Source organism: Amblyomma americanum, chromosome 4 (assembly GCF_052857255.1).
Source record: "Amblyomma americanum isolate KBUSLIRL-KWMA chromosome 4, ASM5285725v1, whole genome shotgun sequence".
Lineage (NCBI taxonomy): Eukaryota > Metazoa > Arthropoda > Arachnida > Ixodida > Ixodidae > Amblyomma > Amblyomma americanum.
In genome coordinates this window covers 7124987-7413344 of record NC_135500.1, presented here as the reverse complement: position 1 = coordinate 7413344, position 288358 = coordinate 7124987, and the positions used below count along the sequence as shown (strand labels likewise).

The 288358-nt window shown below is 49.2% G+C and overlaps 1 protein-coding gene and 1 pseudogene across 15 annotated transcripts; one reads left to right on the top strand and one right to left on the bottom strand.

Moving 5' to 3' along the window:
• The first annotated feature begins 86056 nt into the window (after positions 1–86056).
• LOC144127783 (proton-coupled zinc antiporter SLC30A1-like) lies at positions 86057–274794 on the top strand. 14 transcript variants are annotated; one of them, XM_077660680.1, is made up of 10 exons: positions 86057–86414; positions 86475–86624; positions 88579–88848; positions 129902–130124; positions 136634–136931; positions 161122–161165; positions 163978–164258; positions 246197–246317; positions 258876–259012; positions 261497–261730. In XM_077660680.1, exons 2-10 carry the CDS (start codon positions 86622–86624, stop codon positions 261713–261715), a joined length of 1596 nt encoding a protein of 531 aa, XP_077516806.1. In that variant the 5' UTR covers positions 86057–86414; positions 86475–86621; the 3' UTR covers positions 261716–261730. The 14 variants fall into 14 exon arrangements, 12 of the variants coding, with proteins under 12 accessions (XP_077516806.1, XP_077516807.1, XP_077516810.1 ...); XM_077660684.1 differs by lacking the exons at positions 258876–259012; positions 261497–261730 and adding exons at positions 234562–234655; positions 274657–274794 and having other exon boundaries at positions 86059–86414; XM_077660687.1 differs by lacking the exons at positions 258876–259012; positions 261497–261730 and adding exons at positions 234562–234655; positions 236408–236456 and having other exon boundaries at positions 86060–86414; positions 246197–246215.
• On the bottom strand, positions 215827–219942 carry LOC144127621 (uncharacterized; annotated as a pseudogene). The gene is made up of 4 exons (XR_013313556.1): positions 219938–219942; positions 219069–219263; positions 218742–218981; positions 215827–218565 (listed from the first exon to the last, which is right to left on the bottom strand). The product of XR_013313556.1 is annotated as an uncharacterized LOC144127621 (transcript).
• Positions 274795–288358: the final 13564 nt, after the last annotated feature.

The following is a 288358-nucleotide window of genomic DNA, read 5'->3' as shown; positions in this document are numbered from 1 at the left end:
CTCCAGCCTCAAAAGAGCAGCGCGCCGTCACCGACTCGCCATTTCCGCGGATCTCCAGCACAAAGTTTGGCTGCGGCGACGACGACTATGGGCCGAAACCACCAGCCCCAAAAGAACTGCGCGCCGTCACCGAGTCGCCCTTTTCGCGGTTATCCACCCCGAAGTTTGGCTGCGGCGACTACGAATGTGGGCAGAAACCACTAGCCCCAAAAGAACAGTGTGCCGTCACCCAGTTGCCTTTCCGCGGTTCTCCACCACGAAGTTTGGCTGGGGTGACGACGACTATGGGCACAAACCACCAGCCACAAAAGAACAACGTGCCGTCACCGCGTAGCCCTTTCCGCGGTTCTCCACCACGAAGTTTGGTTGCGGCGACTACGACAATGGTCACAAACCACCAGCCCCAAAAGAACAGCGCGCCGTCACCGAGTCGCCCATTCCGCGGTTCTCCACCACGATGTTTGGCTGCGGTGACGACGACTATGGGCACAAATCAGCAGCCCCAAAAGAACAGCGCGCCGTCACCGAGTCGTCCTTTCCGCGGGTCTCCACCACGAAATCTGACTGCGGCGACGACGACAACGGACATAACCACCAGCCCCAAAAATACAGCGCGCCGTCACCGAGTCGTCCTTTCCACGGGTCTCCACCATAAAGTTTGGCTGCGGCGACGACGACTACGGGCACAAACCACCAGCCCCAAAAGAACAGCGCGCCATCACCGAGTCGCCCTTTTCGCGGTTCTCCAACCCGAAATTTGGCTGCGGCGACTTCGAATATGGGCACAAACCACCACCCCCAAAGGAACAGCGCGCCGTCACCGGGTCGCCCTTTCCGCGGTTCTCCACCACGAAGTTTGGCTGGGGCAACCACAACTATGGTCAAAAACCACCAGCCCCAAAAGAACAGCGCGCCATCACCGCGTAGCCCTTTCCGCGGTTCTCCACCACGAAGTTTGGCTGCGGCGACGACGGCTATGGGCGCAAACCACTAGCCCCAAAACAACAGTGCGCCGTCACCGAGTCGCCCTTTCCGCGGTTCTCCACCACGAAGTTTGGCTGCGGCGACGAAGACTATGGTCACAAACCACCAGCCCCAAAAGAAAAGTGCGCCGTCGCCGAGTCGCCTTTTCCGTGGTTCTCCACCACGAAGTTTGGCTGCGGAGACGACGACTATGGTCACAAACCACCAGCCCCAAAAAAACAGCGCGCCGTCACCGAGTCGCCCTTTCCGTGGTTCTCCACCACTAAGTTTGGCTGCGGCGACAACGACTATGTCACAAACCACTAGCCCAAAAAGAACACCGCGCCGTCACCGAGTCGTCCTTTCCGCGGGTCTCCACCACGAAGTTTGGCTGGGGCAACCACAACTATGGGCACAAACCAGCAGCCCCAAAAGAACAGCGCGCCGTCACCGAGTCGTCCTTTCCGCGGGTCTCCACCACGAAATTTGACTGCGGCGACGACGACAACGGACATAACCACCAGCCCCAAAAATACAGCGCGCCGTCACCGAGTCGTCCTTTCCACGGGTCTCCACCATAAAGTTTGGCTGCGGCGACGACGACTACGGGCACAAACCACCAGCCCCAAAAGAACAGCGCGCCATCACCGAGTCGCCCTTTTCGCGGTTCTCCAACCCGAAATTTGGCTGCGGCGACTACGAATATGGGCACAAACCACCACCCCCAAAGGAACAGCGCGCCGTCACCGGGTCGCCCTTTCCGCGGTTCTCCACCACGAAGTTTGGCTGGGGCAACCACAACTATGGGCACAAACCAGCAGCCCCAAAAGAACAGCGCGCCGTCACCGAGTCGTCCTTTCCGCGGGTCTCCACCGAGAAGTTTGGCTGGGGCAACCACGACTATGGGCACAAACCAGCAGTCCCAAAAGAACAGCTCGCCGTCACCGAGTCGCCCTTTCCGCGGTTCTCCACCATGAAGTTTGGCTGCGGCGACGACGACTATGGGCAAAAACCAGCAGCCCCAAAAGAACAGTGCGCCGTCACCGAGTAGCCCTTTCCGCGGTTCTCCACCACGAAGTTTGGCTGCGGCGACGACGACTATAGGCACAAACCACCAGCCCCAAAAAAACAGCGCGCCGTCACCGAGTCGCCCTTTCCGTGGTTCTCCACCACTAAGTATGGCTGTGCGACGACGACTATGACATAAACCACTAGCCTCAAAAGAACAGCGCGCCGTCACCGAGTCGTCCTTTCCTCGGGTCTCCACCACGAAGTTTGGCTGGGGCAACCACAACTATGGGAACAAACCAGCAGCCCCAAAAGAACAGCGCGCCGTCACCGAGTCGTCCTTTCTGCGGGTCTCCACCACGAAGTTTGGCTGGGGCAACAACGAACGACTATGGGCACGAACCAGCAGTCCCAAAAGAACAGCGCGCCGTCACCCAGTCGCCCTTTCCCTTGTTCTCAACCACGAAGTTTGGCTGCGGCGACGACGACTATGGGCACAAAGCTCCAGCCCCAAAAGAGCAGCGCGCCGTCACCGACTCGCCCTTCCCGCGGATGTCCACCACAAAGTTTGGCTGCGGCGACGACGACTATGGGCACAAACCACCAGCCCCAAAAGAACAGCGCGCCGTCACCGAGTAACCCTTTCCGCGGGTCTCCACCACAAAGTTTGGGGGCGGCGACGACGACTATGGGCACAAACCACCAGCACCAAAAGAACAGCGCGCCGTCACCGAGTCGCCCTTTCCGCGATTCTCTACCACGAAGTTTGGCTGCGGCGACTACAACTATGGGCACAAAGCTCCAGCCTCAAAAGAGCAGCGCGCCGTCACCGACTCGCCATTTCCGCGGATCTCCAGCACAAAGTTTGGCTGCGGCGACGACGACTATGGGCCGAAACCACCAGCCCCAAAAGAACTGCGCGCCGTCACCGAGTCGCCCTTTTCGCGGTTATCCACCCCGAAGTTTGGCTGCGGCGACTACGAATGTGGGCAGAAACCACTAGCCCCAAAAGAACAGTGTGCCGTCACCGAGTTGCCTTTCCGCGGTTCTCCACCACGAAGTTTGGCTGGGGTGACGACGACTATGGGCACAAACCACCAGCCACAAAAGAACAACGTGCCGTCACCGCGTAGCCCTTTCCGCGGTTCTCCACCACGAAGTTTGGTTGCGGCGACTACGACAATGGTCACAAACCACCAGCCCCAAAAGAACAGCGCGCGGTCACCGTGTAGCCCTTTCCGCGGGTCTCCGCGGGTCAGTGACACGTCTGTACACGTTTATTCATCCGAATGTGCCTTTTTAGATTCTTTTTTTGATTAACTTGTGCGCATGTCTGATGTGCGGTTTGTGTGATGGTGCGGTTTGTGTGCCTTTTCCACGCGCATGCTCGACAATTCTGTTCCTATATAACTTCTGTACCTCAGCATGAATAAACAGTTGGTAGTGGCGCTCGTGAACCTGTTTTTTGTGTTCCCTTACTCTGTCCGTCGACCGGTCTTTTGCGCTTTCAAGTTTACAACTCCACCACGAAGTTTGGCTGCGGCGACGACCACTATAGTCACAAACCACCAGCCCCAAAAGAACAGCGCGCCGTCACCGAGTCGCCCTTTCCACTGTTCTCCACCACGAAGTTTGGCTGCGGCGACGACGACTATGGGCACAATCCACCAGCCCCAAAAGAACAGCGCTCCGTCACCGAGTCGCCCTTTCCGTGGTTCTCCACCCCGAAGTTTAGCTGCGGCGACGACGACTATGGTCACAAACCACCAGCCCCAAAAGAACAGTGCGCCGTCCCCGAGTCGCCCTTTCCGCGGTTCTCCACCACGATGTTTGGCTGAGGCGACTACGACTATGGTCACTGACCACCAGCCCCAAAAGAACAGTGCGCCGTGACCCAGTCGCCCTTTCCGCGGTTCTCCACCACGAAGTTTGGCTGCGGCGACTACGACTATGGTCACAAACCACCAGCCCCAAAGAACAGCGCGCCGTCACCGAGTCGCCCATTCCGCGGTTCTCCACCACGATGTTTGGCTGCGGCGACGACGACTATGGGCACAAACCACCAGCCCCAAAAGAACAGCGCACCGTCACCGAGTCGCCCTTTCCGCGGTTCTCCACCACGAAGTTTGGCTGCGGCGACGACGACTATGGTCACAAACCACCAGCCCCAAAAGAAGAGCGCGCCGTCACCGAGTCGCCCTTTCCGCGGTTCTCCACCACGAAGTTTGGCTGCGGCGACGACGACTATGGTCACAAACCACCAGCCCCAAAAGAACAGCGCGCGGTCACCGCATAGCCCTTCCGCGGGTCTCCACCACGAAGTTTGGCTGCGGCGACGACGACTATGGGCACAAACCACCAGCCCCAAAAGAACAGCGTTCCGTCACCGAGTCGCCCTTTCCGCGGTTATCCACAACGAAGCTTGGCTGCGGCGACGACGACTATGGGCACGAACCACCACCCCCAATGTAACAGCGCGCCGTCACCGAGTCGCCCTTTCCGCGGTTCTCCACAACGAAGTTTGTCTGCGGCGACGACGACTATGGGCACAAACCAGCAGCCCCAAAAGAACAGCGCGCCATCACCGAGTCGTCCTTTCCGCGTGTCTCCACCACGAAGTTTGACTGCGGCGACGACGACAACGGACATAACCACCAGCCCCAAAAAAACAGCGCGCCGTCACCGAGTCGTCCTTTCCGCGGGTCTCCACCACCAAGTTTGGCGGCGGCGACGACGACTATGGGCACAAACCACCAGCCCCAAAAGAACAGCGCGCCGTCACCGAGTAGCCCTTTCCGCGGTTCTCCACCACGAAGTTTGGCTGCAGCGACGACGACTAAGGGCACAAAGCTCCAGCCCCAAAAAAGCAGCGCGCCGTCACCGACTCGCCCTTTCTGCAGATCTCCACCACAAAGTTTGGCTGCGGTGACGACGACTATGGGCACAAACCACCAGCCCCAAAAGAACAGCGCGCCGTCACCGAGTCGCCCTTTTCGCGGTTCTCCACCCCGAAATTTGGCTGCGGCGACTACGAATATGGGCAGAAACCACCAGCCCCACAAGAACAGCGCGCCGCCACCGAGTCGCCTTTTCCGCTTGGCTCCACCACGAAGTTTGGCTGCGTTGACGTCGACTATGGTCACACACCACCAGCCCCAAAAGAACAACGCGCGGTCGTCGCGTAGCCCTTTCCGCGGGTCTCCACCACGAAGTTTGGCTGCGGCGACGACGACTATGGGCACAAACCACCAGCCCCAAAAGAACAGCGTTCCGTCACTGAGTCGCCCTTTCCGCGGTTCTCCACCACGAAGTTTGGCTGAGGCGACGACGACTGTGGGCACAATCCACCACGCCCAAAGGAACAGCGCGCCGTCACCGAGTCGCCCTTTCCGCGCTTCTCCACCACGAAGTTTGGCTGCGGCGACGACGACTATGGGCACAAACCACCAGCCCCAAAAGAACAGCGCGCCGTCCCCGAGTCGTCCTTTCCGCGGGTCTCCACCACGAAGTTTGGCTATGTCGACGACGACTATGGGCACAAACCAGCAGCCCCAAAAGAACAGCGCGCCGTCACCGAGTCGTCCTTTCCGCGGGTCTCCACCACGAAGTTGGGCTGCGGCGACGACGACTATGGACATAACCACCAGCCCCAAAAGAACAGCGCGCCGTCACCGAGTCGCCTTTTCCGCGGGTCTCCACCACAAAGTTTGGGGGCGGCGACGACGATATGGGCACAAACCACCAGCCCCAAAAGAACAGCGCGCCGTCACCGAGTCGCCCTTTCCGCGGTTCTCCACCACGAAGTTTGGCTGCGGCGACGACGACTATGGGCACAAACCACGAGCCCCAAAAGAACAGCGCGCCGTCACCGAGTCCCCTTTTCCGCGGTTCTCCACCACGAAGTTTGGCTGTGGCGACTACGACTATGGGCACAAACCACCAGTCCCAAAAAAACATCGCGCCGTCACCGAGTCGTCCTTTCCGTGGTTCTCCACCACTAAGTTTGGCTGCGGCGACGACGACTATGGTCACAAACCACCAGCCCCAAAAGAAAAGTGCGCCGTCACCGAGTCGTCCTTTCCGCGGGTCTCCACCACGAAATTTGGCTGCGGCGACGAAGACTATGGTCACAAACCACCAGCCCCAAAAGAAAAGTGCGCCGTCACCGAGTCGCCCTTTCCGCGGGTCTCCACCACGAAATTTGGCTGCGGCGACGACGACTATGGTCACAAACCACCAGCCCCAAAAGAAAAGTGCGCCGTCACCGAGTCGTCCTTTCCGCGGGTCTCCACCACGAAATTTGGCTGCGGCGACGACGACTATGGTCACAAACCACCAGCCCCAAAACAACAGTGCGCCGTCACCGAGTCGCCCTTTCCGCGGTTCTCCACCACGAAGTTTGGCTGCGGCGACGAAGACTATGGTCACAAACCACCAGCCCCAAAAGAAAAGTGCGCCGTCGCCGAGTCGCCTTTTCCGTGGTTCTCCACCACGAAGTTTGTCTGCGGAGACGACGACTATGGTCACAAACCACCAGCCCCAAAAAAACAGCGCGCCGTCACCGAGTCGCCCTTTCCGTGGTTCTCCACCACTAAGTTTGGCTGCGGCGACAACGACTATGTCACAAACCACTAGCCCAAAAAGAACACCGCGCCGTCACCGAGTCGTCCTTTCCGCGGGTCTCCACCACGAAGTTTGGCTGGGGCAACCACAGCTATGGGCACAAACCAGCAGCCCCAAAAGAACAGCGCGCCGTCACCGAGTCGTCCTTTCCGCGGGTCTCCACCACGAAATTTGACTGCGGCGACGACGACAACGGACATAACCACCAGCCCCAAAAATACAGCGCGCCGTCACCGAGTCGTCCTTTCCACGGGTCTCCACCATAAAGTTTGGCTGCGGCGACGACGACTACGGGCACAAACCACCAGCCCCAAAAGAACAGCGCGCCATCACCGAGTCGCCCTTTTCGCGGTTCCCCAACCCGAAATTTGGCTGCGGCGACTACGAATATGGGCACAAACCACCACCCCCAAAGGAACAGCGCGCCGTCACCGGGTCGCCCTTTCCGCGGTTCTCCACCACGAAGTTTGGCTGGGGCAACCACAACTATGGGCACAAACCAGCAGCCCCAAAAGAACAGCGCGCCGTCACCGAGTCGTCCTTTCCGCGGGTCTCCACCGAGAAGTTTGGCTGGGGCAACCACGACTATGGGCACAAACCAGCAGTCCCAAAAGAACAGCTCGCCGTCACCGAGTCGCCCTTTCCGCGGTTCTCCACCATGAAGTTTGGCTGCGGCGACGACGACTATGGGCAAAAACCAGCAGCCCCAAAAGAACAGTGCGCCGTCACCGAGTAGCCCTTTCCGCGGTTCTCCACCACGAAGTTTGGCTGCGGCGACGACGACTATAGGCACAAACCACCAGCCCCAAAAAAACAGCGCGCCGTCACCGAATCGCCCTTTCCGTTGTTCTCCACCACTAAGTATGGCTGTGCGACGACGACTATGACATAAACCACTAGCCTCAAAAGAACAGCGCGCCGTCACCGAGTCGTCCTTTCCTCGGGTCTCCACCACGAAGTTTGGCTGGGGCAACCACAACTATGGGAACAAACCAGCAGCCCCAAAAGAACAGCGCGCCGTCACCGAGTCGTCCTTTCTGCGGGTCTCCACCACGAAGTTTGGCTGGGGCAACAACGAACGACTATGGGCTCGAACCAGCAGTCCCAAAAGAACAGCGCGCCGTCACCCAGTCGCCCTTTCCCTTGTTCTCAACCACGAAGTTTGGCTGCGGCGACGACGACTATGGGCACAAAGCTCCAGCCCCAAAAGAGCAGCGCGCCGTCACCGACTCGCCCTTCCCGCGGATGTCCACCACAAAGTTTGGCTGCGGCGACGACGACTATGGGCACAAACCACCAGCCCCAAAAGAACAGCGCGCCGTCACCGAGTAACCCTTTCCGCGGGTCTCCACCACAAAGTTTGGGGGCGGCGACGACGACTATGGGCACAAACCACCAGCACCAAAAGAACAGCGCGCCGTCACCGAGTCGCCCTTTCCGCGATTCTCTACCACGAAGTTTGGCTGCGGCGACTACAACTATGGGCACAAAGCTCCAGCCTCAAAAGAGCAGCGCGCCGTCACCGACTCGCCATTTCCGCGGATCTCCAGCACAAAGTTTGGCTGCGGCGACGACGACTATGGGCCGAAACCACCAGCCCCAAAAGAACTGCGCGCCGTCACCGAGTCGCCCTTTTCGCGGTTATCCACCCCGAAGTTTGGCTGCGGCGACTACGAATGTGGGCAGAAACCACTAGCCCCAAAAGAACAGTGTGCCGTCACCGAGTTGCCTTTCCGCGGTTCTCCACCACGAAGTTTGGCTGGGGTGACGACGACTATGGGCACAAACCACCAGCCACAAAAGAACAACGTGCCGTCACCGCGTAGCCCTTTCCGCGGTTCTCCACCACGAAGTTTGGTTGCGGCGACTACGACAATGGTCACAAACCACCAGCCCCAAAAGAACAGCGCGCGGTCACCGTGTAGCCCTTTCCGCGGGTCTCCGCGGGTCAGTGACACGTCTGTACACGTTTATTCATCCGAATGTGCCTTTTTAGATTCTTTTTTTGATTAACTTGTGCGCATGTCTGATGTGCGGTTTGTGTGATGGTGCGGTTTGTGTGCCTTTTCCACGCGCATGCTCGACAATTCTGTTCCTATATAACTTCTGTACCTCAGCATGAATAAACAGTTGGTAGTGGCGCTCGTGAACCTGTTTTTTGTGTTCCCTTACTCTGTCCGTCGACCGGTCTTTTGCGCTTTCAAGTTTACAACTCCACCACGAAGTTTGGCTGCGGCGACGACCACTATAGTCACAAACCACCAGCCCCAAAAGAACAGCGCGCCGTCACCGAGTCGCCCTTTCCACTGTTCTCCACCACGAAGTTTGGCTGCGGCGACGACGACTATGGGCACAATCCACCAGCCCCAAAAGAACAGCGCTCCGTCACCGAGTCGCCCTTTCCGTGGTTCTCCACCCCGAAGTTTAGCTGCGGCGACGACGACTATGGTCACAAACCACCAGCCCCAAAAGAACAGTGCGCCGTCCCCGAGTCGCCCTTTCCGCGGTTCTCCACCACGATGTTTGGCTGAGGCGACTACGACTATGGTCACTGACCACCAGCCCCAAAAGAACAGTGCGCCGTGACCCAGTCGCCCTTTCCGCGGTTCTCCACCACGAAGTTTGGCTGCGGCGACTACGACTATGGTCACAAACCACCAGCCCCAAAGAACAGCGCGCCGTCACCGAGTCGCCCATTCCGCGGTTCTCCACCACGATGTTTGGCTGCGGCGACGACGACTATGGGCACAAACCACCAGCCCCAAAAGAACAGCGCACCGTCACCGAGTCGCCCTTTCCGCGGTTCTCCACCACGAAGTTTGGCTGCGGCGACGACGACTATGGTCACAAACCACCAGCCCCAATAGAAGAGCGCGCCGTCACCGAGTCGCCCTTTCCGCGGTTCTCCACCACGAAGTTTGGCTGCGGCGACGACGACTATGGTCACAAACCACCAGCCCCAAAAGAACAGCGCGCGGTCACCGCATAGCCCTTCCGCGGGTCTCCACCACGAAGTTTGGCTGCGGCGACGACGACTATGGGCACAAACCACCAGCCCCAAAAGAACAGCGTTCCGTCACCGAGTCGCCCTTTCCGCGGTTATCCACAACGAAGCTTGGCTGCGGCGACGACGACTATGGGCACGAACCACCACCCCCAATGTAACAGCGCGCCGTCACCGAGTCGCCCTTTCCGCGGTTCTCCACAACGAAGTTTGTCTGCGGCGACGACGACTATGGGCACAAACCAGCAGCCCCAAAAGAACAGCGCGCCATCACCGAGTCGTCCTTTCCGCGTGTCTCCACCACGAAGTTTGACTGCGGCGACGACGACAACGGACATAACCACCAGCCCCAAAAAAACAGCGCGCCGTCACCGAGTCGTCCTTTCCGCGGGTCTCCACCACCAAGTTTGGCGGCGGCGACGACGACTATGGGCACAAACCACCAGCCCCAAAAGAACAGCGCGCCGTCACCGAGTAGCCCTTTCCGCGGTTCTCCACCACGAAGTTTGGCTGCGGCGACGACGACTAAGGGCACAAAGCTCCAGCCCCAAAAGAGCAGCGCGCCGTCACCGACTCGCCCTTTCTGCAGATCTCCACCACAAAGTTTGGCTGCGGTGACGACGACTATGGGCACAAACCACCAGCCCCAAAAGAACAGCGCGCCGTCACCGAGTCGCCCTTTTCGCGGTTCTCCACCCCGAAATTTGGCTGCGGCGACTACGAATATGGGCAGAAACCACCAGCCCCACAAGAACAGCGCGCCGCCACCGAGTCGCCTTTTCCGCTTGGCTCCACCACGAAGTTTGGCTGCGTTGACGTCGACTATGGTCACACACCACCAGCCCCAAAAGAACAACGCGCGGTCGTCGCGTAGCCCTTTCCGCGGGTCTCCACCACGAAGTTTGGCTGCGGCGACGACGACTATGGGCACAAACCACCAGCCCCAAAAGAACAGCGTTCCGTCACTGAGTCGCCCTTTCCGCGGTTCTCCACCACGAAGTTTGGCTGAGGCGACGACGACTATGGGCACAATCCACCACGCCCAAAGGAACAGCGCGCCGTCACCGAGTCGCCCTTTCCGCGCTTCTCCACCACGAAGTTTGGCTGCGGCGACGACGACTATGGGCACAAACCACCAGCCCCAAAAGAACAGCGCGCCGTCCCCGAGTCGTCCTTTCCGCGGGTCTCCACCACGAAGTTTGGCTATGTCGACGACGACTATGGGCACAAACCAGCAGCCCCAAAAGTACAGCGCGCCGTCACCGAGTCGTCCTTTCCGCGGGTCTCCACCACGAAGTTGGGCTGCGGCGACGACGACTATGGACATAACCACCAGCCTCCAAAAGAACAGCGCGCCGTCACCGAGTCGCCTTTTCCGCGGGTCTCCACCACAAAGTTTGGGGGCGGCGACGACGATATGGGCACAAACCACCAGCCCCAAAAGAACAGCGCGCCGTCACCGAGTCGCCCTTTCCGCGGTTCTCCACCACGAAGTTTGGCTGCGGCGACGACGACTATGGGCACAAACCACGAGCCCCAAAAGAACAGCGCGCCGTCACCGAGTCCCCTTTTCCGCGGTTCTCCACCACGAAGTTTGGCTGTGGCGACTACGACTATGGGCACAAACCACCAGTCCCAAAAAAACATCGCGCCGTCACCGAGTCGTCCTTTCCGTGGTTCTCCACCACTAAGTTTGGCTGCGGCGACGACGACTATGTCTCAAACCACTAGCCCCGAAAGAACAGTGCGCCGTAACCGAGTTGCCCTTTCCGCGGTTCTCCATCACGAAGTTTGGCTGCGGCGACGACGACTATGGGCCGAAACCACCAGCCCCAAAATAACAGCGCGCCGTCCCCGAGTCGCCTTTTCCGCGGTTCTCCACCACGAAGTTTGGCTGTGGCGACGACGACTATGGTCACAAACCACCAGCCTCAAAAGAACAGCGCTCCGTCACCACGTAGCCCTTTCCGCGGTTCTCCACCACGAAGTTTGGCTGGGGTGACGACGACTATGGGCGCAAACCACCAGCCCCAAAAGAACAGCGCGCCGTCACCGCGTGCCCTTTCCGCGGTTCTCCACCACGAAGTTTTGCTGCGGCGACTACGACTATTGTCACAAACCACCAGCCCCAAAAGAACAGCGCGCCGTCACCGAGTCGCCCATTCCGTCGTTCTCCAACACGAAGTTTGGCTGCGGCGACGACGACTATGGTCACAAACCACTAGCCCCAAAAGAACAACGCGCCGTCACCGCGTAGCCCTTTCAGCGGTTCTCCGCCACGAAGTTTGTCTGCGGCGACTACGACTATGGGCACAAACCACCAGCCCCAAAAGAACAGCGTTCCGTCACCGAGTCGCCCTTTCCGCGGTTCTCCACCACGAAGTTTGGCTGCGGCGACGACGACTATGGGCACAAACCACCACCCCCAATGTAACAGCGCGCCATCACCGAGTCGCCCTTTCCGCGGTTCTCCACACGAAGTTTGGCTGAGGCGACTACGACTATGGTCACAAACCACCAGCCCCAAAAGAACAGTGCGCCGTCACCGAGTCGCCCATTCCGTAGTTCTCCAACACGAAGTTTGGCTGCGGCGACGACGACTATGGTCACAAACCACTAGCCCCAAAAGAACAACGCGCCGTCACCGAGTCGCCCTTTCCGCGGGTCTCCACCACGAAGTTTGGCTGCGGCGACGACGACTATGGTCACAAACCACCAGCCCCAAAAGAACAGCGCGCGGTCACCGCGTAGCCCTTTCCGCGGGTCTCCACCACGAAGTTTGGCTGCGGCGACGACGAATTTGGTCACAAACCAATCAGCCTCAAAAGAACAGCGCGCCGTCACCGCGTAGCCCTTTCAGCGGTTCTCCACCACGAAGTTTGGCTATGTCGACGACGACTATGGGCACAATCCAGCAGCCACAAAAGAACAGCTCACCGTCACCGAGTCGCCCTTTCCGCGGTTCTCCACCACGAAGATTGGCTGCGGCGACGACGACTTTGGGCACAAACCAGCAGCCCCAAAAGAACAGCGCGCCGTCACCGAGTCGCCCTTTCCGCGGGTCTCTACCACGAAGTTTGGCTGCGGCGACGACGACATTGGGCATAACCACCAGCCCCAAAAGAACAGCGCGCCGTCACCGAGTCGCCCTTTCCGCGGTTCTCCACCACGAAGTTTGGCTGCGGCGACGAAGACTATGGGCACAAAGCTGCAGCCCCAAAAGAACAGCTCGCTGTCACCGACTCGCCCTTTCCGTGGTTCTCCACCACTAAGTTTGGCTCCGGCGACGACGACTATGTCACAAACCACTAGCCCCAAAAGAACAGCGCGCCGTCACCGAGTCGTCCTTTCTGCGGGTCTCCACACGAAGTTTGGCTGGGGCAACCACAACTATGGGCACAAACCAGCAGCCCCAAAAGAATAGCGCGCCGTCACCGAGTCGTCTTTTCCGCGGGTCTCCACCACGAAGTTTGGCTGGGGCAACCACGACTATGGGCACAAAGCTCCAGCCCCAAAAGAGCAGCGCGCCGTCACCGACTCGCCCTTCCCGCAGATCTCCACCACAAAGTTTGGCTGCGGCGACGACGACTATGGGCACAAACCACCAGCCCCAAAAGAACAACAGGACTTGTCGGGCTAGTTGGTTGATCATAATGCAAAAAAGACGAACTGCGCAACAAGAACACGGACGAAAGGGAGGCAGACAAACACTAACGCAGACTTACAACTTTACTAAAGGAAGGAATACAAGGCAAATATATATAGCGATCCCCAACGCACTTCAAATCTGATCAATATGGCACGTGACAATCTGCCCAGGCGATAAACATACCACACAAGAACCAACCGCTTACAAGATAATCTTATACCGGGCCGGCCCATTCTATGAAAACAAAAAGCAAAGGAACGCTTAGCGACAGTGCACACTTGAGAATTACGCGTTCTGCAAAGTAAGGAAATTCATAACAAAAACCACACCCCTGTAGCCATCTGATACCACTGAAGCTCGAACCGCTTACAAGCGCAGGTGCTGACACCAAAACCAAGAGACGAAGCACTCCCCCTTTTGAAAGCAAGCAAAACGGGAAACAAAAACAACCACATCGGTCATCGTCAAAAACAAAAAAACGGTGAAAAAAAGGGCACCAGGTCAAAAGGGTAAAAAAAACCATGAATCAGCTCAAGAAGCTACGTCACAAAAGCAGTGAAAATAGGCACCGAGTCATTTAGAAAAGCAAAAAGATGAAAGACGGGACAACAGTTTAAGACAACAACGGTTTTAAAAAAGGGGGTGAATGAAATCCAAAGCGTAGGAAAACATCTCAAACCATGACAGAACCGAAACCAAACTGAGATCGCTAATCAAATGAACAACGAAAGCATCAAACACAATCAGGAGGCACTGCTCAATCACCAGGGCACGAACAGGCCACTAGGCTACACATGCCCCCGAAAAAACGAAAATTCTTTGGATGATAAGGAAATGGAAGCCTTGCTAACACAGTTGTCCGTAGTGCCGATGTAAAATGTTTCGACGACGAGACGCTCCCATTTGTCATTCAATCTGGCCAGAAATTCCGTCTTTTCGAACCATGGTACACACTCCCGTTGCTTCATTTTTGTGCAGTCCGCACAAAAGGGGGAGTGCTTCGTCTCTTGGTTTTGGTGTCAGCACCTGCGCTTGTAAGCGGTTCGAGCTTCAGTGGTATCAGATGGCTACAGTGGTGTGGTTTTTGTTATGAATTTCCTTACTTTGCAGAACGCGTAATTCTCAAGTGTGCACTGTCGCTAAGCGTTCCTTTGCTTTTTGTTTTCATAGAAAGGGCCGGCCCGGTATAAGATTATCTTGTAAGCAGTTGGTTCTTTTGTGGTCTGTTTATCGCATGGGCAGATTGTCACGTGCCATATTGATCAGATTTGAAGTGCGCTGGGGATCACTATATATATTTGCCTTGTATTCCTTCCTTTAGTAAAGTTGTAAGTCTGCGTTAGTGTGTGTCTGCCTCCCTTTCGTCCGGGTTCTTGTGGCGCAGTTCGTCTTTTTTTCCAAAAGAACAGCGCGCCGTCACCGAGTCGCCCTTTCCGCGATTCTCTACCACGAAGTTTGGCTGCGGCGACGACAACTATGGGCACAAAGCTCCAGCCTCAAAAGAGCAGCGCGCCGTCAACGACTCGCCCTTTCCGCGGATCTCCACCACGAAGTTTGGCTGCGGCGACTACGACTATGGTCACAAACCACCAGCCCCAAGAGAACAATGTGCCGTCACCGCGTAGCCCTTTCCGCGGTTCTCCACCACGAAGTTTGGCTGCGGCGACTACGACTATGGTCACAAACCACAAGCCCCAAAAGAACAGCCCGCGGTCACCGTGTAGCCCTTTCCGCGGGTCTCCGCGGGTCAGTGACACGTCTGTACACGTTTATTCATCGGAATGTGCCTTTTTAGATTCTTTTTTTGATTAACTTGTGCGCATGTCTGATGTGCGGTTTGTGTGATGGTGCGGTTTGTGTGCGTTTTCCACGCGCATGCTCGACAATTCTGTTCCTATATAAGTTCTGTACCTCAGCATGAATAAACAGTTGGTAGTAGCGCTCGTGAACCTGTTTTTTGTGTTCCCTTACTCTGTCCGTCGTCCGGTTTTTTGCGCTTCCAAGTTTACAACTCCACCACGAAGTTTGGCTGCGGCGACGACCACTATAGTCACAAACCACCAGCCCCAAAAGAACAGCGCGCCGTCACCGAGTCGCCCTTTCCACTGTTCTCCACCACGAAGTTTGGCTGCGGCGACGACGACTATGGGCACAATCCACCAGCCCCAAAAGAACAGCGCGCCGTCACCGAGAACCCTTTCCGTGGTTCTCCACCACGAAGTTTGGCTGCGGCGACGACGACTATGGGCACAAACCACCAGCCCCAAAAGAACAGCGGGCCATCACCGAGTCGCCCTTTCCGTGGTTCTCCACCATGATGTTTGGCTGCAGCGACTACGACTATGGTCACAAACCACCAGCCCATAAAGAAAAGTGCGCCGTCACCGAGTCGCCCTTTCCGTGGTTCTCCACCATGAAGTTTGGCTGCGGCGACGACGACTATGGTCACAAACCACCAGCCCAAAAATAACAGCGCGCGGTCACTGCGTAGTCCTTTCCGCGGGTCTCCACAACGAAGTTTGGCTGCGACGACGACGACTATGGGCACAAACCACAAGCCCCAAAAGAACAGCTTTCCGTCACCGAGTCGCCCTTTCCGCGGTTTTCCACCGCGAAATTTTGCTGCGGTGACGACGACTATGGTCACAAACCACCAGCCCCAAAAGAATAGTGCGCCGTCACCGAGTCGCCCTTTCCGCGGGTCTCCACCACGAAGTTTGGCTGCGGCGACGACAACTATGGTCAAAAACCACCATCCCCAAAAGAACAGCGCGCCATCACCGCGTAGCCCTTTCCGCGGTTCTCCACCACGAAGTTTGGCTGCGGCGACGACGGCTATGGGCGCAAGCCACTAGCCCCAAAACAACAGTGCGCCGTCACCGAGTCGCCCTTTCCGCGGTTCTCCACCACGAAGTTTGGCTGCGGCGACGAAGACTATGGTCACAAACCACCAGCCCCAAAAGAAAAGTGCGCCGTCGCCGAGTCGCCTTTTCCGTGGTTCTCCACCACGAAGTTTGGCTGCGGAGACGACGACTATGGTCACAAACCACCAGCCCCAAAAAAACAGCGCGCCGTCACCGAGTCGCCCTTTCCGTGGTTCTCCACCACTAAGTTTGGCTGCGGCGACAACGACTATGTCACAAACCACTAGCCCAAAAAGAACACCGCGCCGTCACCGAGTCGTCCTTTCCGCGGGTCTCCACCACGAAGTTTGGCTGGGGCAACCACAACTATGGGCACAAACCAGCAGCCCCAAAAGAACAGCGCGCCGTCACCGAGTCGTCCTTTCCGCGGGTCTCCACCACGAAATATGACTGCGGCGACGACGACAACGGACATAACCACCAGCCCCAAAAATACAGCGCGCCGTCACCGAGTCGTCCTTTCCACGGGTCTCCACCACCAAGTTTAGCGGCGGCGACGATGACTATGGGCACAAACCACCAGCCCCAAAAGAACAGCGCGCCGGCAACGAGTCGCCATTTTCGCGGTTCTCCACCCCGATATTTGGCTGCGGCGACTACGAATATGGGCAGAGACCACCAGCCCCAAAAGAACAGCGCGCCGTCACCGAGTCGCCTTTTCCGCGGGTCTCCACCACGAAGTTTGGCTGGGGCAACCACGACTATGGGCACAAACCAGCAGTCCCAAAAGAACAGCGCGCCGTCACCGAGTCGCCCTTTCCGCGGTTCTCCACCACGAAGTTTGGCTGCCGCGACGACGACTATGGGCACAAACCAGCAGCCCCAAAAGAACAGCGCGCCGTCACCGAGTCGTCCTTTCCGCGGGTCTCCACCACGATGTTTGGCTGCGGCGACGACGACTATGGACATAACCACCAGCCCCAAAAGAACAGCGCGCCGTCACCGCGTAGCCCTTTCCGCGGTTCTCCACCATGAAGTTTGGCTGATGCGACGACGGCTATGGGCACAAACCACCAGCCGCAAAACAACAGTGCGCCGTCACCGAGTCGCCCTTTCCGCGGTTCTCCACCACGAAGTTTGGCTGCGGCGACGACGACTATGGTCACAAACCACCAGCACCAAAAGAAAAGTGCGCCGTCACTGAGTCGCCCTTTCCGTGGTTCTCCACCACGAAGTTTGGCTGCGGCGACGACGACTATGGTCACAAACCACCTGCCCCAAAAGAACGGCGTTCCGTCACCGAGTCGCCAGTTCCGCGGTTCTCCAACACGAAGTTTGGCTGCGGCGACGACGACTATGGGCACAAACCACCACCCTCAATGTAACAGTGCGCCGTCACCGAGTCGCCCTTTCCGCGGTTCTCCACAACGAAGTTTGGCTGCGACGACGACGACTATGGGCACAAACCAGCAGCCCCAAAAGAACAGCGCGCCGTAAACGAGTCGTCCTTTCCGCGGGTCTCCACCACGAAGTTTGACTGCGGCGACGACGACTACGGACATAACCACCAGCCCCAAAAAAACAGCGCGCCGTCACCGAGTCGTCCTTTCCGCGGGTCTCCACCACCAAGTTTGGCGGCGGCGACGACGACTATGGGCACAAACCACCAGCTCAAAAAAAAACAGCGCGCCGTCACCGAGTAGATCTTTCCGCGGTTCTCCACCACGAAGTTTGGCTGCGGCGACGACGACTAAGGGCACAAAGCTCCAGCCCCAAAAGAGCAGCGCGCCGTCACCGACTCGCCCTTTCTGCGGATCTCCACCACAAAGTTTGGCTGCGGCGACGACGACTACGGGCACAAACCACCAGCCCCAAAAGAACAGCGCGCCATCACCGAGTCGCCCTTTTCGCGGTTCTCCAACCCGAAATTTGGCTGCGGCGACTACGAATATGGGCACAAACCACCACCCCCAAAGGAACAGCGCGCCGTCACCGGGTCGCCCTTTCCGCGGTTCTCCACCACGAAGTTTGGCTGGGGCAACCACAACTATGGGCACAAACCAGCAGCCCCAAAAGAACAGCGCGCCGTCACCGAGTCGTCCTTTCCGCGGGTCTCAACCGAGAAGTTTGGCTGGGGCAAACACGACTATGGGCACAAACCAGCAGTCCCAAAAGAACAGCTCGCCGTCACCGAGTCGCCCTTTCCGCGGTTCTCCACCACGAAGTTTGGCTGCGGCGACGACGACTATGGGCACAAACCAGCAGCCCCAAAAGAACAGTGCGCCGTCACCGAGTAGCCCTTTCCGCGGTTCTCCACCACGAAGTTTGGCTGCGGCGACGACGACTATGACACAAACCACTAGCCCCAAAAGAACAGCGCGCCGTCACCGAGTCGTCCTTTCCTCGGGTCTCCACCACGAAGTTTGGCTGGGGCAACCACAACTATGGGAACAAACCAGCAGCCCCAAAAGGACAGCGCGCCGTCACCGAGTCGTCCTTTCTGCGGGTCTCCACCACGAAGTTTGGCTGGGGCAACAACGACTATGGGCACGAACCAGCAGTCCCAAAAGAACAGCACGGCGTCACCGAGTCGCCCTTTCCGCGGTTCTCAACCACGAAGTTTGGCGGCGGCGACGACGACTATGGGCACAAAGCTCCAGCCCCAAAAGAGCAGCGCGCCGTCACCGACTCGCCCTTCCCGCGGATGTCCACCACAAAGTTTGGCTGCGGCGACGACGACTATGGGCACAAACCACCAGCCCCAAAAGAACAGCGCGCCGTCACCGAGTAACCCTTTCCGCGGGTCTCCACCACAAAGTTTAGGGGCGGCGACGACGACTATGGGCACAAACCACCAGCACCAAAAGAACAGCGCGCCGTCACCGAGTCGCCCTTTCCGCGATTCTCTACCACGAAGTTTGGCTGCGGCGACTACAACTATGGGCACAAAGCTCCAGCCTCAAAAGAGCAGCGCGCCGTCACCGACTCGCCCTTTCCGCGGATCTCCAGCACAAAGTTTGGCTGCGGCGACGACGACTATGGGCCGAAACCACCAGCCCCAAAAGAACTGCGCGCCGTCACCGAGTCGCCCTTTTCGCGGTTATCCACCCCGAAGTTTGGCTGCGGCGACTACGAATGTGGGCAGAAACCACTAGCCCCAAAAGAACAGTGTGCCGTCACCGAGTTGCCTTTCCGCGGTTCTCCACCACGAAGTTTGGCTGGGGTGACGACGACTATGGGCACAAACCACCAGCCACAAAAGAACAACGTGCCGTCACCGCGTAGCCCTTTCCGCGGTTCTCCACCACGAAGTTTGGTTGCGGCGACTACGACTATGGTCACAAACCACCAGCCCCAAAAGAACAGCGCGCGGTCACCGTGTAGCCCTTTCCGCGGGTCTCCGCGGGTCAGTGACATGTCTGTACAGGTTTATTCATCCGAATGTGCCTTTTTAGATTCTTTTTTTGATTAACTTGTGCGCATGTCTGAAGTGCGGTTTGTGTGATGGTGCGGTTTGTGTGCCTTTTCCACGCGCATGCTCGACAGTTCTGTTCCTATATAACTTCTGTACCTCAGCATGAATAAACAGTTGGTAGTAGCGCTCGTGAACCTGTTTTTTGTGTTCCCTTACTCTGTCCGTCGTCCGGTTTTTTGCGCTTTCAAGTTTACAACTCCACCACGAAGTTTGGCTGCGGCGACGACCACTATAGTCACAAACCACCAGCCCCAAAAGAACAGCGCGCCGTCACCGAGTCGCCCTTTCCACTGTTCTCCACCACGAAGTTTGGCTGCGGCGACGACGACTATGGGCACAATCCACCAGTCCCAAAAGAACAGCGCTCCGTCACCGAGTCGCCCTCTCCGTGGTTCTCCACCACGAAGTTTGGCTGCGGCGACGACGACTATGGGCACAAACCACCAGCCCCAAAAGAACAGCAGGCCATCACCGAGTCGCCCTTTCCGTGGTTCTCCACCATGATGTTTGGCTGCAGCGACGACGACTAGGGTCACAAACCACCAGCCCATAAAGAAAAGTGCGCCGTCACCGAGTCGCCCTTTCCGTGGTTCTCCACCATGAAGTTTGGCGCGGCGACGACGACTATGGTCACAAACCACCAGCCCAAAAAGAACAGCGCGCGGTCAACGCGTAGCCCTTTCCGCGGGTCTCCACCACGAAGTTTGGCTGCGGCGACGACGACTATGGGCACAAACCACTAGCCCCAAAAGAACAGCTTTCCGTCACCGAGTCGCCCTTTCCGCGGTTTTCCACCGCGAAATTTTGCTGCGGTGAAGACGACTATGGTCACAAACCACCAGCCCCAAAAGAACAGCGCGCTGTAACCTCGTAGCCCTTTCCTCGGATCTCCACCACGAAATTTGGTTGCGGCGACGACGACTATGGGCACAAACCACCAGCCCCTATAGAACAGTGCGCCGTCACCGAGTCGCCCTTTCCGCGGGTCTCCACCACGAAGTTTGGCTGCGGCGGCGACAACTATGGTCAAAAACCACCAGCCCCAAAAGAACAGCGCGCCATCACCGCGTAGCCCTATCCGCGGTTCTCCACCACGAAGTTCTGCTGCGACGACGGCTATGGACACAAACCACTAGCCCCAAAACAACAGTGCGCCGTCACCGAGTCGCCCTTTCCGCGGTTCTCCACCACAAAGTTTAGCTGCGGCGACGACGACTATGGTCACAAACCACCAGCCCCAAAAGAAAAGTGCGCCGTCACCGAGTCGCCCTTTCCGTGGTTCTCCACCACGAAGTTTGTCTGCGGCGACGACGACTATGGTCACAAACCACCAGCCCCAAAAGAACAGTGCGCCGTCACCGAGTCGCCCTTTCGCGGTTCTCCACCACGATGTTTGGCTGAGGCGACTACGACTATGGTCACTAACCACCAGCCCCAAAAGAACAGTGCGCCGTGACCCAGTCACCCTTTCCGCGGTTCTCCACCACGAAGTTTGGCTGCGGCGACTACGACTATGGTCACAAACCACCAGCCCCAAAGAACAGCGCGCCGTCACCGAGTCGCCCATTCCGCGGTTCTCCACCACGATGTTTGGCTGCGGCGACGACGACTATGGGCACAAACCACCAGCCCCAAAAGAACAGCGCACCGTCACCGAGTCGCCCTTTCCGCGGTTCTCCACCACGAAGTTTGGCTGCGGCGACGACGACTATGGTCACAAACCACCAGCCCCAAAAGAACAGTGCGCCGTCACCGAGTCGCCCTTTCCGCGGTTCTCCACCACGATATTTGGCTGAGGCGACTACGACTATGGTCACTAACCACCAGCCCCAAAAGAACAGTGCGCCGTGACCCAGTCGCCCTTTCCGCGGTTCTCCACCACGAAGTTTGGCTGCGGCGAATACGACTATGGTCACAAACCACCAGCCCCAAAGAACAGCGCGCCGTCACCGAGTCGCCCTTTCCGCGGTTCTCCACCACGATGTTTGGCTGCGGCGACGACGACTATGGGCACAAACCACCAGCCCGAAAAGAACAGCGCACCGTCACCGAGTCGCCCTTTCCGCGGTTCACCACGAAGTTTGGCTGCGGCGACGACAACTATGGTCACAAACCACCAGCCCCAAAAGAACAGCGCGCCGTCACCGAGTCGCCCTTTCCGCGGTTCTCCACCACGAAGTTTGGCTGCGGCGACGACGACTATGGTCACAAACCACCAGCCCCAAAAGAACAGCGCGCGGTCACCGCGTAGCCCTTTCCGCGGGTCTCCACCACGAAGTTTGGCTGCGGCGACGACGACTATGGGCACAAACCACCAGCCCCAAAAGAACAGCGTTCCGTCACCGAGTCGCCCTTTCCGCGGTTATCCACAACGAAGCTTGGCTGCGGCGACGACGACTATGGGCACGAACCACCACCCCCAATGTAACAGCGCGCCGTCACCGAGTCGCCCTTTCCGCGGTTCTCCACAACGAAGTTTGTCTGCGGCGACGACGATTATGGGCACAAACCAGCAGCCCCAAAAGAACAGCGCGCCATCACCGAGTCGTCCTTTCCGCGTGTCTCCACCACGAAGTTTGACTGCGGCGACGACGACAACGGACATAACCACCAGCCCCAAAAAAAACAGCGCGCCGTCACCGAGTCGTCCTTTCCGCGGGTCTCCACCACCAAGTTTGGCGGCGGCGACGACGACTATGGGCACAAACCACCAGCCCCAAAAGAACAGCGCGCCGTCACCGAGTAGCCCTTTCCGCGGTTCTCCACCACGAAGTTTGGCTATGTCGACGACGACTATGGGCACAAACCAGCAGCCACAAAAGAACAGCTCACCGTCACCGAGTCGCCCTTTCCGCGGGTCTCTACCACGAAGTTTGGCTGCGGCGACGACGACATTGGGCATAACCACCAGCCCCAAAAGAACAGCGCGCCGTCACCGAGTCGCCCTTTCCGCGGTTCTCCACCACGAAGTTTGGCTGCGGCGACGAAGACTATGGGCACAAAGCTGCAGCCCCAAAAGAACAGCTCGCTGTCACCGACTCGCCCTTTCCGTGGTTCTCCACCACTAAGTTTGGCTCCGGCGACGACGACTATGTCACAAACCACTAGCCCCAAAAGAACAGCGCGCCGTCACCGAGTCGTCCTTTCCGCGGGTCTCCACACGAAGTTTGGCTGGGGCAACCACAACTATGGGCACAAACCAGCAGCCCCAAAAGAATAGCGCGCCGTCACCGAGTCGTCTTTTCCGCGGGTCTCCACCACGAAGTGTGGCTGGGGCAACCACGACTATGGGCACAAAGCTCCAGCCCCAAAAGAGCAGCGCGCCGTCACCGACTCGCCCTTCCCGCAGATCTCCACCACAAAGTTTGGCTGCGGCGACGACGACTATGGGCACAAACCACCAGCCCCAAAAGAACAACAGGACTTGTCGGGCTAGTTGGTTGATCATAATGCAAAAAAGACGAACTGCGCAACAAGAACACGGACGAAAGGGAGGCAGACACACACTAACGCAGACTTACAACTTTACTAAAGGAAGGAATACAAGGCAAATATATATAGCGATCCCCAACGCACTTCAAATCTGATCAATATGGCACGTGACAATCTGCCTAGGCGATAAACATACCACACAAGAACCAACCGCTTACAAGATAATCTTATACCGGGCTGGCCCATTCTATGAAAACAAAAAGCAAAGGAACGCTTAGCGACAGTGCACACTTGAGAATTACGCGTTCTGCAAAGTAAGGAAATTCATAACAAAAACCACACCCCTGTAGCCATCTGATACCACTGAAGCTCGAACCGCTTACAAGCGCAGGTGCTGACACCAAAACCAAGAGACGAAGCACTCCCCCTTTTGAAAGCAAGCAAAACGGGAAACAAAAACAACCACATCGGTCATCGTCAAAAACAAAAAAACGGTGAAAAAAAGGGCACCAGGTCAAAAGGGTAAAAAAAACCATGAATCAGCTCAAGAAGCTACGTCACAAAAGCAGTGAAAATAGGCACCGAGTCATTTAGAAAAGCAAAAAGATGAAAGACGGGACAACAGTTTAAGACAACAACGGTTTTAAAAAAGGGGGTGAATGAAATCCAAAGCGTAGGAAAACATCTCAAACCATGACAGAACCGAAACCAAACTGAGATCGCTAATCAAATGAACAACGAAAGCATCAAACACAATCAGGAGGCACTGCTCAATCACCAGGGCACAAACAGGCCACTAGGCTACACATGCCCCCGAAAAAACAAAAATTCTTTGGATGATAAGGAAATGGAAGCCTTGCTAACACAGTTGTCCGTAGTGCCGATGTAAAATGTTTCGACGACGAGACGCTCCCATTTGTCATTCAATCTGGCCAGAAATTCCGTCTTTTCGAACCATGGTACACAGTCCCGTTGCTTCATTTTTGTGCAGTCCGCACAAAAGGGGGAGTGCTTCGTCTCTTGGTTTTGGTGTCAGCACCTGCGCTTGTAAGCGGTTCGAGCTTCAGTGGTATCAGATGGCTACAGTGGTGTGGTTTTTGTTATGAATTTCCTTACTTTGCAGAACGCGTAATTCTCAAGTGTGCACTGTCGCTAAGCGTTCCTTTGCTTTTTGTTTTCATAGAAAGGGCCGGCCCGGTATAAGATTATCTTGTAAGCAGTTGGTTCTTGTGTGGTCTGTTTATCGCATGGGCAGATTGTCACGTGCCATATTGATCAGATTTGAAGTGCGTTGGGGATCGCTATATATATTTGCCTTGTATTCCTTCCTTTAGTAAAGTTGTAAGTCTGCGTTAGTGTGTGTTTGCCTCCCTTTCGTCCGGGTTCTTGTTGCGCAGTTCGTCTTTTTTTCCAAAAGAACAGCGCGCCGTCACCGAGTCGCCCTTTCCGCGATTCTCTACCACGAAGTTTGGCTGCGGCGACGACAACTATGGGCACAAAGCTCCAGCCTCAAAAGAGCAGCGCGCCGTCAACGACTCGCCCTTACCGCGGATCTCCAACACAAAGTTTGGCTGCGGCGACGACGACTATGGGCACAAACCACCAGCCCCAAAGAACAGCGCGCCGTCACCGAGTCGCCCATTCCGCGGTTCTCCACCACGATGTTTGGCTGCGGCGACGACGACTATGGGCACAAACCACCAGCCCCAAAAGAACAGCGCACCGTCACCGAGTCGCCCTTTCCGCGGTTCTCCACCACGAAGTTTGGCTGCGGCGACGACGACTATGGTCACAAACCACCAGCCCCAAAAGAACAGTGCGCCGTCACCGAGTCGCCCTTTCCGCGGTTCTCCACCACGATATTTGGCTGAGGCGACTACGACTATGGTCACTAACCACCAGCCCCAAAAGAACAGTGCGCCGTGACCCAGTCGCCCTTTCCGCGGTTCTCCACCACGAAGTTTGGCTGCGGCGAATACGACTATGGTCACAAACCACCAGCCCCAAAGAACAGCGCGCAGTCACCGAGTCGCCCTTTCCGCGGTTCTCCACCACGATGTTTGGCTGCGGCGACGACGACTATGGGCACAAACCACCAGCCCGAAAAGAACAGCGCACCGTCACCGAGTCGCACTTTCCGCGGTTCACCACGAAGTTTGGCTGCGGCGACGACAACTATGGTCACAAACCACCAGCCCCAAAAGAACAGCGCGCCGTCACCGAGTCGCCCTTTCCGCGGTTCTCCACCACGAAGTTTGGCTGCGGCGACGACGACTATGGTCACAAACCACCAGCCCCAAAAGAACAGCGCGCGGTCACCGCGTAGCCCTTTCCGCGGGTCTCCACCACGAAGTTTGGCTGCGGCGACGACGACTATGGGCACAAACCACCAGCCCCAAAAGAACAACAGGACTTGTCGGGCTAGTTGGTTGATCATAATGCAAAAAAGACGAACTGCGCAACAAGAACACGGACGAAAGGGAGGCGGACACACACTAACGCAGACTTACAACTTTACTAAAGGAAGGAATACAAGGCAAATATATATAGCGATCCCCAACGCACTTCAAATCTGATCAATATGGCACGTGACAATCTGCCTAGGCGATAAACATACCACACAAGAACCAACCGCTTACAAGATAATCTTATACCGGGCTGGCCCATTCTATGAAAACAAAAAGCAAAGGAACGCTTAGCGACAGTGCACACTTGAGAATTACGCGTTCTGCAAAGTAAGGAAATTCATAACAAAAACCACACCCCTGTAGCCATCTGATACCACTGAAGCTCGAACCGCTTACAAGCGCAGGTGCTGACACCAAAACCAAGAGACGAAGCACTCCCCCTTTTGAAAGCAAGCAAAACGGGAAACAAAAACAACCACATCGGTCATCGTCAAAAACAAAAAAACGGTGAAAAAAAGGGCACCAGGTCAAAAGGCTAAAAAAAACCATGAATCAGCTCAAGAAGCTACGTCACAAAAGCAGTGAAAATAGGCACCGAGTCATTTAGAAAAGCAAAAAGATGAAAGACGGGACAACAGTTTAAGACAACAACGGTTTTAAAAAAGGGGGTGAATGAAATCCAAAGCGTAGGAAAACATCTCAAACCATGACAGAACCGAAACCAAACTGAGATCGCTAATCAAATGAACAACGAAAGCATCAAACACAATCAGGAGGCACTGCTCAATCACCAGGGCACAAACAGGCCACTAGGCTACACATGCCCCCGAAAAAACAAAAATTCTTTGGATGATAAGGAAATGGAAGCCTTGCTAACACAGTTGTCCGTAGTGCCGATGTAAAATGTTTCGACGACGAGACGCTCCCATTTGTCATTCAATCTGGCCAGAAATTCCGTCTTTTCGAACCATGGTACACAGTCCCGTTGCTTCATTTTTGTGCAGTCCGCACAAAAGGGGGAGTGCTTCGTCTCTTGGTTTTGGTGTCAGCACCTGCGCTTGTAAGCGGTTCGAGCTTCAGTGGTATCAGATGGCTACAGTGGTGTGGTTTTTGTTATGAATTTCCTTATTTTGCAGAACGCGTAATTCTCAAGTGTGCACTGTCGCTAAGCGTTCCTTTGCTTTTTGTTTTCATAGAAAGGGCCGGCCCGGTATAAGATTATCTTGTAAGCAGTTGGTTCTTGTGTGGTCTGTTTATCGCATGGGCAGATTGTCACGTGCCATATTGATCAGATTTGAAGTGCGTTGGGGATCGCTATATATATTTGCCTTGTATTCCTTCCTTTAGTAAAGTTGTAAGTCTGCGTTAGTGTGTGTTTGCCTCCCTTTCGTCCGGGTTCTTGTTGCGCAGTTCGTCTTTTTTTCCAAAAGAACAGCGCGCCGTCACCGAGTCGCCCTTTCCGCGATTCTCTACCACGAAGTTTGGCTGCGGCGACGACAACTATGGGCACAAAGCTCCAGCCTCAAAAGAGCAGCGCGCCGTCAACGACTCGCCCTTACCGCGGATCTCCAACACAAAGTTTGGCTGCGGCGACGACGACTATGGGCACAAACCACCAGCCCCAAAAGAACAGCGCGCCGTCACCGACTCGCCCTTTTCGCGGTTATCCACCCCGAAGATTGGCTGCGGCGACTACGAATATGGGCAGAAACCACTAGCCCCAAAAGAACAGTGTGCCGTCACCGAGTTGCCCTTTCCGCGGTTCTCCACCACGAAGTTTGGCTGGGGCGACGGCGACTATGGGCACAAACCACCAGCCCCAAAAGAACAACGTGCCGTCACCGCGTAGCCCTTTCCGCGGTTCTCCACCACGAAGTTTGGCTGCGGCGACTACGACTATGGTCACAAACCACCAGCCCCAAGAGAACAATGTGCCGTCACCGCGTAGCCCTTTCCGCGGTTCTCCACCACGAAGTTTGGCTGCGGCGACTACGACTATGGTCACAAACCACAAGCCCCAAAAGAACAGCCCGCGGTCACCGTGTAGCCCTTTCCGCGGGTCTCCGCGGGTCAGTGACACGTCTGTACACGTTTATTCATCGGAATGTGCCTTTTTAGATTCTTTTTTTGATTAACTTGTGCGCATGTCTGATGTGCGGTTTGTGTGATGGTGCGGTTTGTGTGCGTTTTCCACGCGCATGCTCGACAATTATGTTCCTATATAAGTTCTGTACCTCAGCATGAATAAACAGTTGGTAGTAGCGCTCGTGAACCTGTTTTTTGTGTTCCCTTACTCTGTCCGTCGTCCCGTTTTTTGCGCTTCCAAGTTTACAACTCCACCACGAAGTTTGGCTGCGGCGACGACCACTATAGTCACAAACCACCAGCCCCAAAAGAACAGCGCGCCGTCACCGAGTCGCCCTTTCCACTGTTCTCCACCACGAAGTTTGGCTGCGGCGACGACGACTATGGGCACAATCCACCAGCCCCAAAAGAACAGCGCGCCGTCACCGAGAACCCTTTCCGTGGTTCTCCACCACGAAGTTTGGCTGCGGCGACGACGACTATGGGCACAAACCACCAGCCCCAAAAGAACAGCGGGCCATCACCGAGTCGCCCTTTCCGTGGTTCTCCACCATGAAGTTTGGCTGCGGCGACGACGACTATGGTCACAAACCACCAGCCCAAAAATAACAGCGCGCGGTCACTGCGTAGTCCTTTCCGCGGGTCTCCACAACGAAGTTTGGCTGCGACGACGACGACTATGGGCACAAACCACAAGCCCCAAAAGAACAGCTTTCCGTCACCGAGTCGCCCTTTCCGCGGTTTTCCACCGCGAAATTTTGCTGCGGTGACGACGACTATGGTCACAAACCACCAGCCCCAAAAGAATAGTGCGCCGTCACCGAGTCGCCCTTTCCGCGGGTCTCCACCACGAAGTTTGGCTGCGGCGACGACAACTATGGTCAAAAACCACCAGCCCCAAAAGAACAGCGCGCCATCACCGCGTAGCCCTTTCCGCGGTTCTCCACCACGAAGTTTGGCTGCGGCGACGACGGCTATGGGCGCAAACCACTAGCCCCAAAACAACAGTGCGCCGTCACCGAGTCGCCCTTTCCGCGGTTCTCCACCACGAAGTTTGGCTGCGGCGACGAAGACTATGGTCACAAACCACCAGCCCCAATAGAAAAGTGCGCCGTCGCCGAGTCGCCTTTTCTGTGGTTCTCCACCACGAAGTTTGGCTGCGGAGACGACGACTATGGTCACAAACCACCAGCCCCAAAAAAACAGCGCGCCGTCACCGAGTCGCCCTTTCCGTGGTTCTCCACCACTAAGTTTGGCTGCGGCGACAACGACTATGTCACAAACCACTAGCCCAAAAAGAACACCGCGCCGTCACCGAGTCGTCCTTTCCGCGGGTCTCCACCACGAAGTTTGGCTGGGGCAACCACAACTATGGGCACAAACCAGCAGCCCCAAAAGAACAGCGCGCCGTCACCGAGTCGTCCTTTCCGCGGGTCTCCACCACGAAATTTGACTGCGGCGACGACGACAACGGACATAACCACCAGCCCCAAAAATACAGCGCGCCGTCACCGAGTCGTCCTTTCCACGGGTCTCCACCACCAAGTTTAGCGGCGGCGACGACGACTATGGGCACAAACCACCAGCCCCAAAAGAACAGCGCGCCGGCAACGAGTCGCCATTTTCGCGGTTCTCCACCCCGATATTTGGCTGCGGCGACCACGAATATGGGCAGAAACCACCAGCCCCAAAAGAACAGCGCGCCGTCACCGAGTCGCCTTTTCCGCGGGGCTCCACCACGAAGTTTGGCTGCTGCGACGACGACTATCGTCACACACCACCAGCCCCAAAAGAACAACGCGCGGTCATCGCATAGCCCTTTCCGCGGGTCTCCACCACGAAGTTTGGCTGCGGCGACGACGACTATGGGCACAAACCACCAGCCCCAAAAGAACAGCGTTCCGTCACTGAGTCGTCCTTTCCGCGGTTCTCCACCACGAAGTTTTGCTGAGGCGACGACTACTATGGGCACAAACCACCACGGCCAAAGGAACAGCGCGCCGTCACCGAGTCGCCCTTTCCGCGCTTCTCCACCACGAAGTTTGGCTGGGGCAACCACAACTATGGGCACAAACCAGCAGCCCCAAAAGAACAGCGCGCCGTCACCGAGTCGTCCTTTACGCGGGTCTCCACCACGAAGTTTGGCTGGGGCAACCACGACTATGGGCACAAACCAGCAGTCCCAAAAGAACAGCGCGCCGTCACCGAGTCGCCCTTTCCGCGGTTCTCCACCACGAAGTTTGGCTGCGGCGACGACGACTAAGGGCACAAAGCTCCAGCCCCAAAAGAGCAGCGCGCCGTCACCGACTCGCCCTTTCTGCGGATCTCCACCACAAAGTTTGGCTGCGGCGACGACGACTACGGGCACAAACCACCACCCCCAAAGGAACAGCGCGCCGTCACCGGGTCGCCCTTTCCGCGGTTCTCAACCACGAAGTTTGGCTGCGGCGACGACGACTATGGGCACAAAGCTCCAGCCCCAAAAGAGCAGCGCGCCGTCACCGACTCGCCCTTCCCGCGGATGTCCACCACAAAGTTTGGCTGCGGCGACGACGACTATGGGCACAAACCACCAGCCCCAAAAGAACAGCGCGCCGTCACCGAGTAACCCTTTCCGCGGGTCTCCACCACAAAGTTTGGGGGCGGCGACGACGACTATGGGCACAAACCACCAGCACCAAAAGAACAGCGCGCCGTCACCGAGTCGCCCTTTCCGCGATTCTCTACCACGAAGTTTGGCTGCGGCGACTACAACTATGGGCACAAAGCTCCAGCCTCAAAAGAGCAGCGCGCCGTCACCGACTCGCCCTTTCCGCGGATCTCCAGCACAAAGTTTGGCTGCGGCGACGACGACTATGGGCCGAAACCACCAGCCCCAAAAGAACTGCGCGCCGTCACCGAGTCGCCCTTTTCGCGGTTATCCACCCCGAAGTTTGGCTGCGGCGACTACGAATGTGGGCAGAAACCACTAGCCCCAAAAGAACAGTGTGCCGTCACCGAGTTGCCTTTCCGCGGTTCTCCACCACGAAGTTTGGCTGGGGTGACGACGACTATGGGCACAAACCACCAGCCCCAAAAGAACAGCGCGCCATCACCGCGTAGCCCTTTCCGCGGTTCTCCACCACGAAGTTTGGTTGCGGCGACTACGACTATGGTCACAAACCACCAGCCCCAAAAGAACAGCGCGCGGTCACCGTGTAGCCCTTTCCGTGGGTCTCCGCGGGTCAGTGACACGTCTGTACACGTTTATTCATCCGAATGTGCCTTTTTAGATTCTTTTTTTGATTAACTTGTGCGCATGTCTGATGTGCGGTTTGTGTGATGGTGCGGTTTGTGTGCCTTTTCCACGCGCATGCTCGACAATTCTGTTCCTATATAACTTCTGTACCTCAGCATGAATAAACAGTTGGTAGTAGCGCTCGTGAACCTGTTTTTTGTGTTCCCTTACTCTGTCCGTCGTCCGGTCTTTTGCGCTTTCAAGTTTACAACTCCACCACGAAGTTTGGCTGCGGCGACGACCACTATAGTCACAAACCACCAGCCCCAAAAGAACAGCGCGCCGTCACCGAGTCGCCCTTTCCACTGTTCTCCACCACGAAGTTTGGCTGCGGCGACGACGACTATGGGCACAATCCACCAGCCCCAAAAGAACAGCGCTCCGTCACCGAGTCGCCCTTTCCGTGGTTCTCCACCACGAAGTTTGGCTGCGGCGACGACGACTATGGGCACAAACCACCAGCCCGAAAAGAACAGCAGGCCATCACCGAGTCGCCCTTTCCGTGGTTCTCCACCATGATGTTTGGCTGCAGCGACGACGACTAGGGTCACAAACCACCAGCCCATAAAGAAAAGTGCGCCGTCACCGAGTCGCCCTTTCCGTGGTTCTCCACCATGAAGTTTGGCTGCGGCGACGACGACTATGGTCACAAACCACCAGCCCAAAAAGAACAGCGCGCGGTCAACGCGTAGCCCTTTCCGCGGGTCTCCACCACGAAGTTTGGCTGCGGCGACGACGACTATGGGCACAAACCACTAGCCCCAAAAGAACAGCTTTCCGTCACCGAGTCGCCCTTTCCGCGGTTTTCCACCGCGAAATTTTGCTGCGGTGAAGACGACTATGGTCACAAACCACCAGCCCCAAAAGAACAGCGCGCTGTAACCTCGTAGCCCTTTCCTCGGATCTCCACCACGAAATTTGGTTGCGGCGACGACGACTATGGGCACAAACCACCAGCCCCTATAGAACAGTGCGCCGTCACCGAGTCGCCCTTTCCGCGGGTCTCCACCACGAAATTTGGCTGCGGCGGCGACAACTATGGTCAAAAACCACCAGCCCCAAAAGAACAGCGCGCCATCACCGCGTAGCCCTTTCCGCGGTTCTCCACCACGAAGTTTAGCTGCGGCGACGACGGCTATGGACACAAACCACTAGCCCCAAAAGAAAAGTGCGCCGTCACCGAGTCGCCCTTTCCGTGGTTCTCCACCACGAAGTTTGGCTGCGGCGACTACGACTATGGTCACAAACCACAAGCCCCAAAATAACAGCCCGCGGTCAACCTGTAGCCCTTTCCGCGGGTCTCCGCGGGTCAGTGACACGTCTGTACACGTTTATTCATCGGAATGTGCCTTTTTAGATTCTTTTTTTGATTAACTTGTGCGCATGTCTGATGTGCGGTTTGTGTGATGGTGCGGTTTGTGTGCGTTTTCCACGCGCATGCTCGACAATTCTGTTCCTATATAAGTTCTGTACCTCAGCATGAATAAACAGTTGGTAGTAGCGCTCGTGAACCTGTTTTTTGTGTTCCCTTACTCTGTCCGTCGTCCGGTTTTTTGCGCTTCCAAGTTTACAACTGCACCACGAAGTTTGGCTGCGGCGACGACCACTATAGTCACAAACCACCAGCCCCAAAAGAACAGCGCGCCGTCACCGAGTCGCCCTTTCCACTGTTCTCCACCACGAAGTTTGGCTGCGGCGACGACGACTATGGGCACAATCCACCAGCCCCAAAAGAACAGCGCGCCGTCACCGAGAACCCTTTCCGTGGTTCTCCACCACGAAGTTTGGCTGCGGCGACGACGACTATGGGCACAAACCACCAGCCCCAAAAGAACAGCGGGCCATCACCGAGTCGCCCTTTCCGTGGTTCTCCACCATGAAGTTTTGCTGAGGCGACGACTACTATGGGCACAAACCACCACGCCCAAAGGAACAGCGCGCCGTCACCGAGTCGCCCTTTCCGCGCTTCTCCACCACGAAGTTTGGCTGGGGCAACCACAACTATGGGCACAAACCAGCAGCCCCAAAAGAACAGCGCGCCGTCACCGAGTCGTCCTTTACGCGGGTCTCCACCACGAAGTTTGGCTGGGGCAACCACGACTATGGGCACAAACCAGCAGTCCCAAAAGAACAGCGCGCCGTCACCGAGTCGCCCTTTCCGCGGTTCTCCACCACGAAGTTTGGCTGCGGCGACGACGACTATGGGCACAAACCAGCAGCCCCAAAAGAACAGCGCGCCATCACCGAGTCGTCCTTTCCGCGGGTCTCCACCACGATGTTTGGCTGCGGCGACGACGACTATGGACATAACCACCAGCCCCAAAAGAACAGCGCGCCGTCACCGCGTAGCCCTTTCCGCGGTTCTCCACCATGAAGTTTGGCTGCTGCGACGACGGCTATGGGCACAAACCACCAGCCGCAAAACAACAGTGCGCCGTCACCGAGTCGCCCTTTCCGCGGTTCTCCACCACGAAGTTTGGCTGCGGCGACGACGACTATGGGCACAAACCACCAGCCCGAAAAGAACAGCAGGCCATCACCGAGTCGCCCTTTCCGTGGTTCTCCACCATGATGTTTGGCTGCAGCGACGACGACTAGGGTCACAAACCACCAGCCCATAAAGAAAAGTGCGCCGTCACCGAGTCGCCCTTTCCGTGGTTCTCCACCATGAAGTTTGGCTGCGGCGACGACGACTATGGTCACAAACCACCAGCCCAAAAAGAACAGCGCGCGGTCAACGCGTAGCCCTTTCCGCGGGTCTCCACCACGAAGTTTGGCTGCGGCGACGACGACTATGGGCACAAACCACTAGCCCCAAAAGAACAGCTTTCCGTCACCGAGTCGCCCTTTCCGCGGTTTTCCACCGCGAAATTTTGCTGCGGTGAAGACGACTATGGTCACAAACCACCAGCCCCAAAAGAACAGCGCGCTGTAACCTCGTAGCCCTTTCCTCGGATCTCCACCACGAAATTTGGTTGCGGCGACGACGACTATGGGCACAAACCACCAGCCCCTATAGAACAGTGCGCCGTCACCGAGTCGCCCTTTCCGCGGGTCTCCACCACGAAATTTGGCTGCGGCGGCGACAACTATGGTCAAAAACCACCAGCCCCAAAAGAACAGCGCGCCATCACCGCGTAGCCCTTTCCGCGGTTCTCCACCACGAAGTTTAGCTGCGGCGACGACTGCTATGGACACAAACCACTAGCCCCAAAAGAAAAGTGCGCCGTCACCGAGTCGCCCTTTCCGTGGTTCTCCACCACGAAGTTTGGCTGCGGCGACTACGACTATGGTCACAAACCACAAGCCCCAAAATAACAGCCCGCGGTCAACCTGTAGCCCTTTCCGCGGGTCTCCGCGGGTCAGTGACACGTCTGTACACGTTTATTCATCGGAATGTGCCTTTTTAGATTCTTTTTTTGATTAACTTGTGCGCATGTCTGATGTGCGGTTTGTGTGATGGTGCGGTTTGTGTGCGTTTTCCACGCGCATGCTCGACAATTCTGTTCCTATATAAGTTCTGTACCTCAGCATGAATAAACAGTTGGTAGTAGCGCTCGTGAACCTGTTTTTTGTGTTCCCTTACTCTGTCCGTCGTCCGGTTTTTTGCGCTTCCAAGTTTACAACTGCACCACGAAGTTTGGCTGCGGCGACGACCACTATAGTCACAAACCACCAGCCCCAAAAGAACAGCGCGCCGTCACCGAGTCGCCCTTTCCACTGTTCTCCACCACGAAGTTTGGCTGCGGCGACGACGACTATGGGCACAATCCACCAGCCCCAAAAGAACAGCGCGCCGTCACCGAGAACCCTTTCCGTGGTTCTCCACCACGAAGTTTGGCTGCGGCGACGACGACTATGGGCACAAACCACCAGCCCCAAAAGAACAGCGGGCCATCACCGAGTCGCCCTTTCCGTGGTTCTCCACCATGAAGTTTTGCTGAGGCGACGACTACTATGGGCACAAACCACCACGCCCAAAGGAACAGCGCGCCGTCACCGAGTCGCCCTTTCCGCGCTTCTCCACCACGAAGTTTGGCTGGGGCAACCACAACTATGGGCACAAACCAGCAGCCCCAAAAGAACAGCGCGCCGTCACCGAGTCGTCCTTTACGCGGGTCTCCACCACGAAGTTTGGCTGGGGCAACCACGACTATGGGCACAAACCAGCAGTCCCAAAAGAACAGCGCGCCGTCACCGAGTCGCCCTTTCCGCGGTTCTCCACCACGAAGTTTGGCTGCGGCGACGACGACTATGGGCACAAACCAGCAGCCCCAAAAGAACAGCGCGCCATCACCGAGTCGTCCTTTCCGCGGGTCTCCACCACGATGTTTGGCTGCGGCGACGACGACTATGGACATAACCACCAGCCCCAAAAGAACAGCGCGCCGTCACCGCGTAGCCCTTTCCGCGGTTCTCCACCATGAAGTTTGGCTGCTGCGACGACGGCTATGGGCACAAACCACCAGCCGCAAAACAACAGTGCGCCGTCACCGAGTCGCCCTTTCCGCGGTTCTCCACCACGAAGTTTGGCTGCGGCGACGACGACTATGGTCACAAACCACCAGCACCAAAAGAAAAGTGCGCCGTCACTGAGTCGCCCTTTCCGTGGTTCTCCACCACGAAGTTTGGCTGCGGCGACGACGACTATGGTCACAAACCACCTGCCCCAAAAGAACAGCGTTCCGTCACCGAGTCGCCAGTTCCGCGGTTCTCCAACACGAAGTTTGGCTGCGGCGACGACGACTATGGGCACAAACCACCACCCCCAATGTAACAGCGCGCCGTCACCGAGTCGCCCTTTCCGCGGTTCTCCACAACGAAGTTTGGCTGCGACGACGACGACTATGGGCACAAACCAGCAGCCCCAAAAGAACAGCGCGCCGTCAACGAGTCGTCCTTTCCGCGGGTCTCCACCACGAAGTTTGACTGCGGCGACGACGACTACGGACATAACCACCAGCCCCAAAAAAACAGCGCGCCGTCACCGAGTCGTCCTTTCCGCGGGTCTCCACCACCAAGTTTGGCGGCGGCGACGACGACTATGGGCACAAACCACCAGCTCAAAAAAAAACAGCGCGCCGTCACCGAGTAGACCTTTCCGCGGTTCTCCACCACGAAGTTTGGCTGCGGCGACGACGACTAAGGGCACAAAGCTCCAGCCCCAAAAGAGCAGCGCGCCGTCACCGACTCGCCCTTTCTGCGGATCTCCACCACAAAGTTTGGCTGCGGCGACGACGACTACGGGCACAAACCACCAGCCCCAAAAGAACAGCGCGCCATCACCGAGTCGCCCTTTTCGCGGTTCTCCAACCCGAAATTTGGCTGCGGCGACTACGAATATGGGCACAAACCACCACCCCCAAAGGAACAGCGCGCCGTCACCGGGTCGCCCTTTCCGCGGTTCTCCACCACGAAGTTTGGCTGGGGCAACCACAACTATGGGCACAAACCAGCAGCCCCAAAAGAACAGCGCGCCGTCACCGAGTCGTCCTTTCCGCGGGTCTCAACCGAAAAGTTTGGCTGGGGCAATCACGACTATGGGCACAAACCAGCAGTCCCAAAAGAACAGCTCGCCGTCACCGAGTCGCCCTTTCCGCGGTTCTCCACCACGAAGTTTGGCTGCGGCGACGACGACTATGGGCACAAACCAGCAGCCCCAAAAGAACAGTGCGCCGTCACCGAGTAGCCCTTTCCGCGGTTCTCCACCACGAAGTTTGGCTGCGGCGACGACGACTATAGGCACAAACCACCAGCCCCAAAAAAACAGCGCGCCGTCACCGAGTCGTCCTTTCCGCGGGTCTCAACCGAAAAGTTTGGCTGGGGCAATCACGACTATGGGCACAAACCAGCAGTCCCAAAAGAACAGCTCGCCGTCACCGAGTCGCCCTTTCCGCGGTTCTCCACCACGAAGTTTGGCTGCGGCGACGACGACTATGGGCACAAACCAGCAGCCCCAAAAGAACAGTGCGCCGTCACCGAGTAGCCCTTTCCGCGGTTCTCCACCACGAAGTTTGGCTGGGGCAACCACAACTATGGGCACAAACCAGCAGCCCCAAAAGAACAGCGCGCCGTTACCGAGTCGTCCTTTCCTCGGGTCTCCACCACGAAGTTTGGCTGGGGCAACCACAACTATGGGAACAAACCAGCAGCCCCAAAAGGACAGCGCGCCGTCACCGAGTCGTCCTTTCTGCGGGTCTCCACCGCGAAGTTTGGCTGGGGCAACAACGACTATGGGCACGAACCAGCAGTCCCAAAAGAACAGCGCGCCGTCACCGAGTCGCCCTTTCCGCGGTTCTCAACCACGAAGTTTGGCTGCGGCGACGACGACTATGGGCACAAAGCTCCAGCCCCAAAAGAGCAGCGCGCCGTCACCGACTCGCCCTTCCCGCGGATGTCCACCACAAAGTTTGGCTGCGGCGACGACGACTATGGGCACAAACCACCAGCACCAAAAGAACAGCGCGCCGTCACCGAGTCGCCCTTTCCGCGATTCTCTACCACGAAGTTTGGCGGCGGCGACTACAACTATGGGCACAAAGCTCCAGCCTCAAAAGAGCAGCGCGCCGTCACCGACTCGCCCTTTCCGCGGATCTCCAGCACAAAGTTTGGCTGCGGCGACGACGACTATGGGCCGAAACCACCAGCCCCAAAAGAACTGCGCGCCGTCACCGAGTCGCCCTTTTCGCGGTTATCCACCCCGAAGTTTGGCTGCGGCGACTACGAATGTGGGCAGAAACCACTAGCCCCAAAAGAACAGTGTGCCGTCACCGAGTTGCCTTTCCGCGGTTCTCCACCACGAAGTTTGGCTGGGGTGACGACGACTATGGGCACAAACCACCAGCCCCAAAAGAACAGCGCGCCATCACCGCGTAGCCCTTTCCGCGGTTCTCCACCACGAAGTTTGGTTGCGGCGACTACGACTATGGTCACAAACCACCAGCCCCAAAAGAACAGCGCGCGGTCACCGTGTAGCCCTTTCCGTGGGTCTCCGCGGGTCAGTGACACGTCTGTACACGTTTATTCATCCGAATGTGCCTTTTTAGATTCTTTTTTTGATTAACTTGTGCGCATGTCTGATGTGCGGTTTGTGTGATGGTGTGGTTTGTGTGCCTTTTCCACGCGCATGCTCGACAATTCTGTTCCTATATAACTTCTGTACCTCAGCATGAATAAACAGTTGGTAGTAGCGCTCGTGAACCTGTTTTTTGTGTTCCCTTACTCTGTCCGTCGTCCGGTCTTTTGCGCTTTCAAGTTTACAACTCCACCACGAAGTTTGGCTGCGGCGACGACCACTATAGTCACAAACCACCAGCCCCAAAAGAACAGCGCGCCGTCACCGAGTCGCCCTTTCCACTGTTCTCCACCACGAAGTTTGGCTGCGGCGACGACGACTATGGGCACAATCCACCAGCCCCAAAAGAACAGCGCTCCGTCACCGAGTCGCCCTTTCCGTGGTTCTCCACCACGAAGTTTGGCTGCGGCGACGACGACTATGGGCACAGACCACCAGCCCCAAAAGAACAGCAGGCCATCACCGAGTCGCCCTTTCCGTGGTTCTCCACCATGATGTTTGGCTGCAGCGACGACGACTAGGGTCACAAACCACCAGCCCATAAAGAAAAGTGCGCCGTCACCGAGTCGCCCTTTCCGTGGTTCTCCACCATGAAGTTTGGCTGCGGCGACGACGACTATGGTCACAAACCACCAGCCCAAAAAGAACAGCGAGCGGTCAACGCTTAGCCCTTTCCGCGGGTCTCCACCACGAAGTTTGGCTGCGGCGACGACGACTATGGGCACAAACCACTAGCCCCAAAAGAACAGCTTTCCGTCACCGAGTCGCCCTTTCCGCGGTTTTCCACCGCGAAATTTTGCTGCGGTGAAGACGACTATGGTCACAAACCACCAGCCCCAAAAGAACAGCGCGCTGTAACCTCGTAGCCCTTTCCTCGGATCTCCACCACGAAATTTGGTTGCGCCGACGACGACTATGGGCACAAACCACCAGCCCCTATAGAACAGTGCGCCGTCACCGAGTCGCCCTTTCCGCGGGTCTCCACCACGAAATTTGGCTGCGGCGGCGACAACTATGTTCAAAAACCACCAGCCCCAAAAGAACAGCGCGCCATCACCGCGTAGCCCTTTCCGCGGTTCTCCACCACGAAGTTCTGCTGCGACGACGGCTATGGACACAAACCACTAGCCCCAAAACAACAGTGCGCCGTCACCGAGTCGCCCTTTCCGCGGTTCTCCACCACGAAGTTTAGCTGCGGCGACGACGACTATGGTCACAAACCACCAGCCCCAAAAGAAAAGTGCGCCGTCACCGAGTCGCCCTTTCCGTGGTTCTCCACCACGAAGTTTGTCTGCGGCGACGACGACTATGGTCACAAACCACCAGCCCCAAAAGAACAGTGCGCCGTCACCGAGTCTCCCTTTCCGCGGTTCTCCACCACGATGTTTGGCTGAGGCGACTACGACTATGGTCACTAACCACCAGCCCCAAAAGAACAGTGCGCCGTGACCCAGTCGCCCTTTCCGCGGTTCTCCACCACGAAGTTTGGCTGCGGCGACTACGACTAATGTCACAAACCACCAGCCCCAAAGAACAGCGCGCCGTCACCGAGTCGCCCATTCCGCGGTTCTCCACCACGATGTTTGGCTGCGGCGACGACGACTATGGGCACAAACCACCAGCCCCAAAAGAACAGCGCACCGTCACCGAGTCGCCCTTTCCGCGGTTCTCCACCACGAAGTTTGGCTGCGGCGACGACGACTATGGTCACAAACCACCAGTCCCAAAAGAACAGCGCGCCGTCACCGAGTCGCCCTTTCCGCGGTTCTCCACCACGAAGTTTGGCTGCGGCGACGACGACTATGGTCACAAACCACCAGCCCCAAAAGAACAGCGCGCGGTCACCGCATAGCCCTTTCCGCGGGTCTCCACCACGAAGTTTGGCTGCGGCGACGACGACTATGGGCACAAACCACCAGCCCCAAAACAACAGCGTTCCGTCACCGAGTCGCCCTTTCCGCGGTTATCCACAACGAAGCTTGGCTGCGGCGACGACGACTATGGGCACGAACCACCACCCCCAATGTAACAGCGCGCCGTCACCGAGTCGCCCTTTCCGCGGTTCTCCACAACGAAGTTTGTCTGCGGCGACGACGACTATGGGCACAAACCAGCAGCCCCAAAAGAACAGCGCGCCATCACCGAGTCGTCCTTTCCGCGTGTCTCCACCACGAAGTTTGACTGCGGCGACGACGACAACGGACATAACCACCAGCCCCAAAAAAACAGCGCGCCGTCACCGAGTCGTCCTTTCCGCGGGTCTCCACCACCAAGTTTGGCGGCGGCGACGACGACTATGGGCACAAACCACCAGCCCCAAAAGAACAGCGCGCCGTCACCGAGTAGCCCTTTCCGCGGTTCTCCACCACGAAGTTTGGCTGCGGCGACGACGACTAAGGGCACAAAGCTCCAGCCCCAAAAGAACAGCGCGCCGTCACCGAGTCGCCTTTTCCGCTTGGCTCCACCACGAAGTTTGGCTGCGTTGACGTCGACTATGGTCACACACCACCAGCCCCAAAAGAACAACGCGCGGTCGTCGCGTAGCCCTTTCCGCGGGTCTCCACCACGAAGTTTGGCTGCGGCGACGACGACTATGGGCACAAACCACCAGCCCCAAAAGAACAGCGTTCCGTCACTGAGTCGCCCTTTCCGCGGTTCTCCACCACGAAGTTTGGCTGAGGCGACGACGACTATGGGCACAATCCACCACGCATAAAGGAACAGCGCGCCGTCACCGAGTCGCCCTTTCCGCGCTTCTCCACCACGAAGTTTGGCTGCGGCGACGACGACTATGGGCACAAACCACCAGCCCCAAAAGAACAGCGCGCCGTCCCCGAGTCGTCCTTTCCGCGGGTCTCCACCACGAAGTTTGGCTATGTCGACGACGACTATGGGCACAAACCAGCAGCCCCAAAAGAACAGCGCGCCGTCACCGAGTCGTCCTTTCCGCGGGTCTCCACCACGAAGTTGGGCTGCGGCGACGACGACTATGGACATAACCACCAGCCCCAAAAGAACAGCGCGCCGTCACCGAGTCGCCTTTTCCGCGGGTCTCCACCACAAAGTTTGGGGGCGGCGACGACGATATGGGCACAAACCACCAGCCCCAAAAGAACAGCGCGCCGTCACCTAGTCGCCCTTTCCGCGGTTCTCCACCACGAAGTTTGGCTGCGGCGACGACGACTATGGGAAAAAACCACGAGCCCCAAAAGAACAGCGCGCCGTCACCGAGTCGCCCTTTCCGCGGTTCTCCACCACGAAGTTTGGCTGTGGCGACTACGACTATGGGCACAAACCACCAGTCCCAAAAAAACATCGCGCCGTCACCGAGTCGTCCTTTCCGTGGTTCTCCACCACTAAGTCTGGCTGCGGCGACGACGACTGTGTCTCAAACCACTAGCCCCAAAAGAACAGTGCGCCGTAACCGAGTTGCCCTTTCCGCGGTTCTCCATCACGAAGTTTGGCTGCGGCGACGACGACTATGGGCCGAAACCACCAGCCCCAAAATAACAGCGCGCCGTCCCCGAGTCGCCTTTTCCGCGGTTCTCCACCACGAAGTTTGGCTGTGGCGACGACGACTATGGTCACAAACCACCAGCCTCAAAAGAACAGCGCTCCGTCACCACGTAGCCCTTTCCGCGGTTCTCAACCACGAAGTTTGGCTGCGGCGACTACGACTATGGGCACAAACCACCAGCCCCAAAAAAGCAGTGCGCCGTCACCGAGTCGCCCTTTCCGTGGTTCTCCACCACGAAATTTGGTTGCGCCGACGACGACTATGGGCACAAACCACCAGCCCCTATAGAACAGTGCGCCGTCACCGAGTCGCCCTTTCCGCGGGTCTCCACCACGAAATTTGGCTGCGGCGGCGACAACTATGTTCAAAAACCACCAGCCCCAAAAGAACAGCGCGCCATCACCGCGTAGCCCTTTCCGCGGTTCTCCACCACGAAGTTCTGCTGCGACGACGGCTATGGACACAAATCACTAGCCCCAAAACAACAGTGCGCCGTCACCGAGTCGCCCTTTCCGCGGTTCTCCACCACGAAGTTTAGCTGCGGCGACGACGACTATGGTCACAAACCACCAGCCCCAAAAGAAAAGTGCGCCGTCACCGAGTCGCCCTTTCCGTGGTTCTCCACCACGAAGTTTGTCTGCGGCGACGACGACTATGGTCACAAACCACCAGCCCCAAAAGAACAGTGCGCCGTCACCGAGTCTCCCTTTCCGCGGTTCTCCACCACGATGTTTGGCTGAGGCGACTACGACTATGGTCACTAACCACCAGCCCCAAAAGAACAGTGCGCCGTGACCCAGTCGCCCTTTCCGCGGTTCTCCACCACGAAGTTTGGCTGCGGCGACTACGACTAATGTCACAAACCACCAGCCCCAAAGAACAGCGCGCCGTCACCGAGTCGCCCATTCCGCGGTTCTCCACCACGATGTTTGGCTGCGGCGACGACGACTATGGGCACAAACCACCAGCCCCAAAAGAACAGCGCACCGTCACCGAGTCGCCCTTTCCGCGGTTCTCCACCACGAAGTTTGGCTGCGGCGACGACGACTATGGTCACAAACCACCAGTCCCAAAAGAACAGCGCGCCGTCACCGAGTCGCCCTTTCCGCGGTTCTCCACCACGAAGTTTGGCTGCGGCGACGACGACTATGGTCACAAACCACCAGCCCCAAAAGAACAGCGCGCGGTCACCGCATAGCCCTTTCCGCGGGTCTCCACCACGAAGTTTGGCTGCGGCGACGACGACTATGGGCACAAACCACCAGCCCCAAAACAACAGCGTTCCGTCACCGAGTCGCCCTTTCCGCGGTTATCCACAACGAAGCTTGGCTGCGGCGACGACGACTATGGGCACGAACCACCACCCCCAATGTAACAGCGCGCCGTCACCGAGTCGCCCTTTCCGCGGTTCTCCACAACGAAGTTTGTCTGCGGCGACGACGACTATGGGCACAAACCAGCAGCCCCAAAAGAACAGCGCGCCATCACCGAGTCGTCCTTTCCGCGTGTCTCCACCACGAAGTTTGACTGCGGCGACGACGACAACGGACATAACCACCAGCCCCAAAAAAACAGCGCGCCGTCACCGAGTCGTCCTTTCCGCGGGTCTCCACCACCAAGTTTGGCGGCGGCGACGACGACTATGGGCACAAACCACCAGCCCCAAAAGAACAGCGCGCCGTCACCGAGTAGCCCTTTCCGCGGTTCTCCACCACGAAGTTTGGCTGCGGCGACGACGACTAAGGGCACAAAGCTCCAGCCCCAAAAGAACAGCGCGCCGTCACCGAGTCGCCTTTTCCGCTTGGCTCCACCACGAAGTTTGGCTGCGTTGACGTCGACTATGGTCACACACCACCAGCCCCAAAAGAACAACGCGCGGTCGTCGCGTAGCCCTTTCCGCGGGTCTCCACCACGAAGTTTGGCTGCGGCGACGACGACTATGGGCACAAACCACCAGCCCCAAAAGAACAGCGTTCCGTCACTGAGTCGCCCTTTCCGCGGTTCTCCACCACGAAGTTTGGCTGAGGCGACGACGACTATGGGCACAATCCACCACGCATAAAGGAACAGCGCGCCGTCACCGAGTCGCCCTTTCCGCGCTTCTCCACCACGAAGTTTGGCTGCGGCGACGACGACTATGGGCACAAACCACCAGCCCCAAAAGAACAGCGCGCCGTCCCCGAGTCGTCCTTTCCGCGGGTCTCCACCACGAAGTTTGGCTATGTCGACGACGACTATGGGCACAAACCAGCAGCCCCAAAAGAACAGCGCGCCGTCACCGAGTCGTCCTTTCCGCGGGTCTCCACCACGAAGTTGGGCTGCGGCGACGACGACTATGGACATAACCACCAGCCCCAAAAGAACAGCGCGCCGTCACCGAGTCGCCTTTTCCGCGGGTCTCCACCACAAAGTTTGGGGGCGGCGACGACGATATGGGCACAAACCACCAGCCCCAAAAGAACAGCGCGCCGTCACCTAGTCGCCCTTTCCGCGGTTCTCCACCACGAAGTTTGGCTGCGGCGACGACGACTATGGGAAAAAACCACGAGCCCCAAAAGAACAGCGCGCCGTCACCGAGTCGCCCTTTCCGCGGTTCTCCACCACGAAGTTTGGCTGTGGCGACTACGACTATGGGCACAAACCACCAGTCCCAAAAAAACATCGCGCCGTCACCGAGTCGTCCTTTCCGTGGGTCTCCACCACTAAGTCTGGCTGCGGCGACGACGACTATGTCTCAAACCACTAGCCCCAAAAGAACAGTGCGCCGTAACCGAGTTGCCCTTTCCGCGGTTCTCCATCACGAAGTTTGGCTGCGGCGACGACGACTATGGGCCGAAACCACCAGCCCCAAAATAACAGCGCGCCGTCCCCGAGTCGCCTTTTCCGCGGTTCTCCACCACGAAGTTTGGCTGTGGCGACGACGACTATGGTCACAAACCACCAGCCTCAAAAGAACAGCGCTCCGTCACCACGTAGCCCTTTCCGCGGTTCTCAACCACGAAGTTTGGCTGCGGCGACTACGACTATGGGCACAAACCACCAGCCCCAAAAAAGCAGTGCGCCGTCACCGAGTCGCCCTTTCCGTGGTTCTCCACCACAAAGTTTGGCTGCGGCGACGACGACTATGGGCGCAAACCACCAGCCCCAAAAGAACAGCGCGCCGTCACCGCGTGGCCCTTTCCGCGGTTCTCCACCACGAAGTTTTGCTGCGGCGACTACGACTATTGTCACAAACCACCAGCCCCAAAAGAACAGCGCGCCGTCACCGAGTCGCCCATTCCGTCGTTCTCCAACACGAAGTTTGGCTGCGGCGACGACGACTATGTCACAAACCACTAGCCCCAAAAGAACAGTGCGCCGTCACCGAGTTGCCCTTTCCGCGGTTCGCCACCACGAAGTTTGGCTGCGGCGACGACGACTATGGTCACAATCCACCAGCCCCAAAAGAACAGTGCGCGGTCACCGCGTAGCCCTTTCCGCGGGTCTCCACCACGAAGTTTGGCTGCGGCGACGACGACTATGGTCACAAACCAATCAGCCTCAAAAGAACAGCGCGCCGTCACCGCGTAGCCCTTTCAGCGGTTCTCCGCCACGAAGTTTGTCTGCGGCGACTACGACTATGGGCACAAACCACCAGCCCCAAAAGAACAGCGTTCCGTCACCGAGTCGCCCTTTCCGCGGTTCTCCACCACGAAGTTTGGCTGCGGCGACGACGACTCTGGGCACAAACCACCACCCCCAATGTAACAGCGCGCCATCACCGAGTCGCCCTTTCCGCGGTTCTCCACACGAAGTTTGGCTGAGGCGACTACGACTATGGTCACAAACCACCAGCCCCAAAAGAACAGTGCGCCGTCACCGAGTCGCCCATTCCGTAGTTCTCCAACACGAAGTTTGGCTGCGGCGACGACGACTATGGTCACAAACCACTAGCCCCAAAAGAACAACGCGCCGTCACCGAGTCGCCCTTTCCGCGGGTCTCCACCACGAAGTTTGGCTGCTGCGACGACGGCTATGGACACAAACCACTAGCCCCAAAACAACAGTGCGCCGTCACCGAGTCGCCCTTTCCGCGGTTCTCCACCACGAAGTTTAGCTGCGGCGACGACGACTATGGTCACAAACCACCAGCCCCAAAAGAAAAGTGCGCCGTCACCGAGTCGCCCTTTCCGTGGTTCTCCACCACGAAGTTTGTCTGCGGCGACGACGACTATGGTCACAAACCACCAGCCCCAAAAAAACAGTGCGCCGTCACCGAGTCTCCCTTTCCGCGGTTCTCCACCACGATGTTTGGCTGAGGCGACTACGACTATGGTCACTAACCACCAGCCCCAAAAGAACAGTGCGCCGTGACCCAGTCGCCCTTTCCGCGGTTCTCCACCACGAAGTTTGGCTGCGGCGACTACGACTAATGTCACAAACCACCAGCCCCAAAGAACAGCGCGCCGTCACCGAGTCGCCCATTCCGCGGTTCTCCACCACGATGTTTGGCTGCGGCGACGACGACTATGGGCACAAACCACCAGCCCCAAAAGAACAGCGCACCGTCACCGAGTCGCCCTTTCCGCGGTTCTCCACCACGAAGTTTGGCTGCGGCGACGACGACTATGGTCACAAACCACCAGCCCCAAAAGAACAGCGCGCCGTCACCGAGTCGCCCTTTCCGCGGTTCTCCACCACGAAGTTTGGCTGCGGCGACGACGACTATGGTCACAAACCACCAGCCCCAAAAGAACAGCGCGCGGTCACCGCATAGCCCTTTCCGCGGGTCTCCACCACGAAGTTTGGCTGCGGCGACGACGACTATGGGCACAAACCACCAGCCCCAAAACAACAGCGTTCCGTCACCGAGTCGCCCTTTCCGCGGTTATCCACAACGAAGCTTGGCTGCGGCGACGACGACTATGGGCACGAACCACCACCCCCAATGTAACAGCGCGCCGTCACCGAGTCGCCCTTTCCGCGGTTCTCCACAACGAAGTTTGTCTGCGGCGACGACGACTATGGGCAAAAACCAGCAGCCCCAAAAGAACAGCGCGCCATCACCGAGTCGTCCTTTCCGCGTGTCTCCACCACGAAGTTTGACTGCGGCGACGACGACAACGGACATAACCACCAGCCCCAAAAAAACAGCGCGCCGTCACCGAGTCGTCCTTTCCGCGGGTCTCCACCACCAAGTTTGGCGGCGGCGACGACGACTATGGGCACAAACCACCAGCCCCAAAAGAACAGCGCGCCGTCACCGAGTAGCCCTTTCCGCGGTTCTCCACCACGAAGTTTGGCTGCGGCGACGACGACTAAGGGCACAAAGCTCCAGCCCCAAAAGAGCAGCGCGCCGTCACCGACTCGCCCTTTCTGCAGATCTCCACCACAAAGTTTGGCTGCGGTGACGACGACTATGGGCACAAACCACCAGCCCCAAAAGAACAGCGCGCCGTCACCGAGTCGCCCTTTTCGCGGTTCTCCACCCCGAAATTTGGCTGCGGCGACTACGAATATGGGCAGAAACCACCAGCCCCAAAAGAACAGCGTTCCGTCACTGAGTCGCCCTTTCCGCGGTTCTCCACCACGAAGTTTGGCTGTGGCGACTACGACTATGGGCACAAACCACCAGTCCCAAAAAAACAGCGCGCCGTCACCGAGTCGCCTTTTCCCCTTGGCTCCACCACGAAGTTTGGCTGCGTTGACGTCGACTATGGTCACACACCACCAGCCCCAAAAGAACAACGCGCGGTCGTCGCGTAGCCCTTTCCGCGGGCCTCCACCACGAAGTTTGGCTGCGGCGACGACGACTATGGGCACAAACCACCAGCCCCAAAAGAACAGCGTTCCGTCACTGAGTCGCCCTTTCCGCGGTTCTCCACCACGAAGTTTGGCTGAGGCGACGACGACTATGGGCACAATCCACCACGCCCAAAGGAACAGCGCGCCGTCACCGAGTCGCCCTTTCCGCGCTTCTCCACCACGAAGTTTGGCTGCGGCGACGACGACTATGGGCACAAACCACCAGCCCCAAAAGAACAGCGCGCCGTCCCCGAGTCGTCCTTTCCGCGGGTCTCCACCACGAAGTTTGGCTATGTCGACGACGCCTATGGGCACAAACCAGCAGCCCCAAAAGAACAGCGCGCCGTCACCGAGTCGTCCTTTCCGCGGGTCTCCACCACGAAGTTGGGCTGCGGCGACGACGACTATGGACATAACCACCAGCCCCAAAAGAACAGCGCGCCGTCACCGAGTCGCCTTTTCCGCGGGTCACCACCACAAAGTTTGGGGGCGGCGACGACGATATGGGCACAAACCACCAGCCCCAAAAGAACAGCGCGCCGTCACCGAGTCGCCCTTTCCGCGGTTCTCCACCACGAAGTTTGGCTGTGGCGACTACGACTATGGGCACAAACCACCAGTCCCAAAAAAACATCGCGCCGTCACCGAGTCGTCCTTTCCGTGGTTCTCCACCACTAAGTCTGGCTGCGGCGACGACGACTATGTCTCAAACCACTAGCCCCAAAAGAACAGTGCGCCGTAACGGAGTTGCCCTTTCCGCGGTTCTCCATCACGAAGTTTGGCTGCGGCGACGACGACTATGGGCCGAAACCACCAGCCCCAAAATAACAGCGCGCCGTCCCCGAGTCGCCTTTTCCGCGGTTCTCCACCACGAAGTTTGGCTGTGGCGACGACGACTATGGTCACAAACCACCAGCCTCAAAAGAACAGCGCTCCGTCACCACGTAGCCCTTTCCGCGGTTCTCAACCACGAAGTTTGGCTGCGGCGACTACGACTATGGGCACAAACCACCAGCCCCAAAAAAGCAGTGCGCCGTCACCGAGTCGCCCTTTCCGTGGTTCTCCACCACAAAGTTTGGCTGCGGCGACGACGACTATGTCACAAACCACTAGCCCCAAAAGAACAGTGCGCCGTCACCGAGTTGCCCTTTCCGCGGTTCTCCACCACGAAGTTTGGCTGGGGCGACGACGACTATGGGCGCAAACCACCAGCCCCAAAAGAACAGCGCGCCGTCACCGCGTGGCCCTTTCCGCGGTTCTCCACCACGAAGTTTGGCTGGGGCGACGACGACTATGGTCACAAACCACCAGCCTCAAAAGAACAGCGCTCCGTCACCACGTAGCCCTTTCCGCGGTTCTCAACCACGAAGTTTGGCTGCGGCGACTACGACTATTGTCACAAACCACCAGCCCCAAAAGAACAGCGCGCCGTCACCGAGTCGCCCTTTCTGCGGTTCTCCACCACGAAGTTTGGCTGCGGCGACGACGACTATGTCACAAACCACTAGCCCCAAAAGAACAGTGCGCCGTCACCGAGTTGCCCTTTCCGCGGTTCTCCACCACGAAGTTTGGCTGGGGCGACGACGACTATGGGCGCAAACCACCAGCCCCAAAAGAACAGCGCGCCGTCACCGCGTGGCCCTTTCAGCGGTTCTCCGCCACGAAGTTTGTCTGCGGCGACTACGACTATGGGCACAAACCACCAGCCCCAAAAGAACAGCGTTCCGTCACCGAGTCGCCCTTTCTGCGGTTCTCCACCACGAAGTTTGGCTGCGGCGACGACGACTATGGGCACAAACCACCACCCCCAATGTAACAGCGCGCCATCACCGAGTCGCCCTTTCCGCGGTTCTCCACACGAAGTTTGGCTGAGGCGACTACGACTATGGTCACAAACCACCAGCCCCAAAAGAACAGTGCGCCGTCACCGAGTCGCCCATTCCGTAGTTCTCCAACACGAAGTTTGGCTGCGGCGACGACGACTATGGTCACAAACCACTAGCCCCAAAAGAACAACGCGCCGTCACCGAGTCGCCCTTTCCGCGGGTCTCCACCACGAAGTTTGGCTGCGGCGACGACGACTATGGTCACAAACCACCAGCCCCAAAAGAACAGCGCGCGGTCACCGCGTAGCCCTTTCCGCGGGTCTCCACCACGAAGTTTGGCTGCGGCGACGACGAATTTGGTCACAAACCAATCAGCCTCAAAAGAACAGCGCGCCGTCACCGCGTAGCCCTTTCAGCGGTTCTCCGCCACGAAGTTTGTCTGCGGCGACTACGACTATGGGCACAAACCACCAGCCCCAAAAGAACAGCGTTCCGTCACCGAGTCGCCCTTTCCGCGGTTCTCCACCACGAAGTTTGGCTGCGGCGACGACGACTATGGGCACAAACCACCACCCCCAATGTAACAGCGCGCCATCACCGAGTCGCCCTTTCCGTGGTTCTCCACACGAAGTTTGGCTGAGGCGACTACGACTATGGTCACAAACCACCAGCCCCAAAAGAACAGTGCGCCATCACCGAGTCGCCCTTTCCGTGGTTCTCCACACGAAGTTTGGCTGAGGCGACGACGACTATGGTCACAAACCACCAGCCCCAAAAGAACAGTGCGCCGTCACCGAGTCGCCCTTTCCGCGGTTCTCCACCGCGAAGTTTGGCTGCGGCGACGACGACTATGGTCACAAACCACCAGCCCCAAAAGAACAGCGCGTGGTCACCGCGTAGCCCTTTCCTCGGGTCTCCACCACGAAGTTTGGCTGCGGCGACGACGACTATGGGCACAAACCACAAGCCCCAAAAGAACAGCGTTCCGTTACCGAGTCGCCCTTTCCGCGGTTCTCGACAACGAAGTTTGCCTGCGGCGACGACAACTACGAAACTCAAGTTCATTTACAGTGGCTTTCAGCTGCTGAATATCGCCTGAAGTGCAGGGAGTCTCTAATTTGCCTACACGTCTGTTCAAGCTACTGATGTCTTTCTCTTGTTTAATCTGCCGGTTCAGGATGTCATCCTACTTCTGGGACAATAGCTAAATAGAATCCTTGATCTCCCCAACTTGAGTTGGCAGTCCTGCCAGAGCATCGAGCCTTTGAGTCAAATCTGCCAGAAAGACAGTTAGCTCAGAGTCCGTGCTCGCTTTGTCCCCACATTTGGATTTTGATGGACGGCAGGCTACACATCGCCATGTCCGGCGGCCGTTCTCGCCTTTGGTCTTAAAAGTTGACTCTGACCATCCAGAGCAACTACCAAAATGGTGAGAGGACTCACATTCGCTGCACTTCAGGACGCGTCCGTCATCTGGCAGGGGCTCGTCGCAGGACTGGCATGTGTTTGCCATGACAAGCAGTCCAGAGGCGCAACGAAGCACTCAGACACAAGGCATGTAATACTAGACAGCACTGAGCAAATCGCACAACACGGTGGCAACGGTGGTTGTTGCAGCGCGGCGTTTGACAGGAAAATAAGCGAATTTACCAACCTGGATAGGCAAAAAAGAGCAGATAAGTCAAGCGTCCTTCCGCCACCGCCGCTGCCGCCTGTGTGTCCAGTTTCAAATCCGGCAACCGGAAACGCGACAACTTCCACGATGCCAGTGACGTCAGTCAAGGGGCGGTTCCGCAGCCGCACCAGAAGTTTTCAGGTGAATTTTGGATAGGCAAAAAAGAGCAGATAAGTCAAGCGTCCTTCCACCACCGCCGCTGCCGCCCGTGTCTCATACCGGCTAACCATCAACATACCGGCTAACCAGTCATACCGCTAACATATTACGGCTAACATACCGGCTAACCAGTCAATCTTTATACCAATTCCTCGGCACATCCATACACCTCTTGTTGTGAAGCCCCTTCTTCGAAACGTCCATCCCCAATGTCATATCCCTCGCCGCGTAGCTTGCGCTAACGCCTCCCTTATGTGTTACGGGCACGCCCACGATGCCGTTTGAGTAGACGCCGCATGTACAGCGCATGAAGCGGTAGCAGTTGCCTACAATCAAACCCTACCCCACCCCTAACTCACCGTCTTCACTCGGGCTCTACGCCCGAGGAGGCAGAGGAGACCACCATCGCCCTTTCGGACGCCCAATACATTTTCAGCAACTCGAAAACAGCTCTGTCCAACTTTGCCAGGGGCAAGATCCACACACCAGCCTGGAAATTGTCGAACACCCCTACCCAAATTTTACCGAGCATGGTAGAGTTCCAGTTGGTGCCGGCTCACTCTGGGAACCCTGGAAACGAGGCTGCCGATAAACTGGCCCGAGGTTTAATTTGCCTGGCTCAGGACAGCCTCGATCCTGGATTCTCGAGGGAACGGGAGCACACCTTTGCGGAGCTCACGCAAATACGCCGTTTGTACCTTCGGACTTACCCTCCACCCCACCCCTCTCTTACGCACTCCCAGCAGATCCTCTTCAGACGCCTCCAGACCCGCTCTCTGTCCTCCCCTCAGCTGTTATCCCACTATTGTGGCACATCCCCTGCATTCTCCGCATGCGGTGACCCTCACCTCACACTGTCCCGCATCATTTTCGGCTGCCCTGATGACCCTCCCATGCAGGGACAGCCCGCTGCTATCTCTAGCTGGGAGGACTGGGAGGTCGTGCTCATGTCTGCAGACCCGACATCGCAGCTCGCTGCGGTTACTCGGGCTGCCGTCATGTCCCGACATGACCTACTTGATGCAGTGCGGGACCGCGCAGTGGCCCAGGGACCCAGCAGGGACTAAAACTCACTTGCGAAATAAAGTTTTTCTGTCTGTCTTCTTAGTGTATTGTACTTCCGTAGCCGCACGCGCTTCCATGCTGCCAAGTGTGCCGGGGTGTCACGGCCACTCAAGCTGTTCTCATAGCTTTTACCGGTCCTCAAAATTCTTTTTTGCGCACACAAAAACGACACAATACGACAAGGAAGAAAGGATGGAGCGCCCCGTCCTCTCTTCCTCGTATTTCTTGTGTCGTCTTTGTGTCTGCAAAAAAATTCTGAGAATGAACCAACTTGCCCCACAACGCATATTACTGCATTACCTGTCCTCCTCGTAACTTTTTTCTTGCGGAATAAATTTGATTAGATTCGATTTGATTTCGAAACGTACTTAGACAACCATTTCAGATCAAGAAAATATTGACCGAATGTACATCCCAACATACTTATTGTAAAGAGGGTGTTTCTTTCTCCATCTAGATGATGTCCCTATTGCCTCAGAATGGTCTACACAATATAACCAAACATTTTTCACGCAGAATTTATGCAGGCAGTTGGGCATTGGGGCCCTGTTTGCATACTCTGCAAAGATTATTTGATCTGATTTATTTCCACAGGCAATGTGGTGCCGACACGCCTCGCGCCGCCACAGCTGCCGATGCTGTTGTGATGTGCACTAAACTGACGCTTGCTATCTGGCTTCATTTTTCATCACACTATATGTTGCTTAGAGCACAAAAAACCAAGTGTTAATTTTTAACTAATGATTTATTGTTGTTATCAGAGCTTTCGTCACCGTGCGTCGCTTGCGCTGTGATCAATTTAATAGAAGGTAGAGCAGTTTAAGCTGCAAAGAAGGCCGCTTGAGTGGCTCAAAATTTACTTTACATTGGCAGCAGTAGGGCAGGAGGGAAACTTGGTAAACAAAAACGAAAAAGAAGAACGAAAGACCAAAGGCAAATTCATACAACAATTTTAACATAGTGAGAAATGCATGAATGAAAGGGTAAGAAAGCAAAGGAAAAAGTACAAGTACAACCGTACAGTGATGAGAGAAAAACACTTAATACAGTGAACATTATGGAAAAATGCCAACATAATGCAAATGCATTGGTAATGAAACGAAAACAGAAACTTCTGAAATGCAGTGAGCTGATCAAAAGAGCAAAATATAATGAGATCACTGTGGCACCCGCATTGGAGGAATGCGCAAACATCGACGCCTGCTCGCCCCTCTTTACTCCACATTTTCGGTTTTTAATAATAATAATAATAATAATAATAATAACTTTATTTGCATCACACGTACATGATGCCGGAGGCCAGCAGAAAAAGCTGTCATTAAGGCAGCTTGACAAGGCCGCAGGCCCCCACATTGGCAACTACAGGTAGCGGTCAGCAACCACAAAACAAATGCATGAAAGTGTGAAACCGCAAACAAAAGCTGTACATTGAAAAAAAGGAAGTTTCCACGAAAACCTGACTGCAACAAGAGGGCACACACTTTCAACAAATCTCATCGCCGGAGATATATAGACAGCATAGCAAAATGAAAGTGACGCTTTGAGATAGAATATTGTGAGACTATTTTGTTGTTCTTATTTTTAGTTCGTAAAGTAGTGGCGAAGTTTCTTGAAAGTAATATTTTCGGGTTGTATGTTTTTCTTATGCAACGTATTTAAAAGCCTTGGTAACCGGTTTTTTAACATTTGTAATCCATATGTTGTCCTACATGTTTCAACTTTCCACCTCTCAAAATTTCGCGTGTTGTATGCTTTCGCGCCACTTTTGCGCCAGCCTCACCAACATTTTGCACATTTTTGGTTTTAATTAAATAACTAATTACCTCACATGCACGTCATGACTTCCCCTGCGAGATTTTTTGATTGTCTATCTAACGAAATCATTTTTTTTTCTAATAACTCAATTCGCTCGAACGTTATCGTGATGACAAGCTCGTGATGACCCTAAACCGCAAACATAGCCATGCGGTGCTTACAGATTAATTAATTTATTTATTTATTTGTACATACTGCAGCCCTATTGGGCTATTGCAGGGGTGGGTGTAAACAAAACAACGTCGAGAAACACGGAGCACAACAATGGCGAACAGCAGAGACAATGTTAGTAGAGAGAAAAAAAACATGCAAGAAAAGGCAATGCTATTCAATAGCCTCTAAAAACAGTTTTAAGGGAAGAGACCGCGTACAACCAGGTAAAAAATTCCAGCATTCGATTACACGCGGAAAGAAACTGTACATAAAAGTGTTCGTACGAGCAAAATAAGGAGTGATATTTAGGCTGTGGTGACTTCTAGTTTTAGATGGTATAGCTGGGATTAGATAATCATTTGAAGAGGTCCGGCAAGAAGAGTTAACAATAAAATGCAGAAATTTTAGACTCAGCCCTTCGTCGAGCTGAGAGCAGTTGCAGGCCCAGTGATGAAAGTGTTGTGGAAGGCGAGAAATCCCTATCAAACCTGTGGTATATAAAGCAAATGGCTTTTTTCTGGACTGCCTCGAATTGCTTAATTTCGCGTTGTTTATGCGGGTTCCAGACCGGTTCGGCCACGGACACGGGATGAGCGCTGTCCCGTGCCCTTCTTGTTGTTCCCGTGCGAGACGTTGTTCGCGCTGTTTTACAAAAGATCCATATGTGACAACTCGCCCTACTGAACGTTCTGTCAAGCAGTCAGTTATACACTGAACAATGCAGCACTGAGAAAGAAAACGCCGTGCAACTTATCGACGTGCTGCACACACACACACATACATCCGCCCACCTTACCTTCTGTCGCCCCCTCCTACGCTTGCCTTCTCTTAGAATCCACTCGGTTACCCTTAAGAAAAGCGGTTATCTTGCCTTCTTATCACATGCCCTGCCCAAGCCAATTTCTTTCTCTTGATTTCGACTAGGATGTCATTAACAAGCATTTGTTCCCTCACCCGCTCTACCCGCTTCCGGTTTTCCTTTCCATGGCTCGCTGCGTTGTTCTTAAGCTGTACCATTTTCGTTAGCCTCCACGCTTCTGCCCCGTAGGTGAGTGCCGGAGTAAGATACAAATGTTGTACACTTTTCTCTTAAGGGATACTGGTAACCTCCTATTCATAATCTGAGAGAACCCGCGATATGCGCTCCACCCCATTCTTATCCTAGTTATTTCCCTCTTATTATCCTGTCACGACCTTCCCAAATTTAACGAATTCCTTTACCATTTCCAGCACCTTATTGCCAATTCTGAAATCCTTTCCCTTGCTAGACTGTTGAACATTACTTTGGTTTTCTCCTGGCTAGTTTTTAGACCCACCGTACTGCTCTTCTGTCTAACTCATTGATCATGATTTGCAGTTCATCTCCTGAGTGACTCAGCAAGGCAATGTCATCAACGAATCGCTGATTATTAGGCATTCTTCATTTACTCTTATCCCCTACTGTTCCCAATTCAGGCCTCGGAATACCTTCTGTAAACAGGCGGTGAATAGCATTGGCGAGATCGTGTCCCCTTGGCTGACGCCTTTCCTTTTTGGAATTTTATTATTGACTTTACGGATGACTATGCTAGCGGTACAGTGTATATATATATATATATATATATATATATATATATATATATATATATATATATATATATATATATATATATATATATATATATATATATATATATATATATATATATGTATATATATCTTCCAGTATATTGACATAAGGCTCATCTAGACCCTGATTCCGCAATGCCTGTATGACTTCTGAGGTTTCCGCTGAGTCAAATGCTTTCTCATAATCAATGAAGAGGGGTTGGTTATATTCCGCGCATTCCTCTATCATCTGATTGACAGCGTGAATATGATCCATTGTGGAATATCCTTCATGAAAGCGTGCCTGATCATTTGATTGATTAAAGTCTAAGGTTGCCCTGACTCTATTAGAGATTACCTTAGTAAATACGTTGTATGCGACGAACAGTAAGCTGATCGGTCTGTAATTTTTTAAGTCTCGCGTCTCCTTTCTCATGAGTTAAGATTATATTGGCGTTCTTCCAAGCTTCTGGTACGGTCGAGGTCATAAGGCATTGCGTATACAGGCTGGCTAGCAAGGGCGTCCGCAGAATTTTTGCGGGGGGGGGGGGGGGGGGGCGTTGGTTGTTGGCGCCGGAGGAAGGGGGGGGGGGGCAGCGGTATGTTCGCAGCAAAAAGGCACTATTTGCGGAGTAAATTTATTTATTTATTTATAAATAATTAAGTAAAATGCACACATGAAAGAAAACTTACAAACAGCAATTTAATGCGTGGCTTGGAGAGATACATTTGAGTTTATTAACAAGCAAACAATTAAAATTAATAAAAAAATACAAAGATACTATCACTATCACTTTGTGCAGAAGGGTGCTCACCCTTGCTGCATGCGGGTTCTCGACTCACCCGAATTGATGACCAGCACACAGCACAATATGTTCACAAACACACAACTACAGACACTCAGTCAGTCTTCCTTGAACAGCAACTGCAGACGCCTCGGATTTTTCTGGGCGAAGTGCGCGATGACACGGCTGATGAAGTAATTTCTGTGCTTCATTGCACGCTATCGGTGCACACTAATCATACAAAGGCCGCCCAGCCTGCCGTTTGTCATCGTTGAGCGTAGCCAGGTTCTCACTCTCCGCATTGTACTGAAGAAGCATTCGACCGTACAGGTAGTAACTGGCAAAACCAGAGCCACCTCAATGGCTTTTGCAACACCGGGAAAGGATGTCTTGGCCTGATGTAGAAGCTCGCAGTAAGTTATTTCTGATGGGTCCCCAGTTTTGTTGCACCACATCTCTTACCAAGAGATGGCCTATTCCTAGAAGTTTTCGATGCCTTAAAAGCATTGGAGTTCTTCGACGAGGGCAGCGAACTCAATACGGCTCAATTGCTTCGTTTTTGATGGATGCAGCTGGAAAAGTTTGAAGCTCCTCTCATTGCTTTCAGAAAAGCGGCTAACTAAAGAAGCAGTGAGAGAGTCAAGTACGGCACATATATTGCCACACGGTAGTATTCCGCCGGCGACTGGATCCCGTAGTTCACACGGTAGTATTCCGCCGGCGACTGAATCCCGTAGTTGTCTCGGTGAGCCTGACGAGAGACTTGTCTTGATGCAGATATCACCACATTTAAGTGATTGGCTGCCTCCCTTGCTGCATTCATGATGTCAGAGAACCCCACTACAGCACTTTTCCGGTGGCCGCGAAAAATACGTTGCAGCTCAGTGATGTGGTCATGCGCAGAATGGAAGTCCATCGATACAACTTGCAGTACGTTTGTAACTGGTTCGAGCCGAGCGCTGTACTTCACTACAATGTGCAAGCAGACGATGAAAGATGAGCTTGTTGTTGCGCAGTAGAGGATGTGAGCTAGTTGTCTAGTTGCAGCGTTCGAGCATGATTCCGTTGACGCGAGCTCCTCGAGTGCTTCGACTATGGCCACTTAATGCTGAGAGAAAGTCCTAATAGACTTGCATTTTGCAGACCATCTTGTCTCACACAGCATCGGAATGTTGGGCACCAATTTTCTCCGGTGCACGCTCTTGCGAAAGAAGTTTATGGTTTGTTTGATTATCCCAATTGTGTTTCGAATTTCAGAGACGTCATTCAAATCGTTGATGACGAGATTTAGTTTGTGACTTGCGCAGTGGAAAAATTGTGGCTTCGGTAACTGTTTCTGCATCATTTTGTTCACTCCATCTTCTTTTCCAGCCATTATAGAACATCCATCGTACTCCTGTCCAACGAATCTCGAGAAAGAATCAGCCCGGCATTCGTCAAAAGCTTCAATATTGCAGCGGCGATGCAAGCGGAGTTTAATTGCTCCAGCTCTACAAATCCCCAAAACTGCTCTCGAACGCACACTTCGACTTCCGCCTTGTCAATGTAGACATCTGCTCTTTTCCTGAAATATGTGCAGTTTCGTCAGCAAGAACGGAAAAAGCAAACGCTGTGTTAGCTTCGGCAACTATATATCTGCTCTCTCAGGATGTCGCCACAGATTGTGATGATCTCGTTCTGGACGCGGACAGAAGTGCACTTAGCATTGCCTGCAGAAGGAGCGAAGTGCTCCTGAAGACGAGTATCTCCAGCTTCCCGAAAGTCAAGGAGAGCATTGAAGACTCCACTATCGGACTGCTTGCCGTGAATTGGCAAGTCATGCGTCGTGCAAAAGACAATGGCGGAAACTATTGGAAATAGTTTCTCACGATTCATTGCAACTTGCTCGTGCAGTGCTCTGTTCAGCGGCTGTACAACGGGCAGCTCCTTGCCTTTCATCACATCCATAAAGCTCTGTGAGGCCGTCATTGCCTCCTGGTGCCATTGGGACTTTACGTGATCCGTGCACGCCTCGTGCATTTTTCTGTAGGTACTGAAAGCGCGCACGATAAAACTGCCTTGAGGACCCCAGTGAACACGCGGAGGAAAAGTGACGCAAAAGCGACAAAGGGCGCCTTTCGTTGTCGCTGAGTACGCAAGCCAAGGGGCGTAATCTCCCAGCCATTGGTTGCAAAAAGGCCTCTTTCCAGGTGTTACATTCTTCTTAAAGTCGTATGTAACATTTGGCGACCATGGCTTTGTAAGAAAACGTAACTCCGAAAAGTACGGGGTTGCCAGTAAGTTTAGCTTTGCCTAGAAACTCTCCTAAGTCATATTCTTGAGGCAAGTTGTTTTCTTGCTGTTGTCTCCGGACTTCAATTTCAAGCAAGGACAAAGGGAATCGTCTCGGCTTAATGCGTGACTGGAGCCCGCTGTTGGTGGAGTTCCTTCCATGGAGTCGACGACATCAGCTACTGTCCGGTGATGAAAGCTTGCATCATTCTGGTCATATGCTACACCGTTGTCACATGTCGCACTAGAATCTTCAGGGGCGCAGTTGGATAACGCTTCATCAGACAACTGCTGACACTTGAAGAAACGTCGGATGCCCATCATTCACGACCGCGCGAGACAAAGCTGGCTATGGAGTTCCTCGTGGTTTATAGTGTTAGAAAATATATACACATTGATTGGAAACACAATTGAACGCGTACGTTGAAAACAAAATCTGGTTATATATACAACGAAAACTTATTTACAGCATAAATGCACGCTCGCAGCTTCATACACCTCGATCGATCTTGCTCGCGCATCCGCACAGTCGAGCAACCGCACACACTGCTCGCCGCTCGTCGCTCTCTCGTCCGCTGTCTCGGTTGTTCTCAGCTCCCTTGACAACCGGCCACTTAAAAACACCGAAGCACAAACACACAGGCGTGCACACGTGCAAGGGCTTACTTGCCGCAATGTCCCCGAGTGCGCACTTTGGGGGTGAAAGGAACGCCGCGCGACTTCCGAGGGGAAGGGACACTCGCCACTCCTGTCGTAAAATTTGTTTTGTGTGTTTTTATGGGGTGTAGAGTCCCAAAACGACTCAGGCTATGAGGGATGCAATAGTAGAGAGCTCCGGATAATGTCGACTACCTGGAGAAGAGCCGACAACTGAGCGAGTTGGTGCATCACGGACCTGTCCGTCTTCTTTCTTCGTACGGGTCCGTCGTCGCTGCGCTGTTTATTTACCACGTCCACGACCACTTCGGTCTCTTTACCGTGCACTGACATCGCGCAGTACATGGGCGCCTTCTGCATTTTGCCACCATCGATACGCGGCCGCACCCGCAGGGATCGAACCCGCGTACTCGGGCTCAGCAGCAGAGAGCATTACCCGCTGAACCACCGCGCCGAGGCTCCGGTCGCAAAATTTAAAGGAGGCGCTCGCAGAAACAAACATATACGCACGGAAAGGACGCCATGTAAAGGGCGCTAGATTACAATAGCGTCCATACGAGGTGGATGGGTCCCGGGTCACACTGAACGTTAGAATAATGGCAGTAACGTTAAATGTCACATTGGAATGTTACATTAATGTTTAACATTATTAAATGACATTATGTGTTATAAAGAAAGCATTAGTTCAACATTGAGAGTAAACACTGTTTTGATATGGTGCCTTTTCAGTGTTAATATATTGTTAAAACTTACCATACAATATTATATGTTGTGCCAAAATATTACTTTAATGTTCCAAATGAACATTGTTTTAATATAGTCATCATCATCATCATCATCAGCCCTACTACACCCACTGCAGGGCAAAGGCCTCTCCCATGTCTCTCCAATTAACCCTATCCTTTGCCAGCTGCATCCACCCTTTGCCTGCAAACTTCTTAATCTCATCCGCCCATCTAACCTTCTGCCGCCCCCTGCTACGCTTACTTTCTCTTGGAACCCACTCCGTTACCCTTAAAGACCAGCGGTTATCTTGCCTTCGCATTACATGCCCTGCCCAAGCCCATTTCTTTCTCTTGATTTCGACTAGGATGTCATTAACCCGTGTTTGTTCCCTCACCCACTCTGCCCGCTTCCGATCTCTTAACGTTACACCTATCATTTTTCTTTCCATGGCTCGCTGCGTTGTCCTTAACTTAAGCTGAACTCTTTTCGTTAGCCTCCACGTTTCTGCCCCATAGGTGAGTACCGGTAAGATTATGCTGTTGTACACTTTCCTCTTGAGGGAAATTGGTAAACTGCCACTCATGATCTGCGAGAATTTGCCATATGCGCTCCACCCCATTCTTATCCTTCTAGTTATCTCCCTCTCATGATCCGGATCAGCTGTCACTACCTGCCCTAAGTAGACGTATTCCGGCACAATTTCTAGGCTCTCGCTGCCAATTGTGAACTGTTGTTCCCTTGCTAGGCTGTTGAACATTACCTTGGTTTTCTGCATGTTAATTTTTAGACCCATCGATCTGCTCTGCCTGTCTAACTCGTTGATCATGATTTGCAGTTCACCTCCTGAGTGACTCAGCAAGGCAATGTCATCAGCAAATCTCAGATTATTTAGGTATTCTCCATTTATTCTTATTCCCAACTGTTCCCAATTCAGGCCTCGAAATACCTCCTGCAAACATGCGGTGAACAGCATTGGCGAGATCGTGTCTCCTTGCCTGACGCCCTTCCTTATTGGAATTTTATTGCTGACTTTATGGAGGACTATAGTAGCTGTGCAGTTGCTATATATATTTTCCAGTATTTTGACATAAGGCTCTTCTACCCCCTGATTACGCAATGCCTGTATCACTGCTGAGGTTTCCACTGAGTCGAATGCTTTCTCGTAATCAATGAAAGCTATATATAGAGGTTGGTTATATTCTGCGCATTTCTCTATCACCTGATTGATGGTGTGAATATGATCTATTGTAGAATATCCTTTACGAAAGCCTGCCTGATCATTTGGTTGATTAAAGTCTAACGTTGCCCTGACTCTATTAGCGATTACCTTAGTAAATACCTTGTAGGCAACGGATAGTAAGCTGATTGGCCTGTAATTTTTCAAGTCCTTGGCGTCTCCCTTCTTATGAATTAAGATAATGTTTGCATTCTTCCAAGCTTCTGGTACTGTCGAGGTCATAAGGCATTGCGTATACAGGGTGGCTAGTTTTTCTAGCACGATGTCCCCTCCATCCTTCAACAGATCTGCTGTTACCTGATCCTCCCCAGCTGCTTTTCCCCTTTTCATTGCTTCTAAGGCTTTCTTTACTTCATCTTTCGTTACTGGCGGGATGACGCATTGCTGTGCACTGCTGTCTTTCTCATTAGCGTTCTGATTACATTGGCTACTGTACAGGTCTGTGTAGAACTCTTCGGCTACGTTAACTATCTTACCCATATTGCTAATGACATTGCCCTGCTTGTCTCTTAATGCATACATCTGGTTTTTACCTATGCCTAGTTTCCTCTTCACTGTTTTTAGGCTACCTCCGTTCTTTAGGGCATGCTCGATTCTCTCCATATTAAACTTCCTTATGTCGGCTACCTTGCGCTTATTTATTAACTTTGATAGCTCCGTTAGTTCTATTCTATCGGTAGTGTTAGATGCCTTCATGTTTTGGCGCTTCTTAATCAGATCTTTCGTCACCTGAGATAGCTTCCCGGTATCTTTTCGAACTGTCCTACCGCCTACTTCTACTGCGCACTCCGTAATTATTGATGTCAGGTTATCGTGCATTGAATGAACATCAAGATCATCTTCCTCAGTTAAAGCCGAGTATCTGTTTTTCAGCGCTATCCTAAACTCCTGTGCTTTCCCTCTTACGGCTAACTCGTTAATGGTCTTCTTCTTCGCTAGCTTCTTCCGTTCCCTCTTCAAGTCTAGGCTAATTCTAGACCTTACCATTCTATGGTCGCTGCAACGCACCCTTCCGAGGACGGCCACATCCTGAATGATGCCAGGTTTAGCGCATAGTATGAAGTCTATTTCATTTTTAATCTCACCATTGGGGCTCTTCCAGGTCCACTTCCTGTTTTCTCGTTTGCGGAAGAAGGTATTCATGATCCGTAAATTATTTCTATCCGCGAATTCGACTAATAACTCTCCCCTGCTATTTCTAGAGCCTATCCCATAGTCACCTACCGCGTGGTCGTCAGCCTGCTTCTTGCCCACCTTCGCATTGAAGTCGCCCATCAGTATAGTGTACTGCGATTTTACTCTATTCATTGCTGATTCTACGTCCTCATAGAAGCTTTCAACGGTCTGGTCATCATGGCTGGATGTGGGTGCGTAGGCCTGCACCACTTTCAGCTTGTACCTCCTATTCAGCCTAATTACTATAGCTGCTACCCTCTCGTTAATACTGTAGAACTCCTCTACGTTGCCAGCTATATCCTTATTAATGAGGAAACCCACACCTAGTTCTCGTCTACCCTCTAACCCGCGATAGCACAGTATGTGTCCGTCCTTTAGTACTGTATACGCCTCACCTGTCCTCCTAACTTCGCTAAGCCCTATCACATCCCATTTAATTCCCGCTAGTTCCTCGAACAGCACTGCTAGGCTAGCCTCACTAGCTAAAGTTCTAGCGTTACACGTTGCCAGGTTCAGATTCCAATGGCGGCCTGATCAAACCAATATAGTCATCTAAACTTTATTACAATGTTGGAATCATAAGTGTAAACAAAAGGGAAATATGTTTGTCCCAGACCTTTTATCACTGTTCCTACAGTAAATATAATATTCGACTAGCTGTATGTTGCAACTAAATCTCTTATATTGTGCCTGCCATAGATTCTATGCACAGCTCCAATATTTTGTTAGGAAGTTTTCTTTATTACCCGTTCGTCACTATTACTCACCAGCCACCCGTTGGTAACGGGTGTATAGGCTTGACACGATAGTACCCGTTCGGAGGCGAATGTATGATTTGCATGCTGTGCGGATTGTGGAGCTCAAGTGCCGCCCCCGTAGTTCGTCTTTGAAAAGTGTCAACTTGTGTACCGTTGCTTTAACATTTTCGAGAATGTTGCATTTATTTTTTATTCATTTTTATAAAGTGCTATAAAACCATTAAATATATAGCATTGCAAAAACATTAGAAAAAGTGCATCAAGAATTTACAATTACTCTCGACTAAAGCAAAAAAAGTAACATTGTTACAATGTTTTGGTCCTACATGGGATCGATATCAGTGCACATGGTCCAAAGATGTGGCGGGCAGAAGTTTACGATTTTTTAGTGCGCGGTAGCAATTTCCTCATCTAGTTTGGAATATGTTTTTCATTCCTTTCCAAGTTTTCTATAATTTTTCTCGTGCCCTGACTATGTTGATGACCATTGGTGAATTTTCCAGGCAGCACCAAAACATTATAGCAATATTACTTTTTGTTTGGTCGAACATTAATTCAATGTTCTTAATGTATTTGTAAGGCCGAGTCTTGTTTGGGCTACAGTCATTTTTATTAGTGTATGACGCCTACCCTGCAGAAGATAGAGCGGGGCCACTCTTCCGGAGACGAGCCTGCCAAGGATGCACCCAAAGGGTGTGGGGATGCACACGAATCCCCTGTCCCATGGTAACGGCCGCGCGTAATTATCACGCGATGTTATGCGCGCGCTGTTCGGGAGGTTTGCAAGGGAGGGCACTCACTCCGCCCCCACTTTCCTTTCGCGCCCCCGCAGCGACGCCGCGGCGGAGACTTTCCCTCTTTTCCTTCTTGCCACGTTGAGACCTCACCTCCACAGCCCTGGAGAAGGCGCGAACGCGCGGTTCTCCCGTGGCCCGCTCGTCTTCTGGCGGGAGCTGTGCACACGCACGGACGCAGATCTGCCACGGAGACCGCTGCCGTTATCGCCCGGCCACCGCGTGTGAACTGACCGCCGCGGGCCTTGAGCGAGGAGCCACGCGAGGTGAGCGGAACCTTTCTCCCCCACCAATTTGTGTGCGTTCCTACCTTTTTGTGCATTTCACCCCCGTACGCGAGCGGAACACTCCCTCGTTGCGGCGGTTGCATTGTTGCTTGCTGCTGACTGCTAGGGCTGGCACGCCGATGCTAGAGAGCGACTTCTGCTTCTAGCCCTTTGAGCGTTATTACAAGAAAAACCCCCATATTCTTGGCGCCCAACGTGGGGCCAGAGGTGTGACAAACTGAGTGTCTGTGTGACCGACTGTCGACACACAGGCTAGCCATAGCGGCGAGCGGGATTGACTTCCAGTCCCTGCTGTGGTTGTCCGATATGGCATCTCAGCAGCAACATGTTGACACAGCAGTAACAACTACTGCTGGCGTATTCGGAGAGGCTGACGATAGCCCCTGCGATCTAGTGTCGTTTGAGCCGAGCGGTGATTCACGCGACACACTGGCTCAGACGAACGGCGACGCTAGGCACTTCTCGCCAAGCGCTATGCCGCCAGGTACGGAGAGCACGGCGCAACCTGCGCAGCCTTGCTCATCCCACGCGTACCCTCAGCCAGAACTTCTTGGCCAGGCCAACCCCCAAGAGGCTGTGTTGCGCAACGCCTTGCGCCTCATAGAGAGCCTCACGGGTATCGTGCGGAACCACCTGCAAACACCCGCTCCAGAGGCGAGACCGAGGCCAGGGGTGGACCTTCCCAGCTACGGCGCTATCATGATCTCGTCAGTGCCAACGAGTACCTGCATCGCATGCTGATCTACCAGCAGGCGACGGGGCTTACCGATGGCGAGGTTTTGGCGCGTGCCGTGCCAGTCTCGCTGGCTGATCAGGCTGCCCGCTGGTTCCGCCTCACTGGCCGCCGGTCACACTCAATGGAGGAGTCCCGAGCGAGGTTTCGCGAGGAGTTCTTGCCCGCAGATTACGACCGTCGTCTGCGGCGCGAGTTTTTTCTGAGATTATCATTACGGTTATGAGAATGGGAAGAGCATGTCAATTTCGATAGGAAATAACGTGATTTCAATCTGCCGCATTTTATAGCCTTTCGAGTCGCGCTATCACACGTACTGTTCAGGAGGACGCTGTCATTGCATTTGAAATCAAAGCCCTTGCAGATGCTACTGGAGAGCGCATGCTAGAAACTCGAGTCTTCGCGTCCGGTCGAAAAAGAAGTTAAGGTATACGGTGCCCGGGCGCTTGCGGACCCGAGGTGCAACGCACGTGCGGGGATTTCGGTATATTAACTCCGGTTGGTGGAAGTGGCGATTGAATATAGTTGTGATTTTGCCTCTTTTTGCAATGTTTAATTTCTTCGGGAGAGAGCAGGAAGAGCAGTGATTAGTTAGAAGTGAGAAATTGGCGCAAAATGAATGGAATGCGCGCCCGAGCGAGAGCTGGAGCAGTAGCGTTGCGGTGACCGAACGAGACGGTCCATCCGGTCGTACTAAGAGGCAGACGGAGGTCTGGCTTGATGCGGATTCTGGACTCCTTGAGGAATGCAGATACTTCGGCTGGCGGCGGGTTCTGGCCTCATTCTGCAGTGTTAAGCTCGTAGTTTGTGTGTTCGACTATTCAATACTCGCAGGCTCACGTGGATACCGCTTGGTGTAGACTCCGGCCTGCTTGAAAGTTTGAATTTGTAGCTCTTACTGGGCGCAACTGCCGACTACTTGGTAACATAACTGTTAATAATTGGGAACAGTTGAAGAAAATGTTGTCATCTGCGCCCATTGCACTATGTCGCGTGGTCAGCAAACAAGCGGGAAACTCATCCGTGAAGAACAAGAACATCGTTGTATCATCTAACCTCCCTATTTGTTACGTACAATTTCTTCGAACAAGAGCTGCGTGCAATAACACTGATACGAGCACTGTAGCCGCAGCACACACAGCTCCCATTCAAGAGAGCGAGTGGCGAGGAGTATTCCATAACCTGCAGCCGTGGCGCAGACATGAGCACAACGCGAGACGCTCCATCCGCGCCGCGATGGGTCGAACTGGAGAGAGCCATCCCATCATCCACTTTAATCTCAAGTGCGTCAGCATGAGGACGCATGGACAATTTTATTACCCCGGCTTTGCAATGGTTGTCGTACGTCGGCACACGTTCCCTCATCAACGCGCACTTCTTCATTCAATGCCACGCAGTCCGCTCGCTAAGTTATTCCCAACTCCGTAAGCCTTCTTCAACAAAGTGTACCGATTTTTTTATCAGTACACTTATCGGTTTTTCTTTTATCGGGTACTTTTATCGGTTTTATCTTACCGGTACTCACCTGCGGGGCAGAAACGTGGAGGCTAACGAAACGGGTTCAGCTTAAGTTAAGGGCAACACCGCGAGCCACGGAAAGGAAAACGATAGGTGCAACCTTAAGAACCGGAAGCGGGCAGAGTGGGTGAGGGAACAAATGCGTGTTAATGACATCCTAGTCGAAATCAAGAGGAAGAAATTGGCTTGGGCAGGGCATGTGATAAGAAGGCAAGATAACCGCTTTTCCTTAAGGGTAACCGAGTGGATTGCAAGATAAGGCAAGCGTAGGAGGGGGCGGCAGAAGGTCAGGTGGGCGGATGTGTTGTGTGTGTGTGTGTGTGCCGCATGTCGATATGTTGCACGGCGTTTTCTTTCTCAGTGTTGCATAGTTCAGTGTATAACTGACTGCTTGACAGAACGTTCAGTAGGGCGAGTTGGCACATATGCATCTTTTGTAAAACAGCGCGAACAACGTCTCGCACGGGAACAACAAGAAGGGCACGGGACAGCGCTCATCCCGTGTCCGTGGCCGAACCGGGTTCCTGTCTGGAACGCGCATAAACAACGCGGAATTAAGCAAATCGAGGCAGTCCAGAAAAAAGCCATTCGCTTTATATGCCACACGTTTGATAGGGATTTCTCGCCTTCCACAGCCCTTTCATAACTGGGCCTGCAACTGCTCTCAGCTCGACGAAGGGCTGAGTCTTTAAAATTTCTGCATTGTATTGTTAACTCTTCTTGCCGGACCTCTTCAAATGATTATCTAATACCAGCTATACCATCTAAAGCTAGAAGTCACCACAGCCTAAATATCACTCCTCATTTTGCTTGTACGAACACTTTTATGTACAGTCTCTTTCCGCGTGTAATCCAATGCTGGAATTCTTTACCTGGTTGTACACGGTCTCTTCCCTTAAAACTGTTTTTAGAGGCTATTGAATAGCATTGCCTTTTCTTGCATGTTTTTTTTTCTCTCTACTCTCATCGTCTCTGCTGTTCGCCATTGTTGTGCTCCTTGTTTCTCGACGTTGTTTTGTTTACACCCACCCCTGCAATAGCCAAATAGGGCTGCAGTATGCACAAATAAATAAATAAATTAATTAATCTGTAAGCATCGTATGGATATGTTTGCGGTTTCGGGTCATCACGAGCTTGTCATCACGATAACGTTCGAGCGAATTGAGTGATTAGAAAAAAAATAGTTGCATTAGATAGAGAATCAAAAAATCTCGCAGGAGAAGTCATGACGTGCATGTGAGGTAATTGGTTAATTAATTAAAACCAAAGCCGCGCAAAACGGGGCCGGGCCCGGCGCAAAAGTGGCGCCAAATTTGAAAAACCGAAAATGTGGAGTAATGAGGGGCGAGGAGACGTCGATGTTTACGCATTCCTCCAATGCGGGTGCCACAGTGATCTCATTTTTTTTTCTTGTGATCAGCTCACTGCATTTCAGGAATTTCTGTTTTCGTTTCATTACCTAATGCATTTGCAATATGTTGGCATTTTTCCATAATGTTCACTGTATTAAGTGTTTTTCTCTCATGACTGTACGGTTGTACTTGTACTTTTTTTCCTTTGCTTTCTTACCCTTTCTTTCATGCATTTCTCATTATGTTAAAATTGTTGTATGAATTTGCCTTTGGTCTTTCGTTCTTCTTTTTCGTTTTTGTTCAGCAAGTTTCCCTCCTGCCCTGCTGCTGCCAATGTAAAGAAAATTTTGAGCCAGTCAAGCTGCCTTCTTTGCAGCTTAAACTGCTCTACCTTCTATTAAATTGATCACAGCGCAAGCGACGCACGGCGACGAAAGCTCTGATAACAACAATAAATCATTAGTTAAAAATTAACACTTGGTTTTTTGTGCTCTAAGCAACATATAGTACTATGAAAAATGAAGCCAGATAGCAAGCGTCAGTTTAGTGCACATCACAACAGCATCGGCAGCTGTGGCGGCGCGAGGCGTGTCGGCACAACATTGCTTGTGGAAATAAATCAGATCAAATAATCTTTACAGAATATGCAAAGAGGGCCACAATGCCCAACTGCCGACATAATTTCTGCTTGAAAAATGTTTGGTTGTATTGTGTAGACCATCCTGAGGCAATAGGAACATCATCTAGATGGACAAAGAAACACCCTCGGTACAATAAGTATGTTGGGAGGTACATTCAGTCAATATCTTCTTGATCTAAAATGGTTGCCTAGGTACGTTTCCAAATCAAATCGAATCAAACTAAATTTATACCGCAACAAAAAGTTACGGGGAGGACAGGTAATGCAGTAATATGCGTTGTGGGGCAAGCTGGTCCATTCTCTGAATTCTGGGTGCGTTTAGCCAGGCCTTAAGTGAAGATTTCGGGAGCTTTGATGAAGTAATTCAGGAAAACGGCAAAAAGTTGACGGAACCCATATGGAGCGCGTCCGCTCCGATAGGCTCCTTAGCGTACCTCATGAAAGGATAAACCTCACGTTTGTTGAACCTCAAAGTCCGAGCTGAGCAGCGCGCCCCCCACTGCGATTGGGCAGAGAGCTGCAAACTCTCCGATGGGTTGCCATGATTACATAAGTAGAGGATGTGTGGTGTGTCTGCCTTTTGGTGCCCCCCGGAGGACAGACAGGGCTTAAGTGCTCTGGGAATCATCTGGAGTAAATATACGGACTAAAGAAAGCGTCACTTTGCAGCTTCCGCCAACTGACTTGTTGTGTTTTACGTAGAGATCTATAGATTTCCGGGAATAGTTGTCTTTCTTGAGCTGGGTTGTAATTTTTTTGCAGGATGTCACTCGCTCTTTGGGCGACCTGAGCTCGCGGTAGCGCACCTCCCGATTAACTACGAATCCTCGGGCATATTGGTGCGCCACATTGTTTCCAGGATGGTCCGAATGGGCGGGAACACTGATCAGTGTTATCTGGTGGGTATTTGAGATTTTTTTGTAGGATTTTGATGGGTGCAGAGTGGGCCCTTCGCTTTGCAAAAATTTCGAACTTCGGTTTTAGATTCGCTGATGACGTATTTGGCAGTGGTGGAGGTAATGGCGAAAGCTATGGCAGCTTCTTCGGCCCCCTCTCGGAATTTTGTTTGTTTTATCGAGAGTCGCCGATGCAAGGGGAAAACCTCAGTGATCGACGACTGCTTGGGAAAAGGCGCCTCTGTCCACATGTTCTGCCGCGTCCACGTGTGCCGTGTCTTCGTGAAGTGCCCTAGCCTTTCTTCTGTCCTTATCATAGTCTGGATTCATGTTTTTGGGCAGAAGACGGACAACTGGGTGTTCGTCTGCGGCTTTTCTTTAGGGTGAAAAGACCAGTTTCGGTGCCCGACAGTATTTCGTATTGTGCGGTTAGGTATGCTTTCATCATTTCCGCTAAGGTGTTATGAATCCCTAACTGTAATAGTTTTTCATTGGGCGTAAGACGAGGGACGTTGAGTGCAATTTTGTAGGACTGTCTAATTAGTGCATCCAGTTCGTGTATTAGTTTCCTGGTCTCGGTTTCTTTATCTCCTCTGTGTCTGTTCGCGATGCGCCTGATGAAGGGGGAGATATGGTTGACGGTGTCCCTCAGTTTCTTAATGAGCGTGTCGTTTTTTTGATTCGACTGTATTAGCACTACCAGGATTCTTAGTATTTCCATTTCTGGGATGGGTGCTCATTCTAGTAGATTTAGATTTCAGGGGCTTTCTTATTTCTTTGACGCTTTGGATGTAGTACGAGGACTTCGGGCTCTTGGGGGAAACATGCGTGTCCCGAGGCTTATGCCTACATCTGCCGCTTGTTGCAGCGTACCTTGTATCGTGCCGATACTCCCCTTGGTGGTCCAAAGGGTGATATCGTCCGCGTACAAGAAGTGTTCTAAGCCTGAGATTTTTGCGAATTCATGTGCCAGTTTTATGAGGGTGATATTCGGCAAGGGAGAGAGGACCGGTCCTTGCGGCCTTTCTCATCTCCTAAACTAAAGGTCTCGGATTTGATCGTGAAAATTTGGATTTTAGCCGTTCTATCGGAGAGAAAGTTCTTGATGTAATGCTACGTTCTTTCGCCAACATTCTAGATTGAAAGGGATTCTACGACTGCTTTGTGAATAATGTGACGTTCCTGGTGTGTGCTACGAGGTTCTGAGTTCGACGGCGCGGCGTAGACGGAGACCCAGATGACAGCGGCATCATCAATTACCCAGCCATGCTCTTTGAGAGGGACGCTCAGGACGACATCGTTCGCCAAGAGGGCCTTCAGCGCCGAAGCCCGACGGCGTGCAGCTTCTGCCAGCAACCGTTCGAGATCAACTCCGGAGCCCCTCCATCGCCCCCATGAAGTCGTCGGCACGTAAGCTCGGACGCCCCAGCCTCTGATGTATAATCTTAATCATGTGTAATTATTGAATATATCTGTTTGTTTAAACTGAGCCATACGGTGTCTCTTTGCCTATCCGTTCCGTGTGGACCTGCGCATTATGGGGGTCATCACACTGGTGTCAGAAGTGGGGTTCGAACCCACGCCCTCTTACGAGGACCAGTTGCATTGGAGCACCCCTGCTACGTATGCCCGGACACGGTGTCTCTGCCAAACGGAGTGTCAGGTATATTAGGGCAGGATTTTTTGAGAAAGGGGAAGGTAGTAGTCTCATTCTCTGAGGAAGAGGTTAATGCGGGCGGCTCAAAAGTTCCGTTTTTGAACAGGAGAGGGGCTGAGATTCGCATTACCGATATTGACACCCGTCAAACAGTGGGATCATTGGAGAAGGTATATTCGCGGGTTGCCGTCAGGCTGGTCGAGGAGGCGGTCGTCCTTCCTTGGTCGGAGCACATTTTGTACGCGTTTGTGCCTTCAGATGTAGAGAGCGGCGCCGTGGGAGTGCTTGAGCCGGTCGACTCTCTCAGCAATGGCCTGAAGGCAGCCGCGTGCCTCGTGACAGTTAATGACGCCCACAGAGTGCCCCTACGGGTGGTTAACTGTAGCCAGCAGCCACTGAGCATTCCTAAGAACAAAACATTGGCTTTCTTCACCTCTGCGATAGAGAAACGTGAGCCCACCGATACGGTACTCGCAACTGTAGAGCATGCTAGTCCTTCGGCTGCTCCAAAGGTGTCGTTCGATCTTTCTCACGTAAAATCCAGGGAGAGGGAGGCTCTGGCTGGTTTGCTGAACGACTACTCGGAGGTATTCGCCGCGTCCAACCTGGATTTGGGCTGCTGTGGCGTTATAAAGCACAGGATAGAAACCGGCACTTCATCGCCCGTTTACCAGCGTGCGTACAGGATTCCTTACTCCCAACGTGAGGAGATGGAGCGGCAGGTGCAGGACCTGATTGATCGCGGTATTGTCGAACACTCAAAGTCACCCTGGGGAGCACCAGCACTATTGGTGGAAAAGCCAGATGGCTCGTATCGATTGGTAGTGGACTACCGCAAACTAAATGCCGTAACTCGCATCGATCCATACCCCATCCCCAATATACAGGAGACGCTTTCTCAGCTGGGCTCTGGCAGGTACTTCACGGTAGTGGACATGGCGGCGGGATTCTGGCAGATAGCAATGGATCCGGCAGATGCCGAGAAAACGGCATTCAACACGCCCTCAGGGCACTATGAATGGAAAAGAATGCCGATGGGTCTGGCCAACAGCCCTGCTGTCTGGCAGAGAACCGCTGATGTTATCCTGGCAGGTCTTCTGGGGAGGCTGTGCTTCATGTATATGGATGACATTATCATATACAGTGACAGTTTTGAGAACCATTTGCGCGATATTGAGCAGGTTTTGGTGCGACTAAAAGGAGCGGGTCTCAAGCTGAAGCCCTCTAAGTGCCAATTCCTCAAAAACGAGGTGAAATACCTCGGGCACGTTGTTTCAGCTGACGGCGTGCGACCGGACCCTGAGAAACTAAGGTGTGTCTCGGATTTTCCATCCCCGACTAGCGTCCGCCAGGTCCGGCAGTTTCTCGGCCTGATCGGTTGCTACCGAAGGCACATAGAGGAGTTCGCCAAGCTCGCTAAGCCGCTCACCGCCTTAACAGCCAAAAATGTCGCCTTTCGCTGGGACGAAAACGCGGAGAATGCTTTTGGGGCCCTGAAAAGGAAGCTAATGAGTGCACCACTGTTGCGCCACCCGGATTTTAATTTGCCCTTCGTTATGGCCACAGATGCGTCAAAGTTCGCAGTTGGTGCCGTGCTATCTCAGGTTATCGAGGGCAAAGAACATCCCATTGCTTTTGCTAGCCGACAGCTGAGCCCCACAGAGCAAAAGTACGGAGCTACGGAAAGGGAGTGCCTCGCCGTTGTCTGGACAGTAAAGCACTTCAGATGCTACCTTTACGGCCGCAAATTCAAGCTAGTCACAGACTGTCATCCTCTGAAATGGGTGATGAGTGTCAGGGACCCTAGCTCGCGAATCGCTAGATGGAATCTACACCTGCAGGAATACTGCTTTGAAGTTGAGCACAAGTCAGGAAAGACACATCTGAATGCTGATGCACTCAGCCGCACAGCTGCCGTGGCAGCTATAGATGAGTTTGTCCCCGTAGTCGACCCCGCCGAATTACGCACAGAACAGTGCAAAGATCCTGACCTGAAGCGAATAATCGAAAGCTTAGAGGGCGCACCGTCTCACCCCGAACAGCTAGGTTATTTCATTGGCAAAGACGGCACCCTGTGTCGGCGCACGAGGCCAACCAGGAAAGGGAGACCAGAGAAAACCGCTTGGGAGAGAGTCGTCATACCTCGGTCGTGGACAGAAAGGGTTCTTCGCGCGTTTCACGATGCGCCATGCGCCGGTCATTTTGGCGTAGCGAAGACACGCAGGCGTGTGGAGCGTTTGTACTTTTAGAGTGGCATGCGACAGGATGTTAGAGACTACTGTGCTAAGTGTCATTCCTGTCTAGAAAGAAAAACACCCAAGGGACGAAGACCAGCTCCAATTCAGCCGTTCCCGGAGGTTTCGGCTCCCTTCGAGCGGACAGGTATGGACATAATGGGCCCATTGCCCACGACCACTTCCGGAAACAAGTACATTTTAGTATTTGTCGACCACCTTTCAAAATACGCGGAAGCGGTAGCACTCCCAGATCAGAAGGCAGACACGGTTGCAAGAGCATTTGTCGAACAGATCGTGCTCCGACATGGACCCCCGAGGCAACTCTTGACAGATCGGGGAACGAACTTCGTGTCGCAGCTAATGAGGAGAGTTTGCGAGCTGCTTAAGATCGCTAAGAAGCAGACAACACCGTACCATCCGGCTTTTAACGGCGCGGTGGAGCGACTGAACCAAACCGTGACCGGGTTCCTGTCGCATTTTGTTTCGCGCGACCAGCGGGACTGGGACTTGTGGCTCCCGTATGCAATGTTTGCCTACAATATCGCCGCACACGAGAGCACGGGCGAATCGCCATTCTTTCTTCTCTACGGCCGAGACCCGGACCAGTCTAGTGAAGTGCCAGAGGGCCCCCGTCGTGTCCCATGCGCTTCACTGGACGACTATAAGGTTGAGCTAGAATCGCGCTTGCGAGTGGCGAGGGACATCGCAAAGGAGGCCTTAAAGAAAGCGGCGAAGCGCAGGAAGGAGGTGCACGATCGCAGTGCTAGAGACGCGCCGTTTAATGTGGGGGACAGCGTGTACATTGAAAACTGCCAAAGGCAGATTGGGCTAGCTCGTAAGTTCCAGACGAAGTGGAGAGGACCGTGCGAGGTTGTCGAGAAGCTTTCTCCGGTAAACTTCAGAGTCCGAGACGTGAACCGGCGCTTGATAAGGATACACGCAAATCGCCTCAAGTCGGCACCGGTTCAGTATTCACGAAATGAGGAAAGGGAAAGCGCGGATTTTGATGGGGACAGAAGTGAAGCGGAGCGCGCAGATAGTTCGCAAGAAACGCCCTCTCCTGCATTTGTTCGGCAGGCGCCAGAGGTGACGGCCAGAATGCCACCGGATTTACTTCATGCATTGCTAGAAGAAGAAGCGCGCGAGGTTGCCGCGCAGATAACGCCAGGAGAGGCTCCTGCCACGAGCCCTCGCGAGTCCCAAAGCAGACAAAGGGTCACAGACTTACTTAGTATGACTCATGAAGGCCGATATCCGCTGCGAAATCGGAAAGCTAAGTCGGACTAATGGTGTAAACAGAGCGGAGTTGTGAACTGGTCAGAATTGTGTAATGCCGCAGCTCATAACATTGCTATATGCGTATGTGTTAAGTTATCGGAGTTAGTAGTTAAACCTTTCTGTCATTAAGTAACACCTTCACAGGAGAGCATGCGGAGCGCATGCAGAACCTGCCCTACTTCCTTTCGTTATCTATATTTTTGTCTGTGCCGTGATCGTGCTAGAAGTGGGAGCTCCTTTGTAACTGTGGTAAATTTATTTCGTCCAGTTTGGACTAGAAAGGAGAGGCTTGGGTGCTGAGTTTCATGTTTATCTGTAAAAAAAGATCAGTGCTGCCCCTGGAGACGCCAGTTATGACAGCGGAGGCATATGGTGTTGTGCAGTGGTGTTGAGTGCAGCGAAAAGTGTTTTGTCGGACGCACTGTGCGAGGCGATTCAGAAGGACAAGGGGAGCTGCATGAACTCAAATGTTCGGAGAACATTCTTCTGGAGGGTGAGCGAGTGTGACGTTCCTGGTGTGTGCTACGAGGTTCCGAGTTCGACGGCGCGGCGTAGACGGAGACCCAGATGACAGCGGCATCATCCATTACCCAGCCATGCTCTTTGAGAGGGACGCTCAGGACGACATCGTTCGCCAAGAGGGCCTTCAGCGCCGAAGCCCGACGGCGTGCAGCTTCTGCCAGCAACCGTTCGAGATCACCTCCGGAGCCCCTCCATCGCCCCCATGAAGTCGTCGGCACGTAAGCTCGGACGCCCCAGCCTCTGATGTATAATCTTAATCATGTGTAATTATTGAATATATCTGTTTGTTTAAACTGAGCCATACGGTGTCTCTTTGCCTATCCGTCCCGTGTGGACCTGCGCATTATGGGGGTCATCACAATAATTTATAACGTTACCAAATGATTTGGTTAAATCTAGGGAAAACCCCCAAAGTCTTGGAAACACGCCATCGTTAAATTTATCCCAAAACCGGGCAAAAAAGTTACAGGTTTTAACCATTGTTATACCCAAAGGTCGAACGATAGCATTTTGGCAATGGCCCGGGCCATAAATTGGATGTCGTCATCGTGTCGGGCACGCTAAATTATGCTTGGACATCAAATTTGTTCCAAATCGGCCGTGGTCAAATTAATAATAATAATAATGAGTTTATTTTTCCCTCGGTACAAGGAAAAGGAGCAGCCGCAAAAAGCTGCTGCGAAGAGCAGCTTGACGGGGCGAATGCCCCCATATTTGACAACAGCTGGCAGCATGACACGATTCAGCACACAGTGAAACAACCAAAAAGGTTAACAATGAAAATAATTGAAAATCAAACTGAAAAAAAAACGCAACGAAATAGTCGAGGCAAAATCCATGGCAATCCTACAGAGAAACATATGAAAGAAAACAATGTACACTTGACAGGACTTCTCATAGGACGGAATGAAGATTTTCATTGATAATACGGCATCTAACACATCATAAATAAGGTTGGGAGGGTTTTATTGTTCTTTTGGAATAGTGTGAGTAGTAATTTATGATTGTAATGGTCAGAAAGTATAAAACCAGCGCAAGAGCACCGGTGAAATCATGCGTTTATATTCAGAAAAACATTTCGCGGATTGCTTTGAAGGAAAGTGAGAAAGCTTAACCACTGTAGAATGTGTGTTGGTTTAGTAGAATGGGAAGTCTGAAGCGAAGCATCTGGTGGCCATAGTTAGTACGGCAGCCAGTAACGTGCCAGCGTTCGGGATTCCGGGTGCTGTAAGCAGTCACATTTTCTTTAAGCGCTGTTAGTAGTATTAGTGTGTTGTCTTTTTTCATAATGCCTTGCTTATAAAGTACGGAAAGCCTATAGTTATACAACGATGTAAAGTTAATGATTTTGAACTGCCTAAATAATGGTCCTGTATGTGCAAGGTAAGAACCTTAAGTAATTAGTGTGATGGCTCTTTTTTGAAGCATTAATAACTTTGTGATGTTTTCTCCGGTTGTCGTTGCCCACACTAATGAGCAATAGTTTAAAATAGAGGAAAAAAAAAGTGAATTGTAAAGCGGAATATTTACTGAAACTGGAAATAGTGAACAATATCGGCGTATGGAACCAATTACGTGTGATAGCTTGGTTGCTAAATACTCAACATGAGCATCCCACGTCATGTGCTCTGAGAAATAGACGCCTAAGGTTTTCACAGATTTAATGACTTCTATCCGAGTGTCGCTGAGCACCAGATGAGGAAGCTCGAATGTTTTATTTCTGGGCCGGAAGAGTACGGCATTACTTTTATTTATATTTAGTTTTAGATTGTTTTTGTGTGCCCAGTGCTCAATTTTGGCCAACGTTGTGTTAGCACGGCTGGATAGTTGAATGCCTGAGTAACCACCGCAAAATAGGCTGCTGTCGTCCGCATAAATAATCCATTTTGCGGGCGGATTTAAGCTGACAATATTGTCACGTAGTGGTGACGGCAGTCGAAGCAGCGATGAATACGGACGAAAGGATCTTCTAAAAGAACTGTTTATTGGGCTGACTTGCACCCAAAATGGACTGAATCACTCGGCGGCGGCGAAGCGACAAGCGTGCTCGGCGGTCGTCGAACAGAATGCCCGCCGCTGTCGGCCGTGCTCAATTTAAAGCTGATAGCGAACATTCGAGATAAAGGGCGCAAAGTTACTAGAACATTCCGGAACAACGTAGAATCAGCTTTGCCTGGCTGCGATCAATCGAGATAAATCTAGTCGCGTCTTGCGTCGCAAACAAAGTGATAAGGTGGTGTCGCGGCAGATTTGAAAAACGAATAAACACTGCAAATATTCGCGGCATTACTCCCCTCTCAAAGAAGCATCGACCCGATGCATTAAAACAAATAATGCGACTAGTAAGGGGAAAAAAACGGATCTTGCGAAAATAGAGCATGGAAATGCAGCGGCCTTTAGCGCGCATAATACGGCTTCAGACGGACTACATGGACAACTTCTGGTCGTACGCGGCGTCGCTGGGATGCAGTCATTGCGTCAGGGATGACTTCATAATCCAGTTCACCCAGCCGACGAAGAACCTTGTACGGGCCGAAATAGCGGCGCAAAAGCTTTTCACTCAATCCACGGCGGCGAATGGGCGTCCACACCCAGACTTGGTCTCCTGGCTTGTATTCCGCGTTGCGTCTTCGTAGGTTGTAGCGTCTGGCGTCGGACAGCTGCTGATCTTTGATCCGTAATCGGGCAAGCCTTCGAGCTTCTTCTGCGCGTTGAAGGTAGGCGGCAACGTCGACGTTTTCTTCTTCTGTAACGTTGGGCAGCATGGCGTCTAGCGTGGTCGTGGCATCCCTGCCATGGACGAGCCTAAAAGGCGTCATCTGGGTGGTCTCCTGCACTGCGGTGTTGTAGGCGAAGACGACGTAAGGCAGGATGACATCCCAGGTTTTATGTTCGGCATCGACATACATAGCGAGCATATCGGCGATGGTTTTGTTCAGGCGCTCGGTCAGTCCGTTGGTCTGCGGATGGTATGCAGTTGTCCTCCGGTGGCTGGTTTGGCTGTAGCGCAGGATGGCTTGCGTGAGTTCCGCCGTAAATGCTGTTCCTCTGTCCGTGATGAGCACATCGGGGGCGCCGTGTCGAAGAAGAATGCACTCCACGAAAAATTTGGCCACTTCTGCTGCTGTTCCGTTCGGTAGGGCTTTCGCCTCGGCGTAGCGGGTCAGGTAGTCGGTCGCTATGATGATCCACTTATTTCCAGATGTTGACGTTGGAAAAGGGCCAAGCAAGTCCATGCCAATCTGCTGAAAGGGTCTTGAGGGAGGTTCAATGGGGTTCAGAAATCCTGCTGGTCGTGTGGGAGGAGTCTTTCGTCGGCCTCACCGCAATGGAAGCACAACGGCCGGTTGTCGGAAGTCCTCCAGGCGTCGCATTTCCTGGGGCTTGAGGGTCGGTCATAGGCTGGGCGGGCGGGGGCTGGGAGGCGGCGTTGTGGACCAAGTGGCTCATTTCGGGGAGGACGTGGGGGTTGTCGTTGGGGCTGAGCAGTCCTTACTGAAGCGGCGTAGGTCATGGCCTGGGGTTCTGTGGCCGTCGGGGTGCCAAGTGCCTGTTGCACTTCTTCCCGTACCACGTCCATCAGAGTCGATGCTTGTGGCTGTGGGGAGGATGGCAGTAATCGGCGTAGCTCCTCTCGGACAATTTCGCGGATAACGTCCCGCAAGCTGTCGCTGGTGGTGGCCGGCGTGTCCGAACGGATTGCATAGGCAGAGGAAGGGCGGTTGTACTGCCGAGCTCGGACGTCGAGGGTCTTCTCAATCGTGCAGGCTTCCTGCATGAATTCCTCGACCGTTTTTGGCGGCTGACGGACGAGGCTGCCAAAGAGTTGTTCTTTTACGCCGCGCATTAAGAACTGAACTTTCTTTTCCTCGGTCATCCCGGGATCGGCGCGGCGAAATAGGCGCTTCATCTCCTCGACGTAGCTGCGTACGGGCTCATTCGGAAGCTGGATCCTGGACTCGAGGAGTCGTTCGGCTCTTTCTTTCCTCACGACACTGGTAAATACCTTCAATAGTTCTCTCTTGAATAGCTCCCATGTCGTAAGGGACGACTCGTAGTTTTCGTACCACGTGCGTGCGGAGCCATCCAATGAGAAAAAAACGTGTCCAATCTTTGCCGCATCATCCCACTTGTTGAATGACGCCACGCGCTCAAATTGATCCAACCATTCTTCAGGGTCTTCGCCTAGGGATCCATTGAAAGTTGGCGGCACCCGCGGCTGCTGCAGTATAATCGGTGTCGACATCTTCGGCGAGATTGCGGTGCTCGTAGCCGCGTCTTTTCGCTGTCTTGTGCGGTCCGGCAGTTTCCCGAACTCAGGCTCCTCTCCCTGGAGACGTCGGCTGGCTCGCTGAGCTGCTGGCTCGTCCTCGGGTGCGAAGCGCTCAGGGCTGGCTTCACGACTTGAAGGGGGCGTCCGGAACATGGAAGGCTACCCCGCACCTCCACCAGATGTCACGTAGTGGTGACGGCAGTCGAAGCAGCGATGAATACGGACGAAAGGATCTTCTAAAAGAACTGTTTATTGGGCTGACTTGCACCCAAAATGGACTGAATCACTCGGCGGCGGCGAAGCGACAAGCGTGCTCGGCGGTCGTCGAACAGAATGCCCGCCGCTGTCGGCCGTGCTCAATTTAAAGCTGATAGCGAACATTCGAGATAAAGGGCGCAAAGTTACTAGAACATTCCGGAACAACGTAGAATCAGCTTTGCCTGGCTGCGATCAATCGAGATAAATCTAGTCGCGTCTTGCGTCGCAAACAAAGTGATAAGGTGGTGTCGCGGCAGATTTGAAAAACGAATAAACACTGCAAATATTCGCGGCAATATCATTTATGTACAGAATGAACAGAAGGGGATCTAAGAGGCTACCTTGTGGAACTCCTGAGGTGATGGGCTTGACTGTGGAGGAAGCACCATTTATTTCTACAAACTGCGTTTGGTTGGCTATTTAAGAGGATATTAATGAGTAGGCTGCATCACGTATTCCATATCGGTCTAGTTTATGGAGTAATGTTTTATGATTAATGCTGTCGAAAGCTTTCGAGAAATCTAAAAATATACCTAGGACTAGTTTCTTTTCCTCAAAATTATCTAATATGTATTCTTTCTGAGTGCGAAGGGCAAGCTCCACAGATCTGTTTTTCCTGAACCCAAATTGAGCGGAATTTAAAATATTGTGGTGGTCGATGAAGCATGTAAGACGCGTTAGAAATAATTTTTCAAATCCTTTTGAGAAGGCAGGTAAGATAGAAATTGGGCTATAGTTTGAAAGGTCATTTCTATCACCTTTTTTAAATAACACTATTACATTTGCAGACTATATGTGGCGTGGAAATAGGCCTTCTAATAAACACAAGTTAAAAATATGGGTCAGAATATAGGATATATCATAAATAACATATTTGATTGGCTTTATCTGAACTCCCGTGCTGTCTACAGATTTGCTATTATTAAGGTTGTTCAAAGCAGCAACCACCTCCACTTCTGTAACAGTATTTTAAAAAAATTCTAGAGCTCTTACGAGAAAAACTGAGTGGAAAGTCCTCGCAGGAAGACGAAGATCCAGCTATAGAAATAAAAAGGCATTAATTGCGTTAGCTATTTCAGGTCCCTCAAGTTCTATTCCATCAAGATTAATTTTGCTGATCGGTTCCGGCATACGTCCTATGACTGAGTTTAGTTTCTTCCAGGTTTTCTCAGAACTATTGCTGGAGGAGACAAAAAGATTCTGAAAGTACAACTTCTTTGCCGCGCGAAGCTTCTTTGTGAGTTTGTTTCTGAACAATTTGAACGCTTTCAACGCTTCCGGACTTTTAGTTTGCAAAAAGAGGTTAAACATTTGGTCACAGTTTTTTATGCAACCAAGTAATTGACTATTTAGCCACGGTTTGCGAGCTTGCCGTGGACGGCTGTGTACTATGTAAGGAAAGCACGTAGAATAAATTTGCCTAAATTTTGCAATACATTTACCATAGGCTGCTTCAGGTCTTGCTTCACTTAAAACTTCACTCCAAACCGCGCTTACTATGTGCCGACGAAAGTTAAAGAGCGTATAAGAATTAATATCTCTATAAGAAGATTGTTTTGACCGCCTTTTAAGATTAAGCATAATGTTACGTGGCGGCCAGCCGAAGAAGGAGACACGATGATCAATGGCAGTGAGATGATTTAATGGCTGCTGGCCTAGCGCGAGCGCTCCTGCCCGCGCCACTGCACAGTTCGTCGTCTTCGTCACACTACCCGGGGCCACCGAGCGATCGTCCCGATCGGTGAGAAAGAGACGCGCGAAGTAGTTACAGGCTTAAGAGGATGGTTGGACAGGAACGAGAAAGGGGTGAGGTGCTGGCCGCCACGATGAACAAGAACGAAAGCAGCTCCAAGGCTCTTGAAGAATTGGCTGCGGACGGCTCGCAACGGATGATTATGTTCGGCGTCGTGGCTGCTGGCCTAGCGCGAGCGCTCCTGCCCGCGCCACTGCACAGTTCGTCGTCTTCTTCGTCACAATATGGTTCACTGATAGAAAAATAGGTAGGTGATCGCTAATCTGCAGCGAGGTTACACAGGATGTTAGGTGGTCTGGATCATGATTTCTAATAAAAACATTTAATAATGTTTGATTCTTCTGTTACTCTCGTTGGCGCAATTACAGCATTCAAACAGCAGTGAACATTTAGCATTGTATCTAGTTCTCGCTTCGCAATGCTGTTTGATAAGATACTAATATTTAGGTCCCCACCGAGTACAATATTGTACTTATGTTTTTTCACAAATTCAAGAAGAGAATCTAGGAAATAAAGGAACACACTCGTATCGCCAGAGGGAGGACGATAGCACACAGTAAATACATATTGTTACGTGGCGGCCAGCCGAAGAAAGAGACACGATGATCGATGGAAATGAGATGATTTAATGGCCGGTAGCCTAGCGCGAGCGCTCCTGCCCGCGCCACTGCACAGTTCGTCTTCGTCACACTACCCGGGGCCACCGAGCGATCGTCTCGATCGGTGACAAAGAGACGCGCGAAGTGGTTACTGGCTTAAGAGGATGGTTGGACAGGAACGAAAAAGGGGTGAGGTGCTGGCCGCCACGATGAATAAGATGGCTGAATGATTCCTGGCCTTGAAGCTTCCGGCCGCAGGTCACCAAGAGCTGACGGTCGAGTTCCCAGGACGCGCCGAACGGCCTGGGCAGGGGATCGGTGTCTTCAGGTGTAAGCGCCATCTCGGGTCGGTGGGGTCGATAGGTCAGGTCCTTGCGTCGGGTTCAGTTCGTCGTGTTGAGTGGTCGGGGCGGGGGACGGGGCGGGGGGAACAACGGCGAGGTCGGTTCGGGTCTGAAAGGCTGGGGCACGGCCGAGCGACGCACGCCAAGAACTCACGGCTAACGACCACGGCTGACGCAGGACGCCGAAGCTCCCCGGACCAGGATGTCGATGGTACCCCGCAAGCTCCACCAAATGTTACGTGGCGGCCAGCCGAAGAAAGAGACACGATGATCGATGGAAATGAGATGATTTAATGGCCGGTAGCCTAGCGCGAGCGCTCCTGCCCGCGCCACTGCACAGTTCGTCTTCTTCGTCACAATATGACCGGAATTTGAGCGTAAGTACCTCGTAATGGGCATTAACACAACAAAAGTCGTCCAGCAGTTCACATTCCATATCTTCTAAGACCAACAGCGATACGCCACCGCCTCGTTTACCCTGACGGTTCAAGCAGTAACTCTTATATTTTCAAATGTTAAATCCATCGTCATCTGTGCAAAACCAGGTTTCTGAGAACATCACAACATGAATTGGCAGCTTCACTTCAGCAAGAAAACACTCGATATCATCCTGCTTCCTTCTGCATGCCTGAGCGCAGATTAAAATGAACAAAGTTTAAGCATTGAGGCGAATTGTTACAGAGAAAAGAAAGCTCCGAAGTACAGACCGGACTTTGCTGGAAATTAGACATTGAAAAAAAAAACACATCAGAAAAATAACTGGACAAAAGTCAAACAGGCGTTTGCATCACGAGTTCGCCAGTTTAGTGAGATCCTCTGGGCTACGAATGACAACTGCACTCTCCCCCTGCGCTTTCCTAACAAACGCACGGCCACCGGCATGCCACGCGAACCGATAGCCGTTTTCTGCTGTCCAGTCCCGGCTGAACTTCAGGAGGTTTCTGTTCTACTTTGTCAGGTTTTCGGATATCGAAAAAGAAGAGTTCGCAGTTCTCAAGGCTTTGCGCCCATCAAGCCACTTGTCGCGAAGCGCCTGGCGCGAGAAACGCACTAGAATTGTGTACACTTTCCCAGTTTTGGCAGGGAGTCGGTGAACAGTATCGATGTCACTCGATTGTAGCTCTGAAAATTTGAGTGTCTCAGCGATTTTGTTCAATTTCGTTAACAAGTCCCCATCAGTGGAAACGGGAATACCATGCACTTCTATGTTGTGCTTCCTGCTGTATATATAGCTCCAGTTCATTTACCGACATTTTCAACTGCCCGACGGCGTTGATATTGCAGCTTTGCCTTTCTAGCTGTTGGACGCGCTTTTTAAGGCTGCCTATTTCCTTGTCCTGTTGTTCCTGCTTCTCCAAAATGGCATCATATTTGCTGACATCCTTTCTATAGATGCCTTGACCTTGGCGACCTGAGATGGCAAGCACGCAAGTGCGTCCAACTTCTGAACAATAACTGCGAGATTTACAGTGAGGTCTGCATCGACTGACACTTTACTTCCAAATTTTGCCTTCAAGTTGCGGCAAGGCACGCATCTCCACGATTTGCGACCAGCTTCGTCTTTAGATTTAAAGGCCGTCTCTTACCATCCCGAGCAAGTGCCAAGATGATAGCTGCACTTACATTCGGCGCACAGAAGGAACTGGTCGTCAGCAGGTACGGCTTCTTCGCAGGATGGGCATATCTCAGACATATTGGACACAGTACACGAATGGGCGCGGGAAATAAGCAAGCAGTTTGGCAGCAGCGGCGAAAGTGTGGAGGATAAAAAGAAATAAACAGAGAAACTTGAGACAGCACCAACCTGGAAAACGAAGTAAGAGCAGATTAGGTGGGCGTCCTCGCTCTACCGCCGCTGCCGCCAAAAAATTGCGGGGGTGGGCCAGGACAAATTTTTGGAAATGACCGGGACAAATCTTGGAGGTCGCCATCGTGTCGGGCACAGTAAACTATGGTTTGACATCGTCTTTGGTCCAAATCTTTTGCTATGCTGTGCTTCTCAAGGTTAAATAAAGGTCAAATAAGGCACGGAATGGTGAGTAGATAGCGCTCGAAATCCTCATACCTATTTCGCGTACTTCCTGCATAGGAAAACTTATAGAGCCCGTCACACTGTAGTAGGATGTAACTTTAAAAAACAGCAGTTGATAACACTGGGTCACGGTCCACGGCGCACTGGTGTACTCCGCTGGCTGAAGAAAATAGTAAACGAAATAAACTTTTTAATCTTTGTACTATATTAGACAAGCGATGTATCAAAATTCTAAAGCTTGTAATTTTTTCTCGTGATTGGCTTCTTGTTTAGGTAAAAAGAAAATTCTAACAACGGACTATTTTTTTTTTATCGGGGAGGGATTCTATGCGGCGGTCCTAAATGTGGGTGGAGCTTCACTGCAGACAAGTTGTACAGTATTGTGCGTTTTTATCGTGAAGACTCAAAAATTTCCCCGCCTCAACCGCTGGCTCATTTGCGGTGAAACTGCACACAGAGCTTGCGTATTATGGTAACTTTTGTATCGTAGCAAGTTTGACAACGGTACTTACTTAGTTGAGCCGTGCACGATGCGAAAACGTAATCGTCTACGTAGAGATCGGCGGACTAAAACCCGCAGACGGCGTTTTTTCGCTGAATGGCGGCAGTGGCGCTATCTTTTTTCGGCAGTCGAAAGCGTCACGTCAGCCGAGACGAGCGTTGCAAACAATATTCTTTGAAAAGTAAAGCCTCGTTAAGTCAGCTGTTCTGGTATTTTTCCGCTCAATTAGCCGAAAATGTTGTAAGCGCTTCAGTTAAGCAGAACGAAACGGCCGGAACAGCATATTCAAAGGACCCGCGCTTCTTGCAACGCTCGCCTCGGCGGCCTTGTCGTGACGCTTTCGACTGCCGAAAACAGACAGCGCCACTGCCGCCATTCAGCGAAAAATAATAATAATAATTGGTTTTTTTGGGGGGAAAGGAAGTGGCGCAGTATTTGTCTCATATATCGTTGGACACCTGAACCGCGCCGTAAGGGAAGGGATAAAGGAAGGAGTGAAAGAAGAAAGGAAGAAGAGGTGCCGTAGTGGAGAGCTCCGGAATAATTTCGACCACCTGGGGATCTTTAACGTGCACTGACATCGCACAGCATGCCTTAGCGTTTTTCCTCCATAAAAACGCAGCCGCCGCGGTCGGGTTCGAACCCGGGAACTCCGGATCAGTAGTCGAGCGCCCTAAACACTGAGCCACCGCGGCGGGCAGCGAAAAAACGCCGTCTGCGGGCCGTCTGCGGGTTGTAGTTCGCCGATCTCTACGTAGACGATTACGTTTTCGCATCGTGCACGGCTCAACTAAGAAAGTACCGTTGTCAAACTTGCTACGATACAAAAGTTACCATAATACGCAAGTTCTGTGTGCAGTTTCATCGCAAATGAGCCAGCGGTTGAGGCGGGGAAACTTCTGAAAGTCTTCACAATAAAAACGCACAACACTGTATATAACTGTAGACAGACTCGGGTACCACATGCACAAGGAGGATGTGTATCCAAACACCACGGTCGGTTTGAACCAACTTTATCAACACAGGATACGATGCTCAGACCAGCAAACCATGTCTTATCTCAGGAGCAAGAAAGGAGCACAAGGGCAATCATAGCTGTTATAGAGTTATGGCGATAGCGCATGGTGGCGCGCTTCAAATTTCCCGCCAACTTAGTGCCACGCATGATCGTACGACCGAGCCCGAGGATACAAAAATTTATTGTTACTTTTTGTGCGCACATGCAAAGCCAAAGCGTTTCTTGGCCCTTAAAATGTGTGAGCAATCATTCAAGAAATTAAAAAAAAGAAACAAGGTGGTTACTAAACTGGAAACCGCGGCTAGCGCCGTGATGGCCCGCAAGGGGCCGTGAATGGAGGTGGATCTCAGCAGCGGGCCCCGGTCGATGCACGGTGCTGGCTTCGAGGCTGATCGCGGCGCCCTTGGCCGCCCGGCGAAGGAGACGAGCCGGCGGAAGAGGCGGGATTGACTGCCGCTGGCGATTTCGCATCCGGCGTGGACGCAGGCGGCGACGCGTTTCGGGGTGACGCGGGGAAGGGCGCTGGTGCTTGGTGAAACCAGTATAGTGCGGTGCGCAAAGTACGTTTGGTGATGTGTGCAAAGCGGTTGCCTGCCGGGGTCATGGGCGGGCGGCCGAGCCGTTAGCCAGCGCCCGTGGTCCACGTCGCAGCGAGCGCGGATCAGAGGTGAGTCGGCATTTTCACGTCGGAGACGAGGAAGCGGGCATTTCCGCGCTTCGCGTGCAGCTGGGGCGCGCGTGACCGTCCCAGGGGCTGCGTGCGCCTTGACACGGTTCAGGCGGCGGCGGCGAACCGTGGCCGAAACGTGCGAGCCGCGCGCAGTGGGCGACCAGCAGATGCGCGCCCCGCTCGGAGCAGCCTGCAAGTCCATCCATGGTGAGCGTCGAAACCGACTGGTGTGGTAGCAGAGACCTTTCAGTTGATGAGCACGCCGTGACCATAAGGGGCCGCTTATCACGATGTCAGTGCCCTGTTGATTTCGCGTGGCGGCGAGTGGGCGCTCAAGACATGGTCGGTCACCGTTGACGGTGGGCTGGTTTCAGTAGCTGCTGGTCGCTGGGCTCATCCGCCGCATGCGCACAAGTTATGCGTAGTTGTGCGGAGCAGTGAGCTGTCAACTAGTTTCCACTTTGCCCTGGGTATTTCTTCTCTTGAGTCCACTGGAGCCTGCGGGCAGAACCTGTAGAGATTGACCTTCCGAAGCAGTCATTATGTGGTGGTGACCATTGTTTTAAGAAACTGGGTGCCCCAACTTCCGGATATTTGGAGTCTGCAGTGGACGCGTGGTTGGCTCAAGCGTAAATATGCACTTTCTTGAAGAAGAGTGTTGTTTAAACGCGCGAGCTGTCAACAGATATAGGCACATGATCACTTAATGGCTGAGTAATTAAGAGGCAATACAACCTGGCTTTGACGTAAAGAAAAGGTTGAAAGTGGACGCATTACTTGCAGACTTATGTATAACTTGGCTTACAGCAATAGTGTCGGTTGCAGTAGTAAATTTTCGCCCATTTGGGGAACCGCCGTGTGTTCAGTAGACATCGGTGATGGCAGCGCTAAACTTCATCTAGCTTTATTTGCTGACAGCGCAGCAAATGTAAGGAAAAACCAGAACACGTGCAGATACCAATTCGCGCACACCACTGTCAACAGAACCGTTCAAGATATGCCATCTCCGATTTGAAGAGGTTCACAGACGTATCGCTAACACAATATACACCTCTCTTTCTTATATGAAATGCTTCCAATAGTTTCCTTGCCCTTGTATCTATAGTCTTACCTAAAAATCTATCTCGTGAAACCGTGGTTGACACTTTTTGCAGTACTTGCATCTAGCCTGTGGTAAATGTTCTGCCTCTCGAGGGCACTCGTAAAACTCAGCGCAGTACTGAGAAACATGTGCACCACTTACGTCTTTTAATGACCACGCATGCTCACCTGCCCTTTCATTGATGCACCGCCCTGTTTGGCCCACATAGGCCTTTCCGCAAGATAGCAGTAAAGACGTAAGTGGTGCACATCTTTCTCAGCACCGCGCTGAGTGTTACGGGTGCCCTTGAGCGGCAGAACATTTGCCACAGGCTAGATGCAAGTACTGCAAAAAGTGTCAACCACGGTTTCATGAGATAAAGATTTTTAGGTAAAACTACAGATACAAGGACAAGGGAACTATTGGAAGCATTTCATATAAGAAAGAGAGGTGTATATTGTGCTAGCAATACGTCTGTGAACCTCATCAAATTGGAGATGGCATATCTTGAACGGTTCTGTTGATTCTGGTGTATGTGAATTGGTATCTGCACATGTTATGGTTTTTCCTTACATTTGCTGCGCTACCAATGAATAAAGTTAGATGAAGTTTAGCGCCTGTCCTATGTGGTCCTTTCTTGTGTTCGTTTTGGTTGCACTACAGTTCTTTTGTTACAACATGCAAGAAAACTTATTTCTTTTAGCATGACATGCTTTAGAAGTAGGAAAGAGTATTGTGCAAGGCTGTTATATATAGTGCCTGATAGCAGAGGAAGATTTATGGGTCACTATGGGTGGGGAACACTCCCATTTGAAGCATTTATTTCTGTGACTTTTTTCTTCAGAAAAAGAAAAGGGATTACAGCATGGCTAACTTGGGATGGTGTCATCAGGCTCTTTTGTAAAGTTTCAGCTTGTCAGCAGCTTTACGGGTGATTTGTGGGTTATTTTTTTTTATTTCTCTGCAGTAGTAGCTGAAGGTGCCCAATATCCACAGCTGACTTTAACCAGTTGCCTGGGGACAAAGGAAACCCCAGAATGGTTATGGGCTACCTATTTGAGGCATGACTGCACACTGCAGGTACTGCAACAGCAGCAGCCAGACGTGGTGACGAGTGATGCTGCTGCAGAGGAGGAGGTGAAGGCAGCCGCCATGGGGGGGGGCTGTTGCCGCCGCCGCAGGCTGGTGGGCCGCCGGGGGCGGCTGCTGCTCATGTTTGGTCTGACGACAGCCTTCTTCCTGGTTGAAATCATTGTGGGCTATGTCACCAACTCCATGGCCCTGGTGGCCGACTCCTTTCACATGCTATCGGACGTTATCTCGCTTGTCATCGCCTTCCTCTCCATCAAGGTATGTAGTCCCATACTATTAATTAAAGTAACTGGCTCCCTGTGGCTCTGCACATGACTCGCTGCCTTGGAAGGTTTGTAGTGCGAACCAGAGGCAGTAATGAAGAGACCTTTCAGAGTGACATGCTCATCACATATTTCAGGTTATGCGTTCCATGCTGTTGCAAATCATCATGCACTGCACATGTATTTCAATTGGCTGTTCATGTTGCCAAGACATTATTGCTCCCTCCCTATAGTTTTTGATGGCATGCAGCATTCCAGGTATATGCAGTGACTGGGGAAAGCCAAATGGAAGGCGGTTGCCCTGAAAAGATTGATGGAGAGAGCTGGAGCATCATCAGCCCCTCGTCTTGATCTCCAATTGGCCCTGTCCTCCTGGTGGTCTCACTGCCTGCTAGGCTCTTCTGTTACACGAAGGGGCCCTTACATTTCGTGCCCTGCACTGCACTGGTCCTACCCCTTCAGTTCCCTCTCCATGGGCAGCACTGTACTAGATTTAATTTCCAGCGTTTTTCTAGCCAGCCCCATAACTGGTGAGCTAACATTTATGACCGAACAGTGCCTGCCATATGCACCCTTTTCTGGCTTTCCTGGCTCTTAGTCCCAATATCTGGCCACTCTTGGCCTTGATAGATCTCCTTTCTTAACATGCTTTTCTGGTTGCCATCAAGTGTTGGGCATGACCCAGTGAATATGTTTTGTGTTCGGGTCCCCAAGCTAGCGCACACTGCAATTCATACCCTCAGTCAAACTTAGCAGGCACTATCATGAGCCAGTGAGACTTTTTTTTTTCCAACATCTGTCATGACCACTAACTTCACTTGGTGAACAGGCAGCGAGTAGCGGCGTAGCAATTGTGGCACCTTGCCTGTGACCCTTTGTCACATTTCCTGTGCAGTACCTTTAGATGTTTTTTTTTTCTTTACGATCTTTACATATGTCTCTTCCACATCATGGTTGGGCCATGCCTGCATTGAATAAAATGCTTTTTTAGTGAGCTATGAGGAATATTGACACCGCCCATTCATCGTCGTCGTTCTACTAGAACCACGAGAGCGCGGAATGCGCGCGCGAGCTGGCCTTAGAAAAAGAAGCCGAAGCGTCTGGCTGCGAATGCTCCGCTTTTGGGACTGCTACTGACGTCCGCTGCAGTCACCTACTTTGACGTATCCAACCGAGCTGTACCACCCGTGACATCTGGTGGAGGTGCTGGGTAATGCATTCCATGCCTCGGACTCCCAGCAAGCAGGGATTCAAGTCCTCGAGGGTCATCTGCCATCGAGGTGACGCCTGTACACCACGGCAGCCGCCGGCTCCAAGGCCTTCAACCCGAGTTTGGGCTTCTGGAGTCTTGCTCAACCCAAGCGGTTCGTTCAGCGCCATCGTCGACGACCGTCCAGCCCGAAATAGGCATGCAGACGACGATTAGTTCACCTTCTGTTGTGCTGCAGCAGCCTCGGGAGCCACCGATCTTCCAAGGTTCTCCAGGCGAAGACCCGGAAGACTGGCTGGAGAAATTTGAACGCGTGGCCCGGTACAACAGATGGGCGGAAGACTCCAAGCTTCAACACGTGTTCTTTTCGCTGGAGGGCGCAGCTCGTACGTGGTTCGAGAACCGGGAGTCGTCCATAACGACGTGGAACGTATTTAAAGACCAGTTCCTGAAGGATTTCACCACGGTGATTCGAAGAGAACGGGCCGATCTGCTCCTTCAGTCCCGAACCCAGCTACCAAATGAAAGCATACTGGTATACTTCGAAGAGATGGCAAAGTTATTTCGTTGAGCTGACCCGGACATGACAGAGCAGAAGAAACTCCGGTACCTTATGCGAGGTGTCAAGGAGCAAATCTTTGCCGGACTGGTTCGCAATCCACCGAGCACGGTCGCAGAGTTTCTGTCGGAGTCAACCACCATGGAAAAGACACTCGATATGCGGTTGCGGCAATACGAGCGTCAACCTTTGGCCATGACTGCGGCAACCACGGACATCAGTAACACCCACATGCTTCGCGAAACCGTACGAGCTATCGTTCGCGAGGAGCTCCAGAAGCTGTTCCCGGCTACGCCGCCTGCGCCAACGGTTACTGCTCTATCCGAGGTTATTCGGGAAGAGGTGGAACAGGCGCTTACAACACCAGCTCCCTTTCAGCCGTCCACAGCCCCACCGCAAATGACATACGCCGCTGTTGCTCGTCGCGCACAACCGCCGCCGACTCGTCTTCAGGAAACTCCGGCCTCTTTTCGGCCGCCACCACCTGCTCGTCCTGCTCCATCGTATCCCCGTAAAAGTGACATCTGGCGCACTCCCAACTACCGTCCTCTCTGCTATCACTGCGGTGAGCCGGGCCACCTGTACCGCAACTGCAGGTATCGTCAGATGGGCCTGCCGGGGTTCCCTGCAGATGCACCACGTCCGCAGCCTGGGCAGCGACCCAGAGAAATCAACGATTATCTGGCCGAATCTGCCGGTGGGACCCGCAGGTCGCCATCCCCACGTCGTCGGTCTTACGGTGACTTTCCTCGGGGAAGGTCGCCAAGCCCCTGCCAGGAAAACTAAAAGCAGCAACCTTTGAGGGGGAGGTTGCTCACCGACGAAATGTAACAGACCCTCCTACGCCGCAACTAGGTGGCCACCCGATGCCACGACTGAATGCCGTCCAACACCGTGAAACGCCGACTCGACGGGAATGCCACCTGACGTATCGAAATGAACCCGCGCCGCACCGCAGCCGTGACCAAACACCGCGCCGTACCGCTCACACGCCGTCTACGACAGCAAACCTGAGCATTTCCCTCGACGGAACAGACGTCACTGCACTTGTCGACACAGGGGCGGATTACTCTATCCTCAGTGGAAATTTCGCCGCCACTCTGAAAAAGGTCACCACTCCGTGGATGGGCCCACAGATTCGTACAGCCGGGGGTCACTTAGTTACACCGACCGGGACTTGCACATCAAGAGTAGCAGTTCAAGGCGCAACCTACCTGGCAACGTTCGTTATACTCGAACATTGTTCACGTGACGTCATTCTCGGGATGGATTTCTTGACCGAGAATGGAGCGGTCATCGACCTCCAGTCAAAGGCCGTGTGTTTTTCCACAGAGAACGCAATACACAGAGATCCAGACCATCCGACCGCACTTTGCATCCTGGATGACCACGTCACCATCTCACCTCGTTTGAGTATTATGGTTTCTGTCGGCGCCAAGACTGTGCGGAATTTCGAAGGCGTCGCGGAAGGCAACCAGATCTTGCTTTTTGCCAGGAGCCTTGCTGTCGCCAGAGGAGTCGTTAATCTCGTCGACGGAGAAACAGAAGTGCTGATAACCAATTTCGGTGGTGCACACCAACATCTGAACGTGGGAACCGTTGTGGCTCACGTTGATGCCATCGCCCATGTCAGCAGCACACCCAGTATTTCCACAATGTCATTGTCGCAAGAGCAGAGCCCAGTCACTGGTTTCACGTTCGACGTCAATCCAGCACTCTCCCCGACGCAGCAACAACAAGTTAAAGATCTTCTTTGCGCTACGGCGACATCTTCTCGGTATCATCGTGTGTTGGACGAACTCACCTAGCGAAGCATCGCATTATTACGGACGATAACGTGCACCCTCTCCGACAGTCCCCCTACCGAGTGTCTCCCGCTGAACGCGACGCTATTGGCCGCCAAGTCAAGGAAATGCTCCGCGACGACGTAATTCGTCCTTCCCGGAGTCCCTGGGCAGCGCCAGTCATCCTTGTGAAGAAGAAAGATGGAACATTGCGGTTCTGTGTAGACTACCGTCGCTTAAACAAAATCACCAAAAAGAATGTCTATCCTCTCCCCCGGATCGACGACGCTCTGGATCGCCTTTGTAGCGCTAAATACTTTTCTTCGATGGACCTCAAGTCAGGTTACTGGCAAATTGAGGTCGATGAGCGGGACCGTGAAAAAACAGCTTTTATTACTCCAGATGGCCTGTATGAATTTACAGCCATGCCCTTCGGACTGTGCTCTGCACCGGCAACTTTCCAACGCCTCATGGATACCGTCCTTGCCGATTTAAAATGGCAGACGTGTCTCGTCTATCTTGACGATGTTGTCGTCTTCGCCCCGACTTTCCAGGAGCATCTTCACCGCCTCGAATTGGTCCTACAAGCAATAAGGTCTTCTGGACTCGCGCTCAAAAATGAGAAATGCCACTTTGCGTATACAGAGCTGAAGTTCTTAGCGCACGTTGTGAATCAAGCCGGTGTTCAGCCTGATCCTGAAAAAACAACAGCTATTGGTCATTTTCCGCCGCCGCAAGACCTGAAAGCTGTCCGCCGTTTTCTTGGATTGTGCGCGTATTACCGTCGCTTCGTGAAAGATTTTGCTCGCATTGCCGAGCCGCTGACGCGCCTAACAAGGTCGGACACACCTTTCACATGGGAAGCAGCGCAAGAAAATGCATTCCGCAGCCTTCAAAGACTCCTGCAGGCGCCTCCCATTCTGGCTCACTTCGACGTAAACGCCGACACGGAGCTCCATACTGATGCCAGCAACATCGGCTTAGGTGCTGTCCTGGTCCAGATCCAAGCAGGTCAGGAACGGGTCATCGCTTACGCAAGTCGATGTTTGTCACCAGCCGAATCAAACTATTCCGCTACCGAGAAAGAATGCCTTGCCATTGTATGGGCCACTTCGAAATTCCGACCGTACCTTTACGGCAAAAATTTTAAGGTGGTGACCGATCATCATGCCTTATGCTGGCTCGCAAGCCTTAAAGACCCGTCCGCTCGCCTCGTCCGATGGAGTCTGCGGCTCCAGGAATACGACATGACTGTCGTGTACAAATCCGGGCGCAAGCACTCCGACGCCGATTGTCTGTCCCGCACCCCAGTAGATCCTTCTACCCACGCCTGTAATGATGACGACATCTTACTGACTGCTCTCAGCGCCTCCTGCCTCGCTGACCAACAATGCGCCGACCTCAAACTTCGAGACGTAATGGATTTTCTCAACGGCAGCAACACGACCGCCCCACGCGCTTTCAGGCGCGTGTTGCCATCTTTATGCATCCGCAATGGTCTTCTGGTCAAGAAAAATTTCGCTCCAAACAATACGCAATACCTAATCGTCGTACCGCCTAACCTGCGCAATGAAATCCTCCAAGCCTCCCATGACGAACCCACTTCTGGACATTTGGGCATAGCCCGTACGCTCGCCCGAATCCAAGGGAATTACTACTGGCCTCGTCTCCGTGCTGATGTCACTCACTACGTCAGAACGTGCCGAGCCTGTCAGCGTCGCAAGGTACCGTCAACCAAACAAGCTGGGTTCTTGATGCCCATTAGACCACCCACAAGGCCCTTCCAACGAATAGGAATGGACATGCTGGGTCCGTTCCCACGTTCGAACTCTGGCAACAAATGGATAATTGTCGCGACGGACTACCTTACCCGCTATGCAGAAACGTCAGCTCTACCCAGCGGCACCGCTTTAGAAGTCGCTAAGTTCTTCGTGCATCAGATCGTACTCCGCCATGGGGCACCTGAAGTGCTGATCACTGACAGAGGCCCTGCATTCATGGCTGAGCTGCTGCAGGAGATCTTGGTTTACAGTCATACCGACCACCGCCGAACAACGTCGTACCACCCTCAAACGAACGGGTTGACTGAAAGACTGAACCGAACCCTTTCTGACATGATTTCCATGTACGTCGATATTGAACACAAAACGTGGGACGAAGTGCTTCCTTATGTCACCTTCGCCTACAATACGGCCATGCAAGAAACAATGCAGATGTCCCCATTCCAACTCGTCTACGGCCGTGCAGTGACGACGATGCTCGACGCAATGTTACCACATCTGGACGACTCTAGCCTTCACACTGATACCTACACGTTCCTGGAACGCGCCGAAGCTGCTCGCCAACTGGCCAAAGTTCGAATTCAGGACCAACAACTTCGAGATGCAGATAGCTACAATCGGTGCCGTCACGACGTCCATTATGCGCCTGGCGACCGTGTGTGGGTGTGGTTCCCCATTCGGCGACGAGGACTGAGCGAAAAACTCCTCCATCGCTACTTCGGACCATACCGCGTGGTCAGGTCATTGGGCGACCTCAACTACGAGGTCATTCCCGATGGATTTCAGAAGTCCCGACGGTCCCCGTGCCCTGAAGTGGTTCACGTGGTCCGCCTGAAGCCTTATCACGATCGGTAGCCTCGCCCACTAACCCCGTTCAGTCCTTCCGACCTCTCCACTCACTCCCAGCATCGGGACGATGCTTCTTTTTGCCGAGGAGTAATGACACCGCCCATTCATCGTCGTCGTTCTACTAGAACCACGAGAGCGCGGAATGCGCGCGCGAGCTGGCCTTAGAAAAAGAAGCCGAAGTGTCTGGCTGCGAATGCTCCGCTTTTGGTACTGCTACTGACGTCCGCTCCAGTCACCTACTTTGACGTATCCAACCGAGCTGTACCACCCGTGACAATATATTAGACTATAGACACCAACGATGTCTATAGTCGTGGGTCTAAACAGTGGGCAGAACGATGGGTCTAAAAATTAATATGGACAGAATCAAAGTAATGTTCAACGGACTCTGAAGGGAACTGCAGTTACAATTGGTATCGAGGTGCCGGAAGTGGTCAGGGAATATGTCTACTTAGGGGAGTTGGTGACCACAGATCCAGATCACGAGAGGGAAATAAATAGAAAAATAAGAATCGGGTGAAGAGCATTTGGCTAGTTCTCTCTAATCATGAATGGAACTCTACCAATATCAAGAGAAAAGTAGATAACTGCTGTATTTTACAGGTACTCACGTATGGGGCAGAAACATGGAGGCTAACGAGAAGGGTTCAGCTTAAATTGAGGACTACACAGCGAGCTATGGAAACGAATTTGAGGTGTAACATGAGGGGACAGGTAGAGGTCAGAGTGGGTGAGGGAACAAATTTGGGTTAATTACATCCTAGCCAAAATGAAGAGGAATAAATGAGCTTGGGCAGGGCATGCAATGTGAAGGCAAGATAACCAATGGTCATTAAAGGGCCCCAGAAAGGGGCTCTCACTAAAGTTGCGATATGGCTGGGATGTTAAAGGACGCTGCTTCATAATTATCCTTTTGCAAGAATTTTTGTAATACGTTTTGTGGAAGCTGAGCTATGTGCAGACAAAGTTTGAACTTCCGCGTCTTCGCGCCTTTCCCTTTCCTCTCGCACGCCAATATGGCAGCGCTCCTCGGCCCCCACTCGGCCCCTCCCCTACCTCTGCCGGATGCGGCAGGCACGAAGTGTCCGCGGTCGTTGTAGCGCGTGACGTCTGAAAGAATTTGGTGCCGTGAACCAATGATAACCCTCGGCTGCTGACGTCACTTGCATGATGTGGCGTCGTGTGCCAGGTTTCGCACAAAAGCCCGGCAGCACGCATCGCCGCATGGTGCGAAAGCGGAAATTTTTAAAAATCTATTGTAAATTTCCCACTCGCTTTTGAGGTCTCATACGTGTCATGTACGCTCGGTGTCCTGTACTCTGCATAGTGCAAGCATTTTAAAACCAAGCTCAAACACCCATTTCTGTGGCCCTTTACAGGGCCCTGAATTGATTTTTATGAGCATATTCGAGTGCAACAGATCTGGAGAGGTGGCCTTTGTGGGTATTCGAGTCAAATATGAAAGCTCTGCGTGTACCCTGTAATTTGGAAATAATTTTTAAATATCGCTTCTCGCAGTAGCTCACAACCGATTAGGGCGACACACCCTGCCGCACGTTCCCTACCCTGATGACGTCAGTCGGCAGAAGAGCCAGCCTTCAAGCTCTCCTTGTCTGCCCACTAACATCATCAGGGTAGGGGACACGCAGCGAGATGTGTCACCCTGGTTGGTTGTGAGCTACTGCGCTGCGAGCAGTGATTTTTTAAAAATTATTCCCAAATTACAGGGTACACGCAGAGCTTTCAAATTTCCCACACAAGACGACCTTTACAGATCTGTTGCACTAGAGTATGCCCATCGAAATCATTTCAGGGTAACAGACTGGTTTCGAAGTAATACCCCTGTCACACGGGCACTTTCGATCCTCATTGAGCTCGATCTGCATCGAGATTTTCGAGCACGCTCGAAACATCCGGTGCTACACGGGCATTTTCAATGCTCATTGAGAAGTTTCCCTCATGCGTGTTAGGTGACGCCAAATGTTCCGCCGACAGTCATAACAAGGCGATGTCCGGCAACATTGTGCAGTCGGGGGCAGCGGCAGCCAAATCCGTAGCCAAATCGGTACATTGCGTATCTGCGCCAGGTTTTTGGTTTTTGTGGCGCACCTCTGCTGCTGTGCGATGCAACCCAAGGGCCCGCAACGCCTTCGCGATTTCTACATAGACTGCGGCGTTTCTCTTCTGGCGCCGCAAATTATTTAGGCGGTCCTGCCAGCAGTCGATGAGAGCGGCTGTCTCGCGCTCGCTCCACAGTTTCCGCGCCGACGAGCAGGAGGGCGCCATCTTTGTTTACACTGACGGCGAAGCTTGGAGCGTGGTGTAGAGATTATTTTCAAATGTTTGCATATAAACAGGCATAGTACCTGAAAAGTGCTCTGTATTACATTTTAATCAATTACAACAACAACAATTGTGCTTTGGTTTTGTTAACTTGTGTTTATTTTTATGGACCTCCTGTATGTTTGTAAACAAACGAGGTGGCGCTGCAGTCGCTAGCGAGCTCGTGGTAGGCAAAAGGTCGGGGAGTGGCGTCGCGGATATGTGTTGTGCGCGGGTTTTCAAGGCTTGTAGGCGCGTTTCCAGTTTCTGCGAATCACAGCAATGGTCGATGCTTCCAACTTAGTAATTTGTCGAAGTACACGAGCTCGCGTTGTCCACGTGCGGCCTATAAAGAGAAATAGTTTGCCACTGTGTATTGTATATATGGTTAGTAGTAAACATGTAGAAAGCGTTCCTGCCGTTTATTTATGCGCTAGGCATTGAATAAAACAAGTTTTGACACTCTGCACTAGCCGGAATGATTTTACTTCGGGACACTAGTGAGGGGAAGTGCTGGCGTTGTTTCGCCGGAGCAGACATGCGCTCATCGTCTGCTGACATACGTACGTGTCGCGCTGCGCGAAAAGTGGGGACAGCGTCGTGTCCCCGATCTCCTGTCTCGCTTAGCGCTGTTTTTAGCCGCATGACCACGCACCAGCCAGGCCGACTTGTCCTCTTGTTAAGCTGGTCGATTTGGTGAAAATTTTTGATTTCTAGAATTATTTCCTTTCCTAGCCCTGAAGTCTAGTTTCGTGACGAAAAATTATAGCAAAATATTGAGTACAAATTTATAAATTACGCTTTTTAGAAGTGTGGTCGTCAAAAATTGTGAGGTAATTTCTTTGATTTCAGTGCCGCATTTCTTTGACCAAAGCGAAAGCGAAGATGCCATAAACGAGGGAATAAACTTCAAGGTTCGTTTTCTGACCTCTCACATTTTCTGCGACTGGATCACTCACCTTCGTAATTCGCATGAAAATCAAATGATTCCATTTGTCGCAAACTATTCCTGAGACATTGAGGAGCGTAATAAATCTCTCGGTTTTTTTCCCTACACGTGCAGTATTGTGTTAGTTATTTTTTGTAAGAAACGTTTTCATGTAACTATGCATGCATAAGTAGTGATCATATAGAAAAACAACTAATCGCGTCATCATACAGAACAGGGCTTTATGCACATGCTGGCATAAAAAAAAAAACTGCGCACTATCTACTCAATTAGAGACCTAGCTTGGGGGGACTTGACGACGGTGTTAATTATAATTACCCAGAACTGCGCCAGGTATAGCTATAAATAAAAGGAATGACTGAAACTAGCGTAGGAATTTCATATTTGCACCAAGTTTAGTTACAACGAAAACACTTTTCATGCCGCGTCCCCTCTCAATCTCGCCACGTGTCTATTAGTAGCACGCCTGCGGCTGCTTCTTTCCACCAGACTTCTTTCTACTCGAATGAAATAATTACGTCGTCATATCAAGAAACAGTTTCAAGTAACTATTAAATGTCACAAAACACGCCATTTAAACATGGTGTGCTATTAACAAAAAAACGCATTCCTTGGGGACGAGTGAACCTGTCGGCGCCCTGTGCACTCCGGCTCAAGGTGATAAGTACGTGTGCAGCTACATATGTCTTTTTTTTCCTTGAGCAATTATCAGCCTACTATCCTGAAGTTCAGGTGAATGAACGCAGTAACTTGCATGCATTAAGTGCATTGAGTGGCAGTGCCTATCGATTCGCAGACTTCGCGCTTTACTACCGTGGCCCAATGCCTGTTAGCCAGTTTCCGAATGCGGCATTTATGCGCGAGAAACCTATCGAGGCTAATTTAATATTTTTTATGCTACTACGCGGATCCAGCAGTGACGCAGCTGGTCAATATATGCTGCGGTAGGCACGGGCAAGCGGAACCTGTTTTGCCTACCATGCGAAAGTCGCTGCTAACATCAGCGCCACCGCATCTTCGTGACGTCGCGGGGTGAAGGAGGTCCATAGCTTCATGAGAGCGAGAGTGTTCTCGATTGTGCTTGGAACCTCAAGCGCTCTTGAGGAATCGGCATCGAGTCAAGCAGGATCGAGCTCGATTGCGCTTGAAAGTGGCCGTGTGACAACCGTCGATCTGCATTGAGTTCGATGAGCATTGACTCAATGAGGATCGAAAGTGCCCGTGTGACAGGGGTATAAGGCAAGAATTAGTAGGGTGCAACAGAAGGTTAGGCGTGCGGATGAGATTAAGAAATCATATCGCTTTACAGAAAGATCTAGACCATATAACAAACTGGTGTTCCATGTGGCTAATGCCGGTCAACACTGATAAGTGTAAATTAATGACTTTCAGCCGTCAACTTGCAAACTCTTCTTTCACCTACTCGCTCAGCAGTAATCATGTGACAACAGCGTCCTCATATAAATATCTCGGCATTCACCTAAATCGAAACCTTTCCTGGTCGACACACATTAATAAAATTACAGCTAAGGCTTCACGAACCCTTGGATACTTAAAGCGTAATCTTCATGGTGCACCATCTGACACTCGAAAACTAGCCTACCAGACGTTTGTCCGCCCACAACTAGAATTTGCATCACCCATCTGGTCACCTCACCAGGCGTATCTAACACGTAATCTCGAATCTATACAGAACCGTGCTGCACGCTTCATCGCTCGTGATTATAACCGGCATTCCAGCGTCACTAAGATCAAGTTATCGCTATCACTTGAGTCTTTAGAATCACGTCGTACCGTAGCCCTTCTTTGCTTATTTCATAAAATGATTTTCAGTCTTCACAGTCACACATTACCTTTGTCACGGCCATGTCGCACATCTCATCGCCTCTATAATCATAGCAGCTTTACGCGTATTTTTGGTCATACAAAAGCATTCAACATGTCTGCTCTCCCACGTGCCATAAACTATTGGAACAGCCTTCCTGACGATGCTACTAATACCAGAAATCCTGCTACATTTCGTGATAAAATAACCGCAATCTTCGCCTAGTTGTCTCAGTTCTGTGTATTCTTGCGAAAAATGTTTTATTGCTGCTTAGAGTGAACTAACTTGTGCACTTTTTAGCCTCTCTGTCAAATCGTGTTCCATTTCCATGTTGCCGCATTTTGAAACACGTAATTATTGTGTGTTGTATTACTTTATTTGTATTCTTCTGAGTGCCTCTTGCTAACTATTGTATAAAGTTTTTCTTCTGTCCTTATTTTCTGTCCTTATTTTGTGTTTTTTTTTGCGCTGTTCTCTAACTTCTATATACTGCCCCACTCACACAATGCTCCAATGTAAAGGAGCCTGTGAGTAACTTGAATAAATAAATAAATCAGCGATAGGGTGGTCGCAGCTGGCACAAGACAGGAATAATTGGAGAGACATGGGAGAGGCCTTTGCCCTGCAGTGAGCATAGTCAGACTGGTGATTATGGTAGGCACCAAAATTTTTCATGCATGTTTTCTTTCGAACAATATGCTAGACATTAATATACATGGATCAGCCCGTGGATATTTACTACCTATGGCTGCTAAATAATTAATAATTGAATTTCTTTTGGACGCTGTTTCGCTTTCGGTTTTATCAACCGAGTGATGGCTCCGATATGTAGTTGACCTTATACCACTTGACGCGTGAAAAAAACAGCAATATAACTGCTGATGCGTCATTTGTTGTGATTCCATCTCTAGAATTAAGCTGGTTTAAGTGTTGTGAATTAAACCTACGTATTAGTGTTTATACTGCAGCTTTTTCCTGCCTCACATGACTTAAGGTTCAAATATGTACATCACAACTATCGTTACAGTTGATGAAACCGAAGCCAAAACAGCATGTTCACGTGCTTCAAATATGCCTTTATTAACTCTTTAACCGCCAATTTATTTTCCAAAAAACGTACCAAAATCGCCAATTTTTTCTAAGTGACCATAATTTTCTCCATGTAATTCTGTTTCTGAAAATATATTACTTCGATGGTTTCTGGTTAAAATTAACATAAAAAATTTAAAAAGAAAAACTGTTTACGAGGGTGGCTTTCCCACAGTGCATGCCGTCGTAATGGGTAGAACGCACTGAAATACGGCATATTTATTTCATATACGCTGTGACACTCAAGAAAGTGGATAGACATTGCTAAAAGGGAACAAAATTCCTTCCTTAGTATTGAATTAACTTCATGTAAATTGTAAATCTCGAAACATGATGTTGCACAAAGCACGACTCTGCAGTCCTCACCCCACGTTCTCGTTTCTTTCCGTGCCCCTTGCCAGTGTACACCATCAAATTGCAGGTGTAGGAAATCGCACTGTGAAAACATTTTCAAGCCAAACCTTGTACACCTCAGCAGAAGATATTGTTTCTATGCTAATCTTCTCTCAAGAGGCTCTCATCACTGGACACATCCTGTTCTTTCATGTAGGATGCAAGGAAGGCCTCGTTCAGCCCTGAGATCACGGGCCACAGCCTGGGGTTTGGGTGGGTCGCTTCATCCACATTTTTCATGTTGGTGAAATGGAGGCAGCGCATCAACGCATTGAAGTGGTTCCTGCTCATGGCCTTCCTGAACACTGGTGTCTCCAAAACATCTTTTTTAGACCAGTACTTCTCCACTTGAGGTTTACCAACAATACCCTACAATATTATCAGTGCGAGGAAGACCATGATCTCATTGCGGTCTGCCAGTTTCCATGCAGAATGCCGAGCAGCAAAGTACTCTACCACATAGCGATTCGTCTTTGTGACAATTACGTCAATGTATTGATGTCCCAGTCAAAACCAGCCGAGAATGTCGTGCTCGTCAGTGGGCTGCCGCAAGATCCAAGGCACTGAAGATAAATGGAACCATCGAGGCACGGACGGTGGGCTTTTCGTGCTCACACGCTGCCACACACGTGCACTAAGCAGCGACTCACCCTCGTCGTCATCTCCGCTTTCGTCGTCATCTGAAGCCGACTCCAGCACGTACACAAAGTCAGAGTCACTTTCAGAAACAAATTCCATATTGTCAGAAATGCTGCTGTCACAACTGCTTGAAGAAGCAGCTCTTTTTCTTGGGACACTGCCACCACCAGCATTCCTCATGGATGACGCCATTGTGAAATGACTCTTTTGAGCCTTCAATTACGCGCCAAAGGCGCAGAATACGTTTTTTATGGTCGACTACCGCCCTCTAGTGTTTAGAATCGCAACCAATGCAACCGATGACCGTAACTCGTCTTTCGAGGTGGCAGCACCGCAGTATCGGGCCGGACGAGTGTGACACGTCATTGGCGATTTTGGTACGATCTCCCATGATGAGGACAGCTCGGAGTTGGCGGTTAAAGGGTTAAAGTAAAGGATACTGTTGGAGTGCAACCGTCGGGTTGTGTGCAGTATAGTGGATATTCAAAATTCCGCAAGTGCACTTTCCCACATAACAATGTTGCCCAAGACAAGATGGCTGCCTATGCGTTTCCAGCTGAAACGAAGCAGGAAGGACTAGTTTTTTGTTTGATTCCTCCAAAATGCGTTTCTTACATTCTGTCCATGCCCTTGTCACCTGTCTTGTAACCCACGCAGTTTTTTTATAGCGAAGTCGGCCATCTTGACTTTGGCAACATAGTTATGTGGGAAAACGCACTTGCGGAAATTTGAATGTCCCCTGTGTTCTATTCACTTGAAGAATGGTGCTTGTTTGACACTGTGCCTGGTGCATGGTCTGCCTAATGGTACCGCAATGCATGATAGTGCATCTGCTGTGGTGGCCGTGACCACCAGCAGCCCTACAGTCAGATCGGCATGCTCCTCAGTTTTGTTGTTGGGTGACGCACTAGCCCAAGAAGAGGAGGGCCCCAGAATGAATGCTGGCCATTACTCAACACTCAAAAAATTGTTGCTTTGACATTACCTTTAAAGGGCCTCTGAAAGGGGCTCCGAATAAAGTTGCAGTATGCCTAGGATGTTAAGGGACCCTGCTTCACAAATATCCTCCAGCAAGAAATTTTTAATGCGTTTTGTAGAAGCTGAGTTATCATAGTCAAAATGTGAATTTGCGCGTCTTCGCGCCTTTCTCTCTCCTCTTGTCACTCTTTGAACGCTGGAATGTCGGCGCTCCTTGGCCAGCCCCACCCAGTCTGTCCCATCACTGGCTGCCGACGCGCGGGGAGTGGCCAGAGCTTCCAGCCTTGGCCATGGTAGCTGCATGACATGAGGAAGAAACTTCACGTTGAACCAACGATGCCCCTCCGCTGCTGACATAACAAGCACCGCATGATGTGTTGCGTGCAATTCGGGCCAAAGCTCTGCACAGCAAGTTGCTGCGATGCGTGGAAGCGCGAATTTTTAAAAATATATTGTAAATGATCATTTCGCTTTTGAGGGCCTATACGCAATATGAACGCTCGGTGGCCTGTACTCTCTATAATGCAGGCGAATTATAGCCAAATTCTCTCTATAATGCAGGCGAATTATAGCCAACCTCAAGCACCTTTTTCAGGACCATTCAGTGTTGCTTTTGAAAGGCCACTTTCTCGTAAAAGGGTGTGGAGGAATTCTTGCCAGAGATGCTGTGCTTAATGCGCACACTAGATTGCTTAAATCTTTCCTTACTGTAGGAAAAATGGCCATTTTTTGTAGGCTTCAGTACGTTTTTTTTTTTCTGTAAAAACTATTGCAATTAAAATTTAATGCATCCACAAAAACAAAGCTAAATAAATGTGATTTTTAGGCATGTAATATTGAATAACAATTGCACTTTGTGTCAGGAAAATTTGCTTGCCAAAAACATGACTTTAGGTCAAAATTGAACAAAGTTTATAAAGACACGCATGTATCTAAAAAGAAAAAATGCTAACAATTTTTTAAATGTGCAAAAAGTTTGATATTCTTTTGGCAGCTATATGTGAAAAAATGAAATGCCTATCTTGTTTAGTATTCTTCCTGCAAAATGATAACTGGAAACCTTATAGACCTCCTGCATGTTTGCAAACAAACGAGGTGGTGCTGCAGTCGCTAGCGGGCTCGTGGTAGGCAAAAGGCCAGGGAGTGGTGTAGGAGAGCGCGGGTTTTCAAGGCTGGTAGGTCCGTTTTCAGTTTCTGCGAATCACAGCAATGGTTGATGCTTTCAACTTACTAATTTCTTGAAGAACACGAGCTCGCGTTGGCCACGTGCGGCGTATTCAGAGAAATAGTTCGCCACTGTCTATTGTATATATGGTTAGTAGTAAACAGAAAGCGTTTCGGCAGTTGATTTCAACACTAGGCATTGAATAAAGTAAGTTTTCGACACTCTGCACTTGCCGGAATGATTTTACTTCGGGACAGTAGTGAGGGGAAGTGGTGGCATTGTTTCGGCAGAGCAGATCGACGTGCGCTCACCGTCTGTTGACACACGTGTCGCACTGTGCAAAAAATGGGGACAGCGTCATGTCCGCGATCGCTTTTGTCTCGCTTAAGCACTGTTGTTAGCCGCAGGATCACGCACCAGCCAGGCCGACTTCTCCCCTTGTTAAACTAGTCGATTTGGTGAAAATTGTTCATTTCTGGAATTATTTTCTTTCCTAACCCAGGGCTCTTCTGTTTCGTGACCAAAAATGATAGCAAAATATTCAGTAGAAATTTATAAATTACGCTTTTTAAATGTGTAGTCGTTTAAAATTGTTAAATAATTTTATTTTTTTCTTTGAGGTTTTCTTTGACTTCAGTGCCACATTTCTGTGACCAAAGCGAAAGCGAAGAGGTGCCATAAACGAGGGAATAAAGTTTAAAGTTCGTTTTCTGATCTTTCACATTTTCTGCGATTGGCATTTCAGAACGCATGAAAATAGAATGATTCTATTTGTCGCAAACGATTCCTGAGACATTGAGGAGTGTAATGAATCTCTCTATTTTTTTCCTGCATGTGCAGTGCTATGTTAGTTATTTTTGTAAGAAACGTTTTCATGTAACTATGCATGCATAAGTACTGATGGTCTAAAAAAAAGTACTAATAGCGTCATCATACAGAACAGGGCTTTATGAACAAGCTGACATAAAAAAATGTGCGCACTTTCTACTCAATCATTTAAGACCTTGGGGCGACTTGACGAGGGTGTTAATATTAATTACCCAAGAACTGCACCAGCTAGGTATAGCTAAAAATAACTCATTACTGAAACTAGCATAGCAATTTCATATTTGCACCAAATTTAGTTAGATATCACATGCATATAACTAAAACACTTTTCATTGCCATGTCCCCTCTCAATCTTGCCACGTGTCTGTTAGTAGCACGCCTGCGGCTGCTTCTTTCCAAACAAGCTTCGCGAGCATTTACTACCTCATGAAACATGACACATGCATGATGCGGTGAAAAAGCATGCGGCTTTTAGCACACTGAAGGTACGTATACAGTACGCACGCCAACGTGACGCCGCTAGATTGACACAACTTACCAGACTTCTTTCTACTCCATTCAAATTATTACGTCGGTCATGTTAAGAAACAGTTCCAAGTAAATATTAAATGCCATAAAACGCGCTGTTAAAACATGCTGTGCTATTAACAAAAGAACGCATTCCTTGGGGGCGAGAGAACCTGCCGGCGCACCAGCTCAAGTTGATAAATACGTGTGCAGCTATGTATGTGTTCCTTTTCCTTGCACAGTTATAAGCGTACTATGCTGATGTTCAGGTGAATGAACGCAGTAACCTGCATGCTATTAAGTGCATTGAGTGGCAGTGCCGATCGACTCCACACTTTCCAGACTTCCAGACTTCACACTTTACTACCACGGCCCATTCCCTGTTATTAGCTGGCTCCCTAATGCAGTATTTATCTGCGAGAAACCTATCGAGACTAACTTAAATTTCCTTTTATGCTACTACGCGGATCCAACAGTAATGCAGCTGGTCAATACATGCTGCTTCCACAGTGCGCACGTATGATGCAGCCGCCGGTAGCTGAAGCAGCTGCGGTAGGCAGGAGCCTGTTTTGCCTACCATGCGAAAGTCGTTGCCGACATCAGCACCACCGCATCTTCGTGACGTTGCGGAGTGAAGGAGGTCTATAGCTGGGCACCGGAGCGCGGCCACCTATGTTCCAGGCTTGTTTCCGTCATTACCGACGTCAGAACTGAATCCCGACAAAAAGGCAGTATCTTAAGACCCGCTGCTGCTCGGATCATCGCTAACATCAATTGCAGGCAAAGTGGAGTCCTGAGGCTTGCACCGTTTCAGAGCGCGACTCATGTACACAGAGGCTGCCAAGTGACTTTGATGCTACATCTTTGCATCTTTGAAGCGCGTTCTAAAAGTGATGCCGTGCAGGAAAAAACTGCATCGAAAATGAGATTTTATTTGTCTGATTACAAGCCAGATGACGCACCGTTCCTGTAATCACCGCGGAAGTCTCCGAAGTCAAGCGGCGAAGTCGTCGTTAGCGAGCAATGAGTGCGGTTCAGCGTCTTCGCGTCCTCACAGCTTGTTTAAAAAATTCTGCCTTGTGAGAGAAAAGAAAACTCATCGGAAATAAAACTTCGATTCTTTGACAACAAGCTAGACACGCAGCATGGTCATAGGCAACGCGGAAGGCTCGGTAGTCAGAGCGCGAAATCATGGTTAACAGGCTAACGGTGCTCAGTGGGCACGGTAAGGAAAGAGGTAAGGGGGCACAAGGGTCTTAAGAACTTATTTGTTTATTTGTCAACATATCTTGCTAAAACTTGTCATGCAACTTTATCATAGAATGCTAATTGGTATCAAATATCTCACCTGGAATGAAATATATGGCAAAATCGCATTCTAACTAGGTCATTTCATGCAGGCCTTTACGGTGATTTCTGAGTGAAATAAAGCGTTTTTAAGAATATGTGCATACTTCCCAAAGGTCTATAGCATGTCCTAAAGCTACATGCAAATGCACAGCCGCATGTATAGCATCATATTTTCACACATATAACCTGCCCCTGTATGAAACTCTCTCCCTAATCTCAACCCCGACGACAGAGAAAGATATCCCCTTGTATAACCTACTCACTTACCTGAAGAAAGTATGACTGGGCATTTTTATAACTGCACAGTCAGTGATTGTTTTGTTATCGAAAGTGGTTTACTTTTAAGCCTGGACTCCATGTGCGTGAAAGAGTGAGCGATGCGACAAGGCGGCACGGCGACACTCGCTTCGTCGCTTGTGGGCAACCTCCATGCAAGCGAAGGCGGCAGGCGACGGGCATCCGAGACGTGCGCAGCGGACTCCGTGCTTTGCGCACTCAAGCTTAGAAACACACCCCTAACCTGTTCTCTCTCTTAAAATTTTGTGAGTTTGCCTCATAGTCAGGGCTAAAGAAATATTTACTCTACGGCAGCAGTGTAGCGGCAGTGGAGATAATCAACGGCATGCTTGCGGAGACGAAGTCGCATCACGGATTCACGGCAAAGGGGTGCTTTCGTTTGGTGCCTGTGCACTCTGGCTGAGTAAAAACACTCCCATAAACTGTCACCGCAATCTGATTGTAAGTGAGAAAACTATAATAATACCAGTGAGAATGCGCGCTGCGAGTGTTTCTGCAGGTATATACAGTTGGAGCGCAGCGGCACGGTGGATCGAGCGCCGGTACCTGCAGCTTGACACATATCTCTCCCTGCAGTACGCCCGCTCGCATAGCCCGCTCCAAATGCTGTTAGCCCTCCGCTACCAACAAGTAGATTGTTTTAATTATTTAAATCATGCGGGTCTGTCTCTCAGCTACAAAACCAAATATTTTCTCGACGGTGGCGATGACCAAGACGACGCGCTGGTAGGGTTTCGTGAGATGTGTACCCGTGACAAACCGGAAATGGCTTTGTGGAGCTCTGATTGGCCAGTCGCGTGGAGGACTTCCGGGCGACGAGCAAAATTTTCTGTGGGTGCAGATCCGAGCGACACGGCAAGCAACACGTGCATTTTGCTTCGTTCGACGGTGTTGCTCGTCACTTGCCGCCGCCGCCTTCGTGTTCGCTTTAGTTTTCGCGTACATGGAGTCCAGGCTTTAAGAAGCTAGGCATGCCATGTTCAGCATGTTCAGTTATTGCTATCCCTGCAGTCTACAGAGGCTTTGTCACTGCTGTCAGAGGTGTCATCATCTTTTGATCCATCCAGTCTATTGCTAAGTGTGCAGGTCCTGAAGCTTTTGCTGACCATATTGGCTGGGATCGCTCTCTATGCATTGATTGTCTGTGAACAAAATGGTGCAGTGTCTAGCCTTCGGACCCGTCCCATCGGTGTTAGAAAGGAAAGTTCATCAGCCATGCATTTAGCATACACCCCTCGACTTGACATGCGTCAATGACAATTAGGATCTATGGGACACCACGCACCATCATAAAACCTCCTCCCCCCGCCCCCCCACATAAAACTCGCATCTCCAGTTTAATTGCATGTTTTCAGTTTTTTTTTATACGTCTTTATTTCTGCATAAAATAGGCCTAGCCTTGCGGCAGAAATGAGGGGCTTCATGGAGGTGGGGGAGGGGGAGGAGGGCCGGTCTCCACTTCTTCTTCGAAGTGGGGTGGTCCTGTGGTCGGCTCTGCGAAGAAACGGCCAGGCCCTTCTTCTTCCTTGAAGTATAGGAGAAAAGCCCGCCAGAGCCGGAGTGCGTCCGATGATCCGATGTGTAATGGTGGATCGACCCATTCCTGCAAGGTGCCAGGTCGGTGCCCGCCCAGGGACTGAAGTGCTCGCTCCCGCACCACGTCAAAAGCAGGGCAGCGCCACAAAAGGTGTTCGGCCGTGCCTCTGGCCGGGCATGCCGGGCATTGAGGAGTCGGGTATGAGTGCGGGTTGATGAGGTTGAGCTTTGCTGGCGACAGAAGCTGGCCAGTCTGGGCGCGGCGGAGGAGTACCGCCTCTACCCTTCGGAAAGTTCTAGGTGGGCGGCGGTATAATTGCTCAGGGTTCGCCACGTGCTGGAGGATGCGGCGGCGATAGCATTGTGCGCGATGCCATGTCTCGGCCCTATCCATAGGAGGTGACGACGGATGTGCAACGTCATCACGGGCCCAAGAAGCGGAAACGAGTGTGCATCCGGGCAAGGTGCAGAAAGAGCTGCAGCGCGCGCTGCCTGGTGTCCCTTTTCGTTTCCAGTGATTCCTTCGTGTGCAGGAATCCATCTAATAACAATAGTGTAGCCCTCCTCTCGCAGGCGTCGGGCTTCCGTTCGAATTGCGCTAAGAACGGCATAGTCTGCTCCCCCCGCGCGGCATGCGGTGTACGCTGCTTGTGAATCAGTGTAAACATGGTAGGTGCATGGAGCCGGATCCTGTCGATATACTATTCGAGTAATGGCAAGGCGTATGGCAATGAGCTCGAGATTAGTGACAGTGTGTTCCTCGGAGAGCCGTTAACTATTGTGGTATCTGACTCAGAGTCGTGACAAGCTATTGCGGCGCCAAGTTGAAACTGAGCGGCGTCTGTATATAGTTGGATAGCCCCTTCCTGGGCTAGCTTGTATGACATCTTCTCGTGACGTTTAGCGGCAGCTTTGGGGATTAGCTGAACTCATGTTCTTTGGTATTGGCATATCCTCTACTAAATCGATTAGTTCCCATGGTGGGGCAGGAGACGACAGCAGCTCTAATTTGTCAATGTTGTAGCCTAATGCCCGCAGGATCTGATGGCCAGCCGCCGTTGTGGAGAGACGGACACGCTGGGCTTGCAAGTGCTGCTCTGCCACATCCTGTAGGGCATTGATTTTGCTGCATGCGTGTAGGTCCTCTACTGGGCAGAACTGTGGTAGGCCAGTAACAAGGCGCATCGCCTTCCGATTGATTCGCTCAAGCTGAAGGCGTTGGGTCGCGTTAAGCCGCATGTAGGAATATGCATACAGTATTTTTGATGTTATGAGTGCCAGGGCTATCTGACGGAGTCCCACCTCTTTGATTCCCCACCCACGCGCAGAGACGCGGCGCATAAGATGTAAAGCCTGATGGCAACTAAGCACCGTGTTATGAATCCAGCTTTTGGCTCCTCCATCCTCGTCAATATGCATTCCGAGTATACGGATTGTTTGTTTCCGGCAAATAACCGAGTCCCCTAAATGAAGAGAGATAAGATTTCGTTCGGCCTCGGCTCGCAGCCGCGGACCGTTTATGACAGCCACGTACTCGGATTTTCCGGAGAGGTTTTCATGCCACATTTCTTGATGTAGTCGTGGATGGCATTAAGGCCTGTCTGCAAGGCTAATTCCTGCTCCGCAGGGGACCCAGAATTGCTCCAGAGCGTTATATCGTCCGCATACACGGCAAAATTAAGACCGGGTATCGACGTTAGAATTGGCGGAAGACCTGACATCGCGATATTAAAAAGAGCCAGAGATTTGACGGCGCCTTGGGGTACGCCGGTTCGGTTAGGTTGCCGGGCACCCTGAGTATCCCCAACCATTACCGAGAAAGTTCTGTCCGCAAGAAACGCTTTCACGAAGCAGTAGAGGTTCCCGCCTATCCCCACTTCCTGGAGCCGTTGAAGTATGGTAGAGTGGGGCACGGAATCAAAAGCCTTTTTGACGTCAACCCCAACAACCACCCGGAGCTGTGCGCTGCTAGGGTATGCGAGAACGTCGTTATGAAGCCTTCTGAGAATATCTTGCGCGCAGAGTCCTCGTCGAAAACCTACTTGCATAGGAGACAGGACGCTGAACTTGTCTAAGTACCATTCAAGTCTTCTCAGAGCCATACGTCCCATGACTTTACAAAGGTTGGACGTCAGCGATATCGGCCTGAGGTCTTGTAATGTCCGACTTGGCTTACCGGGTTTTGGAATTGGTATGACAACTGATTCCTTCCAGGCAGGGGGAAGAGCACCGTTGCTCCAGCATTCGTTGAATACTTTCAACAGGGCAAGTTTATGTGATTTGGGAAGGTTAAGAAGTGTTGAGTACACCATCCGGTCCCGGGGCACTTTTATGGTTTGAGTCATACAAGGCTGCCTCCAGTTCGTCTAATGTGAAGGGAATGTCGTAATCATTCGATGTATCTGAGACGGGGTCCGCAGGCAAGGCATCCACCTTTTCAGGTTGGGGAAAAAAGACCTTCCCTGCTTGTATAGCTAGATCAGCCGGGGAGACGTTCAATTTCAGGGCCATGCCTTGGGAAGGGGGAATCGGCCTTTTGCGTCCAAGGACAGCTCGAAATATGTGCCAGGCCTTCGACAAGTTAACTGTTCCATTGAGCGAGTGGCACAGCAGCTGCCAATCTTGGAGAGCGAGCTGCATAGTATACTGCTCGACCTCTTGAGTAATGCGGGTGAGGGCGCGCCTACGGTGGGATGTCCGACCAGAGCGGCGGTACGCCTTGAGAGCACGAAGCCTACGATTCCACAGACTCAAAAGGTGGGAGTCCGGCTTCGGGGCATCGTATTTAACTAAAAGCTTCATTGTGGCTTTCTTCTTGGCACCGTTGATCTGAGTAATGAGTTCGTCTAATTCTGTGGGAACGTTCACCTCACCGAGCATTCTGCGAAAATCGTCCCATGAGACGTGCTCCTCTATTCGATGGCATTGTTGCCGCTTTAGTGACTTTCGCCCTCGAGGGGCCCATGACACCACCACGGGATAGTGATCACTGCTCATGACATCATCAGCCCGTGACCATATGATCTCATTAGGATGGGAAACAAGTGTCAGGTCTGGAGAAGTGTCTTGTTGACCTCTGTGCTGGCCACAGCGACTGGGCAACGTAAGGTCGTTAACGATGGTCAGTTTTCCTTTGACAATGTGCTGCCATAGATGCCTTCCCCTAGCATCTGAGCGATGATATCCCCAGCTGGTGTGCATGGCATTAAAATCACCCCCAACTATAACGCGATCCTGGGGATATATCCTTCAGAAGTGTTCTATAAAAGATATATCTACTCGATATGTCGTAGTACCGAAGGATCTGGCATAAACCGGAAAAACCAATGCTTGTTCGTCCCCTTCTAATGTAAGGCGCACTCCCGCTACCTCTTGCGTCTGCGTGCACCACGCGGACGTATCAAGCTCGGTGTGGGCAGCGCGAGAGAGAACAAGTACGCATGCCTGCCCATAGGCTACTGGATTCGCGGATCGCGATCCTGGCCCAGGACGTCGGTGTTCTATGGAAGGGGTGCAGTAAGGTTTGTACCCTATTAGATTGGGCCTATTAGTACCAGTCTCCTGAAGCAGGATAGCTAGAGGAAGCGTCGGCATGATGGACAGTCTCCTTTGAAGTTCTGCTTGTTTGCGACGGATTCCCCAGCAGTTCCATTGTAAGAACCATATAGGAGAGTCCGAAGCAAAAATGTCATGAGGTTTCGCGCTAGTGCCCGCCATTTTGAAACTGGAAGGTGCGCGGAAGAGAAGATGATGTGTGCCTAATTTCGGGCTCTTGATTCGGAGAAGCCTGCGACAGTCCTAAGAGTGGAAGCATGCGCTTGATTACCTCAGCAGTGACCATTTCGATAATGTGCTTGAGTTGGTCTTCATCTAAGTGCACCGTGCGTGAGCGATCTTGCGCCAGATGCGTTTCTGCACTGCGCTGTGTAGCACGGAGAGTTTCAGCATAAGCACGGTGTATGTGTGCTTGCTTTGGCGCCGTCGCGGAATGCTCAAGAGACCTCGTTAGGGATGGAGGTGTGGCATTCCTTAGACTAGTGCTCTCAGTTTGTGTAGAGCGGCCGTGCGCATTTTTCCCTCTAGTTTTATGTTCACTGCCTCGTTCCTTTGGTATCGGCTGACTTTGTATTGGAGGGAAGTCCTCCTTAACAAGCGCAATGTGCTCCGAGGGTGATCGCTGTGCGCTGGCAGGGCTCTTGTGCGCAGCCGTCGAAAACGTTTCGTTGCCATGTAGAAGCTCGGCTTGTTGCTTGCGCTCCTTTTGTCGTGATACTCGGATTCGGCGGACAATGCTGTTCCTCAGGGTTTTGGTAGCCTGTCGCCGAACAGGGCACTTCGGGTCTGTAGCTACGTGTTGCCCTCCGCAATTACGGCATAGTGGTTCTGTCGGGCATACCTCGAGGTTGCCATGTGCGGGGCGACCGCAGAACGAGCATCGACGTTGGTCGACTAGTGGACACGAATTTGTCCTATGTATGATTTTATGACAGGTCTCACATATGATAGATTTCGGGTGATAAGGTATGACCGGCAGGAGTATGCTGTATAGATGGATTTTGCGGGGAAGTCTGGAGCCTTCAAATGTGATGAGAGCTGCTCCGTTCTTGCCCATTGGCCTGGCACTGATTACCTTGCACGAGTAGCACGTGAGGTTGGCCATGAGCTGTTCGCTTGTTAGCCCGTTGGCCCGATATATGACCCCGCGGATCTGGCCGGAGCGAATGGTTTCATAGGCTTGTATAGATGTAGGCTTTCCAGAAATTAAGACAGACTGCAGTCCGAGAAGATGGTCCCTGCCATGCGTATGCGATACGTCGACTGCAAACTGATTGCTTCTTTCAAGAGGCCGTACTTGAAAGCCTGAGTGAAAATGGATTTTTTGAAGCTCATCGGCAATGGCTCTGTGCAGCCAGTGTGCGGGGAGTGAGCCTAGTTGTCCAGGTGAAGTTAGCTTCATTATCACAGTATGTTTAACACAGGTTGGATCGGCAGCTGTAGCTTTGTTCTTTCGCCTAACAGGCTGCCAGTCATCCTCTTCAGAGTGGTCATTATCAGCCGAGTGATCGGTTCTGCCGAATGTGGTGACCATGGGAGCCGAGGAAGGGCCCCGCGATTGAAAATGCGTATCCGCGTAGCAACCATTTATTGCTGTCTGAGAGTGGCCAAATTTTACGCCGTGTCGTTTCTTCACCAAGCGAGCGTTTTCTTGAGTTATCTGAGAAGTGCCTAACCCCATCCTAGGCTGCTTGGCAAATTTCGAAAATGGAAAAGTGCAAGATCCTACCTGAGAATTGTTATTTCCAGGCATGTTTTCCGTGGAAAGAACAGAGAAGGGATTGGAGACAGGTAGCGCGCAACCACTTGGCTGGATTCGTCGTCCGTGATGCTTGCGTCGGCGTCAAGCACAGCGACAGATTGCGCCGCGTTATCTGTGCTGCTACGAAGCGAAGTTGCCTCGGCGGCTTGCTGCGGCTCCCCGGGAGCCATGTTGGCGGCATCGGCGGTGGGCGTATCGGATGTATCCGGATGGTTTCCTGTGGTAGTCTTTGACATGGAAGCGTTGAAACTGTTGTCCACAGGTGACAAGGAACACGATGGCACTGGCCCATCCATTTTTGGGAGCCTAGCCCAAAAACGTCCGGGCCAAAAAGCTTCGAAAAGTCGGAGCGATGCGAACGTGCGTCAGTTCGAGACGGCTGCTTGCAGCGCCCCTTTTCAGTTTTTTATGCAGGTTATAAAAACAGCAAATACGGTATATGCACCAGGTGTTTAAGGGAAGCCCGTCACTGATATTTGAAAATTGGTTTTTTGAGGAAGAAAGATATCTTTTGCAGCATACAGTAGTGGCAGGCATCAGAAATAAGGTTAATCTTGTTAACTAGTAATCTGGCTAAGTTCTAATAGTAAACAACTTTAGAGAGAGGTGCCTAGTTGTAAAGAATGATTCGTAACTGGCCATTAGTAATAGATATATCGGTTTGTAGAATTTAAAAAACATTATTGCCCTTGGCTCAACTGATTTTAATGATTTACGGCGCGATTAGAAATGTGCATGTGCACAGCAACTACCACTTGTGTACATGGCCTCAGCTGGAGCAACAAGCAGTGGCAAGTGGGCAACAACAGTAAGGCAGTAGGCAGAAGTTTAATTTATCTCAATAGCAAATCTCCTCTTTCCTTGTGTAATGTGCTTGGCCTTTGTCTGTGTGCACTGATTGGCCTGATCTCACTCAGAAGGTCCCTGCAGGGGGGCGCCTGCAGCTTGCAGGAGTTGCAGTGACATCTGTGGTGTACAGGGCGGTGATGCAGATTATATATAAAGGACAGATTGCAGGCTTGGGTGGAGAACGAGGGGGTGCTAGGGGAGCTACAAAATGGGTTCCGGAAACAAAGGACGTTGGAGGACAATCTGTTTTCATTGACGCAGTGTATAGAGATTGCTGAAAAGGAACACAGGCCCCTATGGCTAGCATTTCTGGATATTAAGGGAGCCTACGACAACGTTAATCAAGAGTATCTGTGGGACATACTGGGCACATTGGATGTGGAAGAGGGAGTAATTATTCTTTTAAAAGATTTATCTAAAGGTAACAGAGTGTTTATAAAATGGGAAAAAAAAGGTATCAGAGCCTGTAGACATACAGCGGGGGCTTAGGCAAGGATGTCCTCTGTCGCCTTTGTTGTTCATGTTGTACCTGCAAGGGTTGGAGGCCAAGCTAGAGGGGAGCGGACCAGGCTTCAACCTTTCTTTTTTCAAGCAAGGAGAATGGATTAAACAGTCATTACCGGGACTAATATACGCCGATGATATAGTGCTAATGGCTGACAGCAAGGAAGATTTACAGGAGTTGATAGACATATGTGGTACAGACGGAGATAGATTAGGTTTCAAGTTTAGTATGGAAAAATCTGCAGTCATGATATTTAATCATGAGGGCGGCGAGCATAGAATACAGGAGTTCACGCTAGAAATAGTGGATGAATACAAGTATCTTGGGGTGTGGACAAATAACGGTGCTGTGTATCTGACAGTGCATGAAAAATATGTAATGAATAAAACTAGTAGGAATGCAGCTGTCATCAAAAATAGGGAACTGTGGAATTGCAATAGGTATGAAGTGGTAAGACGGATCTGGAAAGGGGTGATGGTTCCTAGCCTGACTTTCGGCAATGCGGTTCTGTGCATGACACCAGCTGTTCAAGGAAGGTTAGAAATTAAACAACGTGGCATAGGGAGGCTAGCTTTGGGAGCACATGGCAATACACCATATCAGGGGGCACAGGGTGATATGGAATGGGCGTCGTTCGAGAGCAGAGAAGCTAGCAGTAAGATAGCATTTGAGGAGCGATTGAGAAAAATGGGGGAAAAGCAGTGGGCTAGGAAAGTTTTCAGATAGCTGTACATAAGGAATGTTGACACGAAATGGAGAAAGCAAACTAGAAAATTGACGAGCAAATATCTGGACAGCAGTAGGGGGGCAAATCAGCAATTATCGGTTAAGAAAGAGGTTAAAGAAACAGAGAGAGCTCTGTGGAAAACAGGGATGCTGACGAAATCGGCACTGGGAACATACAGGATTTTTAAGCAGGAAATTGCCAAAGAAAATATCTATGATAATTGTAGGGGAAGCTCTTTGTGGTTTAGGCCAGGACGGGAGTTTTGCGGACTAAGACATATAGAGCGAGGTACCATGAAATAGACACGTTGTGCGTCGCGTGCGGAGAGGAGGAGGAAACGGCTGAACACTTGATACTTTTCTGTAAAGGGCTCCACCCTACAGTGGAAAGTAGCGGGGCTGATTTATCCAACGCATTGGGGTTTAAGGACATTGAAAGGAAAGTAGATTTTAAGTGGGTAGAAGTAACCAAGCGAAGGTTATCTGATTGGTGGCTAAAATCAAGAGAAGAGTAAAATTTCATAAGTCATGGCTAGGTGGCTTGAGTCACCGCCTGATTTAAAGGGTTCAGCCGTATCCATCCATCCATCCATCCATCCATCGTTGGTGAGTGGCAACACCACGGGTTCCCGAGCATCCGCAGGGACATCCCCGCAGGGAAAAGGGGATCCTGGTGGTTGAGCCGATGTCGAGTGTTTGGACCCTTAAGGCCCCTCGGCAGAGGCAACACACCACTTTGACCCCAGCTTCCTGTAGACGATACCTCCAGCCTGACCCGACCGGGGGAAACCGGCAGTCGCCTTTTCCTGTCCTCCCCACTGTCATCTTTCTTAGAACTTTCCTCTCTCCTCCTTCCTTCTCGGTTTTTTCACTTTTCATAGGCGGCGAGGGTTAACCTTGTGTGGCCAACCACTCTGAGTTGCGTCATATTTGGTTATAGCAGTGGTGTACAGCTGGTGTGGGCAGGGCTTGTTTTCAGGTTCCTGTCCCGTCTCCTTGTTGGGCTCCATGGTGGGTGGCTGGCACCATGGCCGAAGAACACATTTTTTTTATGGCTACCTCCTTTCTTTCAAATGATCGTCCTCTGAAAAGAGGGCGGACTGATGTGACCTCACAATTTTTCGACAAAAAGAAAACAACTTTCCCTAAATACCATATTGTGCACAGTGAACGAAAAGAAAAGCCAGCTAGAGTAGTATCCCCATTCATAGTTTCAAAAGTTCTCACAGATTTATTAGGTCCGAAGTACAAAGTAACAAAACTGGCTAGTGGACACCTCCTGCTTGAACTTGTTGACATCATTCAAATCTCGAAACTGGCAGACATCAAAACTTTCGGTGACATCCCTGTGTCTGTAACACCCCATAGATCGCTAAACACTGTACGTGGTGTCATCTTCGACAACGACTTTTTGCACCTGACAGAAGAGGAAATGCTGGAAGGACTGTCCATGGCTCCCAAAGCTGTCGCGGCCGCAATGCATGGGCCAAATGTGCCTCCAACGATCATAAATGCGAAGACTGCGATGCTGCACCACGCTGCGCAAACTGCGAAGGCGATCACGCCGCTTATTCAAGATCATCTCCTGCATGGAAAAAAGAAAAGGAAATTATTACCATCAAGACCAAAGAGAATGTTACATGGCAAGACAGCGTTACGCAATGACTCGATCGGAGCACATTTTCTTTCACCGCACATACAAACTTCGCCAATGTGGTGCGTGGGTGCGGCGCACCACAGCGGCCTTCGGCACCTGCCCACTCACACTAAGTGAGGTTGAGGCAGGGCCATCCGCACCCCTGGCAGATGCAGCGAGCGCTGCTATGCCACCCCCACAAACAGGCCCATCGGGCTCCAAGTCGGGAGCCCACAAGGCTTCCTCCATTCGGAAGTCCACCACCCCCCTGCCCGTGGTTTCCCCATGGAACTCCAGCGCCTATACAACTCGGAGCTCGCCTCGGCTGCAACGGCGGCGGGGCTCCCATGACCGAAAAAAAAGAAAAAATCACAATAACAGGCCCTCAACAAGGAGGGACCTGAGCTTCTGAATACATCCCCTTAAAAATTTATAATGGCATTTCTTATCCACTGGAACTGCCGTGGAATTTCAAATAACTATGGTGATGCAACAGATCTCTTACATTCTCTCTCTCCTGTGGCACTGTGCCTTCAGGAGACCAATTTGGGACCCTTACACAAAAATATTTTTAAAAACTATAAAGTTTTTCGCCATGACCGTGAGCAGGCGAATAGGCTCTCTGGAGGCGTTGCTGTTGTAGTTCAGAGCGGTGTTGCAACGCATGAAATCAAACACAAGATGAATTATGAAGCCGTTGCAGTCACTGTCATTAGCTTCAAAACAATTACCATATGCACAGTGAATCTTCAACAACACCTCACAGTAACACTCCATGACCTAGAAGTGCTGTTTAATCAGTTATCAGAGCCATATCTGGTAGTCGGAAATTTTAATGAGCACTCCCCATTTCGGGGGAGCGAACAGACGGATACTAGAGGCCGGGTTTTAGAAGATTTTATTCTGTGCAACAACGTCTGCTTGCTCAATACAGGCAAACCCACATATTGCTCTTCATCTTCAGGTAAGATGAGTTGCATAGACTTGTCTTTTAGCTCTCCATCTGTTTTTACAGATTTTAAGTGGAATGTTCTTGATAACCCAGATGGAAGTGATCACTTTCCAGTGATAATTAACTTTTCATCACCACCACCAATCATTCCAACTAAACCGCACCTTTGGAAACTGCACTTAGCGGACTGGCCACTATTTCAAAAAAGGGCCTGTCTGGAGAAATTATTTTCTGATAATCTTAGCGTTGATAAACTAAATGAAATTTTTACAACATGCATCATTGTGGCCGCACGTCTAGCCATTCCTTAGTCGTCAGGAATAGTACGACAAAATAACAAGCTCTGGTACACACAAGAACGCAGAGACGCAAAAAAGAAACAAAGCAATGCTTGGGTAACTTTCCGAAGGTACCCCACACATGACAGCCTCATAAATTTTAAAAAGGCGAGAGCAAAAGTACAGTACATAAGTCGCAATGCTGAGAAAAGTTCATGGAAAAACTATGTGTCGACCATAAATAGTTCAGTTACATAGAAGCAAATCTGGGAGCAAGTCAGCAAACTTAATGGCAGCTTTACTCCTTTCACAATTCCTTTCCTAACAGCTCCGGACACAGAAGCATTAGCGAACAGGCCGACAAACTAGGGGAACACTTCGCCACAGTTTCTAGCTCCTCACACTACACACAGTCATTTATAAAGCACAAGAACGCAACAGAAAAACGACTGCCGACTAGTGGCAGTGCAAATGAACATTACAATAAATTAATTACACTACAAGAAATCCGTACAGTACTTCCAGCCGGCAAACAGACAGCACCAGGCAGAGACGAAATACATTATGAAATGCTTGCTCACCTCTCCGAAGACTCTGTAGAAGCTCTTCTAAAATTATTCAATAAAATACGGCAGTCCAGAAAAATGCCAGAGGCGTGGAAAAACGCCGTGGTTGTGCTATTCCTGAAATCTGGAAAACCGCCAACTTCGGCTGGTAGCTACAGGCCAATAGCACTTACGAGTTGTCTTGCTAAATGTTTTGAAAGTGTGCTAAATATTAGGTTAATGTTCATCCTTGAATCGCGAAAACTTCTTAATATCCACCAATGTGGTTTTAAAAAAGCATGCTGTACAAACGACCATCTTGTCTGTCTTGATAACACAGTCCATGAAGCATTCATACGCAAACAGCATTGTCTGGCAGTATTTTTTGACCTGGAAAAAGCTTATGATACCACCTGGAGGTTTGGGATTCTTCGTGACCTCGCAGATCTAGGCATCCGTGGCAGGATGCTGAACTGTTTAAAAGACTTCCTTTCTGGTCGTTCCTTTCGTGTACGTCTAGGTAGCACGCTTTCGAAGAAATTCATCCAAGAAAACGGCGTACCGTAGGGGTGTATTCTAAGTACCACACTCTTTATTGTAAAAATGAACTCAATATCGCGAATAATTCCAAAGTCATTTAGCAGAACTTTTTGCTGGGCTAGTTGGTCCATTCTGACAATAGTGAAAACAGCGCTAAAGAAGAAGCCGGAAGGCGAAACGAGGAAGTGACAGGAAAGAGCGCTGACTGACAACAATTTATTGAGCGAAACTCGCGCAATATATAGGAAGGCAGTGGCAAAGATAGTCAGATGCAGTCAACGCCACATGATGCAAAGAGCCAAAAAGCGATAAAAAACAAAACAAGGTGATAAAGCCAACAGTGAACTGAATCTCAAAAGGGGTGGTAACAAAAAGGAAACTACACTCAATGACTATACACAGTTAATGTCACATGGTGTAAAGAGCCATAAAAGCGATAAAACCACAACAGGGTGAAAAGGCTAAAAGTCCGCAGAAACTCAAAGGGATGGTAACAAAAACTACATGTTGACTTAAACAGTTAAAGTCACAAGGTGTAAAGAGCCATTACGCGAAACTGTAGTTCTTGATAGGAGTAGAGACAGTGTAGCCCGGGAATTGAAGGAAGCTTTCTTTATAAAAAGAAAGGGCTTGGAATGTGTCAGTGACGCGTCTAAATCCTTGTAAGGAAGTGAACTTGCCTTTTTGGAACAACATTGCTAAAATTTTTATTGTTAACAACACGTGTTTCAATCCTTGAGTGTCACTGTTGCATCGGTTTTTTTTGTTAAGGTCTGTGAATTTTTTAGCCTTACGTTGCTACATTCTCTCAATTTTTATTCTTTCCACAATTCCATTTCTTCAGTTTTTATCGGTTTTACCCTTATTATCTGCTATGTATGTTTTATCGGTTTTTATGGCTCTTTACACCTTGTGACTTTAACTGTTTAAGTCAACATGTAGTTTTTGTTACCATCCCTTTGAGTTTCTGCGGACTTTTAGCCTTTTCACCCTGTTGTGGTTTTATCGCTTTTATGGCTCTTTACACCATGTGACATTAACTGTGTATAGTCATTGAGTGTAGTTTCCTTTTTGTTACCACCCCTTTTGAGATTCAGTTCACTGTTGGCTTTATCACCTTGTTTTGTTTTTTATCGCTTTTTGGCTCTTTGCATCATGTGACGTTGACTGCATCTGACTATCTTTGCCACTGCCTTCCTATATATTGCGCGAGTTTCGCTCTATAAATTCAGTTGTCAGTCAGTGCTCTTTACTGTCACTTCCTCGTTTCGCCTTTCGGCTTCTTCTTTAGAGCTGTTTTCACTATTGTCATAATACCAAAGTCCATCGTGTATTCCGTATATGTTGACGACCTTCAAATTTCATGCATATCTTCTAGCTTATCAACATGCGAAAGACAGGTACAACTTACACTGAACAAACTAGCGACTTGGGCAGACCAAAACGGATTTAAGTTCTCTCCACAAAAACAAAAAACAGTTGCTGTCCTTTTCTCACCGAAAAGAGGCATGCGGATTGATCCCACACTGCACTTGAATGAAAGTGTTCTACAAGTAAAACGAGCATAAATTCCTAGGCATAACTTTTGACAGAAAGCTCACATTCTCACCCCACATAAACACCCTCAAAAAGAAAGCCTCTCGATCTCTAAACATACTGAAGGTACTCTCACGGAAATACTGGGCATCCGGCAGGTTATGCCTTTTACAGATCTGCCGCTCTGTAGTACGGTCAACTTTGGACTATGGATGCATTGTGTATGGGTCTGCAAGACCATCATACCTCAAAAAACTGGATCCCGCACATAACATCGGTCTTCCTATATCAACTGGTGCATACAGAACATCCCCCATAAATAGTCTATATGTAGAACAAACAAATGAACCATCTCTTGCAAACAGAAGAGAAGAACTTACCTTTGCATATGTACTGAAAATAAGATCCTTACCAAAACACCTTTGTTACCCCATAGTTATCAAGTGCACATCTAGAAGACTGTTAAATAATAAACCACAATCGATCAAACCTTTGTTACTTTGTTATGTCGTGAACTCGGAATACTAGATGCTCTACCAAAAATTGCCCCGATGCACGATCGATTGCCACCATGGTACTGTCTTTTCTCTGCTTGCGACTTCATGCTAATGCAGTTTCGTAAAAAACAAACACCACGTGAACACCTACTACAAGAATACTTGGCTTTGAAAGAGAAATATTCAAGCTACGTGAAGTTTTAAACAGATGGCTCTAAAACAGCGATGCACGTTGGAAGTGCCGTAGTACAGGGGAAATGGCAAAATATAGTAAGATTGCCAAGTTATGTATCAATCTTTACTGCCGAATGTTATGCAGTGTGTATGGCTGTGGACGAAATAGTACATGAGAACATCGTAAACAGTATAATATACACAGATTCCCTCAGCCTACTCACAGCGCTCCAGTCAAGAAATGCAGTTGAATTCTTGTAGGCAGCATCATACACTACACAGAAAAAGTCACAACACAAGGACATATTATAAGGTTCTGCTGGCTTCCGAGTCACGCCGGCATAGAGGGTAATGAGAGAGCAGACTCAGCAGCAGTGCGAGCTCAAAATGGTGAAATCAAAAATGTGGACATACCTTTTAAAGATTGCATGAAGTTGATACATAACAACCTAAAGAACAAATGGCAGAAAGAGTGGGATAATGAACTCAACAACAAACCACTTCATAAAGCCCACCTTGGGGGAATAGAAGTCGTGCAGACACCAGGAACGTTTCACTGAAGTAATCTTAGGTCGCCTTCGCATAGGACACACACATTTGACACACAACTACTTACAAAAGAAGCTAAACCTGTTTGTGAAAGACGCGGACAAGAGCTCTCACTAAACCATATCTTTATGTTCAAACCTAGAAAAGCTAACAAGTATATTAGTAAATTTTATAATCAATGCATTCCATTTCACCAAGCGCTACTCTTGAGTGATAATGCAACTGTTGGCATTTTCCATGAAATTTTTACGAGAGGCTGGTTGTCCTGAGAAGAAGGCTGAGGTGTCTATTTCATTGGTTAGGGGCCTCGACATCCTTGCCCTGCAAAGGATGGCCACTGAGGGTACCTGACCTTCTTTAAAGCTTTTACCATTACCCATTTTAAAACTTTTTCTGCCCTTTACCTTCACTAGGTGATATGAAGTAACATTTTAGGTCCTTTACACCACCGTTTTGTTTTCTTTTTTGTATAAAATCCAGCACAAGGCAATTTCCTACACCTTGCCTACATGATGACCTTAGCCTAAGCCTATGTGCCATAAAACACAACACACTCACTCAGAAGGAAGCAGGCTGTCACTCTGCCAGGTCCTTTGGATGCCGGCTGTTTTCCTGGACTGAGGGCCCAACCTCCCAGGTTGCTTCTGTGTCTTGAAGGGGGACGTGGCTTTTCAAATTGCGATAAATGGCCAAAAAAAAAGTTATTTTTAAATCATTCATTTCGCACATATGCCTCGTTTTCTGTGCTGTCCCAAACTTTCATAGCTGAAATGCACTGAAAAGGACTCTAAAAGAATTGTTTTGTGCGTCACGGTGGCACTGCTCTTTGGGGAACTGCCCAATAAATTGTTGTTTTCCTCCTTTTACAGTTTTCTGACTAGATGCTCTCTTTGTGCAGCAGCTATTGCTTGACTGGTTTGTCAGTTTTGACCCTATGTGTTGTGTTGCACTCACAGAAAGCAGCTTAACTCTATGACATTCTTACTTTTGCAGTCTGATGAATTGTAGATTTTTGGTGTGACATCTTGTTTACGGTTGAGATAAGTCTACACCAACTGCTTTGTAAAAAATGAAAACATAGAATTTGAGCTGTGAGAAAAAAATCCAAGAGTGCCATCGTGCGTAGCATGCACTCAGAAATGCAGTTAATGTTGAACCAGTCTTTTACCCCATTTAGTCTAGCCTGCAGACGGTTCACAAGATGTAGAAACAAAAAAAAATTTAAAAAGTTCTCCCGGTATTGTGCTGAAATTTTGTGCACTTAAGCTTACTAATGTGCAGAAAAAGTTGAATCAAAAAATAAAGTTGATGTTGAAAGCTGCGTCCCACCTTAAAAGCTGACTCCATGACTTTTTTCGTTGATAACTTCATCACATTCCTTAGACATCCCGCACTTTGTGACAGAAAACTAAACTGTTTTTTAAAACACCAAGCAGAACTATTTAAAAAGAAACAGGAAATTTTTGACTAAACGATGTGACAACAGATTGTCCTATGACATCAAATGTGCATGCTCATGGGCCAAACTAACAACTGTAAGTGGTAGTTTGGCTCATTATTGGTCTGAACTGATCAAAGCCACCTTCAAATTTTGTCCTTCAGCACGCGCAGGGCCAATATTGACGTCTGACATCAAATGTGCATGCTCATGGGCCAAACTAACAACTGTAAGTGGTAGTTTGGCTCATTATTGGTCTGAACTGATCAAAGCCACCTTCAAATTTTGTCCTTCAGCACGCGCAGGGCCAATATTGACGTCTGTCTGTTTAGTGACGTCACACACGGAATAGGAAATTTTTTTTTGTGCAGCAACAGAACACCTCTCTGCTGCGAAATTTGGCTGAAAGGAACAGAAAACTGCAAAGAATGCACCGTGAAAGTTTCAGTAAAATCTGAGAGGAGGTAGAAGAAATGCCGGAGTTGGTCGTTTATTATCGGTGCCGTCAGCCACTTCTCTCTTCGAGCACCTGTCATGGTGGCGCCACTGGTTACGGTGCTCGGGCTCATCTACTGAGCTGTAGGACCTGTGTTCAGTCTCAGAACCCCACGGGGTCTAAATTAATCTGGTGCCCTCTACTACGACGTCCCTCATAGCCAATGTGTTGGACATTAAACCCAACAATTGACAGTTGTTCCAGTTGGCAAGCTTGCTTTCACTGCTTGGCAAGCTGTCACGTTCAGTTGGTGCTTGTTCTGTGCATCCTTCCCCTTGTTTGCAGCTTGAGGCACCACAGCATTTGCCTGCTTTTATGTAGCTGTAGCAGTGGGGTCTGCCATAATTTATTAATGCGATGACATTTAGGTTGTTGTCTCACAAAAAATTTCTGGCTTCTCTCTCACGAATTCCATGATCGGTTTTGAGAGACGTCATCAGCACTGTCAAATTTGAAAATCTAAGGACCCCCCTCCTAAGATGTGCAAGTTGGCCCACATCAAATTCTAGGGGACCCCCAAAATTTCGGCTTATCCCAGACAATGTAGGCTTATCCCAGGCAATGGATTAAGCTGTATTAGCGGGATTAATGGGTGTATTAGTTGGTCAGATTTTTGTAATCTTATACAATAATCCGATATAAGGTACTGGAACATTCTAGAAGGTGATGACTTGTGCATTTTCAAGAAGGACAGCTCGAAATAGACAAGGACTGAAGGAAGACACACAGATAAGCGCTGTTCTTCTCGAAACTTGCATATCAACTCGCCCAAGCATCAGTCCTAACGACTTGTGCATTCCATATAAGGGCAATAAAACTGGTTCCAACTGTAGTTTTGGCCGAAGATGCCAGAAGAATGTTAGACACTTGTGGCGACATACTCTGCACACATTTCCGCACAGCCTCCACCTTGTTATCATCCGGCCCAGCGTAACACGGCCACACGCTGGACTGTGTTGCCGATAAGACACAGCGCCACCGCTTCGTCACCCGAGTCATGCGTCACCGACGGTGGCTGGGAAGAGGGCTGTTTTTCCTTCCGCTACCCGGACTAGCGTAGCGTGGGCATGCTTGTCCACTGCTGTCGCTAATAAACAGTTGTTACGTTTTATGTTGGAATTCGTCCTTCGACAGAACGCACCCCACATCTGGTGACCCGGACAATGAACAATAACGCATCGCCGTCCCTCAGCATCCAATGACTTCCCACATCTGGTGACCCGTCAAGCCGCACCTTCTCCCTCAGCTGCGTTCCTGGTTGGCTTACTGGCAGGACCCAAGCCACGACCCGCCGCTTCCGGCGTTCTAGCCTCAAGGCATCGGTGGGTGATTGACTCAGTTCGAGGCTGTGATGTACCTGAACGGCATCATGATCCAGCCGTTCAAACACGCAGTCCTCTGCGATAGCCTCCCGCCCGACCTGCTGCGCCGAATCGCCTGCCCTGCCTTGGGCAGCCGGCCGTACGACGAGCTGCGCGCTGCCATTCTGGCGGACTTCGGCATCTCCTACCGCCCGCTGCCGCTCTACGACGCTGCAGACCCGCTGTCGCTGCCACCAGCAGCTGTCCCAGCCTCGCTCTGTGACCCGACCGTCCCTCTCCACGACACACAAGAGGCACATTCGGCGTTCCTGGCACCCCCAGTCCTCCCTTCAGCATCGGCTCTCCCGGCGCCGCCAGCCCTGCCGGCGTCTCCTGCCCTACAGGTAGCGTTGGCCCTCCCGGCAGCCGCCGCAGCCTCGGCCCTATCGGCAGTCTCAGCCCTCCCGGCGGCCTCGGCTCTCCCGGTGCCCACAGCCCTCTCGGCGGCCCCGGTCCTCTCGGCGGCCTCGGCCTTTCCGACAGTCCTGGCCCTCTCTCTACAGCCCCGGCCTTGTCGACAGCCCCAGCATCCCCGGCCCTCCCGGCAGCTCTGCCACTCCACATCCCTCACTGCACCCCGAAACCTCGGCCGCAGCGCCACAGCGAGAGTCGCCCACCTGAGCCGTGTCCTCGGACCCCGGACGGCCTGCACGACTCTCGACACATTCGATGTTTACAAGCCCTGAGGGCTCTCCACTCCGCAGGAGGGTGATGTGGCGACATACTCTGCGCACATATCTGTGCTGCCTCCACCTTGTTATCATCCGGCCTAGCGTAACACGGCCACACGCTGGACAGCGTTGCCGGTAAGGTGCAGCGCCACCGCTGCGTCACCGACGGTGGCTACAAAAACAGGCTGCCCGGCTGGGAAGAGGGCTGTTTTTCCTTTCGCACACACTCATTGTAGACACCATAGCAGACAACGTACATGCTATCATAAAGTGAAGAGTGCAAACTGGGACGCACACAATGGGATGAAGAATGAGAACAAACACAGCGCTGATGTTAACGAGTATTACAGGTATTCGTTTGAGCAGCGCTGTGTTCATTCTCATTCTTCGTCCCACTGTGTGCGTCTTGGATTGCACTGTTCACTTTATGATGTGTCATAAGCAACTAGCCCACCGAAACATCCTACATGCTGGTGCATTGTCTTCTTTAAGAATGTGGTTAAAAGGGCCCCCTGCAGCCATCCCAGCTCAGTATGGAGCTGTGTTAAGCTGCTGTTGCCAGCGTAGTTGAGCCTTTTACCTTCTTGCACCAACCCAGTGTAATGTTCACCCTACCTTGGGAGGTGTTCCCTGGGTCTCGAATTCTCCTGCTCCATTATACTGCTGCTGCACTGCTTTCACTGGCCGCGTGGAAGCACAGAACGAATGTGCAGGCCACAATGGACCCTGTCTCGTTATGTCGATGATTATTGGGATAATGCCTTTCCTTGTGATGCCAGTGTAGCAAGCTACATTACTTGATCTTTCATGCAGCAATAAATAAACAACACACTCATGCTGGCTTATCCTGTTGCAAGCATAGTATCAATATTTTCAGTAGTATGGTGGCACAGTCTATGCTGTAAGTACGATTTGCAACACACTGGTGCTGAACTGGCAATCGCTGAGTGGTTTGAGGCACCAGACAGTGGAGGTGTTCTAGTGTTTTCAAATCCCATTCAGAACATTGCAAAACTTTTTTTTTGCTGGATGCAGTCTGAATGGGACAATAATAATAATTGTTTTTGAGGAAAGGGAATGCAGTGTAAATGTCTCAAAGTCTACATGATATCAGCTGTGGAGGCCAATAGTCTCAACATCTACTTTGCCTTGATGTTCGACTGAGTTCATCAGGAGCAGTATGCACGCTTGCTTAATGCATGCACTGACGGCCATCGACACTGGCCATTCCACACCTGCTCCACGCATGCGGACCTGAAGTAAAGGCCTATTCACACTTGTGAGCCAGGAGTTTGTGCAACCGTTTTGATCGGAAAGCTACAGTTCCATGGTCGTCACACACTGCCTGACTTTTCAGCCTTGCGACCTCAGGTTATCTTCTGCTCAACCAAACAACAGCATTGCAGAAGTGAACTGCAGCTTTTTAAACATTCGGTTTCTTGTTGCCAGTAGTAGCCAAGATGATTTCTGTCATTCTGAATGAGCATTACAGACGGGAGCTTTACGGTTTAACACGGCAGCACCTGGCACACCGTCGTGACCACTGTTCATGGACTCCAAAATAATGCCCTTACACAGACTGTGATTACTGCACCACTTTACTGCTATACCAAATAATATATATAACCTAACTCACTTTCCGTCAACTTGTTTACTTCCCCTCAGAGAAATACATGTGCTTTGTCCAAGGGGAAGTTCTTAGTACCTCCCTCTTGTAACAACTATGACCAGCGGCGCCTGAGGAACGCAGGTGTGAAAGCATGGAACGATCTTCCTCAGGGTGTTCTTCCTAATTTTTATAGATTGAACACAATAACATGGAAAAAAATTAGCTATGGTTCAACCCGCCTGAACCTAGTGATGCAAGCAAAAGCTCTGCTAAGCGTGATTATCTAATCTGATGCCTTTCCATATCGTAAAGATGATCAGATTCTGCTTGATGGCGACAATGCATCGATGAAGCGCTAGCTCTGGCACGTTGCTCCTCCATGGCTTTGTGTGAAGGTACGCGCATGCCACACGCTTTTGTATGGTGAACGGCACGTCACATGATTTCTGGCGGTTATGAGAGTGCCGTCAGCTCCGCATAGTGAGTGCTGTCCGTCAGCTCAATGTGCACAGCTGTGGCCACGCGCGGCGAGTCACGTGGCATGACATCAGAGCCAGGCCTCCTGTGGTTTGGAAGTCAAGCCATGTGATTTGTACGGGAGGAGTAGAGCTTTTGCTCGGACATATTTGTGGTGCAGGTTTCTTGACCATAATTGTATATGGTCATTATGTTAACACATTGCTTAGTGCATGTGTAATGTATGTCATATTCTTTATTTTCTGCTATTGTTTGTCATTGTGGCTCTCTATAATTGTGAAACTGTTCTCTTTGCATGCAATGCTGTGAACAAAGTGTGTGTTACATTTTGTATCTTTATTGGTTGCATGGGATGTGTAATAATTTTTTCCCCTTGTTTGTGTTTGTGTGTGCATTCTTTCACCCCACTGTTCATACTTTCCAAAACTGCCCTTTGGCTATGGATCCACTTAACTTTGTATATTAGAAACTGTTCCTTGAAATAATAATAAGAAATTTAAATTGAAAGCATGTAAAAAGTTACTCGCAGGCTGCACTTGCTGGTGTGACCATAGGCGCTGTCGAGCTGGGCACGACTTACTAGTGTAAGTGAAGCAACTTGTGACTGTCACATCTCAACACTGTGTGAATGCGAATACATTGGCGAAGTGAAATTTCAGCCACAGGAGGAGGCAACAGCGCAATGCACAGAATGTGCGTACGAGGGTGTGGAGACTGCTTTGGCCCAACGGTGAACGCAGTCTTTTCAGGACTGCAGTAGGCAAGCATAATGGGGGGGTGACAGCCAAATGCAGTGTGGCGTGTCCTCCACATGTGCCCTGGTGTGTGCAGATGTCGCCCAAGAAGTGGTCCAAGAACACATTTGGCTGGGCGCGAGCCGAGGTGCTGGGAGCCCTGGTGAATGCCGTCTTCCTGGTGGCCCTCTGTTTCTCCATCCTGGTGGAGAGCCTCAAGCGCTTCTACAAGCCGGAGATCATTGATGAGCCAAAACTCATCCTATACGTGGGCATCGCCGGGCTCATCGTCAATATGATCGGCCTCTGCCTGTTTCGCGGTGAGTCTGTCACCGTGAGGCTGGGCTCTCTCCTAGAACCATCGGCTGCTGTTCTTGGACATCCTTTATCACATTTTAGACAATGTGCCATTACTGTCATTTCTGTCTTAACTAGCACTTAGTGATTGCTAGCCCTTGACCGTCTCTGGGTTCACGAGTATGGCTTCACCGTTTTCTTCTGTGCTGCTAGGGTCGATTTCAGCGCACATTCCTCAAATCATATTCATGTGAATCCCAACTTGTATTCTTTACTAACAAGTTGTATGTTATTCTTGATCTTAATTCACTAGCTGACTGCATGTGCATAGATTTTGCAAAAGCGTTTGATAAAGCATGTCATAGCTTACTACTATACAAATTGCAGCAACTTAACCTAATAGAGTCAGGGCAACGTTAGACTTTAATCAACCAAATAATCAGGCAGGCTTTCCTAAAGGATATTCCACAATAGATCATATTCACACTATCAATCAGGTGATAGAGAAATGTGCAGAATATAACCAACCTCTATATATAGCTTTCATTGATTACGAGAAAGCATTCGACTCAGTGGAAACCTCAGCAGTCATACAGGCATTGCGTAATCAGGGGGTAGAAGAGCCTTATGTCAAAATACTGGAAGATATATATAGCAACTGCACAGCTACTATAGTCCTCCATAAAGTCAGCAATAAAATTCCAATAAGGAAGGGCGTCAGGCAAGGAGGCACGATCTCGCCAATGCTGTTCACCGCATGTTTGCAGGAGGTATTTCGAGGCCTGAATTGGGTACAGTTGGGAATAAGAATAAATGGAGAATACCTAAATAATCTGAGATTTGCTGATGACATTGCCTTGCTGAGTCACTCAGGAGGTGAACTGCAAATCAGGATCAACGAGTTAGACAGGCAGAGCAGATCGATGGGTCTAAAAATTAGCATGCAGAAAACCAAGGTAATGTTCAACAGCCTAGCAAGGGAACAACAGTTCACAATTGGCAGCGAGAGCCTAGAAATTGTGCCGGATTATGTCTACTTAGGTCAGGTAGTGACAGCTGATCCGGATCATGAGAGGGAGATAACTAGAAGGATAAGAATGGGGTGGAGCGCATATGGCAAATTCTCGCAGATCATGAGTGGCAGTTTACCAATTTCCCTCAAGAGGAAAGTGTACAACAGCATAATCTTACCGGTACTCACCTACGGGGCAGAAACGTGGAGGCTAACGAAAAGAGTTCAGCTTAAGTTAAGGACAACGCAGCGAGCCATGGAAAGAAAAATGATAGGTGTAACGTTAAGAGATTGGAAGCGGGCAGAGTGGGTGAGGGAACAAACACGGGTTAATGACATCCTAGTCGAAATCAAGAGAAAGAAATGGGCTTGGGCAGGGCATGTAATGCGAAGGCAAGATAACCGCTGGTCTTTAAGGGTAACGGAGTGGGTTCCAAGAGAAAGTAAGCGTAGCAGGGGGCGGCAGAAGGTTAGATGGGCGGAGGAGATTAAGAAGTTTGCAGGCAAAGGGTGGATGCAGCTGGCAAAGGATAGGGTTAATTGGAGAGACATGGGAGAGGCCTTTGCCCTGCAGTGGGTGTAGTAAGGCTGATGATGATGATGATGATGAACCTTTACCCAAAGATTCTAACCCGGGTTGAATCTATTCTTACAAATCGTCAACAGTTCGTTTCCGTTAACCACCTCACCTCGGATCTGAGTGTGGTTCACTCTGGTTTTGTGCAACGCTCTGTGCTCGGTCCACTTCTCCTTATTTACATTAACGACCTACCCTCCTGCATTTCATCTCACATTCACTTACTCACCGACAACTGTGTAATATTCAGGGAAACAACATGTGATGGGGACATACTAATGCTTTAATCCAACCTCGACTACATCTCAACTGGGTTAAATCTTGGCTAATGGACCTTAATGTTAACAAGTGAAATTTCTTGCGTGTGTCTCGAGTGACTAATAACTTACCCTCTTATCGTCTTAACGGCTTGTCTCTAGACTCTGTACACTCTTACAAATACCTCGGTGTTCACATTACTAATGACCTTACCTGGACTGCTCATGTTTCACATGCCGTTAACAACGCCAACAAAACATTTGGATATCTTCGCCATAACTTTGGTAAAGCACCTTCATCTCTGAAGCTTTTACTGTGCAAAGCACCCATTTTACCTAAACTCGAATACGCAGCATCGATATGGGATCCTTATGGCCAGAATTTAATGCACTCACTTGAGATGGTCCAAAATACTCCTACTCGGTTCATTCTAACTACAACAGAACCGCAAGCATAACCCACATGAAAGCTAGTCTCGGTTTGCCATCCCTTGCGTCTCGTCGTAGAACGCTTCGTCTTTGCCTTTTTCATAAACTTTCTCGCCATTCTTACCTGCTCAAAGAACTTATTTCACCTCCGCAGTATGTGTCACGACCCACACGCCCACGCCCATGCCGTGGATCACGCCCACAAGGTTGGAATACCATTCTGCAGAACGAAAACCTACTTTCATTCGTTTTTACACCGGACATCCGACGAGTTGAATCACCTTCCCACACCACTGGCACTAATTAACTCTTTCGTTACCATGGGAAAAAGTACATTTTTTCATAGGTCTCAGAAAAACATTTTTTGCTAGAAAAATTGTGATAGGTAAAAGTATACAAAATGGATAACAGTGATTGAAATTGAATGCACTTTCTATTCAAATTTATTTCAACGCAGATTCTTGTTTTAAATACTGTAAAAAATAGAAAAACACGAAAATAAAAAGAGTTTGTATTTACATGACAGTAACTCTCCAAAATAATTTATTAAAACAAACAAATAAATTTTTTATAACTTAGCGCAGCGAAATTTCCGCTACAGCGAAGTATTTCCGATTCCCCGTCAGCATACCACACAAGGCAACGCAATTATTTTTCCCCTGCAACATACAATTTTTTAGCAAGCTCCCACTTCAATGAAATTTTTCTGAGTAAGCAGCAGATTTTTTTTTTTGTGTTCACACATGCCCATATCTCAATAGGTTTCACCAAACATGGCTGCCGAAGACAGATTGCACTTTCAATAGTGCAGCTGACATCCGTGGAGAATCGGAATTAATGTACAGTCATGTACACATAAAGTTGCGATGCGGCCCACGACTGCCTGCGATGGTTTTGCTGACAGCCCGGACTCGACGCTTGTGAACCGCGGTCGTTGGTGCAAGGTGGCTTTCTACTTGATCACTCGCTTTGCTGATAATGGCATAACGGAAATCAGTTGCAGCATTCATTTCAGTGTGAAGCTATCGTGTCAACGGAAAGCAGTGAAAACATTAAACACTTTGATAAACAATGGCTAGTTCCAAAGCGCTTTTTCAGAGTCCTCATTTCAGATCACGTTAGGCCTAGCGACACCCAAGTGGCTCGCTGCTACCTGCTGCCGGCCGGCATGCCACTGGGCAGCACTTCGTTGCAAGGAATGTTACGCCGGCTAGCATGCACTCTAGTCTTGCTTTTGAGGTGCAGGGGAGCATCGTGATAACGTCTTTTTTTATCTTTCCTGTCTGGTGCACCTGGGCACCGACCTAATACAGGCACTGCGAGTGTCTGTGCTCAACAGAACGACACTTCGTCGGTATGTTTGTACCGCACGTCACACAACATTGAAGAATCGGAGCAACCGCATTTCTTGCACGTCGTCTAAAACATCGATTTCGAGGTGCATGTGACCGCTGCTCAATGCACAGTGACACGGACGCATGCGTGCCACTCAGAGATGCCTGCAGGTCTCAGTACAGACTCCTGCAAGAGGAAAGCAGGGGCACTTTTAAAACACAAGCAGAAAAAATGTTAGTCTTCGTAGCAAATGTAGCGGGTGCGTTTATTATGCGAATACAGTAGAGTCCGCTTATAACAAAAATGAGCGTCACGCGACGTCCGTTCGTTATATCCCAAAGTTCGTAGTAAGTGGACCACAGCTTTAAAAGCAGTTGCTTGTCAAAACACAAAATTTTTTCTTCGCGAAAAAGTCCGCGATTGACGTGTTTTTGCAGCGCAGATCCGATGAGGGAGATTTCCAGTTTATTTAAAGCAGAAGCGTGCTCTTCACCGAGGCCCTTGGCATAGACAAGTTGTCTGAGGCTTTCTATGTAGCCCATTGCTACAGGTGCGCTTATATGAGTGTTGGCTCTTAAATTTCATCCTCATCTTATTCCTCTGCGTCACTCTCGTCCCACACTTCAGTAACGATGCCCTCGTCCGTGCACAGATCCGCGGTGTCGGCGTCGTCATCTACAGAAATAAGATCATTCCAACCAATGTCATGACCCTTCATGTTGGAGTCGACGACGCGCCACCACAAATCGCCGCCGGGCTGGTCATCTTCCGAAGCATCACCTCGGCATCAGACACTGTCGACGAAGCCGGTCTTGCGGAAGCAGTTCCGCACGCAAGCGGCCGTCACCTCCGCCCAGGCCGCTTTCATCATCTCTACCGCTGAATACAATGGAAATGGGCACGGTGTTCCCGTCCGCTATCCCGAATTACAACCGGAGCCCGAGATTTGAACGAAGCCAACGAAACGTCCGCACCGCGACAAGAGTGACAAAAGCACGCGGCGGGGCAGACGTGCAACGTGCACAAGCGGCAATCAAGTTAAAGATACAGATGCAAGCGCCAGCAGAGAAACCAATGAGGGACGTCCGTGAGCGTCGGTGCAGCCACCTTTTGGCTCCCACGGAGGGCTTACTTCATGGAGCGTGGCCTCCGAGATCGGAGGCTGCGGAGGCCAAGCACGGATTTGCAAGAGAGAGAGGAGAGGGAAGTGAGGAGGGGCAGGAGGGCGCTTTTGTCGGCGGGGAAAGGGTAGCTCGCTTGAGAGCGGCACGAAGCGGGGCGGGCAGTTCGCCTGCGATAGGGCTCGGGAAAACATGCCACGCGCGGGGGGCATAAAGGGGTCGGAGGCAGGTTATTTCGCATCTCGGCGCCGGGTTTACGCCGTCCGTTCGCTGTAACCGATCAGCAGGGCTTAATGACGTTCGTTATATGTGCGATTTTGTGCCATTGAAACAATGTATATTTTGACGGTTGCGCAGGTCTCAGTTCGTTATAAGCGAAAGTTCGTCTGAAGTGGGGCCTTATATGTGGGCTCGACTGTAAGTCCATTGTGCTAGATTTACGGAGTACCAAGGAAATCGCACCACGGTGCCAATTTCGAAATGGCGGAAGACAAAATTTGACAGATTTTTGGAAAATAAACGTTTTTCATAAACTACCCAGTCCAGGCCGTCTATGCTCTGGCCTGATTTCACGACAACAAATCTTCTTCAACCAAATTTTTCACGGGTCCCATGAATTTTGTTGAAGCGGCATTCGACTGTAGTACACTGTCAAACATTGATAGGCTGTTTAAAGATTTATTGCAATGCCATACGACAATAGTTGACAAGAGATCCGCTTAAATATCCAAAGCAAGACAGGATCAAAGCCACCCATGTTTCCTCCTGTCATGCATCCTGGTGGAGGCATGGAGGACTGTGAAATCTTTGCCGAATTTTTGACAGTGGCTAATGAGCAGCAGTCGAAACAAACATTATTTGTTCCATAGCTGTTGAGAATGAAGCGTCGAAATCAGCTGAAGCTTGCTATGTACACTAACATATTGCGCTTCGCCTGGCATAAATCGCTCAGTTGGTCTCCCGCACTTTTACCAGTGCACACGTTTCATCATCACTTTCCACTTGTCATTCTGCGATGGTGAAGGTGAACAGTTGTCTTTCATGGTGTGTTCACTTCCGCGAAAATGCTCTATCATGAAAATGTGTCAGCGCTTCTCTGACACTGAGGACAAATGTGGCCAACAGGAGCCGTCGGCAACCGGGAAGAAGAGTATAGTTTTTGCAAACTGGTTCAGATATTGTGCTGTACATGAAAAATTGATTAAAATGTTAATAACAGCAATTAATGAGACTGTTAACTTGAATTATATTATAATGCAATAGCGTTAAGGGTCCCATTGTGCAGAAAGCCCGACGTCGGCATCGTTGGCATTGTGAGCAAAAAAATCCCCCGAGAAGCTACCAAGGGGGGCAACCTGTCATCACAACCTGTCCACCGGATTGTGAGCAAACTGTGGCAGTTAATAATTAGTTGTGACCCATGAAGAGCAGCCTGGGTCCATGCAGGGCCATCGTTTACCCGCTGCACTCCCAGAGAATGTAAAGTCGAGAATATATGTTAACCCACTAAAGTTATCACCCTCAAGGTGGAGCTTAAGATTACACAAGTCGCGCTTGCATTAGTTCGGGCAACACATGCAATGGGCTGTGAATCTCATTCTATGCCCGTGCAGCCCTCCAAAAAAACTGCATTAACACGTAATATCATTTTGCTTTGAATGACATTACATGTGCCGCCTTATAAGGATGGTTGGTCCATGTAGTTTGCAGGTCTTGCGATATGTCAGATATGGGGAGGCTTTCAGAGAGTGGTTGGCCCTGTGCATGTATTGGGGCCATACTGCTGTTGCTGCTTGTGCAGAGCATGGCCACAGCCACAGCCGCGGCCACCACCACAGCCTGCCCACAGTGGAGGAGGTGGTGTTGCAAGGCCTGGAAGAGGACATCAACGACAACCGCTTCCGTGTGGGTGAGGGAGGCCAGGTGGGGGCTGAGGGGGACCGGAGCACGCCTGCAGCCACAGGCGGCCAGCTCAACATCCGCGGCGTCTACCTTCACATCCTGGCGGACGCACTGGGCTCGGTGGTGGTCATCATCAGCTCCCTGGTCATCTGGCTCACCACATGGGAGCAGCGCTACTACGTGGACCCGGCCCTCAGGTGGGTGCAGGGCGACAGCAGCCCTTTTTGATTGGTCAGGTTAAGCACTTGCATTGCTCTGGTGTATGTGCGGGGGCCCTTTGCGATAGCCGTGCAGATAGAGAGCAGTCTCAAGCCAGGCATGCAGAATGAACACAGGAAAACTGCTTTTAAGATAGAGGCCAAGCGCCAGTGTGGCTGAGAGGATGCATTTTTGTTTCTGCATGGATCTGTGCTTTTAAAGGGCCTGTGATAAGCTTCGTTCTTCACTTGATGACTTCCAAGCGAAGAACACGAGAGACCCTGGAAGCTGTGTATATTAGGCATAATAATTTGTCACTGAGCAGGCAAGCTTGTGTCGTCGTGTCCCACCGATGTGAGCAGCTAGAAATGGTAGCCTGCTCTTTCTTGTTGATCAAGAGCCACTTATTGGGGGCTGTCATCATTTCTTGTACAGTTTAAAGTTGTGAAGGTATCTGAAAGGATGTGCGGTTCCACGGGTTTCCGAGCATCCGCAGGGACATCCCCGCAAGGGGATGATGGTGAACGGTGCACCGCGCCTAGCCGTGCGTGGCATCGCCGTGTCCGGGGAATAGGAGATCCTGTTGGTTGAGCCGATGCCGAGCGTTTGGACCCTTAAGGCCCCTTGGCGGAGGCAACACACCACTTTGGCCCCAGCTTCCTGTTGACGGCACCTCCGGCCTGACCCGACCGTGGGAAATCGGCAGTCGCCTTTTCCTGTCCTCCCCTCCGTCTTTCACTTTCCTATCATCTTTCTTAGAACTTTCCTGTCTCCTCCTCTCTTCTTGGCTTTTTAACTTTTCATAGGCGGCGAGGGTTAACCTTGTGTCGCCAACCACCCTGAGTTGCGTCATATTTGGTTATAGCAGTGGAGTACAGCTGGCGTGGGCAGGATTTGCTATCAAGTTCCTGTCCCGTCCCCTTGTTGGACTCCGTGGTGGGGGGCTGGCACCATGACCGAAAAACAATTTTTTTATGGCTCCCCTACTTTCAAAACCTGATTGCTCTCTCAAAAGAGGGCGGAACGAGGCAGACAACTTCTTTCAAAAAAGAGAAGTAACTTTCCCTAAATATCACATGATCCACAGTGAAGAACAAGATAAACAGGCAAGAATATTATCTCCCTTCCTTGTGTCAAAGTGCTTGACTGAAACCTAAGGCATTGGCTATAAGCTCTCAAAAATGGCCAGTGGCGACTTATTGCTCAAACTATGTGGCAATGTCCAACACTCTAAGCTCTCCAATGTAAGACCATACATACCAAACCCTCGAAGATGTTCCAACTGCCAAAGGTTCGGCCACGGCTCGCAGAGCGGCTGCGGTCGCAAAACTTGCGCAAAATATGCTTCGAATGATCATCAGTCTGATGTATGTGATGCAGCCCTGCGCTAAAAATACTCCCTAAAAATACTCAAAGTATTGTCACGTAAACGTTGGGGTGCTGACAGGACATGTATTTTACAAATTTATCGATCAGTGCTACGCTCCACCTTAGACAACAGATGTATAGCTTACGGGTCAGCGAGACCTTCGTACCTGGAACGACTGGATCCAATACATAATGTAGGTTTGCGTCTTTCCTCTGGTGCTTACAGGACATCGCCCATAAATAGTCTTTTTGTAGAAATCAATGAACCGTCCCTTACAGATAGAAGAACCATGCTCACATGCTCATACATTTTAAAAATCCGTTCACTGCCCAAACACCTATGTTACCCAATAGTCACAAAGTGCCCATCTAGAACATAGTTTAACAACGAACCGCTCGCTATCAGGCCACTCCTCCTGCGTTTTGAAGATATGTGCCAAAACCTCGGCGTACTAGATACATTACCTGACATTGCTCGCAGACGAGATCCACTACCTCCATGGTACAATTTTCCTGCAATGTGTGATCTCACTCTTACTCAGTTCCATAAAAAATGAACTCCGCAACAACATATACTACAAGAATTCCTTGCACTCGAAGAAAAATACAGTAGTTTTACGCAGTTTTATACAGACGGTTCAGAAACTGACGTTTACGTAGGAAGCGCAGTGGTCCGAGGGAAGTCGGAGAAAACGGTACACCTTCCACAGTGCTCATCCATCTTCACTGCAGAATGTTAGGCAGTGTGTGTGGCCGTAGAAAAAATAGAAAACGAGAACCTCACCAACAGTAATATTTACACATATTCCCTCAGTATACTTACAGCTCTGCACTCTAGAAATGCAGTCACTCCGATTCTTGGGACATCATACACAAGATAGTAACAGCGACAGCTCGAGGGCAAAACATAAAATTCTGCTGGGTTCCCAGTCATGCCGGAATAAGAGGCAACGGAAGGGCAGATTTCTGCGCTTCTAAAGGTCGTGTTAAGGAAATAAAAGAGTAAATATACCTTTTAAGGATTGCATAAAGTTAGTACAGCGTAAACTAAGAGAAAAATGGCAGTCCGCATGGAACGGCGAAGTGAATAATAAACTAGACTTGGTAAAACCGGTTTTAGTGAATTTAAATCATTTGTTCACCAGGAACGTTTTAAGGAAGTGATTTTATGTCGTCTTCGGATAGGTCACACGCAGCTTACTCACAACTTCCTGCTAGCAAAACAAGACAAACCTATTTGCGAATGCGGAGATGATCTTACTGTTAATCACATTTCATTTTCATGTGTAAAACTTGAAATACTAAGAAGTACTTTACTCAATTTTATAATGACTGGATTCCTTTTCATCCAGCACTGCTCTTAGATGATAATGCCATTGATAGCATACCTTCCGTTTTTAGCTTTTTAAAGGGAATATGCAATGAATAAAAAGTCGCTTGTAAATGTTTTCAATGCTTAGAAATGATGCTAAGAAGCATTCACACCAAGTATGAGTCTTCGGAACTTAGCCGGCAATTATGCATTTTTAAAAACCGTGTTTTTTAAAATTCGTGGGCGGACTCGTGTGCTCGTAGTCACCGATTTTAAAACTAACATCATGAAAAAATACGTCACTGTACCCATGACGTCGCCAGGCCACCACATGCTGTCATTCGCTGGAGCCACGGCAGCCACGGCGTCACGGGCACACTTCCGGTAGCCGTGAAAATCGTCTGCTCGTGCCGCCGCGCAACCCTCTCGGGCAAGCGCTAGCCAGGGCATTGCCTTTCAATTTTCCTCTGCCGCTTCCTCCTGTCGGGAGTTTCGGAGCAACTCGCAGTGGCTCGCCGAGTTGCTACCGTCGTCGCTGGCGTGCAGCCGGCACGGCGTGAACGTATAGGGCTCAATGCCATCGCGGCCGTAAGAGCGAGCAGTCGCGCCTCGAGGTCCGGGTCCATTACTGCTAACTACAACAGACAAGTAAAGAAACCTGACGTGCGCCGCAATCCAGGAAGGCGAAGAGACCGGAGAGATGCCGCCACGCCGCCGACGCTGCTGCTGGGGTGCTAGGAGCGACAACCGGAAGTTGCAAAAGGAACGTCAGCGGATGACGAATTCATGGGCAGAGCCCAGTCCCAGAGCTGTTTTCCTTATTTTTGTCTGGTGCCCTGCGTGTACGAGTTGAGTGGGGAGAGGAGGAGCGTAATTTTTAATCGTCTATATCTTTGTTGTTATTGATGTTAGCTTAAAAATTCTTGCGTTGGGGTGACAAGTGATGAAATGCCTATCTCTCATCTGCTTTACGTAATCTCAATTAATTTATTGCATAGTCCCTTTAAAAGAAGCAGGGGCACTTGAAAAACGAAGTTTTGAACCACTGGTTCGCTTTATTGCATGGTAAACCTCGGCCACTTTCTCATTCCTGAGAAGAAGGCTGAGGTTCTTTATATGATTGGTCGGGAGCCTCAGGGTCTTTGCCCAGCCAAGGATAGCCGCTGAGGATACCTTACCTTCTCTGGGGCTTTTACTAGGTATTAGATATTTCCAGATTTCCTCTTCTCTGTGTTTTACGAGGCAGTTTAATATCTTTAAGCTATCTACACCATCGACGATTTTTCATTTTCCTAAACATTATACAGAAAGCCATTTCTATACCTTGAGCTTGGCGCATGATGGCCTTAGCTGCCTATGTGCCATAAAACCCATCACAACACAAAACTGGGCACACATGCGCACAGTCATACATCGATGATGAGATAAAAAAAATCTAAAATGCCAACATACACACGTGCTGTAACTGCCTTCCAATCTACCCTTTGTGCAGCATGTCATTCGTTTCGCAGACAAAGTTAAAGAAGTTTTGCTAAAGCAACTGTTAGATTTCCTGATGATATGGAATGCTTCGGCGACTTCTCTGGTATTCTTGTCACTGTGAAAAAATAACAATTCTGTGTCGTCAAAGAAAGGAACGCATTTACACACACTGCAATGCTTTGCCAGGTTCGTTTCTTTTTTATGCAATGAATTGGCATGCTCTACGAGTCTAATATTAATGCAACGGCCTGTCTGGCCTACGGAAGTAAGGCCACATGGTAAACAATGCACTTCCTGCAACTGGTGAACTTATTGAGAGGATTTACCTTGCAGGCAGCATTCCTTTTAAAGCCTTGCTGCTTCCTCTGAACTGCTGCCCCTAACTTACCCAGCTTATTAGGAGCAGAAAAAAATGACCTTAACACCATACTTGGCCCCCACCCTCTTAAAACGATGCGACAACGCACGCACATAAGGCATGACGGCAATTTTTTTCCCGTCAACATTTTCATTGGGCTGTCCCAAACATTTCAGCGCTTTTATAATCTTATTTGCACCAGCCCCAAGTACGGAATCAGGAAAACTGGCCTCTCTGCATCTCTGGGCTTGAACTGAAAGACCACTATACATGTGATGAATGCAAGATTTTTTGACAGCCAAACCAATACATCCTGTTACAATTCCGAATTTGACAAGACACGTAGCTTACAAGAGGTTTTCACTCCTGGGAGCGTATCGCCAGCATACCGTATAAACGCGTGTAAGGGCCGCACTTTTTTTCCCAGATTCGGGGGGCAAATTTCGGGGTGCGGCCCATACACGCGATTTTCGAAAAAAAAATTTTTTTTTTCAAGTGAAAGCAAACCAATCTGGAATGTGCGGCATTTATTTACCGTTCAGGCATCACTCACGGAGTCTTCAGACTCCGAGCTGGTGCTGTGTTCAGGTAAATGTTCAGCCCACAGAAAGTCGTCTTCGGTCCCGTCTAAACTGTTTGAAATTCCGATCACTTTGAAACTCCGGGTTACAATGTCGGTCGACACGGAATTCCACGCGTACAAAATCCATCCAAGCACAGTCGCGAGCGGTGCCCTCTTAAGCCGCCCTGTCGGCGTCTCGTCGTGATTGCCATCGGCCATCCATTCCGAATACTGCCTTCGAAATTCAACCTTAAAAGGCCGATTGGCGCTTACATCCAGGGGTTGCAGCATGTCGGTGAGGCCGCCCGGTATCACGGTCATGTCTGTGCGGATACCGCGCAGGCGTTCCTTAACCCTACCCGTCAAGTGACCGCGGAAGCTGTCCAAGACGAGGAGCGATCGTCGGACCAGCATGGCGCCTGGGCGCTTCTCCCAAACGCTTTTTACCCAGTCGAGCACAAGCTCATCGTCCATCCAGCCCTTTTCTTTTGCGCGAACTACAATTCCCTTGGGGAAAACGCCTTTAGGAATCGTTTTTCTTTTCAGGATGACGTAGGGGGGCAGCTTCCGCCCGTCCGCGGTGACGCACAGCATAGCGGTACACCGTTGGCGCTCCGCGCCGGTTGTCCGCACGAAAACACTCTTCTTTCCTTTCAGTTCAACTGTGCAGCTCTCGGGACAGTCGAACCACACGGGGGTCTGGTCGGCATTCGCTATCTGCGAAAATATATAGTTGTGCTCACGACGCAGACCGATGACATACTTCTGAAAGCTGAGCACCTTGTCGGTGTAGTCGGGGGGCAGCCGCTGGCACAGCGTGGTCCTTCGCCGAAATGATAGGCCCTTCCTCTTCAGAAATCTTCGTACCCAGCCGGCACTAGCCTTGATGCTTTTAGCATGCGCCAAGGCTTGTGCCCTCACGCGCAGCATGTCTGTTGTCAACGCGTAGCCGTTGTTCCGCACTTCCATTGAATAGCATAGCAGCTCTTCTTCTAGCTCAGGAAATTTCCATGGCTTGCCTCGGAAAGCGCGCTTTTTGGAGCTGGTATTCTTCAACGCATCCCTTTGTCCGCACCACCGTCGGACACACTTCTCGTCCACGTCAAATTTTCTGCCCGCGGCACGCTTGCCGTGTTCGAGAGCGAACTCCACTACTTTCAGTTTAAAGCCCGCCGTGTAGCTGTTGAGGTGCTTGCCCATCGTGCAACAGTGACAATGCTCGGAGGCAGTTCATGAAAAAGTGAAGAACGACAGCGCACGAGAGCAACAAGTATGCCGAGCGACCACGCTAACACAACCACAAAAAAACGCATGCTTTGACAGCCAGAACAGAACAAAGTTAGACCTGGCGATACCGATGCCGATACGGATAGCGGTACAGTAGCAGAAGCTCGCGGCAGAAGAAAAGATGATGATGATGACCCGCGGCCTTGGGCGCCATCCATGGGCGGCACCTTGAAGCTCCTGTGCGCATGTATTTCGAAGGCTATTCTTTGGTATTTCCTGGAAAGTTTGGGTGCGGCCCTTACACGGATTTTTTTTTTTTTTTTTCAAATATTTCCTTTGGGAATACGGGGTGCGGCCCTTACACGGGTACGGCCCTTACACGCGTTGATACGGTACATGGTTAGACAAGAAGGTCAATTTCAGATCTAAGAACTGCAAAACGTTCCTCTGAGGGATCTCATGTGTAAACCTCAGTCCAGACCCGTGCTTAGAAAAAATTTGGCAAGTAATGGTATCGTCGTACCTTAAAGTTAATAAGCATTTGTCAGCACTATCCGTGGCTGACCCGTTTGCTGTGCCAAACTCAGAGGCAGTTGTAAAGTTTCTCTTGCAAGAAAACCTGGCATCGTGTTCTGGTTTTAGCATAGACGTGGTCGATTTATTTTATTCTCTTCCCCATAATCAACTTCTGCAATGTGTTCAAAATTGCATCTCAGAGCAAAACGATGTGTGCGTATTTCAAAATGATTGTGGTATTTCCAGTGGGTCTTTCCTGGAACTTTTATTGTTTTATTTAGAGAACACCTATGTAACGTGGGAAGATAAAGTTTTTAAGCAAAAGTCGGGAGTGTATATTGTCACGGCTTGCTTGACATTGAGGCCGGCGGCGAGCACAGGTGGTGATAGCAGGAGCACAAGAACACAGGAACGGGCAGGTCCGCCAGGAGCAGCAGCGTCGTCGTCAGCACGTGGCAATCGCGCTTCAACTTTCTCTTCGCTACACTACCTCCCCCTATAAAGAAGCATCGTTCCGATGCTAACACGAGAACAAAAAACACTTGGCAGAAAACCACACAGGGGCCCAGAAATCTTTCTGGCCGAAATGTAGGCGATTATCGCACGTAATACGGCTTAAGCCGGACAACGTGCACAATTTCAGGGCGGGGGGAACGACGAGATGACGGTCGCATTCCTTCGGCCAGCACCTCGTAGTGCAGGTCTCCGACGCGGCGAAGAACCGTATACGGGCCAAAGTAGCGCTTCATGAGTTTCTCGAAGACGCCTCGACGGCGTACCGGCGTCCACACCCAGATCTTGTCGCCAGGGTAAGAAAGGACGTCACGTCGACGGAGATTGTACCGACTAGCGTCTGTATGCTGTTGGTGCTGGAGCCGGAGTTGAGCGAGCTGCCGAGCTTCCTCCGCGCGCGCGCAGACTAGACGGGCATTATCGACTACGTCGACAGGCGGCTCGTGTGGCAACATAGCGTCAAGCATCGTGGTGACCTCTCTGCCATGCACCAGTTGGAAAGGGGACATACCTGTCACCTCCTGGACAGCAGTATTATATGCGGATGTAACGTAGGGCAGTACCTCGTCCCAACTGCGATGGGCGACGTCCACATACATGGCGATCATGTCAGCCATCGTCTTGTTCAGCCTCTCCGTCAGCCCATTGGTTTGCGGGTGGTACGCCGTAGTTCGGCGGTGGCTGGTGCAGCTGAGATGGATGATATCCTGTGCGAGCTGTGCCAGAAACGCTGCACCCCGGTCAGTGATCAAAATGGCAGGGGCACTGTGACGGAGCACAATACACTCGATAAAAAACTGAGCTGCCTCAGCAGCCGCCCTGACGGAAGTGCTCAGGACTCGGCGTATCTGGTTAGGTAGTCGGTGGCTATGATAATGTACCTGTTACCCGACTTCGACGTTGGAAATGGGCCGAGAAAATCCATTCCGATTGTCTGGAATGGAGCATGCGGTGGGTCGAGCGGCTGGAGAAGTCCAGCTTGTCGTATAGAAGGTCTCTTCTGCCTTTGGTACTCTCGACAAGTTTTTACGTAGTGACGGACGTACTTAGGAAGTTGCGGCCAATAATACTTTCTCGAATACGTGCAAGTGTTCGGCTGTAGCCAAGGTGACCAGCTTTTGGATCATCGTGACAAGCTTTGGCCACCTCGGCGCGCAAGTCTTCTGGCACAACAAGGAGCCATGACTTCAGGCTGCTGTCGAAGTTCTGCTTGTACAATACGCCGTGCAGAATCCGGAACATCTGCAGAATACGCAAGAAAACGTGGGGCCCCACGTCTCCGTGGCCTTTCAGTTGTGCCATCAGCTGACGAACCTGAAGATCATTGCGTTGCTGAGTAGCCATATCTGCCGTGTCCAATGCCCCAAGGAAGCCGTCCTCGTCGTCATTATCGCTCCCTGGCGCCGGATTCACGGGGGCTCGAGACAGTCAGCATCATAATGTTTGCGGCCGGATTTGTAGATGATGGTGACGTCGTACTCCTGTAGCCGCAGGCTCCACATAGCAAGGCGGCCTATGGGATCCTTGAGATTGGCGAGCCAGCACAGCGAATGGTGGTCGGTAACTACGCGAAAAGGGCGACTGTACAGATAGGGCCGGAATTTGGCGATCGCCCAGATGACAGCGACACACTCTTTCTCAGTTGTCGAGTAATTGCCCTCCGCCTTCGAAAGAGCTCGGCTGGTGTAGGCAATAACCCGCTCGGTGCCGTCCTGGAATTGCACAAGCACTGCCCCTAGTCCTTGGTTGCTGGCGTCCGTGTGGAGTGTCAGCGTCTTGATCAAAATGGCCTAGTACGGGAGGCGCTTCAAGGGCGTGCTTTAATTGGCGGAATGCTGATTGCTGCTCCTCGGTCCACTCAAAGGCGACGCTTTCCTTCGTAAGGCGGTAAAGTGGCGCTGTGATCTGGCTGAAGTTGCGAACAAAACGTCTGAAGTGCGCGCAGAGGCCGAGAAAGCTGTGGACAGTCTTCTTTTTGGATAGTGGAGGGAAGGACTCTACGGCAGCCGTTTTCTCTGGATCCGTCCTCACACCAATTTGGTTGACGACATGGCCTAGGAACTTCAGCTCACTGTATGCGAAGCGGCACTTCGAAGGACTGAGCGTGAGTCCGGTGGTCAGAAGAGCTTGAAGAACCGCTTCAAGGCGCACAAGATGGTCAGTGAAAGTGCTGCAGCAGATGACAACGTCATCCAGATACACGAGACATGTCTGCCACTTCAGTCTGGCGGGCACAGTATCCATGACTCGTTGAAATGTCGCGGGCGCTGTACACAGGCTAAGCGGCATGACCTTAAACTCATAGAGTCCATCCAGTGTTATAATTGGTCTTCTCGCAGTCGCGCTCATCCACTTCAATCTGCCAGTATCCACGCTTCAAGTCGATGGACGAAAAATAGCGGGCATGACGGAGACGGTCGAGAGTGTCGTTGATGCGAGGCAGTGGGTACACGTCCTTCTTGGTCACCTTATTGAGTCGCCTGTAGTCAACGCAAAATCGAAGGGTCCCGTCTTTTTTCTCGACCAGTACTACAGGGGCGGCCCAAGGACTGTTGGATGGCTGAATGACGTGGTCGTTAATCATTTCGTGCACTTGCTCTTGTACTGATGCAAAAGAGAGAGCAGTTCGCGTGTGTGGGCAGGCTCAAGCTTGGGATCGATGTCCAGGGGCAACGTTGTAGGGTCACATGACCCTGGCGGGGCCTCCTCCTCAGGCAGTGCAACAGCTTCGCGAACGTCGCTAAGTGCTTCCAGTTGGGCATAACTACCCCTTTCGTCAGGCGCTACGGCTCGTTCCTGAAGTTGGTAACTAAAATGTTGGCATACCCACGTTCAACATTGGCGATCCCCCGCGCTACACCAATGCCTCGCGTAAGTAGCATCTGGAAAATTCCTTCGAGAACGCCTTCGCCACATGCGGTTGTATCAGCTCGGACAGGAAGAAAAACTGTCGACAACGGCGGCAAGTGAACATGGTCGGCATCAACTTTCATCGCAGCGCGAGGGCCCGAGGAGGTATTGGCGATGAAGAACGTGCGCGGAGGGTCAACTTGTTTCTCCCTACGTCGATTACAGCGCCACACTCACGGAGAAAGTCCATGCCAAGAATAACATCTTTGGAGCAATTCTCCAAGATCACGAATGTGGCTGGGCACATCTCACCGTGAATCTCAATGCGGGCAGTGCACTTGCCAACAGGGATTACGAGGTGACCTCCCGCGGTACGTATGGTGGGCCGTCCCAATGGGTGGTAACCTTGTGAAGACGCCAAGAGAAGTTGCCGCTGAAGACCAAGTAATCGGCACCAGTGTCGACAAGTGCCGTTACGTCGCGACCGTCAATTAAAACGTGTACATTGCTAGAGGCCACAGAACAGTCTTCGCTTCCAAGGGTGCCATCAGTCGAGCGGGGACATTTCATCGTAGGCGGAGGTTCTTTACTGCGTGCAACATCCGCAATGCCACGTCCAGGCGTCGCCGTACTTAGTTTTCCCGAAGTGGCGAAAGGCTCTCGCGGCGAGATCCGCGAGAAGGGTGTGGTGATCAGCGAGGCGGCGGCGACCGGGAGGTGCGAGATGGAGCTGACACTGGTGATGGAGAGCGTCGAAGGTAGTCCTGTATCTGGCGGGGCTGTTCACCGTGGCGGGGGCGCGGACCTGCCCGGTTGAAACGTCGAAGGCCGAGTTCACGGTACGGACAGTAGTGGTACATGTGGTCAGGCTCACCGCAGTGCAAACACAGCGGCCTCCGGTCTGCAGTAATCCAGATGTCTGTTTTCCTGTGGCCCAGCGGTTCCAGGCGTGCATCAGACGGGGGCACGAACTCGTGGCGTCGAGAGCCGGAATCGGCAGCGGTCTGGTACTGACGATGTACAGGAGGTGGACGACGGACGGCGGCGGCGTAGCTCAGAGATGGTTGGTCGGCTGCAGCTAGAATGGGTAGGTCTTCGGACACCAGCGCGTGTCGCAGTTCATCCCAAACAGCCGCCGCCGCGATGGAGACAGATGCAGGCTGTTCAGGGGCTGGGAACAGCCTTTTCAGCTCCTCTCGGACGACGGCGCGGATAATTTCATGAACATCGGCGAGGCCATTACCGCTCAGGCCAGACGAAGCAAGACTTGAGACGACAGGAAGGGCGCTCAGTCGCTGGAAGTGACTGGTTCTTGTTGCCAATGTTTGCTCGATGTTGGTAGCTTCAGCGATGAATTCGGCCACTGTGGTAGGAGGGTTGCGGATGAGGCCTCCAAAGATGTCATTCTGGACACCCCTCATCTAGGCCCGCACCTTCTCTTGAGTAGCCCGAGGGTCAGCGCGGGCACTCAGACGCAGTACATCTTCGACGAAACTTCTCACGCTCTCGGTGGGAGCCTGGATACGAGCGTGGAGCAGATCTTCAGCATGCTGTCGCCGGTGCTGGTTTGCGAATGTGCGTACCAGTTCGCTGTTGCACGTCTCCCATGATGTTAGCGAAGCCTCGTGGTTCTCGAACCAGTATTTCGCTGTGGCATCTAAGGAGAAGTACAGGTTCTGCAGACATTGGTCGGGTGTCCGCCCATTATGTCGAGCTACCCGTTCATATTGCTGAACCCAGTCTTCAACATCATCAAGTCCATCTCCACTTAACGGGGCGACAGATCTTGGGGTGACAGGCACGTAGACGATCCTCGGCGCAATCGCGGGGTCGGCCTGTTGTGACTGGGACGGCATGGTGGCGTTGGTCCTAGGTGTCCTCGATGCCTGGGTCAAGTATCCGAATTCCGGCGCTTGGCCTTCCTGACGTCGGCTAGCGCGAGCCTCTGTTTCTCCCGAGGGCTCCAGGAAAACCCGACGGCCAGGACTTAGTACCGGGCTCGAATTGCGAGGCGGGGTGCGTTGCATGAGATGCGTTACCCAGCACCTGCACCAAATGTCACGGCTTGCTTGACGTAGAGGCCGGCGGCGAGCACAGGCGGTGATAGCAGGAGCACAAGAACAGATGAACAGGCAGGTCCGCCAGGAGAAGAGTCATCGTCGGCACGAGGCAGTCGCGCTTCAACTTTCTCTTCGCTACAGTATTGGTGCCAAAATGGCCCCTCTTCTTAGCAACATTTTTCTAAGTATGTTAACAGGAAAGTAGAGAGTGACATGAATGGAAGGTATATTCGTATTTTTCTATATGTGGACGATTTCCTGATTCTAGTTAGGTCTTTGGGTACTGATTGTTTGCCTGAGTTACTCAATGTTTTTTCTAAGCACATGTCTGGACTGAGGTTTACACATTAGATCCCTCAGAGGAACGTCCTGCAGTTCTTAGATCTGAAATTGACCTTCTTGTCTAACCATGTATGCTGGCGATACGCTCCCAGGAGTGAAAAACCTCGTGTAAGCTACGTGTCTTGCCAAATTCGGAATTGTAACAGGATGTATTGGTTTGGCTGTCAAAAAATCTTGCATTCATCAAATGTATAGTGGTCTTTCAGTTCAAGCCCAGAGATGCAGAGAGGCCGGTTTTCCCGATTCCGTACTTGTGGCTGGTGCAAATAAGATTATAAAAGCGCTGAAATGTTCGGGACAGCCCAATAAAAATGTTGACGGGAAAAAAATTGCCATCATGCCTTATGTGCGTGCGTTGTCGCATCGTTTTAAGAGGGTGGGGGCCAAGTATGGCACTAAAGTCATTTTTTTCTGCTCCTAATAAGCTGGGTAAGTTAGGGGCAGCAGTTCAGAGGAAGCAGCAAGGCTTTAAAAGGAATGCTGCCTGCAAGGTAAATCATCTCAATAAGTTCACCAGTTGCAGGAAGTGCATTGTTTACCAAATTCCTTTATCATGTGGCCTTACTTACATAGGCCAGACAGGCCGTTGCATTAATATCAGACTCATAGAGCATGCCAATTCATTGCATAAAAAAGAAACGAACCTGGCAAAGCATTGCAGTGTGTGTAAATGCGTTCCTTTCTTTGACGACACAGAATTGTTATTTTTTCACAGTGACAAGACTACCAGAGAAGTCGCCGAAGCATTCCATATCATCAGGAAATCTAATAGTTGCTTTAGCAAAACTTCTTTAACTTTTTCTGCGAAACGAATGACATCGCTGCACAAAGGGTAGATTGGAAGGCAGTTACATCACGTGTGTATGTTGGCATTTCGGATTTTTTATCTCATCATCGATGTATGACTGTGTGCATGTGTGCCCAGTTTTGTGCGTATAAATTGACTTCTTACTTCAAATAAATCAGTTGTACGTTGATCGCCGTGTTTGTCTCCTCCTCTTTCTGATCCTGTTGCCTAGTGCTGTTTGAATTTTCTTGTTACCATGGAACACCACTCACCCAATCTGCCATCCTTCTATACCGTATTTACTCGCGTATAACCCGCCCCTGCATATAACCCGCACCCCTAACTTTGAACCCCATGAAATAAAAAAAAATATCCTCGCGTATAACCCGCACACTTACCTGAAAAAATGAGGGCTAGGAAGTTACAACTGAGTAAACAGTCACCATTTTAGTTTTCAAAACAAATATATTTGAAAACGACTGCCGCAACGTTGTCAGTGCTGTTGTTCAATTGTCAATCGTCGCCGCTCTCACTGCTGCCGTCCGGGGCTTCATCGCCGCCCGTCTCAAAGACGTAAACATCTTCGGAACCGTCTGGGCTGTTGCTTATGGCACACTTCTTGAAACTCTTGCGTACCATGTCGGCCGGGATCATCATCCATGCATCTATGATCCACTGGCACAGTAGTGCAATATGTGGCCTTCGCACGCGTCCCGTCGGCGTAAGAGCGTAAAGGCCGTCGGCCATCCACTGGGCATATAGCCGCTTCACATGAGCCTTGAAAGGCTTATTGATGCACACGTCGAGTGGTTGGAGCATGGAAGTCATGCCGCCAGGTATTACGACAAGGTCTGTGCCGTTGTCAGCGAGGCGAGCTTTCACCGCGTCAGTGCAGTGGCCTCGGAACGAAACCAGCACCAGCATCGAACGGCGTGCCAACAAGGCACCTGGTCTTTTTTCCCAGATTGCTTGAATCCAGTCAATGACGAGGTCACTGTTCATCCACGAGTTATCTTCCACTCGCACAACAATTCCTGGGGGAAGTGGTGTACTCGGTAGAGTCTTGCGCTTGAATATTACATACGGGCGCAGTTTGGTGCCGTCGGCCAAAGCACACATCACTGTGCAGCGCAGCTTGGTGTTGCCGCCAGTCAGCACACTAACAGATTTTGCGCCCTTTTTTTCCAGGGTCGTGTCCATGGGCATCTCGAAATATACTGGCGTTTGGTCAGCATTTCCCAGCTGAGATAGCAAATAGTTGCACTCTTTCCTCAGTCCGATGACGTAACGTTGAAAGTTGAGCAGCTTCTCCTCGTAAGCGTCGGGAAGCCGCTGGCACATGGTAGTTCGCCGCCGCATCGAAAATCCATGCCTGGCCATAAAGTGCTGCAGCCATCCGCGGCTCGCATGAAACTCGCGTGGAATATTCATTTCCCGGGACAGCTTCAGGGCTTGCATCTGCGCCATCTCTGTAGACACAGCGTGGCCACGACTCCTCTGCTCCTCAATGAATTTGGCAAGCTGCGTCTCGAGGTGAGGGTACGCGCCAGTCTTCGGGCCGCGAAACGCTCGCCTGTCCTTGTTCGCAGCTTCGAGAGAGTCTTTTTTCTTCCGCCAGTCGCGAATGCAAGATTCGTCGACATCGTTCTTTCTCGCAGCAGCTCTGTTGCCGATTTGTTCAGCAGCGGCGACGATCCTGAGTTTCTCATTCGCCGTGATTGATTGCCGCCGAGACACACTCATGATGCCTTAACAAGGCTGGCCAACTGTGCAAACTGGGCGTACAAGAAACGGCACCTTACTCAAGGCCCATCAACGTCTGAACAAAGCGTATGCAAAGCGTGCGAAAAGCGTGGCTGGCGTGGCGCTATAGACTAAACAGACTATGGATGTGGATCTGGCTATGACCTGCGTTGGCCTCTTGTTGGCTGGATGGATGATAGTGGCTTAGCCCTTTGTAACGGGTGGTGGCTTGCGCCCCCTAGCCTAGGATCCCCCCCCCCCCCCCCCCTTTTTTTCCCCCTTAATTTTGTTCGTATTGTGAACTGTAATTTGTCCCACTTTTATAGACTCACTCGTCCCTAGCCCTTTTCCACCAATCTTCCAACCTACTCTTTGTCACCATTACCCTTCTCTCACCCACCTGTCCGTCCTCCCCTGCAAATCCCAGGGCACCCTCTAATCTATCGCCGCGTCTTCGGCAATGTCCGGGCGAAGTGTTCTGCACCGCAAAACGATGTGCTCCGTGGTCTCCGCTTCCACATGGTCTTCATCCAGTCCATACTGGCCTTCAGTGGTCAAAAGGATGGTGCAATATTAATATGCACTGCAACAGAGTGCAGGAATATTCGCGTATTACCCGCACCCCCACTTTTTAAACACATTTCTTCAATTTTTGGTGCGGGTTATATGCGAGTAAATACGGTATTTTGCGCTCTGCTGCGCCAGACCACTATCATGTACGTGGGTGCGTGCAAGGCAGGCTTGGGAAGATCAGCACGGCCACATCGTCGTGTGCAGTTGCAAAAGGTGCGAGTGGCGAGAGCACTAACTACATACCGGTTACTAGGCTCGCTTGCACTGGTGGTCGCTTTCCTGGGCGATCAGTTGCATGTGCACCTGAATCTGAAGCTGTTTGGTTTGCCACCAGTCAGCCGAGCAGCACTTGAGGGCATAGTTTTATTGCTCCCATTATCTCCTTTGCCTCCCACTGCTGGCTTTGCGATTGCATCGTTGTGCTTTTATTGCTTTGAGCTGTACATGTGCTGTCATGCTATCCTGCAGGGAACTACATAATGTGGGGCGGTGCAGGAAAGGGTATACGTGTTATATTTGGATTCAACTTTTTTTTTTTTTTAACAGCAAGAGATGCGAGATGGGGACACGTTCAGAAAATTTTAGTGTAATTTGCGCACCCCCTTCTTGAAGCCTTAATTTAAAGAAGAAAAGTGGGCAAATTATGTGAGTAAACACTGTACTAAGTTAAACTACGCAACAAAGGTGCAGTAGCGCAATAGCACCTTTCTTGGCACTCTACATCCCACGCATAATGTGGTTTTCCACTGTCTGCTGCAGTCTGAGCACATGGGTATAACTGGTGTGACTTTAGCTATTGTGTAGCCTCTTTCATTTTGGGAGGAATTAGTGGGGCATGATTTCCTTCTTTCCGCATTAATGCAGCTGGCGCTGGAAGCAACCTGCCCACGGGGTTTTGGGCAGCCTGCTATTCTCAGGCTTTAACCGCATGCAGGATGGGGTTTGGCTAGCTAGGCATCTAATGCTAGCGCACTAAAGCAGCCTAAATAAATCAACTGACCTGGTTTAGGATGATACCTGCGGCATTCTGTGAAGGAATGCACATGTGAAAGCTTTTATTCACATGCAACCGCAAAAGTCTACCGCTGAGGTGGCCTCGCACCTAGTATACTGCGCAGCCTCGTAGGCATTTAAACTGGGTCCTTTATTAGGCCCTCTATTTGGCTGAGCATACGAAACTTGTCTAGCGTGCACATAGTTCTTCCAAACAGTAGGGTCCGGGCTGTCCCTCATTTCTCCAGTGATAGAAGCAACAATGTCACTGTTGGGCAACGCTGGAGAAGTCTCAGCTGCAGTCTCCATGCCTTTAAACTGCAGTAGGTGACAGTTTCCTCAGCGCCTCCCTGCTGCAAAACTTCTATGAAGAATCCTTCTCGGGTGGCATCGCTGGTGAGGGTCAACACTTGGAGCTTTGACCCGATGGAGACACAGTGGGGACTCGGAAGTGATGCCACTTACTGAGAAGCACTAGTCGTTGCAAGTGCACCATTTATGACAACAAAGCAAGATGGGTCCAGATCGCAGCTGTACAGCGACACCACTCCGCCAGCAATGTAGAAATGGCAGCTATGGCTTATGAACGAAAATGAAAGCTTGCTTCAGCTAGCCATAACTGCAGAGCCACCGTTCTGCAGAGAAGCCAAGTGATGTCGAAACGATAAGCAACAGTTGTGACCATGGGTGCATCCATGTGGTTCAAACCATTACAACTTAGGCACCAGTTTGTCAGCAGCTGCAAGTCTGCTCGTCAAGTGCTACGCTGTTTCCTTATTGACTTATCGCCATAAACCATGTGTTAGGAGCATCAGTGAATTTTGCTTGCAGTATGTGGTGCAGTTCCTGGCTGCTTTATGAGAGACCCTTCAGCTGCACACGTACACAAGCAGGACCTTTGTGATATGCTACAGCATGGGAAGCGGGCATCAAATGCGTTGAGGATATCATGCAACTGTGCCCTAAGCAGAACTGTACATTAGATTTGGTCACTCTGAACACAACGTAAAGGTACGCAGTCCTGTTGTGTGCATCCACTCACAAGTTTGTCTGGGCAGAACCCACATGTTTTCAGTACTGTACCAGTGCAATGTCTGCCCTCTGCGTCACTTCGCTCCTCGACAAAAATCTCGCCTGGTGAGGGTTCCATATTGTTGAGCCGTATTCTAGTTTGCTGCGAATATATGTTACATATGCTAGTTCTCTGATGGCTGGGGGAGACGGGGCAAGTGATCTGATGAATCCAAGTGTCCTGGAAGCACTAGCACATAATTTCGTTATGTGATCTGCCCATGATAGACTGGTCGTTATCTCAATGCCGAGGTACCTGTATGAACTAGTTTATGGAAAATAGGTGTATGGAAAATATAGATTGGAGCATTTGCGTGAAGTGTGCATGAATTTGCATTTTGAAACATTGAGCTGCATTAGACAGTCGGAGCACCACTTTTAGATTCTGCTGAGATCATCCTGTAATATTGTCTGATCACTGCTATTGCTGATGCAGCGATAGATGACACAATCTTCAGCGAAAAGACGAGTGGTTGATGAGATACCAGAAGGTAGGTCATTGATAAATCTTAAAAACAGTAACAGAGCAAGCACCGATCCTTGGGGTCTCCGGAGATTACTCTCGTAGTTTCGGATGTATGACCGGCAATGACTGTGAACTGTTGGCGGTTAGTTAAGAAGCAGTGGATCCAGGCTAAAGTAAGATGGTCGAGTGACAGACAGGAGAGTTTGGACATCAGGCGTTGGTGGGGGATGCGGTCGAAGGCTTTGGCAAAATCTAAGTAGATGATATCGGTTTGGAAAGAGGAATCTAAATTTAAGTGAAGATCAGTAGTGAGCTCGCAGAGTTCTGTTTTGCATGAAAAGCCTGCCCTGAAGGTTCATTGTGTTAGCTGTCCAAAAGGTTTGGCGAGCTAGGGCTGCTGTGAATACTAATAGCAGCGGGTTTACTGGGACAGCAGCCATCAGGTACTTGAGAGCCTCGCTTGGCCTGCCTTCTTGGCAAGGCCAGTGTGGGCACACAATTAGTTGCCTTCAAGGAAGGCTGATGTAGATTGTGGTGCAGGTGCAATCAGTTGGCCACGGTACGGGTGTGCTATTTGTGAAAGAATTATTGGGCCTCAAGCTCGCCAGATTGCTTGGGGGGGTCTGAAGGCCCTGCTTCTTTCATAGCATTTCATCAGTGTAGAGGATGTTTTCTGGTTTAACTGCTGTGCTTCTCTCCGATGCTGAATTCTAGGCATTTAGCTGCGCAGCCTGGTAGCAACCCACTGCCACATCGTGATGATGCTCTTGCCCCTTTCCACAGGAGCTCTTATTTATTTATTTATTTATTTATTCAAAATACCCCCAAAGGCCCTCATTTGAGGGTATTACATGGGGGGGGGGGAGTAAGTACAAAGCATTGTTATAAGGTTAAAAATATTGCACTAAAATAAAATAGAAATCACAAAATATTAATCATAAATAGGCATTCACAGAAAGGGTCGCAACAATGCACATAACAGCAAAATTTGAGCATAAATAACAGCACCGCTAGAAAAAGAAAAATACAACACTGGAAAAGGTGCGCTGAAGTACCAAAAAAAATATAAAATAAAAAGAAGACAAGGCGGAAGAAAAGAACGCTCAAAAAATACCTTTTTAGTTGTTGAAACATGAGTGCATAAGATGTTGGAATTTATTTAGATCAGATTCAGTGGCAATTTCTGATGGCAAAGCGTTCCATTCGGTTATTGTGCGTGGTAAAAAAGAATAGGCATAATGGAATGACTGGCAGTTAATGCGTTTAACTTTGTAAGGATGATCGCGACGTGGAAAGATAACTGGTGGTGGCTGAAAGAATTCATCATGAAGGGAAGGATGGTGATAAAGCTTGTGGAAAAGTGACAGACAGATAAACAAACACCCCATGACGTTATCGGCTTGGCACGTTGCCAAGGTCTGCGCGGACAAAAAGCTTATGGTTAAGCACACAAAAAAAATGTTTCATGGACAAAAGTCGGGGGTGGGTTCATTATGTGTATATACTACTTATGCATTGTTTTGAGCTTTCCTTTTCTACGTCTTTTAGTTTTCGATTCAGAAATGTTTCCACGGGCAGTTGCTTGTGGTATCCCACGACGCATATTAGCTAATAGTGAAAGAACGCAGCCAAAGAAACTAAGGGATACTCGGCAATGTAAAACTGAAGCTAAGTTAGGGGACTTATTTAGCAGTGACACCTCAGCCATGTGCAGGGAGGTGGATGGACAGGTCGCACATATACAGCATGTTCCGTATTTGTCTGTCCGGGTTGTAAAAAATTCTCCTGCACCAACTACTAGCCTATTTTGGCTCAAAACCGCAGCGGTGGCCCAGTGGTTTGAGCATCTGCCTCACATGCGTGAGTTGCGGGGTTTGATCCCCTGTGTCGCCTGGTGATACAATGGGTACAAGCTTTCCCCTGGTGTGGTGCTCGACCTATCTTGGGGTGAAACGCTTGGGAGAAGGGTCTTTGACCCCACCTTGAGAAAAAGAAAAACCCTGTGGCATGGCGCTCTTTGGTCATAGATGCCATTGCACCACAAAAATTCATCATCATCACCTTATTTGGGCTCAACCACCAACCATAAGGTAGCTTATAATAGTCTGTGATTATTTATAAATAATTTGATGATTATGATTATTTATAAATAATTTGATGATTGTGATTTTTCATGGCGCAAGGGCATCTTGCGCCAAAGAGCGCCATGGCCGAAGGTATTTTTCTTCTCAAGGTGGGGTCAAAGACGCATTTTCCAAGAAGTTTTCATTCCAGATAAGCCGAGCACCAGGCCAGGGGAAAGCTTGTACCCATTGTCACACCAGTGGGTACCTGACGGCACTGGGAATAGAACCCCGCACCTCCTGCATGCGAGGCGAGGGCTCAAACCACTGGGCTACCACTGCGTGGTAATTTATCATTGAAACTTTGGAATCGGCGAATAACTGCAGTTGTCTGTGCACAGAATTTTCGTCGAGACGAGAGGAGGAGCAGGTTTGACAGGATGTGCCATCTGGAGTACTGCGAGAGCTATCCCATCTCCAACGAGCAGGGACCTTTGTTGCCTTGCAGTTTTCCAGAGGGTACAGCCTCTTAGGGGCGGGGATCAGATTGCGAAAATCACGGGAAAAAAAACGATTTTTGGAAAACACTCGTTTCGGTACCTGCAACGCCTAATCTATGCTGTATCAAAATGGTTTCGCTGAAAACGCACTAAAAGTGCCCGAAAAAATTTAATTTGTCAGTGCCCAGGGCGAGCAAAGTTATAAATCGTGAAAAATCACCGCAGTTCACGGAGCCATATTTCGTCTTTCCCACCACCGAGCGCCCCCATCTTGGTATCGTTTGAAAGCTCAAAGTTCCGCCGTTTTGTTTCTGAATTTATCAGCTGCCACCATCTTGTAACAGTCGCACAAACACAAAAGAAGCACGGGTATGCCAGGGGTGGTCATACGGGCCCTCCGATAAAAGTGGGCCTACGATTGGCTGCTGGTCTGAAAGGCGCCTCCCATTGGTTGCTGCTGCGGCAGCGGGCAAGCTGGCAACCACAGCGAACTGCTGTTTTCTGCTTCGCAAACCACGCCAGAGTCTTCATTTGACACGCAGCATTCGGATTTTTTAAAGCCCCCAGGTTAGTAATGGATCGTTGCTCATTTGAAAAGAAATTTTCGACGAAGCACGCCTTCGAAAAACGGAAGCGCAAGCCTCCTACGGCGAGAAAAAGACGGCTGCCAACGGGAGAAGCGGAGCACCCGACTGAACATACAGAAACGTGCCGCGCTATCTTGCACCGCGTTACTCCAGCAGCAAAGCTGACAGTCGTCCTGTGCCATCGACGCCGATAACCCAGTCGACGGAAGACGCGCCAATGGAGTCTTTTGCACCTTTGCGTACGGCCACTCAAATCTGTAGCCTAGATCGCAGCGTTGGAGGCGATGCCGGCAGAGACGGTGTGCTGTTTCTGGCGCATCGTGCGACACGGACACGCAGCCTGCAAGTGATCCCCAACCGTCGACGAGCTACAATGTGATAGCGGAAGATTCACCGCACGAATCGTCGCCCGAACGTAGCACCATTCAGGAGCGCCTCGAGCCGCGTTTTTTTGTTGTTGGCAGCAACGGCAGAAGCGGAGACATGGCAGCGTTCGCGACTCCCTTCGCGCAGCGTCCGCAACTGAACGGAAGTTTGTTCAGCGCTGTCGAAGGATGAGCATGCCTCGCTTTTTGTGATAGAGACGGCAGGAAATGAGGCAGTCGTGAAGTACATTCCAGGGAGCCAAGAAGCCTACTCGGCAATGTGTGCCACCTTGGGTGTGCATCATGGTGCCCTTGCCGTCCAGAGGGCTCAATAAAAGGACCAAGAACTCCTGAAGAAGGCCTCCAAACAAAGAGGCAAAGGTGCAATAAGATGCCTGACAGCAATGATGCAAAATATTACAGCTCTCATGCTTTCTAATAAATGTGCAGTGCTTGCAAAACTTTCCAGCCTGTTTTCTCAGAAATGAGTTTTGAGCCGACTGTCCTGCTTATAGAAATCATAGAACAACTATGCCTTGTGGGATTTGCATGAGGTTTGTTGCACTGTATTTTTTAGTAAATTCTCTATGCAGTGACGTTCCTATATTTTTGATAACTATCATTTTTTTTACTGTTTAGCTAAATTGGCATGTTGATAACGGCTGCATTTTTCAAAGATGAATATAATGTCCTGTGTAAAAAATAATAAGTGCGATAAAAATATTTGGAGAATGTCACTGCATGAACTATTCATTCAGCTAAAATATAAAAGCAGCTATGGGCTTCTACCATGTTTTTTTGTCATGCCACGCTTTCTGCAAGTTGGATGCAAATAAAAAATTTTTAATGTCAAGACTAAAGATATATCAATGAAAATTTGTAATTAGCCATTCAGTGCACTTCCCAATAACCGTGCCAAATTTCATTGCTCTACTACAAAAAATAAGAAATTTCGCTCCGATCCCCACCTACCCCCTTAAATCGGCTATTCCACTCGCCTCAACAAAAATTCTGCGCACAGACAACTGCAGTTTTTTGCCAATTCCGGGCAGTCCAGGCAAGTTTCGATGTTACATTATTTATCGCAAAAAATGCAGACTATCATAAGGATACCTTTTGGTCGGGTCTTGAGCCCACATTGGCCATCATTGTGCGCAGAAGAATTTTTTACAATGCAGGCAAATAGGTTCAAAATGCATCAACAAGCCCAAAAAAAAGTTCTATTGAATGGGCCACCACTCTAGAACACATCTGAATATTTGTGCGCTGCTGATAAGAGATATAGCAAATGTGGCAGCTATTTGTGTGACAGCTATTAAAGGTGCACTCGAGGGGATTCTCACCTTGTTTTTTTACTGCAGGAACTCTATGTTCCAAGCATTCTTAGAAACTTGAAATTATTGTCCTGTGTGGCCAATTTCCCTATTAAATCGAATTAAATGTCCCGGCTCCCGCCTGTTTCTTTTTTTTAACTCTCCTTCGAAAAGAGGAGCAGTCAGCCAACGTGTTCAGTGCCTTTCAGCCAGTGGCCGCTGCGGTGGCTCAAGTGTTGTGGCTGATGACCCAAAAGATGTGGGTTCGACCCTGCAATTTCGATGGAGGCGAAATTTAGAGGCCCGTGTACTGTGCGATGTCAGTGCATGTTAAAGAACCCCAGGTGGTTGAAATTTCCGGAGCCCTTCACTGTACGGCGTCCCTCATAACCTGAGTCGCTTTGGGACGTTAAACCCCCATAAACCATAAACCTTTCAGTCCGTACCGTGGCAGCTTGCGGTTCTGCGATCGGCGGAGTGATATTTAAAGCGAAATAGTTCACACATATTTTTATTTCCATGGGCCTAATTTGTGGCTATGTTGTCTGCAACGGAAATTATATATTCACGGAAACCTAAAAAACACAATAACAGTGAAATCAAATCGCTGAAAGGCACTCCACACGTTAGTTGACTCCTCCTGCTTTCGGAGGTGAGTTAAAAAGAAAAAAGGTGGGAGCTGGGATGTATAATTCAATTTAATAGGGAAATTGGCCGCACAGGACAGTAATGCTTTGACCGTGTAGATCAAGTTCCCGCTGTAAAAGGACGAGCTCAGAATCCTCTTTGGTGCACCTTTGAATGTTGAAGTGCTTATTGGAGAGCACAGGCATTCAGCGTGCTATGAAGGACCACAGTGGACAAAGCAGATGAGATTATGAGCATGTGCACAGGTGGTTTGCTAGTTTTGTCGTCTGCTCAGCTGGGTTGCGGATGCGACACAACTACCACTCCCCTCATCTGGTAATGAGAAGCGGAGCTTGTGTCAGCATCAGTGGAGTCATAACCTTGTCCGTTTCACCACTGTGGTCGTTCGTGGAGCACTGCCGGGACATTGCAGATAAAGTGGCAGAGCTGTGTATCTCATTGTGTGCTCATGTTCATCTTCTCCTCCTCCTCCCCCCTCTGGCCCATGCAGCCTGGTGATGGTGTGCCTCATCATGAAGTCGACATCACCGCTCTGTAAGTGAGGGCTGCTTCTGTTGGCAGACTGAAGTACTTTCCTGTGAGCTAGGAATTCGTCACCTCGCAAGTTGTTTGCAGGGCCAAGAAACGCAACAAATAATCCCTCAATGTTGTGACTATTTTTCAAACAGCTACTGCAGTATAATTGAAAAGGTGGTTCAGCATGGTGTTTTGAAAGTACAGCGAGCGTTTCATTCAGGGGATCATGCTGGCAGAGTGTGTGCTCCTGGTGCACTGCCTTTTGTAAACATGGTGCCTGCTAAGTCTCGCAGCAGCTGGACAGCTGGGGCTCTTTTTCCCAGAGATGGAGACCAGTCGGGGTGTGAGAGGTGCAGAGGAACACGTTTTGCATCGCATACATTCTGATTGGCTCAGACCAGCACAGTCTTCACTGGGCTGCTGCACACAACTTAGGAGGTGGAGTATGGTCCATCCAATTGACATGATTGCTGCGTGAGAGAATTCATGGTTGCATGGCCAGCCACTGCAGCAGCATTCGCCATCCGTGTTACTTGCAGGCCAGGTCGGGTTGCTGATGTCATGCCCCACTCCTTGTCCAGGGGTTGTGAAGCTGACACCAGGAAATTCGTTGCTCACATGGGATTCCCAGCAACACTGCTGATCAGTTTCACAGGGGTGCGACTGAGTGAGATTCGACAGAATTCAGTAAGCTGCCGTTATCTCTTCAACACATAAAAACAGATACCGTATTTACAAGCCTGTAAGTCGACTCGAATGTAAGTCCTCCCCCCCACATCACATTTCTGAAAAAAAAAAAAAAAAACGTGGTCTTTGTTTACGCTTGGCCTTTTAATAATTGAACGCGATAGCACTATCCTGCGGCCTCCGCTTATCACCAGCTGCTATCGGCTGCCGCGCGTGGTCGCGCTTATGGGCACATACCAAAACGAAAATGTATTAGTCACTGGACTGCTCGTCCACACTTGCACCATAGTCCTCACTAGCGCTGCCGTCGTGATTGCTGCTGCGGTTCCACAGCTCGTCGTTCTAACATCGCCGTGCAGCGAAATCCCGCACTTCACAAACAGTCACATCACGACATCGTGTGGAACAGCCGAAAATTTTGCCTCGCTGCAGCTGCCACACCTGTATCACCTGTTGCGAATGTGACTGCTGTCAGCGTGACAAAATTTCTCGCCAAGCACATCATTACTGTACTTCCCATCCGCTATACTCGCTTGACCTCTCCCCATGCGATATTTTCCTGTTTCCCCATGTGAAGAGAGCCCTAAAAGGTCGCTGGATGGGGAGCGTGGAGGCTATTCAAGACGCCACGACAAAGGAGCTGACGACCCTGCCAAAAGAAGCGTTTTCCAACTGTATCCAAGACCTCAAGAAGCGTTGGAAGCTGTGTATAGACTGGAAGGGAGACTACTTCGGAGGGGCGCTGCACAAATGATTTCAGTGTTAAACGCATTTTTTTTAATGGACTTGGTCTCGGAACTTTACAGACAAACGTTTTAGCTTTTCGCCTTTGAGGAGCGCACAATGAAATGGAGGCCACTATTGCTGATTGGAGAACTAAGTCCAACCAGCTTCATTTTTCACATCACGTCCTTGCATTAGAAAATGAAAAAAAAAAAGAACTGAAACGAAACAGTTGGCGTTATAGAAGCAAACTAGAGTGCGCAGCTTGTCCAGGAGCGCAGACTTGAATTTTTAGCGGCAGGTTAAAAACGTCAGTCATATATGACCGATGGCCTGTGGCACGGTAGCAAAAGAGTTAAGGGTATGACAAAAATAGTGTTGATGGGCTAATGCTTGGCATGTAATGAAAATGAAAATTGATTTTTTGGGGGGAAAGGAAATGGCGTAGTATCTGTCTCGCATCCTGAGGGGAGACCTGAACCAGGCAGTAAGGGAAGGAATATAGGAGGGACTAACAGAAGAAAGGAAGAAAGTGGTGCCGTACTGGAGGAAAAATAATTTCGGTCACCTGGGGATCTTTGACGTGCACTGACATCGCACAGCACATGGGTGTTTTTGCCTTTCGCCTCCATCCAAACGCGGCCGCTGGCCCGGGTACCCCGGATCAGTAGCTGAGCTAGGCATGTACAAATAGTGGTTTTTTGGTTCGAAGCGACCCGCCGCGGTGGCTCAGTAGTTAGGGTGCTCGACTACTGATTCGGAGTACAGCTGTATTTCGATGGAGGCGAAACGCAAAGGTGCCCGTGTGCTGTGCGATGTCAGTGCACTTTAAAGATGCCCAGGTGGTCGAAATTATTCCGGAGCGCTCCACTACAGCACCTCTTTCTTGCTTTCTTCTATCGGTCCCTTTTTTATCCCATCCCTTACGGCGCTGTTCAGGTGTCCGCCGTTATGTGAGACAGATACTGCATCATTTTCTTTCCCAACAGCCAATTCAATTCAATTAGTTCGAAGTGAATTTGAAGCTAATAGTAATTTTCTTCAAATAATTTCAAAGCAAATATTTCTAATTTTTCTAGCACACAAAAAATGTTGAATGGCTCAACAGGCATTTTCAAAATCGTGTATTCTAACACACAAAGCTATCACATGAAGATGTAAAAATGCATTGAAGCTTTGTTGTACTCACTGAAGCTGCATTGATGCCATGCAAAAATGGTGATTAGAAAAGGTGGAACTGCATCAACAACCGCCCGTAAGTGTGTGGGGCATTGGCATGGGCACTGGAAGTCACTGAATTCTGTGGTGACCAAGCGCCACTTTGGGACCTCACCTGGACAGCATATGTGTCAGCCATCCAGTGAACTCGCAGCTGGGAAGCGTGGGTCTGCTGATGATCCACACCTTCTTCTTGGTGCAGTGGTGGACTCAGCGCTGATCCTGCTCCAGACGGTGCCCACCCACATCCAGATTGACTCGCTGCAGCGCAAGCTGCTGCAGGAGGTGGAGGGCGTGCTCGCAGTGCATGAGTTCCACGTGTGGCAGTTGGCGGGTGAGCGCATCATTGCCTCGGCGCACATCCGCTGCAAGAACCTGCAGGACTACATGCAGATTGCTGAGCGGGTCAAGGAGTTCTTCCACAACGAGGGCATCCACTCCACCACCATCCAGCCTGAGTTTGTCCAGCTTGAGGGGCAGCAGGTGAGCTCCCGTTAAGGCCTGCACTGCCCAAAGCGCTGTGTAAAACCTTGCATGCAGAAGAAGTACTTTGGTTCGGGCTAGTTGGTGCATAGCTTTTTGAACATGTCAGGACGGCGCGAAAATAACAAGGACCTGTCCTGTTGTGTTCGTGTGCTTCTTTGGTCCTTGTTATTTTCGTGCCATCCTGACATCTTGAAAAAGGACATGCAGAGTTCCGTAACTTCGAACATTCATTTTTGGCATAGTGCAGCACAAAACATTTTTATTCAGCTATTTTTCGTTTGGATGTTTAATACTTTAATCACTCTGTGCGAGTCTCTCAGATTTTGCCAATGAAAGGCTTTTTGTTTCCTAAGCATCGTATATATTTTTTTCTTTTTAACATTGAAAGGAGAATTCTGTTAGCCACACTGTGATGTGTTGCTATAAGAAAAATTTTAAAATTAATTGGTGATAAAATTTTCTATGCCCACCACACTGAAATTGCCTTTTCTCGTGCGGTAAGAAAAGGGGTAATGTGCCCACAGTTTTGAGAGCTGGAAAATTTGGCTTTGGGAGGGGAGTGAACCAGCAGCAGTGGCTTGAAAACTGTAGTGAAGGAATGTTTTGAAGAGAAAGTGGCTGGCCTTCATTCTTCATTCCCTGTTGCTCTCCATCTCAGTAGGGGCTTCCAGTCCACTGAGTGAATCAGAAGTAGTAAAGGTACAGCGCTAACATATAGAAAAATGTATTGTACAAAAGTCAGCACTCACATCCAATAGATCGAAATTCGGGCAGCACTGGGCGGCTCAAGAAGCTGGCTTTTCCCTGAACACATCTCCAGAAGTTAGCTTTCCCTCATGGACCTGCGGGTGCTATGCTGCTAAATAGCGCGCAGGCGAATAATAATGCATGCTGCTCCAGATGCTAATGGTGCTTGTGCACGCATATAGTGCACCATGCTGTCATCGGCTATTTCGCATGGTTTTTGTTGTGTCTGTGTGCACGCGGTGGCAGCCATGAATTGGCAGGACCTCCCCTTTTCCACGAAATTGGAAATTATGTAGCCAGTTGAATGAGGTGAGAGGAAATATGAAGTCACCACAGCGTACAAGGTTCCAAGGAACACGCTGAGCACTATTTTGAACAACAAGGCTGGTTTTGGGGCTAAAAAAGAGAAGAGACCTAGCAGAAAAAGCAAGTCTCAGCTAAGTTTTCAGAACGTGCTTTCGGTTCCAGTTACCTACAGGTTCAGTAGAAGAGCATGGATGACCTGTGAACTTTTTGCCAAGTGGGTGAAGTCTTGGCATGGCCACCTGGTAGGCCATGATCACATCTGCCTCATCATAGACAATGGCTGTACCTATTGCTCAGTGCTAGTTTCAGCAGCAGTGCACTTTGCTTCCTGCCGCCAAACGCTGTGTTGGTGCTTCAACCCTTGGACCAGGGGATAATCCACATGGTGAAGGTTAGTCTTAGGAAATGTCTAATTAGCGGCTCCTCTAGAACCTGCCGACTAGAAAAGACCTAAAAAAGACCTTTTAGGCACTCTGTTTATGATGAGTGGGTTGCGGAATGGCGTCAAAAATGAAGCTATTCAGAATTCCTCCCGACATTCTAGTCTCTGCTGTGCCGGAGGAGACTGAGCAAATTTTTTGTCAGGTTAGCTCAACAAAGTCGTCACGAATCTTAATGATTTGTGGAACCGGTTGTGTGAATTTCCTGCTGCTATTTATGATGGAGTAGCTGTAGGCAAAATTGTTTCCCTGGACGACTACCTTATATGTTTGTGTAATGAAACCCCCCCCTTCCACTTTTGACGGTGAAAATTTACTTTTTTTTTTTAAACCATTAACTTTTTCTACTGCGTTCCTCAGTTTTCACGATGTCCGCAGCGCAGACCTTGGCAGCGCTCCGATAACATCACAGTATGTTTGTTTATCATTGACGAGAGCTCCTGAAAGCAGGGCTCGGTGAACTTGGCAGAGCGTCAAGGCGTTGTGCACCCTAGACAGAATCCCTGGCAACGGTGGCTTGCTCAGCGTGCTGCTGCACGTCAGGCTGCACTCCTGTGTGCCTAGAAAGCCGGCGAGCGCTTGAGCATCGGAGAGGAGTGTAGCAGTTTAAACCGGAAAGCTATAAAATATCTTCTACACTGAAATGCTATGAAGGAAGCAGGGCCTTCAGACCTTCAAGCGATTTGGCAAGCTCGAGATTGGGAGCCAAAAAGCCTAGCCCCTCACCGTCCTGTGTGTTTTTTTCAACCTCACGTAAACAACGCACACCAGACGTTGAGTGCTGGTGTTCAGCAAGTTCGCTTTATCTCGCTGCGATTTGCTGGTGCCGCCAGCTATCACAAAATCTTCCGATCGCGCTGTGATACAGCAGACACCTTTCGAAGTGAACGATGCTAAACACTGGCGACGTGAACGCGTTTGACTACGTGCTTTTTTGATGTTGGATGGATGAACAGATGGGCAGGCGGGCAGACGCATGAAATGAAATTTCGACCCTCCCGAAAAAATCTGTTGGAACTTTTTTTCCTGCATAATAAACCTTCCTCCCAAATTGATGTCAACTTTTCTGGGAAAAAAAAATGAGTTGATTACGTCAGCATATACGGTATGTTGAGCCTGCGGGAGAGCTTACGAAGACATCACTGCCAACGTCACAGGTAACCAGGACACCACTGACGCGAATTGTAACGAGGACTTCAGAGAACCTGTGCCCAAGTGCTTCGATGTGCTCTGTGCATTCTGCATGGTTCTTCGCTACTATTGCCTGTCGCCAGAAGGCTGCGGTCTCAGCTGTTCGGAGTCTGTCGATAACATTGAAAAATTTGCTCTCTCCGAGGTAGTAAAGGTGACGATGAGTTGTATCGAACTCATAGGCATTTCTTTAGAGTTTGATATGTGCAGCTTCGACTGTACTCTCATCAGAGCAATAGTGCAAGCCACCAGACCTATAAAATTTTCCCTGATTTAACCTCTTGTTTCCTATGCTGCATCTGGTTGCACAAATGAATTTTTACAGTTTATAGGCAGCCATCATTCCAAGCTTAGCTTGACTGTAGCATTTATCTTATCTCAAAAAATAAATGCGCACACGTGTATTCTAGGAGCAGCTGATTGCTCGCTGTGAAAGGGGTCAGAGCAATTTGCTGGTTCATCTTCATCAGTACAAAGGTGCATTCTGCATTTCATGCACTGCAGCCTTATTCTCCAGTTGCATGTCTGCATCTTGCAATAGGCAGCTTTGTTTTGAGGCACTTTCACTTTAATGCAGTTCACACCATCATTCCCTACTGCATGTGGGATTGTTGGACCTGACAGTGGCAGAGATTCAGCTTTCCTCTTCTTTATCTTCTGTGGCATTTTCTGTCCTCATGAGACCAAGGGCGATCTGTAGTTTGAAATCTGCAAGCTGAATTTCATAACCCTTTTTGAACCCTTTGCCAGCAGACCATGTACCAACCTTGGAAACAGCGTAACCTCACAGTTCAGAATGGAGTTGAACCCCGCAATAACGAAAACCGCAAGTACGAATTTCTCGACCGAACGAAATATTTTCATGGCCCCGGCCGACGTTCATAAGATTCAATGCATTTCATTTTTCTCCACAACGAAACGCTTTCAGACTTCCATCTCATAACAACGAAGGTTTCTGAAGTAGCAGTCCATGCGTTTTCTTCAGTCGTATAAGCCATAACAGGAAAATAAAGCGCTTGAACGCATTTTAGTACACCGCTTTTAACATTTTCGGCACTTCCACGCTACCAACAAGCACATTTATGGACGTGGCCATGTTTGTTTACAAGTTGCTGATGATGGTGACTGCGCACTTGTCGTTTGAAAAAAAAAAGCCATTTTTGGAGGGCTCTGATTTGTTGCGAATCGGTTCAAACAGGCACAGCCGTATAGTCATCGCGTATGTTTGTGTTGGTTGCGGCCTAGCAGGCCACACATCTATTGTTTTCTTTTTGTCTGATGTGTCGACGTGCTGAGAAGATGCCTCCTCCGACCAAAAAGTAGAAGTTTTTGACGCTTCAGGAAAAGGCGGAACTCAAGCTGCTAAAGGAGGGAAGAAAATGGATATTGCGCAAGAGTTCGGAATTCCGTGCAGTTCGCTGTCGACGATATTGAAGTGCAGAGGCAGCATCTTGGCTGCTCTGGAGAATGGAGCACGTGCGCAGCACAAGACGGTGACAACGCCAACTTTTGTAGATGTCGACAAGGCTGTGTATGCCTGGTTCTTGGAACAGAGAGCAGACAAGGTGCCACTGTCCGGAATCTTAGTGCAGCAAAAAGCCCTCGGCTTCGCGTGCCAACTAGGGCACGACACATTTAAGGCGAGTGCCAGTTAGCTAAGCCGTTCTAAGGACAGCATAATATTGTTGCCAAAGTACTCTCGGGTGAATCGGCAAGCGTCGACACAGAATCAGCATCAACTTGGATGCGAAAAACGTACGAAGACATCGAAGCCGCATACAAGCCCTGCGACATTTACAACGCCGACGAAACTGGCTTGTTCTACCAGATGCTGCATCAAAGACACTGAAACTGAAAGGGCATTGATGCCATGGAGGGAAGCACAGCAAGAAACGCATTACGATTTTGCTGTGCTCCAACATGGACGGTTCTGATAAGCGTCCACTCCTCGTCATCGGCCGAAGCAAAAAGCCTCGTTGCTTCAAGGGCAATCGCAGGCTGCCCGTGCATTACACAGCCAACCATAAGTCATGGATGACCCGCGCCATCTTTGGGAGTTGGCTGGACACATTCGATGGTGACATGCGAAAAGCAGGAAGGTTTGTGTGCCTGTTCTTAGATAACCAGTGCGCATCACATTGATGACACGACTCTGACAGACGTCCGCCTGATATTTTTCCCCCTGAACTGTACCTCCGTGATTCAGCCCTTAGACCAAGGTGTGATACGTAGTGTGAAGTGTACATACCGAGGGAGGCTTCTTCAATGGCTGCTATTGAACATCGAGAGAAAGCGCCCTTTAGAAGTGGATTTGTTTATGGCCCTGGAAATGGTGGCCACAGCGTGGATAGCAACAAGAGCAACCATTATTTGGAACTTGTTCCAGCACACGGGGTTCGCTACTGAGCAGCTCACCGCACCGCCAGGGTCGCAGCTACCAGAAGAAGAGGCCGCACTGGTCAGCGCATGGCAGGAGCTGCATGGTGTCGACGAGACTGTGCCGGAGGCATTGGACGACTTCCTCTTTGTGGATGAAGATGTAATTGTTCATGAGGAATTGACAGATGACGCCATCGTCAAGAATGAATGTGGCATGACCAAGGAGAGCGATGACGAAGGCGGCGACGATCAGCTCGAGAAAAAGGAGGCATGTCCGCGGGATGTGCTCAATGCTCCGACTCCATATGTTCGTTCATCAGCGCTCACGACGATGATGTTGCAATGGAAAGCCTGCTAAGTTGCGAGAGCAGGATTTTGACGCTGGTGCAAAGCAAGAAAAGGCAAACGACGATCACAGATTTTTTCACAGAAAATTTCGCTTCCGCTGGCTCAGGTTCGTACTTATTCATCTGTACAGTCCCGTTTTCGCGATAACGAAATTCTCGCGAAAACGAAAAATTATTTCGCCCCCGGCAATATCGTCATTGCGGGGTTCATGTAGAATGCCGGGGACGCACTGACAATCACTCCCCTAATAAAACTTTTGCCGCACATATTGCAGCAAAACTGGGATGTGAGAGGGAGCATCTATTGCTCTTGAAAAAGTGAACTAAAGAGTGGCAGTTTAGTTCACTACAAAAGACAGGCGCATACCTCGTGCAATGACTTATGGAGGATGCCATGTTTTCTGCTGTGTTTGGGGGTGCGTGAATATTCGATAATTTTGAATATTTGGTTGGATACAGTAGAATCTCGGTGATACGAATCTCACGGGCTTGCGAAAAAATTCGTATCATCCAAAATTTTTCATCATCGAAACGAACAAAATTCGTGTGCAGAAGCATGGAAAATGCATTCACACAGATCTGCTCACGGCTGACGATATTTATTCACTGCTCTGTGGCCTCAGCTCGCTACTCGCAGTGCGTACCACGTCATTAGCGATCACGACTTTGGCGATGTGCGGCTGCGCACCCCCGCTCACTGCGCACGGTGCGTACCGCGCGATTAGCTATCGCGACTTTGGCAATGTGCAGGCCGTGCACCGCTGCTCACTGGGTGCGGTGCGTACCGTGTAATTAGCGGTAATGACTTCCCACGAAACAAGGGCTACGCAACGTGAAACAAACGTCTACAAAAGCATACGGTAATATCTAGAAGAAATCTATTTTCAGGTGTTCTACAGACAATGAGGCAAAAAGGTGTTATATGCCTGCTAATGCTCCGCCAAAAAAGATCTAGAAAACTTCTTCGCAAGAACTGGTTAAGAACATATTTAAACATTTTTATTATTTGGAAATGGTTGCTTATATGAAGCCTATAGATGTAAGATCAGTATGCTAAATATTTAGAACCCTCTTAAAACAACCAGTGAGATTTCATTAGGTTTAGTGCTCATGCTTTTAAAATTGTTAGCTCTTGCTCATAACGTTTTGAGATCTCGTGGGGTCTGCTATTACACTGAGATCACACCGCCATCTGTGGCAGCAACTACTCATCACGTTACGAGATTTCGTGGTGTCTGCTATCACCCTGAGATCAAAGCGCTATCTATAGCAGCAACTAGAAAACAGCACATCTTGCATTGAAACTTGTAGCGCCAACTATAATCTATACATTCGTTCTGCTATATATACTCCGACAAGGGGCACCGATTCCGGTGCAGTTGCGTACTTAATTCGGGAGGCAAATAAAACTCTGTGTGTTGGTATAGAAATAAGACCACAATTAAATAATAGGTAAACATTGTATACATGCAATTAATAATTGAAGCATTACCCTATCGCTCCCCAAGCCAAATTCTAGGCCCACCTTGACCCCCTAAACGAAGCTAATTCTGTTTGAGACATCCTGAGGGGGTGTAGCTCGACAATGCGTAAACGTGCATTGTAATTTCTCAGATAGATGGCGCTAGGCATCGATCGCTTCCGTTCGGAACAAATTGCTGTTAAAAAACCTCACTAAAACGTTCCCGAGTAAACTTCTTGTCAGAGAAATTTTTAAAACGTTGCGTAAAAGCATATATTTAGAGATGATTTTAAAACGTTTGTGAATAAACCTCTTTTGTCAGTAGGTTTTTAACGTTTGTGGATAAACCTCCATTGCTGAGATGTTTTTTAAACGTTTCAATCTAGAGTTAGACGTTGCGAGATGTTTGTAGTTTGACGTTTTATAGAAGTTATGTGTTTAGTGGGATTGGCGATGTGCTGCCGCGCACCGCCGCTCACTGCGCACGGTGCATACCCGCGATTAGCGATCGCGACATTGACGATGTGCAGGCCGCTCACTGCACGCGGTGTGTACCGCGCAATTAGCAATCGTTACTTTGGCGATGTGCGGACCGCGCACCGCCGCTCAGTGCGCTCGGAGTGTACCGCGCAATTAGCGGTTGCGAGTTTGGCTATGTGCGGACCGTTCACTGTGCTCGATGTGCACCGCGCGATTAGCGGTCGTGACTTAGGCGATGTGCGGACCGCTCACTGTGCTCGATGTGTACCGCGCGATTAGCTATCGCTACTTTGGCTATGTGCGGGCCGTGCACCGCCGCTCACTGCGCACGGTGTGTACCACGCGATTAGCGATCGCGACTTTGCCGATGTGCGGGCTGCGCATCGCTGCTCACTGCGCGCGGTGCGTACCGCGCGATTAGCGGTCACGACTTTGGCGATGTGCGGACCGCGCTCTGGCGCTCACTTAACGCTCTGTGCACCGCACCTATTAGCGGTCGCGACTTTGGCGATGTGCGGGCCGCGCACCGCTGCTCACTGCGCGCGGTGTGTACCGCACCGATTAGCGGTCGCGATTTCGGCGATGTGCAGGCCGCGCACCGCCGCTCACTATGCTCGGTGTGCACCGCGCGATTAGTGGTCGTGACTTTGGCAATGTGCGGACCGCGCACTGCCGCTCACTGCGCAAGGTGTGTACCGCGCGATTAACTATCGTTACTTTGGCGATGTGCGGACCGCGCTATTAGCGATTGCGACGTCGACAATATGCGGGCAGCGTGTAGTGCTCGAAGGTGCGGTCACGGCTCGCGCGTTCGTATCATCCATAGAGACGATGCAGAGTTCTGGAACTTGAGAAATTCCGCACATTGTGCTCAGTGCACTCTGGCCGGGGAATTTCGCGAATTCGTATCAGCCGGGTTCTTATCACCAAGATTCTACCAGTAAAGTATTTGATAATCAATTCAATTCGATTGTTTAGTGTTGGAAATGTCGCGCACTCGCCTTGAGCGAATAACCTTTCGGAAATGCCTGCTTTATGTGGCTTTGGTTCAGCACACGTACCCCTCCAGCATAACACCATTGCACCCCTGACTCCATGGACACTTGCTGCCAGGCACACAAGCCACAGCCTGTACACCCACGTGTATGTTGGAGCTGGTCTGTGCATGCGTGTGGCACCCAGATTTGCACCTGCACCAGGACTGGCACGGCAGCACGCATTTATTGCAGACGCCCTTGACTTCCACTGGAGCTGACTGCTGTTGTCCACCTGAGTTCGCTAGACAAGCATGAAGGGGAGCAAGCGTGCCCTTTTCCAACTCCTGGGCGCATGGTGTATACGCCTGGCAGGTGTCTATGGAGTCCCCGCTGAAAACAGCAGCTGCACATCGATGCATGCGCACCTCAGAGCAGCAGTCGGTGGTCCCACAGATACTTCGGCACCGCATGTAGGAAGGTGACACAGCTTCAGTGCACCCTCTGTTTTTTTTTCTCCCTGTGAGTTATAAAAATACCTGATCTTGAAAATGTTTATTGTGCCATTCAAACTTTTTCGTGTGCCAAAAGTATTTGCTTCGACATTATTTGAAGAAAATTACTATTCTCATTGAGTTCACTTCAAACGAAAAAATGACTATTCTCATGCCCAAGTTATGCTGCCGCTGTTGACACAGTGCCTGTTCCCACCTAGGGAGGCTTTTATGAAACTTCTGTGTGAGCGAATGTGTGTTTGTAGTTTGGGAGCTTCACGTCAGATACAAGATTTAGAAGCTCTCATTACTTTTCCGATGTGTATGTTCAGATACAAAGGTTAAAATCAGCTTCTGGTATCGATCAGCAGCATTAATGTGCAATCTTTTCTTTTGTAGTGCTTTAAGGGGGGGCGTGACTTTTATGTCTCGAAAAATGGCTAACATTTTTTTTTAATCATTTTTGCCTCGTTTTCTACGGTGCCGTGAAGTTTCATTGCTGAAGTCCATTGAAAGTATTCTAAAAAATTATTTCCTTAACTGTAGTGGCACTGCATATCGGGGAAACACTCAAAGAGTGGCGTTTTTCTCCATTCCTGTTCTCTGTGTAGGTGATCGCATTGCGGAGCAGATTTCTTCACTACTTTTGTCTATTTTGACCCCATTTGTTTTTTTCCACTCATAGAACTCCGCTATATGATGAACATATTGGTTTTCAGAAAATTATGATGGATTGTAGATTTTTGGTGCGACACCTTGTTTGCATTTTAGACATGTTTACGCCAAGTGATTTCTAAAAAATTAAAATAAATATTTGTGGGAAAAAATCTAACAGTGTCGTCATGCATAGTGTGCATCCAGAAATGCAGTGAATGTTGTACCAGCCTTCTACCTCATTTTCTCAAGTCTTCAGGCTTTCCAGAAGGTACTTTAACAAGGTGAAAAGTTGGGCTGGTTGGTGCATGATCTTGTGGCGGGAACAGCACAGCACGAGACAAAGAAGGGAGAGGCGGGACATGACACAGCGGGCAGCGTTGTGTCCCGCCTCTCCCTTTGTCTCGTGCTGCGCTTCTCTCGCCACAAGAACAATTTCCAGAAGGTGTAGAAGAGAACAAGACTGTAGAAAAGAAAGTTCTTCAGGAAAAGCGCAGAAATTTTGTGTAATTCAGTTAAAAGGATTGCTAATAGGCAAAAAAATTTTATGGCAACCTATTGAACAAAAGAAAGTTGATTTTGAAAGAAGAGCATCAGTATAACTTTCCTCTTGCGGCTTGAGGCCACTTTGCTGTTTAAAAATATACTAACAGATAAAAACATAGTTGTCTTAAGGAAGGCTTTGAAAGTGAACTATGGTAGATACGTGATTAATCAAACTCGGATGATTCGAACTTTTCAAAATTTTGGACGGCTGGCTATATTTTCGATGCATTTTAATGCCACTAAATTCGTACCACGTATTGTCCTAAGGTTGCTTACCGTAAAACCTGCTTATAATTTGAGGCTTTTTTCTGGATTTTATCGTGTCAAATGTCCACCTCGCATTGTTATTTATTTATTATTACCTCAAAGGCCCCATTGAAGGGGTATTATATGAGGGGCTGCAATCCACAGTTCAGGGGAAGTTTTGTTATTGTTGAGTGCCGTTACCATCACGCTTGAAGCGAAAAGAGGCGCTATCTAGCGGTGGTGGCATAGGTTGGTAGTCTATTTTTCGGCACATGCTCACTGTGCCTCACGCCGCCCAGGATGATCGTGCCTCCCATGGTTTGGCTGTTTTTAAAAGGAAAGTAACCATTGCTGCCGAAAGCATCGGTACTGCATCAAGTGCTGCTACCTGGTCTGTATGAGGCCTGCAGTCATTGTTGCCTCTCTAGCCACGCTGTGCAGTTGGCGCGAAAAGGGACTCCACGTGGCCAGCCTTCACAAGCAGTCCCTAAAGTTTCAGTGCATACGTTTGCGCCGCCCATGACGGCCGAGGTTGGAGGTTTGCAGCACTATGTGAGCTGAAAATCTGGCCCCTCCAACCGGTTAATTCAGATGTGGTCTGTGTCAGTCGGAGTCACCGCACAGTTCCGTTTCGTGAGCTTCGCTACCAGCCCGCAATGAGATCGGCCGTGCATTATAGGGAGCCAAGGTCAGACGCTGATTTGGGCATTACTGTTCCGGCGCCTGTGTGCGTTCCCTTCGCTTCCTTCCGCATGGTCGTGTGCCGAAAATGGGCGGTCATTGTGAGCTGCTTATTGTGTGGTGGCTCCTCAGCTACTGCATCGCACCTGTGAAGGAGGCGGCAGTTGCAAGTCCAGCATCGTCCTGTGTCCCCCTCTGCCCTTCCGCTCGTTTTTATCTTTACAACTGGGTACTAACTGGCCCAGCTTTCTACCCGACTGAAAGGCCTTACCATTGTGAAGCAGTACTCCTTTGATATCTATTACAGTGGGCAAGCAGTATATCATTACGTTATTGCGAAAAATCGCCATTGCCATGCAGTTTTCACTAAAAAGCGGACGACAATTGCTGCTCTTTTCATCTATTCAAATTGTTGTGCTACAAAACTTTTTTGAAAGGTTTTTGTGCCCATTCAACATCATATAATACACCTTCGGATAATTTGTACCATTTTTTCACTTCCTTGAGTTGCAAATTAATGTGGTGTTACTCTGTTTGGAAACCAATCGATTACTGATAACTTTTTTTCTGCCATACAACCATTTGGAGACTGCTGGTTCAGTAAAGACATCACTACATTTCACCCATATAGCATTTAGCTATGTTTTCATGGAGGAAGACTTCTACATTACTGCTTGTATGCATAGATGTCCATGAAGCAAATCACATTTAGTTTTAGACCATATTAAGGTGCACATATGATAATTCAAACAAAAATCTCTGGTCCCTTGAAGTTTGAATTAATGAGAGCCTACTGCAGTTATTAAATACAAATAAAAATAGACAGGTGGTAAGGAACAGTTAAAACAAGTCTAAGCTGAAAAATGAACGCACAAGATCTAAACTGAAAAATGAACACAAGACAAATAACTAATAATGCAGAACTTACGGTTTTTGTATTTGGCTGGAAAACTTTAGTTTAGATTTTGCGAGGTGCGCACGGAGTTTGCAACTTTGGCTGTATCTTTGTGACAGTGTAAATTAGAAACATAACTTCTGTTGCAGTTCATTCAGGAATGAATCGGTTGCATTTTGAAAGTGGCCTCATACCTTAACTCCGTCCTTGTTTCTGGGCACACTCTATGTTTGACAGCTTTTTTCTGGACATTTCTAGTACAAATTTGAGACCAGTGCCATGTCACTTCATCAAAAATATGTGAGGAATCCAGCTTGGCAAAATTGCACTCTTGCCTCAACATGCAAGGTTTGGTCAGATGTTCCTGTTGTAGCTCTTTGCAGTTAAAGTAGTTATGTAAACTACCATTCAATTTATTGTGCTCGCAGTATGAGCATAGAGAAAGAATGAATAAGAGAGGACACTCCCATGGATCCCAGCATCCCAGTCAATTCTAGTGCACCTAGCAGTTGGTGAGAGCAACTGGCCCACGCTTTCTGTTTCAGTTTCACTGGCGCAAATTTCGAATTGCTTGCGTGCCTATGGGCCAGAGCTTCAAAGAGCAGACTCATCGGCTGGTAAAAGCTGGCTACCCCGAGCACCTGCTGATCTCAGCAGCTGGCTCCCTCTTAAAGAAACTGAAAGGAAGAGAAGGGAGTGCTGGCCCAGACCACCAACACAAGGCTGCAGCGGTGCCTTACCTGCACAACCTTTCTCACGGGCCTCACAGGCTAAAAAAAAAAAAAAAAACGGGCAAAAAGCAGCCGTTCGCGTTGTGTTCTCGACGCCCAACAAGCTATCCAAGCTTTGTCACAGAGTGAATGCCCCAGTGTTGCGAGGGCCAACCTGCCCAGCTAAATACCAGGCACCTTTCGTTCCCTTTGGTCGCCGGCGGCAGGCTTGGGCTTGGCGAATGCACAAGCAGACGCTCATTTGCTGGCATTTGCCCAGTGCTGTGCAGGCCTCTCGATTTCGTGGTGCGTTTTCGCTTCCCGAAGCTTCCGGTCATCTTCCGGTCACACCACCGGCCACCCGCTGTTCGCAGTAAACTCACAGAAGGAAGAAAAGGTAACAGATAGCAAGCATCCAACACAACCAAAGCGGGAGCCACTCCGAATGGCACAAAACAGCGTTGGGTGGTCACGTGGTATATTTGCGCCAATCCGAGCTCCTATTTCGGTGTGCCAGCCTCTGCAGTTGCCGCGGCCAGAAATATGTCATATGCCTCTTTTTTTTCTAGTTATTCTTAGTAGTCTTGCTTATTCTCGATGGAAGGTCTTCCGTGACTAACGTGAAAACTTTCTAACATGGTCATTCACTGCTCGTTCGGTTTGCCCGCACTGCGGCCGCGTTTTGAGAAGAGCATTCCTAGGCGCCTCCAACGGCCCACCACCGCCTCATGATAAGAATTAATTTCCTTCTTTTCTACTGCTCAGATAACAACCAAATTTGGTGAGAATATTCTTCATTAAACCAACAATCCAACACAACTCAAACTTAAAAACCACATTTTTTTTTCCGGAAATCAGTATTTTAGCCCCGCATCCCTCCTTAATCCCATCCGCCCACTTAACTTTCTGCCGCCTCTGTTTGCATGAAAACAGTCGCATCCTTTTGTATCCCGTCCATCCCTGAACGCTGAGAGGCCGTATAAACGTGTGTAAGAGCCGCTTTTTTTTTTTTACAAGATTCAAGGGCCAATTTGTTTAGTGCGGTCCATGTATGCGATGCGTAAAAAAGATTTTCTCTCTTTTCTTTTTCAAGTGAAAATAGCTTCCGCTGTGGCTTGCCTTGGAAAGCACGCCTTTTGCAGATTATATTGCTCATTGCATACTTTTGGTTGCACCATCGTTGAATGGACTTCTCATCCAAGTCGAATTTCCTGCCTGCCGCATGCTTGCCAGGTTCGAGAGCAAACTCTACTAGTATCAATTTAAAGCCAGCCATGTAGCTGTTAAAGGACTGTAGACACCGAGTTTTTGCTTGCGTGTTTTCTTCTTTCAAACGCTGCACTAGGTGTACACGGAGAGCCCGTGGTATTCACCTACAAGCACTAAATTTAGCATTGAATTTCTTCTTGACGCTGTTTCGGTTTTATTAACCGAACAATGGCTCTGACATGTTTGGGTCACGCGAGGAACAAAAAAAAAAAACGGCGATATAACTGCTGATACATTGTTTATATTAATTCTAACTATTGAAGCAGGCTCATTTAAATACAGTAGTGAGTTAAAACTATGTGTCAGCATTTATATTGTTACGGGGTTAGTTCAGCAGCAGGAACAATAGGCCGTACACAGAAGAAACACCAGAAACCAGCACTAGCACAAGCTCCAGCGTCCTTGTCGTCATCGACTGCCCAGAGACACAATAACATCCTCTTCGCTTCGCGCCTATGTACCGTAATAATATTGCCGTTTTTTCGTGCAACACGTGACCTAAACATCAACTAATAAGGAAGTATTTACTCTTTGACATCCACCCGACGCAGCCATACGGCTACAAAGGAAAGCTTTACAGCTTTCTCAGAAACTTCGTAGTTAAAGAAAAATTCATTCTGGTTCGGGGTTCGCACACAGGACCAGGACGAATTTTTCTTTAACTACGAAGTTTCTGTGAAAGCTGTAAAGCTTTCCTTTGTAGCCGTATGGCTGCGCTCGGGTGGATGTCAAAGAGTAATTACTTCCTTATTACAAATCTACTCCACCTTGGGGGATACCCCTAAACATTTGACCAAACATCACCTACACATCACAGCAATCGCTCGGTTGATGAAACCAGAACAGCATGCAAAAAGAAATTCAGTTAGAAATTATTGAACGCTTGTAGGCGAAAACCACTTCGGGATCCATGTATTCTAATGTCTAAAGCATCATTTGAAAGAAGGAAGCACTCACTAAATTTAGTTACGTGTCTATAGTCCTTTAACTATAGTTACGTGTCTGTAGTCCTTTAACTCTTTCGGGACCGCAGAAAAAGCAGGCAATTCGGATGGGTGTCAGAAATGATTTTTTATTACAAATACTCATTGCGCTATACAGCTGTGACATATTCACGCATAAAGAAAGATTAGACTTAAAAGTGATATATAGTATTTAAAAAAAGTCTCAAATTCGAGATTTTTTTTAGAAATAAACAAAAAAGTTCGAAAAGGCATGGATATACAAGTGAAAAAACACTTTAAAAATCCATTATATACAAAATGTGCTACATTGCCTTGTTTCTTGCTTGTGAAAATTTGGCACGCCTATCTACAACTGTTGAGTAAAGGTACTGCGCAAAATAATACAAACATGGATGAGAAGGGCACAAGGATGGGCGCAGACTCGCGACTGGGTTTATTCAGAACAACAACGCATACTTATAACACTTAGGAGAGCAGAAAGTTGGGCTAGTTGGTTGGTATGCATACTAAAGAAGTTGGCGCGGAAAAACGAGGACAAGCGTTCGTCTGTTTGTCTCGCTTGTCCTCGTTTTTCCGCGCCAACTTCTTCAGTATGCATACTTATAACTTCCACTCCACCATGTCAGTCACTAAGCGCAAGCGAGAAATCTGCATTCTGTCTGATAAAGTCTTATAGAGGTATCAGACAGAATGCAGATTTCTGGCTTGCGCTTAGTGACTGACATGGCGGTGTGGAAGTTAAAAGTATGCGTTGTTCTTCCGAATAAACCCAGTCGCGAGTCTGCACCCGTCCTTGTGCCCTTCTCGTCCATGTTTGTATTATTTTGCGCAGTACCTTTACTCAACGATGTGCGACCGACTCGCCCAACAACATGCACTCTGATCTACAACTGTCTTGTGTGAACTCTGGTGCCAGTGGTCGGCACTCAGGCGACTCAGCTCCCACGGTTCTTGTGCCACTCGACAAAACAGTTCCGGGCAGTTGTAAAACACAAGTGAACTTGGCATGTGCTGCAAAAGACATTCGTTTTGAGCTTGATTTTCTTTTGCTTATAGCACAGCTTGCAGTTTCTGCGTTTTGCCACTTTTTCCGGCTTGTGGAGCGCATGTTTTGCGACGGGTGGTAGAGGTACGTGTGCTTGTTTGGCACCGTCAAGATTCAGAAGCTGCTGAATGAGCTCTTCTCTAAAAGCTAGGTGGTCAAACCCGGCAGTGCGTGCCAGCTCAGGAATCTCTGGGTGCAATGTGCGGTGAGCTTGGAAGAGTACGAAACTGTTGATACATGCAATATCCACGCAGTGGAAGAACAGAGTCTTCCACCACCGCACGCTTCTCATTAAAACACTATAATAGCCAATCATTTGATACGATTTATCTACGACTAGCATGCCATTATTATAATCATGGATCAGCAGAGGCTTTGTTACAGATATCTGAGTTCAGGAGTTCTGTCTTCTTTCCCTTCTTTTTGCGGTGATCGTGTCATTTGCAGTATTAACCGGGCTCATCATATTGACAACACGCCGGTCTTTCCACTGAAGGTACAGGATGTTCTGATCGCGCAACCATTGAATGTCGCCGCGTTGAGCTTTTTTCTCCCATCGTGCATCCTTCAGTTCGGCAGGAAATCCTCGGTGATCCTTGCGTGTGGTTCCGCAAGCCAGTGTTTTTCGGCTGAGATGACTAAACAGGTGCATAGAAGTGTAAATATAGATCCTGTAGCCCTGATCAAGATATCTATGGCACAGCTGGCAAACAATGTTGAAAGTCAACCCATGGGGCCCTGGCTGCTCACGTTTACCGGTATGCACACTAAACTGCACAGTATATCCGGTGCCAGGGTCGGCTAGGACCCACAGCTTGTAGCCTCATTTTGTTACTTTGTCTTTGATGTACTGTCTGATGCCTGACCATGCGCTCATCCACGGAAAGATCGCGATGTGGCTGAAAAAGATTCGCTGACACTTCGTTCATGTGCCAGGAGCCACCACATGTATCGGAGCTTTCCTCTTGAATTTTGAGTGACATCGTCCAAGTCTGCAACATACAACATTGCAAGAAGAGCTATAAACCGGCGTCGCCGCATGATCCGTGGTGGGAACAGGCCACTGTACAGATTTCCTACATTCCAGTACAACTTGAGCCGAGGAACCTTCACAACGCCCATGTAAATAATGAGTGCGATGAACTTCAGCATTTCACTTGGGGTGACTTCTTCCCAAGATCCGTCGGAACTAGCATGCGTTGGTTTCGCTGAAATGTTAGTCTAAGCATATTTGTTCGTGTTTTCACAAATGGTTTCGATCACGTTCATCGAGAAAAACGGAAGAAAGAAGTCCAGAGCAGTCAGGAATTTTTTTTACCCGCTTCTGAGTGCCACGCACACTTCAGCATCCAAGTGCACGCCGGGTTCCCGTCTTGGCGAAAACTCAATCCGCTTTTGCGCTGGCGGCAGCAAATCATTACTGTAGCTTGTTGAGACCCTACCAAGTAAAGATAAAATAATGAGAACATATAGCGAGCCCGTTTACATACTTCAGAGAGAACTGAATGTGGAACTATGCTCACCTTCGGCTACTTGATAAAGTCCGCGGTTCATCATCGTCCGAATCAGAGTCCGAAATGAAATCGGAGCTACCGAAGTCGTCTTCAGATTCTTCGCTGCTTGGTTCATCAAAAAAATCTGTTGCCGAAGCAGCGGAATCGCGCGATTGACGGCGGTCTCTTTGAGCGACCGCATGCGGGCACGATGCCATTTTCCACGGCGTCCGCTGCACTCTGGAAAATGCTTGCTCACGTATCTCCGCATGATGGAAAACGAAAGAAACTACGTTGAAACCGAGATTCTAGTTCCTGACAACCCCCTAGATGGAGCTACTTGTCCAAGCACATGGAAATTTGAACGTGGCAGCACATGCAAAACCGTCGATCATACATGATCGATGGCCTTATGGGTCGGTCCCGAAAGAGTTAAGGTGTTTCCCATCGTGCTAAATATTCTATGCACAGCCGCAATTTATAAAAGAAAAAAAAAGCAAACTGCACTCAAAAGCCACAACACACGTTCAGTTGATAGCCACAGAAAGCTCTAGCTGGTGATACTTATACCGATATGGATAGCAGAAGTTGACATTGATTGAGATCTGCGATGGTTCTCAAGCACTAATCTCTGCAGCACGGGTGTAAAAAAGAAAATAGCAGTGCAGCCTCCATGTTCTGTAGATGCATTTAATGGAACAGCTTGTCAAGTGTGCACTCTGAAAGGCAAGCAGTAGGTAGGGCACCGTACCAAAGTGTCCTCTTAAGAATGGTGAACGGGGTGTATTACAGAGCTGACATGATGTTTTTCAAGCATGCATGTTGAAAACGTGCAGTTTGAGAGTTTCAAACTTGATAGTAATGTGCATGAGTCAGTTAGCCCAGTGTATTTGCAGCAGTACCTTAACTGGTGTGGCAGGGTGTTCATTCTCACTGTGTGAAATACTTGTCCGATTGCATTGAGCTGCTTGAGCAGCGTCGGGGGTGTGTTGAGAGAAATGTATTTTTCGGAATACTTTGAAGTGCATAGATGTTTGAAAAAATGATCCAGAGAGCGGGCCAGAGCAGAGCAGACCTCTTTCTCGCAGAGTGACGACAAGGACTGTGTGCTCGACTGCCCCAGCCGTACCAACTGTGTGGCCCAGACGTGCTGTGGGCCCCGGGGCAAAGAGGGTGGCGGTGCTCCACCTGACGTGCCCCCTGCAGAGGGAACCACACTGCGTCAGCGGCCCATGGCTGAACTAAGCACCCCAGCCTGAGGGGAACATTGCTGGGTCCTCAAGAGGGCTTCCATTACTACTGCTGGCACAGGCCCCCTGCCCGCATGGAGTAAGCAGGTGGCCGCGGAAGTCACAAGGCTGCCTCGATTTTGTTCATGTGCTGCCTAGTGGGCTTGAAAGACCATGCCACGTGCTGCTGCCATGCAGTATTGTTGCTGGACTCCACATGTTCGCCATACTCGCCACCGGACACCTGGTGTGCCGCAGGACTCGGAAGTGATGCTGGTCACGGCCAACTGTGATGACTACACCCAGCTTTGGGAGAAAGCTGTGGTGATTGGCCTGCCACGAAAGCACTGAAACATGATGCCCCTGTGCAAAGCAGTGGAAAGAAGTCTGAAAGTAAAAATAATGCCTTTAAGTTGTATCGTGTGTACTGGTTGGCGCACTGTCGCATGTGCAGTGGAGAGGGCTTATGATATATGTATTGCCTCGTATAAGTCTACTCTGAATATAAGTAGACCCCAAACTTGCTGCCTGAAAAATAGTTCACCCCAAATAAGGCTGATGCACACCCCTTTCCCTATCACTTCATGAGATGGCAGTGCGGCTCACAGCTACAGTGAACTAGAATAGGGGTAGTGTGCTCACTGGCCGGGCTGGAGTGAAGCCGCCTCTGTCTCAAAATGGCAGCGGCGCTGCTGTCGTGTTCACTGTAGGAAGGCAGGGAAAGTGGCCCAGGCATATGCGGGATAAAATGCCGTGTTACTGCCAAGAGATTGTGCCTGTGCGGACTAAACTAGTCTGCATCATGTCTGTCGTTCAACATTAGCGGATGAAGGATTAATAATATTCTCATTCGCATGAAGGCAGGGCAGAGTCAAGCGCATGGAGCGCAGGTGCACAGCGGCCGCTACTTTGTGATTCCAAGAACTCATCAGCATAAATTGCGGACTCGACGCTCTCCATCATCCAACCAACGCGAGCATAAGCTTTGAGCACACCAGCTCGGCTACGGCGTGTCGCTTTATTCCCAATTTTAATGTAGACAAATATCGTTTCAGATCATGGCTAATTTTCAGCTATGAACTTCACACAAACTTCACTACCATGCAGTTCATTTCGAGACTCGCTGGCTCTTTTCGAATTGCCTGTACCCACCCATCACTTTGATCTTGCATGCTGTAACTCCTCTGCCGTAGCATCAGCCTAAATGTGTTTAGCAGATCTGAAATTATGGTTTATGGGGGTTTAACGTTCCAAAGCAACTCAGGCTATGAGGGATGCCTTAGTGAAAGGCTCAGGAAATTTAGACCATCCGGGCTTCTTTAAGGTGCACTGACATCACACAGTACACGGGCCTCTAGAATTTCACCTCCATCGAAATTCGACCACCGCGGCCTGAATCGAACCCGCGTTTTTTGAAAATTTGGAATTAAACAGTACACGAAGCCCAAGTCTTTAGATGGGGGGCAAAGACAAATTTATTTTTATTGTTTGAGATAAGTGCACAGAGAAAGCAAGTGTCGCAGTGGTTCAGCTACGGCTCAACTTCAAGTGCTTGGCCTGTTCACGTATGCTCACTCCTTTCACAAAAAAAGTGAAGCCTGACTACGATGTGAAATTTAGAAATTAACTTGGAAAGAACTTCTGCGTGAAGATGGCAACCGACCTCTTTACACAGCCTTGCCCTGACCACATCCAGCACATCAAAGATGCTCTCTGAATGGAGTTTGCTTTGGCTGCAGCATTCTGTAAAAAGGTTCTCCAGCTTCAGCATAGAATCATAGAGCTGTACAGAAGGGTAGATGAACCATACCTTGTAGCAGTATTTTGTGTACCTGGCAAGTTAAAAACTGTCATCAGTGGCTGATATAGTTAGGAGGCCAATGCCTATTTCACACTTTGCCTTTACGACACATTTTCGTGCTACATAGCCTGCACTGTGAAAGACTAGTCGTTAGTCACTCCTCTCAGCTACATGCTGACTATGATCACGACACACTCCAGCTTGGTCAACCAGCAACTTCTCTATTGTTCCTGTTCGCATGCGAAGTTCAGATATCTCAGCAGCGTCCCTATCTTCCACATCAAGCAAAGAGGCCAGTATAGATAGAATCTTCACAGTTTCCTTGAGAAATGCATTTTGCCAAGCCAAAAATGAAAGACGTGACGAAAGTAGAAGGCGCCGACCAAAAGAAAGGATGGGATGACGTTTCGGTTCCCCCACGGGAGCCTTGTTCACAATGCGGCATAACGTAGCTTCGTCGTTTATTTATACACGTCGCATGAGCGAACCCAGGCACCTGGCATACATTGGGGGCAAGTTTTTGTCATTTCGATTAAGCGTGTGTGCTGTCGTCTGATTAATCAGCGATTCCAGATAGAGCCATGACTTCCTGTCTCTTTCTTTTGCGATAACATGTGCCTCTGCCCAGTTTATGTTGTGTGCGGCGGACACCGAGTGCTCTGCAATGCGCTTGCCGGCATAGCCAGTATCGAAACCCGGTGCGAAGCAATGGTTCTGCAGGCGACCCGGCATTTCTTTTCCTTTACGGAACACTCTCTCAATCTATCCAGGAAGCTACATCCTTGCATTGCAGATGCGTGGGAGACGAAATAATGATCTAAAACACTCCACTGAATCCTCCAAAGCAAGCACAAAGATAGAACAACGCACAACAGAGACCAAAAAACGACTCCCAAGTGCGTCACCTCGCCAACTTGTGCCGCGGCGACTACAGTATTCGGAACGGCGGCGACACCTAGCGGACAAGCGGGAAACTAAAAAATGTCGACACCAGAGGCTTCACCTCGGCCTATGGAGACGTGGCGCAGTGAGCGCACTACCCAATATTCTAGTTCACTGTAGCACAGCCGAAAACAATCCCAAGGCCATCAGTCGGAAGCAAATATACAATTACAATATACTGGGGGCCCTCAGGGGGGCCCAGCAGGAAGGTCAAGTATAACATATTTGCAATAACATTAAAATTGGCACACATAATGCAGTAATCAAAACAGTTGGGGCTAAGAATAACCAAATCTCGCTGTGTAAAATAATGAAACAGAATACATCAAAACTGAGAAAGAGAAAAATTGTTATTTCAAACACTGAAATAGTGCTCAATACAGCCACATTATAGCAGGTTAGCCTTGGGTTGTCAAGATTCACTTAACGCGATCAAGTCGACAGTACTCCATTCTATAACATTATCAATGGTTCGACGAAAGTTCATCTGGTCAGGCATTTTATTAAAGAAAAAGGAATGCGGTCACTGACCATGTCATGAAATTCAAAGACGTTTCGGAACCTCGTACGGGTTCCTTGATCACTGAGCGGGACAAGAAATTTCCACGGCCTATATACGTAACAGGTGGCGCAAAGAGCGTGCTTAGATGGATGGCATGGTTCCTTGCGCACGGTTCATGGTAGCTGGTGTCGATTGGATGATCAGAGATTCCATCAGCCGCCGAGATGACATGTTCCTTTCCTTCGCGATGACAGTGGCGGAGTCCCAGTCAATCGTATGAGTATGCTCTTGCACATGCTTGGCAATGGCGTGAAGACACATAAGGACAACTGGCCCCTCAGGGTGATCGTGTCGGAAAAAGGCACCTGGCGGCACTCCATGGGCAAGTTTCTACAAGACTCACTGTCTTTGTTGGCCGTGGAAGATCCGTTCTAGGTTAAGAAGCTTGAAGAAGTATCTGCTTTCCTTCATGGCTCATGCCCGAAAGGTGTGTGTTTTTTCTATCGATGTAAAGGATCTTTACTACTCACTACCGCACCCTTCTCTGTTCGATGTGATTAGAGAAGGCATTGAAGCTCTGTGTACCGTTCGGTTTCAGAATGCCTGCGGAATCGGCACAGAGAAGTTCCTCGAAGCTATGGCCTTTTACCTAAGTTCGACGTTTATCAGCTTCAATAATGAACTGTTCGTACAGAGGCAGGGCGTGTGCATCGGCTCCTGTGTCGCACCTCTACTCAGTGATCTCCTGCTTGCAAAGGCGGATCGTCGGCTAAAAGAAGCGTTGCTCAACACCAACGTAATAAGGGTTTTTCGTTTTGTCGACGACTTCCTCGTCGTCTACAAAACGTCTGATCAGGACCCAGGCAAGGACGTGGAGGCCCTTTTCAAGGTATTTTCTGAAAACTTAGGAGAATTTGAATCGACAAAAGAATTGCCTGATGAAGGCCAACTTCAGTACCTTGACCTGCGGTTGTTTCCAAGTGAGGACCATCTGTGCTGGTGCTATGCTCAGAGGTCAAAGAAAAACCTTTTGCCATACTCTTCCTCGCATACGAAGCTCGTCAAACGAGCAATAGCCTTGGGTGCCTTGAAGAATGCCCTCAAAAGATCGTGCTATCACCGTCAGCAAGCTAGCACAGAGTCCCAGCTGAAACGTCTACGCGAAGCGGGCTTCCTGGATGCCCTCATTTCAGGGATCGGATTCAAGCTCCTGAAAGATCGCCAATCTGGCCACCCGAAGAAGCCACGGAAAGAAATAGAGAAGAGGGCTGTTATGCCGTATCTACACGGGATCAGCCACTCGAAGAAGATAGTAGGGCGCGCTGGAGTGGATTTGATTCTAACTGCACCCAGAAAGTTCAATTTGCTTTGCAGATTGGTGAACGAAGATGCCCCAAAACCAGCGCGGTGCAGTAAAAAGCATGAACAAATAAATGTTCACCACCTGTGACACTGAGGTAATTTACGAGATCCCGCTGTCATGCGGTGCATCGTATGTGGGTCAAAGTGGACGTTGCATAAACGACCGTTTACGAGAGCACGCCACTAACATCCGCACGGGATACGGCAGCACGCTGGCAAAACACGTTTCTGGCTGTCACTGCACACCTAACCTTGGACGAAGCCAGATTTTGAGGCGATATAATCACCAGCACAAGCGCAAGTTGTATGAAGCTTTCATCATTGATAGGAAAGCCGCGTCATGCGTTAGCACACCATCAATAGCATTGACAAGAAAAGAGATTCAATATCTTGAATAACTATGACGACATGACGCGACAGAAGGAATTCTTCCTCGCCTTCCACTGTTTTTGTTTTTTCCTTTCTAGTATTTATTGTGAGCAATGCAATAAAACCTGCAGGTGTAAGTCAGCGCTGTGTGTGTGCGTGTCTCCTTTCTCGTGTCCCGTATAAGCGCACTGTTTTTCAGTAGGAACCATGCCGCCCATCTACGCACGCTCTTTGCGCCACGTGTTACGTATATAAGTCGCGACAATTTCTTCTCCTGCTCAGTGATCAAGGAACCCGTACGAGGTTCCGAAACGTCTTTGAATTTCATGACATGGTCAGTGACCGCATTCCTTTTTCTTTAATACAATGCCTGACCAGACGAACTTTCGTCGAGCCATTGATTATGTTAACTACCGGAGCACATATGGACAAGACGTCGTTACAAAGATACGCCGATTCGTCTCGTTGAGTTCTAAGGTAGCTGCGTTCAAGATGCACCTGGACTTCAACCTTACGTGCAAACGGGAGGACTTAACGCCGAGGAGCCTGCGGCTGGGAAGACCGGTCGCCACGTCTTGGGGCCACCAGATTATTCGACAGGCCGAGCGGAAGCTACTGCAGGCGCGTGTTCTCGAGTGCCGTCAGAAGCTATGGACTTTGGAAACACAAACGTTCTTTGCTCATCGGCAGCTGGAGCATCTGATGCCAGAGGACTTTCCAGAAGTGCAGTTGCACGCGAACTTTATCGCTACTATGAGGAACGTTGTCGTAGAATGGCACAGGATAGGAAGCTGCAGGCACTCCGACCAAAAGTGTCCCAAGGCGCACAAGACGTCATCAACCTTTCCTCCTATACGCCGACGGAGAAGGAGGCTGTGGTGTTGTCCCGTGGTTTGAATTTCAACATACAAGCATCACCGAGGCCAAACGAAGTTGTGTGCGCGGTCGAAAGAGCAGTTAGTCAACTTCCCTCTGCCGTTCGAGAAGAGGAACGCACCCATGTCATTGGTGTGCTCTCCGGTTTGCGGAAACACAGTGCAAGAACGCGGTCTTGGGAGCAGAAAAGCAAGCCATTCGCAGCCTGCGAAATAACAGTAGCATCGCCATCCTTCCTTCCGACAAAGGCAATGCCAGTATTGCTTGACAGGAGCGACTACAACAAGAAATTGTTGGCCCTTCTCGGAGACCATCGGACTTACACTCGTCTAGCCCGTGACCCAACAAGCAGACTACAGACCAAGCTGCAACAACTGCTAGCCAGACTGTTCAGTTTGGTTCCTCCGCACCAGAAGAGCCGTTATTACCGGCTGCTGTGCACAAACGGTTCAACTCCTGCAATTTACAGCCTGCTTAAGTCCACAAGCCTGGGTTACTGCTTCGACCTATTGTCGACTTCACCAGATCGCCACTTTATAGACTATCAGGCTATCTTCACCATGTGTTGAGTCCTCTAGCCGGTAAGACATCAACGCATGTCGGAAATTCGTCCTCCACGTTTGCATCTAAGTTACATGGCATCTCGCTGAGTGAAGATGACATTATGGTTTCGTTTGACGTCACATCGCTTTTTACTAGCGTACCAGTGGATTTAGCAGCACCTACATGTGAAAAAACCCTGGAAGCTGACACTGGTCTTTCTGGCCACACACCCTTTGTCGTTCCAGAACTTTGCGAGCTGCTGAGATTTTGCCTTGGCAACACTTATTTTTCCTACAGCGGCAGTTTCTATCAGCAGACACAAGGCATGGCAATGGGGGCGTCAATATCAGTTACTATGGCCAATTTAGTAATGGAAGCCCTGGAAGAAAGAGTACTAGCCACTTTCAATCCTGCAATCCTGCACCCAAATTCTTCTACCGCTATGTAGACGACTGCTTCTGCATTTTGAAGGAACAAGACGTCTCGCGCTTCCTGGACAGCCTAAACGCCCAGAATGCGCATGTACAGTTCAACCTTGAACTTGAGAGAGACGGCTCTCTGCCATTCCTGGATGTACTGGTTCGCAGGGATGAGGGCGCCCTCACTTTCTCGGTCTATAGGAAGAATACGCATACAGGTCGCTACCTCATTTTATGTCATCTTATCCGGCTGGCCACAAGACGTCGGTGGTGCCGTCCTTAAAAACACGTGCCGTATGCATATGCTCAGATGAAAATTCATTGCAAAACGAGCTGAGGACGATTCACCGAGAACTGACTAATAACGGTTACCCTAGTCGCTTTGTCCACAATATTCAGAAGCGGATCTTGCAGCCGGAAACACAAAGCAACAAGACATTCCAGGCGCGTCTGCCATTCCGTACGTGCAGGGAATCAGCGAGGCACTATCGCGCGTGTTTTCAAAATATGACATGCGCATTGCCCACATCCCGACCAGCAAGCTCCGTAACCAGCTCGTGAATGTGAAAGATAAACTTCCGATTGAAGCATTTCCAGGTGTCATCTACCAGATCCCATCTGCTGAGATTGCCCCCAGGTTTACGTTGGCGAAACAGGAAAGTTTCTCGGAAGGCTTAATGACCACAAACGTGACGTCAGAAATAATAATCACACGACGAATGCCATTGCCGAGCATGTGCAAGAGCATACTCATACGACTGACTGTGACCACGCCACAGTCATCGCGAAGGAAAGAAACGTGTCATCTCGGCGGCTGATGGAATCTCTAATCATCCAATCGACACCAGCTACCATGAACCGGGTGCAAGGATTCATGCCACCCATCTACGCACGCTCTTTGCGCCACGTGCTACGTATATAAGCCGCGACAATTTCTTGTCCCGCTCAGTGATCAAGGAACCCGTACGAGGTTCCGAAACGTCTTTGAATTTCATGACAGGGTCAGTGACCGCATTCCTTTTTCTTTAGTACTCCATTCTGCTTTCCTTGCATGCAGCTGGCCAACTATAGTGGCAAACTGAACTGCTAGTCCTCCTGTAGTTCCGGATTCAGATATGAACATTCTCTGTAGGTTACTGGAACTCTGCTCTACTGCTCCTCGGGAAAAGTGGCAGCCAGGTTCAGCGAGCTAAACCCAACCACTTAAAGCCGCCCCAAAGACCAGGAGGTGCTTGCCATCACCACAGTATCTGCGGAAGCTTATAGTCTACTCTTGTACTGGGGACCCCGCCCACAATTAATCTGCTCCAGTCTCCTTTAATGCAATAGAAGTTTACCCTCTCTCCTTTGAAAAGCGGCTGCGGCTCCTTGTGCTAAACTATTCCGGAGCCCTCCACCACCACGGCACTTCTTTCTTCACTCCCACCTTCTTCCAAAATCATTTCCTTTCCTGAAAAACAAATTTTTCTCTCAAATTTTTGTAATGGAACCATTTTTCATATATATATATATATATGTGTGCATATAAGGCAAATGAAATCAGGGGCTCGTTTGACAAACATGAAGGAAGCCAACAGTCACCGAAACCAAGGTGCATAGGGGAATGTTTTCTTTTTTTATTTGTAGTGGTGATGAATGGGAGAATAATACTTAGAATAATCTGTCGCTTCAAGAAAATTACTTCTAAAGCAGCAGAAAAAACAACCATACCGCTTGTTGAGTTGCGTGGTTCATGCGAAGGAGCAGACAAGTTTCCAGGGGCGAAGCGACGTTTATTCCCACATGTTCGTCGGTGCGTGGCTGATGAGGTAAGCCCGCGCGCTGGCTGCGGCGCACGCCTTTTATTCGTTTTGCGCGCCTGCGCATTAACGACTGCGGCGACAGGCCGGACACCACATCCCTCCGCTTTTATATTGGCTAATTGAACAAGCTAAACTCCAGCTTGATATCTGTCCGGTGGTCGACGGTCTCTAGCCGGGTAGCGACTTGCACCTGCAGTCTGGATCTCTTGCGAAGCGGCAGGACCACTGGTGGTAGGAGCGGAGGATGTCACTGGGTCGACGCTTGGTGGAAGCGCCAGGAACTCTTATCCCTCCTGGTCAGATGCCTCGCGGTCCGGATCCGTGGGCCGCGGGAGCGGCTGGTCCTTGTGACGACGCCAGGTAAAACTGGCTCTGGCTGTGGTAGCACGAACGGTAAAAGACAAACTGCCAGACTGCCCCACAACAACACCAGGGACCCAGTTTGGTCTGCTTCGATAATTGCAAGCCATCACTTGGTCACCGACTGCTATGTCACAATCACGACGTGGCCAAGCCAAGGATTGCTTGAACTGATTATATGCAACCCTTCCTCCCACCGCTGGCTTAACAACATCGAGTCGATTTCGCAGCCGTCGTCCTAGTAACAAGTTTGCTGGTGACTCACTTGTTGTCACATGGGGCGAGTTGCGATAGGTAAGCAAGAACTTGTGAAGCCTCAGATGTAATGTGTCTGCTCTGCTAGATTTACGAAGAGCGTTTTTAAGCGTCTCTGCAAGCCCGTTTGTGCCGGGATGATACGGTGCTGTAAGCACGTGACGACAGCCCAATTCTTTTACAAAAAGCTTGAACTCTGGAAGTGAACTGCGGGCCATTATCAGTGACAATGGTTTCTGGGAAACCAAACCGTGCAAGCATCTCTCAATTTTTCAACTGTAGCATCCGACGTAGTCAGGCGCATAACAAATACTTACGGCCACTCGGAGTGCGCATCCACGACTACAAGAAACATTGCGTGCAAAACGGGGCCAGCAAAATCTATTTGTACGCGCTGCCATGGTACTGTCGGCCAAGACCAAGGAGGCAGGGGTGCTTTGCACGGCTCGCAGCATTGTTCTTGACAACTTGCACAGGCCTTGACACGATGCTCGAGGTCCGCCTCAATCAAGTCTTCCTCCGTGGCCTGGATGGACAGCCACCACACACTGTGAAAAATAAAACACCTTTATAGGAGTTTTCAGGTGTCTATAATTCACACCCTTGCATCCTACCCTCAAAGGTGTTCCGAGATTTCATTCCAGGGTCATTCCACGCCAAACCTCCCAGACGTTGCGCTCGGCCATCTCCAATTTGTTCAAAAAAATTCACGGAAACTTATCCTAATATGTGTAAAGAAAACGTGAAATATTTTTGCCGAAAAATTTATTCGTGAGGTGAGGGCAGTTTGAATACTTAGAAAAGGCAAGAAACCAAGCACTACTCAATAATTAATAAATTCAAATTTTTAGAAAACACTTCAAAAATTTTTTCATTGACATTTGCACAGATTCTGCCTTCCGTTTTAATTCGGAGGATGCAGGTTTACATGGCATAAATATTTTTAAAAAATCGAGAAAAAGTATGAAAATGTGCCATTTTTGGCGTTTCTTGTTCTAAACATCAACTATCTCTCGGAAATTCGGAAACAGCCATTTGGTTTCTCTAGATGTCTAGAACCTATAATAAATGTTATAGGTGATGACACTGCATTCACAGAAGTAAAAAAAAAATACTAATGTTGCAAAAAGGCGTTTTTAGCCAAAAACACTCGTTAATTCACCATGAGGTGGTCCAAGTAAAAATACAATGGCGGGTGACGTACGGTTTATTACCTTTCATTTCTTAAATTGTAATCGAAGTAAATTTCGTTTAAAGCGAGAAAATAATTTTTGAAGTTGAGCTCTCGGGCCGCAAGTTGTGTCGCCTGTTAACGCCTCTTCACCGCAGAACACGGCAACTGGCATGGCAGGACACTTTAGGCCAGATAACTTCGTTCGCTGTCGTGCATTTTTATTCGGCGGATGGTATGCAATAAACGAGATCGTTTTCGCTTACGAAGTTCGAGCAGACCCGCTTTGGTGCGGGGTTGCCAAGAGAAGAACAAGGGTATTCAACGTGCTGTCTTGCATGGACCACGAGGAGGGCTGACCAGCTTGCATGGCAGGCGCATCACAAGCGTTTTATTTATATCTAAATAAGATCTCGGAGAGAGTGCGCCTCGGAGCGCATGCACGTGAAGGTGTGAGTGCACGCCGCTCCAGCGAGTAACGCGAGACGTTCTGGCGGTGAACGCGGCCCGCTCGCGCATAGGTGTGTCTCTCACATGAAGGTACATCTCGAGCATAGTGGCTCGTCTACAGTTGTCGCGGGAGTATTAATGCAGAAATTGCACTTATTAAATCAAATACATCACATCGGAAACAACCGGGCATGAGCCTCTGATGGCCACAAAGGTCAGGTGCCACGTGGTGCTGCTGCGTCGCGGATTGTTTCAACACCGGATCGTTCTGGTCATTTACAGATCGGCGTCTCACAAGCTCTTATGCTTGTGCCTACGTCTGTCATGCCGCCGACAAGAATGACGGACTGCGACAGGACCACACCGAACAACTAGCTCACTTGGACATGAGCCGGTCTAGCAACGTTAAGAAAATATTTTCCCGCGAATACCTGTTCGATTACTCAACGTTCCCATGCTTGCCTGCAGTGCAAACCTTACTTAAGAGCAAGAACTATAGATTTCGAGTGGCTACAGTGTCTGCAGTATCGTGCTCTGCGGTGAAGAGACTAAGAAACGACGCAACTTGCAGCCTGAGAGCTCAACTTCAAAATTTGTTTTCTGGATTTAAATAAAAATTACTTCGATAAAAACTTCAGAAATTAAAGGCAATAAACCGTTCTACGTAACCCGCTATTGTTTGTATTTTTACTTGGACCACCTCAGGGTGAAATTAACGAGTGTTTTTCCCTCAAAACGCACTTTTTGCAACTTAAGCATTTTTTTTACTTCTGTGTAAGCAGTTTCATCACCTATAACATTTATTATAGGTACTACACATCTAGAGAAACCAAATGGCTGTTTCCGAATTTCCGAGAGATAGTTGATGTTTAGAACAAGAAACGACAAAAATGGCACATTTTCATACTTTTTCTCGATTTGTTTTAAATATTTATGCTGTGTAATGCTGCATGCTTTGACTTATATCGAAAAACCGAATCTGTGCAAATGCCAATGAAAAAATGTCTGAATTGTTTTTTTTTAATTTGAACTTGTTATTAATTATTCAGCAGTGCCTGGTTTCTCGCGTTTTCTAAATATTTAAACTGCCCTCACCTTAAGAATAAATTTTTTTCGACAAAAATGTTTCACGCTTTCATTACGCACATTACGATAGGTTTCCATGAATTTTTTTTTTAAAATTGGACATGGTCAAGCGGAACGCCTGGGACGTTTGGCGTGGAATGACCCACCACCGTCAGGCGGGAACTTAACGGAAATGGTACACCCGAAAATGATGAAATTGAAACAAAAGGCGTTAGGGTGCACATGATGCAATAGCCTCCCACCAAAGGGCATTTTTGCAATTCTAGCACCCTTACACCCTTGGAATAAAAATGCATGCATTGGGTCTAGGTATTTTATTACAAGCAAATAACAGTGTTTATATGCCTTAATACTTACTGTAGCTTACTTATGAGATATGTCCACTGATTTTCATAGCAGTGGAGGGGCGGCATGCACTTGCAGAAAGGATGCATTCAGTTGGAAATGACACCATGGCACAAATATTCAACATTTATTTCGGTACACAAGTGCACACATAAAGTTCTGCTTGGAGAGATGCAAAAGGAAAGGCTGGTGCAAACAAGAAGCGGCAGAAGATCCCTAGAAAAGTTCGGATACACTTTGAAAAAATACTAGAAAAGGAAGTAGACATCCCCGACAACATCAGAGCCACTATCAGTCTGCTCACTCCCCAAAAACATGGACCCAAGCCTACACCTGGCTAGGAAAAAGGCGAGAGCAAAGTACATGGAAGAGAAAGTGGCGGTCAAAGCAAATACAGTATCTGTGGACGCGTGCAGATATAGAGGAAGAAACGTGAGAATGGCAGCGGTAGCATTCAACTGGGAGGGCGCAGAATTTGCTAGCGCATCCATTAAAAACGTTACGGTTGATGAGGGCGACGAACTCGCAGTTGCTCTAGCGATCGCCGAAGGCAACCGGATCGGAAAATCTTTAACCATCCTAACGGGCTCGAAAGAGGCATGCAGGAACTACATGAAAGGAAGGATAGGTGATTGTGCAAGACAGGTCCTAGCACAAGTGGCTCCAAAAAAAGACCAGGCGAGGCATGTGATTTTCTGGGTACCCGGACATGCGGAAGTATGGGGCAACCTCAGAGCCGATCAGACCGCTCAAGCTTACAAGAACCGAGCCTCACATCCACTCAGCCTGGAGGGGGCCTCAGAAAATGTGATGCCCTCCTCAGAAATCACCAACTACTACAGAAGGGTAAGGAAAATTTATCAGGAACTGCACTCTAGCCTGACTCAGGAAGAGGCAGTCATATAGAGGAGGCTCCAAACAGAAACCCTAGCTTATCTTTTAATATTAAATATGGATCCAACGCAGTACTGGGACACGTGCCCCAAATGCAGAAGCAGACCCATGGTGTATCACAACGTGGGAGTGCAAGGAAAATTATAGTTTCCATAATCAGAAAGAACCGGGAGCAGTGGGAGGAAGCGCTTTCCAGCCACAATCCAGCCTTCCAACGAAGGCTGGTACAACATGCTGTGAAAGCTGCCAGATCCAATGGGGCCCTGGAATACGGGCTCCATCCGCTGAAGAGGGCGAAGACGACGTCTGAACTCTCAAGTGTATAGAAACTAGAGCAATAATGTTTATCCTATCCATCTCCATGCAGCCATAAATGTGGCTGCTGGTAAATTATACATATTTTTAGCGCAACCACGACAGGGACACGGAGACAAACACGAGCGCTCGTGTTTGTCTCTGTTCTTTGTGTCCCTGTCGTGGTTGCGCTAAAAATATGTATAATTTGTCACAAATCCAACTAGCCCAAAAACTAACTCTCTTAAAGTATACTGCTTATAAAGCTATCAACCCTCTCCCCTGCAAAAACGAACTTAAAAGTCCTTTCTGTGCATAGCTATAAAGTGCTTTGCACTGTGTTTAGGCTTTGAAATTGTAGCTCCAAGGAGCAAATGCTCTATGATGCACAGGAAGTTGTAAGCACCGCTTGGGTATGTTATATTAAAAAGCCAGAAAGCTGCCATGATGGCAGCTGGCGTATCGATGACTCGCATAAGCTTGCGTCCCTCCACATACAGGAACAAGTCATCTGCCCTTTCCAGATCACCTCCAGAGAATGCTACGCATGGGGTGACGCAAGTTACTGCTTCCTCGGCATCCTGCACAAAAAAAGAAAAAGATTCATGCGACAATTACTTACTAGTTCACAATTATTGTGATCTTACACAAAGTGTCGGCAGCACTTAGGGCCCCTGAAAAGCGGTTCAGAAACTGACTTTCAAATGCGTGCATTATATAGAATAAACGCCATTGAGTGTGCGCCACATACAAGTCATCAGAAGTTAGCCGATAATTTACACATAATTTTTTTTAAAACTCGCTTTAATGTCCCGCGGAGGCCTGCAGTGCCAGCTTTTCGCGCAGCACCTTGCACAACAGGTCATGTAGAGCTCATGCTGTCAGCAGTAAGGGCTGTCAATGGCTTGCCAAAAATCACAGTGAAGAAGGCTGGGTGAATAGCTGGCAGCAGATCACGGCATCTTCATTTCGACCCTCTGCTGTATTGTCTAACCGTGGCAGGAGAGTGAGCGCAAAAAGCTAGGAATGAGTGCTGGAATGGCTAGGTGGTGCTTTCTTAGGCAGTGTGGTGCCAGTGTGTAATCTTTTGTTTCTTGCTCAGCGAGTTGAGGGGGAAAAAGTGGAGGCTGTCTTTAATCACCGATCTCTCTTGTGATACACTTGCTAGATCAAAAATTTTTGCACAGATATAGGTGATGCAACATCTATCAATATTTCGCTCTCTTTTTTTTTTACCCTGAGTGACATCCGCGACTTCGCAAGGGAACGAAATCCTGTAGCCGAATATTCCGAAGACTCGGACCATAGAATCAACTTTTGCGAAACAGCATCCTCGGAACAGAAACAAATTATGAAAAAAGGCTCTTACTCGAATCCTGGCACATTCAAACTACCCGAACAACAGGAAACCTGCCCGCAGAATATGCACAGAAACTTGGCTCTACAGCTCAAAGAAGACAAGTCGCCACTGACTGCCTCTCCAGAGTCAGACGTGACTCATGGCCTTTGGATTGGAAAACATTTAATTCGTCAGAAAAGGCAGAATGCAGACGATCCGTGCTAGGTGGCTATCAGTCCACGGCTGACAGCGACCTGGGTAGCCCATTCAATCACCCGGGTTTGAACTCCCAAGTCTGAGCTGACCAACACGGCCTCCCACTGCTCGAGAGTAGGAACCTGTATTAGAGATTTCGGGGGCGGCTCCTCTTTACAATTCCACAATAGGTGATCATAAGTGGCTAAATCACCACATAATGTACATGCAGGGTCGTATTCACCGGGGTAGAATTTTGACAACAGGTAAGGCGTCATGAAGGATCGCGTCTGGAGTCGCCTCCAAGTGGTCTCTGCAATATAGCATCACGCAGGAATGACACAACCAGAAGGAACGATTTATTCAGGCAGCCCCTTTTATAGCCCGCCGGTGAGGTGACGTTGTGATCACGTGGTCAAGCCAAGGTTTGCCGACGACGCATCATCTCTCCCCCCTTAAAGAGGAAAGCGTACAGGTGGCCGTCGCTGTCTGGTTGATCTTCGCAAACCAGGCGGGCCAGTTTCCGTCCCGGATGCTTCTGGGCTATCTTGCGACGTGGTCGGAGCGTCGTCCGCAGGTTCCCGCTTGCCAACTTCTCCAGGGGCTCTGTCTTCTGATTCAGTCCGACGTCTCAGTTGGTCCAAGTGCCGCCGCTGAAGACCTTGCTCCGAGTCAGCGGAGACCATCCTGGAGCCCTGTTGACCATGCACTGCTCCTGGAATCCACCTGCGACCTGCTCCGAAACTGCGCATCCAGACCGGTTCTCCCACATCCAATTTAGTCGCACCTACTCTTCGCTGGCTTTCTGCCGACTTCTCACCGGGCGTGATGCAATCCATCTTTGTTCTTATCTGGTAGCCGAATAAGTGTTCCGCGGGCGACTTGCCATGCTTAACAGGCGTTCGGCGATATCGGAACAAAAACCGAGCTATACGCATTTCCAGGTCTTTTCCAGGGTTTTTCTTTAGCCCTTCCTTGAGCGTGCGCACAGCTCTTTCGGCTAAACCATTCGATTGTGGGTGATAAGGGGCTGTTGTGAGTTGCTTTACGTTGTTTCGTGCCAGAAACTCGCGAAAAACGGCGCCCACGAATTGTGGACCGTTATCTGAAACGAAGGTTTTTGGAAGGCCGAAGCGTGCAAATATTGACCGTAGTGCGTCCACCGTTTTTTGCGATGTGGCAATTTTCATTGGAATTGCTTCTATCCATTTTGTTTCAGAGTCTACGACGACCAATACCATATGTCCGTCCATTGGGCCTGCGAAATCTGCGTGTAGTCTGCTCCATCTTTCCCCGGTTGCTGGCCACGCCAAAGGTATCTGTGCCGGTGGCATCGCAGCGGCCTGTGCACAAATAGAGCATGATTTCACCAGTCGCTCTATGTCAGAATCCAGACCCGGGTACCAAAACAGCGTTCTCGCCGTGCTTTTCATGGACGTCACACCAGGGTGCGTCTCATGGAGCAGCCCCAACAAACGCTTTGCCGCCTAATTTCCGCAATGAAGTCCTGGGCAGACTCCCCGTCTTTTTGCGAGCGCCTGAAGAAAGCATAACTTGCAGCGATCTCGTTAACTTGCGGAGCATAGTGGTCTTCCAAATGCTGGACGACTTCTTGGTAACTCAGCTCATTCACTTGTTTTGGATGACACCGCCCCTGCACCACTCGCACCGCACTGTCTGTGAGCGAAGCTATGAGCAGCGCTCGCTTCTTCGTTGGTTCCGCGATGCTATGGGCTTCGAAGTAAGCCTCCAGCCGAACACGATACGTAGGCCACGTACCTTCTGCATCCGTGAATTCCGGTGGCCGCCCGGCACTCATTCTTGCGCACGTAAGTTCGCCTAGCGCCGGCGCGCTATCTCGTCGCCACTGCAATATAGCATCACGCAGGAATGACACAACAAGAAGGAACGATTTATTCAGGCAGCCCCTTTTATAGCCCGCCGGTGAGGTGACGTTGTGATCACGTGGTCAAGCCAAGGTTTGCCGACGACGCATCAGTCTCCTGCTCCTTATTAAAGGCTTTGTCTGGAGGAGGGAATATCCTCCTTTCAAGTTTGAAATGATTAGTAATATCGTGAAAAGATGGTAGGCGGTCCTTCGAAAAACTCAGCAACGACAGCGTCCCCTGCTCAGCTGACGAATCCTCGAGCTGTTATGTGTGCCACTTCGTTACCAGGGTTCCCCCGAGTGAGCCGGGACCCATATCAATTCAATAATTCTGTCTAAGTCTTTGGTTTGACCTAATATGCTCATTGCTGCCTGAGAAATTCTGCCCCTCGCATAATTGCGTATGGCAAATTTAGAGTCGCTGAGTATGGTAGTAGTTTCTGTGTTAATGATAGCAAGGGCGATTGTCGCCTCTTCTGCCGTTTCCGAGGATTTCGTTATGGTAGTGCCGGAGACTATCAGTTTACCGTGCGTGTCCACCGCCGTTAGTGCGAACGCTTGTTTCTGGGGATATTCTGCGGCATCTACATATACTGCATGTTCATCTTGGTTGTATATGTTGTGTAGAGCTTTTGCCCTAGCCCTTCTCCCCTCGTGGTGAGCAGGATGCATATTCTTCGCTAGTGGCTTAACTCTTATTACCTTAGCGATGCGTTTAGGTATCTGTGTTTTGGTATCTTGGGGTGGCAACTGTATGCCTAGTCCTTAACGATCAAGTATGGTTCCTCCTGCTTTGGTGCGGGAAAGCCGGCCTCTCTGCATTGTTAAGTGTGCCTCTGTAAGCTCGTCTAAGGTGTTGTGTACTCCCAAGCCCCGAAACCTTTCGGTGGAGGTACAGTTCGGTAGCCCTAATGCTACCTTGTATGCTGTTCTAATCATATACTCTACTTCGGATTTTTCACTGTCTAATTTTAAGTATGGGAGTGCGTAGACAAGCCTGCTTATTACAAATGCTTGTACTATTTTGCAAAGTTCTGTCTCCTTCACTCCCTTCCTTTTGCTTGCAATTCGTCTAATTAGTCTTACCGTCATATTGACGGTTGTCTGGAGTTTTTGTAGTATTTCCTTGTTCTTCCGGTTCGACTGAAGGAAGAGTCCTAGGATTCTTATAGTTTGAACTTCCTTTACAGGGAGCCCTTCCACCCAGATTTTCAGTGGAGGCGGAGGTTTGTAATTTTTTGCTCGAGGGCCCCTTGGTTTGTATCTGATTAGAAATAATTCGGACTTGGAGGGCGAGCAGGTTAGCCCTGCTTTACCCTCCAGGTCTTGTATTATGTCTACAGCTTGCTGCAGGGTATCCTCTATCTGACCATCGCTGCCAGTTGTGGTCCATAAAGTGATATCATCTGCGTAGAATGTGTGTTGCAGCCCCGGGATGGCTGCTAATTTAGAAGGAATTTTAATTAGTGAGAGATTAAAAAGGAAGGGTGACAGGACTGAGCCCTGTGGCGTTCCTTTACCTCCAAGTGAGATAAAGTCTGATTTAATCTCTCCCACTGCTATCTCTGCCGTTCTGTTACTGAGAAATGACGATGTACTGGAAAGTTCTTTCCCCTGGGTTGATGTCCGAGAGATTCCTTAAGATAGCATCGTGCGTGACATTATCAAACACCTTGTTCAAATCCAAGCCTAATATGGCTTTAGTTCCTCTGCTGCGTTCCATGTCTATTATGTCTGCCTTGAGTTGCAGCATAACATCTTGAGTAGAAAGATTAGCCCTGAAGCCTAGCATGGAGTTAGGGAGTAAGTTATTGTCCTCAGCGTATTCTTGTAGCCGATTGAGAATTATATGTTCCATTAACTTTCCTAAGCAGGATGTTAAAGAGATTGGGCGTAGATTCTCTATACACAATTTCTTGCCTGGCTTTGGAATGAATGTAATCTTTGCATGTTTCCATTCTTGTGGAATGTTTCCGTCTGTCCAGTATTTGTTCATGAGAGCAGTGAGTGCTGTCACTGACCCTGCGTCCAAGTTTCTAAGTGCTTTGTTAGTAACACCGTCAGGCCCGGCTGCAGACGTGGTGCGTAGTTGCCCCATGGCAAGCCACACTTCCGACTCCGTAATCTCAGCGTCCAAGTCCTCGTTTGGTGTTCCCTGATAGTTTGGCAGCGGTCCATCTGGGGTTGTGTTTAAGTATCGATCTCGTAGTTCCGTTAAGAACTCCTCTGTGGTGCCTTGATACTGATGCACTAATCTCATAAGTTGACCTCGTTTAGTTGATTTAGCCTCTGTGGGGTCAAGGTGCCTTAGCAGATGCCAAGTTTTCCTGCACTCGAGCTTGCCATTCATGCGGTCGCAAATTTGCTCCCATTTTTTGTGTTGAAGCTCTAGAGTATATTTTTCAATTAGTCTCTGCAACTGTGCAATTCTCTTTTTAAGATTTTTGTTGTGTTTGTTCCTCTTCCAGCAGTTTTGCAAGCTGAAATGTGCTTCCCACATATGCAATAACCTAGAGTCAGTGACTTGTCCTTCTTCCATGCCGATTTCGGCTGTGGTAGCCTTAATGTCCATTTTTAGTGATTCCACCCAGTCCCCGAGATGTTCAATTACTGGGTCTGTGCCCTCATCTTTTTGTCTTTGTTCTCTTATTACCCTGAACTTGTCCCAGTCCGTAATTTTTACTTTGTTGAAGACTGATTTATGCTTTGCTGTCTCAAAGGTGGTAGATATAATGTAATGGTCACTGCCTAGCGTGTATCCTGTGTTAGTCCATGTTCGGTTTTGTATGTTCTTTGCCAGGGTTAGGTCTGGCGACGTGTCTTTACATATACTGTTGCCTAGTCTCGTGATTTCTTGGGGGTTGTTCAGGACAGTTAGGCCTAGATTTTGGACCACTTGCCATACCCTGTTGCCTTTGGGACCGGCTCTAGTGTATCCCCATTCCGGGTGTGGTGCGTTAAAGTCCCCTACTATTAATAGCTGGGCTTTAGTCGCTAGTTTCAGAGTCTTGATAAGTAATTCCGGTATACCGGTACCCTTATCTTTGGGTGGGCTATATACATTAAGCAGAAACAAATTTGTATCTCCTCGTTTCTTGGGTAAAATCTCAAGGAGGACGTAGTCTTCCTTTGAACTTTCTATGGAGTGCTGTAGAGCAGTAATATTGCGCTGCAATAATACCGCGGTGGACACGCCCGTAATTGAGCCGGCATCATATCCTGGCGGAAGAAACGCCTTATAGCCCCGCAATTTGACCGCGCCACTAGCTTCTTGTAGAGCAATAATGTCTGGTGGACGTTGTTGTGCTTGAATGTGAAACTGCAGATTCCCCCGTTTGCGCCGGAAGCCTCTGCAATTCCACTGCCATACCTCAATTTGTTGCGACGGGGCCATATTGGTGATCCACTATTTGCTGTAATGATGTTAAGCTGTTCTCCAATGCAGTCAGCTTCTCCATCACTTGTTGGAACATAGACATTACTTGAGTTTGGAACGGTCTGAATTCCACTGCTAAGGCATCTACCTTAGCCTCTAAGTTTCCTACTCTAACCTCTAGGCTGTCTACCTTGTTCTGAATGCTATCCACTCTTGTAGTGCATTAGGGTCAGCTCTTAATGGAGCGGGCGTAGCCGGCTGCGGTACATCGCCTGCAGAGGCTTCGGCAGCTCGTTTGTTTTTGGTATTCTCCGCAGGGGGAGGGGGTCTTTTAACTGCGGTGCGTTTGTCTGTTTCCATAGCCTCGCATGCGGGAATGGGTGCTTTAAGAGGGGCTCGCACAGGTGTTTGCTGTGACTGTGCTCTTTGCTTTCTCGAGGCCATGACAAGTCGACGAAGCTCCGCCATTTCTTTCTTTAGTCTGGCGTTTTCCTCGTCACGCTCTTTGTGGAATTGTTCTACAAGTTCCTTCTCCCGAGCGCTCATCTGTTGGGAGGCCGGATTTGGCCAGCTCACCTTTTTGTTGGTTCGGCTGCTGCTTCTGCCTCGGTCTGAACTTGTGCTCTTCTCTCCATCAGCCGCCCCACTCAGCGGTGGGAAGGAACTGGATCTATCTCTGCCCTGGTTCCATGTTTGGTTCCTCGCCCGGCTCGAAGATCGGTGCCTGGATCTCGGGTGATGCTCCACGTGATGTTGGGCCGCACCTTCCACGTGATGCTGGGCCGCACCCTCGTTAAGCCTATGTGGTTGTTGTCTCCGGACCACGAGGCGGTGCTTGCAATTCTGGCTCCCGGTGTGGTGTGCCCCATGGCACACGATGCAGTCGGGTTTACATGTGAGTGGCTCCCCATCAGGAGGTGCAGGATGGTTCTCGCCACATCGGTGGCACAAGTTGGCTTTGGGTCTGTAGCAGACGTCGGATTTATGACCGACTCTCCTGCAGTTGTAGTAGGATTCGACTTGTTCCCGGTAAGGGTGCACATGGAATACGGATCCCCAATAGTAGATCTGGCTCGGAACTTTGTTCCCTTGGAATGTTATCTGGATCGTTTTTGAATGACCCAGCTGACGAGCGTCGAGGATCACGACACCCGGGTTGCGAGTAATGAAGCCTTGTTGGACTTCCTCCGGCGATCTTCCGTCGTAGGCTTGATAAATGACACCTCTGAGTCGTCTGGCGCTGCTACATACGTCGCCACCTCATAGGTGTGATCTCCAAGCTGGAACGCTTTGACTTCGGAGTACATTGCAGCTCGCTGGCGTGCCGGGGTGCTTAGAGTGAGCGTGTTGTTATTAGACACGCATGGTGTCTTCAGTTAGTGCGGCCTGAAGAGGAACCTTGGCTGCCGCGCACATGGCGAGTTCGAGTTGGCGTGGCGCAGAGTCGTTTAAGTTCCTACCTCTCGGACGGCAGACGATTTTGTAGTCTCTTTGGGAGTTGCGGTAGCGGCACTCGCCTTTTGATAGCGGGCGGCTTCCGTTTCTTCTTGGCAGGAACGCCGGAGTCATTGTTGGCGGCGTCTTGCTGCAGGCGCCGGGCGCGGTCTTGTAGGCGAAGAACGGTTTCCCATTCTCCGGACGCCAGCTCCGCGGGCGAAATGTCATCCCCCACGACGATGTAGTTCATAGTTGAGGTCGTGTGAGCGGCCGGCTGGCTCGAACAAGCGAGCGCAGGGCCCAGGGCCCTGAGGGCACGGCAGTGTGTAGAGAAGTCCGTGAGGCACACAGAAAAGGGTGTTGACTTGCCAGAACTGCTCTTCGCGGGTACGGGGCAATGCTCCGAAGATTTCCAAAAACGGCAGCTCAGAGAATGCAGTATTTCCGCCAAAAGTTGGCTGTGAAGCGAGAGCCCATGTAGAATACGTCCACACAGCTCGGTGTCTTCGTCTTCTTCCGACTCATGGCCTTAACCTCTCCCGCCATCCCCCGCGCCTTTCGCATCAGCGCTTTCCTTCTTTAAACTTCCTGCTCCCCTCCATGCATACTTAAAGACACTAACTACTGGCCCCAGTCACCCCTGAAGAAGGAGCTGAGCCGGCTCCGAAACAAGTATCAGCAAGAGTAAGAAATTCATCTGACAGTTCACAGTACACATAATGATGCCCTGCGCAGTCAGCAAGCCGCAATCAGGAAGCTCACTTTTTTTCTGAATCAGCTACGAAGGAACTCTGCTAGGAAGGAAGTTTAGTGTTATGTGGTTCAACGTCCCGAAGTAACTATGGCGATGAGGAATGCCATAGTGGAGGCCTCTGGATGATTTCAACCCCCTGAGGTTGCTGAACGTTACTGACACCACACAGTAAACGAACCCCTAGCATTTCACCTCCACCGAAATGCGACCACCCCGGTTTGGGATCAAACCCGCGCCTTTAGGGTAAGCACCGAGCACCATATCAACTGAGCCACCGCAGCGGCTTGCTAGGAATGTAGTGAGCCTGGAAATATTATGCTCCTTTCGTGCATATTTTTCTCCAAGCTGTTCAAATGTGGGGGCGGTAGATGCCAGAGAAGTTAGGAAGGTTAGCACTGTTTCTGGCCTTTAAAGATTTTGTGCACATTGCATAGAATCGAATGCATGCTTTTTGTTCTATGTTTGAAGTATTTGCGTAAGCAGTGCCAGTGCTTGCAGGGATTCAAACGTCAGTTATACTGTTACAATGAATCTGAGTTGGTGAATAGCTGACCATGCAATTGTGAACATTGTAGCATCACCCGAGTTTTCTCATCTTCCTCATTGTGCTTGTGTAGTTTGGCTTGCAGTTTATTCTGCACCCACGAACACAGTTGTTAGTTGCAACACGTCTCTAACCAATTGGTTAGAGATGTGTCAGAGTTTATTATAAGGAGACAATTTTAGTTCCCCTCTGAAAGCTGTGTGAAAGTAAGCAAGCACTGGCTGTTATCCATTACCCATCAGCTCATTCAATAGGACCACTGCTGTTTCAAGGAAATTAGTAGTTCGGAATAATGACATGTTAGTTACCGACCCAACTGTTCATAAAAGGAACATATATGGTTTTCTTTACAGAAAAGGCAATTTTGCAACTGCAACTAACAACTTGAAGCAGTCTTTCTTCACGAGCAAGTTGAAATACAGCAGGAACTGAAATTTGATTTCACAAGTGATAAAGAAATGAATTGACAATTTTTCCCCACTCCCCTCAAGCTAGTCTATGCACATCAAGCACAAAAGTGAGCAGACCACAGGATCGTCATCTTAAGTTGACTATTCCAGTAGTGCATAACTTTGCATTTACTTTACGCTCAGCTGATTCCACAAGGAATGAAAAATCACTAAACAAAACAACTTGCCTGCTGGGATATTTATTTTTGTACATGATTCACGCTGCTCATGCAGTCAAGATGAGGAAACATAATGCACAGAATTCACTGAATATGCAAAAAGTATTTTTTTCAGCGGCATCAACAAAATAAATTCTCCAATTCCTTTACACAACTTGACCACTGAAAACCCCCGATTTAATCATTGCTGGCACAAAAGATCAACCTTTTTTTGTGACATGTATGGTGCCGATCACTTATTGCTTTTTTTTTCACCATGACTTCTGGCTTGACAATTTTACAAGTTAACCGATGGAAACTTCAGCCGATGACATACCCCACAGTATTTGCAATGCCACAAAGGATGCTCTCGCTCTGGACAGGCTGCCATAGGAATCTGAACCTGGTAACGTTTAATGCTAGAACTTTATCGAGTGAAGCTAGTCTAGCAGTGCTGTTCGAGGAACTAGCGGGAATTAAATGGGATGTGATAGGGCTTAGCGAAGTTAGGAGGACAGGTGAGCTGTATACAGTACTAAAGGACGGACACATACTGTGCTATCGCGGATTAGAGGATAGACGAGAACTAGGTGTGGGATTCCTCATTAATAAGGATATAGCTGGCAACGTAGAGGAGTTCTATAGTATTAACGAGAAGGTAGCAGCGATAGTAATTAGGCCGAATAGGAGGTACAAGCTGAAAGTGGTGCAGGCCTACGCGCCAACATCCAGCCATGATGACCAGACCGTTGAAAGCTTCTATGGGGACGTAGAATCGGCAATGAATAAAGTAAAATCACAGTACACTGTACTGATGGGCGACTTCAGTGCGAATGTGGTCAAGAAGCAGGCTGACGACCACGCGGTAGGTGACTATAGGATAGGTTCTAGAAATAGCAGGGGAGAGTTATTAGTCGAATTCGCAGGTAGAAATAATTTACGGATCATGAATGCCTTCTTCCGCAAACGAGAAAACAGGAACTGGACCTGGAAGAGCCCCAATGGTGAGACTAAAAATGAAACCGACTTCATACTATGCGCTAAACCTGGTATCATTCAGGATGTGGCCGTCCTCGGAAAGGTGCGTTGTAGCGGCCACAGAATGCTAAAGTGTCGAATTAGCTTCGACTTGGAGAGGGAACGGAAGAAGCTAGTGAAGAGGAATACCATTAACGAGTTAGCCGTAAGGGGGAAAAAACAGGAGTTTAGGACAGCACTGCAAAGCAGATATTCGGCTTTAACTGAGGGAGACGATGTTGATGTTCATACAATGAACGATAATCAGACATCAATAATTACGGAGTGCACAGTAGAAGTAGGCGGTAGGACAGTTTGACAGGATACCAGAAAGCTATCTCAGGTGACGAAAGATCTGATTAAGAAGCGCCAAAGCATGAGGGCGTCTAACCCTACTGACAGAATAGAACTAACAGAGCTATCAAAGTTAAAAATAAGCGCAAGGTAGCTGACATAAGGAAGTTTAATATGGAGAGAGTCGAGCATGCTCTAAAGAATGGAGGAAGCCTAAAAGCAGTGAAGAGGAAACTAGGCATAGGTAAAAACCAAATGTATGCATTAAGAGACAAGCAGGACAATGTCATTAGCAATATGGATAAGATAGTTTAAAGCAGCCAAGAAAGTTCTACACAAATATGTTCTGTTGCCAATTTAATCATAGCGTTAATGAGAGAGACCGTAGCGCAGAGCAATGCGTCATCCTGCCAGTAATGAAACAGGAAGTAAAGAAAGCGCTAGGAAAAATGGAAATGGGAAAAGCAGCTGGGGAGGATCAGGTAACTGCAGATTTGTTGAAGGATGGAGGGGACATCGTGCTAGAAAAACTAGCCACTCTGTATACGCAATGCCTTAGGACCTCGACTGTACCAGAAGCTTGGAAGAATGCAAACATTATCTTAATTCATAAGAAAGGAGATACCAAGGACTTGAAAAATTACAGGCCAATCAGCTTACTATCTGTTGCCTACAAAGTATTTACTAAGGTTATCACTAATGAGTCAGGGCAACCTTAGACTTTAATCAACCAAATGATCAGGCAGGCTTTCGTAAAGGATATTCCACTATACATCATATTCACACTACCAATCAGGTGGTAGAGAAGTGCGCAGAATATAACCAATCTCTATATATAGCTTTCATTGATTACGAGAAAGCATTGGACTCGGTGGAAACTTCAGCAGTCATACAGGCATTGCATAAACGGGGTAGAAGAGCCTTATGTCAAAATACTGGAAGATATATATATATATATATATATATATATATATATATATATATATATATATATATATATATATATATATATATATATATATATATATATATATATATATAGCAACTGCACAGTTACTATAGTCCTCCATAAAGTCAGCAATAAAATTCCAATAAGGAAGGGCGTCAGGCAAGGAGACACGATCTCGCCAATGCCATTCACCGCCTGTTTACAGGAAGTATTCCGAGGCCTGAATTGGAAACAGTTGGGAATAAGAATAAATGGAGAATACCTAAATAATCTGTGATTCGCTGATGACATTGCCTTGCTGAGTCACTCAGGAGGTGAACTGCAAATCATGATCAATGAGTTAGACAGGCAGAGCAGAACAATGGGTCTAAAAATTAACATGCAGAAAACCAAGGTAATCTTGAACAGTCTAGCAAGTGAACAACAGTTCACAATTGGCAGTGAGAGCTGGAAGTTGTGAAGGAATACGTCTACTTAGGACAGGTAGTGACAGCTGATCCGGATCATGAGAGGGAGATAACTAGGAGGATAAGAACGGGGTGGAGCACATATGGCAGGTTCTTGCAGATCATGAGTGGCAGTTTACCAATTTCTCTCAAGAGAAAAGTGTACAACAGCTCTATCTTACCGGTACTCACATAGGGGGCAGAAACATTGAGGCTAACAAAAAAGTTCAGCTTAAGTTAAGGACAACGCAGCGAGCCATGAAAAGAAAAATGATACGCGTAACGTTAAGAGACCGGAAGCGGGCAGAGTTGGTGAGGGAACAAACGCGGGTTAATGACATCCTAGTCGAAATCAAGAGAAAGAAATGGGCTTGGGCAAGGCACGTAATGCGAAAGCAAGATAACCGCTGGTCCTTAAGGGTAACGGAGGGGATTCCAAGAGAAAGTAAGTGGAGCAGGGGGTGGCAGAAGGTTAGGTTGGCGGATGAGATCAAGAAGTTTGCAGGCAAAGGGTGGATGCAGCTGGCAAAGGATAGGGTTAATTGGAGAGACATGGGAGAGGCCTTTGCCCTGCAGTGGGCGTAGGAAGGCTGATGATGATGAAAGGTTGATAACACATTCAAGTGGGCTGGTTAGTGACCACGTTCATAATACTTTTTCTAGTGCTTAAAAACCTAGAATAAGCTCTCTCTTTTCCATATGTGCTCTTGAATGATTAAAAAATACATGCAAATGAGGCATCTCACAGAAGTGATCAATGTACATTGCACCTAACTGTGCTCAAAAAGTGTATCATAAAGATGTCTGCTCATTTAGCATATGCAGCAAATACTTCATATTTTATGCATTTCATAAACAACTTGCGCTTTGCACCAGTATGAGTCAAATTTTATGCTCTTTTCACAGCCAGGTAGCGTTACTGTAGGCTTGAGAAATTAAAGACAGCTGTTAAAGGTTGTCTGGAAGAACTTTTGCTTTATAGTGCGCGACAACTGTAGAATGTGCGAGAGAATCGCTATCCCCTGTTTCCTTTTAATGCAAGCTGAACCATGAGTACAACATTTTTCTTTATCCTCAAGTCTCTCAAGATGCAATCCATTCATCGAGACCCACACGTCTCACAAAAAAAAAAAACATCCGAGAATGTAGCTTTGCAGCCTGAAACAATATGGAGACATGTTGACAGTATTCTTGAAGAATAACTTTACAGTAATTTTGTTTATAATAGCAAGCTCTTGAACCAGCTGGTCGGCCATGATGGTGAAACAGTGCAACATCAAATGGACAAAGAAAGGAAAACAGGACGTATACAGCGCTGACAACTCATTCAGTCTTAACGCAGTGCTGTACTACATGTTCTTTCTATATTTTTCCAAGTACTAATTCACCATCAATAAACCTTTCCACCAGCTAAGCGAACAAAAAACTTTTTCCTTTGAGGCTCAACGGCCCAGTGCAAACGGTTGACTGAATAAACTTCATTGCACAAATAGCCATGTGCGTCAAGACTTCGATCCTGAAGGGAGAAATGGATTGCAGGTAAAGTGGCAGTAAGGCTTACTGCAAACTTGTCCTTCACAAAAACCTCAACAGGTCACCCCCAAAAGCTGTTGCTGCAAGTTTCAGGCAGAACAGGCCCAGGTTCACAATGCTTGTTTTCTGAGGCTTGTGCTGGGCTTGGTAGCTGTCACTTTTTAGGAGACAAATAGGCATGAATTAGCGGCAGCTTGCAAAATAAAGAGCTGCCCCATACATTTGCCAGGTGTTGCTCACTGCAAAACAAACAGCTAATGTTGGTAAGAGCATAAGTAATATACGCATTGAGGTAGATGTCTTAGTAATAGTGTAGCGAAGAGAAAGTTGAAGCGCGATTGCTGCGTGTCGACGACGACGCTTCTGCTGGCGGACCTGCCTGTTCCTGTGTCCTTGTGCTCCTGCTATCACCACCTGTGCTCGTCGCCGGCCTCTACGTCAAGCAATTAAGCCGTGACATTTGGTGCAGGTGCTGGGTAACGCATGTCGTGCAACGCACCCCGCCTCGCAATTCGAGCCCGGTACTAAGTCCTGGCCGCCGGGTTTCCCTGGAGCCCTCGGGAGAAACAGGCTCGCGCCAGCCGCCGTTAGCAAGGCCAAACGCCAGAATTCGGACTCTTGCGCCAGCCTGATCAAAACGCACGACAGAATTTTTTGTCGCGCATCTGTCGCGCGAGACTATTAAGCTGTCTTGTCGTGCCTTGTGTCGTGCTACAAGGTTCTTGTCGTGGGTTCTTTCGCGCGACAAAGTTGTTCAGAAGAGCGTGTTGTCGGGCAAGTTGGCTTATGGAAGAAGTTAGCGCAAAACTTAGACAGAGACCGAGAAGAAACACACCAGCTCTCTTCTGTCGTCTGGTGTGTTTCTTCTCGGTGTCTAAGTTTTGCGCTAACTTCTTCCATATCAAAGTTGTTTGTAGTAGGCTCTGCCGCATCTTTCCTACATTTTGTTGTGCGAAGAAGGTCCCTGTCGCAGCATTTGTCATGCGACAGGTGTCTGTCGCAGGAACTGTCGTGCGACAGAGGGAGTCGTGCCGCGCGATAGAGATTGCGTGCCACAGCAAAGTTGCCTGTCGTGGGTTCAGTCGTGCGACAGACTTCTAGCGCACCTCTTTTCACGCGACAAAAGTACCTGTCGTGTGGCCTGTTGCGCGACACGACAGCTTGTCGTGGGATATGCCGCGCGACAGATGCCTGTCGTGGATTCTGCCGCGCGATACAGTACTGTGCGTTTTTATCGTGAAGACTTTCAAAAGTTTCCCCATCTCAACCGCTGGCTCATTTGCAATGAAACTGCACACAGAGCTTGCGTATTGTGGTAACTTTTGTATCGTAGCAAGTTTGACAACGGTACTTACTTAGTTGAGCCGTGCATGATGCGAAAACGTAATCGTCTACATGGAGATCGGCGAACCAGAACCTGCAGACGACGTTTTTTCGCTGAATGGCGGCAGTGGCGCCATCTGTTTTCGGCAGTCGAAATAGTCACGACAAGGCCGCCGAGGCGAGCGAGAATTGGCTTAGAGGAGAGGCACTGCTCGAGCACCCACTTAGTTGCCTTCTGTACCCACATGACACTGTGACGAAAGTAGTGCATGCTCAAGAGTATGGACCTCCTTCACCCCGCGACGTCACCAAGATGCGGTGGCGCTGATGTTAGCAGCGACTTTCGCATGGTAGGCAAAACAGGTTCCGATTTTACAGGCATATTTTTAGCGCAAAGGACGGGACGAGATACAGACAAGACGAGACAAGAGCGCCCGTGCTCGTCTTGTCTGTATCTCGTCCCGTCCTTTGCGCTAAAAATATGCCTGTAAAATCCGAACACCAACTAGCCCAACAACTCACCCTGTTGAAAACAGGTTCCGCTTGCCCGTGCCTGCCGCAGCTGCCGCAGTTACCGGCGGCTGCTTCAAGCCTGTGCACTGCAGAAGCAGCATATATTGACCAGCTGCGTCACTGCTCGAGCACCCACTTAGTTGCCTTCTGTACCCAAATGACACTGTGACGAAAGTAGTGCGTGCTCAAGAGTATGGACCTCCTTCACCCCGCGACGTCACGAAGATGCGGTGGCGCTGATGTTAGCAGCGACTTTCGCATGGTAGGCAAAACAGGTTCCGCTTGCCCGTGCCTACCGCAGCTGCCGCAGTTACCGGCGGCTGCTTCAAGCCTGTGCACTGCAGAAGCAGCATATATTGACCAGCTGCGTCACTGCTGGATCCACGTAGTAGCATAAAAAATATTAAATTAGCCTCGATAGGTTTCTCGCGCATAAATGCCGCATTCGGAAACTGGCTAACAGGCATTGGGCCACGGTAGTAAAACGCGAAGTCTGGGAGTCGATAGGCACTGCCACTCAATGCACTTAATAGCATGCAAGTTACTGCGTTCATTCACCTGAACGTGAGGATAGTAGGCTGATAATTGCTCAAGGAAAAAAAAAGACATATGTAGCTGCACACGTACTTATCACCTTGAGCCGGAGTGCACGGGGCGCCGACAGGTTCACTCGCCCCCAAGGAATGCGTTTTTTTGTTAATATCACACCATGTTTTAATGGCGCGTTTTGTGACATTTAATATTTACCTGAAACTGTTTCTTGATATGACGACGTAATTATTTCATTCGAGTAGAAAGAAGTCTGGTAAGCTGTGTCAATCTTGCGCGGTCGCGTTGGTGTGCTTAGAATAGCGTGCTAAACGCCATATGCTTTTTCATTGCATCATGCATGTGTCATGTTTCATGAGGTAGTACATGATCGCGAAGCTTGTTTGAAAAGAAGCAGCCGCAGGCGTGCTACTAACAGACACGTGGCGAGATTGAGAGGGGACGCGGCATGAAAAGTGTTTTCGTTATTCATGCATGCGATATGTAACTAAACTTGGTGCAAATGTGAAATTCCTACGCTAGTTTCAGTCATTCCTTTTATTTATAGCTATACCTGGCGCAGTTCTGGGTAATTATAATTAACACCGTCGTCAAGTCCCCCCAAGCTAGGTCTCAAATAATTGAGTAGATAGTGCGCAGTTTTTTTTATGCCAGCATGTGCATAAAGCCCTGTTCTGTATGATGACGCGATTAGTTGTTTTTCTATATGATCACTACTTATGCATGCATAGTTACATGAAAACGTTTCTTACAAAAAATAACTAACACAATACTGCACGTGTAGGGAAAAAAACCGAGAGATTTATTACGCTCCTCAACATCTCAGGAATAGTTTGCGACAAATGGAATCATTTGATTTTCATGCGAATTACGAAGGTGAGTGATCCAGTCGCAGAAAATGTGAGAGGTCACAAAACGAACCTTAAAGTTTATTCCCTCGTTTATGGCATCTTTGCTTTCGCTTTGGTCAAAGAAATGCGGCACTGAAATCAAAGAAATTACCTCACAATTTTTGACGACCACACTTCTAAAAAGCGTAATTTATAAATTTGTACTCAATATTTTGCTATAATTTTTCGTCACGAAACTAGACTTCAGGGCTAGGAAAGGAAATAATTCTAGAAATCAAAAATTTTCACCAAATCGACCAGCTTAACAAGAGGACAAGTCGGCCTGGCTGGTGCGTGGTCATGCGGCTAAAAACAGCGCTAAGCGAGACAGGAGATCGGGGACACGACGCTGTCCCCACTTTTCGCGCAGCGCGACACGTACGTATGTCAGCAGACGATGAGCGCATGTCTGCTCCGGCAAAACAACGCCAGCACTTCCACTTACTACTGTTCCGAAGTAAAATCATTCCGGCTAGTGCAGAGTGTCAAAACTTGTTTTATTCAATGCCTAGCGCATAAATAAACGGCAGGAACGCTTTCTACATGTTTACTACTAACCATATATACAATACACAGTGGCAAACTATTTCTCTTTATAGGCCGCACGTGGACAACGCGAGCTCGTGTACTTCGACAAATTACTAAGTTGGAAGCATCGACCATTTCTGTGATTCGCAGAAACTGGAAACGCGCCTACAAGCCTTGAAAACCCGCGCACAACACCTATCCGCGACGCCACTCTCCGACCTTCTGCCTACCACGAGCTCGCTAGTGACTGCAGCGCCACCTCGTTTGTTTACAAACACGCAGTTTTTATACATGGCTTGCACGTGACGTCACATCCGCCTGCTCGTTGACCCTGCGACCATGCTTGTGACCCAGTCGCTCAGTCTTCGTTCAGTGCTGTGCTGCCGCGGATGCTTTCAAATTCGCGGCACCGGCACCGTTCACAGCTCTTCTTCATCCGATTTGTGCCTGCTATGGCGCCGCATGAACCTTTAAACGCGGGTTATTACTCTGAACTCATCGGCAGTATTCGCCTTCGTTACGAAGACAAGTTGAAACTGTGCGATGATATCGATCCATACACGCTGCGGCCCGCAGTGGACACAAGTGCCGATGTGAGTGGCTTCCCCGAGATTTCGCACGGCGACATCGTCACGTATCTTGTGTTTTCCGCGAACTTTGTGACTTTGTAAAACATGAAAGCGTACAAAGCTTTGGAGTCCCACAATTATTTTACAAGCGGCTGGGTGAAGCTCCTTTCTGCCAAGGAATTCCAGGACGGCAAAGTTGTCCTGCTCGGCGAGGTAAGCATTACGAATCCATTTGATGATTGCAAACCTTGTTAATCTGTATGAGCAAAGCTGTGACGAATGGTCCGTACGCCGTTTGCGCTAAGCGCTCTGTGCGGCGCATCTGAAGCGCGACATTCGGTTATGTATGTACGCGAGCACGTGAAGTGCCCGCAAAGCGTGAAAGGAGGCGGAAAAACCTTATCGGTTCCAAAAAACAAACAGAAAAACGGAACTTGAGGTCAAATCTAGGTGATCAGAATACTTTGCTTCGTGATGACCTCGGTGGCTCGCTCGAGGACCCGGCGTTGAACAGCCAAGTCCGAGCTGGGCAGCGCAGTCTCCCACAGATTAAAAGAACCGAGTTGCAGCTCCCATTATGTGCCTTTGTTTTTATTTTGCACAGTCTGAATGGCATTGCAAATGAGCAGGTTCAGACAGACAAGTTCGTGCACCGCAACTCTGAAAAAAAAAACGGCTCAAATGTTTTGTTCTAAGACGACATCCCTAGGCAAAGGGCAACTGAACCGCAGCAATTTTGAAACGATAGGTCAGTAAAGCCGACGTTTTTTCTCGTTGTCTTCGCAGGTGAACCACTCACAGAGGCTGGGGCACAAACCTCTCCAAGTGTGGATTTTGTGCAAGAAGGATGGCGCTGTGATCACTGCGCACTGCACATGTATGGCTGGAGCAGGGGAAGCATGCTCCCATGTTGGAGCCTGTTTGTTTGCAGTTGAGACCGGCATCAAAATTATGAAGTCAAGAAGTTGCACCCAGAAGGATAATATGTGGCTGCCCGCTTATGTCGAAAAAGTACAATATAAGCGACTCAAGGACATAAACTTCACATCATCTAAAGGGAAAAAGCGGCAGCTTGATAGCAATTCCTTTGAGGCAGGTCCAGTCAAGGAGCGGGCTCATGTCCCGCCACTTTCAGAGCAGGAGCGTACCAAGCTTTACGGCTCAATTCAGGATGCCGGCATTGTTCCTTCAATTTTTTCAGTCCTCCCCGGATATGATGGACACTTTCAAAATCCATGCATGATGCCCGTTTGAGAAACCTCTACTCCGAAGAAATGTTGGCGCATGATTTGGATGTTTTGATTAAGAAAGCCAATGATGTCATGCCATCAATAATTATAAGTGAAGAGACCGTAAAGGCCGTTGAAGCTTTGACAAGGCAACAGAGCAGCTCGTCTAATGGGTTTTTGTACCGAGCGGGCAGGGTGACTGCTTCTGTAATGAAAAGGGTGTGCCACACAAGCATTGATAACCCTAGCATATCACTGCTAAAACTGATATGCTATCCTGAAAAGCCGTCGCTGAAGACGCCTGCCATCACATGGGGAGTGAAATATGAGCCCCGTGCCTTCAGGGCATACCAAACCAGTGAAGCCGAGAAGCACGACATGTTCAAGTGCTCCAAGTCGGGGCTGCACCTAAGTACAAGATATCCGTTATTTGGAGCAACACCAGACGGTCTTGTTTGTTGCGCATGCTGTGGGAAGGGTGTTGTTGAACTTAAGTGCCCATTTTCGCTCAGGGAAGTGAAGGACGTTACAGAGATGGCTACTGCAGGTTCCTGCCTGGAAACTGTCAATGGTGTAGTCCAGCTACGGCGACAACACGGATATTTCTACCAAGTGCAGACACAAATGGCTGTATGTGATGTTCAGTGGTGCGACTTCGTGGTGTGGACACCTAATTTGTTGCACGTGGAGAGAATACAGAAAGACAGGCACTTTTGTGAGGAAATTCTGGCTGCTGGAAGAAAATTCTTCATTCATGCAATCCTGCCCGAGCTTTTCAGCACCTACTTCACCAGGCAGCATGCTGGTCCAGTGGTAAACTCTCCCAGTGATGTCTACTGTTTTTGCCGTGGACCAGAAACTGGAAAGATGGTTGCTTGCGACAACGCATCCTGCCACTACAAATGGTTCCACTTTTCATGCGTGGCACTCAAGCGAGCACCAAAAACTACACTGTGGTTTTGTCCAGAGTGCAAAGGACCCAAAGGCTAAGCAACCTGTAACACAACTTGGACAGCTGCCTCATGTTTCAACCTTGGAAGTGCGTCTTGAGGCTGGAACACACGTGGCCCATATGGGACACGCTGAAATCTGGCGTTGAGAAATAATGACAATGCCGTCAGCAGATTCTGAGTCTGCTTTATTCAGACATGCAGGAGCAGGACTCACAATCACTTATCCACTGAGGCCGAAGCCTGCTGTCCAGTGCTTTATTCAGACATGCTGAAGCAGGATTCACAATCACTCATCCACTGAGGCTGAAGCCTGCTGTCCAGTGGCGTCCTTTGGTGCAGCAACAATTGATGCACACAAGTTAGATAGCACACAACACACAGTTACAATTTTGTCGAGTGGTGCGACTTCATCTCCTGGCCGGCACACAACGTAATCAATTGGCACGACAGACTTCAGAAAAATAAACTTATTCCTAATGAGTCCAATTACTCTTTCCACGTGTATTCGCACGTTTGCGAGCTTTCTTGTGCTCTGCACATCTTGTGCTGAAAGTTGTTTCTTTCCCCTGGTAAACGCTGGCACGTGAAGCTTTGCACAGTAGAAACCAACGCTTTCGCTGATGTTAAAACCCCTTTCTGCGAGTACAACGTCTCCAGGCACCAAGTTGTCCAAAAACCCACAGTGTTCGGTGATATGTTTGTCACTTGCCCTGCCTCCCCAACCTTCGGATATATATGTAACAACACCTTGTGGAGCAATCCCAATGAGGAACTTGGCTGTATTGCTACCTTTATACTGGGACCATGTTTCACATCTTGGAAGATACGATGATGGCCTTTCTATCTTGATTTCGAAGCAATCGATGATGACTGCTACATTCACACCAAACGAGTCGTAGAATGCCTGTGGCATTGTCTTTTGCAAAGCATCTCGTGTGGGCCAGATTATTTCATCTTTAAGTCTGCAATACGCCACGTGCAGCCACTTGTCGAAAATGCGCGATACTGTAGCCTCTGAAATATTGAACCGAAATGCAAGGTCAGCGTTTTGCAGATTTACTTTTAGCTTCATCATGAACAGAACGAATTCTTGAAATTTTGTGAGCTTATTGTTGACATTGTGTGAAATGAAGCTTGCTAGTGCTTCGAACACAGCAAATAAAACAGCAAAGTTTGGCATCCCAGTGTACAGTCGCACCTTTGCTTCACAACTTTTCAGTGAGTCTTCAGTCACCTCGAGCTGCTCTTTCTCTTTCTGCAATGTGTACAGATGTTCATTCAGCACTACAGAATGCTGCTCCAGTGCCTGTATGTCTTGCATGGTCATGTCGGTTTGAACAGCGATTCCTGTATAAAAAAAAAGTTTATAAGCTCGTAAACTAGAGTGGCAGCCAGCGAAACTGCATGCTGGCTAGGCATCACAAGCACTAGGTAAGCGGACCGACGCACCAAAGGCCTTGGAATGCATCGTAAGCAAAAACAAATGACCATGCATTACTATGAAAAAAAAAATGCCTACTGACCTGTCTCATTTTCATCGGCGCTGACTTCCTCGGCTTGCGGTGGCTGTGGGGAATCGGGACAGGCACGCGGCGACGCCTCCGATGCCACTGCTGTCGCTTCAACATCGGCCCGTCGCTTGTGAGCGAGTCTTTTTGCTCTGCGATCGTGCCGCGCGGAATCAGCATGCCTGGTTCCGTGGCCGAGACTGAGAGACGGGGCCCAGTCTGGATTTGTCTCGTCGAACAGGTTGGACGGTTCTCCTGCGGACGCAAAGCTGTTTTCAAAGCGTTCCACGTAGTCGTGTTGGCTTTTTTTCTATAAAACGGAGATACATACAGTGGGCTCACCTTTTATGAAATGCACACCGCAGACGCGCACATTGGGGCTTTCGTGGTTGAAATTAGCGCGTTTTATACGTGCTAACCACAAGCTGCGGCGCTTCGCACTCAAGAGTCTTGGTTCGCTCGCAGTGGTTTTCGATCACTTTCGGCAGAGAAAAAAACCTCGCGCTAGTTGGCCTTTTCTTTCTCCCCGTAACGTCGCTGCGATTGGAGCAGCCCACAACGGCGCAGTTGACCATGCTGAGACTGCAACGCTTACGCACACGCGGAAAACAACACGAGCTGGCACTACCGCGACCACTCCAGTGCGCACGGAGCGGCGGTGGGTCATGAATATGGCGGCCGCGTATCCCAGCATTCCTGTTGATGACGTCGGTGCAACCCATGTATAATGCGGCTTTGAAAGCCCAGAAAGCTGTAATGCACAAGCGACGAAGCCAGTGGTGCCTGCGTATCCGCACGTGCTTGCGGTGGCGGCATGATAGCCAGCCACGACAGCGCCTGCACTCCAATCGGCGCGCGCAAGTCTAATGGCGCTACTGAAAGTCTCCGGCTTCTGTGACGTGTTCAAGCCATGTATCATAATGTACCGCTACTACTACATGCGCAGAAAAGGCCAAGGACACATATACGCGCGTCGCGGAAAAGAATGTCGTTAATCGTCAATCAGGGAAAATTACTCGCCATAACCATCCGGCTATCACAAAAGCAGCATGTATGTATACATGCACGCAGTTCTCTGTATAAATGTTCAAAGCAACCCCGATATCATTTTTCCACGTTTCAGTTTTAAGAGCGTCAGCTCTTACTACTTGCGTTTGTCAAGGACATGTCTGTCTGCAGGGAGATCAAATTGGCCAAGACAGTTACCGCACTACATGACATAGCAACAGCGGGCGCGTAGAGCCTCAGTTGTCAGATACCTTCGTCCGTTTTACATATGCCAGTATAGCGGCTATCGAAGTGGAACCCCGGGGACCCCCATTTGCATCAAATTTGGGGGCCGCCCGTTTGACGCAGAATGATCGAAGTGGTGTCATTCGACTTGTCATATTCCTGAGGATAAAATAAATATTGAGATGAAGCCCAAAATGTATGGTATTCGCACCGCGACGATCTTTTCGCCCCCAAACCGTGCATTCCGGGGACTTCCAGACAGCTATATGGCCTAATCGTTTGTCGCAGAGGGTTCCGGATGCGGTCAAACGATTCGTCTTGTTGTAATGCACACGTTTATACAATTCATTAACTGATATATAAGGAGGAAACGTACCGGATATAGCGAAGGTGGCTGTAAATCGCAATAGTAGTGCAAAATCTTTGAAGCAGATGGTGCTGTTTATATATTAGAAGGCATATATTTTTTTTTGGGGGGGGGGGGGACCCAGAGCTCTGAAGGAACCAGTGTAGAGAAGGAAGAATTAAGATCAAAATGACAATGGAACCATAGGGGAAGAAGGTGAAATCCAGGGTTCGACGGAAACCCGTCTGGTCGGGTATGTTCATGGCGGAAAATCTTCAAGCGCCGACCAATCGTTAAAAAGATGACGTTTCGGCCCCGGCTTACGGGGGCCTTGAACAAGGCCCCCTTGAACAAGGCCCCCGTAAGCCGGGGCCGAAACGTCATCTTTTTAACGATTGGTCGGCGCTTGAAGATTTTCCGCCATAGGGGAAGAAAGAGACGCAAGCGCCAGGGCCAAGTTAATTCAGATATAGGTTTCATTAACATGCAAGGTGGCAGGAATAGACTGAAATGGGAGGAAATAGAAGAACAGTTAAGACAGGAGGAATTAATGGTATATGGTTTAGTGGAAACACATCTTGAGACATGGAGCAACCACCTTGTAACCCAGACTACGCATGGGAATATTGCAATAGAACAGAGGGCAGCAGAAAGGGAGGTGGAATTGGGGCATTCATTCATAAAAGTATGAATTTTCAAAGGGTTACACTGGGATGCAGGGAACATTTATGGCTAAAAGGAACAGTGGCAGGCAAGCAAACACTCCTTGGCTTTGTATACCTGTGGAAAGGGGTTAATGCCAAAGAGGAAAACAGGAAAATGTTAGAATGTATTGCAAGCGACATTGATGAGCTAGGAGGACAGGGTGAGATAATTATATTAGGCGACATGAATGCACACATAGAAGACCTGGATGAGTACACGGATTCGACAGGAAGCATGCTGCAGGACATGTGTGACAGGCATGATTTAGTTATATGCAACAGCACCGAGAAGTGTGATGGGCTCATAACATGGGAGGCGGGGAGTCTGCACTCGACGATAGATTATGCACCAATGTCACAGAGGATGTATAATAGATTAGGGGTAATGAACATAGATGAAGATGGTTCCAGAAGTCTAGGTAGTGACCACAAGCGTATCCAGTTGAGCTTCAGAAGAAAAAGCAATGTAGGACTGAAGCAAGATGAACAATCAGGGGGAAATTTTTACTCAGAAAAGCAATTGGAAGCAGCAGCCAAACAAATCGAGAAAGTATTTTTTGAGGATAATGAAACAGAATGGACTTATACCAAATTAACTCGATTACTGGAGCTACAGCTAGCTAAGGTGCGAGTAAAGCTAAAAGGGAAAAGATGCAAACTCAAGTGTTGGTGGGATGAGGAGGTCAAGAGGGCAATAGAAAAGCGCAAGGAAGCGTCCAGGGAACACAGATATTCCAAGAAGAGGGGGGAACCAAAACCCGAAGTAGACAGAAAATGGGATACCTTCATAAAGTGTAGAAGGGACGCATCTTATTTGATTATTGAGAAAATTGGAAGAAAGGGTGCCCAATGGATGTCAAAAGTAAATAAAAAGGATAGAAAAGCAGCCCAAAAATTCTGGAAGCATCTAAATGCAATGAGTAATAAAACTAGGCTAGAACAAAGGTTAATTGTTACAGGTGAGGGTATTCGACTAGAAGGGGATGAAGCAATAAAACACATAGGAACAAGGATGACGGAAACATTTTCAGCAAAGCACGTGGTACATAATTTATCGAAGGAGGATAGACCGGTTACAGCAATAGCTTCACTTGAGCAAGGAGAGTGGGAAAGGGCAGAGAAGAAGGTTCCTAGTGGCACATCAACAGGACCAGATGGTATCCCGATTATGTTGATAAAGAAGTTAGGAGCAAAATCCAAGCAAACATTAATACAGGTCGTGAACAAAATGATAGTGGATGAGAAAGTCCCCGATGAATGGCGATTAAGTAGAATGAATATGATATATAAGGGAAAGGGGGACAAAGCAGACGTAAGTAACTATCGCCCCATAACAGTGACATCTGTGGTTTACAGGGTGGTGATGCAAATTATGAAGGATAGACTGCAGGCTTGGGTGGAGAACGAGGGGGTGTTAGGGGAACTACAGAATGGGTTCCGGAAACAAAGGAGGTTGGAGGACAATCTATTTTCATTGACACAGTGTACAGAAATTGCGGAAAAGGAACATAGGCCCTTATGGCTTGCATTTCTGGATATTAGGGGAGCCTATGACAACGTTCCTCAGGAGCATTTGCGGGACTTACTGGGCACATTGGATGTGGAAAATGGAGTAATTAATCTTTTAAAAGATATATATATATATATATATATATATATATAGAGAGAGAGAGAGAGAGAGGTAACAGAATGCTCATAAAATGGGAAAAAAATGTGTCAGGGCCTGTAGCGGGGGCTTAGACAAGGATGTCCTCTGTCCCATTTGTTGTTCATGTTTTACCTGCAAGGGTTGGAGACCAAGCTAGAGGAGAGCGGACTAGGCTTCAACCTATCTTTTTTCAAGCAAGGGGAATTGATTAAACACACATTACCGGGACTAATATACGCGGACGATATAGTGATAATGGCTGACAACAAGGAAGACCTGCAGAAGTTGTTAGACATATGCAGTACAGAGGGAGATAGATTAGGCTTCAAGTATAGTAAGGAAAAATCTGCAGTCATGATATTTAATGAAAGGGCGGCGAGCATAGAATACAGGAGTTCGTGCTAAAAGTAGTGAATGAGTACAAGTATCTTGGGGTGTGGATAAATAACAGTGTTGAGTATCTGACAGAGCATGAAAAATATGTAATGAATAAAGCTAGTAGGAATGCAGCTGTCATGAAAAATAGGGCACTGTGGAATTACAATAGGTATGAGGTGGTAAGAGGGATCTGGAAAGGGGTGATGGTCCCTAGCCTGACCTTCGGTAATGCGGTCCTGTGTATGAGGCCAGATGTTCAAGCAAGGCTGGAAATTAGGCAACGGGGAGTAGGGAGGTTAGCTTTGGGAGCACATAGCAATACACCAAATCAGGGGGTACAGAGTAATATGGGATGGGCGTCTTTCGAGAGCAGAGAGGCTAGCAGTAAGATAGCATTTGAGGAGCGATTGAGAAAGATGGAGGAAAAGCGGTGGGCTAGGAAAGTTTTCAGATACCTGTATATAAAGAATGTTGACACGAAATGGAGAAAGCAAACTAGAAAATTGACAAGCAAATATCTGGACAGCAGTAAGGGGGCAAATCAGCAATTATCGGTTAAGAAAAAGGTTAAAGAAACAGAGAGAGCTTTGTGGAAAACAGGGATGCTGACGAAATCGGCACTGGAAACATACCGGACCTTTAAACAGGAAATTGTCAAAGAAAATATCTATGATAATTGTAGGGGAAGTTCTTTGTTGTTTGAGGCCAGGACTGGAGTTTTGCGGACTAAGACATATAGAGTCAGGTACCAGGAGATAGACGCTTTGTGCATTGCGTGCGGAGAGGAGGAGGAAACGGCTGAACACTTGATACTTTTTTGTAAAGGGCTTCACCCTACAGTGGAAGGCAGCGGGGCTGACTTACCCAAGGCATTGGGGTTTAGGGATTGTGAAGGGAAAGTGGATTTTAAGAGGTTAGAAGTAACCAAGCGAAGGTTATCTGATTGGTGGCTAAAAGCAAGACAGGAGTAAAATTTCACAAGACATGGGTAGGTGGCTTGAGCCACCGCCCGATCTAAAGGGTTCAGCCGTATCCATCCATCCACCCAGAAATGTTTCCGAAACGAACGCCCTCAGATGTTTGTATTTTGTCTTCTCCACGTTTGCTGAGCACCCCAATATAAACACTTGAAGCTGTCGTGTATATCTAACGCACTTAAGTCCAGCACTTAGTGTTGGCGGACAATTTTTTTAGCAGCAGTGACGTGCTGCTTATTATAAAATAGCAAAAAGAAATACTTTACGACGTCGTTCATTGCCTTCACTGAAAATTTCATGACGGTGACACGAAAATGTCGCTAAATATAGAGAACAGCGTATGCAGCCGAAGGTGCAATGCGGCGGCCGGCGAGTTTGAACCGATTTGATTCTCGGTCGAAATGAGAATACAGTCAATTCGGACTGACGTCAATCGCGCGCTTTCAAGAGTTTCGCCTGCTTTGGCACAGTCTAGCTCCTGCGCTCCCGCGCTCGGTCCTCTAAAGTGCTCTGCTCCCCGTGTGACTGTGTGCTACGACAATCTAAGCATACAGGAGGATGTCTGGCGGTTTTGATGTGCACCACGGCCATACAGTTAAGCGCCTTGATAACGTACGGGCGCCCTTCCCGGGGCCGGCATGGCAGCCTGGATGCCGGCCGGAAGCGTCAGAAAAATGCGACAGTAATGTTTGTTCAAGTTCATACTAAGCCGTCGGATGGAGTATCGTTGGCCAGTGTCGAGTCATTGGTAGAAGAGATAACAGGAATACAAACAAATGTCTTCCCATAGTGCCTTTAATTGCTGCTGCTCAATTGCGGCTCTCCTGGCCTTAGCTGGCTCCGCTCGATCCCGAAGGTGTCGCGTAAACCAAGCATATCTTTGTTTTACTATCCCAGGTGAAAATTTCGTGCTGGGAATCTGCTGGTTTGTACTGGTCCCAGCAGCAACTTTGCTGGTTTCGGTCTGGGCCTGCTGGTTCCAGCAGCCCACTTGCTGGTTTTGGTCTGAACCTGCTGGTCCCAGCAACACCACTTGCTGGTATTGTGTTGGGAACTGGTCCCAGCAGCAACCTTGCTGGTTTTGATGTCAGAGCCTGCTGGTCCCAGCAGCACCACTTGCTGGTTTTGTGTTGGCGAATTGTTCCCAGCAGCAACCTTGCTGGTTTTGTACTCGATCAACTGGTCCCAGCAGTAAACCTGCACGAGTGGCAGATCGGGCTAGTTGGTATTTTTCTATAATGCGATACAGCGCGAATAAAGACGGGGACGAAGCGAGACAAGACACCACAGCGCTGACTTCAACTGAATTTTTATTGCGGAAAGGGGATATTTATACAGGAAATGGAAGGGAACGCATGATGCCGCTACTGCTGGAATTGATACGCGGGATAAGATATTTAAAGGCGAAAAGAAGAGGCTGCAACAGCGCACAAGGGTGACTGCTAATAACAAACAACAACGCAGTGCAAGTCAATGATGAACGATAAGACAAGGCACCGGCATTTTGCAAAAAACGCAAAAACAAGAGCCAAAGGGCCTTAAACCGCAGTACAAGGCGAGGAATGAAACTAGGGAGCAAAAATCAGGGCACTAACAATTTGCTAGGGGAAAAGAAAGCCAAAAAAAGGGTGATAAAAGATCTAAAACCGTGCGAGAGAGACTTTAAAATTCCAGGACCAAAAGGGGCAAATAAGAGGCTGCTCATGACATGGCGGCAAACACACCTGAAAACTACTAAGAGCCAAAAGGTTCTAAAATCGCTGAAAATCAAAACCGAATGAAGAAATCACCTAGATGACATCTGGCTCAAATAATCTACTTCTCGTTTCGTCAGGGCGATCGAGGGAGAGCTGACACAGTCTTCTCCTAGTTTCAAGATGTGCAATGCCTCCATGATTTCGCGAGTGCTTTGATGGGCATTTTTATCTAGAACAGTGCAGTCTTGAAACAACGGCTTGCAAGGGCGAGACGGACACTTCAAGCAATGCACTCCCAGGTTCCTCTTTGCTGTGTTGCTGACGTCATTAGAGTGCTCCATCAGTCGCTCATTAAGGCACCGACCAGTTTGGCCTATGTAAGCCCTGCCACAACTCAAAGGAATTTTATACACGACACCGACTTTGCAGGATACAAACGGTGAACGGTGTTTGACCGAGCAGGCTGGTTTACGCTCTGCAGGGGCGTTTACTCTGTGGCAGAGCTTGGAGAGCTTGTCAGGAGCCGAAAACACCACTCTAACATCAGCCCGCTGGCCTATTCTCTTCAACCGGTGAGACACCGCGTGCAGGTAAGGAATCACAACAACCTTGTTGTGCTTGTCTGGAACCCCAACTTCGCGTATTCCTCCCTTAAGCTTCTTCAGAAGGCCTTCTGCTACCGCGATGAGAAGTGTCTTAGGGTAGCCTGCTCTTTCCAGCCTAGAAGACTGTTTGTTAAAGCGGTCACCCATAGAGTGCAGACAAGATTTCTTTAGAGCATTAGTAAAACACAGGTTCGCGATGCCGCGCTTAACAATCTTAGAGTGGGCAGAACTATAAGGAAGCAGGGACTTGCCCCCTCTCGGCTCATACCGCCAGCATAAGTGTCTTTCTACTAGAGAAAGCCTTAAATCAAGGAAGCGTAGTGACCCACTCTGAGGTGTCTCATGTGTCAACATGAGAGGTGACAGGCACTGCTCAAAGGAGGAGAGAACACGAGAAACAGTACACGGAAAGGAGCAAACATTGTCAGCAAGTAAGACTAAGTAATCGTCTACAAATCTAAAAACTTTTGTGACAACTGAAGGGAGTCGTTCAGCGAGCAGTCGGTCATGATGGGCAAGGTAGATGTCACTGAGGATGGGAGCAATGCATGAGCCAATGCACACACCGTTTTTCTGAATGTAACTGCTCTCGCCCCATTTAACAAAAGTGGAATTAAGATAGACCGTCAACAATTCTAAGAAGCCACCTACCGACATACCGGAGGAATTTTGAAATGCAACCGAGCCGAACGCATCGATGCTACTTTCAACGCAAGACAAAAGCTTGTCATGTGGCAAAGAATAATAAAGATCTTTAATGTCAAGCGATAATGGCATGAGAGCTCTGCAGTTAGATTTCAGGAAGTCAAGAACTTTACTCGAGTCCTTCAGAAGGAAGGGATCGTCAAGTGCCAGAACCTTGAGCCTAGACTGAAGGAATTGCCCCAAAGCTTTCTGCCAAGTGCCATTCTCAGTGACAGTTACCCTCAATGGGCAGTCTGCTTTATGCGTCTTCGCTGTGAAGAATATGTCCAGACTGGCCTTGCCAGCAGCATTTATGCTTGTAACAAGTTTTTCTAGATTTAAGCGGCTGCAGATTTGCTTAGCTTTTGATTTTATCCTTGACAAAGATACCCTTTCACGCCGCTCGAAGACTGATTCCAAAGCATCAACAGTTTTGTGCCAAACATGTCTTTGGGCAGGACCAGGAAACCATCTTCTTTGTCAGCTGCTAATAACGAAAGATCATGGCTTCTTAAGTAAGAGACGACATGATTGAAGGGCCTAGTTTTGTCCTTCAATTTGTGGCGAGACAACACCTCAACTCCTTCAGACAGGCAGCTAGCCGGACAAAGTGGCTCGTGTTCTCAGCCTAGGTCCGAAATTCGCCGTGGAACCCAAGAAGTCGCCACCGGATCTACTGGGCTTGGTCAGGCAAGTGGCTCATTGTGCTCAGGACTCTGATTTCGCTAGCTGCCTGTCTGAAGGAGTTGAGGTGTTGTCTCGCCACAAATTGAAGGACAAAACTAGGCCCTTCAATCATGTCGTCTCTTACTTAAGAAGCCATGATCTTTCGTTATTAGCAGCTGACAAAGAAGATGGTTTCCTGGTCCTGCCCAAAGACATGTTTGGCACAAAAGCTGTTGATGCTTTGGAATCAGTCTTCGAGCGGCGTGAAAGGGTATCTTTGTCAAGGATAAAATCAAAGCTAAGCAAATCTGCAGCCGCTTAAATCTAGAAAAACTTGTTACAAGCATAAATGCTGCTGGCAAGGCCAGTCTGGACATATTCTTCACAGCGAAGACGCATAAAGCAGACTGCCCATTGAGGGTAATTGTCACTGAGAATGGCACTTGGCAGAAAGCTTTGGGGCAATTCCTTCAGTCTAGGCTCAAGGTTCTGGCACTTGACGATCCCTTCCTTCTGAAGGACTCGAGTAAAGTTCTTGACTTCCTGAAATCTAACTGCAGAGCTCTCATGCCATTCTCGGTTGACATTAAAGATCTTTATTATTCTTTGCCACATGACAAGCTTTTGTCTTGCGTTGAAAGTAGCATCGATGCGTTCGGCTCGGTTGCATTTCAAAATTCCTCCGGTATGTCGGTAGGTGGCTTCTTAGAATTGTTGACGGTCTATTTTAATTCCACTTTTGTTAAATGGGGCGAGAGCAGTTACATTCAGAAAAGCGGTGTGTGCATTGGCTCATGCATTGCTCCCATCCTCAGTGACATCTACCTTGCCCATCATGACCGACTGCTCGCTGAACGACTCCCTTCAGTTGTCACAAAAGTTTTTAGATTTGTAGACGATTACTTAGTCTTACTTGCTGACAATGTTTGCTCCTTTCCGTGTACTGTTTCTCGTGTTCTCTCCTCCTTTGAGCAGTGCCTGTCACCTCTCATGTTGACACATGAGACACCTCAGAGTGGGTCACTACGCTTCCTTGATTTAAGGCTTTCTCTAGTAGAAAGACACTTATGCTGGCGGTATGAGCCGAGAGGGGGCAAGTCCCTGCTTCCTTATAGTTCTGCCCACTCTAAGATTGTTAAGCGCGGCATCGCGAACCTGTGTTTTACTAATGCTCTAAAGAAATCTTGTCTGCACTCTATGGGTGACAGCTTTAACAAACAGTCTTCTAGGCTGGAAAGAGCAGGCTACCCTAAGACACTTCTCATCTCGGTAGCAGAAGGCCTCCTGAAGAAGCTTAAGGGAGGAATACGCGAAGTTGGGGTTCCAGACAAGCACAACAAGGTTGTTGTGATTCCTTACCTGCACGCGGTGTCTCACCGGTTGAAGAGAATAGGCCAGCGGGCTGATGTTAAGAGTGGTGTTTTCGGCTCCTGACAAGCTCTCCAAGCTCTGCCACAGAGTAAACGCCCCTGCAGAGCGTAAACCAGCCTGCCCGGTCAAACACCGTTCACCGTTTGTATCCTGCAAAGTCGGTGTCGTGTATAAAATTCCTTTGAGTTGTGGCAGGGCTTACATAGGCCAAACTGGTCGGTGCCTTAATGAGCGACTGATGGAGCACTCTAATGACGTCAGCAACACAGCAAAGAGGAACCTGGGAGTGCATTGCTTGAAGTGTCCGTCTCGCCCTTGCAAGCCGTTGTTTCAAGACTGCACTGTTCTAGATAAAAATGCCCATCAAAGCACTCGCGAAATCATGGAGGCATTGCACATCTTGAAACTAGGAGAAGACTGTGTCAGCTCTCCCTCGATCGCCCTGACGAAACGAGAAGTAGATTATTTGAGCCAGATGTCATCTAGGTGATTTCTTCATTCGGTTTTGATTTTCAGCGATTTTAGAACCTTTTGGCTCTTAGTAGTTTTCAGGTGTGTTTGCCGCCATGTCATGAGCAGCCTCTTATTTGCCCCTTTTGGCCCTGGAATTTTAAACTCTCTCTCGCACGGTTTTAGATCTTTTATCACCCTTTTTTTGGCTTTCTTTTCCCCTAGCAAATTGTTAGTGCCCTGCTTTTTGCTCCCTAGTTTCATTCCTCGCCTTGTACTGCGGTTTAAGACCCTTTGTCTCTTGTATTTGCGTTTTTTGCAAAATGCCGGCGCCTTGTCTTATCGTTCATCATTGACTTGCACTGCGTTGTTGTTTGTTATTAGCAGTCACCCTTGTGCGCTGTTGCAGCCTCTTCTTTTCGCCTTTAAATATCTTATCCCGCGTATCAATTCCAGCAGTAGCGGCATCATGCGTTCCCTTCCATTTCCTGTATAAATATCCCCTTTCCGCAATAAAAATTCAGTTGAAGTCAGCGCTGTGGGGTCTTGTCTCGCTTCGTCCCCGTCTTTATTCGCGCTGTATCGCATTATGGAGCAGTAAACCTGCTGGTTTTGTACTCGATCAACTGAAACATATGGTTGTTTTTAAAATCAAGTAGCCGGTCGTCAGAAGGATTCTACTGGTCTCAGTAGAGAAGAAACCGGCTTTATATTGAGATTAATATTTACTTGCCTCGAGAAAAGCTGATCAGCTGGGAATTCAACCTGGCTTGTATTGGACCAGATGACCTAGCTAGTTGGAAACCAACTAGACATGACTAGTTTCATTCGGAAGGTGTGTATTAACAGCCATTTTGCAACTGCTTCAGCACTTGAAACTAGTGTATTTATTGGGAGACAGGTGCAACTAAATAAAAAACACCACAGTGACAAGCTTCTGCGACAAGCTTCATGCACGGCGAGCAGTAAAAGTGGAACTTCGCCTTGTGAATTCCAACTCCAACGCTTTTCTTAAAACGATGCTTCGTCGATGGGAGATCATGCCTATCAAGAATATACAATATCAGTCATTGAAGCGCTTCGATTGCCTTCCAAGACAATCCATACTCAATGGCAAATGAACAGTCGGTCCAAGTAAGTCCTCAACAGTTAAATCACTGCACTGCGTCTGATCTGACGTCTCAGGGTGCTCGGAAAAGTCAGGCAGTTGCGTGTGATCGCTCGACGATGTAGGAGTTTCCGTAGGACCTGACCTATTATAGCTACTGCCATAATCATCCCCATCATGATGCGTGGCCTGTGGTGATGTCTGCGCTGGTGATGGTGACCGCGTAGGTCCTTGCTCTGGCGAAGCTGAGCGTGTAGATCCTTGCGCTGGCGATGGTGGCAGCCGCGGAGATACTTGCGCTGTTGACGTCGGGGGCGTTTTCCTCGTTGGCGTTCCATAACCCCTCTCGCAATGGCGCCTCTCCTCCTCCTGTACCCTCCTTGCCCTCTTTTTGCCCCTTTCTTTCTATTTTCCTTTTCCTCCGCCTCCTCGCCTAGTTGTTCTCTTTCACAGCCGTTCCGCTCATCGCTCCGTTCCTTTCTTTTCTATAACCTCCCGCCTCGCCATTGAGCTTAGTGCGCGGGGCATCCATTGTGCCGTGCAGTGGCTGGGGCATAGAAAGCGTGGTCCAGCGTCTTGTGCGCGCTTATTTTGGAGCATTTCTGCAGCTGCTGCAGAGAAAGCGATTCGGGGACGTATTTTCGCCTTCGGAACGCGTAATAATCGTGGTGCAGCGTCTTGTGTGCGCTTGTTTTGAAGCGAAAACGCGGCTCTGCGCCCATTGATGCAGCCACAGAGCCCAGTTCTTCAAGTGAGACATGTGAAGAGGAAACAGCAGCCCAAAAGAAGAAGGTGTGCTTGCATTGTGCAGTGTTATATCTTGTTTCATTGTGCAATCTCGTGAAATTTAACCTGCGATGTGTTGTAGTGTATGCTTGTTGCAGCACATCCTCAAAGCCGGGACAGCCGCCAAGTGGTAATTAATACGCCTGCTAAGCTATAAGCTGCCTTATAATTATCAGACACCTTTAAACGTCACAGATTAAATCTGAAACTGTGAATGATAATTCTTTATAGGCCAAGAAGCGAGTTGGCTAAAGTTCTTTAGTTATTATAGCAAGTTGGGAGTTATGTGCACTATTCCCCTGCAATCACCTGCTGGATCCTACTGTGTCACACCCCTCCTTCCTTTCCTATGGTAGCTATCTCTGCAGCACCTTATTAACTGTTGTAAATACTTTTTTTGCAGCCATGGTCAAGCACTGGGGTCTACAAAAGGGCTTGGACGTGGACCCCGTCGTAAAAAACATCAACAGGATCCTCAGTGAGAAGATTCAAGATGTCTTAAAATCCAAGAGGAAGGATATGCAGTGAACTGTCCATTCACATGACAATAAACATGCTAAACTGCACAAGACAAGTAGATGTTCTTGCCCTCTCCTGCTGTTGAGAACATGTAATGCATTAGTATGCGTCAAAGCAGCAAGTGGGAACCTGTGTCCAATGAGCTGTGTTTGCTCGGCAGTCTCGGATGAGCAGAACTGGCGTGTTGGTTTAGCTTAGGTTCCTCAAATTCTGCCTGAAGGAACTAGAACAATAGAAGTGATACAAATACTAGACAGCACTGTATTTGTGGTATTTGCCTCGCTTCTACTGATGTTATTCTTTCACGAATTTCGAGAGGTCAAAGCTCATTTCAGTGCCTGCTGGTCCCAGCAGCTGCTTGGAATCTGCCAAAATCCCAGCAGTGTTGGGACCAGCAGACTCCCAGCAGGAAATTTTCACCTTGGATGAGACGAGGTTCGCAGTAAAACGATGACGAGAGCAGCACCTCAGCGCTAGCCAGTTCCAAAGTGCACTCAGCTGCTGCATCGATGTGAAACCTAGGCTTAGCGACGATCATAGGCAGCCAGGGGGTAGCGCGTAGTTCATTGCCCGGCGCGCCCGCGGGCGGTGTCGTTCCCGAAAGCTCGGCTCGCTCACTGATTGGCTCAACATCTTGCGACTTTCACTCGGAAGGCTGGAAAATCGAGCAGCGAGCGACTGGCCTGCGACTGAGCGATACTTTATGCCCACGTTTGCAGTACTGGTGAACAACTTTTAATGCCCATGCTTGGGTTATCGGCTGCGTTGCGGCGAGTCTTAGTTAAGATCGTCCGCGACGCCATCGTTCGTGACGCACAGGCTGAGAATTTCAATTCCAGTACGTGCCAAAACAGCTCGTACTTATCGTAACGATGCGAACTCGAAAACACGTCTGCTTCGATGCGCTAGTGGGTTCTTGCTTGTGAAACTACACGCGATCAGGATGCGGCGAGTGCTAGCCGCTGTTGCATATTAGCAAAAGTTTGACGCAAGTATCGACGTAGTTTCGTAACGCAGTTGATATCAAAGCATTCCGCTTGTGCTGGTCACAGATTAAGCTGTTTCATGATGTCCGGTGAGCGTGCCAGTGTCGCGAAAATTAATGCATCGCAGCTGCTCTCCATCGTGCCACTCGCGTTCAACATATCCACCATATTCGCCATCTTGAGATACGGCGCATTTCTTCGCTGTTTTTGTCGCAACTTAGTGATTTTATCTGGCATCAAACGAAATTGCATTCCGTCAACAGCGTCGTCTGCTCCATCGTCTGCTAGGGTAGAATGAACTAGAAGATAGAGTATCAAACGCCTATGCCGCCTGTGTATCAAAATTGAGGCAAAAAGAGGGTAATTACCGCTAGGACCGCTGCGAACGTTATCCTTCCCTAGATGCCTTTTTTAAGGGCGGCAGAACCCGCGCACTGCGTGGCGTAGTGGTTAGTGAACCTACTTCACACGCGGAAGGATAACGTTCGCAGTGATCCTAGCGGAAATTACCCTCTTTTTGCCTCACTTTTCGGCTTTCGTTTGACACACTATCTTCTAGTTCACTCTAGCTAGAGCATCCGGGTCACCTCAGGGGATCACAGGATCGCAGCTTCCACAAACGACATGCCAGAAAAAGTAACTGAAAGCGCTTTGATATTCATAAATAATGTAAAAATATTTTTAAAAAGTGCAATGTCTTTGTTTTGAAGATAATTTAAATATTCGTGATTTAAAAACAAAACTTTGTCGGTTGCAATTTTTCAACGACGCGAAAGTGCAGCCGTCGGCGCCATTGCAGCGCAAATGACGCGTCGCGTTTTGTATTTGCCTCTTTGAGGCATTGCTTCAGTGCTTTAGTACTCGCGTGCCGTGGTAAATAAAAATGGCACCAGATATCGCAACAGAGTTACGCTTTCGCTTGCTAGCGCTTCGACACTCAGTGCAAAGGATGCATTTGCACTGCGTAGAAGACGATGAGCGAGAAGTGCCGCGCGATGGAGCACACGCGCTAGGCCAGCTGCGATCAAACACCGAAATTGAAACAGTACAAGCATTGTATACTATTATGCACATTAAGCCATTGTCCCGTCCTCGATCTCCAAGTTAACAGGACCCCTGTCCTTCCGTCTTCCAATCTATCAGACTACATACTATTAGCACTCCTTTTACCGTCAAAACTTTCCTGTATCCAGCAATTGACCGCCTGTGTCTTGGCATCTCCCCCGTAGTGGGTATGTGCCAGCAACGTCTGAGGCCTTCCTTCCTTCCAGACACCGCGCTATTTTGCTCAGGGTTGGTACTTATCGGATTACTGCTTGTGTCTTAATATTCGTCATACTAAATTATTCTGAGACAGTGATCACATGTGAAAGGCTGGTGCATATTCCTCGCCTTGTCATTTGTAAACATATCTGTGCTTCCCCAATGGAACAGGATTTGCGGCAGTGTTATGTCAAAGTTAGATCAATCTTGCGTCTCCTGAGCTGTAAGTGTCAATGCTTCCTCTCCCTCTGAGCACTGCGAGCTGTCGGGGATGCAACTGCACACTTATTTAGGATTTCTACCTTTTTGCTATATCCCTCGCTTGTGCGGCCCGCATTCAAGTCATTTGCTATTGTCGATGGTTTTTGTTACTTATTTTCACATTGTTATTTATTCTTGGTTGCGTGCCATCAGCTGTGCTGCCGGCGATTCCCCGAACTCGGAACTCTTCCCAGGCACGGGATCCTACCCACAGACCTCCCTTCACCGCAAGCAGGAGTGTTCTTTGGTATTTTTTTGTTTCTCTTGCCCTTACTTGCTTTGCCAGTCGACAAATTGGTGCAGTTTTTAATCGTATGCAGATTTGTTAAATGCGCCACCAATTTTTTTAAGATGCTAAGCTGTGCTGTGAGATATCAAGCTTCTTGCTAGTGAAGGCATGCTTTTTCCATTCTCTCTTCTCATTTAACCAAGGCAGACTGGCTGCAACTTTCAATTTAATACTTAGAAATTGGTGCAAGGCACCATGATAAGAATTAATGAGAACCTGCGCATCCTATATTCAAATTGGTGTGCAGTATTTCAGCCAGCTCCTTTCAGTGTGGTTATAACAGTCATTGTGATTCTTCTCAAAGAATGTATATACAAAGCTAAAAGCACAGTACGTCCAACACAAGAGAGCAGAGCAAGAAACTGGCAGTAATTCCGTACATTCACCAGGTTTCCCACAATTTAAAAAGAATTGGAAAATAAGCGGGAGTGGAGGTTATTTTTTCTGCTCCTCACCGCCTTTCCAGACTGTGCAGGCGTGTAAACAGACTAACTGAACAAAGGAAAGAATGCACAATAACACATAAAGACCCGTATGTCTCATGCGCCACGGGAGTTGTCTACTCTATCCCTCTGTCCTGTGGCAAAGAATACGTTGGACAGGTCACTGTTTGAACAAAAGACTGCAGGAGCACAACTTGTACGTGAAAGATAAAAAATCAAGCAACTTGGCCATCCACTGTCGTGACTGCTCACCCTGCAAGAGCCACCCTCCAATCTTTGCGAACACCGGAATCTTGGAAAGAAACAAAAACCACCTAACTCAAGAAATAATTGAAGTAGCCATCGTTGACAACCTGCAAGCAGGCTGCATCAGCGTGCCTTCAGTAGCCCTTTTAGAAAAAGAGATCGCATACCTGTCTGGGTCAGTATGATTGTACTGTTCTCGGAGCCACCTTAACTGTTTTCGGCACCCATCTCAGCTCTCATCACATCTATTTTTTTGGCCTGTTAATTGTTGCCTCACTTACGTCATCCTTTTACCTGCTTTTAGCACCCCGTTGAATTTTTTGGCTGTGTTAATTTTTTAGCCTGCACCCTTGTTATATGTTTTTATCTTTTTCATGAATTTTTGCGTGTTAATTGTTGCCCCATCTATGCCGTTTTCTGACTTGATTTTATTCCAATTGTTCACCTATTTTTAATGTCTCGCTTTTCTACACTTATGTTTAAACCTGGCCTTTTCCTTGTTGCCTTTTTTTTTTTGGTGCGTTCGCATTTGGAAATTCTCGACCGAGCTTTGACTGCTTTGCTTTTTTGTTTTCTTCGTACCGGTGTTTCTTGTCGGGATCAAACCCTCCCTGAATGCACTATCAAAACGTGACTGAGACTATCCCCGTCGTATCTGTGCAGTAGATGCACTTGCGTGTTATGCCCTTCTGTTACATATAATGCACGGTTCAGACAAGTTCAAAATAAAGTTGACAGTTCAGCGCAAGTGTGTGTTTGTGTCCTCCCTGTGTCCTTGTCTGCTAGCGCTGTGGTTCCATGATGTTCGATCATCACCAACTCTCCCAGCAACATACCCTGTATATGGGTGCATTACATAAAATCTGTTCATTTCTTTTGTAATGGGCTAGCTCATTGGTTTTTTACTTACTTATATTACGTCTAATTTTAGTTTTTAAAGCAGGAGACGATTTCCTCTCTTGTCATTCATGACATTGCTACAGCCACTGAGAGCTGTTGCTCTGGATGTATTTATTTGCAGTTGCCAGCTGCCAGCCTTCGGCTGTGTCATCCCTCCTGATCCGTTCATGGTAGTTATTCTTTTTCAGTGATGCATATCTTAGCTGCCTGTTTAGAAAAATATTTTCAACATAGGCTTGCAGCTAGGTTTAGAAATGCATGCAAACTCTACATGCACTTCACAGCAGTACTTCAGCTTATAATTAATTACTGGAACTGTAGACATTTACAAAATATAGTCGCTGATGTAGCTCTTGACACAGCTGCTGTTAACATAAATATGCTTTGATATTGCACGCCTGTTGCCTGGTATGCATATGTGTCCTCGAAAAGGACCTATATGTTCATTTATCCCTTTAAAAACATTGTGCTCTACAATGATGGTTTACCAGTATATCTGTTACAGAGACCAAATTGTCAGTCAGTGATGTAACATTGCACGATGACACCAATCCTTGTATGGCATAGCATCCTTGAATGCACTGGGCAAGCTGCTGCCAGCACAGATTTATTGCTGGTTTATTGCCATAGCATATGGTTATACTGCACAGTTTGTACCTCTACCTTCTTAAAGCTGCATGCTTGAAAAATTTAAAATTAATTGAAATAAAATTGAAGGAAATGTAACAATAACTGTCTCACATTCTGGTGGTGGTGATGTAAGGGAGGGATATAGAAGGGAATTAAAGAAGAGGTGCCCTAGCAGAGGGCTGGCGCCCTTGTTAGATGCCCCTCTTTAGTTAAACATACCTCGCAATTAACACATTTGGTGCAAAACAAACATGGGAGTTGCACACTCACAAGCATCCTCATGTCAGTAAAACAAAGTGCCAATGTTGCCGTACTTTAGAGCTTTGCTCTTAAAAGTGCAGCTGACTGCTGCTCAAAGTTGAGAGCAAAAATATGTTTCCTTTTTCTCATGTGCAGTCTGTGGTGCTGGTGCCATTTGCAATGGTGATTGACATTGAGTCTCATGATGCGCAGTCCATTCCTGGAGTTAGTGATTTTGTCTGTCGTGTGAATGTGCCGTTAAAATTAGTGCAGTACAATGGTTCTCCGGTTCATCTTAGGTAACTGTATCCTGTGCCACATGCTACCACCCTTTTTCCTCAAATTTCCTGATCTCGCTTAGCCATCTGATTGCCATCCATTTATGCATTCACCTACTCTTGGAATTCTCCGAGTGTTTTAGTGTGGTATCGCTTATATCTTCTCTGCATTACACATGCATTGCACTTCCTATTTCTTTATTTAGTTAAGATATCTCTGTTCCTGTTTCTTGCATAAGCAGCTGTGCTCATGCTGTTTAGAGGGGCGGGGTACAGAATTTTAAACACTAACAATTTTAATTCTTTTTCCTGGTCGTAAACAGGCATATTCTAGCAAGTTTCAATAACAGGTACTGAGTGCAACATAATATTGGCCTACCTAGGATTGACTTCTTCACCCGCATTAAGTGAAAACAAGGGGTGCAACCTCAAATATTGGAATGTCGGTGAAATCGCCTCTCAACAGTCACTGCTTGCTAGTGATGCTGATGGGGTCCTGTGGGCTTGCTAGCAGAACCTGTAGGCATAGCACCGGTCGGTCACGCACATAAAACCTCTGTGACCACTCTAGAATGACTACAGCAGCACTAATGATGGCCAGGTATTCAGTTGTGTGAAAGGCTTTGTAACAAGTGATGCCGACGAGACTCTTACAGTCGCCAAGCCAGGCCTTGGCAGAAAGCTGGAGAGCGAAAACTTGTCACCAACGGGACAACACACTGAGTGTCCTCTCTCGTCTTTGTCAGTATGTTGAGCGGAAACAATAAGGAAATACACTACATGTGTTCATGTGTGAACACTGACGAGAGATAAACACCACATTACAGTGCCAGCCTCCTTCTGTGACGAGAAAGCCTAGTGAGTACATATGTATGATGATGATTATAGAAAGTGAATTCTTAATTCCTAGCGTATGAAGTTTGTCACAAGCGTATTTTTGGCAGCAGTGACCTGAAATCAATGGTTGTTTACTGCGTAGAACTCATAGAGTTAATGAGATTTGACAGTGCTAGATGAGGTGACCCTCTCTGTCTAGCAATGGATTGGTTTGGGAAATGCAGACTTGAGGAGTACGGCTTAGTTACATCTGATTTCATGGTGTAATTGCTGTAGTATCAGTGATGAGGAACTCTAGTTCATGACTGCGGATATAAATGCTCAGCGCGCAGATGAAGACAGCTAAAATACTCAACAATCTGGAAAGAGAACATTTTACGATAGGCAGTGAGGTACTGGAAGTGGTAACAGAGTACATCTAGAGTGCTAGCCACCTTCATTCCTGCACCCAAAGTATTCTACCGCTACGTAGACGACTGCTTCTGCATTTTGAAGAAACAAGACGTCACACGCTTCCTGGACAGCCTAAATGCCCAGAATGCGCATATACACTTCACCGTTGAACTTGAGAAAGACGGCTCTTTGCCATTCCTGGATGTACTGGTTCGCAGGGATGAGGGCGCCCTCACCTTCTCGATCTATAGGAAGCCTACGCATACAGGTCGCTACCTCAATTTTATGTCGTGTCATCCGGCTGGCCACAAGACGTCGGTGGTATCGTCTTTAATAACACGTGCCGTACGCATATGCTCAGATGAAAATTCATTGCAAAACGAGCTGAGGACGATTCACCGAGAACTGACTAATAACGGTTACCCTAGTCGCTTTGTCCACAATATTCTGAAGCGGATCTTGCAGCCGGAAACGCAAAGCAACAAGACATTCCAGGCGCGTGCTGCCATTCCTTACGTGCAGGGAATCAACGAAGCACTATCCCGCGTGTTTGCAAAATATGACATGCGCATTGCCCACATCCCGACCAGCAAGCTCCGTAACCAGCTCGTGAACGTGAAAGATAAACTGCCGATTGAAGCATTTCCAGGTGTCATCTACCAGATCCCATGTGCTGATTGCCCCCAGGTTTACTTTGGCGAAACAGGAAAGTTCTCCAGAAGGCTTAACGACCACAAACGTGACATCAGACATAATAATCACACGACGAACGCCATTGCCGAGCATGTGCAAGAGCATACTCATACGATTGACTGGGACCACGCCACTGTCATCGCGAAGGAAAGGAACGTGTCATCTCGGCGGCTGATGGAATCTCTAATCATCCAATCGACACCAGCTACCATGAACCGGGTGCAAGGAACCATGCCACCCATCTACGCACGCTCCTTGCGCCACGCGTTACGTATATAAGTCGCGACAATTTCTTGTACCGCTCAGTGATCAAGGAACCCGTACGAGGTTCCGAAACGTCTTTGAATTTCATGACAATGACCGCATTCCTTTTTCTTTAATACAATGCCTGACCAGACGAACTTTCGTCGAACCATTGAATATGTTAACTACCGGAGCACATATGGACAAGACGTCGTTACGAAGATACGCCGATTCGTCTCGGTGAGTTCAAAGGTAGCTGCGTTCAAGACGCACCTGGACTTCAACCTCACGTGCAAACGGAGGGACTTAACGCCGAAGAGTCTGAGGCTAGGAAGACCGGTCGCCACGTCTTGGGGCCACCAGATTATTCGACAGGCCGAGCGAAAGCTACTGCAGGCGCGTGTTCTGGAGTGCCGTCAGAAGCTACGGACTTTGGAAACACGAACGTTCTTTGCTCGTCGGCATCTGGAGCATCTGATGCCGGATGACTTTCCAGAAGTGCAGTTGCACGCGAACTTTCCGCTACTATGAGGGAACGTCGCCATAGAACGTCACAAGAGAGGAAAGTGCAGGCACTCCTACCAGAAGTGTCCCAAGGCACACAAGACGTCATCAACCTTTCCTCCTATACGCCGATGGAGAAGGAGGCTGTGGTGCTGTCCCGCGGTTTGAATTTCAACACACTAGCATCACCGAGGCCAAGCGAAGTTGTGTGCGCGGTCGAAAGAGCAGTTAGTCAACTTCCCTCTGCCGTTCGAGAAGAGGCACGCACCCGTGCCATTGGTGTGCTCTCCGGTTTGCGGAAACACAGTGCAAGAACGCGGTCGTGGGTAGCAGAAAAGCAAGCCATTCGCAGCCTACGGAATAACAGTAGCATCGGCATCCTTCCTTCCGACAAAGGCAACACCACAGTCTTGCTTGACAGGAGCGACTACAACAAGAAATTGTTGGCCCTTCTCGGAGACCATCGGACTTACACTCCTCTAGCCCGTGACCCAACAAGCAGACTACAGACCAAGCTGCAACAACTGCTGGCCAGACTGTTCAGTTTGGTTCCTCCGCACCAGAAGAGCCTTTATTACCGGCTGCTGTGCACAAACGGTCCAGCTCCTGCAATTTACGGCCTGCCTGAAGTCCACAAGCCTGGGGTACCGCTTCGACCTATTGTCGACTTCAGAAGATCGCCACTTTATAGGCTATCAGGCTATCTTCACCAGGTGTTGAGTCCTCTAGCCGGCAAGACATCAACGCATGTCGGAAATTCGTCCACGTTTGCTTCTAAGTTACATGGCATATCGCTGAGTGAAGACGACATTATGGTTTCGTTTGACGTGACATCGCTTTTTACTAGCGTACCAGTGGATTTAGCAGTAGCTACATGTGAAAAAGCCCTGGAAGCTGACACTGGTCTCCCTGGCCGCACACCCTTCGACGTTCCGGAACTTTGCGAGCTGCTGAGATTTTGCCTTGGCAACACTTATTTTTCCTACGGCGGCAGTTTCTATCAGCAGACACAAGGCACGGCAATGGGGGCGTCAAAAGCAGTTACAACGGCCAATTTAGTAATGGAAGCCCTGGAAGAAAAAGTGCTAGCCACCTTCATTCCTGTACCCAAAGTATTCTACCGCTACGTAGACGACTGCTTCTGCATTTTGAAGAAACAAGACGTCACACGCTTCCTGGACAGCCTAAATGCCCAGAATGCGCATATACAGTTCACCGTTGAACTTGAGAAAGACGGCTCTTTGCCATTCCTGGATGTGCTGGTTCGCAGGGATGAGGGCGCCCTCACCTTCTCGATCTATAGGAAGCCTACGCATACAGGTCCCTACCTCAATTTTATGTCGTGTCATCCGGCTGGCCACAAGACTTCGGTGGTATCGTCTTTAATAACACGTGCTGTACGCCTATGCTCAGATGAAAATTCATTGCAAAACGAGCTGAGGACGATTCACCGAGAACTGAATAATAACGGTTACCCTAGTCGCTTTGTGCACAATATTCAGAAGCGGATCTTGCAGCCGGAAACACAAAGCAACAAGACATTCCAGGCGCGTGCTGCCATTCCTTACGTGCAGGGAATCAGCGAAGCACTATCCCGCGTGTTTGCAAAATATGACATGCGCATTGCCCACATCCCGACCAGCAAGCTCCGTAACCAGCTCGTGAACGTAAAGATAAACTGCCAATTGAAGCATTTCCAGGTGTCATCTACCAGATCCCATGTGCTGATTGCCCCCAGGTTTACGTTGGCGAAACAGGAAAGTTCTCCAGAAGGCTTAACGACCAGAAACGTGAGGTCAGAAATAATAATCACACGACGAACGCCATTGCCGAGCATGTGCAAGAGCATACTCATACGATTGACTGGGACCACGCCACTGTCATCGCGAAGAAAAGGAACGTGTCATCTCGGCGGCTGATAGAATCTCTAATCATCCAATCGACACCAGCTACCATGAACCGGGTGCAAGGAACCATGCCACCCATCTACGCACGCTCCTTGCGCCACGTGTTACGTATATAAGTCGCGACAATTTCTTGTACCGCTCAGTGATCAAGGAACCCATACGAGGTTCCGAAACGTCTTTGAATTTCATGACATGGTCAGTGACCGTATTCCTTTTTCTTTAATAAAGTACATCTAGGCCAGGTCATCTGCACATTTGAGCCAGGTCGTGCACAAATGCAGAGCAATTGAGAGAAAATGGTTGCGAGTAGATTGGGGCTTAAGGCCTTTGGCATGCACGCAGAAATGACGAACAGCGCCTTGCAGTATGCTCGAAAGGAAAAATTTTAAACTGCATTGCTGCTACAAATTTGTCGGGCAAAAAGTGGTACACTAAGAGGTTTAAAATAGCGAATAGTGCAGTGAACTACTGAAAGACAAATCACAGGGTTAATGCTAAGAAATGGAGGAGAGAGCTGTGTGAGTTGGCAACAAATGCAAATCAAAATTTGAGCTTAAATCTCGAATAGACATAGGCCGGACATGCATTTTAAAAGCTGACTGTCCTTTTGGGTAGTGGAGTGGTTGCTGGCAGCAAGGAACTCTCCTCTTGCCTTCATTTTATTGAGATATTGCTTCGTACTTTAGGTTCCAGAGCCTGTCATAAGCACCATATACTTGTAATGAATTATCTATGCAAATATGTGGCATTGGTAGACTAGACAAACTCTAAAACCTCATCAATACTCGCTCTCTCTGTAGTGAACTTTGCAAAGCCTGTTAGTCACCACTTTGTTGCATGTCACCCCTTCACTAAAACGTTCCTCGTAGCCTGAGTCGCTTTGGGATGTTAAACCCAAATAAACTAAACTAAGCATGCCACCCCAAATGGGAGCCGCGGTTATGGTACTCAGCTGCTCACCCGAAAGATTCAGGTTCAGTTACAGCTGCAGGGGTTGCATTTTGATGGAGACGAAATGCTAGAGGTGCAGGAACTCTGTGATGTTAGCACACTTAAAGATTTATCCAGTTTTGTAATATCTAACGTAGCCTGTGCCACTTTGTGGTGTTAAACCTCATAAAACAAAGCAAATTAACTGGCTGCATCATTTCTGAAAATTTCTTTAAAGTTATCATTATTTTTTAAACATTAAAAATTTTCTGCACCTCTTTTCCTTCATCTTTGCCTCTCTTATTCCCTTCCTTGCTGAGTAGCAGGTCAGTGGTTTTGAATGCCAGCTAAATATTGTTTTTCATTTCATTAGAAAAACTCTCTCTTGCTGTATTGTTTTTAGTTGTATCTGCTGTATATTATTATGCAGAAACTTGTGAAGCTTAGATCCAAGAGCTATGGCCTTGATAAAAAGTTCTATATTCAAGGATAGTCAGTTTTGTATTCAACCATACTTATATTACTTATCACGCTATCTATGCAGACTTCTTTTGTAATGGGCTACCTGGCACAGAAGTGCTGTGACCTGCAGCGGTAAACATCTTTTCAAGGCAAATTTCTCAGTTACATGCATAAATAGATTGGGCAAGCTCATGCACTTGTGAAGATCATAAACTTGCATTTGTTTTCATAACCTTCGCTGTGACGCACTGACTCACTGGAATACACTGCAAATCTTCACTCCAGTTAGATCTGCCTAATATAGTGAGACATTCATGTACTCAAGTTGGGCTTGAGGGAAAGTCCACTGTGCTCAAATGAGTGCACGGCAGCTTGTCTTCATGATCCAAAGTATTTGCAGATGATTTATGGAGTTTGTTAGCTGGCAAAGATAAAGCAAGGGTGGCAGTGTTTTGTAATGTCCGCAGGGTATTCTTGCAAACTCCAGTATGCGTGTCATTACTTTCTTTTCATGGAACATAAACAGTCTTCCCTTCACACTCATGTTTGAAACAAAATGCTGCACACTTCACCACTGTAAAATTGAAGGCCATTGTGCTGCTCCACAAAATGATATCTGGTTGCAGCTGTAGTTGTGGCATGGCAAATTGGCTACGCTATATTTACACCTATTCGTCATGATACAAGCCACTTTCACGCCACACAAACTTGTTGACAGTACAATATCCAGTAGTTTTGCAGTGGAGAGTGCAGTGCTAAGACGAGAATAATGATAGAGAAAGCAGACAATGTATTTTGGAGCCGCCGCGGTGGCTGAGTGGTTGCGGCGCTCGGCTGCCAGCCCGAAAGACGCGGGTTCGATCCCGGCCGCGGCGGTCGAATTTCGATGGAGGCGAAATTCTAGAGGCCCGTGTGCTGTGCGATGTCAGTGCACGTTAAAGAACCCCAGGTGGTCGGAATTTCCGGAGCCCTTCACTACGGCGTCTCTCATAGCCTGAGTCGCTTTGGGACGTTAAACCCCCCATAAACCTAAAACCTAAAATGTATTTTGGCAGAGGCATCAAGAATGCTAGATTCTTTGGAAAGGAATTTTTGGGACGCTCCTCTGAAGGTTAAAAAACTTTTATACTTCACTAACATCACACCAATTATGGAGTATGCCTATGCAGTATGGGACCCTTTCATCAAAACCTATTGTGGTATGCTGGAACGTGTTCAGAATCGTGCGGCGTGGTTTGTCACCAACAAATATACTTTTAATTATTGAAGTAACAGTATCAAGCAGGACCTGAACTGGGACTCTCTGGAGGAGCGCTGTTTACGAATAAAGTTAGAATTCCTTTACCGCATTGCTTTCAAGGAAACTACTATTAACCCCGAAACTCATCTGCTGTCACTTCTTTGTGTTCAGAAGGCACAACCACGACTAGAAAATACATGAGATAAAGTGCTGTACTAATGTGTTCAAACTGTTTTTCTTTCCACATGCCACCAATGAATGTTGTAAGCTGCCTCAATGTATCGTTGAATGCCAGTCCGAGGCAAAGTTCCGAGCACTGTTGTCGGAATTGTGATGTCCACGCATGCACAGCTGCTGGTTTTCTGCTTTTCCTCTTCTTTTCCTTCCCTGAACAATTGACTGATGGGAATGCGCTGTTCGTGCTCTTTTTTATCATCTGCCATAAATTCTTTCCCATCCTGTACAAAAGGATGGCACTTGCTATAGGATTGATTTCGTATGTATGTATTCCCCCTGCAGTTATGCCTTCGTGCCACTGCATAAATGTAAATAAATAGACAGCTAATGATCTGCTAGGGCTGCAAGATTCATATAGTGAGAAAAGCAGTGGGAGGCCCTGAGCCAGGTAGAATAGTGAAATTTGACTAGTAGCAGACAGGGATCATGCAGCTTGTGGAGGACTGGAAAATCGGAGACTTATGGAAGAGGTGACTCAAGTGCACCATCAGGGCTTGTGATGCAATGTGTAGGGCCCTTCGTTTTTGGGTAAAACCTGGTTTTCCCCTACTGTTGCACCCAAAAAAAGGTTCTTGAAGATCGGGTTCAGCCCAATTTCTGTGCAAATGTGCCTGTAAGAAAGTGTGGTTCGAAGGTGCACAAAGCCGAAGAACTGCTGGAGTGTAGTGGATGTCACATATTTCTTGACAGATTTTTTAAAGAATTCTGGTTATTTTATTTATTTTTAATGTTTATTGTTTGTCGGTTGCTTATAATTTTTGGACAAATTGAAAACTACATGTACTGACTGGTATTTCATTGCAATAATTATACCCATAATTATGAAGCTGCGTTGGAAGGTAGGTGTGCATTTAGTATGCGTGCTTTGAATTTCAGTGATTGTTTGTGCAATGCAAAATGGAGGACTGGTCTCTGCTGTGCGAGTTTTTTGCAATGGAGTGAAAGTAACTGGAGCAGCATTTGTTACTGTGTCACTCAGCCAAAAGTTCTCCCACAGGACCACTGAGCTTCTGAATACCTATGGCTTAAAGCTCGAAGCTCTGGCTGCCCTTTCAGAGGTTTTCTGCAATAACCAGTCCAAGCCGAAGGGCTTAGAGCTAACAAGCATTTGGAACCATAGAGCTATACACAGTAGTGCTGGGACCGTGCAGCTTGTCAGTCTTAATGAGGTCGCAATAAACGTGGTTTACTGTAGAAAGCTAGTGTGAAAAAATAGTTGCGCTCACTGAAAATGCTGTTTTTTTCTTAGTCGGTCATTGAAACATAGCAATGCATGTAAAATTTGATATCTCGCTGATCCCTTAATTTTTTTCCAGCTAAAGAGCATGGAAGTTGTGCAAGCCACCAAGTTGCGTGTGATTTGTGCCAGGGACCTGGAGCAGGCTGGGAAATTAGTGGATGGCCAGTGGTATTCACTCAGTAAGGCAAAGTTTTTCTGTAAGTACAGTTTTTGGCATGGCATTGCTTAGGGATGCTTGCATTAAACTGACCACTCTGCACCTGCTCATGCTTCAAGAACAATGAAGTACATGAAAAAAAATTGATTGCCGAAAAAAATTTCCACTTCGGTTATGTTTTTTCAGGAAAGTATTGCCCATTTAAAGGGCTCAGTGTGCTGTTAAATTATTAAAAATTATTATGTGCTTGTGGCTTTTTTTTTAAATTTCTCCTTCCGCGTCTTTGTTGGCCTGACCTTGTAGCTTGTCTGCATGAGATCGGCTGCTACCTACAGTTCGCTTTTTTGTTGATTTTTTATTGATTTTCACATTCTTTGCGTGGCAGTGTCATGCAGTTTGGGAAGTAATCTGATCTGATTTCTGCTTTGGCCTGAAGTGCAAGCTTTTGCATGTGGGGCAGGTTTATGGTGCCCCCTTGTTTGCTGTAACTGCAGTTTCGTCATGAGGGTTAGTCCTTTTTATTTTGATGCAGTGTCGTTTACTTCATGCATAAATTAATGAAATAAGCACTATTTTGTAATAAATGAACATTATAGCTGCGGCCATTATATGTGCGCTTGACTCTAAAATGGCTGTCTTCCGGCATTCAGTATTACATCGTAAAACCAGCCTGAAGACAACACAGGAGAAGAGATGAGCACAAGACGAGGCTGGTCTAACAACTGAAATTTTATTGAAGCAAAGCAGCAAAAGAAGACCTGCAAAGAGATTCACGCACGAAAACCCTAAAGCAGTGAGAGGGCAAAAAACAATCGAAAGGCACTGGCGTACTAGTAAACCATCTAAAAAACTAAATCCTTACAGTGAAGGTTCACCGACGGTTTAGCCAGGCACATGTCCTTAGCCTTACCGATGTAGTAAGCCTCAACTATATTGGGATAGATTTATCACTTCCCTAAACCACTGATGTGCCGCGGAAATCAGGCGTGCAAAGAGAAAGGTCATCCTCGGATTGCATTCACGAGATTGAACGTGCAGTGTCAGGTAAGAATTCGCCTTCCCCTCTATACAGTGAAACTCTCAGCCAGGTGCACATTCAGATATCTGCTTGTCTGCCCATAGTAGTTTCAGCTAAAAAGCAGTGGAACTCAAAAACCCTTTTACTTTTGCAAGTGGTGAACATTTTTTGTCTGCCACTGTGCATAGCGAACGATTACCCGTAGTTGTATCAAGCCTAGTTTGAGCGGTGGTGCAAAGGGCTCCTACCTCGCTTTTAGCTGTCAAGACAACAGCAACATCATACTTTGGTGCAACTTTCTTGAGACGGTGCGAAATGGCGGGGAGGTAAGGTATAGAAGCCGCCCAAGCCCAGCTTTCAGGGACATGGCCGTTTAGTTCGGCAAGCTGCCACCATGGGCCGCTTCACCCTGAACTCCTTCTTTCTCTTTTCTTTTCCCCTTTCCTGCTTCGCATAGCCGCACGCAGGCAGACGGGAGGGCGCACAGCTGCGGGGTTGGGTTGGGCGGTTAACCATTGTTCGGATTCCACACTGTAGGAGGAGGAAGGAGCAAGTAGGGCTTTGTGGGCGAAAAAAAACTATCAATGCGGCGTGTAGCCTTCGCTGCGCCTGAGGAACGCATGTTCAGTAACAGGATATTGAGAAAGGTGCCCAATTAGAAGAGAAAAAAGGGACGGAAAAGGCAAGATGGCTGAAGGGCTTGTTGAGGCCGTTTGATATAGGACGCTGTGTGGAGTGAAAACGCGTGGTTCTTTTTGACGAGTTGTAAGGTAGAGCAGCGATGGCGTAGAGGTAGAACATCCGCCTTGCGTGCAAGAGGACGGGGTTCATATCCTGGTGCCGCGAAATTCTCCACCGGGTTTAAAAAAAAAAAATCCGCGTGTCGATGGAATTGCATAACCAGGCCTGGAGTGCGGCCTTATCTCGGTGACCACAACCGACAACGAACTCTCTCACCAGCGCAGGATTTGGCCACCCTGTTGTAGTACTTGGCCACAACCTTCTATGATCAAACCAATTAACTCTCGGCCCTCAGTCCCCAGCGGCTGCAGAGCAACTGACCACGGCGGCGGTCAGACCTGTGACGCAGCGGAGGGTGCTAAGAATCTCTGGCTCCGGACAGGACGCCATTGGAATCTGAACCTGGCAACGTTTAACGCTAGAACTTTAGCTAGTGAGGCTAGCCTAGCAGTGCTGTTTGAGGAACTAGCGGGAATTGAATGGGATGTGATAGGGCTTAGCGAAGTTAGGAGGACAGGTGAGGCGTATACAGTACTAAAGGACGGACACATACTGTGCTATCGCGGGTTAGAGGATAGACGAGAACTAGGTGTGGGTTTCCTCATTAATAAGGATATAGCTGGCAACGTAGAGGAGCTCCACAGTATTAACGAGAGGGTAGCAGCTATAGCAATTAGGCTGAATAGGAGGTACAAGCTGAAAGTGGTGCAGGCCTACGCACCCATATCCAGCCATGATGACCAGACCGTTGAAAGCTTCTCTGAGGACGTAGAATCAGCAATGAATAAAGTAAAATCGCAGTACACTGTACTGATGGGCGACTTCAATGTGAAGGTGGGCAAGAAGCAGGCTGACGACCACGCGGTAGGTGACTATGGGATAGGCTCTAGAAATAACAGGGGAGAGTTATTAGTGGAATTCGCGGATAGAAATAATTTACGGATCATGAATACCTTCTTCCGCAAACGAGAAAACAGGAAGTGGACCTGGAAGAGCCCCAATGGTGAAACTAAAAATGAAATCGACTTCATACTATGCGCTAAACCTGGCATCATTCAGGATGTGGCCGTCCTCGGAAAGGTGCGTTGTAGCGTCCACAGAATGGTAAGGTCTAGAATTAGTTTAGACTTGAAGAGGGAACGGAAGAAGCTAGTGAAGAAGAAGACCGTTAACGAGTTAGCCGTAAGAGGGAAAGCACAGTAGTTCAGGATAGCGCTGCAAAATAGATATTCGGCTTTAACTGAGGAAGACGATCTTGATGTTCATGCAATGCACAATAACCTGACATCAATAATTACGGAGTGCGCAGTAGAAGTAGGTGGTAGGACAGTTCGAAAAGATACCGGGAAGCTATCTCAGGTGACGAAAGATCTGAATAAGAAGCGCCAAAACATGAAGGCATCTAACACTACCGATAGAATAGAACTAACGGAGCTATCAAAGTTAATAAATAAGCGCAAGGTAGACGACATAAGGAGGTTTAATATGGAGAGAATCGAGCATGCTATAATGAACGGAGGTAGCCTAAAAACTGAAGAGGAAACTAGGCATAGGTAAAAACCAGATGTATGCATTAAGAGACAAGCAGGGCAATGTCATTAGCAATATGGATAAGACAGTTAACGTAGCCGAAGAGTTCTACACAGACCTGTACAGTAGCCAATGTAATCAGAGCGCTAATGAGAATAACAGCAGTGCACAGCAATGCGTCATCCCGCCAGTAACGAAAGATGAAGTAAAGAAAGCCTTAGAAGCAATGAAAAGGGGAAAAGCAGCTGGGGAGGATCAGGTAACAGCAGATCTGTTGAAGGATGGAGGGGACATCGTGCTAGAAAAACTAGCCACCCTGTATACGCAATGCCTTATGACCTCGACTGTACCAGAAGCTTGGAAGAATGCAAACATTATCTTAATTCATAAGAAGGGAGACGCCAAGGACTTGAAAAATTACAGGCCGATCAGCTTACTATCCGTTGCCTACAAAGTATTTACTAAGGTAATCGCTAATAGAGTCAGGGCAACGTTAGACTTTAATCAACCAAATGATCAGGCAGGCTTTCGTAAAGGATATTCTACAATAGATCATATTCACACCATCAATCAGGTGATAGAGAAATGCGCAGAGTATAACCAACCTCTATATATAGCTTTCATTGATTACGAGAAAGCATTCGACTCAGTGGAAATCTCAGCAGTCATTCAGGCATTGCGTAATCAGGGGGTAGAAGAGCCTTATGTCAAAATACTGGAAGATATATATAGCAACTGCACAGCTACTATAGTCCTCCATAAAGTCAGCAATAAAATTCCAATAAGGAAGGGCGTCAGGCAAGGAGACACGATCTCGCCAATGCTGTTCACCGCATGTTTGCAGGAGGTATTTCGAGGCCTGAATTCGGAACAGTTGGGAATAAGAATAAATGGAGAATACCTAAATAATCTGCGATTTGCTGATGACATTGCCTTGCTGAGTCACTCAGGAGGTGAACTGCAAATCATGATCAACGAGTTAGACAGGCAGAGCAGATCGATGGGTCTAAAAATTAACATGCAGAAAACCAAGGTAATGTTCAACAGCCTAGCAAGGGAACAGTTCACAATTTGCAGCGAGAGCCTAGAAATTGTGCCGAAATACGTCTACTTAGGGCAGGTAGTGACAGCTGATCCGGATCATGAGAGGGAGATAACTAGAAGGATACGAATGGGGTGGAGCGCATATGGCGAATTCTCGCAGATCATGAGTGGCAGTTTACCAATTTCCCTCAAGAGGAAAGTGTACAACAGCATATTCTTACCGGTACTCACCTACGGGGCAGAAACGTAGAGGCTAACGAAAGGAGTTCAGCTTAAGTTAAGGACAACGCAGCGAGCCATGGAAAGAAAAATGATAGGTGTAACGTTAAGAGACCGGAAGCGGGCAGAGTGGGTGAGGGAACAAACACGGGTTAATGACATCCTAGTCGAAATCAAGAGAAAGAAATGGGCTTGGGCAGGACATGCAATGCGAAGGCAAGATAACCGCTGGTCTTTAAGGGTAACGGAGTGGGTTCCAAGAGAAAGTAAGCGTAGCAGGGGGCGGCAGAAGGTTAGGTGGGCGGATGAGATTAAGAAGTTTGCAGGCAAAGGGTGGATGCAGCTGGCAAAGGATAGGGTTAATTGGAGAGACATGGGAGAGGCCTTTGCCCTGCAGTGGGTGTAGTAAGGCTGATGATGATGATGATTAAGGTAGAGAAGGGATACATTCCAGCAGAAGCAGGACGCAGTGATGCAATGTGTCATATCTCACCGGCGCCGTATCTTTTCGCTGCATTACAACTAGTCCAAAGTGTCACCTTAGTGAACTCCTGGATTGAGGCTCGTGATTAGAAGCCAAATTAATATGCACAAAAATAAAAAAAATCAAGGATGCCGAATGCAGGGATGTCAGATGCTTGTAGAAGAATTTTTTGGGCGAACGCAATGGAAGCGTCCAAAAGGCCAATCTCAACAATCATTTGTGGAGTTAGTTCCAAGATGCCGTCTTGGTTGTGTAATTGCTGTCGGCTATTTTTGTGGCGGATCAGTGAACCAGCTCTTTTATCGGCGTAATGCTATGTACAGTTTTCAGAAACACGTCGAACTCCTCATCAGCACGACTATAGTTCAGCGCTATATTTCGCGAAAAGTAACGGTGATAAATTTTCTTTCTTTTTTTTCCGAGGACGGTTACTGACTGCAATGCTCTCTCTGAGAGAGTGATATCCGCTGTTGAGTTTCTGAAGGCCTTTGATGATGTATTTTAGTTACTGTATAGAGATATTCTTCAGTTTTATTTGTCGTGCATGCTTTTATTACTGACTTATTGCCCTTGTATGTTATATCTTTGTGCCCTTCCTGCTTGCACCCAAGCAAGAGGTCTGCAGTATTGAGTAAATAAGTAAATAAATAAATAAATACAGGACTTCGTGTCCAGAACTTAGCGTATCTAACATCAACTGGTGAAATCACGAATAGCGGCACACTCCAGGTTTTTTTTTGTGACCGTAGTGAGACACTCCTGTGCAATCTGAGGAGACTGAACGTTCTCTTGGACACCGTCTCTCTCATCGTGTACCCTCAGCGTTCATGAACTGAGCGGCCAACAATGGCTTTGCGGGACAGTGGTAGCAACACATTGTTTAAATTAAGGAACTCAGATGGAGCAATTGCCGACAGACCACAGTAAGGGTAACCCCGCATGTACATTGAAACCACCACCACTGCTCTCCCAACAAGCTGCACAGAGCATGAGTAGGATTGTTTCTTGGTTCTGTTACGTAGTTATCAAACAAATCCATGTACCATTGTTTGTGCTTGTTTGTTAAATTATCCTAGCCCGAAGAGTCGCCGCGGTGGCTAAGTGGTTATGGCGCTCGGCTGCTGGCTCGAAAGACGCGGGTTTGATCCCGGCCGCGGCGGTCGAATTTCGATGGAGGCGAAATTCTAGAGGCCCGTGTACTGTGCGATGTCAGTGCACGTTCAAGAAACCCTGGTGGTCGAAATTTCCGGAGTCCTTCACTACGGCGTCCCTCATAGCCTGAGTCGCCGTTGGGACGTTAGAACCCAATAAACCAAACCAGACTAGCCCGAAGCAAAAGAAGAAAACTAACCGTCCTCACCATGTTTTGAGTACTACAGCTCTTGTACATCGTAATCGGGCCGGACAGTTATTCAGAACACTGACTTCAGTGTTGCGACAATATTAGAAGCGCTGCAACGCCATGCGTCGGGTTCCGACTTTATATCCCTCTATGGTTGCCTGTCTCGGTCTCCCACTGCATGCAGTTTGTACTTTTGCAGTATAGTTTCAGAAGGGAATCTGTGGATAAAATTGGGACATGCAGCAACGTAACCTCCTGAAAATGGACACAACGTTACTATACAGAATACGCAGAGTGTAATACGCTTCTTACCTGCGCAAATGTAACATTTGCATCGCAGCCTCAGGCTGCAAACAATTATTACGTTAGAACCAGAAAAAAAAAATTCAGGGGGCACTTTGTTGAACTAAAGTGCGGTGAGGCGAAAGCCTTTAGCGCGGTGTTGCTGCTTGTGTCACTGATGTGGGGTTAAGATGCTAATTAAGTACACAATTGCTTGTGATTCTTAAAGGCTGGAGACACTGCAGGGCATTTGGGAGGCATCCATCTGATTCGACGCCCTTCTGCAAACACTCTCCAGCGTCCTAGACAAGCAGAACTACATATGCGTTGGCAGGAAGTAGCGTAGTCGTTAGCACGCTCGGTTGCGGATGTTACGTTTCGAAATATCCCGAGCCTCGGGACAGTTGGTTTCGGACGGACATCCGCTGGTCTGGCCAAACTGCTCCAAGCTGCTTCCTCGGGTTCCCGGCGCGCGTATGTTTTCAATTGTGTGCATCGGGAGAGCGGCGCCGAGAGGGTCGTGCGCTAAGTGGCAAAGCCCATTACAACCAGTTGCCGGAGACGGCGAGAGTGTGTCTGGGTGTCCTGTTGGGTGGCCCGTGCCCGGCGGCGGACGCGGCTGCTGTTGTTTACAGCGAGCCCCACCACCTGTGTACCAGCCGTTCTGAAGACGCCTCCTCTTCCATTGTGCGGAACTCTGTTCGCAAGTGCTGCTTCGACTTGTGCCTTGTTTTCGCTCCTTCCACCTGGGTCGCCTTTCGTGTTTGTCATCGCTGCTGCAGGAACGGCCAGGCGCCGGAAGTGGCGAGGGTGTGTCGGGGACGTCTCGGTGGGTGGTTCCCGAAGAAAGTGCACGTGACCCAAAAGGGTAGTGATTGGACGCTTTTCAAAACCAAGTTCCCTAACCTGGGGACACGGGACCCTTTAAAGCGAGCCGTAGTGCTCATTGTGGGACCGAAAATCGCTTCTATCACCATGTAAATAAATCTCTGTTAGTTTTCTCTATTGCTCGACTCGTCTCTGCATCGTCGTCAAACGCGATGCCCGAGTGCCTGCTGCCCGACTTCTGACGATCGGCTCTTCGCTACCCGTTGGGTCCGCTAACGGAGCAGACACAACGCAACAACTGGTTGGCAGCGTCGGGATCGACTCCGCTGGGATCATGGTTGCACAGTTCGGTGAGTGCTGGGATTTTCTTCACTGAGGTTTCACCAGGCTTTGTACTTAGTTAGCTTACAAAGGTTTTGTATATTGTGGCTATCTTTGACATGTTGTTTCAAAGTAAGTTGAAATATTTCCTGGTAAAGTGAAAATCTTGCAGCTCTAGAGGCAGCCATGGATCTGAAAGCATTAAAAAAGCCGCTTTTGCTGGAGTTGGCCAAAAATTTGGGTTTCGATGTCCGGGACCAAACAAGAAAGCCAGCCATCATCGCGGCTATCGAGGCACTTCAGGCAGACGACGATGAGCTCTCAGAATGTCTGGAGCTAATTGCGGAAAGAGAGAAATCAGAGCGGGAAGCAGAACAGAGAAATGATAAACGCTTAGAGAAAACGCTTGAGCTTAAGCGTCTTGAACTGGAGGTGCTAAAGGCTCGAAACGAAAGCGGTGAGAGCATAGCACCTAGCGTAGGAGAGCCCAAGTCGGTCAGAATGAAAGACCTCATGCAACCTTATAGGAAAGGAGAGGACATAGGTCTGTTTTTGGTAAACTTCGAGCGCACGTGCGAGAAGGCAGGGTTTATCAGGGCAACGTGGCCACAGTGCTTGCTGACTCTATTGTCAGGTGAGGCTGCCAATGTGATTGCCCGCTTGTGTAAGGAAGATTCAGACAACTACGACAAAGTGAAGTCTAGTCTGCTGAAAAAGTACAGAATGTCAGCTGAGGCATTCCGTCAGAAATTTCGCAACGCCGAGAAGCAGAGGGATGAGTCATACCCAGACTTCGCGTACAAGCTGATGGCTAACCTGGGAGAATGGCTAAAAGAAGCTAAGGCGTATGACGAAAGCGAGAAAATGACGCAATGCTTCGGCCTCGAGCAGTTCTACCGTCGGTTGCCTGAAGACATAAGGCACTGGGTGCAAGACAGGCAAGACGTTACGACTGTCTCGAAGGCAGTTGACCTGGCAGAAGAGTTCGTCTCACGCCGTGCACTCGACAGAAAGGAAAGCCCCAAGAAAGAATACCAGAACAGGAAAGCATCTGGAAAGAGGGAGCAATTTTTCAAAGTGAAGGAGCAGGCACGGAGTGCAGAATCTTCAGAAAAGGGCGCGGGGATAAAAGAGGAAGCACCTGAAGCAGAAGAGCGCCAAAAGAAAGCATTTGAAAAGAGACGGGCGCCGGTGTGCTATAACTGCCAAAAGCCGGGACATATGGCGGCGGTGTGCAAAAACCCAAAAGTTGTTTGCTTGTCAGTGGACAGCAACGAGGAAAATTTGAAGCTTCTAGAGCCCTACATCCGAGATCTTGTAGTGAATGGAAAGCCGTGTCACGTGCTGCGAGATTCGGCAGCTACAATGGACGTAGTCCACCCATCGTATGTAGAGCCAGGGCAATTCACCGGGGAGTGTGCCTGGATTAAACAGGCGGTGGAAGCCAATAGCGTGTGCCTTCCTATTGCCAACATAAGCATTGAAGGCCCCTTTGGAGTACTTCATACGGAGGCTGCCGTGTCAGCCAGCCTGCCGATGCAGTACCCCTATCTGTTTTCAAACAGATCAGATCAACTGCTGCGGCAGAAGGACCTCGTGTTCGGGGAGGGGATGTCTACGCGCTAACTCGCTCGAAAGCACGAAAAATTGCCGCTAAGGCCATGCCGCTGGAAGCGTCAAGTAGCGTTGGTACGGTGGAAAGTGAGCCTCCTGACGCGTCAGGAGAGGTCCCCGCAACGGCGACTGAAAAGTAAACATTCTGGGCAGGCCTGAATGTAGGAAAAATTGTATGGAGCTTAAAGAGGCCTTTCGTGAGCTTCTGATAACACCGGCATTTGATAGCCTGCAAGGATTGCTAGGGGTTGACCGATCTGTTCTTGATAGCTGAACAAAGGGCAGACTCCACACTGCTCTTAGGTGCCGGGAGGAAGAAAGTGTTGCAAAGAAAAATGTGCTATTTCAAGAAAGGTCCGGGGTACTCTATCGTAGGTATCACATGGTTGCAGAGTATGTCCCCTAAAAACGGCCGACTGCTCCGCTGGAGCCTCGCACTGCAGCAATACTCTTTTGACGTTCGGTACAAAAGAGGTAAATTGAACGACAATGCCGATGGCTTAAGTCGCTGCTTTTAGTGTAACTGATAGTCTCGGAGATTCTGGCTTGTGTGCATTTTTTTTCCTGACTTATGCGTACTATCACTTTTTTTTTATCGGGCATCTTGAACTCTTGTTTGTATGTTTGAAGAATGCTCAGGTTGCTTCAATTGCTGCCGTAATTGTGCAAGGATTAAAACCGTTTTGGTTGAAAAGAAGCCTGGTAAATTTCAGGGAGAGAGTCATGGCACTTGCTTGCTTTGCAGTTGTGGTTTCTGTGTTGTTCAACTGATGCTGCCTTCCTAGGAAGTAAAGTGGCCTGCCGAGAACAAGAAGCCGTCATTCTGAGAGAAAAAAAAAGGGAGCTGCAGAGACTACCTGAAGAAACAGAGTACCAGCATCAGTGAAGCACATGGTGAACACCATCCGCCCCAGTTATCCCTCTGAACAATGATTGTTGACCTTTGTCCATCGGGATCTCGGACGCCGCCGGAGAAGCTGTTACGTTTCGAAATATCCCGAGCCTCGGGACAGTGGGTTTCGGACGGACATCCGCTGGTCTGGCCAAACTGCTCCAAGCTGCTTCCTTGGGTTCCCGGCGCGCGTATGTTTTCAATTGTGTTCATCGGGAGAGCGGCGCCGAGAGGGTCGTGCGCTAAGTGGCAAAGCCCATTACAACCAGTTGCCGGAGGCGGCGAGAGTGTGTCTGGGTGTCCTGTTGGGTGGCCCGTGCCCGGCGGCGGACGCGGCTGCTGTTGTTTACAGCGAGCCCCACCACCTGTGTACCAGCCGTTCTGAAGACGCCTCCTCTTCCATTGTGCGGAACTCTGTTCGCAAGTGCTGCTTCGACTTGTGCCTTGTTTTCGCTCCTTCCACCTGGGTCGCCTTTCGTGTTTGTCATCGCTGCTGCAGGAACGGCCAGGCGCCGGAAGTGACGAGGGTGTGTCGGGGACGTCTCGGTGGGTGGTTCGCGAAGAAAGTGCACGTGACCCAAAAGGGTAGTGATTGGACGCTTTTCAAAACCAAGTTCCCCAACCTGGGGACACGGGACCCCTTAAAACGAGCCGTAGTGCTCATTGTGGGACCGAAAATCGCTTCTATCACCATGTAAATAAATCTCTGTTAGTTTTCTCTATTGCTCGACTCGTCTCTGCATCGTCGTCAAACGCGATGCCCGAGTGTCTGCTGCCCGACTTCTGACGATCGGCTCTTCGCTACCCGTTGGGTCCGCTAACGGAGCAGACACAACGCAACACGGAACGGAAGGATGGTAGAACTACTCTCTGAGTACTTGCATGCTTGCATTCATACTATTATTCTCCTGCAAAAGTGATGAAACCGTTTGCTGTATTAGTTGCCGGCGGCGACACCATAACAATAAAGTAAAGACTTTGAACGGTGATTCCTTGTCAATGCACTGCTATCAGTGAGTGTTTGCGACCCGATTTTAGGATAGTGTCTCGCTTGTGAGAAGAATTCGTTCTTAACTCACTCTTGAAATCTTTTAACAAAAAAATAACTAAACAGATAGCCTCACTAGAGAGAATACATGGGTAAGCATTTACCCTTCATCTCGTTATGAGAAGCTGAATTCGCGTTCTTGCTTGTATCATACTCTTTTCAAAATTTTTTGCGTGTATATTGAATTTTTTCTTTGTTTTGTGCCTTGTTATGAACACTGCTAAGCTGCAGACGTGACGGACGTTCATTAATATCGTGTTGGCTGCAGCAAATAGCGCGTGCTTTCTTTTTCTATTGTATACAGATTTTTCTTTTAAAAGCCGTAAAAGATGCATCGTCGTGGTCCGTACAGATGGATTGTGCTCCAAGGCGGACATTATGTACGTGATAAAGTTCATTTAAAAGACTATTAATGAACTATAAATTGAAGGCTGTAAAAATCGAAAGTTAACCAAGTCTTCAAAATTCTTTAATAGATACAAAGTCTTTAAAGGGATCCAATTCCCAAAGTCACCCGCGAAATGCGCCGGTAGTAGCACATCTCCACTTTATGCCATGGGGATGAGTTTATCGCCGCAATAACTAAACAGCGATACTTAATCGTCGGGCCGACCAGCTGCCTTCTTCTGTGCGCCGCGAGAGATTTGGGGAGGCAAAGCCGCTTGGATAGTGTGAATTACTCGCCCACATTCGACAGTACTAGTATAGGACTGACGCACCTGACAGAGTTCCTGACAGAGACGCACCAAAATAAAAAAGAGGAAAACAGGGAGCACGGCAATAAAGTAGAAAAAAAATGGCTAATAATAAATGGCGTCGGCAACCAGCTGAAGGAACATGGGCTGGGAATGAGGGGGACACATAGGTATTTGGCTTTTCCCGTAGCCGCCTTAGTCGCTTCGACTCAGGCGGCTGGAATGCGCGTTTTGACATGGATGGGTAGCAGGTGCTCGTCACGTGCAAAGCCAGTTTAGAAGAAAAACTTGGCGATTCTGCTCATCGGTCCTTTCCCCTTTGACGTCACGCTGTTTACCCCAGGGATAGGTCTCTCCCAGCATTAAAGAAAGTGACAATGCTTTGGTTTACACAATCGGTTTCATCGGAAGGTAAAGCAAAATTCCAAAAAAAAAGGAATTCTTTCGCGATGTTTAGTTTCCGGAGGCGTCTTGGGACAAAAGGGAAAGCTCGTGAGCCTTGCACGTGATCCCGAATCCTTGACACTGTTTTTATGCCAGGTTGTTCGCTGGCGTACTATAAATACAGTACCATCGAGATGCTGAACACCATTCGTCCACACCCAGCAACTGCAGCCTCACCTTTCTGCCAGAAGCAACTGATGTACCACTCCATTGAGAGAGTCATCAAGAAAACGGTAAGTTTTTAACTTTTTTGTTTGAATATTGTAACATTAAAGCCTTTTTTATATTTGTAACGCACTGCTGGGTACATTTAGTCATTACATGTGGTTTGATTTTGGTATGTGCAGCCATATACTTTATGAGAAAAATAAAGTGCATTTATTCCATCTGCAGCACTAAGTTTGAAACCTAAGTAATGGTCTTTCAGAGATTGTTAAAAAGGTACCCTGGAAAACTCACTCCATTTAAAATAACGGCAACGCAAGAACAAAAAATAATTACGCATTGTATTAGATTATCTGCTTTAAGTCTGGATGATTCATCTATCACCGAACACACAGGCTTGTTAAGGACAGTATGCATATGGTAGGGAATAAAACAACATTGAGGGTGGCTTATATTTACTCCGCTCACACATCATTTAGTCTAATAGTTGTGACTGTTTTCACCCGGTTTAGGAACGAGGTGCAAACTGCATTCCCATATTCAAATGCACTTGCTCCACTTTGCACCGGACTAGTCCCGAGCACGACAACATCGTATCATTCACAAAAATGTACAAGTTCATGTACATATCGTTTTCTGTAATGTTATAAAAATGTTTGTTGCACTTCTGTTATGGGTCACATTTTCGCGTAGTATTGCGTGCCGGCAAATAGTTGTTCAATTTAGTATTTGATATTAGTAAGTCGCACCGACCTAGTATACCGAATTTAGTATTATACCCCTGCTACACGGGCGCTTCGAATGCCTTCCAACCTAATGTCATTCGACTCGACTGCCGAACTTACGCTGCTACATGAAGTTTCTCAACGGCATTCGGTTCGGATGACATTCGAGTCGGCGGAGACATTCCAGATTTTGGAATGCCGTCGAAACGCGAACGCAGCCCGAACCGACCAATAGGCATTGCCGCCGCCATCGTTTCGCCCCGCCCACAGCCGCACGAGTGCTTTCGGCTCTGTGGCTGCTCATTTTGATACCTGCTGCTTGCTTTTTCCTGCTCTTTGCTTAGCAAATAGCTCGTGTTCTGTCTACGTAAGTGCTTGAAGATAACAGTGCACCAAAGAACATTTACCGCGTGAGCATGAAATTTCTCCAGCAGTGTGCCGATGAGGACGCCTGCGCGCATTGACTATTGTTTACATCGCTGTGTACGAACAGCTAGCGCTCGTTTGCATGACTTAAAACACATTCTGCGCTTTAGTTCTATTAAATAATCTCATATTTTTTGTACTGATTGTACCCGTGGCTTGTTAAGGCAGTGCGACAATCTGTGGGAGGAAGCGCCGATACGATCGCTCGCCTGAGAAACACTTGACAGCTGGGCTACTGACATCGTGTACGATCGGCCCTTGTCGCTAATTGTCCCGACATCGTCCGACGCGATCAGTAGTTTATTTTAAACTGCTTTATTCAGAAGTATAATCGGGGATCGTTCGCGGTAATTGAAAAGGCATAACTTGTTATCCACAAAATAGCAACGGCGACGACTGCTGCTGGTCGTAAAGCAGTGCTCGGCGGTATGGGTCACACCGGCGCTTCCCGTTCATTGTATGCGCGCCCTGCGATGTGAGCAATAGTTGATTTGAGGTCACTGTTGTCAAAACTACACTCGCCGATCATTTGCGTTCGCTCAAGCTTGTGAATTCTCTCTTCACAGCCGCCGAATTCGAAGACGTAACCCTGCTGACTCGCTAGGCCTAGTCGTTGCGGAAGGGAAGGGAGTCGCCGTCGATTAAAATTAATTTGGCAAGCGCTTATAGCTGGTGAGTGTTCGAGTGTGCACATGTGAAATATACCCGTTCCTTTCGCTTATTAACAATATCGATAAGGTAGAAGGGCGAATATATTCACACCGTCGCCTTATCAGCGTGTTTTCGCTCAGCCGCCGGCCTGCCGAGGACATGAAGGCTGGCAGTCCGCTGGTCGGATTCGTCGGTGTCGTTGGCCTCAAAAACTTGTCCCACTACAGTCATATATGCTGCTGTTGACCGTGATAGTGTCGTCGCACTATTGTGACCACCGCCGCCGTCGTCATCGTACACTGAAAACGAGCTGAGGAAATTTGAAATGCGTTTGGAAAGTGTCGTGTAGCGCCGCGGAAGTCCGTCGAGTTCGAATGCCATTCCAAGTTGCGAATGTCATTCGACTCAGGTGCCATTCGAACGTGCCCGTGTAGAACAGGTATTAGCCTTTCTCGCGATTGCCAAGGATGATTTCTATTAGCGTTTGTCGTGATGACGCTCTGCCGCCTTCATATTAGCAGCAGCATTTTTTTGTTTCGTAGAGATAACATGACAATTTTTCCTCGTAATAAGGTGCAAATGCGCTTGCGTATCTTATAAACCTAATAAGTACCACAACAAATAAAATCCTGAGACTCAGTTCCAGTTTCCCTACTTTTGGTTTCACCCCTCCCCCCTCCCGCTATCTTCAGATAAATGAAATCGTTTCCTAAAGTATTGACAAAATGTCTCCATTTGTCTTTCATTTAGCGCAAAGGATACCTGATCCATTGGAAAGGGTACTCCAAATGGCATTGTACCCTGGAGCCTAAGAGGAATCTCAACGAGGCCTGTCTGCTCGAGTTCACATCCCCAAGGAAACCATCGAATCGACGCCTCCAGTCTGCCTCTGAAGAGATCGTGTACGAAACTAGAAAAAAAGCTGTCCAACTGCCATCGATCAAGCGGTCTCCTGAAGGTGAAACTTGACCAGGACATTTATCGATGGGCTTTTCACGGGAAAGGCCAACCATTAGAAAAAAAAAATGGCTACTCTGTGAGGAACAAGACTTCTCCAGGCTCCAACTTCCGTCTGCATGGTCGATACGGGAAACAAAACTTGGCAACACGGTGGCGATTGAGTTTCCAATCAGAATTAAGGGTGGGCCGTAACACTTCAGAAGTCCTGCAAGAGGTTTCCTTGCGGATTTCCTCGTGAGACCTTGCAGGTTTTTATCGTGACAAAGATCATTGCTGGCGCATCGTAATACAGTGATAAGTGTTTACTCCCATGGAGTTCTACTTTTGTTCTATTTGTTTTGTTTTCACGTTATTTTGGCTTTTTTTGTACAACGTGTCACCTGTTTAGCTCACTGTGTGTTACTGTCTCTATTCCACTGCTATGACTTCTTGTTCGCCCAATTTTCTAGTTTTTATTTAGTTTGTTGTTTATAGCTCCACGAAATGGCCATGCCAGATAATCATATAATCTTGACTGCTACCTTTGACAGTTGCAGTGTCACATTCACGCTGACCAATGAGACAGCTATAAAGACAAGACACGAGAAGGACCTTCTTCGAAAGACATACTTTGAAACTGTGCAATCATTTTTGCCCCCGAATGTAAGGCTTCCAATTATGGGTAAATATTTTGAAGACCGGTTTACGTCACTGTGCAATATTGCGGATAGGCGCTACAGGAATTTGACAGGCCGTGCGAAAGCGTCCTTCCTAAAAAATAAAAGGTTCATAAAGATTCACTTCGAGTCTCAATCTAGCCCACCTGAAACGAATACCGGAGAATCCATAGAGAATATCATAATTTCTGTTCTGCAAAAAGAACTCTAAAGAGTAGGAACAGTTTCAGAAAAGGTCATAAATGAGCTCAGAGACACCGCCTCTGCCTATAAGGCTAAGCTTCTTAACCTAGAGCAGGAGAATGAAAAGCTGAAATCCGAAAAAACTACAATGCTACTGAACAAAAGAATAATGGTCGGCGAGGGGTGCAAAAAAACAGACCGAAGGAAGCTTAATGCCGCTGGATATTCCATCGCGCAAGCACTTGACGCGGTACTGGAGAGCTACGGCTTAGATGTATGCCAGCTTCTCTTAACTGACTTAAAAGGCCTGCTGCATAAAGTAACATTCAAGGAAAATGGAGAAATTATTTGTAAATACAAGGGGTGGGTACTGCGCACAAAAACACAAGGACAAGAAGATAACACAACAGGCGCCGACTCGCGACTAACTTTATTGACAACACGACACTCCTTTAATAGTTTCAAACTGTCACATCACACACATGTGGAAACCAAAAACTTGTCTTCATTCTGATACAGTTTGATAGAAGGGTCACTTACGCAATCTTAATCCTTCTGTTTGATACAAAACGCCTACGCCAACTCACGCGCCACCTGGTCACGGCTCCTCCTCAAAACTTTTGTATCTGTCAGCAAATGCAGGCAAGGGTTATTGCGCGTAGCATCCGGGCATGCGCCACAATGCAGGGGTAAATTCGACCCTGTCCCTGATTTCATGGAACGCTGGTGTTCCCTTAAGCGCTCATTCAGACATCGGCCTGTCTGACCGATGTATACCCTGCCACAGGTGAGGGGAATCTGGTATACGACACCCGTCTGGCACCTGACAAAACGAGTGGCATGATGCTTCTCACAGTCCGCTTTCCTCTTCCCTCCGGACATGACCTCTGGGCACAATGAGGCCAACTTGCATGGGGCGGTAAAAACTACCGGCACGCCGTAGCGTTTCGCCACGTTCTTCAAGTGGGAAATCCTGTGAATATACGGTAGAACCACTGGCCTCATTTCCTTAGAACGGCCACTATCCCGGCACGTCCTATCTTTCAGTTTGCGCAGAAGCTTCTCAGCCACTGCAACAATGATTGAAGCAGGAAAACCAGCCTTCGTCATCCTAATTACCTGATTATTGAGGCTCTCGTGCACCAGGTGAGCGCAAGACTTAGACAAGGCGCCCTGCAAGCAATACGTTCCGATAGCCCGTTTAACAGTCTTGGAATGTGCTGACCTGAAAGGCAACAGGTCTTTTCGTGCACGTGGTAAGTACATCCAGCAAACGTGATCTGGTGTTAAAGTCAGGTTAATATCTAAAAACTGTAGCTTGTCATGTTCCGGTAACTCGTGAGTAAAGGTCAGACCCTTCCCATGTCGTCTGAAAATCGACAAAAATTCCTCCACAATCACAGTGTGCGTCGCGCCAGGTCGATCTTTAAGAAACACTAAATAGTCATAAACGTACCTAAATATTTTCAGAGTTGTCTCATCGTCAAAATAGCGCACCAGATCACAGTCAATGCTGGACAAGAAGATGTCAGCCAGCACAGGTGCCACACATGAACCAATGCAAATTCCTTTGCGCTGAACAAGGACCTGATCGTTAAAAGATAGAAAGGTAAAACCAAGATAAAACTCAAGTAAAGACATAAAATTGTTCAGCGTTATACCGCAGGCATTCTGAAAAGCTATTACACCCCTATCTTCAATACAAGACCTGACGGAGCAAAACGGCATCGTGGGGTATTGAAAAGAACAGGTTTTCAACGTCAATTGAAAAGGCGTAGCCTACAGGTGGAGCATCCTGTAGGTAGGCGACTATATCATCCGAGTTCCTAATCAAGAATGGGTCTTCCACTACCACCAATTTCAAACACTTTTGAATAAACACACTTACTTCACGCTGCCAAGTACCTTTTTCACTTACTATGCACCTAAAGGGCTTGTCAACCTTATGTGTTTTAACAGTGAAAAACAGTTCTAAGCTATCGCGCTTGGAGTTAATAACTGCTCTAGACAGTTTATCTAAAGCAAGGTCCTTGCACAGCACAGAAGCTTGGGTCTTTACCTTTGACGGTTTCACCTTCTTCCGAACAAAGGTCTTCTCGACTGCTTGAGCAGCTTTTTCACCAAGTATCCCCGAAGGCAGGACGACGAAGCCTCTCTATCAGCTTGCAGAAGGGCCAAGCCGTTGTCTTTGAAGAAATAGACAACTTCTTTTACTGATGTCTTGAGGCTTGAAGTGCTCCCACTCGCAGACCTCCGTGGCCTAGCAGCGGTCCGCAGAAGGCTGTCAACACCATCTAGTAGGCACCGCTCCTGGTCCTCATCAGATGCTTTCCGCGCCAGCTGCCGGTTCAATGAAAGCAGCTCGTGCGCAGGCACACTAGGCTCAATGCTGAACTTCGGTCCCTTCTTCAGCACCTCAACAATTCCACTCGGTAACTCGGCATCGGCCAGTACTGACACGGAACCACCGTTATCCTTGGATCTTGGCCTATCTTTGGGAAGTCGTAGTAGGAGACATTTCCACCAGAAATCCACTGCCTGGGCTGTCTGACGTCGTAAGGCCCGTAGCCTTACTTCTCCTACCCATTCGGGGATTGTCCGGAACGCGAGCAGACGGAACCAGTCGTATAGGAGCCTGATCTGACGCCAATGTTCAGATCTTAGAATTTTGCACATGCGTCTAACATGTCCCGCAGAGGGCACCATGTACCCGAACAGAGCAATGAATTCCGAAGGCACCAGGCCTCTCTTCAGACAGAAACCCAACAACCTTGTGCGGCAGGTCGCAGCTACAATGGCGCTAATCACAGTTCAAACATGACAGTTTGAAGGAGCAACACAAAAGAAAGGGCCCACGGTAGAAGAAACATAGTTTAAGAGCGTACGTTGTTGGGCTAGTCGGTCAATCCTGGTAAATACAAGGGGGGGGGGGGGCGGTACTGCGCACAAAAAGACAAGGACAAGAAGATAACACAACAGGCGCAGACTCGCGACTAACTTTATTGACAACACGACACTCCTTTAATAGTTTTAAACTGTCACATCACACACATGTGGAAACCAAAACTTTTCTTCATTCTGATACAGTTTGATAGAAGGGTCACTTACGCAATCTTTATCCTTCTGTTTCATACAAAACGCCTCCGCCAACTCACGCGCCACCTGGTCACGGCTCCTCCTCAAAACTTTTGTATTGTGCCCTCAGGTCATGTCCGGAGGGAAGAGGAAAGCGGACTGCGAGAAGCGTCATGCCACTCGTTTTGTCAGGTGCCAGACGGGTGTCGTATACTAGATTCCCCTCACCTGTGGCAGGGTATACATCGGTCAGACAGGCCGATGTCTGAATGAGCTCTTAAGGGAACACCAGCGTTCCATGAAATCAGGGACAGGGTCAAATTTACCCCTGCATTGTGGCGCATGCCCGGATGCTACGCGCAATAACCCTTGTCTGCCTTTGCTGACAGATACAAAAGTTTTGACGAGGAGCCGTGACCAGGTGGCGCGTGAGTTAGCGGAGGCGTTTTGTATCAAACAGAAGGATAAAGATTGCGTAAGTGACCCTTCTATCAAACTGTATCAGAATGAAGACAAGTTTTTGGTTTCCACATGTGTGTGATGTGACAGTTTGAAACTATTAAAGGAGTGTCGTGTTGTCAATAAAGTTAGTCGCGAGTCTGCGCCTGTTGTGTTATCTTCTTGTCCTTGTCTTTTTGTGCGCAGTACCCCCCCCCCCCCCCTTGTATTTACCATGACTGACCGACTAGCCCAACAACGTACGCTCTTAAATTATTTGTAATTGCGGTGTAAAAAGAGGTTTTTGCAGCAATGGTCAAGTTAACTATAATGCCCTTTCCTCTCCAAACAAACAAAGCTTGCGAGAAGTTGCAGCCCTCTTGGACGTACATTTTGTCAGTAACGTTTTTTGGGAGCACCTCTCCGCAAGCGTCCCCAATCTGCCTACTATAAGGCTAATAAATTCTTACAGAGAGCACCTAGATAGCAGGATTAACTGTCCAAGACACCAGGTACCTCACCTGGCGCTCAGGTTTCATTTGAGGAAGACTTGGCGTTAGCTGCGCTAGAGCTAGCTAAAGATGTAGGCATAAGTGTGACAGAGATCTCCACCGAGGCACTCCTTGTAAAAATATAGGGTGATGGCTGCGTTGTGAGTAGACGCACGACCTGGACAACATTATCATTCGTCATCATTTGCAAAACGCGGCAGCTACAAAGCCATAACCTTCATCGCCTTCTCGGTGTGGCGGAGATCTCAGAGGGTTATTTTGAAATAAGAGAGGCTTTTCGGGATTTGATAAAAGAAATTAATGTTGTCGCACGAAGGGGTAGCATATCTGTAGGGGACCACGAGATTCCGATTCGCATCTGTCTAGGGTCAGATTTGAAATTTTTGCTTGTTCAGGGTCTGCAGTCTGCTGCATCACACTATCCTTGTCCATTTTGTCGAGCAAACCCACAGACAAGGTGCTCAGTTCTGACAAGTAACAGGAGCTTTAATAAGCCTCCTTTGATCCGCACTCTTGAGAACATGAAAGCTGATTGCTGCGCAGAGGCGAACGGGAGGAAAAATGTGCCATTGTTTAACTTCGACTCTGATTTAATAATTCCTGATGTATTGCAGATGAAGTTAAGAATAGTTAACTGCCTTGTAGATGGATTGCTTTCAGAAGCAGAAGACAGAGATTACCGCGAAAACGTCCGCAACCCACGTTGTATGACCATACATGTTCAGGACATCGTTGACGCCATAAATAACTGTGAGATTAAATTTCACGTCTGGGAAGCCAATGAAGGAAACAAGGGAAAAACATTCACGTCGGTATCGGGGGGCAATTGTGACGCCTGCTGAAGGCTTTGTCTGAAAAACTGGCCGGGAAATTGCACCCTTTGGAAGCTTTTACGAATTTGAAAAACAGCGCAATAAAAGACGAGACACAAGAGAAGCACAAAACAAAGCACAGCGCTGGTGTTTTGTGCTTCTCTTGTGTCTCGTCTTTGATTGCGCTGTTTCTCAAATTCGTAAAACATGTACCAACCAGCCCGTATTTGCCCTCTTTTGGAAGCTTATGCGTAAAATTTTGTACCACCTGGAAAATGATGTTGAAGGTAGCAGCATAGAAAGAGAAACCTCAGAATTCTTTCACCCGTTCTTAGAATTAGGAGCCCAAGGTTGCAAATGCTATGGTGGCGATAGAGTTACGCCGTACATTCATATTCTCGCTCACCACGCTTCCGCAAAGCACGAAAGGTTCAAGTGCCTTGGTTGGTTTTCAAGCCAAGGGTTAGAGAAAAAAAAACGACGTGCTAAAGCATCTACAGTATGGGAAGTCTAACAAGTGTAATGCAGCCGCTGACGCTCTCAAGCTGGCGAAAAGGCTTGAAGTGAGTGATAATATCAGACTAAGCCGTGCATATAAAAAGCGGGACCAAGAGTATTGGTTTGAGGGACTTATTCAAAAGACACGGGCGAAGAGGCTACTCTGTGCAGAAGAAAAAGTGAGCGAAGGAAACTGTCTACAAAATGTCGACGACATGAATGCAGGAGAATTGCGCACGGATCTTCGGGCTACGCGAATGTCGACGAAAGTCAAATCAATAGAAAAACTTCGCAACCTTGTAAGGAAAGAAAGAGAAAAGCAATGATTGTAGCCATAGGAGGAGATAACAGTTATGTGGTGAGATGTGCCTTTTAGTTTTGCATGTTTCCTCCTATATTTATAGTGCTGTGTTGTACCTCTAGTTTAGAAAGTGCATCACTGCTTGAAGATGAAGAGTACTGTTCCTGATTCCTTATGTAACCTGCCCCTAAAGGAGTGTTTGGTGTGTACTAAAAATAGTGTATTTGTATTATGTGACTGTTTACCTGCCATATATGCCCTGAGCAATTTTTTGGTGTAATATAAATGTGATATGTGTGTTTTGTAAGTATTGCCGTTGTCACTTTTAAAATGATCTTTTGGCTCTTGTTTTGCGTAAGAAAATTTTTTTATATAAACAAACCATGCATAACCGATTTATAACGCAATCAGTACAGCTAGAAAAAGTACTTGGGGGGGGGGGTGCTTTGAAAATGAACATGCACACACGCCTTTAAGTTCTGCGCGGCAGCAGGAAAAAATTTTGCAGCGAATTTAAGAAAACTGATTGGGGGTATCGGGCGTAGATATGATACTGGCATCAAGTGCACAATGCGCGCAAACAGGCTCGAGAAAAGTTACGACAGCAGTACTACGCACATTCAATGCCATCATTTATGTTCATTTGTATGTCCTTCTTTGCTGACTCATTTTGTTTGGCAACCGATTAAAAGTTTGTCTTGTTCCTCATTCTTTTCGCAAAGTATTGCTTCTTTTGTATGCCATGTTGCTGCGAAGTGTGTTTAGTTATATTCATATTCGTTACGTTTGGAGTGCATCGTTCTGGTTGTACATGTAACATGAACACAAGGTAATGACGCTATGTGAGTCTGACTGTACACATTTTGTTTCCAAATGTTGCATAAAAAGTGTATAATAAAATATTTTATGTTGGCACTATAGTCCTTGTCCTTGCCTTTTTGCGGGGAAGTTATAACCCCTTCCGCACCAGCTATCAGATAGTGTGACAAGTGCAAGTTTATTGACAGCGACGCCATGAAAATAGACCTATTACATTTGTTCAATTTCCTCCCCAAAGGTGAAAAGGAGAAAAGAAATATAACCTCCAGTGCTTCGAATAATACTGTAAACGTAACAGATCACTTCCCATGAGTGTTATCATTACGAAGGCTTCCCCTTCATTCAAGGTAATTTGTTGACATTGTGCTTTCCGCTACGTGCTATAATGACATCCCCGCCTATTTGATATTCTCATTAACTTTGTAACATAGAATGCAATTCGCGACTTATTTTATTGGTATACATTCTTTTTTAGCATTTGGTTATTTTTGTTTCGCTCTACCTCTCTATTACAATTGTAGTTGGTTTGATTTACGAAACGCTGCTGCTTCTAAAGTAAGCGATAGTATTGTTCAGTATAGTATAATTAGTTTTTCACGTGACCACAGAAATCAAAGCTGCTGCAGGCAGAGTAACCTGGTAACTGGGAAAAGCTACAATGAAATAATACAAATTCGTTCCATTACGGGCTATGAGGGCCATAGCACTGGAGCGCTTCGAACTAATTCGACCCCCCGGGGGTAAACAGCCGGAGTGTTGTTGCATTTCGCGTACGCTGAAATGTGGGCATAGCGGCTGGGACCTGAGCCGGCCTTACATCACCCGGCACCCTGTGCAAGGCTTTTCCACCCCCCCCCCCCCCCACCCGCCTCTCTCTCTCTCTCTCTTTGAACGTATTTGTGGGGGTGTTTCTCTTGATTTTTATTGGCCGTCCTAACGGGGGGCACTTCTAGTTTTCATTCTTTTAACAGTCTCAATGTAGTATTTGTACTGGCGTGGGCAGGACACTTAGTTGTTTTTTATTTTTCTTCCCCGTCTAATTTATACCCCTTGACATCCTTTGATCTTGCTATTGGCGGTCAATTTTATACACGTTTTCGTAGCATTTTGAAGAAGATGAATCTTAAAAGCAAGCTGCTTGCGATAACGCAACTCATCTATTATACTGGTGAAATAGAAAAATTTATTGCTTAAAATGATTACAGCCCAGCTCAAAGGACAGATGCAAACGTTCTTCAAAGGAGGCTCTCAAGACAGTCGCTTCAGACGATTGATATGACATCGCGACTAACCCTGTTAATCCGTGGTTGACCCTCTTGCACCTGGCGGCCCCTTGCGATGTCACTCTGGGAGGTGCGGGAGAATTAACTGCGATATCATGACAATCGGCCGACGAAGCAGCGTAGCAGCGACTGGCAGCGTAGCGGCTGGCAGCGTCGCAAATTGCGACAGCCACCATAATTACCATTTATATATACCGTTATGAACTGCTTCCTTGATGACGTCCATGTAAAAGCGCTTTTTCGTAGCACAGAAGTGGACACAATTAAATTCACCAATTTGTTTGCAAAAATGGAAAAAGGTTGCCGGTATCTTGCGGTATCTTTAAAAGCGAAGTTTCGTACCTCAAAAGCGAAGCCTCATTTTTTCAGTTGTATTACACAGGATGGATCCCGGCAATACATCATGCATGCATATTACAGAAGTCAGAATGAAAGAACAGCAAAAAAAAGTCTCCAATAGCTGCAGCAATAAAAGTATGAATAGTGATCATGCGTGAAATTTTTCATTCATACATTCATACTAATATATTTTCTATAGAAACGAGCACATTTATTAAAATTAGTTGACTAAAACAAAAGGTTCTGAACCCAGGTTAGAACTCTAAGTGCAAACTCGAGTCACCATATTCGGACAACGCTAGAGTCACTAATTTGAAAGCATTACAGGTGAACGTGACAGTAATAACCTGAACGTCTATCTAGACGCTATTTGCTTCTAGACTCCAAATTATGTGTTCTGCCCGACAACAGCTGAACAGCTTCAGAATGTTTCTGAGCATAGCTATATCAAATTTTCTTAAATAAGTATTAAAAGAATAAACTTAAACATTTATATCCGCGAATACTTTTTGATGTCGGCCGTTTGAATGCCGCTACGCTCTTTAAAAGTAACAAGAATAGCTAAAATTCAGGCGAGCTAGCTCTCATACCCTAATAATATTACACCAGTGGTACCCTACACTATACTCTCCACAGTGTCCACATTGTGGAGCGGTAGCTAACCTCTACCATATGGTGTGGGCATGCCAATATAATCCCTTAGTTGACCCCATTCCCAACCCCTCGGAGGAGCAGTGGGAGGCTATTCTGCTCAGCGATGATCCTGACCGTCAGCACTGGCTGGTGGGGAGGGCCAGCGCAGCAGCAGCAGCCAGTGGACTACCGGACTAGGCGGTCCACCCACATGTTCGGAGAACATTGAAGAAATAAAGACGTTTGTAATCAATCAATCATGATCACACGCCCCAATAAACTTTTTAGATAATAGCAAAGGGCTGACAATTTGCAAAGTTGCTCCACGACAAGCATATATGAACAGCCGCGAATACTTTATGTAGCTGCGTTAATGCATGGTCATCGTAACAACCTTCTTTATTTAAAGCTCCGGTCGAGACACTGGGTTAGAGCTCTGACATTCTCAACACTGTGATGGCATGACTTCCATAAAGCGGTCGTGATGCATGGGATTGCCAACCCATCCTTCACCAGCCTCGAGTGGTTCGACTCATAGCTAAGAGGCTTCCCGATCTTGGGCTGTGGCGCCAACATATGTGGTCGTCTGCAAAGCACACGTCTAAATCAAGAAACTGCAAACGGTTATGCTTAGTGAAATTCAGACGTAAAGATAGGCTTTGACCACATGCCTAAAGATTTCTAAAACGTCTTGTGACAACTTATCTGAGCCCTCCTTGTGCAAGAAAATTAGGTAGCTATCAACATAACGAAATGCTACTATGCCGAGGTCTTCCAAACAGGGCTTTGATGCGGTATCGACTATGGACAGAAGAATGTCGCGGAGGAACGGTGCGACCCGGGACCCTCTGCATACGCCTGATTTCCGATGTAAATACCGCCCTGCCAACTCACAAAAGCGGAGTTCTGTGGATTTCTAGTTTCTGATGGGCAGCAACCTGGGCAGACGCTCTGCAGTGAGCATCGACATGGAGGGCCTGTACTATTCATGGTCACATGATAGTCCTCTGAGGCGTGTGCAAAACTGTATCAGGGTGAACAATGAACATGCTTTACAGACGATTGTGTGATTTCGGTTGCTGGCTTCATGGGGCTGTTGTCCTTTTACTGCAAATCCGCATTTTTCAGTTGGCAGGGCTGTATTTACACCTAGGTCGTACCTTTGCTCAGCAACATTTTTTTGTCTAAAGTCGATAAGGCATTAGAGCCCTGTTTGGAAGACCTTGGCATAGTAGTAGCATTTCGTTATGTTCATGACTACCTAATTTTTCTGGACATCGAAGGCTCAGATAAGTTGGCACAAGATGTTTTAGGAGTCTTTAAGGCGTATGGTCAAGGCCTGTCTTTTACCTCAAAATTGTCTAAGCAGAACTGTTAGCAGTTTCTCGATGCAGATTTTCGCTTTGTGGACGACCATGTTTGCAGGGGCTACAGCCAAAGATCGAGGAAGGCTCTTTTTAGCTACGAGTCGGACCACTAGTGGCTGGGGAATGATGGTGAAGAAATGTATTTGTCGCTGGTTAAGGTCAGTAAAGATGGAAACGCTTGATGGGTGTGCAATCACGTGCATGACATCAGCTTTACATAAGTCATGCCATCACTGTGCTGAGGACACATTCTTGTAGCAGGTTTCCAAGCTAATGGCAGCTGGTTTGCCACTTGTCCATCTCATCAACCTGTCGTAGCATGTTTTCACTCGCTCGATGGTAAGGAACACATACTCGGATGATGCTGATATACCTTACCTCCACAGTATTTCAGTCTCAAGAAAGTTGCGGCAAAGCGTAATGCTGCTGTCTTAACAGCGAAGTGCAAGACAGGAGGCCTTTGCGCCGCCATTAAAAAAAGGCTTGATTAAACTATGGGTAATTGTCCACAATGGACAGTGTCACATAAAGAAATGTTCACCACTTGGAAATGTAATGGAGTTTATTGCATTCCACTGCCTTATGGCTGCAACTACTATGGGCGGACAGGCAGATATCTGAATTTGCACCAGACTAAGCACCTTCACTCTCTAGGGGGGAACGAAAATTCTAATCTGGCACTGCACGCTCAATCTTGTGAATGCAAATCTGAGGATGACCTGCCTCTTTGTACGCCTAATTTCCACGACACATCAGTGGTTTACGTGAAGGATAAATCTGTTGGTAGATAGTTGAGGCTTACTACATCGGTAAGGCTAAGGACACGCGTGGCTAAGCCGTCGGTAATTCTTCACCGTAAGGAATTTGTTTTTTAGATGATTAATTAGTATGCCAGTGACTTGATTGCATTTCTCCCTTTCACTGCTTTGGGGTATTGTGCGCCCGTATCTTTTCGCAGGTCTTCTTTTGCGGCTTTCCTTCAGTGATGCTGCCGCGGTGGCTCAGTGGTTATGGCACTAGGCTGCTGTCCCAAAAGACACGGGTTCGATCCCAGCCGCGGCAGTCGAATTTCGATGGAGGCGAAATTTGAGAGGCCTGTGTACTGTGCGTTGTCAGTGCACGTTAAAGAACCTTAGGTGGTCAAAATTTCTGGAGCCCTCCACTACGGCGTCCCTCATAGCCTGAGTCGCTTTGGGACGTTAAACCCTCAGAAATCAAATCAATCAAAACCTTCAATGAAATTTTTGTTAGTCCAGCCTCTTCTTCAGCTGATGTCTTCTCCTGTGTTGTGTCTTCTGGCTGGTTTTAAGGTGAGTCAGTACCAACTCGCCCAGTCGTGAGCCTTGTTCAGTATTACATTTTAAATAAAGTGAGGACTTTACTTGGCTATGTTGCCGGCGGTCGCGTCCGCAGCAGTTGTGGGCAACTCAGAACACGTAGCGTCATACGAATGGTTTTAATTGGAAGAGAATGATGTGAGGATGCTGCGCGGAAAAAAAAGTTTCGTAATCGTATAATTATTTACAGCCAAAAATGTCCAAAAAGTGGCCGGGCCAGAGAAAAATTTCCGCAAAATTTGAAAATGCTGAAAGTAGCTGGAGCTAGAGCGTAGTGCCAAATTTGAAAAACTGGAAGTATGGACAAAGCCAAAGCTCGGCGCCAAGTTTGAAAACTCGAATTGAGCAATCACGCGACGAGTGATAAGTGACCTATACGTATCCAGGAGATAGATAAAAGAATGACAAATTAGAGGCAATTAGGTAATTAATGAGAAGCAAAAGGCAATGAACGGGTGATTAGACTGGGCTTTCAGTGAGTGGGTGGGAACGATGCATGGTGGAAAATTTGAAAACTCGAAATTGTTGCTGGGATGAATTGAGGGTGAAATAAAAATTAATCGATAAAAAGTCAAGTGAACAAGAAAACAACCATGGCGCCAAATTTGAATGGCAACCAGTGTCGATGAGGCGTCAATGCTTTCACATTCTTTTTGTGCAGGTAGCTGTGGTGATCTCTATTTTTTTCTTTTTTCAGCCAAGACAAAGAACACTTTTCTTGGCTCATGGGCGATGTATCTAGGAACCTGCGGCCAGGACAATGCTGGACAGCGTGCATCAGCAAGTTTGAAAAAAACACAAAACAGTAAATAAAAATTGATCATTTTCATTTCAATTCTAGTGGTTTTGTGCATGCATTACTCTGAAATGCACAAAGCTTGTGTTAATTGACAGGTGACCATTAACAAGCTGTGCATTTTTGTGCATTGCCTACCCCAGAGTACACAAATTCTGTGTTAATTGACAGGTGACACAGTAACGACTGCGACACAGCGTACGAGCACTACACAATTCACACTACAGAAGACAAGGCAAACTACAGAAGACAAGACAGACTACAGAAGGCAGACTGTAAAAGACAAGGTAGACTACAGAAGACAGGACGGACTACAAAAGACAAGACAGACTACAAAAGACATGCCCAAAATACGACAAGACTACAGAGTACAGAAATTTTCTGTCTTAGAATCCTGTAGTGTGTTTTGACTGGGAGGGATCGAGGACATCTAGGACCAACGCCACCATGCCATCCCAGTCACAACAAGCCTCCCAGCGATTGTGCCGAGGATCATCTACGTGCCTGTCACCCCAAGATCTATCGCCCCGTTCCGTGGCGATGGACTTGATGATGTTGAATACTGGGTGCTGCACTATGAACGGGTAGCTCGATATAATGGGTGGACACTCGACCAATGTCTGCAGAACCTGCACTTCTCCTTAGATGCCACAGCGAAATACTGGTTCGAGAACCACGAGGCTTCGCTAACATCATGGGAGATGTGCAAGAGCGAACTGGTACACACATTCGCAAACCAGCACCGGCGACATCATGCTGAAGATCTGCTCCACGCTCGTATCCAGGGTCCCACCGAGAGCGTGAGAAGTTTCATCGAAGACGTATCGCGTCTGAGTGCCCGCGCTGACCCTCGGGCTACTGAAGAGAAGAAGGTGCGGGCCTTAATAGGGCCAGGTGTCCAGAATGACATCTTTGGAGGCCTCATCTGCAACCCTTCTACCACAGTGGCCGAATTCGTCGCTGAATCTACCAACATCGAGCCCGCGTTGGCGACAACAACCAGTCACTTCCAGCGACTGAGTTGCAGCCGACCATCTCTGAGCTACGCCGCCGCCGTCCGTCGTCCACCTCCTGTACATCGTGAGTGCCAGACCGCTGCCGATTCCGGCTTTCGACGCTACGAGTTCGTGCCTCCGTCTGATGCACGCCTGGAACCGCTGGGCCGCCGGAAAACCAACATCTGGAGGACTACAGACCGGAGGCCGCTGTGTTTCCGCTGCGGTGAGCCTGAACACATGTACCGCTACTGTCCGTACCGCGAACTCGGCATTCGAGGTTTCAACCGGGCAGATCCGCGCCCCCGCCACGGTGAACAGCCCCTCGAGATACAGGACTACCTTCGACGCTCTCCATCGCCAGTGTCAGCTGCATCTCGCACCTCCCAGTCGCCGCCCCCTCGCCGATCATCACCCCCTTCTCGCAGATCTCGCCGTGAGAGCCTTTTGCCACTTCGGGAAAACTAAGTACGGCGACGCCTGGTGGTGGCGTTGCCGGTGTTGCACGCAGTAAAGAACCTCCGCCTACGATGGAATGTTCCCGCTCGACTGATGGCACCCTTGGAAGCGAAGACTGTTCTGTGGCCTCTAGTAATGTACACGTTTTAATTGACGGTCGCGACGTAACGGCGCTTGTCAACACCGGTGCCGATTAATTAATTGGTCTTCAGCGGCAACTTCTCTCGGCGTCTTCGCAAGGTTACAACCCGCCCATACGTACCGCGGGAGGTCACCTCGTAAACCCTGTTGGCAAGTGCACCGCCCGCGTTGAGATTCACGGTGAGACGTTCCCAGCCACTTTCGTGATCTTGGAGAATTGCTCCAATGATGTTTTTCTTGGCATGGACTTTCTCCGTGAGTGTGGCGCTGTAATCGACGTAGGGAGGAAGAAGTTGACCCTCCGCGCATGTTCTTCATCGCCAATACCTCCTCGGGCCCCTCGCGCTGCGATGAAAGTTGATGCGGACCATGTTCACTTGCCGCCGTTGTCGACAGTTTTTCTTCCTGTCCGAGCCGATACAACCGCAAGTGGCGAAGGCGTTCTCGAAGGAATTGTCCAGATGCTATTTACACGAGGCATTGGTGTAGCGCGGGGGATCGCCAATGTTGAACGTGGGCGTGCCAACATTTTAGTGACCAACTTCAGGAACGAGCCGCAGCACCTGACGAAAGGGATAGTTATGCCCAACTGGAAGCACTTAGCGACGTTCGCGAAACTGTTGCGCTGCCTGAGGAGGAGGCCCTGCCCGGGTTATGTGACCCTACAACGTTGCCCCTGGACATCGATCCCAAGCTTGAGCTTGCCCACACACGCGAACTGCTCTCTTTTGAATCGGTACCACAACTGTTTCGGGACGACATCCCGAGTTCGCCAGACGCCCGTCTCTAAGCATAGAATTATTGTCGATATCGCGACGTCCCCGATTCGCCAACCATCGTACCGCGTTTCCTTGAAGGAGAGGGAAGCCATACAAGAGCAAGTGCGCGAAATGATTAACGACGACGTCATCCAGCCATCCAACAGTCCTTGGGCCGCCCCTGTAGTACTGGTCGAGAAAAAAGACGGGACCCTTCGATTTTGCATCTACAGGCGACTCAATAAGGTGACCAAGAAGGACGTTTATCCACTACCTCGCATCGACGACACTCGACCGTCTCCGTCATGCCCGCTATTTTTCGTCCATCGACTTGAGTGGATACTGGCAGATTGAAGTGGATGAGCGCGACCGCGAGAAGACCGCATTTATAACACCGGAATTACTCTACGAGTTTAAAGTCAGGTCGTTTGGCCTGTGTACAGCGCCCGCGACATTTCAACGGGTCATACTGTGCTCGCCGGACTGAAGTGGCAGACGTCTCTCGTGTATCTGGATGACGTTGTCATCTCCAGGACTTTCGCTACCATCTTGTGCGCTTTGAAGCGGTTCTTCAAGCTCTTCTGACCGCCGGAGTCACGCTCAAGCATTCTAAGTGCCGCTTCGCATACAGTAAGCTGAAGTTCCTAGGCCATGTCGTCAGCCAAATTGGTGTGAGGCCAGATCCAGAGAAAACGGCTGCCGTAGAGTCCTTCCCTCCACTATCCAACAAGAAGACTGTCCACAGCTTTCTCGGCCTCTGCGCGCACTTCAGACGTTTTGTTCGCAACTTCAGCCAGATCACAGCGCCACTTTACCGCCTTACGAAGGAAAGCGTCGCCTTTGAGTGGACCGAGGAGCAGCAATCAGCATTCCGCCAATTAAAGCACGCCCTTGCAGCGCCTCCCGTACTAGGCCATTTTGATCAAGACGCTGACACTCCACACGGACGCCAGCAACCAAGGACTAGGGGCAGTGCTTGTGCAATTCCAGGACGGCACCGAGCGGGTTATTGCCTACACCAGCCGAGCTCTTTCGAAGGCGGAGGGCAATTACTCGACAACTGAGAAAGAGTGTGTCGCTGTCATCTGGGCGATCGCCAAATTCCGGCCCTATCTGTACAGTCGCCCTTTTCGCGTAGTTACCGACCACCATTCGGTGTGCTGGCTCGCCAATCTCAAGGATCCCGTAGGCCGCCTTGTTATGTGGAGCCTGCGGCTACAGGAGTACGACGTCACCATCATCTACAAATCCGGCCGCAAACATTATGATGCTGACTGTTTGTCTCGAGCCCCCGTGAATCCGGCGCCAGGGAGCGATAATGACGACGAGGACGGCTTCCTTGGGGCATTGGACACGGCAGATATTGCTACTCGGCAACGCAATGATCTTCAGGTTCGTCAGCTGATGGCACAACTGGAAGGCCACGGAGACGTGGGGCCCCACGTTTTCTTGCGTATTCTGCAGATGTTCCGGATTCTGCACGGCGTATTGTACAAGAAGAACTTCGACAGCAGCCTGAAGTCATGGCTCCTTGTTGTGCCAGAAGACTTGCGCGCCGAGGTGGCCAAAGCTTGTCACGATGATCCAAAAGCTGGTCACCTTGGCTACAGCCGAACACTTGCACGTATTCTAGAAAGTATTATTGGCCGCAACTTCCTAAGTACGTCCGTCACTACGTAAAAACTTGTCGAGAGTACCAAAGGCAGAAGAGACCTTCTATACGACGAGCTGGACTTCTCCAGCCGCTCGACCCACCGCATGCTCCATTCCAGACAATCGGAATGGATTTTCTCGGCCCATTTCCAACGTCGAAGTCGGGTAACAGGTACATTATCATAGCCACCGACTACCTAACCAGATACGCCGAGTCCCGAGCACTTCCGTCAGGGCGGCTGCTGAGGCAGCTCAGTTTTTTATCGAGTGTATTGTGCTCCGTCACGGTGCCCCTGCCATTTTGATCACTGACCGGGGTGCAGCGTTTCTGGCACAGCTCGCACAGGATATCATCCATCTCAGCTGCACCAGCCACCGCCGAACTACGGCGTACCACCCGCAAACCAATGGGCTGACGGAGAGGCTGAACAAGACGATGGCTGACATGATCGCCATGTATGTGGACGTCGCCCATCGCAGTTGGGACGAGGTACTGCCCTACGTTACATTAGCATAAAGTACTGCTGTCCAGGAGGTGACAGGTATGTCCCCTTTCCAACTGGTGCATGGCAGAGAGGTCACCACGATGCTTGACGCTATGTTGCCACACGAGCCGCCTGTCGACGTAGTCGATAATGCCCGTCTCCAGGTCGTCAGCCAAATTGGTGTGAAGCCAGATCCAGAGTAAACGTTAAAACGTATGCTTGGGCGGGTTGGTAAGTCATTTTAAAACAGAACAGCGCGCACTTTGACAGGGACTACGAGGAAGACACATGCTGCACTGAACAAGGACGATAACTAAAATCATCATTTCCCCCTCGCTGTGTCGTGTCTTCCTCGTAGTCCCTGTCAAAGTGCGCGCTGTTCTGTTTTAAAGAGAAAACGGCTGCCTAGAGTCCTTCCCTCCACCAACCGACAAGACTGTCCGCAGCTTTCTCGGCCTCTGCGCGTACTTCAGACGATTCGTTCGCAACTTCGCCCAGATCGCAGCTCCACTTTATCGCCTTGCGAAGGACAGCGTCGCCTTTGAGTGGACCGAGGAGCAGCAATCAGCATTCCGCCAATTAAAGCACGCCCTTCCCAACAAACGCAAAACCTCAAGATCTCCCAGAAATTGGAATACAATTGGAATACACAGCTGTAACGCTGACCACCAGTGGATTGGACATCTTTTTGCGGCATTACAAGGACTGTAGATGTGTCCCATTATTAGCCGATTTGTGTTACTGGCTGAAACGGTAATGATCCAATGACACAGAAATTGTTGAACCAGAGAACAACGAAAAAAATATGTTAGTGTGCAGCCATCACTGAATTTTTTTTCTGCAAGCAGCAATTAAGGGCAGAAGAGGAACTTAAAGTACAGACACCTAATTTTGGTGTCATGTTTTCTTCTCTACGAAGATGCGGAAGACACTACTACGCATGAATCACCATGTGAATTTGCCTACGACCACTAAATAATTTATCATCAATTTTTTTAGGTCTTGTTGTTTAGGTTTCCAGATGAACAATGGCTGTGACGTCAGAGGGTGCTTTTGTGTCACATGATCAAATGCCCACATAACCGCCGCTTCATCGTTTTATTTTACTGCAGCGCTGAAGCCAGCCTTCGTCAAGAGCCGCAATGACAACGAAGGTGGAAGAAGAGACTATATTGCAGTTTTTTCATGTCTCACGTGACCTGCATAAGCACATGCTGACATCACAGTCCTCAATTGGCTGTTGAAACCGACACAGCACGAGAAAGAAATGAGATTTTAAATTATTAAGTGGTCATAGGAAAATACCGGATGGTAATCCATGTATAATAATGCGTTATGAATCATTACAAATAATAAAACAAGCACCCAGACGTTAGGTGTCTACTCCTTTAAGAAAATTTTTGCATTAATGAAGTCAAAATTATCAAGTCTTCAGAGAATATCTATTTTTACATGATAATTCCATATACACAATTTCGTTGTAAAACAAGTGCGTGCGCACTTATGATATATTAGGTAACATTTTGCCGAGAGCTTTCGAGACATTTTTTGGCAGAAAACTTGCTGAAATGTGTGCTGTTCATTGCTTTTCATAAGCAATGCAATGAGGGTAAAACTATTGTCGTATTACAGAAGCGGAGTTATAGGCTGGGTGATAAGTTTACTCTTATTGCATTCCTTCATATCATAAGAAAGCAATGAAACAGATTTTAGCAAGTTCCCTGCATCAAAACTTCTTCAAAACCCTCAGCAAAAAATTGCATAAAATATTACATAAGTGCAGAAGAACTTGTTTCAAATAAAAGTAATTTATATGTTTGGAATAAGCATGATTTTTTCCACACGATTTTAGAACTGTGATTTGATCAATAAATTTTTTCCCTAACCCTTAAAACCTCACCGGACCACCGAAATCTTCGTTGGAACCAACATCGGAACCGAAGAGCACCACGAGAATACCACTTTCAAGCCGGTGGGTCCAATATTTCGGATTTTATCAGTATTTGAAGTGTCCACGTGGTCGGCCGCCAGCTAAGCCTAACGCGAGAACGGGGTTCAGCAGAAATCCAAGAAACCATGGAAGAAGACTTTATTGACGCCGCCGAGCCCGACCACGTGGAAGATCGAGGCAGGTTCGAGGCAGGAAATCAAGAGCTTTGAGGCAGCATCCCGCATACAAGATTACAGACCGAAAAAGAAAGCCAGGACTGGGAAATCGCCATGTCTAGAAGGCAAAAAAGGCTAAAATGAGATATCGGAAAAGCGGCTGTCACATATTATAAGGAGACTAAATTAAATTTTAAAGGAAAGAGGTGTGAAGAAGACGAAGTGGATTAACCGAAGAATAAAGAAGAAGAGGAAGAGGAGAATTATGACCATCTATCAAAATCTAATAACAGACACGCCTTGTTTCGCTTTCTGAGGTCAAGGAACAGGCTGCCACCGCCTCACGACGTTCCCTCTAATGTGCTGACTCCAGTAGAGCTTGCCAGGTCATTAGAAGAAATTGGCAAAGGCTTAGAACACCGTGTTTCGGCTGCGCTCTCTCGCCCACAACTGCTTGGGAATCACTATGATGATTTCCTTAATGTCTCGGTTTCTGAGCTCTCCCAGGTGATAAATCGGTTACCTTCTGCAGCTCCTGGTCCTGACCGTGTCACCTCTGCGATGATTAAAATACTGTTCGACGAATCCCCCAATGATATATTGGAGCTGGTAAATTACTCTATTAGAACCCCATGGATCCCGGATGTATGCGTGTTTCCAAAATTATCCCGGTGCTTAAAAAGCCAGGCGAAGGGTTGGTCTTAGACAACATTCGACCAATTTCATTTACATCGAATCTGGTGAAATTGGTTGAACGCGTGCTGTATGGACGAATCATGCCCATTATTACTGAAAAGCGACTACATAACCCCTGTCAGATTGGTTTCAAGCCTGGGTGCTCTATATGGTGTGCGCATACTGACCTCGAAAGCCGTGTCCGACTAGCGCGCGGGCGCCGACAGTATGCTGCGCTGGTAACTCTAGACATCTCGAAAGCATATGACAGTGTCGAGCATGGGCCTCTGATGTACAGACTACGGGCTCTGGGCTTGCCAAGTTATTTTGTGGAATGGGTGGCAGCTTTCCTGGCTGACAGAGAATTTTATTGTTGTCAACGCGGAGTTTCTACAAGGAAATTTCATCAATCTAGAGGTGTGCCTCAAGGTGCAGTTCTCTCCCCTGTTCTATTCAACCTCTTACACAGTTCGATTCCGACTTCCCCTGACGTGACTACGTACGTGTATGCAGACGATATAGCTTTCTTTGCTGCTGCGAGTGATTTACATTCTGTGTATATGGTTTTACAGTCATATTTAAATTCCCTTGACCGATGGTTATCTGAATTACACTTAAGTCTTAATGTAAACAAGTGCGCTTTGTTACCTTTTCCGGTTACTCAACAGGTACACATTTCATTGTCTTATCGTCATCATGTCATTCCTCAGGTATGTTCCCTAAAGTATCTCGGGATAACTTATGACTCCTCTCTCTCTTGGCGGTCACATATAGATCAGGTTGCTGCGAAAGGGATTCGGGCGGTAGGCCTTCTGCGAAGGATGAGTAGCCCTCGCTGCGGTATGCGCAGACATGCTCTTCTGCTGATTTACAAAATGTATATCCGGCCAATCTTGGAATTCGGTTGCGTTTTGTTTTCTGGAGCAGCTGCATACAAACTGCGCCCACTTCTGCTCTTAGAGCGAGAAGCTCTGCGCCTGTGTTTGGGTCTCCCTAAATACGTGGCAAACAATGTTTTGTATCTGGAAGCGCGGCTGCCGTCTCTTACTGCAAGGTTTCGCCTTTTGACAGTACAAACGTTTTTAAAGTTTTGCGACTCGGAGCAGCATGCATCCGAGTTGATCTTCCTATGCCAGCGAGCGAAGTTCTTGGGTGTCGGATGGTTTCGCCTTCAAACTCCCCAAATCTGTTTCGTTGAATCTTTGCTGGGCCCACTCAACGTGCGAATACCTGAAATTGTTCCGGTGCGGTCCATCCCCGCAACTGTGTCTATCATCTATGATGACATTTATCCATGTAATGCAAAATTACTGCCTTTCTCATGGTTAAATGGTATGTTGCAGGGTTATTTGTCGACCTTAAGCTCACATGTTGCAATTGCGACTGATGGCTCGGTGTGTGCAGAAAAGGCAGGTGTAGGTATTTACTCCCAGTCCCTTGACTGGTCTTTTTCTCTCCGTCTCCAAGATTTCACTCCTATCTATCTGGCTGAGTTTCTAGCAGTGGTTCTCGTTCTGCGCAAGGTAACAATTTCTTTATCAGCAGTAATAATAATTACGGACTCGTTATCTTTATGCACTTCCCTCTCGGCGTCCACTGAATCGCAGCTCTTTCGGATACTAAAATTCCTGATCCCTGCACACATCACATCAATTCGATTTCTTTGGGTTCCTGGGCACAGGGGTCTTCTATTAAATGAATCAGCTGATGCTTTAGCGAAGGCAGCCCTGAGTGGACCGATTGTTGACCCGCTTCCAACAACTGCTTACATCACGGCGGCACGCTTTCGACGGTACACTGTAATGAACGAATTGGGCGCATCGGCGCTTACTTCCTTGGACGACTTCCAGCACCTACTGTTCTCTTGGAGAAGCTCAGTCTGGCGATCGCGCAATCTTGAAGTTTCCTTCACGAGGCTTCGTTGCCGGGTGCCGCAACTAAATTTTTACCTCTACAGGCCTGGTCTGGCGATCTCCCCATTGTGTCCGTATTGTGCGGAGCCGGAAACAATAGAGCACTTTCTTCTTTTTTGCCGTCGCTACTCATCGATTAGGTTGCGACTATTAGAAGTTCCAATACAGAATCTCAGTTTGCGCCTGTCTTCTGCGGTTGTTCTGTCTCTTGGCGCTTCTATGCTTGGCCATACCAATGGGAATGTTTGCTCTGCCGTTCAAAATTATCTCCTAGAATCAAAACGTCTACCATCATGAGCTTACGTCCTGCCCATCCCATTATCAGCTTCTGTATTTCGATTTTTACAACCACTTATAGTTATCCCTACCCCTTCTTTGCCTAAATTTTAGTTTGTATGACCCCCCTAACCTCCTGCAACCACATCGGCTACGGAAACTGTGCGATCCAAATTTTGGTAGGTCATCCCATACTTGCCACATGCAACTGGTCATTTAAATAGTCACCGCCTGGTTATGGCCAATCCCCCTTGTGGGTATGTGCCATTGTGTGAGGTCAACAACAACAAGAAGCATTCGGTGATGTGGAGAGAGATGATAGGTGGAAAAGCATTTGGTGAGGTGGAGAGAGATGATTGGTGGACAAGAGAAGAAAAGGTTTACGTGTACTAACACCAAGGCTATAAAAGGGCGAGTGAGAGCGAGGCACTGGGGGAACAGCAGAGAAGCGGAGGCTCCGGGGTGCCAGGGGCACATCGGTTGGAAGAGAGCGACGCCGGCTACCGCTCCGGTGAGCTCGCGTTCTACGGCAACGCATCGTGGGCTTCCTGCCGTGCCTGAGCCCGTTCCGGGGAGTCGACGGAGGGCGCTACCACCTGCTACGGTCAGGGGTATCTCCAGCGCTGTTGCCATCCATCCGGGTGGTGCCCCCAACGCCAACACCGGAATCATCTCCACGGGCGCTTGGACCGGGAGCGTGTACGACGCAGCCAGCAACGCCGCCAGCGAAGCCAGCCCAAGCGCGTCGAACGCCGCCAGCGACGCCAGCCCAAGCACGTCGAACGCCGCCTCGACACCGCCTACTGGGTCCATACAACGCCGCAGTCGCACCGAATCAACCGTGAGCACGAACGCCGACCGCTAATAGTAGAACGCTTGTAGACGCTGGTAGCAGTGTGCCCGGGTCGTGTGTATTTATAGTCTTTGTGTTTTGTGTTAGTTTTGTTAGTTTTGTGTTCTAGTGTGTGTGCCACGTACGGTGTATTAAATGTGCATTTGTGTGGGTACACCCGTCGCCTAGTCCATTCTTTCGGTCCGAGTGTTCTCCGGGGAGATCCGTGACAGCGGCCATATGGCGGCAACGGCGACACTGGGCCTAACCGAGGAGAGGAGCGCAGCTGGCGCGCCAGCTGCGCCGAGGCAGCAGCAGACGCGAGGAGAAGCGATGCGGAGAAGACTACCTCCGCTCCCGAAGGACGACCTGAAAATCGTGCTCTGGTAGCAGGGGCTCATAGTTAAAAATCTACAGACGCACCAAGTCGTTCGGGCGGTCGTCGCGGCCACAAGCTCGAGATGCAAGGCAGAAGACTTGATTATAAGACTGCGTAACGGGTCCAACATTATAATCATCAGCACAGACAGCGAGGAAGCGGCCCAGGCCCTACGAAAGATCACCCGGCTGACGTTCGGGGCCCGCACTTACGCAGTCAACGCTCACGTTGCGGCGCCGGAAGGCACGCAGCGGGGAGTTATCCATGGGGTGGACCCAGAAAACACGCTGGAGGAACTCAAAGCAATCTACGCGTCAGGACGCAAGGCGTCAAGATCCTTGCAGCCCGCATGCTGGGAAAAAATCAAGCACCACGGTCATAACCTTCGACGACCCCATCACTCTCAGACAAGTCCTTTATTATTGTGGCGAAATGTGGTGCTACCCGTACCGACCGACAAGACAAGTATGCTATATTTCTGTCAGCAAGGCCATCGGTCAGATGTCTGCCCGACTCCCGAGGCCAAAGCTTGCAAGCAGTGCGGCGAACAAAATCCGACGGAGCAGCACCAGTGCAGCCCCAGGTGCCTGAACTGCGGGGGCGACCACTAGACAAGCACCCGGGACTGTAAGCAGCGCCTCGAAATGGCAGAGGAGCTACGAGGAAGGCCAACCCAGAAAGGCCAGCGACGCAGTGGGAGCCGGAGTCGAGTACGGAGGCCACGTTGGTTCGGGGAGGAAGACTTGGACCAGGGCCAGGGCGGCAACGGCAGCGGACACAAATCACGGAGCCGTAACCGGGGCAGCAGCCAGAGTCGAGGCGCCATCAGGGACGAATCCAACCCTCCTTTGGCGAAGCAGACCGGCAGCCCGGGCCAGCGGCAGGGACAGCAGCAACAACCACAGAAGAAGAGCATTGGAGTCAAGGTGAGCCCTCCCATATCGCTAGTTCCACACTCGGGGCAAAACAACACAAATCACAACAACATGCAGGAAAACTATGATAGAATCATAGAAGAAAACAAAGCGTTAAAACGAGAGTTAGAACTCAGCCGTGAGGAGACGCGCCAGCTTAGGAAAAGAATTGACCACCTAATCAGGGAGCTGCAATGGCAGAGGCAGGCAGGGTGTTCGCCCGTCAGGTCTCCGCCGCCGCCGGCCGAGCAGCCCGCACAACAGCAACATTCAGAAGAGCAGAGCTTTAAAGATTGTGGGGACCTGCCCTGCAGCCCCCTGAGTTTGCTTTCCCGCGAGGCACCGTGCAGCGGCGGTCTCACCTCGAGGCTGAGCGCATTCCCTTGTGAGTTACATTAACTGGCAAGAGAGGGCGCCAGCATCGCTGCGCGGAGTCTGCCAAAGCCCGCGCGCGGGAGAGGGGCTTCGGCTGGGATCGTCGGCTCGGCCGGACGTGTCGCTCGCGGCTCCGCTCTTCGCCGGCGGGGCGAAGAAACGACGGGGAGACAGGCTCCCGTACTCGTCCCGTCCGGCCTGCGGAGTTTATTTCCCTTGCCCTAGCGCGGGGGAACATTCGCTCGGAACCTTGCTAGTGAGTCGGACGACCTAGATTCATTAGCGTATCTTGTTGCTAGCTGGCGTTATTGTTGCTGTAGCAATAAATGCCTGTTTGTGTCAGCCAATGTGTCGTTCCTTTGTTCCCTCAGAGCAAGGCCCGCCGTGGTTGGCGTGCGCTCGGTAGCGTACGCGATCACGGGGTGGGGTCCGAGCGGCTTTGAACCGTGTCAGCCGCGATTGAGGGGGGAGAACGTACTTATCTCCCCAATTCAAACCCCACAAGATGAAGTACGCAACTTCATCGCAGCCATACAAACTCAAATGCAGCAGAAGGCAGCACTGCAAGATCAGAGCTTCAGAAACTACGTAAAGAGCCAAAGCACCCAGAAAACCATTAATGATGCCAGAGATAGGCTATATAACGAAAGAAGATTTGGACGCTAAGGCGCCCGTGTGCTGTGCGATGTCAGTGCACGTTAAATATCCCTAGGTGGTCGAAATTATTCCGGAGCCCTCCACTACGGCACCTCATTCTTCCTTTCTTCTTTCACTCTTTCCCTTATCTCTTCCCTTACGGCGCGGTTCAGGTGTCCAACGATATATGAGACAGATACTGCGCCATTTCCTTTCCCCAAAAACCAATTATTATTATTAAAAACCCAAGGGAGAAACGCTAGTAACTCAGCAACATGGCAGGACAAAACCAATTAGAGATTTGGCAATGGAATTGCAGGGGCTTCAGGCGCAAGCAAGGACTCCTGCAGCAGTTCATTTACACCAAAAACATACCACCAGATATAATCATGCTTCAAGATACTAATTACACACCCACGTTGCGGGGGTATAAGTGCCAGGAGGGCGGACGAACCGCAACCCTCGTAAGCAACAAAATTGTAGCCATAGCCCATGACGTCATCGAGGATACACCGATTGAACACGTAATAACAGAAGTAATACCTAAAAAGAAAAGAAAACCTAGGAGTACCTTCATAGTAAACCTAGATAGTCCCCTAAGGTAGAAGAAAGAGGACTTTATAAAGCTGTTCGCCGGGGCGAGCAGGCTTGCCAGGGCAGAACACCCTAGTTATAGCGGGAGACTTTAACGCTAAGAGCCCGAGCTGGGGCTGCCCCAAAGATGAAAAGAAGGGTCGTAGTATCTGCGTAGCTGCAGAAAGCATCAGATGCGAGCTCCTCACAGACGAAAATAAACCAACTAGGCAGGGTAACAGCGTCAGCACAGACACGTGTCCCGACCTAACCTTTGTCAAAGGAGCAAAACAAGCGGAATGAGAAAATCTGCTAGAAAACCTTGGCAGCGACCATCACATCATAAGAATAAGCACCGCAGAAGATAACGTCAAGAGAAAAATTGGCATGGCCCGCCTCACGGAGTGGGACGCCTTTAGGCACCACTGCCGGC

Bases quoted from the DNA above. Each gene is read 5' to 3' on its own strand.
- LOC144127783 (XM_077660680.1), top strand. The intron at 161,166-163,977 runs GTAAGTGAGGGC...TTCTTGGTGCAG, and splicing joins GAAGTCGACATCACCGCTCT to TGGTGGACTCAGCGCTGATC. The intron at 246,318-258,875 runs GTAAGTACAGTT...TTTTTATGCCAG, and splicing joins CAGTAAGGCAAAGTTTTTCT to GTTGTTCGCTGGCGTACTAT.